We start from the raw sequence: 255591 nt of genomic DNA, 5'->3' as shown, positions 1-255591 counted from the left end.
AGTGACTTCAGCAGCCTGGCAGTCTTCGAGCAAATGGTGCTCTCAGTATGCTCTGGGCCTCCTAATGTTTCCATTTTAATTACTATTGTTCTGTTTTCCTGGGGGAAGAAGAAAGAACAAGGAAAATTATGACTGGGGTCTTTCAGGTGCTGAGACATGTTTGTTTTTCTGACTTTATTCAACACACTTCTTTTTCTTCCTGGGGACACTGAAATTCGGAGCAGGTGAAGGAGCAGGGAAATGGAAGAGGTAAGAAGGGGAGAAGAGAGAGGATAAGGTAGGTTCTTGATTCACTTCCTGCTTACATGCCTGGAAAATTTCCTAAGATGGAGCTTCCCAAATGGGGGATTGCAGGCGTGCCAAGATATTGATCCTTTCAGCTCACAGGTGGCAGGACAGGGTCAAAGGGGGGCTTCAGCTGCTTTTTCCATGTAGCCCAAGTCACTTCCAAATATAATCCTTTTCTATATAGACCCAGATGTGAAATTTTTTTAAAAGATTTTATTTATTTGTCAGAGAGAGAGAAAGAGCAACAAGCAGGGGTAGCGGCAGGCTCCCCGCTGAGCAAGGAGCCCAATGCAATGCGGGACTCAATTCCAGGACCCTGGGATCATGACCTGAGCCAAAGGCAGCCGCCTGACCAACCCAGTCACCCGGTGTCCCTCAAATGTGAAATTTTTGAAGGCAGTAAGAAATACTGTCATGTACCGTCTTCCGCCCAGATTCTTGGATAGAAACACAATTGTATGTTTGGCTTCATCAAACCTCTAGTTCAGTAGTTTGCGTGGCTACGGTTCTGTGTGTGTGTACACACACACATATGTGTATATGCGTTCACGCGTGTATATATGTATATATCTATATCTTTATATTTATAGAGAGAATTAGAGTGAAACAAGCATAGCAGCTAATAATAGTATATGCTTTGGAGTCTAGCAGATTTGGTTTGAAACTCAGCTTCACAACTTTCTCACTGTGTGACCTTGAACAGGTTACTAAACCACTCTGAACCTTAGTTTCTTGGGGGATAACTATCTACCTTTCACAGTCATGACCTTGAGCAAGTCACTTAAACTCTTTGCTCTTCATTGTATCCGTTTGTAAAATGAGATAATAATAGTTTCTACTTCATAATTTTGCTGTAAGGATTTATATGTTAACTGACATATTTGTATAGCAGTTAATATATATAAATCACTTAGAACATTGCCTAGTACCTAGTAAACTACGAAACTGTGAGTTCTCATTATCGTTCATCACCATCATCGTGTAAAGTGTTTAGCACCGGGGCTTGTGACTATCATCATCACCCTCATGATGATTATAGGTAGCTTTGGGGAGAGAAATCATTTCTGTTCTCACTACAGAAAACCAAAATGTGTGCAGCTCTGACCACGTGAGAGCAGCTGCTGAGAATGTAGGAGGTAAGAGCCTTGCTTGGGCAAGTCTAAAGAGCCAAGTACAAGTCAGCCGTCCTCACAGTCTAGAGAATGAGCTCCAGCGTGGGATTCTTACCTACTCAGAAGTTTCTCCTCTTTACTCCTTTCTTCTGGTCTCCATTCTATCCCTGTCTTTGTTAAGCACTTATCCATTAACGCTGCCAAAAAAAGGGGGGGGTGGGGAATATTTGTGTACTTTGGAGCCCTCGCATGCCTGCTGCCAAATCAGAGTCCGCTGCCAAGGAAGCCTTGCCTGGGGTCCCGCTGGCTTCGCCTTAGCCTTCCCACTCAGCTGTTCTCCACATTGGGGCTGAAGGGAGCAGTGCTCATGGGATGGCGTGGGAGCAGTCAGCAAAAGCTGAGGGGGGCGAAAGGGTTATTGGAAACAGAAGAATTACTGACAAATTGAGCTTTCCGATGGGAAATTAAAGAAGCAATCAAGGCTGAGTATAGGTGGGCACCCATGGGCCCAGGAGTCGTGAGGCAGAAATATCGTGCAGGAGTGTGACACAGGCACCTGGACCCTCTGTGGACTTCATGTTGCTACCTGTCACCCCTCACAGGGCTCGGTCTACACCATCTCTAGGAATCACAGCAGAGAGCCAGCCTGAGGTGAGAAATCAGCAGGAATGGCCTCCTTGGTTTACGCTCCTTCGCCCCGTGCATGCTCACTAGGCAGGTAGCTGGAAGAAGGAGGGCCCAAGGCAGAACTTGAATACTCCATCTGGAGGTCATTCCAAAGGTCCCCAGGACAGCAGCCCTACCCAGGGGCCGGGATAGCTACGTGGGCTTTAGAGAGCCCTGAGCTGAAGTCCTAGCTCTTCTCTGCAACTGAATGATGGTGCTCAAGTTATTAACATCTCTAACCCTGAGAAATGCAGTTCAACGCAGTTGCACACCTTACCTTGTGCCTGAATGGGTTCATGTACAGAAAGAACTCGCCTCGGTGCTACAGCATGGGTGCTTAGTGAATGGTAGCTGTTATTATCCTATCACTGTCATCATTAGCGCTCGTGTCACATATACTCCATTCTTCCACGGGTCTCCCCACTGCCACCTCTGAGACACAATCTTTTTCCTTTCTTCCCTCACATCCGCTGGCGGCTTCGGGCTAACCATTCTTGCTTCCGTACCTGAACACTGCAACAGATTCTGTGTTTGATCCAGGTTTTACTCGTATATACATGTTTCCTGTTAGTGATAGTTCCTGGACCCTGAGCTCTCCTTGAGCCACCCTGAGCAGGAGTGAAGTCAGGAGAGAACTCACAGTCTCAGATCTCGTCTCCAGCTCTCATTCTTCCACAGGTTTTTCCTGCCACATCCAATATGACTGAGGAGTCTTACACACTACAGATGCACTCGTGGGGCACTTGCTTGGGGCTGGACAAGGGAAACCATCCCTTGCCACGGAGTGATCGCTGGGAGGGAAGGTGGAAGGGAGGCTGGGTTACACAACAGGGAAAAACGCCATGAAATCTTGCTATCAGTGGGTTCTCATTGGCAGTTATTTTGGTTTCTGGATTTGAAACTGCTGTGCAAAGTCAGCTACTGACAGTTTAGGCTGCTGTTTGTTGATGCGGGAGGAGCCTAAGCCCAACTGAGGTTCCCCCAAACCTTCTCCCTGGGACTGTTCCAAAGAAAAATAAAGAGAACATATGCCACTGGTATCTTCTTCCTCAGAATCTTTGGTAGCTTTTTCAATTATTATTCTGGAAAGGGCTCTGGCCCAGAATTTCATAAGAAAACCCAAATGAAGCACGCAGAAATAATCGTCAGTGGGCCAGCAGGAGGGATGACATTAGATGCCACAGATGGAAATGCAGGCTCAGAGGGACTGAGCTTTAATATGGACAGTGCCCTCTGGATGGCTGGCCACACAGGGTCTCCATGGGTCAGAATGGGGAAGATGTGGTCCATTCTCTTAATTAGCGTGTGAAGCAGGCATCGGGATAAAGAGTCTCTCTGCAACCTCAGGATTCTAAGTCTCCCAAACCTAGCAGATGTCTGTGGTAGAAAGTTCGGTTAACTCTGAAAAGAAAGAAAGAGAAAGAGTTTTAACTCAGGGTGAGGACTCAGTTTTTGAAGGCTGACTGGATGAACACCTGGATAATACTCTAAGTCCATGTGTTTTAGACACCTCTCTTTCTTTGCTCCTGAACCCAGTTTCAAGTGATGCTATCTGTTTGTTGAAATGGTGACAATGTAATTATGCTCATCTTCTTGGCCCTCCCTGAGTGGTTCTCCTTCTCCCATCCCCTATTTCTAACGAGTTCTTGTCACTCGGTTCAATTTTTGTAATTACAGAGCTCATAAAAGTCCATAAAGTTCAGCGTGTCCTGGACATATCTAGTTAAAAAATCATAACTAAATTCATATTTACTGTGTTGCAGAGTGGCACTGAGGTCTGTATCCTCAGACAACAGGGGCAAAATGATGCAATGCGAAGAGATAAAGGGATTCTATCCTTCCAAAGACAACTTCCTATTTAATATAAGCACCTTAACCTTGATGGCTAAGCTAAGGACAATCTATTTTTTCCCTGTTTCTTCCCTAACAAGGGACTCATTCATTCATTCATACACTTATTTGTTTGTTCATTCATTTAACAAATGTTTATTGAGCATCACTATACGCTGGGGACGTAGTGAACAAAACCAACTCTGCTGTCATGGAGTTACATCCTACTAGCAGGCAATAGACCAATAACCAATGAATGTATTATATAACGCCAGTGGAGATAAGTGCTATGAGGGGGAAAAGCAGGCTCTTTAGCAGAGGACTAGTTTGGAAAGCAAATTACCTGAGTAGACAGAAAGTAGAAATTATCTTATTCCAGGCATCCCTTATTCTGTGCAGTTTTCCTCCTCGAAATCCTTAGGCATTCTTAATGATGTTAGTGGGTATTCAGCAGAAACACAAAGGTGTTTACTTTGTGTGGACGTGGAGACATCGGTGCACGTCATAAAGAAGGAGCCGTGACTATGTCAAGTTTGACTGCCCATGTAGACCAGCCCTACCTCAGAGCGGGGCTGTGCACAGAAAGGCTTGTGGTGCCGAGCTTGATATATCCAGTTTAGTTCTTCTTTCTTTGGCTTTCAATCTCTATTTTTTTAGTGTGGTAAAGAAGACATGACTTATATTTGCTTTGTTACCCTTTTGACAATTAAGTGTACAGAACAGTATTATTAACTCAATGCCCACTGTTGTGCAGCAAAGCTCTAGAACTTTTTCAAAGTCTTGCATGACTGAAACTCTATACTCATTGAAGAGCAACTCCCCATTTCCTCCTCCCCAAACCCCTCAACTTTCTGTTTCTATGAGTTCGATTATGTTTGATACTTCATATAAGTGGAATCATACAGTATCTGTCCTTTTGTGACTGGCTCATTTCACTTAGTATAATGTCCTCAAGGTTCCTCCATATTGTAGCAAATGACAGACTTTCCTTCTTTTTTAAGGCCGAGTAGTATTCCATTGTATGTATACACATTTTCTTTATCCATTCATCCATGACTAGACCTCCAGTTTGCTTCTATGTTTGGCTATTATAGAGAGTGCTGCAATGAACACGTGTGAGCAAATATCTGTTCAAGATCCTGTTTTCAAATTTTCTGGATACCAATTGAGCTGCTCTTGAATCACTGTGTGATGTGTTGCCCAGAAGGAAAGGTATGGATCACTCCCCCTATAATTTGCAATAGTCCTCTGGTTCCTCCAAACCCAGGCCTCAATCACCTGCTATCTCCCAGGCTCTGGGGGACGCAGAGGAGAGTAAGAGTCGAAGGTAACACTTCTGTGGCGCTGAGCACGTACTGTTACTATCACACCCCGTTTCGGGGAGAACACTGAGGCAGACAGCTAGCTGGCAAAATGAGCATGGGATTTGGTCTCGAGCAGTCTGACCACAGAGGTGCTTGTAACCCTCTTGTCACTGAACAATTCCTCCTTTGCCTTTCAAGTGTTCAAGATAGGATGACAGACAAGGCGAGAGGACACTCAACAGTGCGGGAATTGCAGCATTGTAGACAGATGCTCAAACAATTTGCCCCGGGAACAGAGCAAGAAGCACTGAACTCCATGAAGTTGGGCACGATTTTTTTAGAGGCCGAGAGGTTGACCCCTGATGGATCGGTGGAAGGACCAAATGAACAAGAAGGTATTTAAAGCACATTCCAGGTAAAATAAAAGCCATGTTTTCCCACATCTGTTTTGCACATTCCTACATTAAATATCTGCTGTTCCAGTGCTTTGTATGTGCTAGACCCGACTGTAAGTATCTTATGTGTTGTCTTATTGATTTCTAACAAAGCACTGAAGGGCGAGTACAATGTTCTTCGTCGTACAGATGAAGAGCTTGAGGCTCAGAGAGGTGAAGTGCCATGCTCAAGGGCACAGAGCCAAGATCCAAGGCGGGCTCACGGGGCTCCAAAGGGGCCTCCTGACACCGTGTGAAGAGGCCATGAGTGCAGTGGCAGTCAAGCTCCTTGTCCGTGGAAGTCCCCCAGGGCACAATGTCCAGGCAAAGGTGTGGCGTTCCCTGGTCCAGCTTGGCCCACTGGCTGATACACCTGACTGGAGTACACAGCAGAAAAAGAAAGGTTAAGAAAAAGGGCAAAGTAGCAAGATCTTTCTTTAAAGAGAAGAAAGGCCGGCCTCCTCCTCCCCCAGCCTGGCCGTGCGGCTCTGTGGTCCAGCGGGTGTTCGGTTGCCTTGCAGCTGCCATTCGCCCCGGTCTAAGGTTGCAGGGCAAGGCTCTGTTCACCTGACACTATTGAAAAGCAGAGCGAGTGAAACAGTGGCTTATCACAAGGCACCGGAGGTCTCTGTTTCTGGCTGGGTTCTACCATGCACTTGGCATTCAGAAAGCACTTGTAGATGGACTGCCAAAATGCCAGATTTTTTTTTTTTTAAGTCCAAGGTAGGGTCAGATTTTCTCTCCATCCACCCTTCTCTCCCTCCCTGAAGGTAGTAATCGCATCACAGGGAAACCTGAGCTCACTTGTTTTTTGCTGCCAGCTCCTATTTGCCTGGAAAATACATTTGCTGGAGAGGACTCTGGGAGAGCTGCATCCTGATTTATTGCTCCTTCCCTGAGAAGTTTTTGCTTCTGGGAATTCTATTGTGTCAGAACTGGGATGGGATTTAAGTATTGCTCTAAAGGGACTGAGTCTTGGTAATGGGATTAATAAAGGGTATATTCAGGCCCCACCAAGCACTGTGATGTGGTAATTTATTAAAGAGAACAGAGAAGGGATCGTTGTTAAATTGCCTTGCTTGTGGACCTTTAAATACTACCCTGATCACAATGCTGGGCACCCTTCGAGTTTCCAGCCTGTCTCGCAGGTCCTCTCTAGAGCTCTGTATCACACCCCCATCTCTGAACTCCTTCTCACACACAGTGTCAAGATGCCCTGGACAAAGGGAAAGTAGAGGAATAGGTGTGTCTTGTCTTGAGTGGCAAACATCCTTAGTGCTCTGTGAATGTGCATTAAATGGGCGAGCTGGGATTTGGGAGAGTTGGTGATGGTGGAAATGGGAGCAAAGGGCGGAGAGAGAGAATGGATGCCATAGTGGGAAGACAAAGCTGGTGTCATCACCTCCTTTGTTTGCTCGGCCACCAAAATCCTTTACATCCTGGTTTGCGAAATGCAGATACGCCGCGCAGCCCGCTGGTCCAGAGACGAAATGATTACTCAGTGTCCAATCACTGGGAACAAAGAGAGGCCGAAGGGGCTGCAACGCCAGGCCCGGGCAAGAAGCGCCCACGTGCTGCAGCCTGAGTCCAGGGGACTCTCGGTTTTATTATCTATTATCCTATCGTAGAATGTAAAGTATGCGGAAGCAGGCAGAGAAGAGCAACGCAAGGAAGCAATCACATGAAGGGCCGCCGCGAACCGCGAACGTGACTGTCAGCACGGGTGCCCGGGAGACATATGTAAGGGGCTCGGGGAGTTGACCTCGGCAGGCCTAGCGATCCTATCCACCTGCGTCGCGGTTTCCGGCATGTACTGTTTCCGCAGGGNGAACCGCGAACGTGACTGTCAGCACGGGTGCACGGGAGACATATGTAAGGGACTCGGGGAGTTGACCTCGGCAGGCCTAGCGATCCTATCCACCTGCGTCGCGGTTTCCGGCATGTACTGTTTCCGGAACCGCGAACGTGACTGCCAGCACGGGTGCACGGGAGACATATGTAAGGGGCTCGGGGAGTTGACCTCGGCAGGCCTAGCGATCCTATCCACCTGCGTCGCGGTTTCCGGCATGTACTGTTTCCGCAGGGCCCCATGGCGGGAAGAACTGGCTTTTGTTACACGCTTCGAGCTGTTGCCATTTCCGCGTGTTCCTGTTCTTTTTGTCTCTTTCACCCGCTGAGGTCCTGCTCTCCCACATTTCCCCCGTTTTTGTTTGGTAAGTGCAGATTGGAAGGGCAGGTTACGAGGGGGGTGGTTCGGCTCGGCTGATGGCGAGACTGCTTCGGGAGGACTTCAGCACGAAGAGTTTGTTTTTAAAGATTTTATTTATTTGACACAGAGAGCACAAGCAGGGGGAGTGCCAGGCAGAGGGAGAGGGAGAAGCACACTCGCCGCAGAGCAGGGGAGCTGATGTGGGACTTCATCCGAGGGATCATGTGGGATCGTGATCTGAGCCACAGGCAGTCGCTTAACTGAGTCACCCAGGCGCCCCAGCATGAAGAGTTCTGTGAAACAGGTAGTCCAGGGCCTTCAGCACTTCAAGAAAACACAAAAGAAATAGCATGCCAAGACCTATGAGAATCCATATTCCGAGGTCTAGTCCTAAAAACCAGTTTTGAGAGTTGAGCCAATGATCCAGTTGGCAATGGACAAGCATGGCTTTGTGTGCCTCTTCAGGTGATTGAACCGTTTGTTCATGTAATTGACCTTGAAGGTTGAGACTGTCCTGACCCAGAGAAGAATTAAATGGTCTATGTAGAAGCTGTTGGACATCCTCCCAAAGAGGGGAGCTGTTGAAGGGGACAAGGGTGCAACACATGGAGCGATATTCCACATCACAGCTGAGAGGGCTGCAGCTCCAAAGAGCTTGTTGCTGTTCCCCAAGCCAAGAGACACTCTGCTTCCAGCGCATCAAGGTGTTGGAGGATTTCCTGATCCATTGTGATCTGAGTGACTAATTCAAAGGTTGCATTTTGTAGATAACTATTCCTATGATGGACTGTTCAACTAGAATGGGAAAGAGCTACTACAGCTTGTAGCAGGGTAGCAGCCAGGGCAGGGACAGCTGTAATGGATGCTCTGAGAAGCCCGAGAAATCTTTCACTCCTAGCGAGGGCAAGAACGTTAGTAATCCGTTCTAAGGAGGAATCTCTAACCCAAGTCCTAGTTAGGTTGACCAGGATCCATGCCTCAGCCCTCTTAGCACAAGAATATGAGTGATGTTTAGTTGGGTTATATTCAAATGTGGAATACAGGGAGTGAGCCACGTGAAATTGGCAGCTAGTGTTATGTTAAAGTTTTTCATCCAGGGATAATGAGAAGATGAAGAATTTATCTGAAAGATGGAGGGCTCATGGGAGGACATCACAAGGGTGTAGGGGCGAGAGGCACAAGCCATAATCTGACAGCCGTATCATTAGCAACCCAAGGAATCTTTCCACCCCTAGGTCTTTGATATTCTCCTTGACGCATCCTTAAAGGAAAAAAGACAATTGTCAGGTGCCAGATGTATTTTTTTAACAACGGCCAGTGAGAGTGCTGGTGGAGACGCAACAGGCGCCCTGCCTGTCCCAGGTTCCAGAATAAAGACTGTCCAGAATAGTTGCAAGCGAGGCTACAATGCCATGTGATGTTAGAGTTTTGAACCAGGAGACCTGTTGGACCCCAATTTTGTAGCACTCATCCCTCAAATAGTGGATTTTTAGTGAAGTTTGTTGATCTCCAGGTGCCCCAACTCAAGTCGAGGCCTTCTCCAATTTGTACCCAAGGGTGAGAACAAACAGGGATGTAAGGTTTAGGGCACCTTTTTCCCGATTTGATTTTACCCCCTACCCCGGCAGTTCTGATGAATATTTGATATTTTACCGTCCTTATACGACCCGTCCCTGTGAAGAGGTGGTTCATTTACCGTTGTGGTTGAAAAGGAATACGGACATTACTGGCCGAATTGTGCACTACAGCACAGAAAGGTAACTTCAGTAAGGAAGAAAAATCATGAGTGAGTCCATGCTATCCACTGTGATACCCAAGTGTGCTGCAGAATTTTCTGCAGTCCTGAAGGGGGCCAGATTGGAGAAGCAAGTTACCCCCATGTAGGTGGTATCATTGGTGGAAAGGGAGGTTTAGTGTCCCTCCAGGAAAGGAGGTCAAAGATGGGGGTGCGGTTCAAGATAATGTGTCCAATAGGTGTGATTCCCCATAGAGATAGGGAGGAAGTCAAAGAGTCCCCATAACATAAACAGCACAGATACCTTAGAGCCTTTGGAGTTAGTGGTTAAAATTTGATTCATTAATTAGTTTTTTTTGTCCATATTGAGAATGCCAATTTAGCTTTTTCTGTTTGTAATTTTTGGATCCCCTTCTGATCTCTGTTTTCACTGAGCCTAACTTTCCCAGGTCAGATTGAAGATCTCACAACTTAGCTGTTGCCAATTTTATTTTATGTTGATTGATTCTATCATTTCTTATAAATGGGTTAAGAGATCACTAGTGTGTATTTATGCTCTAGCTAATTATTTTTTTAAAAAGATATTTTATTTATTTGTTTGACAGAGAGTGCGAGCACACAAGCAGGGGAAGCAGCAGAGAGATGGGGAGAACAGATCCCCCACTGAGCAGAGAGCTGGATGTGGAACTCGATCCCAAGACCCCCGATCATGACCTGAGCTGAAGGCAGAAGGCAGATGCCCAACCGACTGAGCCACCCAGGTGCCCTGTTCTAGCTAATTCTTGACATAGTGCGGGATAGCTCTACTGTCTGGAATTAATCTCCCACATCGTTAACACAGTCCTTCTGATCACTTGCGTATTCTGTTCTCTCTGTTGGCAGCACAGAGTGTCAACACGTCCTGTTTCATCTCCAACTTTATTGCCTCCCGTGACACTTTAGGCATCGTAAGTTCCAGCCAAATGGACTTCCCAGTGAATGTTGCTTTAACTTCTTTATTCTTTCCTAACTTGAGGGGTTTTGCTTACGTAAATTTTACCAATCTCTTTAGGTCTTTATGAAGATGTTTCTGAATCTTCCAATTAGAGGTTAATTTTTTAATATCTTTGATGGTACAGATGTTATGTTACGTTGTTCTGTTATGTACTATGACATATTATGTATTATATATGTACACTGTGATATATATATACACATATTACATAGGCATCTTTCTTATTTTCCACATTTATCTTAAAATTCCTTGAAGGCAGGGTTTCTGTCATATTTATAATTATGTTATCTGGGATTACTTAAAAAGCCAACTTGAGTTTCTGTTTGAACCCCTATCACATAGGCTGGAGGAATGAGCAGTGTCATTCCTATTGCTTGCTCTCCTGTCATCGTTACTAAAGGTATTACTGTTAGAATGCCTTTAGCCCACCTGGAATGGCCCTTCCATTTTTCCATGTCTATGCTGCGTCTGTACCACATTTGGGGTGTGGGAACTTTAGGCACTGGGGGTTCCCAGACCTAGGTTTCTTGGTAATTCATACAGCAAAACTCTGAGATCTTTGTCAACACCCAAGCATACTCCCCTGAGATGGGCCCCAGGCCCCCACTCCTCTCATTTCCATAGAATATTCATTTCTGTGTTCTACCCATTCAGGATATTTAAAATAAGCTCTTCGGTAAGTTTTTCCAAAAGGAAAAAAAAAAAAAAACCATCTTTTTGGATGGCTTCTGACTTCTCAGCAAAATTCTCTGTATCAAGGAAATCCCATGAGCCTGGCTACCTGCTGGGAATGGTGAGGTAAGGGGGAAAATATAAAGAATAAAAATGAATTGACATTTTTTTGGAAAAATCCTCCCACAAGCAAAAGGCTAAATGACTAGCCATGAGTTGTGAACCTTTATAAAAATAAAGGACATGTCTGGGCACCTGGGTGGCTCGGTCAGTTAAACATCTGCCTTTCAGCTCAGGTCATGAGAGTCTTGTGATCAAGTCCCACATCAGGCTCCCTGCTCAGCGGGGAGTCTGCTTCTCTGACCCTCCCCTGGCTCATGCTCTCTCTGTCTCACGCGCTCACTCACTCTCTAATAAATAAATAAAATCTTAAAAAAAAAATCAGGGTTGTAGTCAGCTGTTCAACAGGCTTGACTCAGGAGACCAGACAACTCTAAGCAATAGGAAACAGGAGGCAATAAGTACTAGCAGGTGCACTGCTCAGGATTTGGCAATTAGCAATAGCTAGACATGTCAACAAGAAGAGAAGCAGCATCAGGAAGGCTTAGCAAAAGGTGGAGGGCACTGGGGCTCAGGGTTAGGACACTGGCCTTCAGAAGAACTGATGGGACCCGGGTAGGACCTCAGCTCTGGAGGGATGAGCATTGGATCAAGCATCACAGTGGAGTGTTCAACAAGGAAAAATACAGTAAGGACCTAATCACTAGAAAGGGATCCAAGGTTAACTGTGTCCCGAAGCAAGGCTGAATTCATGCTGGGTTGCTGAGTCACTGAGCTACTTGATTATGATTCCAGAATCCTCTAATAGTAGGAGGAAGATCGTTTCCCAGCCTACTGCAGAAATCTGAGTTGCCCGAGGGATGGAAGAGGAGAGTGAGTCAGGCAAGCTATTAAACCAGAGTTTTGATGCGTAGTGTTTGAAAAGGACACTGGCATAAAAATTAGTTTTCACACACTTCTCTACACATGGGTACCGTCAACACTTAACTTTGAGCATGTTGACCAAAATAAAATTGGCCTGCTTTTTATTTTTTTCAAATTCTAACCATTGCCTGAAATTTCTCACCGTTTATTTATTTATTTTTAAAGATTTTATTTATTCGTTAGAGAGAGATAGTGAGAGAGAGCACGAGCAGGAAGGAAAGGGAGAAGCAGGTTCCCCACTGAGCAGGGAGCCGGACATGGGACTCGATCCCAGGATCCTGGGATCATGAGCTGAAGGCAGACGCTTAACCGACTGAGCCACCCAGGTACCCCTGACCTGCTTTTTAAAAATCACCATTTATATTTCCTTCTCAAAAGCTCAATTGCCACAAGGTAGAGAATGTCTCATATATTGAAAAATACTGTTCTGATAATGACTGTTCGTGAAGTCTTAAGAATGAATAGCATTTTCTGGGAGGATTAGCGAGCATGTTGTGGGTGATTGCCAGTTTGCGAGCCATTCGTCAGGAAACACTTGTGTTAGGGTAACTCTAAGACCTTCATCTGGGCAACAACCATAATTGTTGCAGTGAAAGCACTTGGATGTTATTCAGTGACTTCATAAGCAAATAGATCCAATCTCTTTCCACTTTAATCTGTACCACATTCAGCAACCACAGAAAGTTTTCTTAAACTATTAGTTAAATACATTCTTCCTCTTGCTTTAAAACTTCCAGTAGATCCTTAATAGGCTTCATGCGAAGTCCAAAGCCTTCCTGTCAAAGATCTCCACAACTTGAACTCCCTCCACCAATTCAGTCTTCTCTCCCTGCTCCCAGCATAGTCTTCCCCTGAATATGTTTTCGGGATGTCAGACTAATCCTTCAGATCTGCCTTCCACTTCTGTTCTTGCTCTTCACGGCACTGGAGTCAACTCCTTGCGTCTTCATGCAGATACTCAGCCCCTGCCATGTTTAAAGTTCAAGCTCTTGCGGCGCCTGGGTGGCACAGCGGTTGGGCGTCTGCCTTCAGCTTAGGGCATGATCCCGGCATTGTGGGATCGAGCCCCACATCAGGCTCCTCTGCTGTGAGCCTGCTTCTTCCTCTCCCATTCCCCCTGCTTGTGTTCCCTCTCTCACTGGCTGTCTCTGTCTCTGTCAAATAAATAAATAAATAAATAAATAAAAGTTCAAGCTCTTTTTTCATTTTCTCCATGAGACCCTTTCCAAGAATTTTCTCCCTCTTTCTACTCTCGATACTGCAGAAACCAGTGGTCATCTATTTAACATCTGTTCATCCTTTTTCTTTTATAGATCCCAATCAAAATTTTACTGTTATAGACTCCCAACCCCAATTTTGATTGGGAGTCTATAAAAGAAAAAGATTCCATAAAAATTTTTCTGAGCAGCTCTTTTGGAGCAAGAAGTGATAATATTCTTGCCAATCAAACAGGAAAGAATTTCTAGGAATTGCTTTTGTGATATAGATTTGGCACCATCTTTTCCTCCTGGGTGCTTCTTTCCTCATTTTCTCCCTGTTTCGCTGAGATATAATTGATGTATCACATCTTGTAAGTAGGTGTACAGTGTGATGATTACATATATATATTGCAAAAGGATTAGCACAATAAGGCTACTTAACACATATATCACCTCACATAATCATCATCGTGTGTGTGTGTGTGTGTGTGTGTGTGTGTAGTGAGAACAATTAAGATCTTTCTTAGCAACTTTCAAGTATACAGTATAGTTGAACTATAAACACCACGCTATACATTAAATCCCCAGAGCTTATTCATTTTATAACTGGAAGTTTTTTTCTTTGACGAACATCTCCCTGTTTCCCCACCCCAACCCCACCCCCTGGCCACCACCAATCAATTCTCTATTTCTGTGTCTTTGGCTTTTTTAGATTCCATATGTAAGTGATGTTATACAGTATATTTCTTTCTCTGTTTGACTTATTTCACTTAATGTAATGTCATCAAGCTTCATCCATGTTGTTGCAAATGACAGGATTTACTTCTTTCTCATGGCTGTATAATACTCCATTTTATATATACGTGCACATCACATTTTCTCCATTTATTCTCTTCATGGACAGACACTTAAGTTGTTTCCATGTCTCAGCTAATTGTGACTAATGTGGCAATGTACATATCTCTTCGAGATGTTAGTTTCATTTTCTTCAATATGCCCAGGAGTGGAATTGCTGGATCATATGGTAGTTCGATTTTTAATTATTTGAGGAACCCCATATTGTTTTCCATAATGACTCTACCAACTTACATTTCTGTCAATAGTGCACCAGTGTCCCCTCTTCTCCATATCCTTATCAGCACTTATCTCTTTTTCATAATAGCCAGTAGGACAGGGTTGAGGTGATATCTCCTTGTGGTTTTAATTTGCATTCCCCTGATGAAGCGTGATGTTGGGCATCTTTTCATATATCTGTTGGCCATTTGTATGCCTTCTTTGGAAAAATGTCTATTCAAGTTCTTTGCCCAATTTATTATCAAATTATTATTGTTTTGCTATTGAGTTGCATGAATATTCTTGGTTCCCTTGTCACTTATTAGTTTATATGCATGGGTTTATTTCTGGGCTCTCCATTCTGTTTCATTGATCTATGTGTCAGTCTTTTTATAACTTTGCAGTACAGTTTGAAATCAGGAAATGTGATACCTCCAGCTTTGTTCTTCTTTCTCAAGATTGCTTTCACTGTGCAGGGTCTTCTGTGGTTCCAAACAAATTTTAGAATTGTTTTTTGTATTTCTGTGAAAAATGCCATTGGACTTCAATAGACATTGAATCTATAGATGGTTTGGGATAATTAACAATATTAATATTCTTTTGATCCGTAAACATGGGAAATCTTTCCATTTATTTGTGTCTTCTTTCATCAAGGTTTTACAGTTTTCAGTGTACTGGTCTTTCCCCTCCTTGGTTAAATTTAGTCCTAACTAAATTTTATTGTTTTTGATGCTGTTGTAAATGGGATTGTTTTCCTTAATTCTTTTTCAGATAGTTCAATGTTAGTGTATAGAAATACAACTGATTTTGTATATTAATTTTATATACTGCAACTGAATTCACTTATTAGTTCTAAAAGTTTTTTCCAGCTTTATTGAAGTATAATTGACAAATCTTAAGGTATTTAAAGTGTGCATCATGATGACTTGATATATGTATACATAGGATGTATGATAAATGTACAATGTGAAAGGATTTCTCCAGTCTAACCTTTCTTTTCCTTTCCTTTCCTTTCTTTCTTTCTTTTTTAATGAAAACATTTAAGTTCTGCTCTCTTAGAAAATTTCAATTATACAGTACAGTGTTATCAGCTGTAGTCACCAGGTTATATATTAGACCCTCAGACCTTATTCATCTTATAGCTTGTAGCCTTTTACCAACATCTCCCTATTTTCCTTACCCCCAGTTCCCTGGCAACCACTTTTCTACTTTAACAGGTTTTTATGTTAGAGTCTTTAGAATTTTCTATTCATAAGATCATGTCAGCTGCAGACAGAAAATTTTGCTTTTTTCTTTCTGATTTGCATGCCTTTTATTTATTTTTCTTGCCTAATTGCTCTGGCTAGGGCTTCCAGTACTATGCTGAAAACCAGTAATAAGAAAGGACACCTTTGTCTCATTCCTGATCTTAAAGAAAAAGTTTGCAACCTTTCCCCATTGAGTATGATGTTGGCAGTGATTTGTCATATGTGGCTTTTATTACATTCCTCCTGTACTCAGTTTGTTGAGAGTTTTATTGTGAAAGGGTGTTGAATTTTGTCAAATACTTTTTTCTGCATCTTGATATAATCCTATGAGTTTTACCTCTTTCATTTTTCTAGAACCTGGTCTAGAAGTTACAGATGAAGCAATCATCTTGTTTTATAAAATGATCAAAGGAATGAAAGCTAAATGCTAAGGATGGCAGAGCTTAAAGAGAGAAGTTGATTAGGGTATTGATAACATCATGGAGCTACAGCACCAGCCCTGCACTGCTTATCTGTAGCCATATATATTTTCTTCTTGTATAAGAAAAATAATCCCCTCTCTAGGTAATTCAGTTAGTGATTGATATATGCAGATTAATAGAACCCCTACCTAGTACCCTCATACACTTAAATTCAGTATCATGTCATAAATCAGTTATTTATTTATTTTTCATCTTTGCCATTCTTTTCTCTCAAATTATCTCCTTATGGATGGGTATGATCTTATGTGTCTTTATCAATATTTCATCACTATTCCTTTTTTTTTCTTAGAGATTTATTTATTTATTTTAGAGAGGGAGACAGAGAGAGAGAAGGGGGAGGGGCAGAGGGAGAGAAAGAATCCCCAAGCAGACTCCCCACCAAGCAGGGAGCTCGACAGGGGGCTTGATCCCAGGACCCTGAGATCATGACCTGAGCCAAAATCAAGAGTCAACCGCTTAACCAACTAAGCCGCCCAGGCACCCCTTTCATTACTATTCTTAGGTACTGTTAGAAGCGTCTAGTAAATAAGTGCAACTAATGTGCAAACGCTGATTGCATCAATCAGCCAATCACTATATAATAATGTAAACTATGCATCCAGCATAGTAGAGACTGTAGAAGTGGGGGGACTTTGTGTTTTGAAGTAGTTTTATTGTGATACTAGAAATCAGATATTTGCTTCTGGGTTTTTAATGTAGTTGTTTAAAATTGATCATTAAGAGTCTTCTCAGTTACGTTTCACTATTTAATTTCATTTTATTTGCTAATAAAATACTTGCACTTTCAGCAGTCTGTGTTAAAATCGATATAATAACTAGGTAGTGATAGACAGAATCAGGCAACCTCATAGGACCTATTTAAACTATCTTAGTGTAGTACTTATTATGGATGAATGATATAATACCATGAAGGATATTTTTGTAATGCATTTCCAAAGCAAATTAGAAAGAAATTTTCTTTTTTTAATGGTGGAAGAAGCCGAGAAGTCAATTGAGGAAGTCAAAAACTGAAACACCTGGGTGTTGGATGAATTATTTATTTGAAGTTAAATTCACTAGGAATGATGAAAATGAGTGGTAGGAAAACAGCCAGCCAGATACTAAAGTTACTGATGAATGCAAAAGCTTGATCAAGAGGTAAATGACAACAAAAAGGGGAGTAGGTAAGAGATATTGTCACATTATTATGTATTGGTATCAATTATTGCTATTAAAATATTATTTTCTTACAATTTTAATTTTAATTACCCAATAATTATTTAGAAAAGTAATTTTAAATTTCTAAACCAGTTGTTTTCTTTCATTTGGTCTTTATTTTTCATTTGAATTTCATTATATTTTGGCTCTATAACATGGCCTATTTAGTTCCATTTTGTAGAATGTATTGATGATTTCTTTGTGGCCTAATATAAGGTCCATTTTTGCCAGGGTTCCCATTGCTGTTTTGTAAAGAATGTACATTTTTGGTTTGGGGGTCTGGAGTTTGATATGTAGCTCTTGAGTTCATCTTATTAATTATATTATTCAGGTGTTGAAGAAATCAAACCCATAGTTTAACTCATTTTGTGTTAACTCAGAAGGATCTGTGCATGCTGTTATAAATAGTTTGTTGTGTTAAAGAGAATTTGAAACGTTAGGGAATTTGAGAAGTTAACCCCGTGATTCCAACTTTAGAAGATTGATACTAGGTCTATTATTTTAAGCTGAAAGTTGTTAAGAAAATTTGCCTAAATTCTAAAAGACTATTGAAATATTTATTATTTATTTATTACATCTTGGGTAAATAGTGTATGTTTATTACTTGTGAANTATTATTTTAAGCTGAAAGTTGTTAAGAAAATTTGCCTAAATTCTAAAAGACTATTGAAATATTTATTATTTATTTATTACATCTTGGGTAAATAGTGTATGTTTATTACTTGTGAAGTTTGGAGTTTTTTTTTTTGAAAAGATATGTTTTATTTTCTTGGGGGCACGTGGGTGGCTTAGTTGGTTAAGCATCCAACTCTTGATTTTGGCTCAGGTCATGATCTCAGGGTCATGAGATTGAGCCCCATGATGTGTTCCGCACTGGGCGTGGAACCTGCTTAAGATTCTCTCTCTCCCTCCCTCTCTGCCCCTCTCCTACTCATGTGCATGCTCTCTCTTTATCTCCATCTCTCAAAAGTGCAAATAAATAAAGGAATAGTCATGTAAATGCTAGGGAGGATTTGTCTAGAAGTGCTGGGTACCTGCCTGATCAAGCACTTAAAAGAAAAGAAAATACACTAATTTGAAGTGCAGTTTACAATGCTTAGGGAACTGAATGAAGTCCATAAATTAAATAGTTTAAGTAGAATTTGGTCTATTCTACATTATTTGACCAAACCTTAATTAAAGATTCTCCTGAAAATTATTGTTCCTGTTTTTCATAAAATGTACTAGATTTATAGGTAATATAAAAGAATCATTCAGGTAGAATCATTCAGGTAGATTTAAAACCTTCAGAACAATTTTGGTTTTCATTTGGGAAATTTATTATATTGAGTATTTAAACCCCATGTAATTCTTTTTTTTTTTTTAAGATTTTATTTATTTAAGAGAGAGAGCACAAGCCTGGGAGAGAGGCAGAGGGAGAGAGAGAGAAGCAGACTCCCTGCTGAGCAGGGAGCCCTACACAGGGCTCGATTCCAGGACCCTGGGATCGCGACCTGAGCTGAAGGCAGATGCTCAACTGACTGAACCATCTAGGCACCCTGAATCCCCTGTAATTCTAAATAGTATTTTCTGGGTACTAAAACCCCACTGAGCATCAGAAAACTGCAATGAATGGAAATCGATATTTTAATCAAAATTCCCCAAAGGTGGGAAGTGGGTTGGGTATGGCTTTCTAAGCAAGGAAACAGAAGAAATCTCAAATACTTCAGGGGAAAATGGTAGTGTGAACACAAGTGTCATAGAATCCTCCCATCCTCAACTCAAATGACCAAAGGAATAAAAGAATAAAGAAGATATTCACAAAATTTGAATTTTTAAAAAATATTTTATTTATTTGTTTGAGAGAAAGTGCATGAGTTGGGGGAGGGGCAAAGGGAGAGGGAGAAGCAGATTCCCTGCTGAGCAGAGAGCTGGCCCGGAGCCTGATGTGGGGCTCGATCTCAGGACCCTGAGATCAGGACCTGAGCCGAAGGCAGACACTTAACCGACTGAGCCACTCAGGTGCCCCAGATATACATAAAATTTGAAAGAAGACTATATCTTATGAACTTTCATGAATTTTTGCTAGGTCCATTATGGATGGGACCAAATTAAGAGAAGATATTAAGGGGTTACAACTGTCCCTTTAAAGAAAGTAGAATGGTTTCACAAAGTAAATGGCAGATATTCTGAAAAAATACCATTGACATCCCCTAATTTTGAAGGTCTAGGCTGGGAGCAAAGGATGGGGTCCCCATAATGGGTCAGGGGAATATTTCATTTAGTTCTCTTTCACCATTGCAGATAAACAGAGTTTGGAAGCAGAATGTCCAAAGGCAAGTGTAGGCACACTACGCAGGAAGAAGTGTACTTCACACATGTGCTCCTTCAGGGCGGATCCCAGACAAGAGCTCATCATGTGGCTAGGTTATTCCAAATAGTGCAATCGATGGGCATATGCTACAGCGGAAAGAGTGAAGGAAACCTTGCATAGAAGGGGTTTTTAGATCTGGTAAAAAAGCTTGAGTTCGGTACTGGCTCATTGTCGTAGGGAAAGGGCCAGGCTCTACTCTTGTCTTGACTTTTTTTCCTGACTTTTTTTCCTGCTGAGCCTTTTCACACTGAAAATTAAGGCCTAGTGTTTACTCCCCTATTTCCTTCTGTGGTTGCATTAGGGATACCCAGGTCCTGTCTCATTGGAGTTCTAGACTATGGACTTATGGGAAATGGGTGGGAGGGAATCTGGTCCATACCAGACCTTGAACCTTCTGGTTGGCTGTCGAATCTCTGTTACTCAGTGCAGACCTGGGGACCTACGAAGGTGGTGCGTGCCTGGTGTCTGTGCACTCACTATTTGTTAGAGTGACGGGGCATCCAGGGTGTAAAGCGTACAGCAGAGATGTAACTACTTCAGTACCTGCACTGCTTGGATGGATGTAACTGCATAGTGGTGAGAGTGAGGAGGGACCTGGGCCCAGGAGGCTTGTGGAGAGGCTGCACTGTAGTGGGGCGTTGATGGTTGATGTTGGTAACAACCAATGACAAGTTGTCTGTTTGCATTGTAAAATGGATCTATGTCAAATTCACCCATCTTCAGTCTTAGTGATGCAGTTTACTCCTGAAATGAGTTACAAGAGAATAACCATTATTAGCTTATGATTATATTTATTACCAGGTTCTGCTTAGTTTCAGGGAAAGTAATTCATAGGCATTTTACCCTGTGTCTTTACTGTGACCATGCAGCCTGTTAGGAGACATTGGTCCAATACAACTAACTGTCTTTGAAGTTGTTATTTGTTCTCTGGCATTCTCTACTTCTTTGGCGTAAAGATCAGGTGGCAACTAAGGGATCTATACATGAAAAATCATAACTAAGTGAGCAAGGATCTACTCCGTGTCTGCTTTAAAGTAACAGTGTGGTTTAGTGGAGAGGGGCGAGGGCCCAGGGTCTTTGCTGCTGACTAGTGTGTGATTTTGTATCGGTTACTCAATTTCTCCAAGTCTGTTTTCTCGTCTGGAAATGTGGTAACACTACCTATAAATGTAGGAATTAAATTATTAAGTTAGACAGCATAAATCCTCTAACATAGTACCTAAAACATAAGAGGTACTCAGTGAACACCAGCTATTCCTTTATATAGCTTGTAATTTATTCCAGATGATAGTAAAAGCTCTTGACTTGATGTTCAACTATGTAGAGACCCCAAAACTCAGCTGTAAAGTACAGAGAGAGAATAATTCCAAGACATCTGAAAACTCTTTTAATGCCATTCCTCAGTCCTAGTGTATTTGAATACCTATTTACATTTTAGGGTTGAAGGTGGAACATCTCAAATGGCAGTGACACACGCATTGCTTTTTTAGAGAGAGATTGACTTTCATTCCATTATTTTCTAATAGAAGTTATGACAGGCATTTTGCTATGTTCTACGTGCAGGTGAGAGTGAACACTAGGTAAGGGGAATAGGGGCATAATAAGAGAGAAATCAGGATGAGAAAAGTGAGAGCAGCAAGAAGCACTATTTCTCTCTGTTTTCAGTTGTGTTTGCTCCTTCACATATGCCACGTGTCTGAGAAGGTGGCCTGGGTAACTGACTTCCTGACATGCATAATTTGGTAGAGTCATGGAGTTTGTAGTGAGCGTGAAGCAGCCAGCAGGCACACCCAGCTCCCTCTGCACGCACAGTAATTAGTATATCTGCTCTGAAGAGTGGGTGGGTTGGAGGAAGTCAGCACAGGAGACTGGTGGACGATTGGGCAGCCCTGTAGTCTTGAGAACTGATTTTGAAAACAACCCAATAATAGCTTGTCTCTGGATTCAACCAATTCCTATACCTGTATTAATTTAGTTTATATGTCAGAGTCCCTGGGTAGTTCATAAGTTCCTTGAAGGCGGATATGGTGTCCTATTTCTCTTCATATACCCATCCCCTAGCAGAGGTACTCCATCAAAGTTTGACGGATGAATGAATAAATAAATGAATGGTCACAAACTAAAGTAGCCTGATGTTACTGAGCTGAATGTATCCTGCAATCCTGAAAAGTTGAGACTGTAACTTTAACAAAATATTTTAAGAGGTCAACTCTGTCCATTTACATGTGGGAAGAAATGTCACTCACTATCACAAAGTAGAGACCCACAGTCTTAATTTGGTAAACAATGTGCATATGCATATATGTATTTAAAAATATAAGTTAATTAGCTACCTGTGGAAATGGGGATATGTCATAAAAAATTGGTTTGTATGGTTTTCTTGATTGAATGTTGACTGGTACACCATTGTTCTTGAAAAAAGAAAAGATTTGGCCTTAGAAGATCAAATGCTTACGTGAAAAAATATGGCCAGAACTCAGAACTGCCCTCTCTGGATGGGACCTATATAATCTGTAATTTCCCACAGCCCCCCTCTTCTCACTTTATTCATTTATGTTCCCCACTTGATCCTGAATAGTGGCTTGAGTTTGTGACCTCTGCACTGGATGATGACCTGGGTAGAAAGGAGCACACAAGGATGAAGGGGATAGCTTCTCTTCTTCCAAAAAGATTATGAGAAGTCTGATTGGACCTGTTGGGGAGCTGTTGTCCTTGGAGTTGGAGAGAAAGCACACCAGCAGAGCAGCTGCATTGAGGGGCAAAGCTAATACAGGGGTCTGTGCAATGAGAGATGGAGGGAAAAGGGATGGAAGATCCCAGATTCCAGTTCATCCAGCTGCAGAATGATCCTTTGTGGTCAACAAAGACCACTCTTAAAGCAACCAGGGGCTTGCAATGAAAGACCTTGTTTCTGAAGGGGGGAGAGCAAAATGGAAGTAGGCTGAGATTGTACTCAGTCCAAACTACCTCATACAGCTCTCTGGTTCTTAGAAGTCAGCCAATTCAATTTACTTACATTTGGCTTCCACTTTCAAAAATGCATACATTGGATGACACAATCTGTTATATTAGATTTACTAATATTTTACAGTGATGCAGCAAAGAGCAGGCCAAGTATCTTAGACACATGAGATTTATGGCCAGTGATTAATCTTGTAAAAATAATGAATTGCCACCGAAAAGAGGGAAAGAACAGATTCTTTCCCAAACAGGAAAGGAAATCGAACCCACTCATTTGATGGATAAGTATTTTTTTTAAAAAAAACAAACAAATAGAAAACATTTGGGAATCTAAAACATCTCTTCCTGAACACCCAACAGTCCACATCTTCCAAAACCAACTTGGTGGGTGCAGTTGGCAAGCTGAATTGGACCTCTCACCTTAAGAATATTAGCAACTTGCTGTGGGTCCGCTCCAGAAGAAATGCGATATTCTCGTGCTAGGACTTTCCAGCAGGAATACAGCTTCTACAGTTGGCAGGATCTAACTGACACTTGCGAACAGGTCCAGTTTGAAAGACGAGGATTCAGGATGCCGTGTACAGCATATTTTTCTTATTATTTTTATGTGTATCTAGCCTTTTGGAAAACAAAATAGCAAAATGTTTCTGAAACTGAAATTCCAGTGACTTATAAAAGCCATCCCTTTATGTTTCTCCAGTTTTTACTTTCTTTTTCTATGATTTGAAAGCAAAGGGGAAAATGAAATTTATTCCTTTTTAGGTTTAGAGGAAAGGTAATTTTGAATTTTTGAGGAGGAGGGCTCTAGAGCAGGTTGGCTGAATCCACAAATGCTCATGCACATTCTGTACTTCTGGTAGCGTGCCTGCTCATTATTCAGCCTTTTAAGTGAAAAACCCATCTTTTCTGAAGTGGTATTACCCTATAGTACATTGCTTTTTTTTTTTTTTTTAAGATTTATGTAAAAATTCAGGCGAGTCTTGCTTCACTGGTTTTTCATGAAAGAAAACATTTCCTTTGCAGATTGGAATTAAAAAATGCAACTGTTGGAGTTGTTTTCCTTTTCCTTCCTCTAAAACCAAGAAACATATTTTTCTTTCTGCGCCGAGACTATTACTGAACTATCAGATGACCAGTTGGGTCCTGAAACCAAGATATTTATAGTCTGTAAATATTTTTATGGTGGTAGTGGTGAAGAAAGGGGTGGTCTTCCCTATATACACAGACTGCCTTATAATTTTTTTTTAACATTTAAAGTAAAGTCCATTTTTCCTGCATGAGAACAAAACTAAGTCTCTTGCTGGAAGGATTTATGGTGATTTTCTTTTATTACACTCTCAGGCATTGTGGATCTGTGATTATACAGATTATGGATCAATTTTTCTAGTTGTCTTTCATGTACTGCATGGGTATTGAGAAATTAAAAGGGTTTATAAACATAGACAAAATTATATTTCAAATGTGGCATTTTTAAATTTTTTCTGAACGAGTTTTATCTCAGAGCATATAGTCCTGGAAACAAAGTAACTCAGGAATTTACTTTAAAAAATATTGCTGTTTGTGCATCAGAGGCAATGTACTGATGTATAAGTCAGCTCTGCTTTGGTAACAAATGATTCTTCAACGTCAGTGACTTAGAATAATAGAGGTGTCTGAGGATCTGCTGTTGCTCTGATGCATGTGATCCTCTTATTCCAGGATCCTGGATAAAGGAGCAGCTTTTATTTGAAACATGTCATTTTCACGACTGAAGAAAAAAAGCAAGAGATACTCACCATGGCTCTTAAAGCTTCTGCTTGGATGCGGCATGAGTCACACATGCTGTTGACTAATGCCCATCACATGGCTAAGACTGGTATCAATGGGGCAGGGAGGTGTACTTCTTCCACAAGAAGTCACTGCAGTTCCCCTGGCAACCGCTAAGATAAATAATTACCCTAAAGGAAAGAGTAAACAAATAATTGAAAATCACAGTACAATCTACGAGGATAATCACAAAGTTCTATAAATCCATTACCAGTCGGAATCCATCCTCCTTCCATGATTTAAATATCTTCCAGCGCTGAAGAATACATCTGGAGTTCCTCCTGTTGTTTGAGTGCACTCAGGAAATTAAAAAAATAAATTGTATTATTTGCATAAGCAAAGAAGATTTAGAAGGGTCAAAGTTCTAAAAGATAAGCATTATAATATGGTTCACAACCGGAGACTCATACGAATATTGCTCAATATTCCTAATTTCTCCTGCCTTCTCTTATTTTTTTCTCTTTTTCTTTGTCTTCCAGCCTCTCTTCTCCCCTTCCCAAAATACATACATTTTATTTATTATATCTCTCACTTTTTCTTAATTTCTCTTCTATTCCCTTTTCTCTTTTGATTTCATTAACTCATTCTTTCAGTTAATCAGTATTACTTCCTAAATGCATCTAGGATACCAAGATACAACAAACATGGTCCCCACCCCAATTTATGAAATAAGAAAATTCTAACTCTGTCCAGGGTACTTTTAACTCTGAAATCCTATGATTATTTGTTCCTGAGGGTATCCAGATTTGCAGGAGAGATAAAGATATACAAAGTAAGCTACAATATAAGGTGAAATGTTTTAAGGGCTAGCAAAGGATAATTATTGTGTTATGGAAATTCAGTAGAAGGAGATTATTTTTAGGATAGGTTGGCAACAGATCAGTCTCATTTCCTGAATTTTTAAATCTTTTCCTCTTCAAAAAATTTCTGTTCCCTTTCATTAACTGACTGTTTTTGTCTGTTTTGGATATTTTATTCTTGGTGACTAGACCAGGACTCTGAATCTAGTTCTCATATACCAGGACTCTTGTTTACAAGTTACAGAAACCCAGTTCAAACTGGCTTGAGCAGGAAAAGGGAATGTACTGCCTCATAAAATGGAGAAGTGTCAGGCCTATAGGCATAGAATCTAGGTATTTAAAAGATGTCATCTAGGGGCTCTCTGGGTGGCTCATTTGGTTAAGTTGCTAACTCTTGATTTCAGCTCAGGTCGTGATCTCAGGGTTGTGAGATCGAGCCCTGTGTAGGGCTCTGTGCTTAAGAGTCTCTCTCTCTCTCTAAACCTATCCCCCTCCCCTTCTCCCCCACCAACTCTGCTCTCAGGCATTCTCTCTCTAAAAAAAAAAAAAAGTCATCTAGAATCTATCTCTTGCTGTCGGCTGTATTCACAGTCAGGCTCTCTCCTCATGGCTCCGAGATAGCTTCACACACGCACAGCCTACCAGTTTCTCAACCTCAGCAGTTCCAGCAAAAGTTCTTTCATTGGTCTGCCTTGGAAAACAGTAGGGAAATAGAACATTTCAAATGTCCAGCTAGGCGGGTCATGTTACCTACCACTCTTGGGGCCTGGAGGAAGGTGGGCCTTCCTTGTAAATGGACAGAGTGTCTGTGTTACTAAAGAAAATTCAGTTGCTGTTTGAGAGGAAGAGAGAACGGAAAATGGAATTGCAAAAACAGCAGCTATCTGCTACATAGTAGAGGCTTAATAATGCATTTTGGTAAAAATGATGGTGTGGTTCTGGATTTTATTCATTATATAGGCCTGTATGGATGCAAAGAGAATCTGTTCTTTTCTCCCCAAAACTCTACTGTCCTTAGCCTTTTCTTCCTCTCTCACTTAGTGTCAATTCTATTCCCTATGGATGTTGTCAAGCTTGTTTTTTCCCTTTAACACATTAAAGCATAGTTGTTTTATCATTTGTCTGATTATAATGATATTGGGGGTCTTTGTGGGTCTCTTTATGTTGTCTGTTGTTTTTTGTCCACAGTGACTCTTTTGGGTATATGTGTCTGCTTCTCTTTGATTCTGTGCTGGTTATTGTGTTTGAAAAGTCATTTGTAGGAATAATGTGAATTCAGGATGAGGGTACTTTATTCCCAGGCAAGTTTTGAATTTGCTTCTGCCAGCACCTGTGGGGACTATCAGCCCAGGGTCATCTTAATTCGAATTTACTGCTTGAGTGTCAGTAGACCACCCCGGTGATGTAAATCTGGGTTGCTAGATGTGATGAGGTCTGGTTTACTGCTGAACCACCCCGACTCTAAGTGTATAGCTGCCAGGTTATTGTGAGGAGGGTTTCCTGTTTAATTCCTCAACTAGTATCTACCTTCAATTTAAATTTCTCTTTCTTTTTCCACTAGAAAGTCGCCCTTTCCGGAGAACATGGAAACTCACATTTTTATGTTGGGTAAATAGCCTCAGGATGAAAAGTGGTTTTTGTGCTCACTTAACATCCTGGGTTCTTTGGTCTGTTATTCCTCACTATCTTGTTAGCTCTTTGTGGCTTTTGGAAAGGTATTTATTATATTCAGCATTTTTTAGTTGTTTTCTGCAGTAGGGTTGGTTCAAATAATGTAGCCTGCCATTGCTGAGAACTGGAAGTCTTCTCTCTGAAAACCCTGGTCTGTGTTTCATCATCCCTGATTCCTTCTGTTGTGTTCTCCCCCAGTTTTCTGTCCTGTTCTTTCATTGTACTCTGCTTGTGGAGAGACTGGGGTTGCCAAACCTACATTTTTTGATGTGATGTCATGGATCAGCTCCTCAATGTCTTTGATGAACATCTTTATTTCTCTGTCTTGAAGTTGATTGTATAAGGTGCTTCTGATTCCTCCAAAATACCGTCATCTTGGTCCATTTGGACTCTGGTGTACTTTTGGGACATCTGTCTTTCCAATTTTAAATTATTTCTCCCATCTGAAAGCATGATAAAAATTATAGTGTGATACAGGTGAGGGGTACGAAATACTCAAATAATGTTGCCTATTTAGAATTGTATTACATACATGTATGCATACATATTTCCTTTACTTCCTGTCCTCCTTAGGGAACATTTACTAGCCTTCTTATTATTCTTTTCTTTTTAAATCTATTTATTTGACATAGATTGAGAGAGAGAGAGCACAAGCAGGGAGAGCAGCAGAGGGAGAAGCAGGTTCCCCACTGAGCAGGGAGCCCGACGTGGGGCTCGATCCCAGGACCCTGGGACCATGACCTGAGCTGAAGGCAGACACTCAACTGACTGAGCCAACCAGGCGCCCCACTTTGTTGTTATTCTTATAATCCCCTTAGATTTGATTCTCCCCCTCCAAATTTTCTCCTTGGTTTGTTCATTGGTTTTCTTCCTCTACATACCTTAAATTTCGTTTTTTTCCCAAGGTTTTTCTTTCTGCATTTTTGCCTCCTTACCCTGGCTCTTCTATTCCTTTGGTTTCAGGTGTATTCTCTGTGTACCTGATAATCAGTTCTGTCTCTAGCTCTGGCCTCTGTAAGGTTCCAGTTCCACGTCATCGCTGATCACCTGCTGGCTCTACCAGATGTTGTCCATGTTTTAAAATTCTACATTTCTAAAATTGTATTCTTTCTCCTCCAGACTCTTTTTTGGGATTATATTTTCTGGCAATATTGTTAACATTTCCCCAGCTTTCCTACATAGAAACTCCAGCATCATCCTTGCCTCCTACCTCTCCCTGTTCCCTCATTTAACTGACCAATCCTTCCTTGCCCTTTCCACCAACACTGCACTGGTCTAGTTTCATACATAGGTATGTATGGATGGATGGGTGATACTCACTGTTTGTAGATTCTGTATTTGCAGATTTGCCTACTCACTAACATTTGTAACCTCAAAATCCGTATTCATGGCACTTTCACATTCATGAATCTGCAGAGTGGCAAAAAACGTAAGTCACCTGATGTGCACATTTCCAGCTGAGATTGAACGAGGTGATACTCTGTCGTCTTGTTGCAGCTCTCCTACTGTGAACAAGTATCTTTTTGCAGTCTTTTTCGTACCAGATTTTTCATATTTGGGGAATTTTCTATTGGTGATTTCACAGTTTCTAATGGGTCCCAAGCATATAGTTGAAGTGCTGTCTAGTGTTCCCCAGTGCAAGAAGGCTGTGGTGTGCCCTTATGGAGAAAATACATGTGTTAATTTAACTTCATTCAGGTGCGAGTTGTAGTGATACTGCTGTGAATTTGATGTTAATGAATTGACAATATATATTAAATAAAGTGTCTGTAAACAGAAACACACATAAAACAGGGTTGTATATTGATTGGTTGATAAAAAGTGACCAGAGGCTTACAGGAACTGAATACTGTATTTCTCATAGGAACAATGGTTTCGTGTTCATGGCAAGTTCATAGAACACAAATACCATGAAAATCAATTGTGTGCATGTAAATATATCATACATGATATAGTCATATACCATATATGATTAAATATGTATATAATAACTACCTTCTGAACTGGTTTCCCTCCAGTGCATTTTCAGTATTGCTGAAATAATTATATTCCTAAGGTAGAATTGAATATGCTACACCTCCTACTTAAAAAAAAAAAATCCTCAATTCATACCGATAAAATTCCTTTTTGTTAGCTTGGAAGTCCATTCACCCAGAATGTGTCTGCAGTTCACTTTGCCAGTTTAAACCCTCATCTTCCATCCCTCTCTCCACATACCCTACCCCAGTAGCACACTTGTTTATTAGACAACTATTTCCCTTTATAGCTCTGTTTTCTATCACTTTTGACTTAAATGCCCTTTCTTGCTTCCCTGGTAAAATCCTATTCAGCCTTCAAAACCAAGATCATACGTCATCTCTCTAAAGCCTTTCTTGATACTCATACAACAGCAATAATTGCTTTTATATTTATTTCCAATTTACATTTATCCCTGTTACAGAGCTAGTTACAAACAAGGAAAGGGGGGAGGCTAGAATAAACTCTATGTTGTTGGATTGGCATGGGAGTGTACATGAAGAACTCACTCATGGTTTTAACTCTGATGCTGAGAAAAACTAGAAGCTATGATACCACTTACATTGCATAAATCCAGCACCCAGACCTTGGTTTCCAAATATAATTCTCCACTAAATAGAACCAGGGATTTTTGGAGAAAAGGTTCATTGCAGGGCTGGAACAGGGAAGAGACAAGATAAGTCTGGAAGTTATGGTTGTGCCTGAAATTGAAAAAATACTTAAAGAATGTTGGAACATGTGAAAAGGACACAGAACCCAGCTTAAGATTCTCCCACAGGCCAAACCTGGGACAAATTGAGAATCAAAATAAATATAGTAATACAATATAGCCCATTGAACAAAATAAGAATCCATTGGTCTATACTGATATTAATCAATTGATCAGGGAGAAGAGAAAGCTTTCTCTTATAATAGACAAACAACTAATAAATGTAGAAGAAATAATGTATTTAGAAAGTCACCATTTAGCAATTGTCAGGGTAATAATTGATTTGGACAAGAATCATTAAGGGATGACAAAAATAGTGGGTGAACATTTGATGAGGGAGAAAATAAATATATAGTCCCAAAGTGTTTTCATAAATTAATCGTTAATATCAAAAGGAAAAATAGTGACTTTACCATGTAAGAAGATCCTGACAGACAATATCTTAGCCAAGTCATGAGTAATGGGACAGAACAGTATCATGTTCCTCTTGATAAGATGCCCTGATAAGGCCACAGCATTAATTTCCTAGTATTCCTCCTAAAAAGGGCAAAAGCTGAGTCTAATTATGAGGAAATATCAAACAAATCCAAACTAAGGGACATTAAAAAAAATTTTGACTATTCTTCAAAAATATTTGGACAATGGATGACAAAGAAAGAAGTTTCAGGGTAAAGAGGACAATGAGGTATGACAACTAAATGTAGCATGTGATCCTAGATTCCCTCCTGGCCTGGGGAACAAGTAGCTGTGTTAGACAGCGTATTAGACATATTAGACAACTGAAAACATTTGCTTATAGGCTGAGTGAGATAATGATATTACATCAATGTTAACTTTCTTAATTGTGATAATGTTGAGGTTATGTGTTTGTTCTTACCCTCAGGAAGCACACACTGGAATAGTTAGGAATAACAGACTATATTTAAAACTTACTCATCATTGGTTTCAAAAAATACCTGTAGCTGTAGAGATAAAGTGAATGATAAAACAAATGCAGTGAAATTTAAATAATTGGTGATACTTGGGAAAGGGTATTTGGGTGTTTTTTTTTTAATTATATCAAAATAAAAAGTACAAAAATCAAGTAAATACTTTGGGAAGCAAAGACAATCTCTTGTTTATTTATTTACTTTTTATTGTTTATCGCTTCCCAGTTATATCTATATAACATAACATAAAATATGATACAATGTAAACGGTATAGTACAAGCTCGGTAAGGGTAGTGATCTCATCTTCCTTTCTCACTACTGTATCCTCCGCATCCATAACGGTGTCAGTATATAGGACTTCAACAACTATTTATTGAGTGAATAAAAGAACATATGGAGACAAATAACAGTAGAACACTTTTATGCCTTTAATTTTGCACTCCCCTGAAACCTTACTAAATCTTAAGTAAAATATTTTATCGAAAAGAGGGAAAAATTCTCAAAGAAAGGAGGAATAAAGACAACTGCCTAACCCCCAACCCTTCCACTTGGCAGAATATTAGGGAAATTTTCTCTGGGAAATCTGACCAACCCTAGTGAGAATAATTAAATAAATTATATTTTGATTTCTTTCACAAAATGCCTCAGTCAGTTTACTTATGGTCCATTTTTTCCTTTTAGTAAATCTCAAGTTGACAAGCATCACCCAAATGATGATTTTTTTTAAATCAGCTTTTTCATCTCTCATTTTAAAATATAAGCAAATAGCCAAGAATTGTCAAATATCAAGAAAATCCCTAAAGATGAAAGATAAAGACCAAAATAAACACATAGAAAAGCAACTGGAATAAACAAGACTAGGTACCACAAAGAAAATTTTAAAAAGAGAAAGAGAGCTCTTGCAATTAAAAAAAATGAGAAGGGCGATGGAAAATTCTCTATATGACATGAAGGATGAAGTTGAGACCATATTCCAGAAAGTAGAGAAAAAAGAGAGATGAAAAATAGGAGAGGAAATACAGAAAAATTAAAAGACCACTCAAATGTTCAATATTTGAACAACAGGTATTCAAAAAAAAAAAAAAAAGAGGGGAGCAAATGTGTATGGGAGGAGAGAGATCATCCAACAAAATAACCAAAGATCAATTATAGAACTGAAGGACATGACTTTGCAGGTTTAAAGGGCCATCAAACCTCCAGCAAGAATAATGAAAAAAGATCCACAACAAAGTACTGACAGTGAAATTTTAGACCTCCAACCTCTGGTAGGGGCTACAGACAAGAACATAAAGAAGAATCAGTAATTAGAATGGCTTTGGCCTTGTTGAAGGGATATTGGAGGGTAGAATACAGCAGGGTAATATCCCCAAACTACTAAGGAAAAATAGTCTCAATCTAAAATTTTGTATCCAGCCAACTAACCAGTTGTGAGGGTAGAACAAGGACATTTTTAAATATACAAAGTCTCAAAAAATTTACTCCTATACAAAATTGTTCCAGAAATTCTTGGAGAATGTCCTTCACCACATTGAAGGATTAACAAGGAAAGGGGAAGATGTGGGACACAGGAAACAGAAAATCCACTAGAGGTGAGAGGGAAGGGGAATTCCCAGGAGGATAGTGAGGACATCTCAGAATGACAACTATGTATCAGACCCAAAGGGTGACCGGTTCAGATGAAGCATGCCAGAGCCCTCAAGAGGAACTTTAGGAAGATGAAACTGATGGTCTACTTGGTATGAATAAACATATTAAGAGGTAATTAAGAACACCAGAAGAATGTTTGCACTGAATTTCTGGGAAGTCACAGAAAACTCTACAGAAGAGAAAACAAGGTAATGATAATTCCAGAGGAAAAAAAAGTTGCACAGGAAAGTAACCATAGTTGCAGTTTACTACATGACATGGCTCTAAATAACATCAGTCATAGTAACATGACACTTGATATTGATCTAACCATACCTGAAAGATGGGGGGATGGTGTGTAGGGAAGAAGCAGGAAGAAAAGGGAATAAGTTCTCATTTTTTTTTTATCGTGGAAATCAATAGATAATATTTATGTTGGCCATGGTTCAGTTGGGAGAACAGATTTACTGGGTGTTATAGGTGGAGTTATTATAGAAGTTAGATCTCACACAATTGTGAGAGAAACTGAGGAAATAAAGACCTGGAAGGGAAATTGGAGGATCAGAGAAGTCACTAATGTGTCTGACAAGCCAAGCATGCCCCACCACCATAGTGCTACAGCAAAGGAAGAATTTGTGGAGAGGTCTCTGGAAATCTATTGTCTCTACAGCTAGTTGTCTAGTCGTGGGCCTGGGGTCTCTCGGTCAGCAGGGCCACCATCAGGAGGAAGAAGCGCTATATATAGAAAAGTGAGTTTCAAGCTGGTACCCACTGTGTACCTCAGCTTCTGTCCATTATCACGTCTTACTACAGAAAGATCTTTAGAAAGTCTTGGCCACTGTTTTATTTCTTTCCCCCAAATCTCACGTAGATTATTCTTTTAGCCTTAACTCAGAATCATTACATGGCAGGGGATTTGGGAAATACTGTTCCCAACTTAACCCTGGTGACAGTACAAACCACGATGGTCCATCCTCTTGACAATCTGGCATCCAGCACATACCTCTGTTGACCACATTCAACTCCCAGATAAAGACAAAAGCAAATTTATGCTTCCACAGAACATGGCACACCTATCCACACAGAAACATACTGACTTCCTCCCAAAAGAGAATCTACAAAGTCTCACGTGCTCCTTTCTTCATCTTGGGATGATATTCATTCTTTTAGCTGAGTCATACTCGCTATTTCATATTTTCTGGTTTAATACTGTGATATAAGTTCAATTACAATTTACACATCTTATGCTAGATAGCAGAGGAATAAGAGATGATATTTGATATCCATATCCAATCAAGGAAGAAATGCTTATATCTGTTTCTGCAGCTAGTCATATGATTGTAGCTGGCAATTATTACTTACTTTCTCCCTAGGACTGAAATAGTAGGTGGCCTAGGAAAGTCTTACTTGATTTGTATAACAGAAAACCTTTAGGTCTGGCTTATAGAAATGGAACTTGAGTCACCACAATACAGAGTCACAGCCCTTAACCAATCCCAGCCTTGAGCCAGTTCACAGCCCCAGAGCTGCTTGAATATAGAGGAGGTCAGGTCTATTGAGCAAGGATCCTCACAGTAAGGCTGTCTCCTGGCCTTCCCAGCAGGATGTGAGGCCGTTTACTCAGATGACTGTGTTTTGGGGAAGTGGAAATAACCTGATTTTGGGGGACTAACATTAAATGATTAACACCTAAAATGTCAAGAGATAATGATACACTATATGTTAATTAATTGAATTTAAGCAAAATAAAAATAAAATAACATGTCAAGAGAGGGACTTATGAAGATTGGGTAACTAATGGCATTTTGGCTTGGATCCATCTCCCAATGGGCCTAGTGAGTTTCCAAATTCACGCTATGGATATTTCCTGTTTTGGAATGAATAGTTAGAGCAGACATACTCAGCAACTAGAAGAACCCCACATTGGTTCTCTGACCTGTGTATATATTTTTGTATTATCAGGTATATAATGTATGTATTATTATTTTTTAAATTTCTATATTGTTTCAAAGTTAAAGTGGCTTATGGGGTGCCTGGGTGGCACAGTGGTTAAGCGTCTGCCTTCGGCTCAGGGCATGATCCCGGCGTTCTGGGATCGAGCCCCACATCAGGGCTCTTCTGCTGTGAGCCTGCTTCTTCCTCTCCCACTCCCCCTGCTTGTGTTCCATCTCTTGCTGGCTGTCTCTATCTCTGTCGAATAAATAAATAAAATCTTTAAAAAAAAACAAAAACAAAAACAAAGTTAAAGTGGCTTATAAAGCATCTGCCTTTGGCTTAGGCCATGATCCTGGGGTCCTGGGTTCAAGCCCCGCATTGGGCTCCCTGCTGAGCCCTCTCCCTCCACCTACCGCTCCCCTTGCTTGTGCTCTCTCTCTCTGTCAAATAAATAAATTCTTAAAAAGATAAAGTGGCTTATAAAGATGCATATTAATATTGCAAAGTAAGCACATTAAATTGAGAAAAACACAGCAAAGGGAAAATGAGACTAGAAACATAAAATGGAGCAAGAAATGAGACTAGTACATAAAGTGCCTGCCTGTCCTATGCACTGGCGGATGGTAAGCCACAAATTTGTTTTTGAACAGTAATGCAGTTCATTATAACTGTAAGTTAAAGACAAACCAATTGCTTAGGAGAGGCCTATCTATTTTGGATCCTTGTTCTGGAAAGAGTTCTGAGAAGGGTATTTCCTGCTCTCAGAGATTACCTGTTCTATTGTTTATCCCAATTAGCATGGCTAATTGAGTGTCAAAGGAAACCTTCTCTTCATATTTATGGAACTGGGTCTAAGTCTTAAAATAGCTGGGAATCATTTTGTGACTCTTGTCGTTAACCAAGTGTAGTAACACTTCTTCCAGCAACCGCATGCGCACAGGAAAGAATGGAAATGACACATACGACTTTAGTTCAAAAGAGTTCAGAGCACATAAGATTAAATAAAGGAAATAATTGTAAAACGGCAGGTCAAATCTTGAGTTTTCTCTTATGAGCTGGTCTGAGTTGGACTTCCTTTGAAGAGAGCCTCCTGGATCTCTTCCATGAGGATGGAGAGCAAAATGAGAAATAAGCCTTATCACATCAGTCTACAGAAGAGTTCTCAAGTGGCAGAACACAGTAGTAACATTTGGAGAAGTCAAATATTTACACATTTTTCAAATGTTAAATAAGTGATTATGGTGTGGCTTTTAAAAACAACAAATTAACTTGGATAAGGACTGGTCAGTGACCTTGCTGAAGATCTTTCATATTAATTAATTTAATTATTTCATACACAATATAATAAATGAACATAGGCTATCACATACAACTAGCAAAATAAATATTCAGCTTACATTTAACAGGAAAAAAATTATACTATCAATATTGATAGAATGGCAAAAATGCCATAATTTATTTTGAGGTAATTAATGGATAAATTGCAGACTGGAAGGGCAAGTACGACATCAACAAATTTCAACGAGTAATAAAATAGTGGGAAACTTTAAATCTGAGAATGTGAATATCTGATGGCATAAAAGATAAGAGAACTCTAAGGACATTAGCTAATGAAAATGAGAGTCAGAGCCAGTCTACCAAATGTGTAAATATAAATAGTTAAGAAAGGTTCGGAAAAATTTAAATCTATTATAATGTAGCCACGTGATGCAATCATAAGATCACTAATACCTTATGGTTTTTAACGTCAAAAAATACATTAGAAGACTCTCAAATGAAAATTTAAGAAGAATGGCATGGGGAAGAGCTTTTTCAAGTATGACACAAACAGAAGTCTATACCAGAGGGGCGCCTGGGTGGCACAGCGGTTAAGCGTCTGCCTTCGGCTCAGGGCGTGATCCTGGTGTTATGGGATCGAGCCCCACATCAGGCTCCTCTGCTATGAGCCTGCTTCTTCCTCTCCCACTCCCCCTGCTTGTGTTCCCTCTCTCGCTGGCTGTCTCTATCTCTGTCAAATAAATAAATAAAATCTTAAAAAAAAAAAAAGAAGTCTATACCAGAGAACACTGACAAATTTAACTACATAAAAATATTTAAAAATTTGCAGCAATTATACACATTAAAAACAAAGAGAAAAATCATTAAGTTAAAACATTTGCAACAAAAATTACAATTTTGTGTGTGTGTGTATGTGCATATATATACATATATACATGTCATGTGTGTATATAGTCTACAAAGCAAAAATAAATGACCAAGAACATAGTGAAAGAGGTAAATGATACCTTTGGAGAGTTCACTTAAAAGGAAATTGAAATAGCTCGAACATATTAAAAACACATAATTTTATTTAAAAGAAATAAAAATTGAAAGTATGAGGTATCACTGTTTGCCTTGGAGTATCAAGGATGAGAACGTGTTGGCTAGTGTATAGGAGATGGGAGCTTTTATAGGCTGTGGTTTGATAGAACCTCTGTGGGAGGCAGGTTTAAGAATGCCCACGTACACATATCCAACTGTTCGATGCAACTTGGCTACTTTTAGGAATCTATAACACAAAGGTCAAATGAGCCATGGAAAGGTGAACTGAAGCATTGCTTAGAACAGAAAAAGATGAAGACAACCTAAAGGACTTTTGGTAGGGAGCTGGCTAAATACAACCCTACAATGACATGATACGTAATTATATAAAAAGAGCAAGAAAGTTTTTTATGAGCAGATACCAAATGAACTTTAAGATGCATGAAAAAAAATCAAGGTGCAGATTAGTGAATACAGTTTTCTACTAGTTGCATAAAAGACGGGGAAGAATATATTATATATAGTGTGTATATAGACACACACACACACATTTTCTTGAAGTATATTCAAAACCTGGAAGGTTATACCCAAATAACTGGTTGTCTCTGAGGAGGAGAATTGGCTGGCTGGGGGAGAGCCTTTTGCTTGTATCTTCTTTAAGGATTGAATTTTAGGTGTATTGATGAGTTACAAGTCAGGAAAGTAGAGTACGCAAGTTGCCTTCCATCTATAACATCATTCCCCAAACCTGCCCTCACTTGACCTCCTCTATCGCCAAGGAGTGGTATGAAGTCAATCTCACAGTATGTTTCTCTGTAAACAGACACCAGGCACGTATCTATTTATAAAGCGAGTTTAATGAAACCACCATCTAAACTCAGTTTGAAGAAAGAGTCCACTGAGTCTCTGAGATGGAGAAACTGAGCTCTGAGGCTCAACAACACATTCAGAGTTTAGAAATGAAAGGAAGCAGAAATATGGGATTAAAGTTAATGATAGTTTAGGATCCGCTTGGGTTGTATTTTTTAGTAGCAAGAACATTCCTGGGTTCTTGAAATCAGGAAAAATATTCAGTGAAAGGCAAAAAAAAAAAAATCTGCATTATCAACAAAGTGGCCCCTAAGAGATTAAGTGTGAGCCTCTAAGCACCCCAAGAACTAAGAGAGACATTTTTGAGGTTCAGTGGTGCCCTCTAAAGAGCAGAGAGACCAGGAGCAAGCACAAGAACAAAGGAATTAAGACTCTTCTTTTCTCCCAGAGCCCATTCTTGTCTTAAGAGCACCACCAACCTTCAACCGAAGTGGCGCTGTTAAAATTCTTTTTTAAAATGAAATTGATCTAGGAGTTCACTAAACTGAAAAGGCTCTCTGGCTTAAAGAAATTCCGACTGTGCCACCTAAATGATTGAAATTATGGAAAGTAATCTTTGAAGACAGAAGGTTGAAAGTGGTCTGTAATTTAACTATGAATGACATCTTTCTACACTGAAAATCTATCAGTAATGTGTTTGTCCCCACACTGGTTAGACCCCATAGAAGCAGAAACTTCTTGATAGAATTAGAAAATTGATTGTGAACCAGAGCATGGCAGAGATGGAAGAGATCTTGTTTTAATTTCCTAAGAATACAGCCAAGGAAACTGAGATCCAGAAAGTTGCCAAAGTGACCAAGGTGGTTAATGGTAGAGTTAGATCTACTTGATCTTGTGCTCGGTTTGCCCTTAAATATTTTAAAAGAAAAAAATAAGTATGCTAAAAGACACTGATAACCACTGATCAATGAAGTGGTCTTGAAGCTATACAGAAAGGCAGAGAGCTTTACTCTCCCACGGATTGAACTTCTTTAGAAGTGCAGTAAATTTGGTGTGTGCATCGTGTGAGTGGTATTTGTGATGATGGAGGGATATCTACTGGACTCTCCAAGCCATCCTGCTAAATGCTAGGCCACTCCCTAAGCTGAAATGTTTCCAGTTGCTTACAATCCTGTGATAAAAATCAAAGACTCTGAAAGCTGAGAAACAGATCCACTGTTCCTGCAGTGTGTTTTGTCAACTCTGTTCCCTGTGGGCCAGTCTCAGGGGCTGAATTTTCTTATCTAGGAAATGGGACCAGTGACCTCAACTCAGATTTATCTTGGATGTTCTCAAGCATGCATAAAGGAAATAACACTGAAGTTCTTAGCACATAAATATTGTTATGTAATAGTGATGTCTGTAAAAATAGTTATGGATAGACAATAATGGAACGGTTAATAAACATGGCTATTCTAATAGTCTTATTGTTGCAACACGATTGTGTCAAGTTTCTACATTTCTGAACATCTGAGACTGAAGGGATAGAAAAGAAAAATTAAGGGGTAGGATATGCTAATATATAGTCTTATCTACAAACATTCATACTGCCATGATTAGCAGCAAAAAAAACAAAACAAAACAAAAAAAAACTTACCTTTTGCCTAAGGAGTAAATACATTCATTCCTACAGTAATGAGGGCAGGGCAGAAGATTTCAGCAGAATGAAATTTGGCAGCACCAAAAAAAAAAAAAATCAGGTAGCATCAAGTGTATATTAACAGTAGTCCCCAAAGCCAGGGCACCCAGAAATTTAAATAAGGGCTCTTTGAGGGTGGAGAGAGAGACGAGGATTATGACTGAGAAATACTTTGGTGGAAAGTGAACTTTTCTTTAAAGAAGCAAGGTCCCAATTTCTTGAATCCTGCAAGTAAGGGACCACAAACTTTTGTAAGTTTTTCTGGAGAAGAAACAAAGTCAAGAAACAACGCTTCTGAGGATAAGCAAAAGCTATTGGAAATACGCCTTTCACTCGCTACACCGAGGGCGCATTTTAATTTCAGCCTTGCTAACAGATCTCCCTAGAAAACAAAGCCCAGACGTGAATTAAAAAGTGGCAGAAGTGTGGTATCTTTCGGGCTGCGGCTCAAGTTCAAACTCAGTTTTTCAGGAGCAGCAGTCCCGGCAGGGAGCTCAGGAAGGATGGTCTAGGACAAGCCCTCTGTCAGTCATATCCTCCCGCAGGAAGGTCAGGGCAGGGGTTGGAACCCACCCCGGAGCGCCCGAATTAGACGCCTTGGGGTGAAGTCTGCTGGGCTCCCTCGCCCGGCGCGGTCCGGGGGCGCCCCCACCCCAGCTACACTTCAGTTTAGCCGTGCACTCCAGGAAAGTACGGAGGGGATTTGCCTGGGGTTGGGCTCGCTGGCAGCTGTCAGCGCTCTTTAGGACCTCAGGGAAACCCGGGAGTTTCTGGCTTTAGGACCCAGGAACTCCGAGGCAGCCTGACATAGATGCCTTGGACCACAGCACCACCTACTTATAGAAGCATCCCGAGCCTCAGCCGGGCTGCATCTCCGTCGGAAAGGACGCTCACCACATCCCTGCGGCCTCGCGGGAGCGTTCTGTCTCCCACAGCTTGGAAAGGGAGACGTCCTAACTGTGAAGTGGCTGTGGAGTAGAGCCCGGGAAACCGCACAGTTGGACAGGGACCTAGAGGGTGAGAGCCGGTCGTGCCGGTCACCCGAGGACCGCACTCACCGGTGGGGACGCAGCATCCCCGAGGTTGCTGACGCGCCCTCCCCGCCGCGCTCCTGCTAGGCACCGCCAGCCCAGAGGACCGTGAGAGCACTGCGAACCCGCGGTGGCCGCCGGAATCCCGGAGCTGCCGGGAGCTCCCGGCGCTTCTCTGCAAACTTTTCCCCAGCCCACGTGCTAGCGAGGCGACTCGCTTCCCCAGCCCGGGATGGAGCGCCGCGCCTAGGCACGCCGCACCGTCCGAAACGTAAGTGCCACGGTAGGCGACCCGCGTCCGGCCGCCGCGGCCACCGCGCTGGGTTAGCCCACTGTGGGACCCGAGGGCCGAGGGGGGCTCCTTGAACCCTGCGCCCTTGGTGCCTTCGGAGCTCTTTCCTTTCCCTGGACCGTCCGCACAACGCCCTTTCCCCCGGGTCGGAGCCCGTAGCTCGGCAGAGGTTGCTAATTCACTGATTGTAAATCACCTTCCCCTCCAAGTCGCCCGCGGCTGTGCGCTCGGGGTTAAATTGCCCCGCGGCTCGTGCCAAGCGGTGGGTTCGCGCCCCCCTCCCTCCCTTTCTTAAATTGGGACGCGCGAAGAGGCAGCTGTGTCCTCGGGGCTCTCTCCACTCTGCTTCTCCTCCTCGTCTCCCAGGTTCGAGGCTTGAGAGATGCTGACGGCGCCGAACTGACCAGAGCGTGGCCGCCGGGCTAGTGGCCACTCTCCCTCTGCGTCTTCCGTAGCAGCGCGGTGGGCGCCGGCTCCTCGGATGAGCTATCCAATTCCCCGACTTTGAGAGGCGACTCTCCCCCGCCCGACCGCCCAGATGCAGTTTCGCCTCTTCTCCTTTGCGCTCATCATCCTGAATTGTATGGATTACAGCCACTGCCAAGGAAACCGATGGAGACGCAGTAAGCGAGGTGAGTCCTACTCTGCCGGAGGTGCGTGGGGGCGGGTCGCGGCACTCGTGCGGGGCTCCCCGGGCTCCTCTGGGCAGACAGTGCCCTCCACCCCGCTCGCGCGCGCAGCCGCTCTGCACTTTCTGGGCCCCTGAGCTCGGCAGAACGCTGTCTTTTCTGTCCTCAGAGGCGCTGCGAGCCGGAGCGAGACGTGCTGGAGAGCCGGCGCTCGCGATTAAGTGGTGCGGTCCGTATTCGGTTCGCTGCCCCGCTTCTACTCCTGAACTCCTCTTTCGCTGTCCTTTCTTATCGGCCATCCATTGTTTCTTGTTCTTCTCTTTGTCTTTCTCTTTTTTTAGTCCTCTTAACCATCTCCCCTGCAGCTCATCTGTGTCTACCTTCCCCACCCACGTGCGCCCCAGATCGCTTTGAACACGGCCTAGCTGTGCGTGCGTGTGTGTGTGTGTGTGTGTGAGAGAGAGAGAGAGAGAGAGAGAGCGCTAAGGAGGGGTACCAAGTCAAGGTGGAGGACCTACATTTACAGGGAAAGGGCAAAATTGATCTTTTTTTTCCGGAACCGAAGACTACGTGGAATGATTTACTGAACTTTTTGCATTGAGCAGCAGCAACTTGTACGCAGGTTTTCTGGGGAGCGCTGGCGTGCGGAGTGATGTTTTGGGGACAGGCCTGACTTTGCCCTCTCCGTACACTTCCCTCAAAAGTATCCTGTTTCTGCTCTCAGTGAAATTCACTTGCGGCTTTTTAACCGCTCCCTCAAATCTCCATCACTTCTGTGCGCTGCGGGGAAGGCATGTGGAAGCCTCCAGAAAGATTTCAGAGCGCTAGCTCTCAGGCAGATTTACTGTGTGCCTATTTGAGTCCTGCTGTGGCTGCAGCTAATCCAGCTGCATTTTAGGGGAAGGGTTGCTAGAGACAATGAAGTCTTCTGAGGCGGGGGGGAATTTAGACACCACCCCAACGCGCACACACACACACCCAGTCCGCGCATTACCCGGCGCATGGAAGGTGCCCAGCAGCCCCTTAGAACTATTCGTTTTCGTCTAGCAATTTGGACTCCTGCACGGTTAGAATTTGTCTTGAAGTTAACAGATTTTGATCCCCCCCCCTCCCCGGGATAGAAACGTCGCACTCACCTGTGATAGGACATGTGTAAAACTCGTTTTATGGAATCTCCGGTCCTGCACCCAGATTTTGGAGAGAGCTCTTCGCGCCTAACTTTTCATAGCTTTTTAGGACGTCCTTAAGCTGTTGCCACCTACCCCGAGGGCTGGAGATTGGCGGACCCGAGGGCAGAGCTCTGATAACTGGTGGTGTGCGACTTCCCTAACCTCTGCTCTCCAACTGACGCTACGGATCTGGTTTTTTAAAAAGTCGGCCCCTTTCTCTTTTACTTATTCCTGGCATTCGGAAAAATGCTTATTTTCAGAAATCGTTTCGCAGGAAAATGCTAGGGGGAAATTTCTTCCCAGAGGCCATGAAAGTTTAATACTGATGTTCGTCCTGAAATGTCCCTTTCCATCTCCTCCTCCACTCCTTCTCCCCACTGGCTCCTTTCTCTGCCTGGTATTTTCTTTTGAGGTGTCACTTGCAGATATGGCAATTTTTGGTTACACTGTGGTCAAACATGTTTGGAGAGGCTTTATCCCCTCTTACCAGCACAAGGTGCTGTCTACTTGGTTGGGAAAAAACGGAGATGCTTAAAGTTCGCGCAAATAGGGAAATTCCTAAGACGCTTTGCCAGGTGGTTGTTTACTGGATGACTGACCAATTCCGTGAGGTCTTTCTAATCCCCACTGCCTGTCCCATTGTGGCGGAGGAGGAATCTAACCTAGTGTTTTGGGAGAGCTTCACCCCGCGGGGCTGTTTGATAGAGGACATTACAGCACCCCTGCGGCCAGAAGCGGTATTGCATGCTCTTCCCGGGCGGAGCCATCTCTGAAGTTGGTCCTGTGTCTTCTTAGGTATCTGACACAAAACCTATTCATTTCAAAGCTGGTTTGGCAAGATCTAGCAATTACCCTCCCTAGCCCCAAGTGCTGACACTTAGAAACCCTGTTCTAAAGTGTACAATAGTAACTTTTGCCAAACCAACCTTTCGATTTAATAAAATTCAACTACTTTCAACTATGTGTAAATTGGAAAGGTGGTAAAGAAAAAAAAAATTTATCGAAGTTTGCATTTTTCCCCCTTTCTTAACAGCTGTCCCTTCCCAAATTCCAAGTTTCTGGCTAAAATAACTACGGTTTTTAAAAGTGACCACACTATCTGTGCCAACAAAGGGTGTACTGTGTTTTTAATTAAAAGTGGAACTACTTGAAGGCCTGACTAGACAGCGTAGGGTGATAGTAGCTTTTCTGCTTTGCGAGGAAGCTTAAGGATTGCATTGTGAGAGTATTGAAATGAATAGAGATCTAACTCAGGTTGTGTGAATTGTCCCTCTTCACAAACTTAAGCTGGTTTTAATTGATCTCATGTCCACTGATTGATTCTACACCAATTGTTGTGTGTACCAAACAATTGGCTTTTCCAAAGGAGATTGATTTAAATTAGTTCCTTGGTGAATGCTTGACCACTGGCCAAATCATGTCAGCAGTGACAGTTGACATACTAGAGCCTATTGTGGTACCAACATTTCCCCTTTTCCCTTTGTTTTGGATAGTGGCAGTTAAATATTACTTTCTAGGGAGAAAAGTGATTAGTACCTTAAAAAAAAGCGTGTTGTGGCTTAGAAGATCGGTTATTTTCTTGGCTTTGTGCTACTGTGTAGGCAGCGGTGATACCAGGATTGGTTAGGCTGATGCCTGCGAGCTGATTTCTTTTCTTCTATATTCCATCTGCAAATAATCAAACCTTCACCGTGGAGTGTTCTCAGGACTCCTTTGGCTTTATGTTTAGTCTGCTGTGTGATCTCAGATGCTCTATAATATCATTTTCTTAATGAAATAAAATTCTTGGCAGAGGTTAGATAATTTAGTCAGTTAAAATCAATTGCATCCAGTTTGGAATAGAGAGCAAATATATCATTTAACTGTATGTTCTATTTCAAAATAGAGCCAGAGGATTGAGAGAATAGAATGTCAACCTTCCCTACTTTTGGCCAAACCTAGTATGGGGGAGACCATCCTAAACAACAACACTTACACTCTTTCTTCCCCTGCTTTAGAAAACAAAATTCTAAAATAAAAATATATTTGATAATCATTAATAGGGCCTGGTAGCATTAATTTTTATTTAGGCACAAACACAACAGAGAATGACAATTGTGCAGAGAGGAGGCACATGCCAACATTTTGAAAAGCTGGTTGACAATTCACATGTTGTCTACATGGTAACAGTTGTAACTCCTTGGCCCCCTCACCCCACCCTCTCATTCAGAAGCGTGGCCATTATTAGCTACTGTTAACCCCCTGCCTGTACCTGTCTTGGAACCACTTATGGTTTATTTGTAGGGCAAACTGGGCACATTTGTTTCATTTCTCGGAATGGTTGTAAGCCACATTTCAGGTTGAATTACTGAAAGGTGGATAGACAAATCATAACTTTATTATGGTTTCTGGGATTTCTTGAGCTTGGTATTCAGTGACTTAATTTTCTATCTCCTTCCTTCTGTTTATATGCCCAATCACATTTTAACCAGGGATCTATGAAAACTTCTTGATAAAACTCCTTAAAAAGCAGCAAGTCTCCCAGATATGTAATTGGAGTTTCTGGTGGTTGGATGGTAGGGGGCATAGTAGGACAAATGTTTCCCGCCTAGCCTTTTCCATAGTAAAGCCTCGGCTTCTCCCTCCGTAACCTCTCATTTTCCTTAAGATTAGATTTGGCTTCTTCCGTGAAACTGAAGTGTTTATCACCAACAGTGTGGTATGTATCTGGTAACTGAGGCTGGTGAAAAACCTAAACATTTTCTCTTAAATGCTATCGGGCTAAATTAAAATTTAATGAAGAGATTTGGAGATACTTGGCTTTACAAGTGCTGTTAATGATCACGTATTTCTCATTGGTATTCTTTCAAAAACACAGATGATAGGTCACATGGAACATATTTACCTAAACTTAAATGAGAAAGCTTTAAAATATGTCTTTTATATTACCTTTAAGTTCCAGAGTATTTCTGAAAATCTCTTGTGATGTTTAACTTTGCATGTAAATACGCTCTTTTCTTGTCCTCTGTGAATGAGCTGTTTTGTTCTTCTAGCCTAATTCTAGGTTTTTCTGCCTAGTATCTTACCAGGGCACAAAGGTTAAAAAACTGCTGTGTCTCCACCAAACTTTTATTATGCTACTGAAATTTGGAAGTGATTCAGAATAGGTGATGTTCTCCCAGGCCTCCATTTAATTCTGGCTTTATCTGCTTATAAATCCAGCTCGGGTAGAATCCAATATTTGCGGAATCACAAGTTGGAAATGACACTTCTAATTCCTTAATGCAAAACCACTTCTTGACTTATTAAGAGACTGACCGGCCAGTGTATGGATTACCCAGGATAATTTTTACTTCGTTCCTTCCAACTGACTGCCTTTTAAACCTCCTCGCATCCTTGGGGATAAGCACTCCTACCCCTCCTAAGTGCAGGAAATAAATGACAGGCAAATCATTTGATACAATGCTTGATAACCACTGTGCTAAAAGGGGATGATAAGCCCTGGGATGAAAATAGTTTTAAACTTTCTTCCCCCCCAAATGTCATCATTTTTCCCCATTATCTGCAACAATCAAGGATTAATCATAGGTACAGTGTTGCATGTCCATATGCATACATTTTCATATTTTAGCTGGAATAAATATGGAAGGTACCAATGATGGGAATTTATGGAATAAATACTGAAGGTGCTAATTAATGCTGAAGAGAACACTCAATGTATATAATTAGATCTATGTTCAGGGAGGGATATATACGTATAGGTGTATGTGCATTTGTGGGCTTGGAGAGAAAGGGGTTCTGTGGAAATCAGATCTTTGGAACTAAGAAGGATTTTCACTCTTCTTTCCCAGTTACTCTCTTGTCCTCTTTCCCAGACAAGACGGTGGGACCAGGAAGTGATGGGGGAAGGGGAGAGGTAATGAGTAACGGGAATGTGTTTTTATTCTTCCTAAGGCCTGCCCCCAACCTGTTCTGCTCTTTTCTAGGACCCCTCCATGCCAGTCACCGTCTTTTAGAGCATGGTGCTTTCCCACAATCCTAAAATTCTTAATTTCCTTCTTCTTTGCATTGCTTTCCAATCTCTTCCCTTTTTCTTCACTCGTCCCCTTCCCTTCTCTTGATTAACAATCTTGTTCCATTCACCCTTTAGTCAGTTACAATCTGCCTTCTGCATCCACCACTTTATTGAAAAGATTTTCTTAACAGTCCTCCTTATAGTCCCCTCCTTGCGAGGCCACCAACATCATGACAGCCCTCCATGACTGCTTCCTCTGGAGATATCCCTCCTTTCCAAAGAAAGTCTCTTCCTCTGACTAGTGACCTCACACTCTAATTTTGCTTCCCATATTCTGCCCATTTCTCTTATTTGGTCCCCTCATTCAGAGAAGGTGTAGACTATTGTTTATTTTCCTTTATTCTTTCCCTTCAAGGGATTTTACCCATCCCTGTATCTTCAACTGTTACTTCCATGTAAAGTCCTTCAACTCCAGCTTCAACTTAAAAAAATTCTTTTTCTTTTTAGCTTCAGATTCTATTCCCCTCTGACTCCCAACTACTGCTGTATGGATAGATAGGCCGTGCACCCTCATATACAGATAGATATTATGTTCTGTGCACACGCAAACTTGACAACTCCTGCCCCTTCTGTGCCCTCTCCCAAACGTGTTTTCCACCTGTGTTTCTTCTTCTATTCATGAGGTTTGTAGGAGTCGAGGCTGAAAGCCTCCTTGTAGCCTTTGTCTTCCCTGTTGTCTCTTTCATTGGTTCATTCGGTCTTAGTCTAGTTCAGAAAGGTTTATATCCACCCCATCCTTTCCATTCCCAAAAGTACTTCCTAGCTCTGACCCTCACGGACTCCTCTCCCAGCATCTACTTCTTCTTTACTCCATCCTTCACTCAATGCTGCCGTGTTGAAGGTTTCTCAGCCACGGATCTGATCATGTGACTTCTGTTAATAAACCCCAACCCTCCAGGTCTCCACACTGACCACAGAAACCTTGCCAGCCTCTTTCACACAGTATTCCAGGCTGTCCTCACCACCTAGTGGCAGCTCCTTTCCAAGTTTCCACCATCCTGGAAGTGCTACACGCTTTAGCTTTACCGGGTTACTCCATTTCCAAACACACCATGTGTTTTGAGGGTTTTTGTTTTGTTTTGTTTTTTAAAAGATTTTTTATTTAATTGGCAGAGATAGACAGCCAGTGAGAGAGGGGACACAAGCAGGGGGAGTGGGAGAGGAAGAAGCAGGCTCCCAGCGGAGGAGCCCTATGTGGGACTCAATCCCAGAACGCCGGGATCATGCCCTGAGCTGAAGACAGATGCTTAACGACTGTGCTACCCAGGCGCCCCATGTTTTGAGGTTTTGAAGTTGAACATCTGCATGCCCAGCTGAATTCACTGCCTTTAGCAATCCCCCCCCCCCGGAATTTTCTGCCTTTTTTTCCTGAAGCCAAAATCCATTATTCCCTCATAGCTTTCTCAGCTTTCTGTGCCACTCTTCAAGCATGCTCTTATTTTCCCCTTTATTCTGGTTATTTTCCAAATGTCTTCTCCATACTGTATTTCAGTCTCCTCTAGGACAGCACTGCCGATTCCTCTCTGTATCCCCGAAGCCAGCCTCACAGAGTGCTTCTGCACAAATAGTGGCTGAACAAAGCCATTGACGACGAGATTTTGTTTGCCCTTAAAATAATTTTGGTGACTTAATGAGAAGTTTTTTAAAAAAAAATTTCTAAGTTCTTTGCACATAGTTGAAGCTAGAATGCATTCTTAGGTATCATCTCATTATTGGCTTGTCTTCAAAGTTGAAAGACAAAAACCATCAAGATAGAAAGGCCTTCCCAGCCCAGCCCTCTTTCTGAAGTCTATTCTGATAATTTTCAGAATTTCGTGGAGCACACTGATGCCTGTTGGAGTATCTGTGTACCAATTTATTTGAATGATCGAGCACTCCACATGGCCGGGGAGTTTGGGGCAGGGAAAGGGAAATTCTGGGGTGGGGTAATCTATATTTTAAAAGCTTTTCTTCTAGAGAAAGGGTCAACCAGAGATTTGACTTTTTTCATCCCCAAACACTTTTCCCATGGGAATAATCATTTAGGGGAAAATAAAAGTGGTATTTCTCTTCCTAAAAAGCAATAATGTACATAGTGCAGGAAAACTTTTCAAACTGCATCCTTGTGTTTGCGCCTTGAGTATACCAGAACTATGCAGACCGATCTATGGGAGATGTGGGTGTGTGTGTATGAAAATAAATTCTTCTGTAGGTGTCAAGAGAGGACATAATTTTTTTCTGTACAGTGCCTTCTGGGAAAGCATTGCCGTTTCACTGTTTGGAGGAGGCGCGACCTGTTCGACCGAATTGGAAGGTGAAATGTGATTTTAAAAACTAATGGTTAAGTGGAAAGTAGCTGGAACTAGAATGCAGTTCTCCTGAATTCCCTGGCTTTTCCTGGACACAGTACATGTCCAACATAAATGCTCATTTAAAAAAAAAAATCACCTTTGAACCCATTCAGGAGTTCTTTGAACCACAGAATTCTATTGACCTCAGAACTTCTACAATTCCTAATTGTGCTAATAAAATAACAATATTAAGTAACTGAAGGCCAACTAGGTGGGCAGCTGTAGTACAGGACCGCAAGTGGGATCTGGTTAAAAAAATTTTGCATGCTTGTCTTGTTCAATTTTTTTTTATCATTCTTTATTTTTTAAAGATAATCATTTTTGTATAACTTTGAGGAACCTCTTATTTCTTGTATCCCAGTTGCCAGAAAAAATTCGTGTGTCTGTATTTGTGTGTGCTCGTGCAGATGTGTCAACGTGTGTATGTAGATGTGTGTGTGTGTATATTTTATGTGTACTCACATGTTATACCATCAGAATAACCAATCAAGATTAGAGAAAAGCTATTAAATATTCTTTTACTCTTAAAATATAGAGAAACTAATTGTAGGTGGCTTTCCTTCTTACCTAGCTGCTTGGGGAAAACCCTTAACATTTATTTAAAATCTTTCAGTTCTCAACACTTGAAGGCTCTTAAGGGTGCTTAGAGTTTAACTTATTTAGCACATTTCTGTTGAGCAGGGTTTCTTAACTTGGGGTCCAGACATGGAGCCAGGGTTTTTGTGAGTCCCCTGAAACCAAATGCAAACCCCCCCCCCTTTTTTTAGGGTAGAGAGGATCTAAAGCTTTCACTAAAGTCTGAAAATGGCCCTGATTCATCCGTTTCCTTCAATAAGCTCCTAAAGTAATAGCAGGTAGACCTTCTTAATTAGCCTGATGCCAAATGGCTGGTTCAAATTGATATACACATTTGTTTTCTAAAATTCTGTTTTCCAGGTGTGGGTTTCCAGCCATATGCCCTGTATATATTGCACAATGTGAGGGAACATCAGAGGCGCTATCTCAAGCTTATCTCAGTGAATAATTACTTAGCTATTGATCCCTTACTCGAAGACAATGGATATTTAATTCTCTCAATTCCTCTAAAAAGTTTGTCGAAGTACAAAATACACAGAATAAGGGGTTTTTGTTAAAATCCTCTTCTCATGTGGTCTAGTTATCTCATTAATAAAGCAGAATATGAAGTCCTTAGACATTGCTGTTGTGGTTTCCCAGCTGATGACATCCGCGGGCCCTGACGGGACTCCTCTGTATTGTGCTGCTGGTTCACAGATGGGTCAGAACCAGCCTGAACATTCTCCAGTTCAGGTCCAGGGGGCTTCTGCTAGGCGTTTGCTGCCTGGTCAACACATTTGATAATTATTCTACCAGGATGGCCTTCGTGTCTCGCCTACTGCTGGATATAACTTGCCAACCAGCCATTTGGCAATTAAGACTCAAAGACCGATAGAGGGCACACTTTGCATTCTTTTCCTTGTGCTTTGTTCTCTGATGTTCTCTAGGGTGTGTGCTTACTTCGCTTTGTCCTGTTCGTTGGTTCAGGTGGGAAAACTGTGCTTTCTCCAGTAAGATTGATGCTGTGATCATCTTGATATCCACACAGAAGAAGAAAAAAGGAACAAATAAAGACCTTTCGGACTTACTGGGGCATTTCAGGTTTGGGTCCCTAATCCTTTTGACAAAGCCTCACCGAAAGGCAAACTTAACCAACCTCACAGTTTTAAGATCTGTGAGATAAAGATTATGTCAACTCAGAGGTAGATTCCAGCTTCTGTGGTCACTTTGGAAAATGTTAGTTTTATTAAAAAAAATGAAAACAAAAACAAAAACGTTTTTTCCATGAAGGGGATACCTGAAAATTCAAGCAACTGGTAAAATTGGGAATTGTCCAAAACAACTGCAAATTAATACTCAACAATTAATTGTTTGCCAAATTCTTTAATCTTTATGGAAAATATCCATTTCTTATAATGAATTTCTCACATTTTTGTCTGTTGAGAATAGTGAAAATTGTCCCATCTTATTTTGAAAAATCTAATTTTTTTTTTTAAAGGTTCTCTTTCCTCCTCATGTAATGAAGTCTGGTGGAGGATTTAAAAATTCTCTGGCTCCTAATTGTTCACCTTACCGGCTGTGTTCTAATGCCTCCTTGTAGATAAAAGCTGGCTTTTAATGGTGAGGGAGTTGCTGGATCATCATTACGATCTTGCGTATTTATCACACTTCCGCCCCCCCGCCACCCCCCCAGACCAGTTTTCAGTTGAGTTGAATCATAGTGAAGTCAATATCCCTATGACCAGGCGGCGGATCCTGTCCCCATTGTGCCTCCCCCACCGTAGCCTTTTTGGGATAACTAAGGTATCTTTTTGTTCTTTTCCACCACCATCAGTGGTCCTTGACGACTCCGCGCTGAATGAAAAACCCTTGGCAGCCCAGGAGATTGAGAAGAACTGCACCTGGGGCTCCAAGTTTACCATCATGAGATATAAATTAAGGGAGTCCTGGTCTTTGGCTTGTCATGCCCTCTGGGTAGTTCTTGTAGGTAGAAGACGACTTTAAAATTAACGCTAGTTCTTGATGCTTGAGTCTTGATGTTTTAGAGGTTTTTTGTTCTTGGAAGGTAGGTGTGTGTGTGTGTGTGTGTGTGTGTGTGTGTGTGTGTGTGTGTGTAAGGGTCAGGTTTATAGGGGAATTTTGAGGAACCCTTGGGTATTCTGGGCTCTTCTAAGTAGATAAAAGGAAGTGGAAGTGAACAGCTGTAGTTTGGGTGAGCGGAATGAGCAAACTAGATTAAAATTTTCTATTTAAGGATCTGGAATCTCTCTAATGTTTTGGGAGAAGTTAGGGCTTCCTATCTGTAGCATTCCTTCTACTGGTGAAAGATACCTTGTGGTCACTGCCCTTCCGTCAGGTTAGTGTAATACAGAAACTTTGTTAAAGTTAGGAGACTGACTAACTTAAAAACTGAAATGTTGTTTGATAATGGACAGCTGTGGTTCCCAGGAACATGATTAGTGGGTTGAGGTTGGTTGGTTGTGGAGTTAGGGAAACCATTGACCACAGCGTCTGCTGGTCAATAAATCTTGCAGTGGCTGATGTGACTCTTGACTGAATCTTGTCAATTACGAATGATTTTTTTTTTTTGTCCCGCCTTTAAATACTATTCTGTAAAGTGACTTAGGGTTTGGAAACTGTCTCTTGAAAATTGTCCAAAATTATGAATTTGGTGCAATGTGGTTGTTCCCTTATGCAGAAATAAGATAATTGGTCCTTTGCAACTGCTGTGGGTGATCAACATGATTTTGATGTGAAAGTGACTCAGTATTAACTGTTGTAAAGTCTTTGGCAAACTTCAAGGAGACTTCTCTTTGTTGAATTTTGAAAGTTTTGAAGAGATGGGAGAGCCTGGACTTAGGGGAAGAAAGGGCAGGAACAAGATCACTCCTGTTCAAGACTTGTGGCCTGTCATGTGGAAAAGGGATGTGATTTATCCTAACTTTTGGAATTAGGGGAAAAATGAAGGAGGCTCATAGGAAATTTCCAGGTGTATATAGGGAACTATTCATTAATGGAAGAGACCCTTTCTTGATGATGTCTGGAGATTGCCTTTTTCCCCCAACAGGGTATTTCTTCTTTTTCTTTCTTTTTTCTTTTTCTTTTTCTTTTTTTTTTTTTAACAGAGGGTATTTCTTAAGAGTGTTGTAAAGCCAGTGACTGTACTGAGTGTTGAGGGATCTCTAAGGACCATTCGCACCATGATCACATCTGTAATGCATCTGGCATCTACTAGGTACTTAAATAGAAATTCTTTTTATTTTTTTATTTTTTTTTATTTCTTCAATATCCTGTTTTTATTTCCTTTGGATATATACCCAAAAGTGAAATTGCTGGATTATATGGTAAGAGTAGTCTTAATTTTTTGAGGAAACTCCATACTGTTTTTCATAGTGGTTGAACCAATTTACATTCCGACCAACAGTGTAGGAGTTCCTTTTTTTTTTTTTTAATGTTTTTTTATTACATTATGTTAGTCACCATACAGTACATCCCTGGTTTCTGATGCAAGGTTCGATGATTCATTAGTTGCGTATAACACCCAGTGCACCGTGCAATATGTGCCCTCCTTACTACCCATCACCAGCCTATCCCATTCTCCCACCCCCTCCCCTCTGAAGTCCTCAGTTTGTTTCTTAGAGTCCATAGTTTCCCATGCTTCTTGTTGACAACCATTGACTGGAATTATAAGGCTCTTACCTTTCTGAGCAGAATACTAAACCAAATTACTTCATTGGATTCTGCATCATAGGCCTCTGAGTCACCATTTTAAACATTTGTAATAAACACTACTATAGATAGTGAAGTTTAATCTGAATTCCAAAAAAAAAAAAAAAGGAAAGAAGACCTATTTCTCAATTCTTACATGACCATTATGTCAATTTCTAGAATGCTTCATTGTAAGAAAGCCAGATTTCAATGCAGCTGTAGCCAGCATGGGTTATGCCATACAAATATCTTGCTTCCTTGAATAGGTTTACTAGACTGGAAGATAAATAAGTGTTTGACCAAAATGCATTAATAATAGCTTGCACTTAGGAAAATACAATCGGCTATAAAAATCCTTTTGGGAAAGGTAGAGAAATGCAGGTATATCATCAAATGTTAGTTACTGACTTATGTTTGAGAGTGGGGAGTAATGAATTGTCCACTTTGAGGGACACCTCTGGTCTAGAAAAGGACTCTTATCAGCCTTGTTTGGAGCGATATTTTATTAATGATTAGGTTGAAGACAGAAGGTATTACCAACCACACTTCTGCATGCTGTGAAGTTGAACGGGACATTTCAATGTTGGTCGATGGGTTACAAGAAGATGCCGATGGCTGGACATGACAAAATGAACTTACGAGTGAAATTTTAAGAGAAAACAAATGTAGAGTTTTTCCTCTTAAGATCAAAGAAGAAATAAGGGAGGACTAGGATGTTGGAGACAAGGGGTTATCATTGATTTCTGACTCCTCCTGAGGTTATGATGTAATACAGTTGCAAAAAGTAGTTGGCTACGTTAAGAGGATTATTTACCTAGATTGAAGAATGAGGCAGAGGAAGGTCCCCAGCTCGCACCCGTGTTCTGTTCCGTTCTGGATGTCATGACTTTTAGAAGTGTGCCGGCAGCACATGCTACAATACTGTATTGATTTCCGAGGGCTGCTGTAACAGGTGCCACAAACTAGGTGGCTTAAGAGAACAGATGTTAATTTCCTCCCGTTTCTGGAGGTTAGAAGTCCAGCATTAAGGGGTCAGTAGTCCATGTACCAGCTGAGACTGCAGAGGGGGAAAATCCTTTCTGGCCTCTTGCAGCTTCTGGAAGCTCCAGACGTTCTTTAGCTGTTGGCTGCCTAACTCCAAAGTCTGCTCCGGCTTCACATGGCTGTCTCCCTTCTGTGTTAGTCTCTCTTCCTTTTTACAAGAATACCAGTTACTTGGATGAGGGCCCACTCCAATGACCTCCTGTTAACTTGATTACAGCTGCAAAGGCACTATATCCAAATAAGTCTACATTCGTAGTTATTGGCGATTAGAACTGCATTTCTTTTTGAGGGACACATGTCAATCCAAAGCCAAGTCCTAACCTGTGCCAGACCTTTAGGTTCTTTATGTCCTCATTTTCATAAGGAATATGAATAAGTGGAATAAGTATTAATTATACCTCAATAATTAGTATTAATGGCAATAGAAGTAGAATGATTGTGTTCAGCTGTCCCACCTCTACTAGACTATGTGCTGTACATACAGGAGGGTATTAGTGGATCCCTCGACTTGGGCACATAGTGGCCTGACGGGTGAAGATGATTTAGACAAGGTTTATGGGTATGGACTAGAAGACTTCAAATTCTTTCCCATCTCTGAAGTTCTATGAAACTGTACAAATCCCAAGAATCACCTGAGCGTGTTTATTACTTTTTCAAATAACCATGAATCAAATTGGCTCTTATTGTTTAGCTGGAGTTGAAAAATCTGTTTTACTGATTTCCTATTGAGGTTGAATGAACTCCAAGAGCTGTGAGCATCCTTTGCAGAACATTACTACAGTCTCCATATTGTCCTACGGTATGTTGCTTCTGGTGTTAGAGGTATTTTAAATCAGTTCCCTTTGATTTTGAGTGACATCCAATATTGTTATATTCATACTCATTTGCTAGTAGAACATTATTTTAAATGTTCTCGTATTTTTTTTTATTTTTTAAAGATTTTATTTGAGAGCGTGCATGCGGAGAAAGTGAGAGAGCCCATGAGCAGGGGGAGGGGCAGAGGGAGAAGCCGACTCTTCACTGAGTGGGGAGCCTGACAGGGGACTTGATCCCGGGACCCTGGGACCATGACCTGAGCTACCCAGGTGCCCTGTTCTCACATTTTAAATGTGAAAATTTTCAAACATACACAAAGGCAGGGAGGGTACATAATAATTCTCCATATGCCCGTCGCTCAAATTGAATAAATACTGAGATTTTGCCACACTTCATTTATTCTTTAGTTTTTTTAAATTTATGCTTATAAAGCAAATCTCTATTTTTACCTTAAGTATTTCTGAATGCATGTCTTACAAATATGGACTTTTCTTCCCAAACCACAAGGTCATTCACATTAGTTAATTGGTTATTACTTGGTAACATCTCTTAATCAGTATATAATCAGACTTCACCAATTGCCTCAAATGTCTTGGTACAGCTGGTATGTATGGATCAGCATTCACATAACACCCGCTCACTGTCCTTGCTTGGTAGGTTCCTCGAGTTCCTTTGATTCTAGACCAGTACTTCCTTCCCATGCCATTGACTTACTGGGAAAAAAATCAGGTCAGTTTCTGCAGGATGACGTTCTGGGTTTTTCCATTTGCTCCCTTATGGTGGGGGGCGGGGGGCTTTTGACTTATTCCGCTATCCTCCATATTTTTGTAAACTAGAAGCTTACCTTGAAAATTTGATTAGATTGGCATTCCACTGTCTTGGCTAGAACACCTCACAGGTGCTGTGTGTGCTTCATACTACCCCACATCCGGGAGCCCCCAACACCCCGTTGTGCCAGTCTTGGTGATGCTAAGATGAATCACTGGGTTCCTGTGGTAACAGCCTGATCCCTCCACTTGAAGGTTCCCATTAACCTGTCATTGAATGGGTTCTTCCATTGATGATTTTTGCTGAACCATCAGTTTCATGAGGTGTTACAAAATAGGTTTTTCCTCTAATTTTACTCCTTTGACATTTATTAGCTAAAATCCTATTTAAAAAACTGTTCTTTTCCAAAGGTATTTTGTTACAATGAAACACAGTTCTTGTTTCTTGTTTTTAGTTTTAAAGATTTTATTTGAGAGAAAGCGCACACCAGCAGAGGGAGAGTGAGAGGGAAAAACAGACTCCCTACTGAGCAGAGGGCCCAGTGTGGGGCTCGATCCCAGGGCCCTGAGATCATGACCAGAGCTGACGGCAAACATTTAACCAACAGAGCCACCCAGGTGCCCCAAAACACAGTTCTTATAGGAAAAGCAGGCAATAGGCCTCACTCTTCCCCTTTAATGGCCAACGTTCAGAGGAAGGAGTGGATGCGTGTTTGGCCAGCGGGTTAACTTCACTGCAAGCAAATAAAATGCTTTGATTTGTGTCAGGCCATTGCCTGTCAGAGGAGGCAAAATCTTCCCATAGCTTCTGCCTACTGAAACGTTAGTGGTCAAGTGACATCAAAACAACCCCTTTGGCTTCTGCTAACAATGAAACGCAAGCCTTCTGGAAACCTGAATTCTATTAGACATCTTCTGATAATGTTTTCTGTTAACAGCTTTTAGAGAAGCTCCTGAGTGAACATACAGTAGCCTCAGCCTGGTGTAACCTGAAGCTCATTGGGTAGAAAAACAGTACTTTGTGCTACTTAAACACTCTCTGAAAGGCTTACAGAGGGAGGAAGGAAAATATTTGAGGAGATCAACTGGATGTCGTAGAATACAAGTAACGTCACCTGAGGAGGATTAAAGTTTCCCCCAAAGCTTGACCTGAATGGCAGCTAGCCACTCAGGGTGTGCTCTCTGCGGCCATCAGTAGCATGTTTCCGGTTGTGTAGTCTTGAGTTTGCAGGCATATCAGGAAAGGGTCTAGAGATTCCATGTCTTCAGTGGGTAAGTGGCAGTAAAGTTGTAAAAAAAAAAAAAAAAAAATTACCATTCCTCCTCTTCAGCTGCTGCAGCTGGCTCTAATTACAGAATCGTTCCTATATCCATCTAAAAACAGCTTGTTGCTACTGGTCAAGTTACCATCGGCATTGCTTTTCTATTACTCAGTGAAGGATACCTGTAATATACACATTTAACAGTTTAGTGAAGTTGAAAATTTAATTCACGCATGTCTATGAGGAAGATTGTATTAAAGAGACTGCCAGAAATTTTGAACATAAACACCTTTAATACATGGCTCCCAAGAACAAACCTGTTGCTGGAGAAACACAACACGTCGGTGTGTGCTTTTCTTCCAAGCAAAGTGCCTTTGTGGTAATTTTAAGGGAGCAAAAAGTATTGTGAACCGAAGAGATTGGTTCTATTGTGATCCAGGAGAATAGCACTGGCATGCACCTAGCTGCTTTTACTAATGAAAGTTTGGGAATGACTTTTTTTTTTTCCTTTACCCCTTCAAACTGTATGTTTTTAAGAGAACAGCTGAGCCACATCCACTAATCGGGGCTAGGAGTTCATGTCCGTCAGACCCCATTTTTCTTGCATTTGGTTTTGCAAGTTATTTTGGTAATAAACCCCCCATCTTGTTGAGACATTCAGGTGCTTTGTCCTGGAAGCAAATGGTAAGGACTTGACACCATTTCGGTATAAGTAGTTTACAAAACCAGCACTAACTGGACGGTTTCTCTTTAACAGAGTAAAACTCACACACAATATCCCTTCAGTTTCAGGTGTACATCATAGTGATTAGTTACTTTTATACATCATGAAGTGATCCCCACGATAAGTGCAGAGTTTTTTATGGCTGTAAATCCAATGTCTATTCATCTTTGGAAATTTGGAAAATAGAACAGTGAGAAAACCAAAATGACCAATAATCTTTCTACTCAGTGATAACCACTGTTAACGTCTTGGTTTTTATCCCTCTAGTTGTTTCCTTTCCTTCTACATAAATACAAGATTTTAAACCTATATCATAAGCATATATTCCTAACTATTTCGATTACCTTATTTATAACAACTGCATTGTAAGTTGCTCACCATGAAATTTAAAAATCCATTTCCTTTCTTTTGAGCAGTGAATACTGAAAACTTTTAATATTGAAATGTTAGGAAGGCTGATGTGAACATCCTTTACACCATTTCCCCTTAGGAATCATGTGCAGAACTGGATGTAATAACTAATATTCTCATCATATTTACTGAGCACTTTTTTTGTGCCAAGCATAGTTCTTTATGCTACATGTTATCTTATTTAGTCCTAAAATGACCTGTAAGGTAGGCTCTATTTTTCTAGCCATTTTACAGAGAAAGAATCTGAAGCACAGAAAGTAAATAACTTGCACAAGTTCACAGAACTAGTCAATGGTAGAGCTAGAATATCAGTCTAGGCATCGCATCCCACCGTGCCCTTAACCACCAAGATGGAAAGGTGAGTCTTTTGATCTTGCTGCCAATTGTTCTCCAGAATATTGCACTGATGCTAATTTTTTAGGTGGGAGATGGGATGCCCATTGCCTTGAACTTTGATTTTTTTCATATATATGTGTCTATAAATGTATACGTGTCTATATAATTACATATATGTATATATGTACATAAATCAGGTCATGATCTCAGGGTTGTGGGATCGAGCCCCGCATCCAGCTCTGTGATCGGCAGGGAGTCTGCTTGAGATGCTCTCTCCTCTTTCCTTTTGTGCTCCTCCCCCTCTTGTGTGCACACTCTATCTCTAAAATACATCTTTAAAACCCCTTGTTGGATTATTCTTGAGAAGAGAAGCCTCTCCTTTTCTCCCCAGGAAACTCACTATTTAAATGGAAAGAATATTCTTTTCCTGGCTCCACAAAACATTAATATTCACTTGGTTGCTTAAACCTTTATTTCTCATTACTGAGCAATACCTCGGATTTTCTGTATGCTCCCTCTGGTATATTTTGAATCCCTCTTCCAAGTCTGTTGCCATTTTGTAGACCGTGTTCTCCCCATCTCCCTCCGGAAACATGTCGGTAGGCTTCCAGCGGCTTTTCCTGTGGTCCTTCCTCCACAGGGTGCTCGGAGGGATTGCTTATAAGACAGAAGTCAGAGCCTTTGATTCTGCTACTTAAGAGCTTTTTGTGATACCTGAAATAATATCCCAACTCCTTGCTCAGACCCAAAGGCTCCATGTGACCTGGTTTCTGCTTATGTCTCCAACTCTCCTTTGGTTTCTCAGTCCTATTGGTCTCTTTCTCTTTCTCAAACCCTCTAACCAATATTCCTGCCTCAGGACCTTTTCATTTGTTGCTTACTCTGTCTAGAAAGATCTTTCTCCCTCCTTTTCATAACAAGAGCCTTTTCTAGTCCCTGCCTTTAAAGCAGCACATTGCCCTCTTGTTCTAATTTCTGCAGTTAAACTGTCTATTGGGGCCAAGATAGGGTGAGGTAAGAGGGGGTCTGTGAGGAGCACAGGTGTGCTCGCCTAAGCCTGAGAACGTGTGACTCCTTGCATTTTTGTACCACAGGAGCCTCACTCACCGCCCCAGTCCCAGCCCCCTCTATTCTATCACGTGCTAGAATTTGGTTCTTGTAGCAGAGAACACCATATCTGTCAACCCATTTCTTTTGCCTTTCTCACATGTAGCTAGAGTATATTTTCCTTGTACCTGGGTGTGACTATGGGCCCGGGGTTTGTAGGGAAAAGTATGCAGAAGTGATGTATTTACTTCTAAACCTGGATGCCGTTCTTCTCCTCTGGGAAAGTCTCTGTTCCAACTCGGGGCAGAGGATCCAGCCCCACTTCTCCGCCCGCACCGCCCCCCGCCCCGGGATGACAGGACCCCCGGGTGAACAAAGCCGGGGTCCCAGAATGGCCTGTGGAAGCCTCCCACCTGCACATCCACACCAGAATCTGTGAGCAAGAAACTTTTGTGTTAAGCCATGGAGACTCTGACATTTGCTTCGGCTTGGCTGACTCCGGAGGATATTATGCTAAGTGAAGTAAGCCAGACAGACAAAGACAAGTACTGCATAGCATCCCTTATGTGGCATCTAAAAAAAAAAAGTCGAGTGCATAGAACTAGAGTAGAAAAGTGGTTGCCAGGGGCTGAGGTGTGGGGTAAATAGGGAGAGGTTGGTAGAAGGTAATAGTTTCAGTTATGAGTAAGGTCTGAGGATCTAATGTGTAACATGTGACTATAGATACTATTTTTATAATTGAAATTTGCTAAGAGAGTAGAACTTGTTCTCAGCCCAAACACAGCGGTAAATAGGTCATGGATGTGTTAATTAACTTGATGGGGAGAATCTTTTCACAATGTATGTGTATACCAAATCATCATGGACACTTTAGTAATACTCCACATTCATTTGCCAATTTTACCTCAATAAAGCTTGAAAAAAAGCTTGCATGGCCCTTTCCAATTCTATCCCATCCAAAGCCCCGTCCAGCTTTTAGAACATAAGCTCCAAAAGGAGCGGGAGCTTGCTCACGCCGCCGTCGTGCTCAGCGCGATGCCTAGTCTGTTGTAGTTATCGAAGAAAGAGAGACTTTTTGGGGCGCCTGGGTGGCAGAGCGGTTAAGCGTCTGCCTTCGGCTCAGGGCGTGATCCCGGCATTGTGGGATCGAGCCCCACATCAGGCTCCTCTGCTAGGAGCCTGCTTCTTCCTCTCCCACTCCCCCTGCTTGTGTTCCCTCTCTCGCTGGCTGTCTCTATCTCTGTCAAATAAATAAATAAAATGTTTAAAAAAAAAAGAGAGAATTTTTGAACAAATAAATGCAGGCTATCAATAGCAGTCTGTCAAAAATCTAAGAATGATAAAAGAATAAGGCAGATAAGAAATGTCTTCTGGGTTCAGAGGGGGAAGAAATAAATGCTGCTCTAGAAAGAGTTCATGAAAATGGGGACACAAATGAACTCCATGAGGGGCGCCTGGGGGGCTCAGTTGGTTGAGCATCCCACTCTTGATTTTGGCTCAGGTCATGATCTCGGGGTCCTGAGATTGAACCCCCAGATGGGCTCCATGCTCAGCAGGGAGTCTGCTTGAGGATTCTCTCCGTCTGCCCCTCCCCCTGCTCACTCTTTCTTTCTCTAAAATCTGGGGCACGTGAGTGGCTCAGCTGGTTAAGTGTCAGACTCTTGGTTTCAGCTCAGGTCATGATCTCATTCGTGGGACAGAGTGGAGGGCTTTGCACTCAGCAGGGAATCTGCTGGACGATTCTCTCCTTCTGCCCCTCCCCCAGCTGTGCACATGTGCTCTCTCTCTCTCTGTCTAAAATCTTTAAAATCAAAAAGAATAAAAAATAAAAAAATAAATAAACATGGACTATACAGTGGTCCTTAGATTTCTTACAAATGTTTTGAAAGCCTATACCAAAAGTATAGCGCAATATTTTACACTAACATTTTATCATTTAATAACAGAATGTTAGGCTGTATCCATTTTTTAGTTACATGATTATAACTAGAAAATAGTGAAAATTTTTCTTACTGATTATGCCCAATATATTTGAACTTTTAAGAATTTAATTGATGCAGCAGAAAACTGTTTGCTTTTATTACTGATAAAGTAAAATTCCTTCATCTTCAAGTTCAATAGATTATTTTGCTTGCCTAGTGAAGGAAACATTAGTTTGGGGTTAGGATCTAGTACATTCCTTCTAGAAATATCTATAGGCCCCAAGGGGAGAGCATTGTCTGGAATTGTACTGTTGATGATGGGAAGGATTTTTGGTTAAGATTATTAGGGATTTTTGACCCTTTTATGAAAAGGTTAATGTCTTTAATTTTTTTTTTTTTTGGAAGTCTTGACATTCTGGGGGTGGAGGAAGATGCATAAGAGGAGAGTGAGGACTGATGCTAGTGAAGGCCTCCGTAGGCTGTGGTGAGGGCAGAGGAGTGGGACAGGGCAGCGGCTGCTGGCCCTGGGTGCCTTTCCACCACGAAGAACATGAGAACAGGATGGCTGGGGCAGCTGCTGGTCCACGCTTTATGATCTGTTGGACGGTCTGCATATACAGGCTCGGTACCCAGTGGAGATCTACAAAGTATAAAATCTGCATTTTTCATTCCTGCTTATGTTCTAAAGTCATTGGCGAGGAGCGTGTGCTCCAGCCGGAATGGCTGTTTGCAGCTCTCTGTCCTAAATGAACCTGATGAGTAACTCTTCACTAGCTCTGCCGTGTGTGTGTGTGTGAAAGAGAGAGAGAGAGAGAGAGATTGAGATTGAGGGAGAGAGACACACAGTGGCACGTGCGCAGAGACACGTGTGCAGAGAGACACAGACACACACGAGGGGAGAGAGGCACTCACACATGGGGGGTAGAGAGAGACACACACACACCACAGAGAAAGACACAGACACACCACACACACAAAGACGCACACCACACACACAGAAACACTGTCTCACACAGAGATACACTCTCTCTCTCACACACACAGACACTTTCTCACAGAAAGAGACTAAGACACTTAGACTCAGAGAGAGACACAGAGAGGCACAGAGAGAGGGGCACTTAGAGGCACTCACACACCGTCAGGGAGGGAGATACAGATACTCAGACACACACGCATATAAACACACATACACAGAGATACACACAGAGACAGAGACACAGAGACATTCACACTCAGACTCACACAGAGATACACACACAGAGACTCACACATGGAAAGACACATAGAGACACAGACACACAGACTCACACATACACACATGCACACTCACACACTGAGGAAGAGACACACACGTGGAGAGGGGAGACTCACACACAAACACACACACATACATGGAGAGAGAGAGACTCACAAACACACCTGAGGAGAGAGAATCACACAGTCACACACACGCACACACAGGCTCACACACACACACAGTCTTACACACAGACTCACACACACACAGACTCACACACGCAGAGACTCAGACTCACACAAACACGCACACATACACACTCACTCAGAGACTCACTCAGAGAGACTCAGACTCACTCACTCAGAGAGACTCACTCAGACTCACTCAGAGACTCATTCAGAGAGAGACTCAAAGACTCAGAGAGAAACTCAGACTCACTCAGAGACTCACTGACTCAGACTCACTCAGAGAGAGAGGGAGACTCAGACTCACTCAGAGACTCACTCAGACTCACCCAGAGAGACTCACTCACTCAGAGATTCACTCAGAGAGGGAGACTCACTCAGACTCAGAGAGCCTCAGAGAGAGAGAGAAAGAGAGACTCAGAGACACTGAGAGAGAGACTCAGAGAGACTCAGAGAGAGAGAGACTCAGAGCGAGAGAGAGAGAGAGAGAGAGAGAGAGAGAGAGAGTCAGAGAGAGGGAGGGAGTCAGAGACTCAGAGACTGACTCACTCAGAGAGAGAGACTTGCTCAGAGAGACTCAGAAAGAGAGACTCACTCAGAGAGACAGAGACTCAGAGAGAGACTCAGAGAGACTCAGTCTCTCACTCACTCAGAGACTCACTCAGACACTCAGAGAGAGAGGAGACACAGAGAGACTCACTCACTCAGACACTCAGAGAGACACTCAGACACTCACTCAGACACTCTCACTCAGAGAGACTCTCACTCAGAGATACACTCAGAGAGACTCAGAGACTGAGAGAGAGAGACTCAAGAGAGAGACTTACTCAGAGACTCACTCAGACTCAGAGTCTCAGAGAGAGAGAGACTCACTCAGACGCACAGGGACTCACTCAGACACACACAGAGAGAGACTCACTCACACATAGGGAGAGACTCACTCACACATAGAGACTCACATAGAGACACACAGAGACTCACAGACACACACACACACACACACACACAGGCTCCCTCACAGAGAAATGCACAGAGAGAAAGAGACTCAGAGGTATGCCTGCACACACATACACACACACAGAGCCCCCCCTCTCCACGGACACAGATAGACACAGAGAGAGAGACAGACACAGAGTGAGCGAGCGAGAGAGACGGACAGAGAGCAAGCGAGTGAGAAAAAGAGAGATGGACACAGAGAGCTAGCGAGCGAGAGAGAGACGGACACAGAGCTAGCAAGACAGAGATGGATATGAGAGAGAGAGAGAGAGAGAAGCACACACACAGAGAAGCTCACAGAGAGAGAGGGAAGCACACATAGGGAGAGAGAGAGCGTGGGATGGACACATGGACAGTGAGCGAGCGAGCGGGAGGGACACAGAGGGACAGAGAGAGAGATGGACAGAGGGAGAGAGATGGACACACAGAGGGGGACAGACAGACCTGCACACAGTGGGGCAGGGGGAGACAGATGGGGACAGACAAACTTGCATACGGGGGTGGGGGGAAGAGGCAGATCAGGACAGACAGACTTTGGGGGGAGAGACAGATGGGGAAGGGACAGATGGAGGGGATGGGGGATAGACAAATGGGAGGAGAGAGGAGGGAGAGAGTGAGGGACAAGACATATAGAATGAGACAGAGGGACAGGGAGAGACGGACAGGGAGAGACGGACAGGGACAGGGGGACAGGGACAGAGAGGGACTGGGATGGGCAGGGACTGTGGGACAGGGCCAGAGGGAGCAAGAGAGAGCAAGGGACAGGGACAGACTGAGCACGTGAGAGAGACAGGGATAGAGGAACAGACAGGGACAGAGTGAGCGAGGGGGACAGAACGATTGAGGGAGACAGGGGCACAGGGATGGGGGATAGGCACAGAGAGAGAACTTAAATTCACTTTTTGACCAGACATTCTGCCTTTTTAAAATAAAAGGTTGGACTTAATGGTCCCAAAAATCCTTTTAATGGTAAAATTCATATTTCTGTTCATTTGATCCAAACCTTTTTGCCAAACATTCTACCACCTCTTAATTACTCTGGAACATTGGTTAGCTCACTTCCCATCTCTGTGACTCAGTTCCACTCTGGCGGAGTGAGGGCAATGGTGCTCACCTAGGGATTCTGTTGTGAGCGTCCGAGGCCGCAGGGCAAGCCCGCTGGGGCGCCTGGGAAGAGTGCGGTGACAGCCGCCGCTAATTGGATTTTCCGCTGGCTTGGTCTAGATGTCTTCTCGCTCATAGCTGCAACCACAAGTAAGCCTCTAATAAATTCTCCATTCACAGTTTTGAAAGATTCCCTGAAATCGTGTCTTTTAAAAATGCTTTCTAATTCCAACAACCCCTAAGGTACTTCTAAACTATGTAGGGATTAGAGAAAATGTGCGATTTCACTGATCTGGCATTCTTGAGCATGGTGCTGAGGAAGACAACCCCGGTAGAAGTTTGCTCAAAATTGCAGGTAAGTTTGAATTTCTCAAAGGAAGGAGCTTTTTCCTTCAAACTAGCTGCTTGTGGGGAAGAACCGAAAATGAGTGTGCTTAGAGAAACGAAACGTTAGTAGTGAAGGAGCAAAATGCACCTTATAGTAAAAAGTAATGAGTTCATAGAAACATGTTCATCTAGAACTCTAAATCAGCATATGTGCAATTTCCTAGCTTTCTTTATTATCAGTTTTATATAAATAGGTTTATTTACCTTTGAAAAGGAGTTACATTAAAATATTCCACCTGCTGAAAAAATCTATAAATTTCCTTTTTATATTATAGCATTTTTCCTTTTTAAAAATTATACAAACTGCTACTTTAACAGGTACATGGCTTCGTTTGGTAGAAGTTACCAAAGAACTAGGCTGGAGATGCCCAAAGAAAACACTTGAAGAAACAAACTTGAATTTACTTAACCCTGGTTGTACATGTGATTCAGAAAATTCTATTGGGATACACTTGACTTCAAAACCCGTACATATTTAATATATATGGTTTGATGAGTTTGGGGATATGTATACACCTGTGAAACCATCACCTTCGTCAAGGCCACAGACCTATTCGTCATTTCCGCAAGTTTTCTCCCACCCTTATTATTTATTTTGTCGTAAGAAAACTGAGCATAAGATCTATCCTCTTAGCAAATTTTGAGCAAGTTAAATTACATCTTAATTTTAATGCAGTGTTGTTAGCTACAGGCACTATGCTAACAGTAGATTTCCAGAACTTACTTTTGTGCGTGTGACTTGAGTTCTTAGGTGAGAATCTAGTAGAAACCCCTGACTTCTGAGGCAGGAATCCTGGGTTCGAGTTCCTTCTGGATGGGCGCCTCCTCTCACTGTGACTACCATCCTTGAATTCTTCTGGGCCTTGTGTCAAAAGAATGAATTTGGGGCACCTGGGTGGCTCAGTCATTAAGTGCCTGCCTTCGGCTCAGGTCATGATCCCTGGGATGGAGCCCTGCATCGGGCTCCCTGCTCAGCAGGGAGCCTGCTTCTCCCTCTGCCTCTCCCGCTCCCCCTGCTTGTGTTTCCTCTCTCACCACTGTCTCTCTCTCTGTCAAATAAATAAATAAAATCTTTAAAAAAAAAAAAAAAGAATGAATTTGACTCTGTGATTTTTACTCCCCCTTCGGTCTGTCTCTAAAGACCAAACTCCCTGTGTATCTTCACTTCCTAGGATGAAATTCACAACTACTATGTCCTGTCCTTTCAAAACCCTGGGCCCTGATAAACTTGGGCCCTTCTGTCCTACTCTCAGAACATTCATGCATTTTCTCTGTTTATCACTATTTTTACTGAGGAGGCTTTTAGGTAGGAGATGAAATATTTCTTTTTAGATCATTGGGCATCTCTTAGTACCCACATTTTTTGTACACAGCAAGAAGAAGCCAGTTTAAAGAAAACAAATTTCTTTGTGTTCTTTTTTTTTCTTTTTTTCCTTGCTGCTGGAGCCCCCACCCCCAACCCTCAACTGCACTAAATTGAGAGTGTTGATTTCTACCCCCCCCGCCCCGGAGACTGCCTCTGTAACGGCTCTCCGTTGGGGAACTGCCAGGGACACCCTGTCTAGATTATAGTAATAGGCATCCTATTTTAATATTTAGGTGAGCTTTCAAAAATATTAGCTACCAGTTTTTATTCTCTCAACATTTCCGTGAGTCCTTCTTTTTCTTTGCCAAATGTGTTATTGGTGGGATCAGGGTGCAGTGGGAGAGAGCAGCTTTGCTCGTTGCTGAAAGCCCTGCAGCCTTCTCCAGCTCTTGCACACATCCTTACATGTGGTTTTGATTTTATGGTGTAAGAGGGTTCCTCACTTCTTGATTCATTTGTGGCCTGTTGCTGCAGCCATCACTGTAATTCATCTCCTGGGAAGAAGTCGGGCAGTTCATGTCGGTAAAGGAGAACCCAGGAAAAAGCAACTGAGAACCTTTTTCTTTCCCCCAAGTGATTCTTCTGTTCTTGTAGGTGTGGGTAACTTTTCTTCCTGATCTCCTAAAGTACATTGCGCTGCTTTCTTTTCTTTTCTTTTCTTTTTTTTTTTTCCTACTGCAGAGGTTGTGAGCTAGGAACAGACGACCCAGCCCAGCCAGGGTGCAGGTCCTGTTCAACATTTCCCAGGTAGTCGCAGCAATTCTCCTGGAAACTCTTTCATGTATTCACGCTTACACTTTATTTCTTTCTTCATTCCAAATGGGATTTTATTAATGCCACCTTGTCTCCTTTTGTTACTTAAAAAATTTTTTTCCACTTCTAATTTTGCTGAACTGGAAATAATCGGAAACATAAAAATCCTAAAATAAACAGTCACATACCCACAGCCGAGAATAAAAATTTAACATTTTACTATAGTTGCTTCATCAGTCTGTATGTTCATGCTCTCGTTACTCATTTTTTTTTAACCGTTAAACTATAGCTACTTAGTATGATCCTATGAAAGAAGTGACAAATTATTCAAAATGATGAATTTTATTCTTCTATAAACTCTTTTTAAACTTAAGCAGTGTTACAATGAACTGATCTATACCGCAAGCTCAAAATCTTATGAAAGCTAACATTTTAATGCACTCGAATACATGAGAGTAAAAAGCAGTTTGTTTTCACTTAAAAGGCTTTTCTGGGCTGTGGAAATTCTATTTGAAAATGCAATAGGTAGAAAACAAACATATCCTGGAAACACAAGTGGTTTGGATGGTGCTAACGATTTCTCAATGTTGACTGAGTGTAGTGGAAAAAGTAGAGCTGTGAGTGGTCTAGTGTTTTTGTTGTTTGTTTTCCTGAGATTATGGAATTATGTACAAGATAGAAAACTTTTTTTAAGTTTTGTAATTCCCAGCTTGGGGTAAAAAGAAAGAAAACGGAATGGAAAGAGCTGCTTGTGTTTTTTCTACATGTCAAGGATTTAAAGCCACAGTGAAGTTTAAGCTATCTGTAATTCTGGAAAATGAGTCCTTTTGGAAAGCCAAGATTCCAGGTAGGTGAAAATGATTATTTGAAACGTGGGAACTTAGAAAAATATTTTTCCTGACTGTAATAGATTTTCTAAAATTTCAGTTTCTTTGTGACATTGATATTTCTAATTTTAACTATCGAGTTCTTATGCAGCCTCAAGGGGCATATAAAGTTGGATATTGAAAGGGGAGCGCCACTTCCGTTTCCAACTCTAGAAGTCCTTCCTTGAAGTCCCTCAGGACTTTTCTTAAAAGTTGACTTGAGGCATATGAAGAGAGGAAGGGTGGTGAAGGGATAACATCTCAGGTCTAAGCTGTATGTCCTTAGCAAGTCGCTCAACCTTTCTTGGCCTCGGTTTTTCTGTCTGTTGGATGGATATGAATAGTACCTACCTCCCCAGGATAATTGTAGGAGTTAACATGTGATACCGCAAGAGTGTTTAACGTAGTACCCAGCACATAATAAGAACAAAAAAGTTATAGCTGCCATCAATTTTCTGCAGAATTATTTAGCAAATACACGTAAGCATATCCCTTACAAGTAGATAGTTTCTCTTTATAATATAGGAAAATCTTTATGGGTCACTCCCTTAACTTGTCCCATGACTTTGGGTGAATATTATAGAGTGGACCACAGGCTTCCCCTCAAATTGCATCAACTTTACCAAGTTATTCTCTGAGTGAGAAGAAGCACTCTACCCAGCAGCCTTTCAAGAATTTTTCTGAGGTGTTTTGAGAAGCATATATGGTGAAGTGTGCAAATTCTTCATCGTTATCAGAAGGTAGCACTTCCACAATAACACATGAGGTCACGAATTGCCCCACATTCCCCTTAATATACTTGGCATGGCCTCTGCCATAAGCAGGATTAAAGATTGCAATTTAAATATTGTTGTTAAGATTGAAAGCTTTGAATAGGGTTTTCTGGTACGTGATTAACTTCCACATTTGTTACTATTTTGTATCCTGGATAAGGCCCATGGGTTATAGTAAGTGATACTGAAGGGTAGGAAGGTGATAGGAATATTTCTAAGTGCTAGTCCTGCTCCCACAAGGTGACCATTGGCAAAGGGACGGCTGCCCGCTTGCTGCGTCCCACTACATGTGCGTGTCTCCAGGAGCTGGCTCGTGCCCTGTTCCTGTTTTTTTTTTCTCCTTAACCTTTTTTGGCTTTTTTTTTTTTTCCCTCTCTAGACACTTGGAATCAATAGTATGCTTGTAAATGACGAGGATTTTTTTTTTTTTTAATTGTGACTGCTGACTAGGTAAAAACATAGTGTTTTTTCTGCACACCCAAATGGTTTATTTCTAGAAAGCCTATCATGTAGATTGCCCTTGACAATTATATTGGGAAAGGGAATTCGTAGGGTGAATGTTTAAATCCTTGCCCGTTCCATGTATAATTTGGAAGAATTGCATCAACGCACTGGGTCAGACTTGAATGATGGACTTGAAGGCAGAACCATTTCAGAATATGGGTGTGCCCGTGCAGTTAGTAGCGTAGTATTTCGCAACGATGCTTTTGTCTCAAGGTGCCAATTTTAACCCAAGGGAAAAGTTGACATGGCTGGATAGGATAGAAGATTGTTCCTTCCTTAGACTAGTGGTTTAAAAAATGACCCATGACCATTTTCATTGCCAGTCTGAGTTCTCTTTATTTTTCCCCTATACATCGTGTCCTAGTCACATCTTAATAGTTTTTTCTCCCACTGAATAGACAATTTTCTTCCTTTCTAATCTTTTGAATAGTCTAAAGAAGTACTTGTTAAGTGTTTCATGGTGTATGTGGAGTGAGAAAAATCTGTAATTGTTCTTGATTTGGACATTTCACAAGGCAATCAAATTCCAGATATTATAATCCAAGATAAATGACAACACATTTTATCTTTGCATTTGTGAAATCGTATTATACTGTTCTGCAAATGTACAAACGTTTTCTTTTGCATAAGGCCCCAGGCCGAAATTATGTCTGCTCATTAACAAATGGCTTCCATACTCCGCGAGACGTGTGCGGGCGAGTCTTCTCCCAGCAGTGGCCGCTGCCGTGGGCGCTGTCTGGACGAGCGGTCATTGAGCATTGAACTCTCCCTGTCTCGGCTTTTTGCCTCTTCAGGATAAGAGGTGTTTCATGTGTTACTGAAAATTTACTGATGTGAACCTGAGATACAGGGATTCTCCAGTTCAATGAATAAAGATGGCAAGGTAGAAAGGCAGTTTACAATGTAGCTGTGTTTTATATTACACAGTTTAATTCCAACCATATATACATATCTCTATGTCCTGGGGTGCCGACTCTATGGCAATCTGAGTGGAGTAAGCAATTAGCAAATTGTTCACATATATTCCCCTTGCAACTCACTTAGGTAGATTTAGGAAAAAAGTCTTTTGCCGTTGAAGAGGTATATACCAGTGTAACACACACAGACAAGACGGCTATCTTTTTCATGTCTAGAAAAGGTGAATATACTTCAGCTAAATTTTGTGTGGCAGCTATGTGTGGAACAGACCTGTCTTCCACCTACTTCATGCCTCTCCCCTAAAAAAATAAGTGTTAATATTTGTAAGTTTCAGTATTTGCAAATAGTGAATGAAACCTTCTTTATAAGCTTGAATGCTGTCCTGTATCTGTAATAAAGGAAAAAAGGAATGAATATTCTGAGAGCATTCAGATTTTGAATCCAGGGGTCCAATACACGGGCTTTGTAATCAAGAGAGAAACTTCTGTGTTTAATTTGCGTTAAAAAAATGTATGTGTGTGGGTGCCTGGGTGGCTCAGTCGTTAGGCATCTGCCTTCGGCTCAGGNAGAGCATTCAGATTTTGAATCCAGGGGTCTAATACACGGGCTTTGTAATCAAGAGAGAAACTTCTGTGTTTAATTTGCGTTAAAAAAATGTATGTGTGTGGGTGCCTGGGTGGCTCAGTCGTTAGGCGTCTGCCTTCGGCTCAGGGTGTGATCCCGGAGTTCTGGGATCGATCCCCACGTCACGCTGGGAGCCTGCTTCTTCCTCTCCCACTCCCCTGCTTGTGTTCACTCTCTCGCTGGCTGTCTTTCTCTGTGTCAAATAAATAAAATCTTAAAAAAAAAAAAATAATGTGTGTGTGTGTAAAANTCTCCCACTCCCCCTGCTTGTGTTCACTCTCTCGCTGGCTGTCTTTCTCTGTGTCAAATAAATAAAATCTTTTAAAAAAAAATAATGTGTGTGTGTGTAAAGCGGAGCCTTTCTTTGCTCTCAAGTTGCTATTGATAAGGATTCAAATGCAGTCTTATCTGTGTAACATCCCTTAAATTCTCGGTCATGACAACAATGTTTCATATAAGTGGCTCTCTCATTTCCTTCTCTCTGGAGCTGGCTTGCCACGCGGAGACGCGGAGACCCCTCTCCTCACCCCTGCTAGGACGGCCCTGACCATGCCACAGCTTTCACATTCCTTCGCTTCATGACTGGCTGTCACAGTGACAATGTTCAGCCAAGTGGTCATGGTTATCTCTTTAATTTTCTTTCATATTAAACGTGGGTTGAGAGAATGTTGGCATGCTTCAGGGCGAGAGGTGCTAAGACTGTTTGTTTGGTTTTTTTTTTTCCAAGAAACTACTTTTTTTCCCCCCAAAGTATATTAGTAAAAATTCTAACCAAATTAAAATAACCATTCCCCTGTAGTCCTTTAGCAAAAAGAGCAATATAATGTTTTAGAGCTTTAGAAACCATTTGTAGGAACAAAATATTACGCCTTGTTTGCCACGTGGGAGCAACAAGGCAACGAAACAAGATGGTTGGGTTGTCAGAGCAAGAACAACCACAGTGGAGGTTAAAGAGCCCTCTACCAGCTGGCGCGGCCCAGCCCCTGCCTCTCGGAGGCTTAGGATTTTAGAGTGCCAGAGCGTTACCGTTACATGTAAATAGAACAAGCATATTAATCAAAACCAACCTCCCACTACAAATCCGGACACTTATTCTTAAGGTTTGAAGGTCCCATTGATCAAGGCACTTGGTGGTGTGCAGTCCCTGTCTTCCTCTCCCTCTCCCCCTGGCTCCCTGCCCCCGCTCCGCCCCACCGCCTCTGCTTTTCACAGCCTCAGTCTGAGAGGCCTCTGTGCCTCCTCCCTTTTCGTCATGCTTGCTTATTTTTGTTGTAGTTTGTGTATATGTAGTATGGCCCAGCCCTGTGCTTAACAGGTATTCAGTATTCACTTGCTTCTTGCAGCAGCCATTGCTATGGATTCGGAAGCTCATAGGAGGAGTGGAACGGAGCGAGGAAGTGAGGCTGGAAGTTCTTAGAACTAGCATGTGATGGACCAGGATCTAGAGCTAGGCCTGACTGAAGCAAAGCCCTTATCCCCTAACTGCCTGGTTTTGTTCCACTTCCCGGGCTGGTGTCTCGTGCTTCCCTCATCTGTTACCCATCACTGTTGCTTATCCTGCCCCAACTAATCCTCTTTAAGAACACCGTTCCTTACTTCCCCAGGTTTCCCACTTTGTCACTTTAGTTCCCTAGGTGCCAGAAGAAAGCAAAGCTCGTGGCAAAGTCAATGACTTTTTCCATCTGCTTTCCATTTATGAACCCTATATTTAAGGATCACCAGTACCGAGTTGTCACGAAATCTGGGTTGCAGACCATAATGCCTCTTTTCTGGAATCTTCTCCTCGTGGAGTCCCCTTCCCTTCATTTCTCCAGATTTCCTTGGAAAAGGAAATATTGTTTCTCCTTTCTCGGTGCTCTGTCTTAGCCATGATTTCCCACCACCATTACTGGCCCATCCCCTTCTTTGTGGTCTACAGTCACTTCCGCGGCCTTCCGCGTGTTGGCACCATGCACCGACCTTCAGGGCATTCCTTTACCGTCCTCCAGGAGCCGCTTCTCAGGTGGGTCACAGGGTTCCTCTAAATTCAGCACCCATGGGTACCATGTTGGTGACCTTTGAGAATTTGTCTTTGGTCTCCTTTTCTCTTCAGTTATTGAAATGACTCGAAAGACCCTTCTCATTCTCAGTTCTCAAATTTGTATCTTCTCCTTGAAATACAATTTATATGGCTCAACCCTTTTACTATCCCTTAATTGACCTCCTTCTTTGACCTTTTTGTAACCACAGGTCTACTTTTTTCTTTTTTGCCTGTCAGCATATTGTATTGGTAGACCTTATCTTTGTCCATTTGGGCCACTATAACAGAATATCATAGGGTGGCTTATAAGCAATAGAAGCTTATTTCTCACAGTTCTGGAGGCTGGATATATGAGATCAGGGTGCCAGCACTGTCCTTTTCAATGAGGATCTTTTTCCATGCTGCAGGCAGCCATTTCCTTGTCGTATCTTCACATGGTAGAGAGAGGGTTAGCCAGGTCACTGGTTCCTTCTTAGAAGGGCACCAACCTATTCACGAGGGTTCCACTCTCATGACTTAATTACCTCCCAAAGTCCCCACCTCTGAATACTGATTAGAGTATCAACATGAATTTTGGAGGGTGAGGGGTAACACATTTGCTCCATAAAATCACCTTCCAGGCTGTGGTCTTCGTTATCTTTTAGAATTAAATTCAATTAATTAACATATAATGTACTATTAGTTTCAGAGGTAGAGGTCAGTGATTCATCAGTCTTGTATAATACCCAGTGCTCATTATATCATATGCCCTCCTTAATGTCCATTACCCAAATACCTCATCCCCCCCACCCCCACCCCTCCAGCAACCCTCAGTTAGTTTCCTATGATTAAAGTCCCTTATGGTTTGTCTCCCTCTCTGATTTTGTCTTGTTTTATTTTTTTCTTCTCTTTCCCTATTATCCTGTTTTGTTTCTTAAATTCTACATGAGTGAGCTCATATAATTGTCTTTCTCTGATTGACTTATTTCGCTTAACATAGTGCCCTCTAATTCCATCCACTATGTTGCTAATGGCAAGATTTCATTTTTTTGATGGCCAAGTAATATTCCATTGTGTGTGTGTGTGTGTGTGTGTATACACACACACCACATCTTCTTTATCCATTCATCTGTCGATGGACATCTGGGCTCTTTCCATAGTTTGGCTCTTGTGGACATGACTGCTATAAACACTGCTATAAACAAAATGATCTTATTGCTTTTCCCTTTGACCTTTTGTGATGCAAATCTCAAACTGCTGGGGGATATTGGGTGTACTGTCGCCCACAAGTGGGATTTACTACTTCTTGGAGATCTTTTTCATCATTGGTTTGGACTCTGTTGCATCCTCCTCCCACACCTTCCAAATGGTCCTCTGCAATCTCGGTCTTTATTCCACACTATTATCCCTCTGATAACAAACTTGCCACTCACTTTACCAAGATGAGCAAAGCTGTCCACTTAGTGTTCACTAATATTTTCTCATTCGCACCACATGCGTGCTTTCCTGTTGCCATGTACTACTCAACTTAAAAACTTCTTGGTTTATTTAGGTCTAAGTTGTCAAAATGTAAAATATCTTGATGAATAAAAAAAAAAAAGAGGATCACACTTTAGTAATAAAAGAATGTTTCTGAACAGAATTCAAAAAAAAAAAAAACTTCTTGGTTTAGTACCCATTCTTTTAAATTCATTTTTTCCTGCTAGTTCACATGAAATGAGGCCTGTTGTTCCTACCTGTACTTTTGGTCTCCTTTCCTAGGCTTTTTGCTCAGATGTGATCTGTTCCATTTTTGTCTTCTGTCTCTTACTCTCTGACACTGCCCCCTCTGACTTTGAAATTTTTTGGGTATCTTTAATATTCCATAGAAAATTAAAACCTCCTTTGACTTTGCAACCCTTAAAATACAATTTTTGCTCTTCCCATTCCTTTCATTGTCCAACTTTTTGGGAAAAAAATTATATCGCCACAGAATTGTTTTTTGCCATGCATTCATTCTTTAACGTCTTCTAGAATGTTGCAAAGAGAAGAAACTGGATTTCAGTTCATGCTTTGGGGCTTTCCAAAATTGTTTGATAACTTTAACATCTCTCCGACAGGCCCTGTGTTTTCATTTGTATGCTGCAGAGCTCCACTTTCTTGGCCAACTTGTCCTAAAAGTGAATACTCTGTAGGATCTCCCCCAGCCAGAGCTAAACAAGTGGGACCCAGAACTCCACACTGTCTTCTTGCTCAATGCTAATTTTGGTGATACCTTAATTCTCTTCCTCAGGTTGGAAGTTTTGACTACGTCTTAAAATACTCGGTCTCTTTCAGATCCCTACACTCTGCATTATCAACACTTGTTAGTTTTTGGTTCATAATCAAATCCACCCTTTGTGGAATTTCTCCTTGCCAGTGCTCTGGCCCAGATCAATATTTTAGTCATGATTATCGCAAAAGTCTCTTAAGTGATTTTTCTCTATTTATTGCCCTCCTCTTTCCATTAGTTTTCCACTTCAAACCAGATTAGTCTCCTATTGTTACTCTTTGGTCCTGTCGTTCTGTTGCTCAGATTTTAGGAACTTAATGCCTGGAGACTAATTTTCTTAGTGTTATATTGCATGCACCGTTTGGTCTGGACTCAACCTGCTCTACAGCCATGTGAGACCATCAAGTGTTTACTCTATGCTCCAACTGAACTGCAGCATTTATGGTTCCAAAGAATTTGCTTATGTAAGGTTTTTTTGTTTGTTTTTTGTTTCCTCCCTTCAAAAATATCTTAACTACTTATGCTCCTTCCATTTGAAATCTAGCCCACAGGACCCAATTCAGATGTCTCCAGTGATCATACAAATTGAGAAATTACTGGATTAAAGCAGGATATTTTAATATGTATATTTTCTAAACTTACCTTGCCTGTTAGTGTAGGTGTTTTAATGCCTGTTCGTACAAACCTTCTAACTGGCTCCTTTTTAAGAACTCCAATCATGACTTCTATTTTTCAAAGCCTTCCAGCAATAGGCACTCAGTATTACTTTCTTGATTAATCCCTTATTTCTACTATTTCATATCTGACCAACAGTGAGAAGAGGGAGATGTACTTGGCAGCTCAGTGGGGCCCTGGGACCCTCTTGGGATTGAGGGGAGGGGCTGGGCCAGCCCAGTGGAGGCTGGATGATCCAGTTCTTTGTTCTCCTTTTGAAAGGAACCTTATGATTCACCATCTTCCAAACATTTTTTTCCCCTTTTAAGCACAAGAAAAACACCTGTGAAGCATTCTTTTGTCCTAAGCCCTGAAGTCAGACTGCTTGGGTTTGAATCCTGGCTTTGTCACTTAGGAGCTGAATGGTGTTGGACAAGGTACATGGCCCCTCTGTGCTTCAATTTTACCCTCAGTATAATTGGAATAACAGTACCTCATAAGGTTTTCATAAATATTAAATGAGTGAATACATGAAAAGCCTATGAAACAGTATGGCATATAGTACATTCTCAAATGCAAACAATTATTACTATTAAGCAATGAGGAATTGCTGCCAGAGGAGATATTAGAACTTACAATTTTTACTTGACTTGCCAGATTGTTAAAGTGCTATGGTTTTAATACACAAAGTTAAGATCTAGAAACTATTAAAAAATCTAGAAACTTAAAATAGGAGACCTAGTGAAAGAGAGAATGAAAGGAAATGTCCCAGAAAGTTACAGAATCTAGTCTCATGTTTGTTTTGTTGTCATCTACACCAGTGGGCTCATCAGCTGAATGAAGCCACTCAAGAATAGAAATGATTATTTAGGATACCCAGTAGACCCAGAGCAAAGAATTTTATCAAATACTGGATAGCGGTAAGTGAAAGTGAAGAACACATGGTCTTGTTTGGGGGATGCTCAAATTGGTAGAATAAACCGGTAAATACAGCCCCACATAAAAAGCCCTGTTCACATGGGTGCAGAAGCTGTGCCCCAAGCTATTCTCCTGAGGGCAGAGGAGGCGTCCTAGGAGCCACATCGTGAAATATAGTCGGACTTTTACAGAGAGGACAGAACATTCTTCTGGTGTAGATTTTAGCACATTTTAATAATATGTGGTGAATTTGTTTTGTATGCAGTGCTGAGAGGACAGCAAACTCCAGTGGTGGTTTACTTGGTATGAAGGGAATGCTAATTGTACCAAGTTGGGTTTTGTTTTGTTTATTGTTTTTAATAAAAATTTTGGAATTAATACAAATTCTTTTTTTAAAGGTGCTTTTTAATGCTTGGAGGACAGTATGCACAGATTCACAGGATGCTTTTGTTTCTGTCTTCCTAACGTGTTTAACAATATCAAGAAAAATGTTTACATTAGCGAGCACATGGATAGACTTTGTGGCTCTAAAATCTGACAATGGTGAGAATAACCTGGGGAGCATTTAATGACATGCATGCCTGAGCTCCAATCCAGAGAAACTGAAACAGACTGAGGAGGGAGCTCGGATTCTGTGTCTAGGAATCCCAGGTGTGGAAGAACCGTGGGGAAACCAGCGCTCACTGGAAGCTTCGGCTGTTCATAGGGAAACCACTAATTGTCTGTGGTACTAATTTATACTCAAAAGTGAGATGAAACAGCAAGAAAACACAAAGCGAGTTGAAACTTAATAGGAAGTATCACCAAATCTTTGACTTGTGCTTATCTGGTCTCTTATTTATCTGAAGAAGCAGCTACGAGCAGCAGTGATTTGAAGATAACCATATCATTCAGAAAAGCTATCTAGATTTCTAAAGTTCTCTTGCTGCTGCTAGTTACTCAGGTAATCATTTGGTCTTTTGTCTCCATTGTTTTCTTGGAGAAGGATCCGGTCTTCTTGTCCCCAACTTCTTTTTTTTTTCCCCCTCTTCCTATTGAGTAGTGGGCAAGACGTGGATGGTGTGGTTGTCTGGACGCAGTAAGTTTCAATTATTTAATGTAAAATGAGTCTGTGTTATGGTGGGGGGTGGAGGAAGCAAAACAACCTTTCGGGGAAAAAGTTGGTAATTTCAGTCAAAACATGAAGAAAATAAAACTTAGCTTCTGCCTAGGAGTGTGCTTGTCTTGTTGAGGTGATGTCAAGAACATATGTACATATTTTCTAGACCTTATATTTAGGATGCTTTCTGGACTGATTTTCACATAGCTTTGGTCATAGCCTGGTCACAGCAAATCTTTCTCTACTTTGATGCTACTGTGGCCCCAATACCTTTTCAGCTAGGCTGCTGCAATCATTATTTGAGCTCTACATAAAGGAGAACAAGTAGGCTTTAAGAGCTTTTTTAGGGACGCCTGGGTGGCTCAGTCAATTAAGCATCTGCCTTCGGCTCAGGTCATGATCCCAGGGTCCTGGGATTGAGCCGCAGTTTCAGCTCTCTGCTCAGTGGGGAGCCTGCTTCTCCCTCTCCCTTTGCCTGCTGCTCCCCCTGCTTGTGCTCTCTCTGTCAAATAAATAAAATCTTAAATCTTAACTTTTTTATTATGAAGAATTTCAAAGAGAAGATATCTTTCCATATTCATCACTCAGGCTCAACATTTATTATGCTCCCTCTGTCCTTTATCTTTTGTTCCTGCTGAAGTATTAATTTTTTTAGAGAGCATGCACGAGTCGGAGGGAAGGGCCAAGAGAGACGGAGGGACAGAATCTTAAGCAGGCTTCCTACCCGGTGCAGAGCCCCATGTGGGGCTCGATCTCATGACGCTGAGATCATGACCTGAGCTGAAATCAAGCGTTGGGCACTTAACCCACTGAATTATCCAGGTGCCCCATTGCTGAAGTATTTTAAAGGAAATCACAGATGTCCTATTTTTACCATAAGATATTTCATTATCTATAAAATATGGTTCTTTTAGAATCTCAATGCCATCAGCGCATTTAAGAGTATTAACAGTAATTCTTCAGCACCCTCTAATATCTGTCATAACCAACTTTCTCAGATTGTCTCTAAAATGGCTTTTAATAGTTAATTTGAATTGCGATCATACTTTGGGAAAAGGGCATTTTTAAGGGTGGTACTAAAGATACATTAAAGGAACACTTTATTCCAGATGTAATTAAGCAAGTGGGGGGGGGATAAGCAGAACCTGGTGGGATTTCTTAAGTGTTTTGTGGAAGGAACTAATACTTTCTCTCAGTTTTCTGTCCTTAAGGAGCACCATGATCTATCCCCTGAGAATGAACAATCCGATGCCTGTTTTAAACAATGTAAACCGCAGTTTCTGGTTTAATGAGAGATTACTTTTCACATCGCATTCCACGTCCGTGCAGACACAGTGATTTCATGTGCTAAAGTTAGTCCTACAATTACCATTTTGATTGCTCTTAGAAAAATGTGCACAAAGAAGACAGTGACTCAGCGCAGGGTGTTGCCAGTGGGTTGTAGTTTTTAGCTTTGCGATTATGATAGAAGTGCATAAAGAATGTACAACTTGGTGTTGCATTTTTCTGCTCCGCATGCCTTTCCACGCACCACCTACCAGCACCAAGTACACCCACCCGCCTTTTCTTCGTCTGTTTTTTTTTAAATGGCAGCTTTTGTTACCTTACCTTTTTTAAAAAAATTATTTTTAAAAATTAACAAGGGTCTGGAAAGCCCAGAAGAAGAGTGAGTTGCAAAACTCCATACAAGGCCTTGTTCTTAGTAAGTAAACTTTCCGTTTCTTTGTGCCTATAAAGATTCATAAGGCTGTATTTACAGAAAATAATGCAGAAGAGTCCAAAGAGGTCTAATTTTGAACATAAATTGATGTTCGTGTGGCCCCTCACTGAATGCTTTTATTGCAAACACATGAATGGCCACTCGAAGTTGAATAAGACCTGGCCCCTGCCTTGGACACATGCCGCCATCTTCTGAGGGAGATGGAAGTGTGGTGTGGGGACGATGAGTGGTTTGGAGGGGAGGAAGCTGGAATCAGGGAAGCTGCCTAGAAGTTTTCGCAGTAATCTTGGCACAAGTTAATTAGCAGCAGGACTAGGGTCCTTGTATTGGGTGATGAGAAGAGATGCTCGAAGGGTTTAGAAGTATCCTCTCAGCTTGGTGACTTACTGGATCTGGGGGATGAAAGAGTGGTGACCAAGAATTTGTGCTGCAATATATAATAAATGCTGTGTTTTTGAAAAGAAACAGGAAAATTGATAGGGGGAAGTTGTTGGGTTTTTTGTTTCTTGTTTGTTTTTGTTTTTTAAATTTTAGTATCTTCACTTCGGAATCCTAGACAGCCAAGGGAAAATGCTCACTAAATATCTGGGATATGTGGCCGGGATACAGGATAGAAATGGGAGCTATTGATTTGGAAGATAAAGTCCTTTATTCATCTATATAAAATACAACAACCTTCATACACTAGAAACTGTATTAAGGTGTCAGTGATGAAACTTAAGAGTGTCTGCCCTCGAAGACATGATTTGCCCTCATAGTTCATGATTTAGTGGGAATGAAGATGAACAAGTAGATTCTCAGTGCCCATTTGGTCTGTCTCTCTATGTATGTTATTACATGTTTACGATTATGTACAATTAGGCCTAAATTTGGTAGAACCAATAGATGGGGTTTTTTTCTCTGTAACTTTCTCTCCTTTCCTATTCTCGCTTTCCTTTTTTTTTTTTTTTAAATCTTAATTTTGGAATTAGGACAAGGGTGTGCAAGGTGTTTTACTTGAAGTTTCTGAGTTAAAGACACAGTATTGGGGGAAGAACATGTATTTGCCTTGTACGCATGTGGTCTAGTCCCTGGGAGAATGCTACATCCTGTACAAGCTGTGTGTTGGTATATGGGGTGACCACCTTCCCTCCGTTCCTTCTCCTTTATTGATCTCTGCTGATCTAAGCCACCATTGTAGCTGCTGAACCATTCTTGTTATGAGCAAAGTGTGGGACACCAATCCTGTTTTATTCTACCACCTTTTTCTTCTTTTCTACTTGTGCCAGAGATGAAGGAAGCTAATCACTGTCTCCAAAACATTGCACATAATCTTCACAGCTTGATGGATCTCCTGGCTCAAGGTCACTTTTGATTCCTCTTCCATTTATAGGGAGAGAAGGAAGGAGGGGGGGAGAGAGAGACCAAAGACAGAAACAAAGTCTACTTATTACCCCAGGCTTTAATTTTTAGCATTCCCACATCAGTAAAGATTGTTTTTACATTTTCATTCATGGCTGATCTTGAATTTTTAATGTAGAAAATTGTGGTCTTTTATTCTCTGATTTTTGTGTCCTTTTTTATTCTCACCCAGGTAATACTTAATATTTGTATTCCTCTTGTTCTGAAAGAGCTTTTGCAGAACAAGAAAATGTTTGGCCTCTTCTTTTAAAATGGATTGACAGTCTACTCTGTAGTTTTCAAAGTGTTTTTAATAATAAGTAATAAACATAATTTTTTTTTAGTTGGTAGCATAATAAGGCCATTTAGTTACACCACAAGAAAGGAAAGCTTATAATGGACTCCTTCTGTTTATTCTTATAACTTCCTGAATCAAGTTTTCTGCACCATATAATGATGATCCATTAGTGATGCAAGATCTTTGGGATATTTTAAGTACCCTCTTTATAGCCATTATTTGAAGAAAGATTAAGCTGGTGGTAGATTCAAGCCTATAACACCATATCTTATAAATAGACTGGTTCAAGTTATGCCTGTTCCAGTTTGGAAATGTGTCTTGGATGCAGATCCTATGAGATAAAATAATAATTTAACAATGAAACTGCACTCAGTCCATAGGAGAGACTCATTTTTCTCTGGTAGCATAAAAAAAAAGCCATCTTGATCCTTAAAGAATATGGCTATGTTAGTAGCAAAATGTTTGCCAATTCTTCAGGGATGCCATACAATGATTTCAATGAACGTTAGATTCACTTGATGAAATGTATCCCGTTATTACAGCTCCAGAAGGAGGAAAACTGAATAGCTGACAGAAATGTAAAAAAGAGAACCATTTCATAACGAGAGATGTCTTTCCTTGTTACATTCTTAAAAACAGAACTGGTGTTCTTCAGAGTTCTTTCTGACGTGCCTCCACTGGCTGGGTTTGGAGCTTCTCCTCTGGTTTTCCAAAGGAGCTTGTACATACTTATAGCACTTACCAAAATGTATTGGTTTTAATTTCATGTGTATCCTACGTAAGCGGAGCATATTTAAACCAGCAGAGAAATAATAAAAGGATTGTGGGTTCCACTCCCCATCAATTTCTCCAGTTATTTCTGGGCATCACAGGCAGTTACCATATGGCATCCATCATGGCTCACTTCCCTTAGCCACTAGTCGATGTCTGTGGCTCATGAAGTCATTTGGGGGTGCCTCGTCATGGCCACTGCTCATGGCAGTGCAAGCACCAGGCAAGACAACAGTCCCCCACTTCTGAAATTCCTCAGGTTACCAACCTGCAGCGTACCAGAGCCAGGCTGGTTTCCATGCAGAGGTCAAGGCGCCCTTCCAAACTGTACGCTCTACTTTGGTCGTATGAATGAGTTCTGCTTGGGTGTCTCCACCATTTCCTCGACCACCTCACCCAGCTCTGATACCTTACCTTTTGAACTTTGGGAACTGAACTCCAGTTCTAAGGGCTGGGCAACATCACAAGCTTCCTGGTCTCATCTTTTTATCTGTCCTAGAATCCTCCCTTGCAAAACTCTTCTTTCATCCCACCTACCAAGCAAACCAGACTTGGAGCTGAGTAAGGGGGAGAAGGGTCATTTCTGCTAAAAGTGTTTGAACTCCAGCTGGAAGAATTCAGATAACCTTGTTAAATGCATGTTTGTGTTCCTCACTGAACTCTGAACTCTACAAGGACAGGGACTGTCTTTATTTTGGATCCCTGGCACCTGACGTCTTGTGAAAGGACTCAGTTAAGTGGAAGAGGAGTTACTTCAGTATCTTGGTCAGACTTAACAGTTTGCACAACTCCTTTCAAGCTGGGATAGCTCCCATAACTACCTTCTGCTTCTTATCCATTGAAGAATATTAAATATGTAAATATATTTACTCTTGTTGCTCACGTTCTATTTCAAGTTTCCTTTTAGTAGAAAAAATGTTTAGTGTATCTTTTATTTCTCTTGAGTCATCATCATGCTAGAGAAGACTGATAAATGTTGTCTCATAGATGGTTTGCAGTGTAAGAGTTTTGTGGTACGTAATGCTTCCTGAGCCTCTAAATTTGTAGCAAATTAAAAACGATGATTTTTGTGGGATTTTCCCCCCAGGTATGGAATATTTGAGTATAGGGTATTGTAGCTGTTAATTGTGTATGTCCATGGAAATTTAAAAAAATTACATTAAATATTACCATGGATTTAAATTGCTAATAGCCAGAAATATACTAGGCGCTAGCAATAAACAGCGTCTGATTTGTAATCCTCACAAGAATCCTCAGAAGAGAAGCTGGCAAACTTTGTCCATAAAGGGCCAGAGAGTAAGTATTTTAGGCTTTATGGATCACAAGTCTATGTAGCCTCATTTGGGAAAAACTCCTCCTTTGGGAAAAACTCCTCCTTTGGGAAAAAAATAAGACTCAGGTGTTAGGAGATTTAACCAAGATGACCTTGCTTGTAAGCACCAACTGTAGGATTTGAATGGACTCCATTATGTCATGATTGAAAAAAAATATATATCAATAGTAGAATATTTGTATCTACTCACTGGGTTAGGAGGCACCGCATAGTGTGCTATGGAGACAATGCAAGTCAGTTACAGGACTCTATGGTGTAGATGGGGGTGGTAGTCAAATAGCATTCCCCTTATCTACCTAAATTGTGAATGGTGACAAGATGTCAGGATTTTTAGATGACAAATAATTTTTGTTACTGGTAAAGCTGATACTAGAGAACATGGTTTTGATCTAGAGTAAAAATGGGCTTCCTAATCTCATTCCTTGGATTCAGACACGCCTAGCCAGCCAGGCACAGGTGGTGTGTGTGACCACAGGACTCTTGCTTCTGTAACACTTTGGGAATGCAAGCAAATTCCAGAGAGGAAAAGCTGGAGGAGGGTGCTGGTCTCCAATGAAGAGTTCCTTGTCCCCAAATCCTCATATAGAGAACTCCCTTCCCCTTTCTTGCAGAAGAATTAGTGAGAGGGAGGAGAATGTGCATAGTATCATGTGAATAGATATCCCCCTGTGAAGAAGGAAACATCAGGAGTGGGAGTAAGTATCTGCCCTTTTTCTGCCCAACAGAGAACAATTGGCATAAAGGCGAGAACAATTGAGTTGCTTTGAAATTTACAGTGAGAGAAATTACTTCCAGGATTGGAGAAAAGGAAATGTTTGAGAAGGTGGCATTTGGACAACTCCTTGAATAATTTTCACTTCGATATATGGACATAAAGGGGGCAGGATGAGCCAAAGAATAGGACCATCAGAAGCAGGTGCATTGGAGAGGTCAAGAGGTCAGTTGATATGTTACAGAGCTAGGGTTACCAATGTCCCAATATGCCTGAGACCATCTTAGTTTCAGCCCTGAAAATCTTGCATCCTGTGAAATCCCTCAGTCCTGGACAAACTGTATGGTTGGTTTCTTGAGTATCAGGTTAGGAACTTGAAACTTTACTCTGTTGGATGGTAGAATAAATAGAATGGGTCCATGTATGGCAAGTCCCTGGACTTCTGGTATATGTAATTACTTACATGAGACACTAGGCAGGAAATAGAGGGTTAAGAGGCTGTTGTAGACTTTGGGAACCATCGAAGAACTTTTGAAAGATATGAGGGTTACAGTGAAACTTACAGTATAGAAAAGAGCTTGCAGACTATTGAATATAAAACCAGATAAGGATATATTAGGGAGTGAATCGAAAACTCCAGGAGGGTTTTGTTTTTGAGAAAGATGGAATCCAAAAAAATATGATCCTTCTTTGTTTCTATTAAGCTCTGAAGAGAGCTAGTTAGAATTCACTCCCCCAAGACTACGCCCAACCTGATCTGTCTCTTCTAATGGATAATGTTTATGTGCTGTATGGAGGTGTTAGTTAATGCTACAGTGATAATCACATTGTAATATATAAATTTATCAAATTACACACCTTAGACTTATACAATGCTTTATGATAATTGTATCTCAATTTTAAAAATCCACTGGATAGTAGTGATTGGAATCAAGGGTTATAACTGAACTTATGGATTTTTTGGTTTTTTTAAACACAAGCTCTCTTCTTTTTCCCAGATACAAGTGCTTTTGTAATGGAGGTATATCTAGAAAGTTTTTTGAAATTGTTATTCAAGAATGGTTTTCATTACCTTGACTGTATTAAATGTTCTGCCTGCATGTGAGAATCCTTGCAGGATCTATGCAAACCAACAAGATTGGTAATTCATTTGGCAAAGCCCGTTGGGTAAAATCTGTATGGTGGTTGGTTGTTGGCACTGAATAAACTAGATAAGCCAGATATAGATGTTATCTGTTTAACAAATTGTTATTCAGTGAAAAACATTGTCTAGATGTTTCATTAGATATTTTCCTCTACTGAGAAATCTAGTAGGAAAATGTAGTATGTTTGAGCATGTTGGTCTTTCAAGTAATCAGACTTATTACATAAGAAATATCAGAGGTTTTCATGATATACTTCAAAGCTCTAGGGAATATAGAAGTGACAGACATTTGGTTCTTTGGAAAAACTAGTAACTTCACAAAACTACTTTGCTTTCATTGTTATAGTTTTTATAGGTAATTATAATGTAAATTTTGAAATGGATTGATTATTGCTTCTTTTGCTTAAACTTGATTGTTATATCGTTTAACTTTTTATTTTGAAATAATTTCAGACTTCTAGAAGAGTTGCAAAATTTGTATAAAGAATTATATGCCTTTTCTAGATTCCTCAAATGTTAATCTTACCAAACTTCACACTTGCTATATCATATTATCTATTTTTTCTGAAATTTTGTGAGTAAATTGGTGTCAAGCTTCTTATGATTCTTTATTCTCCTTTAATCCGGACCAATTTTACAGCCTTTGTCTTTCATGATCTTGACATTTTTTTAAAAAATTTTATTTATTTATTTGAGAGAGAGAGTGCGAGAGAGAGAGAGCGCATGGGGGGTGGGGAAGAAGGAGAAGCAGGCTCCCATCAAGTAGGGAGCCCAATTTGGGACTTGATCCCAGGACCCTGGGATCATGACCTGAGCCACCAAGGTGCTCCTATGATCTTGACATTTTTAAAAGTACTGGCTGGTTAGGCTGTGTAATATCCCTCAATTTGAATTTATCTGTTTCCTTGTGATTAGATTGAAGTTTTGCCTTTTTGCTAGGGATGTGACAGAAATGTGTTTTTTTTTCAGTGTATCATGTCAGGAAGCAGATGATATGTTCCAGTTCTGGTGATGTTACTTTCAATTATTTCTTTTTGAAATTAATAAGTATCTTGTGGGAAATACTTTGATACTATATAAAGTGTTGTTTTTTATGGTACATTTACTGAGTAGCTTTATCTCATGCCTAAAATGATTATTACTATGGTGATTTCCAAGAGGGAAAACTCCCAATTCCCCATTGATTCTATATTCTGCAAAGAAGAACTTTCTCTTCTTCATTTGCTCATTTATAGCAGTGCAGATTCATGGCTTATTCTTCTATGGATTATGATCTTTTACTGTTATTTGTTCTGTTCAAATTGTCCCAGATTGGGCCACTGGGGGCTCTTCTGGTCTTTTGGACCTGTCCGATCATTTTTTGAAGACTTCTCTGCTTTCTGGCATTAGATGTCTCAGGCTGATTTTTTACTTTCTCTGACCCAGTCTTGGAACTAATAATTTCTCCAAGGAGACATGGCTCTTTTTAGTTGAGAATGGTGTTTAGAAAACAAAATCTGGATGCTAGATAGGCTCATTGCTGTTAGGATGTCATGTCATGACTTCTAGAGTTTCTCAACAAAAAAAGCTAGGAAATGTGTGTGTGTGTGTATGTGTGTGTACACACACATATGTGTTCACATACATGTATGTATATATTAAAAAATAATGACTTCCTGTTGCCATGACTTCTAACCCAACACTGTAGGGGTCATTCTAGTGTCCCCCCTTTCCATATTTTTAAGTCTCATTTCTAACTGCAAGAAACCTGTCATCCACACAATATACTTACTTATTTGTTCAATTCTAAAATAGAATACCTTTAGGGGCGCCTGGGTGGCACAGCGGTTAAGCGTCTGCCTTCGGCTCAGGGCGTGATCCCAGCGTTATGGGATCGAGCCCCACGTCAGGCTCCTCTGCTGTGAGCCTGCTTCCTCCTCTCCCACTCCCCCTGCTTGTGTTCCCTCTCTCGCTGGCTGTTTCTATCTCTGTCGAATAAATAATAAAAAAAATCTTTAAAAAAAAATAAAATAGAATACCTTTAGAAATGCTGAGCCACACCACTGTGCAAAACAAATGTACTAAGAATCAGTATTTATTTAGAGTTCTCTTTATCATTAGCTTAAGGATATGTAGTAAAAATACTGTGTTCAAAAGTTACTTGGATTAGTTCCCTTCCCACTTCAGAGTGGTTCTTTTATTCATTTGAAATTCAGTTAGATTGATTTGTTTCTGTTTTTAGCTTTTTGGGGGGGGGATGGTAGTGGGAGGGGGTGGTTTCCTCTTCCCCATCCTTGTTGTTTTCAACTTATTTTTTGAGTATATTAAATATTAACATGAGTCTGAAGGTCAGGTCAATACAAAAGAGGTGTCTGTACTTGCACACCCTATCCGTTCTATCCTGTTTATATTCCCGTCTTTTCCATTCCATTTCACCTGTCGCCTGCAGGTAACCAGTCTCACTAGTTTCTGGTTTATTCATCTTCTGTGTCTTCTTGCACAAATGAGCAGATGTGTATGTTCTTATTTCTCATTTTTTTTTTACTGCAATATCAAAGGTAACATATATTAGATATTCTTTTGGCACTTGGCCTTTTTTTTTTTTTTTTTTTGTAAACCCAGCAGTATATCCTGGAAATCCTATCAGGTTAGAGATCTTCCTCATTACTTTTTATGGCTGCATCGTACCCTGTTGTGTGGCTATATCATACTTTCTTGACTTGCGCTCCTATGTTTGGGGATTTAGGTTGCTTCCAGTATTTTGCAGGGACAAACAACACTGCAAAGAATAGCCCTGTGCATGTCTTCAGATGAATATAAAGTTTACTTCATTGAAGTGACTTAATCCAAGTTTTCTCCAAGTTTGGAGTGAATTCTGGAGTTAAGTATGTGTCAACTTGTTTTCCTCCTTCAGAAGCATCCTCAGTGTATAAAATTGTTAAGTTCTACTTTTAAACACAGAAATCAACCATATTGGGGCTATACACCATGAAATTTCAGTAATTTAATTCATGTTTAATGTGTGGTCAAAAGAGCCGTATGCTTCCTGGCTTTTTATTATCTTGGGTAATCTGAGCAGCTTCTAAAGAGAGGTTCTAAAAGAATTTGGGTAACTGGTTTTATAGCCGTAATTGAGACACAGCTCTGCTTAACTCCTTCCATTCACCACTTCCTCCTCCCTGTATAGGATACAGGCCCTGCAGACTACTTGCAGGGCCATGTGCTTTTCCAAACGAATAGTTCTTTTAATACCCAGAGTCTCCTAAACAATGTAATTTCTAAACATTTGGTGATTAATACCTACTGTCTGTGCCTGCAACACAATGTCCTATTTAAATGGAAGCATACGTATTGTGGATTCACAGATAACGGTGTATATAGGGCTATTCTGCAACACCTTTAATACGACCACTTTTCTGTTCAACTGTCACCACCTGAGAGGAAGCCGATCTTAATTTTATTTGTACATCCTTTCTCTTAAGTGTTTGCATTCTGCTGGTTTCTTAACTTTTAATCTAAAATCAAAGCATATCATTTTAGTTCACATGCCATGTGTTGTGCTTTATCTGATCCTCATGCCCTTGAACTCAGGTTTCCTTGACAAAGACTCTGTTGTTCCTGGGTTGATTGACTTTAACCAGAAGCTGGTGTTTTCTAAGCTTCATTTTTAGAATGGGCTCTGGGTGTTTTCTAAGCTTCATTTTTAGAATGGGCTTCAGGGGTGCTGAAGTGCTACGATGTTTTTCTCTATTCTGAATTTGCTGCCTTTGATTAAAGGGATATAATTTTATTCGCACTAACCACGAAGAGAAGCTCTTCTCACTGTTTCTGAAGGGTAAATTAATAAATAGTAATATGAGTACTAAGATTCTGCACAGTTGGTGATTGAGTCCTTTCATTATAAGGAATCAGTCTATCTCCCTCACTTCTTCTCTCTGTCTTTCTCTTCTTTCATTCTCATTTTAGTAACCCTTGTTATACACAAATATATCATCATGAAAGAACAAGAAAAGCCTGTCTCCTTTCATTACCCTTCTCTGGGCACAACTACTGTTATTTTATATCAATTTCTGATTCTTTTATGGGTTTACACCTTCAAGCAAACTGTCATACTCATTTGGGAGCTTGGGGATGAACGGGAAGTGTTTCTCCTCCCCAAAGGCAAGGGTGAGAACTTCAAGAAAATCACTTCTAAATTCTGTTGCTGAGACCGAAAGGGGAGGCAGGCTTTCCTGCTGTTGTGGGACATTGACTTAGGGAGCACACTACTGCTCTCTCTGCTATCTAAAGAGAAAGGAGAGGGAGATGGAACCGACAGAGCCTGTGTGTTTGATTACAGAGTGGATGAGGTTAGGGATTATGGTCTTGACCCTTGAAGCAGGCTGGCGAGGGAGCTGACTAATGCTTGTGCTGGGGGATGCGGCAGGAACCCAGTGTTGGCTGGAGATGTGATGTGGTGTGAACAGGGAGCACTGAAGCCTGGGGAAGTTGGTATGGGTGTTAGCCCCTCCACAGCAATGTTCCTTTTGATGATGGTGATGAAGTCCTCACTTCTCTTCCTGAGACCATTAAGACCAACCAAGAAAGAGGGACAGAACCGTGTCCTTTAGACGGAAGATACAGCCCTTTCTCTTCTGTCGCACACTGGGGAGTTAATGGATCCAACCCTACGTACTCCAAGCTGTTGGGGAATTAGACCTTTCCTGCTTGGGTACCGGGAGTGGGGGAAAGACTTTACATTCAGTTCAAGTCAATGTTTTAAAAAGGAATGCCAGGACTGTAATAAATTTTGACTTTCTTTCATTTATAGAATCTGTTCGGTATACCTAGGGAGCTGATTCCTGACCAGAAAGTAGAGATTCAGAGTAGTGGAAAGGGCAGGTTTGGGGGACTGGGAGGGGCGGGGGTGCTTATTTACATATCCAAGTGAGTCAAGCTGTCTCAGGAAATTGGTTAATGATTTGTTTGGCAAAGCGATACAGTGGATTTGCCTTTCAAATCCATGATCTATAAAACATTGTCATAAACTTGTTCAAAATGATTGAGACCAAACTTCACAGATTTTTCCCTTTATTATTTAATGTTACACTAAATTTGATGTATCATGAATACATATCTTGTTAAATTAGACTGCTTGTTCCTGGAAACTAGGAATCTTATTTTCTAACAAGCCAAGTAAAAGGTATGTCTGCTACCTATTAGTTAGTTGAGAGACACTGCGTTTTACCAATATATTCTTTTTTTTTCCCCTGTAAAATGTTTGAATTTATTTTATTTTTTTAATAAATTTTATTTTGTTATATTAGTCACCATACAGTCCATCCCCAGTTTTTGATGCAGTGTTCCATGATTCATTATTTGCATATAACACCCAGTGCACCATGCAATATGTGCTTTCCTTAATACCCATCACCAGCCTATCCCAATCCCCCACCCCTCTCCCCTCGAAGCCCTCAGTTTGTTTCCCAGAGTCTTACATAATAGCAAACATCTATACTCAGTGTGAAGCACTGAGGCGGACTGGGGGCACATCAAAATATACAGGAGATGATACTTGCCTTTGAGGAGCTTACACTCCACTGGGGCAGACATACAGACAGCTGGTTAATTTCATAATGACAAATATAGTAATAGAAGACAGTCCAGGGATGCTTGGGTGTCTCAGTTGGTTAAGCATCTGCCTTCGGCTCAGGTCATGATCCCAGGATCCTGGGATGGAGTCCTGCATTGCGCTCCCTGCTCAGCAGGGAGTCTGCTTCTCCCTTTCCCTCTGCTCCTCCCCCTGCTTCTGCTCTCTCTCTCTCTTTCTCTCAAATAAAATCTTAAAAAACAGAACAAAATGAAACAGTCCAGCATGTCTCAGGGGCATATTACAGTGGCCCTTAAACCTTTCAAAGTGATTAAGAGTATCAGAAGCAGGTCCTGGAGGGGATTTTCTGTTCCTTTTTAAGTCAGGGAATAATGATAAGTAAAAGACACAGTTTCCTATGTCCTATATAGTAAAGACAAAATCAGAACTGTTTGTTGAATGAATAAATGAATGAGTGAAATAGTCTGATATGAACCTTGAATTATGAATATAGAGTAACTAGAAAAACAAGGTCCAATGGGGGTTGAAGATATTCTAGGGATTAATGGTGAAGCGTGGAAGCAGAAACTCAAGAGTTTAGGGTTGGTGTTCTGTGTGGGCATGAAATACCGCTCTGAGATGAGATTGGGCTTGGTTTTGGAGTAGTGGAAACTATAGCAGATTTTTAAACAAGGGGAGTAATCATATCTTCATTGAATTTTTACATCCCTCTGGAAGTATAGTGGAGGAAGGATCAGATGGAGGGGAGAGTTGGAAGCATGAATGTGTGTAGGTTTGTGGGAAGCCCAAGTTCTGCAGTGAGAAAGAAGGTCATAGAATGCAGAAGAGGGACTGAAGGGGATGTGGGAGAGTGAAAATTGTAGATGTTGGTAACTGACTGTGATGAGGGATGGAAGTCCAGGATTGAGGTAAGATGTTAATCTCTGAGATCAAGCAGAAGTCTCCTGGATAGAGCTTCTAGAAAAGCGATTGGTTTCTTATAAAAGATGAGAGGGGCACCTGGGTGGCACAGCTNGCAGTGAGAAAGAAGGTCATAGAATGCAGAAGAGGGACTGAAGGGGATGTGGGAGAGTGAAAATTGTAGATGTTGGTAACTGACTGTGATGAGGGATGGAAGTCCAGGATTGAGGTAAGATGTTAATCTCTGAGATCAAGCAGAAGTCTCCTGGATAGAGCTTCTAGAAAAGCGATTGGTTTCTTATAAAAGATGAGAGACCCAGCTGGCATGTACCCTTGTCCCTGCCTCCAGTGCCACACAGTGAATGCCTCCTAACTACCAGGGAGTCTGGGAAATCAGATTTTTGGCCAAGAATATTGCCTCCTTGAAGAAAAGTGCAATTCTGAAAGAAGGGTAGGCAACTAGTAAAGTCTGACACATGGTAGTGTAAGTTACCTATTAGTCTTCCCACCACTAGTATTAAAGAGCACCAAAATCTATTCTTTTTAAGAACATTTTGAGGAGCTCCTGGGTGGCTCAGTCAGTTAAGCATCTGCCTTCAGCTCAGGTCATGACCCGGGGTCCTGGGATGAAGCCTTGCATTGGGCTCTTTGCTCAGAGGGTAGCCTGCTTCTTCCTCTCCCTCTGCTGCTTTCCCTGCTTGTAGCTGCATGCCTGCCCTCTCTCTTTCTCTAACTCTGTCAAATAAATACAATCTTAAAAAAATTTTTTTGAGAAGAACATTACATATCAACAGAGGATTACCATATTTGCAAGAAATTGTCCTATCCTTAACATGCTCTCAATCAGCAAGTACTTTAGCACTTCCTAGGACTGATACTGTTCCCATCACAGAATATAAAAAAAATAAAGGAGGTGATTGTGGTCTTTCTCACCCAGCTTGATTTGACTGAAAAGTACAAAAAATAGAAACCCTCAAAGGGAAGTTGAAAAGCAGCATATAAACATGTGACTCTAATGTGACTCAGACTAAAAGACTAAGGGAAACCCACAAAAGGGAAAGGCTACCAAGGAGTGTGGGTCAGCTTTGCAGAAGATCCAATAAAGATATAAGTTGGAGAGAGTTATATTTTATGAGTAATCAGAATCAGTGTCAGGTAGTTCACTCTAACATTGTGAGTTGAATTCATTTTGGTAGGCTTGAAAATATTAGGTACAGTGAGACTTACAGACCAGAAATAACAAATCTTCTATCAAGTTGATAGAAGTTGATACAGCTTTTGTATTTATATTTAAAATAACCTATATTGTATTGTCTACCCTTAAATACACCACCATACATCAGTTTTCAAAACTATTTTCAACATACATGTGCAGTTCTCGGGCTGGCATGAAGTCTGTTTTCTTAAAGTACGAGTTGTTAAATATAAAAGCCAAATGCCCTAAATGATTGTGAAGGCATGAAATTCAGGGTTCTGGCACTTTTAGATTCTTCATGTTTTACAGAAAAAAAATCTTCCCATTTGGTAATACATGAATTTACTGTTAATGCTTTGTCTGGATTTTCTATCCTGTCCTACCTCCTTTCCTATTCTTGTTTAAGATTTTGAGACATCTTGGCAAAGACGAACAAAGAGATTTAATTCTTATTGAACATGAAACTCTTCGGGCCTGGATAATGTCTGTATTTTTGCTAAGTCCGGAAAGTTGTAAGTGTAAGCCAGCACTGGAACAGCTTGAGAAACTGTTGAAATCATACATGTATTGTTTTGTCTCTTATGTAGGAAAGTACTTCTGTGTGGCCTGGTTTTGCTTGATGTGGTCCTAGTTAATCTGGTTGGCTGCTCGAGGTTCTCATGTTGACCTAAGGGAAGTTTGGGAAGTATTGGTTAATATGCCACAGTGTGAGAAGGGTTTATAACAAATGCCATGTATCATTAATACAGGCATTCTTTCCTTATAAACTCAATATTTTATATAAGAATGCAAAACTGAGATTGATTCCCTCATTTCCCTCTCAAGGAAAATACAAGAGCTCCCTTGCCACCCCAAAAGGGTTCATCATAAAATAAGGTGAGCTCTTTGTCTGTCTTGAGACTCTTATTTTCTGCTAATATATGAGCGAAGTCCCTTTTAGTAAGAAAGTATAAATATGAATTTAGGGTATGATTTTATCCACAATTAAGTAAATCAAAACATTATGGCAAATTATGTATTGTTTTTCTCTACATCAAATAAGTTTCATTCAGTTGCTGAATGAAGCAAGATACTCTCCTACAAGCCTTCAGATTCTAAAGGTTTTTTTGTTACTTTTCTAATTGGTGGCAATTAGAAAAAATCTGGAATTTGAATATTGTGGTATTAACTGCTGACAGCCCATGGAAAATTAACATTTGTCTGTGTATTTCTCTCCCTTTAACTTTGTAAATGCTATGCAATTGAATCTTTAGTTTGAAATTTCTTCTAATTTCATCCCGTAAATAGAAAATTTCCTAAGTATAGGTAAATCACCTACTACAAATACAAGAATAAGCAGACTTTTTTTGTTTTAAATTTTCTTTAATCAAACTTATACACACATATGGTTTAGTCAAATAATTCTATCAAGCTTGTTTTGAAAAACTGTTCTTGTCCCAATGCCCTCCTGCCACTTCTTCCCCAAGTACTTTCATTTCTCTCTCTCTTTTTTTAAATTGAACTATGGTTGACACATAATGTTACATTAGTTTCAGTTGTAGAAGATACTGATTTGACAATACATTATACTATGCTCGCCATAGGTATACCTACCATCTGTCACTACACACCCCCTGTTACAATACCATTGGCTCTATTCCCTATGCCGTACCTTTTATCCCTGTGACTTATTCATTCCACACTTTGAACTCTTCTAGAAACTTGGGGGTATTTATGTTCATAACTCTTCATAACATGCGTTTATTACTCCTCCTCTGCTTTTTAGTTTGGAGTGTTATGTATTCAATTTCCACTATGGGAGATAAGGATTTAGCCCACTTACACTACTTTCCTTGCTCACTGCATACAAGCATGCTTCCCCTCCCCATCCTCCCAGTATTGTTAGGTTATAATTTTGGAAGGATGGATACATCATGTTTATATTCTTAAAAACCATTCAAACACAGCTGAGCTACATAGGGCATGCATATCTATTGCATTTTCTATCCTGAGTTACTTGTTTTCTCTGGAGATGGTTTCTCCTCTATATAGGCATCCCTAAATCAACTATAAATTTCCTTCAGTTTGCCTAAATCTCTTCCTAGTATGTGAGAAGACAATAACTATTCTATTAATTATATACTTTTGAAGAAACTTCTTGGAAAGTTCGATCTTCTGCAATCTGGACTGATTGCTTTGCAGCCTCCTCCATAGGGCTCATCATGCCATTTCCCTTTACCATCCTCTTGGGCATCCTTTTGTTTCTAACCTGTGTTTGATGCCCTGTTTCCTGGATTCCATCTTTTACTCCCCCCCTTTTATAATTTCCTATATTTATGGAGCATATCCTTCAGTCACTTAGAGTACGAAGGATATATATTTTTAAGACCTACATGTCAGAAAATGTCTTTACCTGCTTTGCAGGTGACCATTTTGGATGTTCTTGGATACTCTCTAGAACTCTATAGCCATCTTGTCACTCCCAGCTTTCAACCTCAGCATGAGCCTTCCCATCTAACTCTCTTAATTTCCTCTCTGGTTCTTGGGCACCCATGTGGGTGGTGGAAGTTAGGAGAATGTGCTTCTCTAGAAGAACACCTTTCCTTTCTTGGTAGCCCCACTTTCAGAAGTTATCATGGATGCTGATGGTTGGTTTATGGTTGTCAAAGAGAACTAGAATGGGACAATAGTTACAGTTGTAAAAGCAGATTGTATTCAGGAATTCCTGCAATAGAAGACAAGAGACTTTGGTATAGAACTGGATTCAATTCTGGATACAACAAGGAAAAATGGAGATTTACAGTCAAGGATTAGGGTGCGGGAGGGGATTGGTAGAGACAAATTAGTAAAAAGGAATATCGAGGGTAGGGCGGTATTCTTGCTAACTTAAAGGATTCTTGCTGAAGGCAGGCCGAGGGTATCAGATATTAAGGGTGAAGGATGAAGAATGTGATCAGGTATCAAGGATTGATGAAAATTCTCTCTAAGCTGACTTAGCAGGTTTCTTGCTACCCTTGGGCTATGCAGTCCCAGCAAGTACAGGTCCCACATCAAGGCCTGCTCAAAAAGAGGGCTCAGAGGAGGCTGACTAAAATTTGGTCAAGGGGAAAACCTTCATTGTGGTTGCAGTTCTTGTGACTTTACCACATGGGTTCAGATGGTGGAGAGTAAAAATAATTCTCACGGTTAGTCCTTGCAACATACTCATGAGTGGTGTCACTTGGTTTTCTGTGTGTGATAGAATATTAGAATGTGAAATAAAGACTAGCACTACAGATATCTAAATAGGCTGCTGAGAGAAATGATAAGTTTTTTCATAAAGAATTTAAATATGTATGTATTTCAGAAGAGTGATATAACTTTATATCTAGAAGCTATAATTAAAGAGTGTACTTAGGCTGCTTCTATTATGGTTCACAAACTAATTTAGACTAGGGAATCACAGAGGTAACATGGGGCATTTTCCTACAAAGGAAACATGTAGAAAGCTGGGCATCCTACAGATTGTTGGTCAGTATCATTTTAAATTAATTTAGTATTTTGTGAGAGTACAGGTTCTACTTTGGCTGTTAATACTGATCTCTACCAGGTAGTAGAAGGCCAAGCCAATGGGGAGAAATTTAGGGCAAGCTCTTGAGCTTACCTGAGCATACTGATCTAGAAACAGGCAGATGAAGTTATGTTCACAGTGGTGGACAAATATAAGGAAGAAGGCAAAACAAAAAAGGTGAATTATAAGTGTGGGAAATGAAGTTTCTAGCTTATATTGAAGTTATTAGTATTGATGGGGGTTTACAGGCTCCCTGAGAATTTTGACTGAGGTTTTAAATCATCAGGAAATGAATTTTGAAACCAAGCAGAGAGCATTCTTTTATCTTTAAACAAATTAAGAGCATACCCACTCCTTGTTATAGACTGATAATCCCCCAAAAAGATATATCCTGAAATTGGAGAAGATGGAAGAAAGATTCTAAAGGGTCAAGGTATGTGGGGCCTGTCCATGGAGAGAAAAGAAAAACAATTGGAATCTATAGACACAAGTGACAGAAAGAGATATGGCCCTGCATGGATATGAATAGTGTTGATAGCAGCAACACTGCCTTGTTCCAAGATTGGGTGAGCGGTGGGACTAGAAACTATCACCTTACCCAACTAGTTATAAACTTATGGAACTGATTACTCTAAGAGGAAGTAGGGGTGGAAAATATAAATAACCTCAAAAATGATTTAACTAAATTTGTGGATTACAGATTCATAATGGGTTATTACAAGGAGCTAGGATGTTTTGGGTACACTCCTAACCTTTGAGGTTGACATCAAAGAGCAGCCATTCTCCCCACAGCATGTCCCCTGGTGCCATCATCAGAATCCTGGACAGGAAGGATTGTGAGTCTGATCCAATGTGGCAAGACCCATTAGACTCTGATCGGTGCCAGATCTGTGTGGGTTGTAAATTTAGGGTAAATTCCAATACGAGGGTTGTAAATTTCAATGAATGAAAACTTGAAAACCTTAACTTTTATATTTCCTATCTTCGTTAATCCTCCCTTATTTAGTGTGCTCCTAAAGCACATTTTTCAACTCTTAGGAAGATCTTTTTATTATGTAGACTGTACTTGACTATGATGGCACTTTATGAGTTAGTTGTTTCCCACACTGTAGGTTGAATAGGGTCAACTAATAACCCTGGAAAATCTTCCACCCTTGGGATTTCTCTTGCACATCAACCCATTTTCAGTTTGCAGTTTAAGATTGAGAGAATAAAATAGATTCTACTTCAGTTATGAATTTTGGTTTTTCTGATATATAAAATTCCCCTTTGAATCAATTTAATCTACATATATGCAAAAAGATGATTTTAGTGTTTTCAGGTACAGAGATTTATTTTCCATATTACTTTTTTGGGGGGAAGGGAAGGGGTGTTGTATTCAGAACCTTGATCTGAATGCCTTAAAGCAATGTGTAGGAATCAACTAGGGACCTTGTTTTAATATGGATTAAGGAGGGCACGTATTGCATGGTGCACTGGGTGTTACAGGCAAATAATGAATCATGGAACTTTACATCAAAAACTAGATATGGTGACTAACATAATATAATAAAAAAATTATTTAAAAAAATTTAAAAAGTATGGTTTTGGATTCACCAGGTGTGGAGTGAGGCCTGAGCTTCTGCCGCCAGGTGATAATGCTGCCGCAGGGCTGAGAGCCACATTTTGCAAACAAGCTTTAAAGTATTGCTTGCTAATGTAGCACTGTAGTTTTCAAAACCAATCTCGGTTTCAGCTTTCCCTTAAAATATGTTTTTGGAAAGTTTAAGGGGTAATTAAAACAAATAATTTGGGTGGACAGGAACCAAATACTCTATTTGGACATTGAGCTAATCTAGAAGTACTTACTTTTTCACCTATTCTGAGTTCTTCCATCTCTCTTCCTTTTCCATCTTAAATATTTCCATTCTGTCTTGAAAATGGTGATTAAATGACACCAACGTTTCTTGATTTCATTAAATTTAAACACACACATGCACACACTTGCAGTTCTGTGTACTTTGCCTAATTATTGGCAATAAACTCAGTAAAGGGATTTAAGGCTTACAAATGTTCTACTTGGAGGAAATTGTAATTAAGGTTATTAAGGCCTTTGGGTTCCTGTGTGTATTTTAAGCAAATTAGGATTTTGTGTCTTTTAAAGAGACAGTTACTCCTCCCTGCCCAATTTGTTCCTCTGCATGGATAAGCATGCGCATTCAGTGCAAGTGGTTGAAATGGTACATGTCCCTTGTTCTTTTGTGTAAATCACTGATGTAAGTGAAGAATTTGTTTTTTCTCAGTTCACATGTGAAACTGTGGATAACTTAAAGTAAAAACTAAGAAATGGAAAGAAGGGTTCCATTGTAATTTGGTACCAAAATTATTTTGAAAACCAAATTCTTTAAATTCTTTAAAACATTTTAAGGCAGAATAATTGCTGTTAACCTTTTATTTCCAAAATAGCATCACTTCCACTGGAAAAGCAGTGTGGTTCATGCAGGACATTTGTGAAGTGCCGAACTGTATAAAGAAGATGCACTCTTTTACCTCCCTGTATTAACCATGTTAACATTTTTGTGTCTATTTTTCTAAGATTTTTCTGTGTGAACATAGGAAGTGGAAAGTTTGTTTTTTAAAATTTAACTTTCCTTTAAATTTTCGTATGGTTAACATACAGTGTTATCTTTGTTTCAGGAGTACAATGTAGTGATTCAATAATACTATATATCACCTGGTGCTCATCGAAGACAAGTACACTCCCTATCTGCCCATTTTACCCATCCCCCCCACCCACCTCCACTCTGGTAACAGTTTGTTCTCTGTAGTTAAAGAGTCTGTTTCTTGGCTTGTCTTTTTTTTTTTTCTTTGCTTATATATTTTGTCTCTTAAATTCCACGTATGAGTGAAATCATAGGGTATTTGTCTATCACTGACTGATGTATTTCTCTTAGCATTGTACTCTCTGGCTCCATCCATGTCATGGCAAATGTCAAAATTTTATTTTTTGTGGCTGAATAATATTCCATTATATACCTACACACACACACACACACACACACACACACACATACACACACACCCCACATCTTTATCCATTCATCAGTTGATGGACACGTGGGCTGCTTCCATAACTTGGCTATCATAAATACTGCTGCTATGAACGTAGGGGTACATGTATCCCTTTGAATTAGTGTTTTTATATTTGGGTAAATATCCAGCAGTGCCATTGCTGGATGATAGGGTAGTTTCATTTTCAACTTTTTGAGGACTGTCTATACTGTTTTCCACAGTGGCTGCCCCAGTTTACATTCCCACCAATGGTGCAGGAGTGTTTCCATTTCTCCACCTCCCCACCAACACTTGTTGTTTCTTGTGTTGTCCAGTGTACCCATTCTGACAGGTGTGAGGGGATGAATGATGTTGAGCATCTTTTCATGTATCTGTCGGTCATCTGTTTGTCTTTGGAGAAGTGTCATTTCATGTCTTCCCATTTTTAAATTGATTATTTGTTATTTGGGTGTTGAGCTTTATAAGTTTTAAGTTTTTATTTAAATTCCAGTTCCTATACGGTGTAATATTCAGGTGTATAATAATCATTACACACTTCCATAAAACATCTGGTGCTCTTCACAACAAGTGCACTTCTTAATCCCCATCACCTATTTAGCCCATCCCACCACCCACCTCCCCTCTGGTAACTATCAGGTTGTTCTCTATACTTAAGAGTTTGTTTCTTGGTTTTCTTCTTTTTTTTTCCCCATATGATCATTTGTTTTGTTTCTTAAATTCCACATATAAGTGAAATCATATGGTATTTGTACAATTGCACCCAAAAATAGTAAGATCCCTAGGAATAAACCTAACCAAAGAGGCGAAAGACCTGTAATCTAAAAACTGTAAAACATTGATGAAAGAAATTGAAGATGACACAAAGAAATGGGAAGACATTCCATGCTCATGGATTGGAAGAACAAATATTGTTAAAATGTCTATATTACCCAAGGCAATCTACATATTTAATGCAATCCCTATCAAAATACCAACAGCATTTTTCACAGAACTAGAATGAAGAATCCCAAAATTTGTATGGAATCACAGAAGACCCCAAATAGCCAAAGCAATCTTGAAAAAGAAAAGCAAAGCTGGAGGCATCAAAATTCTAGACTTCAAGTTGTATTTAAAAACTGTAGTCATCAAAACAGTATGGTACCCCACAAAAATAGACACATAGAACAGAAAACCCAGAAATAAACCCATACTATATGGTCAATTAATCTTTGACAAAGCAGGAAGGAATATGCAATGGGGAAAAGACAGTCTCTTCAACAAATGGTGTTGAGAAAACTGGACAGCAACATGCAAAAGAAAGAAGCTTGATTATTCTTGTACCATACACAAAAATAAATTCAAAATGGACTTAATACCTAAACATGAGACCTGAAACCATAAAAATCCTAGAAGAGAACACAGATACTAACTTCTTTGATATCAGCCAAAGCAACATTTTTCTAGATATGTCTTCTCAGGCAAGGGGGAAAAAAGCAAAATTAAACTATTAGGACTATATCAAAATAAAGCTTCTACATAGTGAAGGAAAGATATAATTTCTCCTCTCTCATTTGTAATTTTGAGTCCTTTCTCTCGCTCTCTTTTGATAAGTCTGGCTAGAGGTTTATCAATTTTACTTTATTTTTTCAAAAAAACCAGCTCCTGGTTTCAATGACATATTCTATTTTTCTAGTTCCTATATCACTTATTTCTGCTCTAATCTTTATTTCCTTCCCTCTGCAGGTTTTAGGCTTTGTTCTTTTTCTAGCTCTTCTAGGCGTAAGGTTAGGTTGTTTGAGATTTTTCTTGCTTCTTGAAGTAGGCCTGTATTGCTATGAAGTTCCCTCTTAGAACCACTTTTGCTGCATCCCATAGGTTTTGAACCATTGTGTTTTTATTTTCATTTGTTTCCTGTACTTTTTAATTTTATTTCATGGTTGACCCATTCATTGTTTAGTAGCATGTTATTTAACCTCTGTGTATTTGTGGTCTTTCCAGAATTTTTCCTGTTGTTGACTTCTAGTTTCAGGGTGTTGTGGTCAGAAAAGATGCATGGTATGACTTAGATCTTTTTGAATTTGTTGAGGCATGTTTTATGGCCTAATATGTGATCTATTCTGGAGCATGTTCATGTGCATTTGAAAATAATGTGTATTCTGCTGTTTTAGGATGGAATGTTCTGAATATATCTGTTGAATCCATCTGGTTCTGGGTGTGAAAGCCATTGTTTCCTTGTTTTTCTGTTTTGATGATCTATTGATATAAGTGGCATATTTAAGTCCCCTGCTATTATTTTATTATCAGTTAGTTCCTTTATGTTATTATCTGTTGTATGTATTTGGGTGCTCCCATGTTGGGTGCATAAATTTTTGTAATTTTTATATCTTGTTGGATTGTCCCCATTATTATTACATAGTGTCCTTCTTTGTTTCTTATTACAGTATTTGTTTTAAAGTCTACTTTGTTGAGGTGCCTGGGTGGCTCATTTGGTTAAGCATCTGACTCTTGATTTAAGTTCAGGACATGGTCAAGCCCAGTGTGGACCCTGCTTAAAATTCTCTTTCTCCCTCTCCTTCTGCCCTTGCCCCCCCCCAAAAAAATCTACTTTGTCTGCTCTAAGTATTGCTACCCTGGCTTTCTTTTCAATTCCATTTGCATAATAGATGTTTCTCCAACCCCTCACAATCTACAAGTGTCTTTGGGTCTCAACATAGTTTCTTGTAGGCAACATATAGATGGGTCTTGTTTTTATATCCATTCTGTCATCCTTTTTGATTAGAGCATTTAGTCCATTTACATTAAAAGTAATTATTAATAAGTATGTGTTTATTGCCATTTTGTTACTTGTTTTGTGGTTGTTTTTTGTAGTTTTTCTGTTGTCCCTTTTTCTCTTCTCACAGTTTGCTGGCTTTCTTTACTGATATAATTGGATTCCTGTCTCTTCGTTTTTTTTGCATATCTGTTACTATTTTTTGATTTGTGGTGACCATTAGGTTTGTATATAACCTCTGTATATAGCAATCTAGATTATGTTGATGGTCGCTTAAATTTGAACCCATTCTTTACTCCTCTCATCTCCACATTTTAGGTATATGGTGTCATGCTTTACATCCTTTTATTTTGTGAGTCCCTTGACAGAGTTTTAGAGATATACCTATTTTTACTGTTTGTTTTTGTGCTTTCTACTTTTCTTTCTCTTACTGTCTTTCCCTTTCCATTCTAAGAGTCCCATTTAACTTTTCATGTAGGTTTGGCTTAGTGGTCATGAAGTCCTTTAGTTTTTGTTTGAGAAACTCTTTATCTCTCTTTATTCTGAATGATAGTTTTACTGGATAAAATATTCTTGGCTGCACATATTTCCCATTCAGCATTTTGTATATATCATGCTACTCCCTTCTGGCTTGAAAGTTTCTGCTGAAAAATTCCATGATAGCCGTATGGGCTTTCCCACATATGTAACTGTTGTTATTGTCAGGCTGCTGTTACTATTTCTTCTTTATCACTGTATTTTGCCATTTTAATTATATCTTGGTGTGGATCTGCTTTGGTTGATTTTGTTGGAGGTTCTCTATGCTTCCTGCATTTGGATATGTGTTTCCTTCCCCCAGATTGGGGAAGTTTTCAGCTATTATTTCTTCAAATAAAGTTTCTGTCCCGTTTTCTCTTTCTACTTCTTCTTGGACTCTTATAATGTGAATGTTATTACGTTTGATGGAATCACTGAGATCCCTAAGGCTCTTCTCATTTTGCCCATTTCTCTTCTCTTTCTTGTTGAGCTTGATTACTCTCCATTACTCTGTCTTCTAGGTCATTAGTTTGTTTCTCTGCTTCTGCCAGCCTGCTGTTCTTTCCATGAAGAGTGTTTCTCATTTTAATTATTGAACCCTTTATCTGTGCTGTTATTCCTTATCTCTGTGTTAAGGGTCTCACTGATGTCCTCCACTCTTTTTCCAGTCCAGTGGGTATCTTTATGATCATCACTTTAAATTCTCTATCAGGCATTTTATTTATATGTGTTTCACTTAGATCTCTGGCTATGGCCTTGTCCCATTCTTTCACTTGGGATAAATTCTTCTATCTTATTTTGTCTAAGTCTCTATGCCTGCTTCTCTGTGTTAGGAAAGTCAGCTATATCTCCTGTTCTTGAGGAAAATGAACTTATGAAGAGGTCCTGTCGTGCCCTGCAGTGTAGTATCCACTGTTCCCCAGGGCCTAGCACTTCAGGGAGTGTCTCCAGTGTGTGCTGCATGCACTCGGCTGTTTTGTCCTGGCAGCTTTATCCTTCAGGCCAGTTGTCTGTAGCAGCTTTCTTTGCCTATTGTGGGCAGTGTTTGGTCCCTGGGCTGAATGTGGCAAGTTTTAACTAGCTGTGCTCTAGTCTGCTTATGAAATAAAGGCATACTTCCCCCTTCAGAATTAAGTAAACTCCTGGGCAAAATTTTTCCCAGTAAACTTTCACCTAATGGTGTAAGGATGGTGATGATCCCTGCCTAAATTAAATTATCATATTAATGATGGCAAAATGGTAAATCTAATTATGTGGCCCCAGTCCTTCAAATGCAGATTGTAAGATATTCTATGAGACAACTGGCCTAGACTCAAAAGATCTCAATGTCTAGAAAGACAAAGAATGGATAAAGTATTTCTAATTGAAAAGACTAAGGAAACAAACCAAATGCAGTCTTTGATTGGTTTCCTTTTCTTTTCTTCCTTTTTTTTTTTCAAGATTTTATTTATTTGAGAGAGTGGAAGTGAGAGATCAGAGGGAGAGGGAGAGGGAGAAGTAGATTCTCCACTGAGCAGGGAGGCTGATGTGGGGCTCCATCCCAGGACCCTGAGATCACGACCTGAGCCAAAGGCAGATGCTTACCTGACTGAGCCACCCTTTTGATTAGTTTCTGGGTAGATGGGAAAAACAGAACAATTTTGGAATAGCTGAGGAAATATGAATATAGACAGCATACTAGTAATATTATTTTACCCATGTTAAATTTCTGAGGTCCTACAATGGTATTGTGATTACATAAGAAAATGTTCTTATTCTCAGAAGGTGTATGCTAAATTTCATGTGAAGTATTGTGATGCTTGTAACTTCCAAATAATTTATCAAAAATGTGCGTGTGCATTTCCATACTTTTCTTTCTAGCCATAGATCTTTGTGTGCATAGAGGTAATGATATGTAATAGGGAGAGAAAAGGGGAATTATGATTTTTTTAAAAAATGCGGTTAGTTTTGATGGTACTTATTCTTAGTGACTTATAAATACCAAGATAGGTGTTTATAATAATTGTTTTAAAGTATAAATGTTTACAACTCTGATGTCCTAAAATGTCTTCTAGAATTTGGAGATTCTGAAGTTCAGTTTTCCAACTTACTGAAAATCAAACATTTATCCATCTGTCTTTAAATTCCTATTTTATGGGGTATCTGGGCAGCTCAGTTGGTTAAGCATCCAATTCTTGAATTTTGGCTTAGATCATCTTCTGGGTGATAAGATTGAGCCCTGTATTGGGCTCTGCATTGGGCATTGGAGCCTGCTTACGATTCTCTCTCTCCCTATTCCTCTGCCCCTCTCCCTGCCTGCATGCTCTCTCTCTCTCAAAAAAAAAATCTGTTTTATTTTTTGAGGAACCAATTTATCAATACTTTAAAAATATATATAAAGATATAATAATTCGGGGTGTCTGGGTGGCACAGCGGTTAAGTGTCTGCCTTCGGCTCCGGGCATGATCCCGGCATTGTGGGATCAAGCCCCACATCAGGCTCCTCCGCTATGAGCCTGCTTCTTCCTCTCCCACTCCCCCTGCTTGTGTTCCCTCTCTCGCTGGCTGTCTCTATCTCTGTCGAATAAATAAATAAAATCTTTAAAAAAATATATAATAATTCATTAGTGTCTTCCTGCCTATCTTGTATTTCAATATTTTTTAAGCCATGTTTGATTTTCCTTCACTTTGAAGTTCTTTATTTTTAACTATTATAAAAATGAAAGCAGAAAATAAAAATTTGTCTATCTCTTTCATGTAATATTACCCATATCTGAATAGTTGTTTAACTTTTCCTTTTTGTTAATTTTCCTCTAAAAAATATCCATAAACCTTAGGAAACTTTAGCCTTCTTCACATTTATTTTGTGATTATTTTTTTCCTGAATATATCCTTTTGTACATGTTACTTAAAATGTTTGAAATTATCAGAGAGCTTGCTATAAAACCATACTGAATTCTATAGAATGTTACTCATTTTTTCCCTCTTTGGGATTTTATAAGTAGATTTTTTTTTTCTTTGAGTAGGCTCCATGCCCGGTGTGGAGCCCAGTGTGGGGCTCAAACTCACGACCATGAGATCAAGACCTGAGCTGAAATCAAGAGTTGGGTGCTTAATTAAGTAAGCCACCCAGATGCCACAGTAGATTTCTTATTTTGAAAAATACCCTCTTAACACCTATTCTAATCTAGAAACATTGGCTGCAAATCCAGTCTTTCCTTTTAAACTTAAAAAAAAAAAAGACTTTCTTAAAGTCTTCAATTACATTTCTAGAGTCACAGTTTCTGTATTCTGTTATAAACTCCATGGTAACATCATAATTTCTGTGTTCTCTACACATTTTTCCTTGAATCCAAGTTAAGTACCGAGTGGCTCCTTTTGTTGTTTTTGCTGTTGGCTGAAAGATAAATTGTAAATAAAATAAGCCAAGATTTAATCAGACCTAGTAAACATTTTTTCCTTGCATTCCCCAACCCTGTGCATACATCTGGCACATACTGCCCTCTTTTTGGGCTATCCTTCTCCAGTGGGCAAACTTCTGCTTTCTCTTTAACACCCAGCTCCTATTATCACCTATTTCTTAGTTCTTCCAGGATAAATTAAATCTTCCCCCTTTACCCCTAAACACTTGGTGTCATGCACATAAAATACAATTTAAAAACCACAGCACCTTGAAGGGCTCATACTGAACAAATCTAGAATAAGATGAGCATTAAATACAGTTAAGAGATGATGATAGTCCACTGAATAAAATCCATGATTCCCTCCTGATATGAACAAGCAGACAAACAATTGCAGGAGAAGGGCAAGCTCCTCCTAACATTGAATGCCCCCTAATCAGTGGAGGAATGATGGAGTTAGAAAATCACCTTTGAGAGCTATCAGAATGAGAACTGACTTAGGCAAGAATAAAAAACGGGTACCATAACTAGTATGTGGAATTGTGATGAAGAACAGGATATTTATACAAGTTACTGTATTTTTTTTTCAAAAATTACTTACTATGAGGGGAAAGTAGTAACTTTGCTGTGTAGAAACCTGGTAGACCCCATCTTAACCAACGCATCAAGTTAATGCCACGAGTAATACAACCAAATGCATCAGGTGCCGCTTGACATACACAAGAAAGGACATAACATCACTTCATATATTATCCCAAGAGTGTGTGGCCAGTCATGAGGGAGTATCAGACAAACCCACACAAACATTCTATAAATAACTGACCTATTACCTTCCAAAATGCAAACTCATGAAAGAGGAACTGTTCCAGATTTAAGGAGACTAAAGAGATGACAACCTAATGCAATGCATAGACTTCGATGGGATTCTAGTCTAGGAGAAAAATAGATACAAAGGACATTATGGAAAAATTGAATATAGACTATGGATTGGAAAATAGTATTGTATTGATATGGCTGATGTAAGACAATGTCTTTGTTTTTGGAAATACATACTGAATGCTGAGAAAATGCAGACATAAAAGAGCATAATGTCTACTACTTGTACTCAAATGGTTCAGAAAAAATAGTATATGCATATATTTGTATATACATATATAAATGCTGGTGTATATTCATGTCTGTGGCTGTATATACATCCATGGCTGTAAACACATATGCATATGGCTTTTCCAGTTTGAGAGTGACCAAACGCTCTTTACAGTTTTCCATTAATAGGCAATTTGCTTTTGGCTTTCATGGCCTGGAGGAAATGGAGGAGAACTGTGGTCAGAGAGCAGCGGCAAATTGCTCTCCAAATCCATCTAGAACAGAAGTCTCTCCTCTGTGTCAGAATGTTGGTCCATATCTCCCCACTTCAGTGCATCTTTAAAGTCTAGTTTTGATGATTTGAGTGGCGTCCCCAGCCTTTCTAATTACACAGGTATGCCTGCTGTGTTACTTCAAAGGTCCCTTGGTGAGGACAGCATCAGTCTTCAAAGATGGTGAGGGGAGCGGCCCACTTGCAGGAAATTGTATGGTTTGGGTAGGTTGGTTTTTTTTTTTTTTTCCCTTTGAACTTGTCAAGTAGAGATCCCTATTAAAAAAGTGCTGGCCTTTTGCTGTGTGCCCAAATACTTTCCATTCATAATTCTGAAGATCCTCTTTAACCTCTGCCAGAAGAAACCCATAACTCAGTTTCCCCGTTATCCTTTTTGTTGTATCAACAGTGTTCTTCTGAAATGTTTTTGTGGATGACATCTTAATTTTGTTGGTTTATGAGACTTAATATATTCCTAGTTGTGTTAGGAAAGAATTAGTATAGTGCTGTTAGTGACTAATCATCAAAAGGAACTTTGGTTATTTTACTCCAGCTAAAAACAGAGCAAAGGCACTGTGAGCAAATTACAAGGGTACAGCCTAATTTGAAGGAACTCCATTTCAATCATGCTTTAATGGATTTTTTCTCCTAGGTTCTGTACATGTATCTCCTAATGGGGAAAGAAAAAGCATGGCTTTTCAGAGACCTGGATTCAAATTTGTCACTAACACACTGACCTTGGAAAGGTTTCTTAAACTCTCTGATCTGTTTATTCACTTTGATAAACAGAAATTATGAGTAATAAGCATGACTTTCAAAAAGTATGAAAGCATGTAGCCTGCAATTTGTCACGTACCATATTCTCCAAACTTCAATTTTCTTTTCTTTCCCCCCCCCTTTTTGACTTTCCTCTTTTTCATTGCTTCTTGTTCTGAATAGACAGAACTTTCTTAGAATGAAAGACTAATGAAGCAGATAGATTTCAAACTGGGTCTGCAGTCAGGATTGTGGTGAGGTATGTTGACAAAGCATTTTAATATAGGCTGTTTATAAATGTTCAATGAAGACAATTGAATTAAAAATTGAGAACTGTATCTTGTGTAGATCTGGAGATTTAGTAGTGAATCATTCTGATTTTTGTTCACGTATGTGAATTTTACCAAGAGTGACCTACATTGAATATAATAAAGCTTTCACTTTTTTTTTTGCATCATAGTGTAGTCTTGAATAATTATTGCATAATAATGTTTGTCAACCCTAAGGGTTTGTTCATATGTTTTTCATTAACGCAACTTAAAAAAATTTTTATTATCTTTGTTTGAAGAAACCTTTCTCTGGGACAGTGTAGCTAATAGAGTGTTCATTCTCAAATTTAAAACACAGTGGTGTGACCCACGGAAGTTTCCACATCTAAAACACATGGAGTCTTTAATCTGGTTAGTTATGACACAGATTCTTCTTGAGGGCTGTGTTTATGACACCAAATAAGCCATCCAGTTTGCTTTCCATTTATTGTTTTAAATTAAAAGTGGAATAAGCAGAAGTTACCAAACTAGTTTCTACTCTAGGATGCAGGTGGTATATGAGGGATCATTGAATTCCTTATCTGTGATGGGAATGGGAATATATATTGAATAGGCTCCATCCTACCCCACCTCCCCTTTTTAGAAACCATTTAATTTTTGTATAGTCAGAATGGGGGAGATTTTTTTCTACAGGCAGTTGGATGGGTCAGATACTATGGCACTTATGTTATAGTACTTACGAAGTATGCAAAACTATTTTGAAATAGTGTTAGTATAAGATGTACTTAAGTACTTTATGGAATAAAATTCTGGCTCTGTTTGTGAGCAGTTTGTTTTTCTCTATTTAAATAATTGGATTATCTTCTTATGTAAACATGGAACCCTGTAAGAGTGGTGGTTTCACAATCTTCATAAATGTATATATTTAGATCTCCTGTTGGAGTTACCATTAGCACCAGCAGTCTGTCAACATTTCCATGGGGTTGCTTAAGTATGTCGTGAAAGCCCAAGCCAACACTTGGCATGAGTAATCTGTACTACACAGCAATTTCTGGCTACAGCTTATAGGATCGCACACGTTCTAACTTTAAGCTTGCTTTTCGTTTAGCTTTAGAATAGTTTTATGGAGTATGTTTTTTTTTTTCTCCCTCACAGATTCAAGCAGGTGGCTTGTTTTATACAACGTATGACTCTTCCCTTGTTTCAAAAACATCATATATCTTTGAAAAAATGAGCAATCTCAGACCATCTCCTATTTTTCTCTGATTTCATCAACTAATTAAGAGTTCTTGCTGTTAGCAGTTGTAGAAGCTGATGGTCTTATGACGCTGGTGGTGGCATTTGCCCACTTGAGCTTAGTTCTGTGGTAAGTGTGTTCTGAACCTTAATTGCACATTTTCCCCTTATCATGTCAGAATTAACATCTAGAATAGAATATGCGTTATGATTTTTTGTCAAAGAGTTTAGGGGAGGAAAAGGAATAATTCTTATAGGCCTGGCTTCCAAAGTGAGCATTAATTATGGGAAATACCTCATTTGGGGAACTGTATATGCTACATTGAGGGCTTCTGATTTTATTTTATTTTTTTATCTGTGTCTGTATATACATGGCTACTTTTTTCCATAGACATGACTTGTCTTTTTACTTAGGGTCTTCATGACCATTTTAGAAATATGTTTTTGGAGAATTTCTAAATTCCATTTAATTCTTTTGAATTTTTATGTTCTACCAGAGTTGCTCACTCCTCTGCTTTGGGCCGCCTGTTTTAACTGCTAGTAAGGTCTGTGGCTTGTGAAGTTCTGGATAGGTTTGTTATGCTCTCAAACAGACGCATGTAAGGCTCCACATTTATTTTGCAACTGTGTCTTGATTCATCATCTTTCCTGACCTGCAGTTATTGACTGTTCTGGGCTTCCCTGTGACATCTTAGTTGCCCACTTAAAGCATGCATGCTCTGTGGGGGAAAATTCCTGCCCAGTGAACCACACTCTGGCCACAGTTAACTGTGGTGGTCAGTGTACTTCAGAGGTGCCAGTCTATGAGGATTATGGCTCAAAGGGCACTGGAGAGTAATGAGGAGATTGTAACTGTGGTCATTTTCTTCATTTTTTTCAAGTTATTAGCACTTTATGTGTTAATATAAATCTGTGACTCCATTTAGCTCTCTCCCTCCCTCTGTATTTTTAAAATCTCCTGGGCGCCTTGAGGTTTGGTACTGTGACATACATACTTTTGTGAGAGAAACAAGATCATCTAATTAAAGACCTTTAATCCTAACATCATTAAAATACTCCTCTCTCAAAATGATTTCCATATTTGGGGGGGGTCTTATAAATTTTTAGAAATGTTATTTTCCCAAGAATTACTTGTAGAGATAAAATCCTATTGAGTCTTTCATTCCTAACTGTCCTATTTTAGGTGGGTAAAATGAAATTATTATCAAATCATTATCTAACTTGTAGGTAGCCAATTTATATGGATTTCCCTAAGCTAGTAGTTCAAGAAATTAAATTTTTAAGTCTTTTACTTAACAATACTGTTATCTATTAAAGAACTCAAAAGACAAAAGAGATTCTGAGAAATATGGTTCAATTCTAGAGATTGTAGAATTTTGGGATTTTTTGGTACAAGTTTGCCTTTTATTCTCAGATTTTTTTCTAGAATACATGTTAAGTGGACATTTTAGAAATTTATCTTTAAGCTTTATTAACATTGTTAATTTTAACATCTATTTCCTTTCTGAAGCATGAGGACTATAATCATCAAGAGTATTAAAATTTGTTGTCTTTACATCAAGGATCAGATTACATGTTCCATGTTATTTTCTATAAATATTCACAACTTACTGTAGAACTAAGTAAGGTATCCTAAGATAGTCCTTTTTCATTTTGGTCAAATCTTTGTAGCTCCTTAATTCATGACTTTGTTGCTTAGTTGGGTTTGAGCTTGGTAGTACCTATGATTAAAGGATTTTTTTCTCCTAATGTTGCCAAGCTCTAGTGGGAGGATCTATGCCCAACTTGATCTGTATAGAATAAAGCAGGCAGGATTCTCGTTATTGGTGCCGTAAGTTTGATCGATGAAGTTGATAGTTATTGTTTATCTTTAAAAATCTTTGAATTCTTCCAGCTAAGAGGGAGTGAGGCTAAGGGGCCAACCATCCATTGTTCAGTTCCATTATTTTAGAATTCGAAATTTGTACCTTTTGTCAGGAGTGGATGCCTTCACCAAGAAGGAATTTAGATTTCTTCTTGCTTGGCAAGGGCCTGAAACAGGGGAACACTTTTAAAAAGTGTTAGGAGTATATTAGAAACAGATGGACATTCAACACCTACATAAAAGGCACTATGGGATAAAATGTGAATAACTGGATTTAATTTAACAAAAGATCAAACTTAAATACCAGGATTCACAAAAGACCAAACTTACAATTTAAGAGCAACACAAATAACTAGAAATAATAAATAATATTTATGCTGTTTTTCTCTCTTTGTATACTTGTTATAATACAGGTATTCTTACCTGGGTTCTGCCTGATAATTCTTGTTTTCTATATCCACATGTTCCTTTCTCTGTCAAGGTGATATGTGTAGATTTGCGTTAATGCTACTGCCTAGGACCTTTCTGAAGAGTTTTTAATGTTTTATATGATATATTTCATCTTTAGAATTTTGGGTGGGTCTAGATTTATAAAAAGTGTTTTGGTTGGAATGATGAGGCTCTGGATCTCAGCCGGCTTTAGAGTTGGAAAAGTTGAAGCTTACAGAGAGAGCAAATAAACATGGTCATCAAAGCTGGGAATTAAGATCTGTTTATTCACCTGCACACTTGAATTAAATCTCATAGCAATAGGCAGAGCCATTTAACTTATTAAGATCCTGACCAAATAAATTACTATAGTCATGTTTAAAAGTCTATTTTTGCTTGGCTTTAGATACTGCACTTGGTATAGTCATTGTATAATGGACGAAGAAGTTCTTGTTGAATAAAGTTATTGATTTACAACGTAGAGAGCACTAGGATAGTTGACACTGGACAGTGGTTAATTAAACTTAAAAGTCTATTTGAGGTCTGGGACATGAAGCTTCACATTGCAAAAAAGTACATGTGCTCTTGTCCTTCAGTGTTGAAGAGCATTATTAGTGGCTCGAGAAAATTGGGGGATGGGAAGATCACTTAGGTTGGATGTGGCTTACATCACTTTTGCTTTAAGAGAATTCCTCATTTGTAGGGTTATAAAGATAACCGATATGGACTAAGATAAGTATTCCTTGATTCATTTCCATTAAGCCAGTCAAGGTTCAAGTAAATAAGGCCTAGCTTTTAATGATTTTAAGAAAACTTTTAAAACAATGTGGAGCACAATTTGTTGACTCTGAAATCTTCCTGGTCAAGATGAAAGTTAGCTTCTGATACGTAAAAACCAAACAAAAAGCCTTTAACTTACGTTGATTCTCTTAGTTCTGTAATTCTCTTTTCTCCATACTTGCTACGATAGAGTGTGATTTATGGTGATAAAGGCCTCTTAGTTTAACTTTTGAACTAAAAGTATAGCTTCAGCTTTTGTTTGTGATGCATGTAACTCTGCTATGCATGTAACTCTTCCAAATTCTCTCCTTCCTTATGAAGCTAATTTGGGATTTGGATAACCTTGATATAATTCTTCTTCAAATCTGTAGTTAAGTTGAAGAGCAGAAGGCAGCCAGCAGATCACTCACAGACATGCTGCAGGGGCTCTGCAGTGTGGGGCTCCTGCGGATACAGCTCCAGCCAACACCCTCTGCCCTCACCTTAGTCTTCTGTTTGCTTCTATCTAGGTCTTGCTCTTTCACAAGAGACATCAATTGCTTCTCCAAATATCATGCCACAGGGCCTTCGTGCCTAGGTGGTTTATGTTCTTAGACAGCCCTGAAAATAAAAATGAGTTCTGCCTAGTGGCTGCTCCCCCACAGCTACTGAGGACTCCAGTTCTGTTCCTCTCTCCCAGCTTTTTGCACCATACTTACCCTCTCTCCAATTTTTACCCCTTTCACTCACAGAGAAGTTGAGCTGTATCCCAGTTTTTGAAACTTACCTATTCCTTACACCCTGCTCAGGACACCAATAATAATGTGAGAATAGAATCTCTTTAGAAGGCAGCTGGGGAAATTGTAAATAGTATAGGCTTATTTTCATCTATGTGAAAATGCTTTATAAATCAATATTATCGTGTCAGAACAAGGTGTAACCGAAGTCCTACAATGAGCTTAACGCAGGAAAATCAACCCAACAACAGAGTTTGGAGTGAAAAAGAGAGAGAGGTGGGTATGGGTTGGGGCACCATAACTGTCTTAGTCTGAGAAGAAATAAGGGCCTGAGTTATGAGAGGATTTAGTGGAAGTCAGAAAAGTGAAAGCTGGAATTAAGTGTATAGGAGGAGACATTATCATGGAAGCCAGAGGATGAAGAAAACTTTCGCAAATGACCCAAGTTACAAGAGTTGTGAGGACCAGAAAATGAGGATGAGAGTCTTGAATTAAGGATTAGAAAACTGGTTGTGGTCTTCAGAAAAAGTAGTGCTGGAGATAACGGTTGTAGTAAATCGAGGCAGAAGATAGAACTGACATTGAAAAAAAATACGAGAGCAATGTTGGTCTTTTTCATTGCTATGAAGGGATATTCACCACTTGACTGAAACTGAGCAAGTTAGGATACGTGGGAAGTATGGTCAGTTATGAAAATACAAATTATGTCACATATATGTATATGTGTCTAGAAAGCTGTCTCTCAAAAGTTTATTAGGGATTATACCTGAGGAAGTAACTTTTCACCTGTATTGTTTCTTTTTTTTCCTCCGCGGTTGCAGATTTTAGAAAATATGGTAGTAAATAAGGAACTGTTTGAGAAGCATCAATAGGTTTGCAAGAAAGTATCCATGAAATGCATTCAGTATGTAGATAAAAGCAGTTGAACAGTTGATAGAATAGAGTCCTGGGATAAGCAGGAAGAAGCAAATCTTAATGGCCAGTTCAAAGAGCAGTCTTGGCTCTGATTCCTAGTTCTGAGTGCCTTGGTGGTTCTTTGTTATACCTTTTGGAAAAGGAGCCAAACTCCTGCTTTGGGATCTCCCTAGAAGAGAAGCTATAAGATTAAATCAGGGCCATAGGAGCCCAGGAGAAGCAGGGAGAGCACCTTGTGGGACTAAAACCTATATAGATCTGCTACAAGTAGCTGTAAAAACATTAGTTTGAGTCATTACAAGGAAAAGTATGGTATACGGTGTACTTCGTTGTATAGCTGCTAGTCTGAATACTTAGGGCTTGATACTAATTTAATATGTAAAAAAATATATGTAGGGCAAATAGGATGTGGCCTCAAAGCTAAAAGTTTCAATATTGCTGAGTTTCTGTTCCTTCTCTCATTTCTTTCTTCGGTAGGTTAGCCTGATAAAATGAAGTCCATGTGACCTAATATATCTTGTTATCACTATACCAAGCAAGGTCAAAAATATAACTGAAAGTTACATGAATTTTTCATATTTTAGAAATTATATTGGGATGCCAGATTGTATCATTTTTAATTTTATGCCAGGGTTGGAAACAGTATTTTCTTTGAAATTACTCTTTTTATCGTTAGATGTAGTAAACTCCGTAAGGTTCATAGATCCATTTTCAGATGCTATGTCAACATCTACTTTGTATTATCCCACCTTGTCCTTCCAATAGGTTATTTCTGTTATTTAAAAAAAAAAAACAGAAATCATGAAAGTATAGCATATCTTTTGGGTGAGCATTCACTATAATTTATAGAATCTTCTAAAGAGATGTAATTACAGGTAACAATTACATTATCCTGAAGTTAGTGTATGGCCTTCCTATCTATTTTTTTCTTTTTTAAAAAATTCAGATACCATTTACTTATAAATTATGCACATTACTTATTTAAAAAATGCCCAGCTTGATAAGTTTTGCAAATATATACGTTGTATATCCAATATCCAGTCAACGTTAGACCGTTTCCATCACCTCTTCTACTGGATTAACTAGGGTCTACACTCCCAATGTCTGCTCCCATTCATGTCCACCTGGAGCCTCAGAGTGTGACCTTATTTGAAAACAGGGCCTTTCCAAATAAAATTAAGGATGGATATGAGATCCTGTTGGATTAAGGTGGTCCCTAAATCCAAAGACCATATCTTTATGAGAGACAGAAGGGACACACAGAGATACATAAGATGGAATCAGATTGGAGATAACCACAAGCCAAGAAATATCTGGGGCCACCAGACGGGCAAGGAGGTTTCTTCCCTCAGGCCTTCAGAGGAAACAGGACCCTCTGGACACCTTGATTTCAAACCTCCGTCCACAGAACTGAGAGAATGAAGTCCTGGTGTGTAAGCACCACATTGTGGTAATTTGTTAAGGCAGTCCTAGGAAACAAATACACCTGCCAAAAATTCCTGCGTACCCCTTTCCAGTGAGTCCCAAACCCTCAAAGGTATTTAATGTTCTAATTTTCGTCACCACAGATTAGCTGCATGTGTCCTTGACATCAATATAAATAGAATTATACAGAGCATACATGGGGGGGGGTCTGGCTTCCTTTGTTAATATAATCTAGAAGTTTCATTCCTGTTTGGGTACATGCCAGTAGTTTAATTCTTTGTATTATTAAAATATACCATAATTTATCCATTTTCCTGGCCACAGACATTTGGATCGTTACCTCCCACTCCTATTTTATACGTTTAACTACATCCGTGTTGTCACTGGTTTAGAAGTGAGACATTACTGTTTCTGTGGCTGCTACCAAGAGTTTTAGCAAATACATTTAACTTAAGGAAGTTTAATCTGTATTGGTCTTCCCCTCTCAAAATATAGAAGCTTTGAATGCTTCTACTTTGTTTTCCCTCATAGAATCTTCCATGTTACTGCTGTTAAATATACAAATGTATTATTTTTAAACCTTGGACATTGATACTTCTTAAAAACTGATACTTTTCACAACATGTTTCTCAATTGATTTATTCACTACTGCTCATTATATTCTACTTCCCTGAGTTCCATTTTATTTTCTGGGATATACGCCGTTGATTCTTTTGGTGAGTGATTAATAAGTTCCTTGCCTTTATTTTGGATGAAAATATCTTTATTTTGCCCTCATTCTTTTTTTTTTTTAAAGATTTTATTTATTTATTTGACAGAGATAGAGACAGCCAGCGAGAGAGGGAACACACGCAGGGGGAGTGGGAGAGGAAGAAGCAGGCTCATAGCAGAGGAGCCTGATGTGGGGCTCGATCCCATAACGCCGGGATCACGCCCTGAGCCGAAGGTAGACGCTTAACCGCTGTGCCACCCAGGTGCCCCTATTTTGCCCTCATTCTTAAACTACCATTTAATTACTTATAGAATTATAGTTTGATAATTTTCCCTTAGCAGGTTGAAGGTTAATCTATCATCTAACACATTATGTCTGATGAGATGTCTGCTGGAGGTAAAAATTCCTGTCTAGGTGATCTGTTTCTCTCTGGTTTAACTTCATTGTTTAGTATAAATCTGTTGTGTTCAGACGCAGACTCGTTTTTACTGATCAATTCCGATCTCTGATGTTTTCGTCTAAGGAATTCATCTTTCTGATTAACCATGATCTCTTTGGGTATTATGTCTTACTCATGCTCTCTATTTTTTGATTCTGTAGCACCTAATAGAATATTAAAATTTTTCATTTTCTTTTACATGCTTCTTACCCTTTCCACATTATCATCTTTACTGTGTTTGGTGCTACAGTTATTTAAACCCATTTTCTAGTTAAATGCCTTTCTTTTCTTCTATTCAATTGTTCACAGAATTTTTTTTTCAGTTTTAGAATTTTCATTTCTTTCTAATTGCAGAGTCATTAGATGATATTGCTTCTTTCCTTGTGATTTCTAGTCCTTACTTTATCTCTTCAAGTATTCTGAAGGTAATCATTTTTAAGACTCTTTCAGATTGTTCTGTTATTTCTGACTCTTTACGTGTGAGATTTATGTCTCTGAGGCTGGTGATTCTTCCTCATGGAGGTTTGCTTGTCCCTGTGATTGGTTCATTTTGATCTGAAGGTGGCTTTCCATGTAAGTTCTAGGTCTCAGGATTGCAGAACATTTCTTTAGGGTAGTTTCATATTTTTTTCTTTGTGGGTTTTCATGGATTGATGTTTTTATGTTAGCATCTTGATTTAGTGATTTACTACTCCACTGATAATTTGAACTTGGATCCCATACTTGAATGTATTGCAGATTTGGGTTTCTTGTGTCTCATGGATTATATTTTCTCTCTACTGTACTCTCCCACCCTATGCCCCTAATCTGTGGTTGAAATCTTCATCTCTGGCAAATTGGGGTGGGGACTTCTAGTATTTGTTTCATGTGCAAACAGCCCTCACAACTCCAGTCTCCATGAAGAGACCCAATTATCTGGTCTTCATATGCCTATTTCTTGGCCTGGATTCAAGACCCTGCCATGAGGTCTGCCTCTGTCTGATCTAACATCTCCGTGAGCCATTCAGTTTCATCTTGAACTCTGAGTTTCCTCTTTGTTTCTAAGTTTGATTGTGTATTAACCTTTTTTGGGGGGTGGGGTGGGGGAATATTTTGTTTGATATTTCTATGTGATTCAAGTAGGACAAGAGTCACTTGTCTTCTCACCACATTGTATTGACCAGACATCTTGATCATACTCAAATTTGAACATGTGTTTTGTGTTTTTCTTTTACAGCTAGTTATGTATCAAATCCCATTTGCAAGGGTTGTTTGTCTTGTTCAAAGGACAATGGGTGCAGCCGATGTCAACAGAAGTTGTTCTTCTTTCTTCGAAGAGAAGGCATGCGCCAGTATGGAGAGTGCCTGCATTCCTGTCCATCCGGATACTATGGACACCGAGCCCCAGATATGAACAGATGTGCAAGTGAGCAGTTGATTTTTGTCTTCTATTTACTATTTATGCAACCCAGGGGAGCTAAGTTTAAAATTTTGAGTTAGAAGGTTTCTTTTTAATATGCTACAGAGATAGTCTAAGCTTAAACTTGAGTGGGTATGGTAAGAACACTCTGATCTTTCGTCTGGAAGTATATTGCACACACACCTTTTTTTTTTTAGAGTAGTTAAGTATTTTTTGCATATCAAGCATCTCAAACACAAGCTTGTTAGCAGATCTTTGTAAGCATACTTAGCACTTGCCCCAAAAAATTCCCAAGGAATTTAAATATATTGGGAACATTCTCTCCACTTCACTACAGTGTCTATGGCCTCTTTTGCCCCCCCTTTTTTTTTTGAGTTTGTAATCCCTTGTTTAGTCTAATCTATAATTTAATACATTTAGGGTTCTGTAAAGCACCATTACTGAGAAAAGATGTAACTAAAATATTTTGTTTACCTTAGAGTAGTCTGAGTTCTAAGTTTAACAACTACAAAAAAGTTATTAAGGAATGGCATTCTGTACATAGGCATGCAGAAATGATTTTTATCTTTTAATCCAAAAATCACTTATAGAATGATTCTCAACTTCAAGGTAAACAGTAGAAATTGGAGTTGAAAAAAAAAAGTGAGATGAGATGCCACAGTAACATCCCTTTCTTTAATGATCTTAAATGTTAGGGCATAGAGGGAATAAGGAAAAAAAATAATATGGAGTGAAATGACAAATGGGTAAGAAGTTTAACCTTAATTCAGTACACTAAGCTATGTCAGCAGGCAAGCAGTATGTTATGGGAGTAAGTTAATTATCTCCCATGACTACTTGTGTACATGGTTATGAAATCAGCCAAGGCTTTAGGTAAGAGGAGAGTTTGAATGGAATCATCCAAGGACAATATTATTTTGGAAGGAGGCAGAACTAATAGATTCTAGAAGGAAGGAACCACATGTCTAAAAATAATGTGCTTGTAAACAACAAGTCTCATCTAGGGTGCTATTGGTATTTTGACAAGGCAATTTAATCTATGTTGCTGAACACTTTGGATCCTCAGACCCTGCCTATGAAATGTCCTTTGTGACCACAAGTCATCGAGACAAGTAAAAATGTCCCCCAACATCTTCGAACACCTCCTAGTGAAGTACTATCCCTGGATGAGAACCGTTGAGCGGTGTGTGCTTAGTAGCAGGTGTGGTTGGAACTGAGAACCACAAAGGTCCTGAGCGCTAGGCTGAGGAGTCTGGGTGTTACCTGCAGGTTTTGAGCAGCGGGGGACCCAGGAGGTTGCTTTGTTCAGGATGATTGTAGCGGCAGTGGGGAGATGAACTGGAAAATGATAGAAAGTAAAGGGAGGCTCCTGTAATAACTGCAGATTAGAAATCATATTCTGATGAAGGTTTGTGGGTAATGAAATCCAGAGCTTTCAAAAATAGAATCAATGGGACTTAGTAACGAATTTCAGAGAGTGAAAAGAGAGAATCAAGTTTGATCTTAAGGTTTCAAGGTGAATAGTTTTGCCGTCAGCAGAGCTAGAAGTAGATAGGCTCAGAGGAAATTCGTATCTACTTCTATTTCATGGAATTGTTTGGATTAATAATTACAGAGACAGAACTCCCAACATGTATCAACAGGCTGGCTAATTTTTGCAAATATGTACCTTGTCCTTAAGTTGTGTGGTTTGGGGGCTATTTGGTGAATTGTCTCCCATAATTTTTTAACTTTCATGGAAAGATAGGTCTACCTTGAAATGGATTTCTATTCAGATTGCATTAGACCACCTGGTGGTGGGGGGGGGTCACGGGATTTGAGTCTGTGAATATTTGGTGCATTTTTCATTCCACACCATCAGCGCACAAGGAAAAGGAAGTTGGAGTGTAGATGTCCCAGGCAGTTATTCCAAGTTCTAAGCCTCGCGTTATACATCCTGCGTATGGACAGTAGGCTGACTGTATCATGTGTTACTCAACCCTAGGACATTGATGAATCAAAAGGGCAGCTATTAATAACTATGCAGGGACACTGGTGTAAACCAGGACAGTCCCAGGCAAACTGGTATGGCTAGCCACCTCAGCAATACTGCATAGCATTTCAACAGGGTCACCTTTGGAGATACGTCCAGGCAAGGGTTAACAGGCACATTTTGGCTAAGTCTACCCCTTTTCTCTGAAGGGAGAGCAGTGACTGTAAATCAGCCTTGAAAAGTGAATTTGCATGAGAGAAGGGGTTTGCTCTGGTTATACTTATTGTAAGTGAACACTATCGATGTTGCAGTTTACTGAGCTAGAGGAAATCATTACTTACCTGGTGCAAGTGGGAAGGGCTTATTAATAAGGTTCCTGTGAATCAAAGTGAAAGTGAAAAATTATTTCTTTAATTCTCAGTATGTGACTTTGGATGGCCATGGTTCTTTGATACTAATTATCTCCCACCCAATACTTGGCATATATTCCATCGTTTATATTCTATTCAGAGGTGAGGAGGCAGAGTTCAGTTGGAAAAGCTGTCACAGACTTGGAAATTGAAATTCTACCCACTTTAAGAGATTATTGCTCTATTGTAGAGGAGAGTAGCTTTAGAAAAATTCCCGGAAACGAAACTTGCTCATCTCTTTTCTAATCACTAGAGTAATATTTCAGTTGCAAAACAACAGCCTTCCTTTGAAGGAAGGCTTGCTCTGTGAAGTGTTGGCTAGGGTTGGCTTCTTGGTGCATACGGTGTGGAGCTTATAAAATCAGACATGCTTGTGAAAACCAATTCACTAACCATTCGAAGCATATTTTGAAAAATACATACACTATTGGACACTAAGAGCTGCTGTAGTCTCTGATTCTGTTAGGTGATACTTCTCTCACACTTTTTTTCTCATTTATTGATAAACTCATTTACATGAAAAAGCTTTATACCATTGTTATGATTGTTGTTATAAATATTCCTTGTAGAGAGCTTAGAAAGCACATAGACCTTAAAGGCAAAAGCCAAAATAAGAAAATCACTCAAAGATAACAAAAGTTAACATTTTGGCTTCTATTCTCAACCATTTGTTTCTATAGGTGTTTATGATTTTCTCCTCTTACAAATGTATTTTTCTGTTTTGTGACTTGTTTTAACTTATTGGATTATGAATATTTTGCTAATGTCATTAAATATAGTTTCATATATCCTACTGAGTGGATATATACTAATATATTACCTATTAAAATTTGTGTTTAGTTTTTCACTAATATAAGCAGTTACATGAAGAATATCGTCATATAGTCTCTCTCACATACACACATGTAATTTTATACGTTTGTCTGATTTATTTGCATAAGATAAGCTTCAAAAATAATGCATTTTTCCAGCTTTTTTGAGATAAGATTGACATGTAACCATGCTACATATTTTATAGACTTTTGATATATATTGTCAAATGGCCTTCTACAAAAGTTGTACCAGGTCATACCTTAACTAATAGACCTTTTCCCTTGCATCTCACTAACAATGGACGCTATTGACAAAAAGTACAAAAATGAGCTTTTTGTTTATATGCTTTTCTTTGATGGCTCATTTATTTTTCACATGAATATTTGCATCGTACAGTATTTACCAGAATCTCTGGCTTTTTTCCCCCCTATTTGCACAACTGTCCCACTCTTACTGATTAAAAAAAAACAACTTTAAATGAAATATCACAAGAATTCTATGTTCAGGATGATAAATGGAGTGTTCAGTGAATTATCACTAGGTGGACACACCTCTGCAATCACTAATACAGGTCAAGAGGAATGTTAGCAATGAAGGTGGCAAGAGGGATCCAGATTTAAAAAAAAAATGAGAAAAGCTGTTTCCTCATCAGACCCTCCCAGGCTGATCTGTCTAAAATGTTAACTTTCCTTATCCCAACGTTTCCTTTCTTCCTTCTTTATCCCACCTTCCTTTCCACCTCCTCTGACTCCCTTCTTCCCTCCCTCCTTTCCTTAGCACTATGGGGAACTAACATATTGTATATTTTGCTTATCTGTTTTATTCACCTCTCCCACTAGAGTGTAAGCTCTAAGAGGAAAGGGATTTGGGTCTGTTGTCTTCAGGCCCATGCTATGCAGAATAGTGTCTGACATGCAGTGGGGCTCAACAAATGTTTGTTGAAGGAATAAATGAATGAAGATAGTCATAGCAGAAACAGGGAAATGGAGAGAGTGATTGAGGAAGAATCAATAGGACTTGATAATTTGGTGTTGGCTAAAGGTGAAGGGAGAAATTGAGATTACTCTTACGATTTTGGCTTGGGAGCTGGGCAGTGAAATTTGTCCAGGTACAGACTATGGGAGGAGCAGCATTTATGCTAGCGAGAAAGGACATTATGGTGGAGAATGGTTGATTTGGAACGTGTTGAGCTCAAGGTGGTATGAGATATCCTAGGGAAGGTACCCAATGAGCAGTTAGATTAAGTGTTCAGAACTCTCAAGGGAGGTCTAATCTCAATCGTTGGCAGGAAGAAGAGGATATTAACTGAGGGGGGGAGGGAGTGCTGAGGATTAACGCCTGAATGAATTTTTATGACATTTAACAGCAAGCAAAGGACAGACCGTAAAGAGTCCACCAGGAAGGTAGAAAATCAGAGACTGATGTCCGAGAAGAAAGAAGTAGGAAGGCTTGAGAAGTAGCAAGTGGTCAGTGCCAGAGTTGAACTTTGTAGACAATAGAACTGTTGACCTCAGTGGGAGTAGTTCACTGTTTCTGTTGGAGCACTGTCCTGATTGCTGTGGTTTGAGGGAGCACGTGGAGTCCTAGGCAAGCAGCCACCGCGATTGTAGATAGTTCTCTTCTTTTCCTTCATTGTTACACTGGTTGAAAAGTATCTAATGATAGCAAGAAGGCTCTTGGATTAGGAGATCAGTGTGTGTGTGCATGTGTGTGTGCGTGTGTGTAAGATGGAAGGAGACTTGACTGGGAAAGAGCAGATGAGGTGGAGTAAGAGGGACAATTGAGGAAACAAGATCACTGAAGAGACAGAAAGAAGGACATAGGATCCAAAATTTAAGTGGGAAAACTAGCCTTGAACAGAACGCTTGTTGAATCAGCAGCCTGTAAAGTATCACCTAGCTCCCATCGGTCAAGGTTTCATTTTATTCATTTACCAGGAGGAGGGTCAGAAATATGCTGAAGTGACAGAAAAAGAACCAGTTCATTTTTTATGTATAAGAAAATAAGACATATATTTTTGTTGCCAGAGGCAGTGTATTTTCAAAAATCATTTGTAAACAAAAAAGTATAAATGTGAGTTCAGAATCCAGAGAATTTGCTCCTTTTGTTTTTAGCTCTTTCTGCTGTATTTTATGGCTCTGCCTTGTTTGGCACTTTGTTAAAATGTGTTTTAGGCTAAGAGAATGTTGACGTGCTTTTGAAATGACATAGGCTTAAAAACTAGTAATTTTGAACATATAAGAAAACTCATAGTTAAATATAACCATCCCTTAATTTGTGAACTCCAAGACCAGTGTTTAGGTGTTTTTAAAGAATTACTACATGTCAACTTTGAGTGCTTTTAGAAACACCTGCCATTTCTGAATCATGAAGTTTAATGATGCATTTGGGAAAAGGTCTAGGTATTTAAAATTAACAGAAATGTTTAAAATGGTTTTAATCAAATCTCAATGACTGTGAACTACGAGAGGGAGGTATAGAATTACTCTGAGAACCATAAAGTCTATATGATGTGTGTTTAAAGATCTGTAAAGATGCAGACCTCTAACAAATATGTTGCTATGATATCAGCATTTGTGGGATTATATGAGAAGTAAAATAAAAAATTAGGAATATCTTTATTTAGAAAATGCTAATGGATGGACTGAAGTCCCCGTTGGGTTGCTCTTGAAGCTCCTTTTGAATCAGACAACGGTATTTTGTAACCACTGTTACCCGAAGTTTTGCTAAAGCGCAATAGATAAATGGGGTTAGGTGTATTACAGAATCATAGCCGGGGTCAGAGAAGAGACATGTTAGTAGGTAGGCAAAAACAGTAATTGAAAGATCATGGAAATCGTGTAACTCAGCTTTATTTTCTCCTGCCTTCACCATCCAGCCTGAATGGCTAGATAGTGAAGTGTTAGGGGGCATTTGGTGTTTAACACCTCTGAAAACGCTGAGGGCTACCCCCTATGCCCGGAGCCTCTGATTTGGTAGATCTGAGATGGTGCCCCAAGAACTTAACATTTTCAACAAGTGCCCAGGTGATGCTGAGCTGGCCGGGTCAGTAACTCCACTCTGAGAATTCCTGCAGTGTAATAATTATGTTTCTCCACGTGTCACTGATTATGGACCAGGACACACTGTGTTTAGTAGAAGACAAATTTTAGTACCACCTAAGCATATGAGGATATTTTGAGGAAGTATGTGCCCTTTTCCCCACACCCCTCATTATTCATCAGATAATCAGTAATCCTATATCTGTCTGTGTGCTCTGCTGAGCTGATCACAATAGAAAGGAATACACTGGCTTTCAGCCACGCTTCCAATAATCCCGAATCCCCCCTCCTCTAGCTCCCATCTTTGTCTTCTCCACTGTCTCATGACTTGTTCTTCCTTCTTCTCTGAGATTTCCATTATTTTCTGTATTCTGGCACATTTAGTATTCTAATTTATAATTGTGTCTGGTATCTTAGAGTCTTATTCTCTTGTTTTGACTTTGTTGATAAAGATTGACTGAAATACGGCTTCCACATGAATTGAAACTTTGTAAACCATTATTTGGGGCCATGTTTCAGCAGGAAGAGCAGCGGAGTGTTTATGGGCAGGAGAAGAGGGATCATGGTGACTACTCAGACCAAGAGGGTCCTTCCGCTGGCTCTGTCCACAGCCGGCTCCTGGGCTAGACACCAGTCAGGTGTCCCGACTTACTCTGATGATGGGTGAAGCTTGTATTCCATGAGTACCGGTGTCCTCACCTGTAAAAAGTAAGGGAGGCTGTAAGGTCATTGCTCTAATATTCTGTGATTCTACAACTGCCTCCAGAAACGACTGTTTTTTGCCATTCCAGACTAGCTCCTCTCTTCAAATTCCTGGTGGGAATGGCTATTCTAATGCCTTCTCAGCAACCCTGTGATGTAGGTAAATGTTCACATCTTATCATTGGAAAGACAAGCTCAGAGAGCCTCAGAAGCCTACCCAAGGACACTTATATGAAGCAGAGCTAAGAATGAGATCTAAGATTCTCTCTGATTCTAGCACCTGTGTTTCTTTTTGTTTTTTGTTTTGCTTTATTTTAACCCATTTTTATTGATATATAATTGACATATACTACTGTGTATGTTTAAGGTGTACAGCATAATTTTACTTATATATTTTATGAAATGATTAACACAATATGTTTAGTTATGTCCATCATCTCATTTAAATACAAAGAATAAAAGAAATGAGATGTGATGAGATTGTTGGCCTTACTTTGTTAACACCTTTCAAATACACCAAGAAGCAGTATTGATTAGTCATCATGTTGTACCTTACATCCCTGGTACTTATCTTACAACTAGAGGTTTGTACCTTTTGACCACCTTCATTCAATTCCCCCCTCACCCTACCTTCAGCCTCTGGTAACCACAAATCTGATCTTTTTTTTTTTTTCCTGAGTTTTTTTCTTTTCTTTTCTCTTTTTTAAGATTCCACATATAAGTGAGATCATGCAATATTTGCCTTTCCCTGTCTGATTTATTTCACTTAGCTATGTTTCTTTAACCATACCATGCTGCTTCTCTTAGAGAAAATAAAATAACAAAACACATTATTTGTTAAACTTCAGAATCTTTTTTTTTTGAGCAGGGTAGGGGGGTAGACCCTCACTGTTATTTGGCATCCTTCGAAAGGGTGTTCTCTTAAGCTGGCTTCTTTCCCAAAGAGGGACCTTGCCCTTGTTGTCTCAGGTATCTGGATGCTTGGAGGACATGGGGAGCTTGGAGGAAACTTCACCCTGGCCAGGGTACAGGTACCCATGACGATGAGGCTGGGGAAGCAGAAGAATAGATCTGGCCAGAGGATCTTGGGCTCTAAAACCAAGGTTTTAAGCTGATCCTGGAAGTAAAGGGAAGCCACCGAGGATTTTAAAGCAGGGAAATGACATGACTAACTTGAGCCTTTGGCAGATGACAGTGATCCTCCTGTGGCTGTAACGAGCCATCTTAGTTCTGACCTGTCGCCCCAGTTTGGCTAAGCCATCAAGGGTTTAGGAAGTAGGCCGCATCAGAGATGCCACCGACAACTACGGTAATGGTTATTCCCCGCGCACTGGGGATGTTACACACGCTGGTCTGGGACAGTGATGCCGTAATGCTTTGTTGCGGGCAACCTGCTTTAATTTGTATTACATAACCCTCTAGAGGAAACTAATGGGCCACACTTTCTCCTTATTCTAGACGCTCAATTATATCAAATAGATATTCTCAGAGCTAGACTATTTTCTTCTCTGTGGCAAACATGGCTTTGCAATTTTCAATACTCATAAAAGAAGATTTTTTAATTTTTACTTGGATCCTAATGGTTGGGAAGTAAAAAGCCTGCTCTGCTATTTAATAAAGGAAGTCTTATTTCTCGAGCTTACATTTAATTTTCTTTTGGGCTTGGTAGTTTTTTCGAACGAGCCTCTTATTTCAGTTTCTTCCCAAGTTCGACAGTATCATTCTGTCTTAAAGGCAGATGTGACCTTGTGCTCTGTTTTCCTTTGTGCAAATAAGGCTTCTGTTTTGCACTTTAGTGTTTAAAGTGGATGCACATCCATCCTTTCATTTGCTCCTGGTAATCCTAGGACTATAATGGGGACTGTTATCCCCATTTACAGAGCAGGTAACAAGTTCGGAGAAGTCCACTGACAAGCCAGAGGGTTTGCTGCCACTGCATAGCATGGCTGAAACTGTCTACTTTCATCGTCAGACTGGGTAAGCAGACACAACAAGCTACCTTCACAAAGAGTCGGCAGGTGTATCGGACCATAGGGCTAGGCACAAATGTTATGCAGGTTTTAGCCAAAATGCATTGTTTGGTAAAATTATTCTCTCTTCTTTTTCTCCAGCCAGCCCTTCACTGACAAGTCAATGCCATTTGTAATCAAGAAACTAAAAGCTTATTAAAACAGTATGGAATTTTGACCTATTGACAACTCACAAGGAGTCCTTTCTTGACTATCAGTATAGTATGAAAAACCTGGAACTAGAAATGTTCCCACGTTGAGATAACTCAATCCCAGCATCCTCTTATTCATTGTGTATTTGTCTTACGTACACAGCCCGATGATGTACAGAAGACTTCACTATGCCTAAAAGCTACCATTTGGAGTTTTAAAAATAAAACTTGTTTCTTTTTTTCCTTTTTCCTTAAGTATGCCCCATGGCTTTCAATCATTCCATAGCCTAGGGGTCAGCAAACTATGACCCATGGGCAAAATCTGGCTTGCCACCTTTTTTGTGGGGCCCTTGTAAGAATAGCTGTTAGATTTTAAGTGGTTGGGGGATATATCAAAAGAGGAACAATATTTTGTAGTACACAAAAATGATAATTCAAATTTCAGTGTTCATAAATAAAGTTTTATTGGAAAGCAGCCACGCTTAATCATCTAAATACTATCTATGTACAGAGTTGAGTAGTTTAGACAGAGATTAATGGCCCACAAAACCTAAAATATTTACTACCTGGCCCTTCAGAGGATAAGTTTGCTAATTTTGGAGAGTGAAGGGATTGAGAGATTGTTCTTGTTTTCCTTGCATGAGGTTGAACGGCACGCAAGGTCTGTATTAGCTTCCATATACCCTCCTGTTCTGTTGGGTGGAGAGAGATGCATTTTCCAGCATTTGGAAAAATTCAACGAAGACTCAGGTCCGAAGTTTATTAAACTACTCTGGTTCTACCTTAATATGAGAGGTTGACAAGTTACCAAAAAAAGAAGTACAAAACCGAGATGAGAGATCTGCTACTTGGTAGGAAAATAAAGTTAGATGAGAGACATTAATTTGCTTTACGAGTTTTAAAAACTTTGTTATCACATTCCTTCCCTATGTTGAGGTAATCGTTCTCCCCTCTCATCTGCTTTAAGTGGTTAAAAAAGTCCCTTGAAGCACCTAGTTTTGTATTCAAGGCAAATGTGTCCAAGTTTTGATTTCAGTTATTTTGAGAATGACTTCAAATATGCATCACTTGAATATACGAGAAATGGAGCCAACATTTTTATAGTTCCTCATTGTTTGACCACATGATTTTACACAAACCTCAGTGTTTCTTCAGATTTTTTTGTGTGGGTGGGCAAGATATAGTTGGGTTTGTTTTTTTGTTTTTTGGGTTTTTTTTTTTTTTTTAAAGATTTTATTTATTTATGTGACAGAGAGACAGACAGTGAGAGAGGGAACACAGCAGGGGAGTGGGAGAGGAAGAAGCAGGCTCCCAGCGGAGGAGCCCAATGTGGGACTCGATCCTGGAACGCCAGGATCACGTCCTGAGCCGAAGGCAGACGCCTAACGACTGCACCACCCAGGCACCCCTGGCAAGATAAAATTCTTAAATATTCAAATATTACAGTGCATCTACTAACATATTTCACAAATTTGAGTTTTGGGTATTTTTTCTTTTTTTAATGAACCATTGTAACGCTGTAAAATGAGTCAGGAGAAAAAAGTTACTTTTGGTAGTAGATGTATCCTCCAAAGTCAAAGTAAAGGACACTTTGGCATATGAGATAGAACTCATAGCTACCTGAAAAATAGTATATAAATTTCTGGCTGGGTTCTGTTTATCCTACCTAATTGCAACTTGATTAAAATTACAACCAAGGCCAGAATTTTACTACCCTTCTGGTCACAACCATAATGGCTACTATAGACCACCTTTAGCACACATCAAAAATTGAACATCTTTGTTTTACTTAAAAAGGGGCACTGCACTTTACAAGCAATGTCTGTTGAATAGTCTGCTGAATATACTGTGATACACAGTATAACAATAATTGGAGGGGCTTATTTAGCTTTAGGGAGTGATGAAATTTTTATGTGGTACTTTTCACCTGTTCTTTTTTTCTCATCTTAAATTTGGTACTCCAAACAATCATCTGATATGGTTAAGTCAAGTATCTTCCCTCCTATCTGTCAGTGAAGGGAGTAGGGCATAGAGAGGATGTAATTTCCTCTACCAAGGTCAAAATTACATTTGGATCTCTGTTTTCCTAAGTCCTGGTTCCTAATGTTTGAAGTAGATGACTTTCTATGTAGGTAACCAATGAATGATTGTATTCCATTTCTTTAGCTTCATGACCTAAGCAAGGGTAAAGCCGTTATATTGACTACAGGTATTGGTGTTTGGATAATGTCTTTCATTTGGATAGTGCACATATATAAGATTTATTAAAATGATTACATATACATATGCACTTACATATCCCCTGCACGTGGAGTACCCTAGTATCTTGTTTGTGCTTCCTTTCATCCACCATCTTGGACTGTCCTAGTTGGTAAATTTTTACACTCATGATAGCTCACATTCTTTGATCACCAATTACACCATAGATACCGTGCTGAAATCTTTGCCTTTGTCAAGCCTTCTGAATTCTCTCAACAACTCAGATAGGAACCGATGTTACCTCTTTTTATAGATGATAGTACTGAGGCAAAGAGTTTTGCCGACTTGCCCGCAGTCACATAATAGTAAATGAGCCAAGATTCTAACCTCAGATCTGCTAACCACTGTGTTATTTGAAAGGCCACTATATTCTCAACATAGTTCTTATTTCCTGCCTTTGGCTCCTCTTCTAAGTCTCCTATTCTGCACTTGACATAGTTGAATTTCACTCTATGCTAATTCTCCTAACTAATAAGGGCAATCTTGACTTAATCCCATTCCAATGAGTTTTACACAGATTTCTACCCTGGGTCTTTTAACTTAGCAGTGCTGGTTTTCTATGTCATCCACAAATAGTTCAGTTGTTAAGTATGAAACATTGAGTCCTGAAACCTCTGGATGTGTCCTTTATTTTTTTTAGGTTGAAACCTAATGAAGCTTCTAATGAACTGCGTGTAACTTAGACCATACTACGAAAAGTGTAATTTAAAATTTTAGGTCATAGTTTTCAACAGTCCCTAGTCTAATGGGATTATTGCAATAGTACATATTAGAAATGCACGATTTTGGTAACATAAAGCTTAAAAACTTTAGTTAGGAATACATAAGCCATTGCAAATTTTGAGAAGGAATGTTAAACAGCAGTACTTGAAGTTGTTAGAGAAGCCTAAAAATATTTAAACAATTAAAAAAACTCTCATATTAAGTTACACAGTTTAGTACTTCCCATGTGAAAAATTGCTAACAGTCTAATTTTGAATGTCTTTTGGAACAACCTGTCCTGTGAATTTCTGTTAAAATTTTAGCATACACTGAGCAGAGAAGCTCTAGGGTTTTCCGGGGACTGGCTTGATGCCCTTTGATACTTAAAACTCCAGTCCGAAGACTAAGTACCCCTAGTGGGTATCAGTGTCTGTTACATTCTGAATAGAAATGCTGAGTGGATGGCTCAGTCAGTCACCTGGGTGGCTCAGTCAGTTAAGTGTCTGCCTTTGGCTCAGGTCATGATCCCAGGGTCCTGGGATCGAGCCCCGCATCGGGCTTGCTGCTCAGCAGGGAGTCTGCTTCTCCCTCTTCCTCTGCCTGCCGCTCTGCCTACTTGTGCTCCTTCTCTCTCTCTGTCAAATAAATAAAATCTTTAAAAATATATAGAATGTTTTTCTTTAAAAAATTTAAAAATAAAAGTTAATAAAAAGTATATATATATATAAAAAANCTTGTGCTCCTTCTCTCTCTCTGTCAAATAAATAAAATCTTTAAAAATATATAGAATGTTTTTCTTTAAAAACTTTTTATTAACTTTTATTTTTAAATTTTATATATATATATATATATATATATAAAAGAAATGCTGAGTGGAGATGCTCAATAAAGGGCAGTTGGACAGTAAGCAGTCAGATTTTCATGGTGTGCTAAGACAGGTTGTACCCACCCAACAGCCCTGATTATGAAGAAATAATAGAAAAGGATGCATCTGTATGTGTCCGAGGTCTTCTCTACCTCACCGATTGCTTCCCTTTCTCCAATATTTAATTGCAGTACATAGAATTACATTTTCATAGTTGAGTTTAACAAAGGCTGGTTTTTCTCTGCTTTTAATTTAAGGTTTTAATTCTTTTGTTTATGTGGTTGGCCATTCTGAGCTCTTCAGTTAACGGATGGTTCTTGTCACCTAGATTTTGGTGGGAAGATAAAACTCACTCTTCCGCTGTGACAAAGCCCTGAGAGGGCTGGGACACCAAAGGAAGAGGCGGGAACTGTGGAACTTGAGCTTTTCTCAGTTTTTCATCTCTTCCGCCCAGTCTGTCAGTTGTATTGATTGATTGTAGGTCCCTCCCCCGTGACTGTTACCTCTTAGTGTTGAGCCTCCTGGTGGCTTTCCCTACCTCTACTCTCTTCCTTCCTTCAGGAAACTTAATTTCCTGAAAGTGTGCACTCCCCCGCTCACTGGGTATATATGAAAGAGTAATCACAGTACTATCTCATTGCCTGCCTATGTACCTTTGCTTTTAGTTGACCAAGATCCTGAAGTGCGGGAACCTTGCTTTTTCGTCTGTGCCTCTTAGCTCCCTAGCATGATGCTTGGCCTCCTGGCACTTACATCTGCTGAAATCAGGGAACAAACCAGGTACCATCTTGGTCATGTTGCTCTCATGCACAAGAATCTATGAAGACCTCTCACTGCTAGTCAGACCAAGCCCTAAGCTTGAACCGAACTTCATTTTTATTAATTATTAAACACTTGAAATCATACGAAGTACAAGTAATTTATAATTTAACTTCCTTTTTTGAAACGAAGTAAAATAATAAGTGAAATTCCCCACCTCCAGCAATCTATACCTAAGTAACTATCCCCCGATTCTAATCTCCAGCTCATTCAAGCCATTCCCTCATTGGGTCCATCATGTGCCACATGAATTTTCTCTGTCCTGTGATTATGAATGTAGTCGTCCTGGCCTGGGCTCTGCTCTTCCCGCTGTCTCTCTCAAACCTGCCCAGCTGAGGTTCCAACTTCCACGGCATGTATTGCTTGCCACACTTTGGTACCTGTGTTCTCTATTATAATTGTTTTCAGGTGTTGGACTATTTGTTCTTCCAATAAGATTTTCAGTCCTTTCCAGCAACGATGGCTTTTCTTTCTATATTAAAGCTATTTACAGGGCATGTGTAAGCAATCTCATACTAAGCATTCAAATGAGTTTTTAAATATAAAGGAATTGAGTTTTTAAATGGCACTTATGTTCGTTCACTTGGCAAGCATGGAAACTCCACCATGTGTCCGGCACTGTGTTAGAAACAAAGAATTTACAGACTGAAAGAAAAAAAAGTGTAATGGCGGAACAGAAATGGGTCTGTCTTCTCTGTCTAATGTACACAGCACATGCCCTTAATATCTGCTGTGCGACATTGCAGTGCTTTGTGAGTGCCCCACGGCCCCCTCCCTTTGGCTTTTGCACCTCCAAGACAGGGAATGGGTATTATAATTTTATGTTCTCAGGGTCTGGTCCAATACGTGGCATATGCTCCATTTTTGGAGAATGCTTGGAATGAACTGTTGAACTGAACTACAGTATAATTTGAAAAATGTTATAATGGAGCCTGTAAGGATATCGTGGAAGGACAGGAGAAGGGTACCTACCCTATTTTGTTTCTTGGACAGGGTAAGCTCCCCTCGCCAAATGACAGCCCCATCAGATTGCATTTGGACACAGTTTCACTTGGACAGTAATTTTACTTAAACTGATATAGGCAGCGCTCGCTTGGATTACATTTTTGAGGAGGCACTGTCATTTAGAAGCATGTAAGTTGGCTAAACCAGGGTCTTATTTCTGAACAAGGCCTTAAATACAGGTTTTTATAGAGACCCATGTTTAGCAAACTTTGGCATTCCTATTTTCTTAAGCCGTATAGAGTTTTCTAAAGTTCATCAATCTATTGAATGATCCTATTGGTGTTTTAAAACTCATTTATTGATAAAATTAACATAAAATTTTCTGAGACTGTTATTACAATGGCTATTTCTGGGAAGCAGGCCTGATGTACCATTCAGGTGAATAAGAGTCTGTCTGTATCTTCTGCACCTGTTCTGAATTTTTGTTTGTAATGAGCATGTTTCACTTTTCTATAAAGGAATTAATCAAGTTGATGTGAACCCCTCTTACTTAAGGATAATAAGTTGAAGAAATTTCTGGGAGCGTGGGTACAGGCTGGAGGGGAAAGCCTAGAACTGAGGCCACACAAACAGTGGTTTTCTCCAAAGCAGAAGAGTTAGTTCTAGGAGAAAAAGTAGCTGAACGGGACAGGGGTTGTGGACAGGGCTGGAGCTGGTGGAAAGGGTTTCTAAGAAGCATGTTAAGGAGCAGATTGTCGGGGTAGGTGGTTTATGGTGTTGCTTTGAAAAGCTTTCAGTTCAAAGGTGTTGGTGACTAGATAAATTGTGTCCATTTGGGTTGCTGTGTGTGGGCCGTCCGTGCTGTTTTCATGTCGTGGCGGAAATCACTGAGACCAGGAAGGGCAGCAGAGCTTTGGATGATGTTAGGGCTTGGTGCCAACCAGAGCTTTTGTTTAAATGCTTTGATGAATAAGAAATATTCAGGGATTTTCCCCCTAATGACTTGAATGAAGGAAAAGCAGCCTTGAACATCGGAAACAAAGAATACTGGACAAGAGATGATCAAACAGTTGTGTATTTTGAAGGCTAAGGTAGGTTCAACATTATAAAGGGTATAATTTCATGCACATAATTCTGAAAAAATTGGGGATGGAATACTATTCCTTCATTTTTACCAGTTGGAATCAAAAGAATTTATTTCAGAACATTAATATAGTGTTATTTTCTGTAAATTTAAGCAGATCACAGTGTTTATTGAAAAAAACTTCTGTTTCACTTTTAATACAAAAATGCATTACAATTATAAAAGACTCCTATTTAGAAATAGATAATTTTTAGTCTTTTTCAAAATTCTACCACCCCTTTCCCAAATTAACTTCTCTAAGCTCCTACCACACACACACACACACACACACACACACACACACACGCATACGCACGCGCAGTTTTCTTGTCCCATACTCCATATATCCTGCAACTTGCCTTTTTCACTTAATGATAGATCTTAGAGCTCATTCTCCGTCACTGCTCATAATTCAGCTCATGCTTTTTCATGATTGAAGTAGTCTACAATTTGAATGCGTCAGATGTGTATTCTACTTAAATTTAAGGACAAATAATCAAGCTTTCTTTTAGCAGGATTTATGCCTGAAGAATCCTAAGGGACTTTACAGAGAATGATAAGTATTTCAGAAATTCCACATTCTATGAACTGGTGTTAGGGGCATGGAATGAAATGAGGAAAGGGAGCGACAAGTAACAGTCAAGATTAGCAGAGGACCCTGAAATATTATTTCCAAAAGCTTATTGCTATAACTTTTAGGCCAAAAAGCTTATTGGTGTAATCCATGTTTTAAAGAAAACTCAGACTTTGTAGATAACAGCTAATTTATGAAGTGTACAGTCCTCTTAATATAAATGCTTTGTTCTCTTCACCCCTTAGTTCTGTTTTATCTTTGGAATGTTTATCATTTCTTGGAAAATAATTCAGCTTATAAGAAGGGCTGCTTGCTTTTTAAAAAAGCAAGAAAACCAACTATTTGTGGACATGATGGTCATGTATTTTGACCGTGATTAAGAAGCTACCGATCAGCTTTAGACCACCGTTTCATTAAAATATAGGTTACAGCATTTAAGATCACAAATGCACATTTTATGGGGTGATAAATTATACTATTGCTCTTTTGGGGAGGATTGTGGGTAAAGAAGAATAGTTTAACTATGGACTTTCACCCACACATAGTTGGTTTTCCAATTGTAAGTTTGGTAACATTTTACAAATTGAATTAGCTGCTTCATGGTGTCATTTAATGCATGAAGACCTGTTAGACCCCAAAGTGAAAAGTGAAAAGTTGCTGTTTTCTTTTTATAGGTCCAGAACCTTGTCATTATTAAAAAATTTAATCTGTCAACAAAATTTTTTTTTCAGTCTTTAGATTCTACTTTTGGGGGGTGGGAATCAGAGGGGAAGAAGAGCCATAAGAGACTATGGACTCCTGGGAAAAAACTGAGGGTTTCGGGGGGGGGCGGTGAAGGGATGTGTTAGCATAGGGATGGGTATTAAGGAGGGCACGTATTGCAATGAGCACTGGGTGTTATACACGAGCAATGAATCATGGAACACTACAACAAAAACCAATGATGTTCTATTTGGTGACTAACACAACATAATAAAAAAATTCTTTTTGACTCTATTTTCTCAATATTCAAAATATCCAGTGATTTCGTGTTTTGGTTATATTTTCTATTCCATTATCTCTTTGCTTATAGGAACTGTCCATTTTAAAGCTTTTTCTCAATCATTAAAGGACCAAATACAGTAAGGGCATTCAGAGGCTTGTTAAGTGATGCCGTGGAGTTTTCCTAGAGTTTGTGTATTGTTAATTGCCATCAATTAAGTCTGTTATAAGTAATATGTCCTATAATCTGTTGAAAATCTGAGCTTTGAATTAATCCTCCAACCTTCCTTTCTTTCCTCTACTTGCAGAATAGAGTATATTTATTTTCACCTGTGCAAGCCAATTATCTCTGGTCCAGATGCGACTGGTCTACCAGGGAATCTGACCTAGGATACTTAGCCTATAAATTCATTCTTCTTTTTATGGTTTGTTGTAATATGTGTGGGTTAGTGGAAAAAATACATGTTTCCAATCTGTTGTTTCTGTGTACAGACTGACTATTCCAAGCCAGTCAATTTGCATATGCTATTACAAATCTTCACAACAGCCTCGTAAAGTCAGTGATGTCCCTGTTTTATACAGAAGGAAATAGACACTCGGAGGCCTGTCGTTATCCAGTGCCACAGAGCTGCTAAGAGCAGAGCTAGGATTCGAACCCAGACCTAGCAGACCTAAAACGTACTTCTTTTTCACAGACTGCAACTAGTGAAATTGTGGTGCATTATAGGGAAAAGATTTTTTTTTTAAAGATTTTATTTTTATTTATTTGACAGAGATAGAGACAGCCAGCGAGAGAGGGAACACAAGCAGGGGGAGTGGGAGAGGAAGAAGCAGGCTCACAGCAGAGGAGCCTGATGTGGGGCTCGATCCCATAACGCCAGGATCACGCCCTGAGCCGAAGGCAGACGCTTAACCACTGTGCCACCCAGGCGCCCCACATTATAGAGAAAAGATTACAGATTTAGAAGGCCATCAATTTGTGGGCCTCTCAGAACCAGCTCAGCCACTCTCTTAGCTGTGTGACTTTCTCTTAATCTCAGGTTCCTTATTTGCAAAAGAGGGATACTACTGCCCACCTTGTAGGATTATTGTAAAGACTAAATGGAAATGCATGTAAAGCCTTTGGCACGTTGTAGGTTTTCCAACTAGTGACCTGCACTGCCCCTCCAAATTAAGACACCTTCTGCTGAAAGTAAATGCCAGCGCTGACCAGCATTAAACAGAATTTTAATTTACTGTCCTGAAACAGAAGATAGTGATTAGAGTATTCCCATTGTTTTTCATTGTAGGTCTTTTGAAGAGCAGAACAGATTTCAACCCCAGCAGCAATACAATTTGTAGTGGGCGTGTTTTCTTTTTCTTTTTAATCCTTTGTTTTAATATCATTTGGAGTTGCAAAATTTTCTGAAGGGTCTTATGCTGCCTAGGGCCCTAGGCTGGAATGCTGTCTTAGCCTGTTGATGTGGTGAGCTGTTGGAAGAGGTAGGAGTGATTTAGAATGGGATGGCATTAGGAAAACAAATGAGTTGAACACATATTTCTCTGACCACTAGAATTTTGATGGAGCTAACCGGTAAATTTGTGAGTGTTATTTGCAAAACAAGTACATTTCTTTGACTGAAATTTTCTTTTTCTCTTTAAAATTGTTTTTAGGATGCAGAATAGAAAACTGTGATTCTTGCTTTAGCAAAGACTTTTGTACCAAGTGCAAAGTAGGCTTTTATTTGCATAGAGGCCGCTGCTTTGATGAATGTCCAGATGGTTTTGCACCATTAGATGAAACCATGGAATGTGTGGGTGAGTAGTTTTTCATGTAACTTTCAAACTTTTATTTTAACACCTGTTTCTTGAAAAATAATGCATGCTGGATATATTCAACTTAAAAACAAATTGGTTCTCTTGTTGTTAATTAGAACTCAAAATTATTTCAGTTCTTTGCTGACTTGCTGAATTTTTTGGCTTCAAGACATCGGTAGTCTCCTACTAAATCTTGCTACAAAATTTGCTAGTTGTATGTTGGCTAGTTCAACTATTTAAGTGCTGGTATGGTTTTATTGTCTGTAACACATACATTTCTTACCTTAAATTATTAATAACTGTTAGAGAAAAACATTTTGTTTAGAAGAAAAACCAAATTTTTAACCAGAACCGTGTGGCTAACTGCTATGTCACTTTTGTTACGTAGCTTAATTACGGAACTTCTTGTTTAGCCATTTTAAAAAGTTGGAAAGAAACATTTTGTGCAAAATGGATTTTGTGGATGATTGCATGTTGCAAAAGTACATTAAACAATGCTACTTTTACTAAATTTAGATATCTAGAATGCATAACTTAATATACACCTATATACTGTTCATAAATAATTAGGAATACACATTTTATGAATTTTTTACTTTTGGTGTGTTTGAAAAACACTTTGGTATTTTATACAAGTGATGAAAAGGTAGAGATCTATAGTTCCTATGTTTTGATGAATGCCTAATGTAATGATTCTAATCTCCAGGTGTAATGGCATTGTTCCCACACCCACTTGCACCCCCACCCCCAAATTTTGACATATTATACATCTGATATGATCTATAACAGAATTATGTATTATAAAGGAGACTTTCCATCCCTTAAAATGGAGACTTAAAAAAAGAAAAGAAAGTCTTTTCTGCAGAAATACTGTTGAAAGAGTCTGTAATTATATATTTGAAGGTTTGCAGAGAACACATTTAAATGACAGGTTTTTGAAGAAATGTGTACTTATGTTCCTGTTTATGTGGGGGTTCATACATTCATACAGATGACACCCTACTAAAGTCACTAGAAGAGAATATTCAGAATGTTGAATTCACTTTTGAGAGGCAAGACCCACACCCATTACAAATGTTAAGTGGAAACTCTTACAAAATCCTTAAATATAAAAAATTATAAATAGAGTCCTGTGTACTTCCCTGAATAAAAATCTTAAACAGCTTTGAAAAATCTCAGCGTAATCACGATGCCTACTGAGATCTGAGATGCTTAAATATTGTGTGGACTCCAGACCCTGGGTCCTTATCTGCTAGTTCGAAGGGACATTTTAATGGTGAATTTGGTGAGAAGGTTTAACTTTGCATATTTTTATCCTTTTATTCTCTACCCCAGAGGTTTGGAGGATAGCTGACATTTCTACTATAAGAATTTGCAAAAGAAGATGCTAAAAGCTTTACATATAAACAAACATTTTCAAATATCTGGCTGTACCGGATTATAGTAAGATAAAGCACCAATTTAGGGAGTAAGAAGTACATATAGTGGTTTCTAGATACCTATTGAAAGAATTGAGATAACCAGAAAATGCAAAATAAACTCCTTGTCTTTTTCACTAAGTACTGACTTCCAAAATAAAACTAACATATTTGTGAATTACCACGGGGCATTCAGAATTAACATGAAAAATCTTGTCTTCTGTCATTGTTTGAAAAGAGGATCTTCTGTAGGTTTGAGCTATTCAATCTTTTAAAGGCTATATATTTCAGCATCTTTAGACTGGACCAGTAGCAGTCCTTCAAATAATGAACTAAGACAAATACAAAGTAATAGTTTTTAAATTACTTATGTGGTAGTTGCTTCTTGTAGATGAAAGTAACCCTGTATTTCAAAGAATTGAAGTATCCAAAAGGGGAATACAGGTCTTTGTGGGCTGTACAACTTAATTTATCTGCAGAGGGGGGATGTGGAGAAACACAGCTAAATAAATTTGAAGGCAGTGGAGCAAATGGACACCAAATTGTTACCTGTGTTTGTATTTTTTTTTTCTTTATTAGAAGGATGTGAAGTTGGACATTGGAGTGAATGGGGAACTTGTAGCAGAAATAATCGCACATGTGGATTTAAATGGGGTCTGGAAACCAGAACACGGCAAATTGTTAAAAAGCCAGCAAAGGATACAATACCATGTCCAACCATCGCCGAATCCAGGAGATGTAAGATGGCCATGAGGCATTGTCCAGGAGGTGAGTTTCGAGAATTCCTGTCCTGCGTGGGCCTTGTGCTTTCTGACTTCTCCTCCTCCCCAACCCCCCCCCCNCCCCCCCCCCCCCCCCCCCCACCAGCCATAGAGCATCCACAAAGGAAACCTAGTAATAACATCAGTGACAGGGGAAAATTTCACACTGTACTTACTTAGAGACAAATGCTTAAATTGTAAACATTATAAAGTATTTCATTTTCATGATACCTTGAAAATGATTTAGAAGAGTACCTGACAAATGAGCTTTCTAAAATGAGATTTCTAGAGGAGTGTGAGTGTGAGTGTGTGTGTGTGTGTGTGTGTGTGTGTGTGTGTGTATGTATGTGTTCCTGCTGTACCATAAAAGCGGGTTCTTAGGAAATCAGGCCTTTGCAGATGTTGCTCTGAGGGGAGCAGCCAACTTTCAGCTGAGAAGAGTTTAGATTAGAAAGGTTTATGAAATCCGTAAAATCATCTGCTGTGTTACTAGTTGAAGATGACAACTTAAAATAAACTTGCCCAAACCCTGGGAGGAAGAAATGTTGTCTTAATGTTACCGCAATTCATCGGTTCCCTTTGTTTTGATAATAATTTGTAGAAAACAGCTACTGGTATGTGTGTGTTTATTCATGTCTTCGTAGTAATTGTACTGATTTGCAGTAATTATTCTGTAATAACAGGATTCGGCCCATTTACAAATTAGGAGAAGCGAATGTAGCTGAGGTGCTGGAGGAAGCTGAGGCAGGACGGGGAAATGCAGTTTGTAGCATGGTCACTGTGGTTCTGGAAGCATGAGCGCTTGTTACCATTCTAACACTGCGGGTGCTACACTGCCAGATATGAAGTGGGGATTTTTTGAGTACACACAATAGGAGAGCAGAAAAGAAAGTGGTGTTTGGAAAATTGCCCTTGAAAAGAATCAAAACGTTTGTTTGCCTTCATTTTTGCTGTGGGTGCATAGCTTTCCAGCTTTGTGGCTGTAGCCCAGAAAGAGAATATATTTATATTCCTCTTATGCCTCCGTATAGGGATGTCTGTGATCCATGGAGGAAGACAAAACTTTTAAGACTTGAAGACTCCGGTCGGCTTTTGAGAACTATTAGATCCAGATTCAGAAGCTACTATTAGGAAGGCAGCTTTTCCTCTTGAATTAGTTTTGCTTTTCTTTGCCGGGGCTTTGAAACAAAGTTTTTTTGGGTCTGCTTTTCACTAACAAGGATGGTTTTGTTCAGTTAAACTGAGTATTTTTCAGTCAAAATAAAAGAAAATATTTTCTTACAAAACTAATAAGCCACTTCTTGGATAGCTGAGAGCATTTAACCTGCAACCCTGTGCCTAAAAACAAAGCTGATGTATTCAGGTATGGGAAATAAAGGCTTCCTTTGTTGTATATTGTTTATGTAACTACCCCCCACCATTCCTCTTCCAGCAATGTGGTCCCCCAATTGTGGTTTACGTTAATAGCAAAAATTAACCTGAAAATGCTCCTATAACAAACATGCTTGTGTGTAACAAGACCCAGCACGTTCCCCTCCCCTCCGAAATTATTTTGACCTAGCCCCAGTCCTGCTTGAGAATTTTGTAGATAACAGCGACATTGTTAACCTATAATGTTTATTGCATTTTTATGTTTTTCTTTTGCTTCCAGCAATAGTATACTGTCTTCATAGAATATAACCTCATACTGTCAGCAGTTGAAATTATGTCAAAACAAATGTTTGTGTCATCTGCTAATAATCTCTTTTTGACAAGTGAACCAGTAATGAACTCTGATTTAGTTCATATTTAGGTTGTACCAAATATTACTTATTAGGAGAGAGCAGCTATCACTCTAATCCCTGTATCTACATTTTCAGTTGAATAAATTCAATTTTTATATAACCTTTAAAGTTAGTAGGTTTAAAAAGTTGAATCAGAATTTGTTGATTGTTTTGTTTTGTAAAAAGAAAACTAAAATAGAATTTTAATGGAAATGGAAAGTTACTCCAATAAAAAAAAAACTTCTATTTACAAATGTAGGAAATGAAAAGTAGAAAATTAATTTTGGAACTTGAGCAGCAATTGATAAAATTGGCATAACTTCCAGTGGGGTATCCCACCTTGCCTCAGGTGAGAGAGGGAAAAGTTCCTTTCTTCCATAGGTCATGGTGATTAATGGAAGAATGGAGAAGAAAACCACTTTATCCCATTTTACATCTTGACTTGATTTCAGTGATCTGCTTTGACAAACCATGCAAAAATGTAGTCGTAATCAGGTTGGGAATACAGGCATTTTTCAGATCTTTTCAACATATGTATGGATTTCTCTCCTGTTGGAGCCAATCTTAACCTGATTGCACACAAATGCAGCCTTAACCTCCTTCACACTAAAGCACTGGCACATTAAAATCAGCTGCTTTTGATTACTGGAAGGCATGAGTTAGAGGTCAGCAAAATGGAATAGTCACTAAGTGTATAAGATATTAAGCTGAAATCTATTAAAAACGAAACAACAAATGGCTATAAGATAAAAAAAACAAAGTATAATATTTTAGCTTATTTTAAAACTATTACGTGCTTATTTGCTTTTTTAAAAAAGAATATCTGGCAATATCTTAAGTCATGGATTGATTTACACTTGAAGTTACTCGGTGTTCATTCCCATTTTCTTCTTGATTAGTTATCTTTTTCTTTTATTTCTGATGACCTACTGGTAGAGTTTTTTGGGCTTTGCTGACACTCATTCTGGTCTGGCAGTCATGAGATCTGGGTCTCTGCACCCTGTCAACTCATTAATTCTGTGACCCTTGGCAAGTCACTTAACCTCTCTTGGCCTCTATTTCCTTATTTGTAAATTGAGGGTATGGGGGGGTTGCATTTCTAAGATCCAGTCCAGTTCTAAAATCCAATGATTCTAAGACAAATTGTCAAAAGATAGTGGCAAGTTCTGTGGTTGTCACATAAGTCCAAGAGCCTTGTTCATGACAGAAGGACTGAATGCTTTTCCAGTAGCTGTACCATGCATTTGCCAAGACTTTCACATCTGGCAGGTTTTCACCCTCATCCTGCCTCCTCACAGGTAGTCAGCCCTCACAGACTAAGCAAAACTCCTTAAATCTGCCTGTGACCTGTGGTTTAGCCACAAAGATAGTAGAAGGCTGGAGAAAGAAAAGAGAGGGAATCATGAAAGTCTGTGATAAAGACAGGCAAACAGTGAGAGAAAAAGAAAAATGAGCGTAGGACACCAGGGCTATTTAAAGAGAGGACTACTTGAACATGAAGATAGTACTCCTTACCCATACCTGTCTTCCACTCCCCTTGTTTCCACCTGAGCACGCTAATTTATAGAATTCCTACTGTAGGGACTAATGTATTCTGTTCATATATAACCTGGAGCTTCAAATGGAAGGGATTTCTAGTCTGGACCAGGTTGTACATTAGGTAACCTATTAATAGAAAAATATAAACATTCTATTATATTTAAATGACATATGGAAGAACAAAATCATGGGGCTGAGGTATGGAGTTGGAAGATGTTCAGGCGCTGAGGGAATTGTTATCATATGGGTAACTGTAATCTTCAGGATTTGGCCAACATAACCTCAACCTGAAATATTCTGTCCCATGTGTAGTGTATGGCATTCCTTGTTATTTTTTAAGGTCCCATGACAACTAATTTTATCAGATATTATTGAGCACTGCTATGTACCAATCGCTGGTCTAGGCATGATACTGCTCAGAGTCTTTACAGAAATTCTAGTGGGAATCAGGCAATAAAGATATAGGTGGGTGAATTCATAACTTCAGATGGAGATGGAGGTTGGCAAGAAAAATAAAGTAGGATGATCTAGTAAAAGTTTGAGATGGGAGTGTATTATTTTATATAGGGTATTCAGGGATATTGAGGGAATAACATTGGATCAGAGATCTGAATGAAGGAGACCTTCTGAAGAGCCAGGGAAGGATTTTTTTTTTTTTTTTTAAGGTGTTGATGCAATGGTTGGTTGTGAATGCCCTTGATTCTCCCAAATTGCATTAGGGAAGAGGAATGAACTGCAATCTGGGAAAGCTCTGACTGGTCCAAGGTGATACATAGCAAGTTTCTAGTGGTAGGGCCGAGAACAGAGCTAATGTCTTGCTGCCTTGGAAACCCAAGTGTTCCTTATTCCTTATAATAAAAATCAAAGATAAAGCTAGGGTTGTACATTAAGGAAACCAACTTTAAACTGTTTCTCCCCTAACCCAGACACATCATTTTAGTTTTGCTCTACAAATACTTTTAAAAAACCATGGCGCCCTGCCACTACCACCCCCTCCCAATATCTTCCAACTTGAAATAGTAAAACACACCCTGAGAGTCATTTCATAAACACCAAAGTATTGAACCACTAGCTTTGCTTTGATTCAGCAGCTCCTACAAAGACTTCTTTAATTTTAGTGTTATCAGTCCTCATTTTGTTGGGGGGAGAAAGTGTGACTTCCAGATTATTCTTTCCATCATTAGTGTTTTGGAGTCACCCTCTGGGTTAGCCCCTGAGGCTACCTTGTGTTGAGTCACATTCAGCCCTCACCTCGGTCCCCTCGCTCCTTGGCCTGCACAGCACCTCTGGGGATCTGAGTCCCACCTCCACATTTCGGGCTGTGTGCCCAGCATGGCTTTTCTCTTTCTGAACCAGTCAAGCAATCAGACTGATAGTGTAATTTTGGTGATGCTTTCACATACATTCAGATAGCCTTCTGTCTCTTTTGCTTGTGGTTGCCTCCGTTCACTGTGCCACAGTTATTTCTAACATTATGATGCAATTCTTTAAGCCCTCATCAGATTTTCTCAGAACCGTGCAGAGATTTAAACGTGGAATGTGCTACTATAAACTATTTCAATTTGAAAATAACTCATTCCTCTTATGAAATATTACTTGACCCTCATCTACTTTTTTTTTTTTTTAGAGCGGCTTTTAACTTGATAGGAAACAAAAGAAGATATTATTTAGCAACTTAGAAACATAATCTCTGCACACATCTACTTTTTAAAAGGCAATAGTAAAAAGACCCCTCTAATCTTTGTTTTCTGTATATAAACTGACAGCAACATGTGGACTAGGTATTAGATAATAGAACTAAAGATGGTGTGGATCGTGATGGATTGAACTGAGAGCAGGAAATAAGCACATTTGCAGGAGGATAAGGTCAAGAAAATAGGCTTTAGACATATGTTCTTTATTTCTCTACATTTTGTTTACATTTGAGTTGCAGTTTATGTGGTCTGTTTTATACATGGCAACCTTATGACTAGTTTGGAAGAGAACGGATAAAAGAGAAACCTCTTTTGAAACTTTCAGAGTTGTCAGGAACATAGGTAACTAGGATTATTCTATGAAGAAGAGAGCATCTAAAGAGGGAATTCTTGTTGCCTCTCTGTTTGCTATGCTAAATACTTTATTATTTGTGTTAGTCCCTTTAAGCAAATTTTACTGTATTTCCCAGGTACTCTGCATACATGGCAGCTAATAGTAATGTTTATGGAGATTATAAACTGGGACAGTCACCCATAAGCAGCCACATTTTAAATGTTAATGTATACTTATTATATAAAATCGACATTTAACAAAGATCCACCTGTCTCTGAACATTTCTCTACTCTGGATACATCGGCTAATAGTAATGTTTATGGAGATTATAAACTGGGACAGTCACCCATAAGCAGCCACATTTTAAATGTTAATGTATACTTACTATGTAAAATCGACATTTAAAAAAGATCCACCTGTCTCTAAACGTTTCGCTACAGAGTCCAAAATTCCTGCTTCAGTGGTCCAAACAATGAGCCTCTAGGCAGTGTCTTGGGAAGTGTTCCCACCCTCTTTGCCCCCTTCCTTATCCCTTTTTAATTTTTTAAATTTGTTTCCTGACAAGTGGATAGGATATCACCATTGGGAACTATTGGTACTGGTGGTTGTGTTTTTGTGTTTGTTGCTTTTTAGCAGTGATTTCTTTCAGATTGACTCATTCTCACATTTCAGAGGGTAAGGGTCAGGAGGGGAACAGAGAAGTGGGCCCTAATGCAGTACGCACTGGAGAAGATGAAAATTTGCGATGGCAAAACTAAGTACAGTCTTGGACATAGACCTAAAAATCTAAGGGTGTGAGAAGCACTGATGACTTGGAGTCTGAGGGAAAGGAGAGAAGACCCGCTCTCTGCCAGTTTCATTTTGAGCCTGTCTTGGTGCCAGCCTTGCCTGCCGGAGGGGCCGGGGAGTGAGCAAGTGAAAGAAGCCACACGTTTGTGCCTCTCTCTACAGCTTCCCAGCTGGGGACTCTACTAGCCTCACTGAATTACAGTCCGGAGCAACATGTCCTAGGCTCCTTTATGGGTACTTGTAAAAAGGATTTCTCAACTGCACATGCCACCGAAGGCCTGATGTTCTATGTGTAACAAGGCAAGGACAGGAAAATTCCAAAGGGGCCTTTCTCTTATGAATTTTACACAGCAGTAAGCTACTCTGATCTTAATGTAAAATACATAAAGCAATTTTTACAACACTCTAAAATAAAAACAACTCTAATAGGACACACATGGTGTCAGTGGTTAAGTTTTTTTCCCCCTCTTCCAGGAGACTTTTTCCCCCTTTATGAGATAAGAAAGCCTGAAGTATAAATCCCCTAATGGTTTCTTAGAACAACTTACTTTCCTCATCAGACACCTCTCTCAAATCTTTAAATGATGTTGATAAAGAGGGTGCAGGCAGTTTACTCATGGAGATTTCCTGTAAATACTTAGCCAGCTACTAGACTGACCTAGAGCTGTAGTTGTGGATATTGTCCAGGATCAGGAGGCAGAAAGAAAACATTTCAATGGAAATAATGACAGAGTTTTACTAAAATCTCAGCATGACTCATGTTGTCATCATACAGAAGTGGTTAAGATGATAAAATTACTCTGTGCAATACAGTGGGGCAAGGAGGTTCAGGTGGCAAAAGTTATTACCATTAATTTAAACTAAAAATGTAAAGGCAGTAGGTTTTGCTTTACAATTGACCTGTTTATATAATACTTGGACCTCCTGTTTCTGTGTGTCATTATTATTTTCTTCTATTTGAGGACTTTGGAAACTAGAGAATAAGATACTTGTATAGTCAAGAGACATTTAATAATTGATGTTATGCCCTTATGTCTATTAGTCAAAGGATTTAATAATAACAGTGTAAAAAGATATTTAATAACATGTGAAACCCTAACAAAATTTAAACATTAGAACTAGGAAAAACTTTAACAGGAGCTGAGGACTGATAAAGGAAATAGACCATATGAATATATGTTGGTTGAAAATATTGAGCCAAAAATCTGACTTTGGTTCCTACCCAAGGCAAAGGGGAAAAGTAGATATAGCTCTTTCTATCTTAATTTCAAATAAATGATTAATTATAAAATACAAAATAATTTACTAATAGCTCCTAGGGGGAAAATCCATATACATATATATGTATATGCACAGAACATACATACATATACATATGTATATGCATATATATGCATATATGCATTTACATATATGCATAAGTGTGCATATGAATGTATACATATATATACACAAAAATGAGTGCTCATTCCACTTTTTAAAATATTTTTTTATTTTATTTTTTATTTTTTTAATGATTTTTTATTATATTATGTTAGTCACCATACAGTACATCCCTGGATTCCGATGTAAAGTCCGATGCTTCATTAGTTGCGTATAACACCCAGTGCACCATGCAATACGTGCCCTCCTTACTACCCATCACAGGTCTATCCCATTCCCCCCCCGCCCCTGAAGTCTTCAGTTTGTTTCTCGGGGCACTTGAGCATGGAGGTATTTTAGCAGAGTGCTGGCTGAAGATGGAAGCGGCTGAAGCTCTGCTGGTGAGGCGGAAGGAAGTCAACTTCACATCCCAAACTTGGGGCAGGGCATTCAGCAGAGTCTGAGTTTGGGAGAATTACCAGACAATACTTACGGGTCTGATGTTTACGCATTTTTCTGTTCTGCTTGCTTTTCTAAAGAGTGCAGGGTTTTGTCTTGACTTGCAGTCCACTGTGACCCTTATATCTTTTTCTGCCAACTTTCTAAGCCAAGCTGTTCCCCAGTTTGTATTAGTGCAGTCTATTTTTGTAAAGTCTAAGCACATTTTGCACTCAACCTAACTGAACTATTGTTACTTTCTAACTGCTACTTTCATTTGCCATTTACCAAGACCCTTGGATGTATTATTCCCTATTTTCTAGCTTATGATGTTAACCTCCTAATGGATTTCCCTTGCAAGCCAGCTTGAAGTACTCTGAAAATTTAAAGTATACCCATTAAATGTTATTCAAATCAAAGACTAAATGTTCCTACGAGGCCCAATTTCAGCGGTATAATCTAAGGTGATTTTATCTGGCATGTTGTTTATTAGCTGCTGCATGGAGTGTTGGGTTGAGAAGGATTCGGAGTTAAATTCTGGGTTTGGGGAGAACTGTATAGTTATCAATTTGGGGTGTTTGCAGCGTAGAAAACAATGTATTGCATATTATCCCTAATTCTAATCCTTTGACTCCTCCTGCTCTTGGCTTTCTCTTGCCTTCCCTCCAACCCCCCAACACACACTTGGATGTCTTTGACAGAAATTCATCTAGCTTCTATTTTATACCTCTAGTAATGGCAGAGGATTGTATATTGGGGGGGAGGGCAGCATGGAAAAATAGAGGAAAGAGTCTTAATTTGATACATCCTGGCTTTCATCACTTACTAGTGGAATGACATTGGTTAAATTAATTTCCCGAAGTTTAGTCTTCCATGAAATGGGGATAACATGTTGCAGGATCGTCAGGAGTAAATCAGCACATATGCAAATAGGCTTTATTATTCTACATTTTGCTGTAATTCTATTAATTCTCTTTTTCCATTCTTCCCATGACTTGATTACTCTTGGCTCTTTACTTTTCTTTGATTTCTACCCATCCGTGGCTTCAGCTATCATTCAGATGTGAAATCATCTTCTCTTTGTGCCCCAATCCCAATTTGGCTGTCGATGGGCATCATTCCCCTAGACGTCTTACCAGCACGTCAAACCAAGTGTAGCTAAAACATACTTTGCTGTCTTTCCAGAACCTAATTTCTCTTGGGATGGCTATCCTTCCTAAAGGCATCTCTAGCCTCCCAGTTACCCAGGCTCTCAGCTCTATGTTTGTGTCTCTTCTTTACATTCAGACAGATTAGTACCCAGATCTTTCCTCAGCCACCTGAAAGTATACAAACTTGAGAAATTTACTTAATCTCTCTAAGCTTTAGCATCTATATTATGGGGATAATAGCAGGTTCCTGCTTCACAGGATTGTCATGAAGATTAAATAACATCATTTAAAATAGTCAAGGATCAGAAAATGTGGATTGTTATTTATTTTTTAAGTAACCAACTGCCCAGCTCTGTTTCTCCGTTGTCCATTCATCTTTATTTCTGTGGTCTCCACTTTTATTTATGTAAAAGATTGCAATAGCCTTTCGTGGGCAGAGAGAGTATAGGTTAATTTATATTCCATCTAACAGCTGTGGCAGCACATTTCAAGCTGGACTTGTTCTTCATTTGCAGTCCAATCTAGGTGGTAAGATGGAAACGTTAAATTCTAAAAATGGCTTAGGACAGCCATTGAGTATCCTGATGAGCACAGGACCTAGTACAGAGCAAGCCTCCAATGTTGAGAAGGATGAAGTTTGCAGGATGACTTGGACCGGTTAATGCTGGCTGAGGAGGTGAGACTTCAGAATACAGACTAGGGGGGCGCCTGGGTGGCACAGCGGTTAAGCGTCTGCCTTCGGCTCAGGGCGTGATCCCGGCATTATGGGATCGAGCCCCACATCAGGCTCCTCTGCTGTGAGCCTGCTTCTTCCTCTCCCACTCCCCCTGCTTGTGTTCCCTCTTTCGCTGGCTGTCTCTATCTCTGTCAAATAAATAAATAAAATCTTTAAAAAAAAAAAAGAATACAGACTAGGAATCATGGGAGGATTTGAATAAGTAAAAATGAGTTGAGGGTGAAGGGGGAAGAGAGGATAAGCAGAAGTGTGACAAAATGGAATTGTGTAGAGGCTACCATTAAATAAACATGGAGAATCTGTTGAAACAACACATGTAGTAGGAAGCAAATGGGAAAAATTGGGGCAAAAGGTGTAGAAATAAGAAGGAATGAGTTCAGCAGATACTTCAAAATCAGTAAGAGTAGGTTGCCAAATTAAGCCTCATGGATCGACTAGTGCCAAAAGAATTTGAGACTGACTGAAAAATTATCACAGGGAAGAGGAAATCTCTGCCCATTTGTGGTGATTTATTTACAGACTGCAAGTTGGGTAAGTGGAGTATTCAAAAAAAAAAAATGAAAGCCTGGGTATAACATATGATACATAGTTTATAACAGCTAGCCGCCTGAGTGATAAAGGAATGAGCCCAAAGTTAAGAACATGGGTACAGATGTTTAACAAATTCAGTGACGTGTGTTGCCTCGCTGTACCTAAGGATGTTTTTGCTTTGGAAATTCAACTTCTTAAACCTATTTATAACAGTAATTTAATCTTGAGGAAACTTCTAGAAGGAAAGGGAGCTCTAGACCTAGATTTAAGAATGGTCAAACTCTGTCCCTTGCAGGAAAAAATAGTGTGGTTTACCCTTGAACAATGCAGGGGTTAGGGGCATTGACCCTCCACACAGTCAAAGTCCATGTTTAACTTCGGACTCCCTAAAAACATAACTACCAGTAGCCTACTGGTGACTGGAAAGCCTTACTGATAGCATAGCTGATTAACGCATATTTTGTCTATGTAGTATATACTGCATGTTTACAGCAAAGTAAGCTTCAGAAAAGAAAATGTTATTAAGAAAATCATAAGGATGATTTACTGCGCCGTACTGTATTTGTTTTTAAAAATCCTCATGTAAGTGGATTGGTGCAGTTCAAACATGTTGTTCAAGGGCCAAGCTGTGGTCTCTCACAGTTTGGGAGGAGGCCTAGCAGGTTAGGGATCTGGCCTCTCGACCCTGGTTGAATGAGAGTAGCTTTACTTTTTTCTCCATTACATTTTGGGGGTTCCGCATGGGTTTTCATTTGAAAAGAGAGCGTATCTTCCTATGAAACAAAACTTTCAGATGTGCTCCTTTACATCCTTTCCTCTGCGTGTTTGAAGTTGAGGCACAGAGGAGCCCGGCGAATCACCCAGGCTCATGGCAGATGGCAAAGGCAAAGCTTGGTTCTTGCTTAGACATCCAACTTAAGAGCTCATTCTCCCACATGGCCTCATTGTCTCCCAGCCCATAATCATCTCTGGGAATTCCTCAGAGGTAATACAACTAGGAGTGTTCATGTTATCACATATACATCCTCCAGGGTGACTGGCCTTACATTTTTGGAATAGTTTCTCTTGGAATGGTAGTGTAACACCAGCACGGACTGAATTCAACAACCTATCCACTGTTTGCAGCGGACTCTGCAAGGCGCAGTGATGGTCCAATAAAAACAAAACGCCTCTCTTCAACTATTTATAGTTTTTCATTCGGATTTGCAAACTATATACAGTTTAAATAGTATAAGGTGGGTAAGCACATGATCTGCTCCAAGCACAACTTTATTGCATCTTGAGCTGCCTGTTTAACCTTTTGTTCGGTAGATACTCTCTTGCTTCTGGGGGAGAATTCTGGCAGGTCTCACATCTTTTCTGCTCAATTTTGGTGATATAGTCCTATGGTCACTTTTAGTCGTTGATACAGTCTTACTTTAGTTATTAGAATGTCTAGTCTGAGATAATAACCACAATTAGAAACTTGAATTAGTAATAATTGGACTATAAATAGAAAATGTATAACAGACTTTGGTTGATATGAAGCTAGTTCCAGAATACCTATGGATACAAGAGTCTATTTTCTAAACCACCTCTTTCCTGAAAATTCTAAACTAAATGACCCTCTCATGAAAGGGTAAAAAAGCAACTTAATGCTAATCCCCTAGAAGATGCATATTATGTCGATTTCCATCCCTTTGTGGCTCTCTCTCTCTCCATTTCATTTTACGTCAAAACTTGGAGAAGGAAACCACATGCCTCTGCCGTGCACGTATGCAAAGATTTCTTGTAGTATTCCTGTATTTTCATGTTGAGAGTGGTATTGCTAACTTGAGTAATTTAATGTAATTTCTGCCTCAAATGTCAAGTGTCGGCTGCATTTCAGATCTTCCTCTATTTTGGTATAATTGTCAACTCTGAGTGCACAGATTGACCTAATACAGTCATCAAATATGCTTTGAATTAAGAGTGATTTGGCTAGCTTCTGTAGCCCTGTTTGAAGCAGTGCACTCGATTGCTGTTACCAGTTTGCCGCTCCTTTATCAGAAACATAAGACTTGAATATCCCAAGAACCACTACGTGAAAGTTTCCACCAGGTGGATGACATGTGAGCATATCTAGTTGCAAAACTGTAACATTGCTAGTAGCCTAATTTGAACCATTCCTTTTATAATAGCTTACATTTATTAAGAACTTGCTTAAAGGAGTTCAAACAAGGGTGGTGACCTCTTAAGCACCCATATTTTAAAACTTAAAAAAAAATACAGCCCTCCAATTGCCCATCTTTTATGCAACTTTTAGTACTTAGTGACAAATGATTCCACAATCAGTATTACGCAATGAATGCATAATTAAAGAGGTTTGAAAATTCTAAATATGTGGTCATTTGTTCCCTTTATATACATTTGCACGCGCGTGCGCGTGTGTGTGCATGTGGGGGGAGGGGGATGAGAATTAGTGGTTTCAGCACTGCATTTAGGGAAATGTTCAATGTTGCACTCGGCATTTTGTTTGACAGTTGTCACATTGTTTTCATTGTCTCTCCACTTTTGTTTATTTCCCTGCTTCTTAAGCAGCCTGATGAAATCTCATCAGCTAACTGGGATTGAATTTTGATGAGTGCCAAGTTGCTTTGATGAAATCTAGTGTAATTATGTTAAACCCGACTTTATTTGGCTTTAATGCTGGCATTTTCCATATTGAGAAAATTAGTGCATTTGTCCGCTACTGGAGATAGAAGCCCAGTGAGAAACAAAGATAGCCCAAATCCAAAAAGCAACCACAATTTAAGTTCATTTTATACCTTTGTTTCAAAACTAGCTCGTCCATGCATTCAAACTTTCTCTGTTTTAGCATCTGTTCCTTTTAACAACAGCAAAATCAGAATTAGCTATTAGCCAAAACTACCCTAATCCGTGAACTAGAAAAAGAAAATATATAGTTCCTGGTCACAAGAAAAAAAAAGCTTTTGTGTCCTATTATATGGATTTTTTGGCGGGGGGAGGGTAGGGCGAAAAAGGTTTTAGTACTCTAGGTACAAGATATTGTTATTTATCAACAAAGAAAAAATTGAGTTTTTAAATTGCACTTCTCACTTATTTCAGGCTACGAATCTAACACTGTACAGGAGTCAAAGAATTTTAGAATCCAGAGACTCTCAAATTTAGATCTTAATTTCTGATACTTATAATGTAGAGGAAATTAAACTTGCTGACATTTTATATAATTAAGTAATAACATTATATCTCTTAGGAGATCATTGTGATGCCAGAATTTTAAGAAGTTTGGGCATTAGGTCATGGTGCTGCAGTAGGGTTTTCAGAATGTTAACGTAGGCTGGAATAAGACATTTAACTGCTCAGCCAGTACATTTGCCCCTCCTAACAGGAGGCCAGCAACTTTCTGTCACCAGCGCTTCTAATGCTGGATCTGGAACTGGAAAAGACATCCCACTTTTATTCAGTAAGCATGAACAGCCCAGCCACCCTGGATGGTTCCTGGGGAGACTGGGTTGTTCTGGGGATACTTAGAGATTATTCTCTATATCAGTTTTTTGCTTTGAGTTGTTCCCTAAAGTTACTATAGAATTCTGACCTTTAAAGTCTGGCACAAAACATCCCTACTCCAAAACTCTTACAGATGGTGACGGTTTAATTGAAGTCAGATAATTGGTGGCAGGTCATTGAAGGCAGTTCTGTGTCCCTGGGAGAAAGTTATATAGGTTACATTTCTTAAAAACCCTGTGTTTTGTGCCTTTATATAACTGAATTCAAATGTCTTTTCCTTTTTGTGTTTTTGTCCTTGGTCAGTTTTCAGTGGGCATACTTTAGCAGGTTAATTAACCACTATAAAGCATTTACTTCTTTACTACATTGTTTATAGAGTGGTCAGTTAAGGACTACTTTAGAATTACAGCATTACTGCGTTCTGCAAACTGTGAAACCAAGCAGGTTCCTGTGTGCGAACAGAATGGGGGTCAACGAAATGCCGACTCCTCACTGGTTAGGTTTGTGTTCTGACGCCCAAATCCACTGGAAATGAACACTTGTCGGAGTGGTATCTGTGAGGATGTAAATTTAACTGTATTTTATATTTTCAGTAATCCAAGAAATATCTGGCAGGGGCTATCTTAATGGATTTTACAGGTGAAGCCCCAAAACACAAAGTAAAAATGGTCTGCGTTTATTATTTATAGTGTGTAGGAACTACCTTTACATAAATGACTTCGGAATCTACTTGTTATAGTGATTTGTGTATGTGTGTGTGTGTGTGTTCACTGTTAGCCTGTTGGAGCTGTCAGATTATGTCATTATCATAATCTAGACCAAAGATCTGGCAAGACTTTTTGTACACCCAAGTTCCTAGACTTTTATCCAGATTGATTTAGAGTAAGGCTACCACAGAAGATAATTTCTAGATAAAGAATGTAGGAGAGTGGCTTCCAAAAGCTCTGTTCTCAGCTTCCTTTTTGGATTCTGACCAGGACCTATGTCACAGCCCCAGATGAATTGCAAATAGTTATTCCAGGGTCTGGGTATAATTGTTATCTTCTTGGTATAAGGATTCCCTGATCCACAGTCTTGAGTGGGACTGATAAAATTTGCATTTTTCTGCATGGCTTTTCGTTATAATAGGTATTTTACAAACCATGAGCCATGATGATGAAGTGATTCAAGATCTGAAAAAGTTTAAAAGCCGCTGAAATGAAAGCAAGAACCAAATGGCAAAGGCAGGGCACACAGACACCATAAAAAAAGTGTTGATGCCAGTTGCTTAAGAAATTCATCAAGGATGTATATTAAGGCTTAAAAAAAAACTTTCTCAGAAAGGAGTTGTGATTTGTTTCATCAGTGGCTGAAGCAGTTCAGTGTATTTGATTCTGTCTCATTTCATCTATTTGTCAAAACTTTTCAAATTGCTTTTTCTATACAATTTTTCAAAATTGTGCTTGTTTCTTCAGATTTCCAAGTCCTGTAAATTTTTTTTTACTTTTGAGTATAGCTGACACACAGTGCTCTATTAGTTTTCAGTATACAGCATAGCGATTGAACAACTGTACATTATGCTGTGCTCACCACAGGCGTAGCTACCAACTGTCACCGTAGGATGGTATTACAATAGCATTGACTATATTCCTTATGCCGTGCCTTTTATTCCTATGACTTATTCACTTAGTAGCCTGAATTTTTTAAAATAAAAATTGCACCTACTTAAGGTGGATGGGCTCCTTTTTATTTGGTATCCTGACTCTCCATTGCTCACTAGACCCTACTTCAGGAAGGGGTTTGTTGAGGCCAATCCTGAATGGCCTTGGGCCGAGATGCTATGAGCCAAAGCATCCAATGTGCAGACACTGAGAGTTAAAGCTTTTCTAACAGAAACAGACCATCTGACTTTTTAATTAGAAAACGGCTCAACTCCACACCTCAGTGTCAGCTCTTGAGGCTCTTAAACCAGAATCTAGGGTATCTTTACTAGTGTTTTTTTTTTTTTTTAAACATGCAGTAAAATGTAGAACCATAGCCAGGGGAGAGATGAAAGGGTAAGGGGGTGTGTCTCAAGGGATTGATAACAGGATTAGAACTTTGTAGAAATCATTTGCATTTCTGGCTAGCGTCTGTTACAAAACACACTTAACTTGGACGGAGCTATGAAACCTGGTGTGTTACATTTCAAGTTCCTTTTAGGCAAAATCCAACACCTTATCTGCTAAGCAGAAATGACCATCTCTGTGAAAATTTCACAACTAGCCCCAAATGCACGAAGGAGTAGACTAGCCTGGGAGGAAATCCACTGAGGACAAAGCCCTCTCTAGTCAGTTCCGTGGCCCAAAAGCCAGACTTCTTTCAAATTGTTTGTAGATGAAACTGAAGATGATGTTACAATAGTGAAATCAACACGTCCTCAGGTGGCTACAAACTAAAACGTTGAGGAAGTGTGTTCTTTGTTGATTTCTAGGACGTCAGTTTGGATCTGATGGTAGGAGAGCTCTCCTTAAACTTTTCTGTGGTTCAAAGATGGTATTAAGCAATTGGTTTTGTTTTGTTTTGTTTTGTTTTGTTTTAGGACAGATACTATTTAGTGGAAAACATATAAAATCAGCATTTTGTTTGTAAAACAGCCACAGAAAAATCAAGGATTGATTTTACTACCAAGCTTGTGGCACATACTGGACATTGAGATTCTAGATAGTTCTTTCTCTTGCTATGTCAATAGAATGTAGGCAAAATACTTGGCAGTTAACTTAATTGGCATCTTTTGCTTCATGTTCCTGTATGACTGGCAGGTCCTTCATTGAGATCAGTAACACAAAGATTACAATAAGTTTTCGAAATGCTCTTAGCATTTCAGGCGACACTCCTGCAAATGTTCTCCATTTTGAGTGACTGAACAGCAAAACAGAGGCAAAGGCACAGCAACAGCCTCAATGTGAATGCTAATTTAGTGGTTAAAATTACTGTTTTGTATAACCATCCCATAACAAATTTCTTTACCATTGTGCCATTTGGTCTAGTAACTTTTTCAGCCCCACCCCCTCCCCATGGTTTGTGATGGATCAGCTGTACTACCAGGCCATCAAATGTATTCAATTTTGGAAGCAAACACTTCATGGTTGTTTAAAAATCCAGAGTATTCACATGGGGAAAGTGTGGGAGGTTTCAAGTTTCTGAAACATTCTGCAGAAAATGAAGTGATAACAATTCCTGCCGGTGGCCATATGACTCAATCGTAACTGGAAGAAAAAAAAATGTTTGTTTAGGCTTGGCCGGAGTTAATAATAAGCCGGAGTTACAATCTTATTTTTGCTTGCAAACATGTTTCCTTCCCCGTGACCCCTTTCCTCATCTTCTGTAGACACGCTGGGCTTTCCTGAGACCTGCCCTCACTCTTGGAGTGATGTTCAAATATGTATTTTGTGCTGATTAAAGGCTTTGTTTTCATCCCCCACCCCCCTCATTAAGAACACAATACAGGCATAATCTCAAATCTGTGGCCACAGTCCAATGTCAGCCTGTGCGGTGGCAAAACGTGGGCAGTGTTTGAGGTGTAGGCAGTCAGAGGTGGACGCTGGGAAGTTTCTCATTTCGATTCCACGACTTCCTCAGTTCATCAAAATTCTTTACTCTCAAGGATTGCAGGATACATTTGGCACCAACATGTGCTAACATGAGCTTTTGTGGTGTTTAAATTCCTTCTCAGCTTGGCTGGCCAGATCTTTATTTTATTTTGGTCTGTAGGCACATCTGTCACCTGTCTCTTCGGAGGTTATATGCCTCTGGGGAAGGACTCCTTTTTCCTGAACCTATGCTTCATGTTTAGTTTCCAAATACTTTTCACATTTCTATAGCCACAATCAGGTGAGCCACCCAATTTTTAATCCATTGGGTTGATGGGCTGGGGAGTTATGGCCTGTTTTATTGTATTTATTTATTTTCACTAAGTGGGTGGGATATTGTAGCTTTAATAAATGACCTTTTGTGCTGATAGTGTTGTGGGCAGAGAGACTGTGTATTTTGAAAAGAAAACCTTTCATTTCAATATGCTAAGTAATTCTGCAGGAATTTATAAATAAAAAGTTTAAGATAATGTATTTTTAGGAAGCATTTGCCTGGGAAAATGGTGGCTAGTTGTAAACTGTCACAAGAATGAAATTATTTGCACATTTATGGGTTAAACTATTTCTTAATATTTTCAAGCTCTGAATTCATAAAGACTTCACTATAAACTGAAGTAAAATATTTGAATTAATAAACACGCCAAGAAATGTAGAAATCCCAAATTTTTATCTGTGACAATAAAACTCCCAAGACTTTTTTCTCTCTTCTAACTTGAAATTTAAACTATAAATGACATTAATTTTTAATGGTACAAGAAAGTTGTTTGATAAAGCACTATACTGCGATTACATTTCAAGTGTCCTATTGTGACAGGTTCAGGATTCCCTAAGCAGGCACAAGAAATGTCCGTCTTTATATACCTCAATCATATTCCCTCTGTGTATGTGTGTATGACCAGAATGTATATTTTCTTAACTGGTCTGCTGACTATACAGAGGAGGAGTGCTCCCTGTAATACAGATCAAATCCATTTGGTGAAATAGCCAGTTGCTGAAAGGCTTGGTGAGAATAATGTTGCAGAAAGGTTATGCTGTAGAATTGCCGAGTTTAGATACCTCGGGGTAAATACTTTGGTGTCTCACGTGTGGTTGCCGGTAGTTCCGTGATGACTTGGCATTTGCAGTTGATGTCAACCTGTTCCAACCTTGATGCCACCACAGCCTGGGACTCCATTGCTGGCCACCTGCTCCGTCAGTTTCTATTTTTCTTAGCTCTCAAAGGATGGGAGGCAGAATAGCAAAAGAGTAAGGCCAACACTTCCCAGTTGGACAGTCCTGAGATGATCTTTCCAGGGCTGCTACTCATTCACTGTTTGCCCTTAGACACATCTCTGATACAGTTTTTCATTTCTGTAGAGTGAGGCAGATGACAGAATCTACCTTTCAGGTTTGTGGGGCTTAAAGGAGAAAGCCAGGTGTCTGCACGTGGCTAACATTTCCTGTGTGCTCATGGTTACTTATGTTAGTGTGAGTGTACCAACTTCAGCTGACCCTGGAAGGCTTACTAGGACACTAGAGCTCTTCAGGTTCCAGAATGTAGTAGAATTGTTCCAGATTCCTAGCTCTTTCTGTTAAACATGTACATCTAGGTTCTTTATTCATGAGGTGCAAAGGACACCCATTCTGTCATTCAGTAGAGTGCTATTCTGTGGACCTGGTACGTCAGTCCCATGCCTTTCTGTCTTCTGATTCTTGCCACTTGCTTGGGTTACTGCCTGCACTTGGTTGGGCATTTGTCTCAAATTGCCATTTCTGGAGACCTAGTCATGGTTTCCACAAATCTTGATAATCCTCCTGGGGGTGGCAGCAGCAGGGGTGTGGGGGGTTGGGCAGGGATAAGGACTTCTCACAAAATCAGGACCCAACAGGAACCATGAGATTGTAAAACTTAAAAGGTGGATATTTAGAGTACATCCATTTTGAGCCTTATCTCATGATGGGTATCTTTTTATTATTACTGTATATTTTTCTGAAATAAGCTTTAAAATTGTTAGCTTAAAGATTTACCATAGTATATAATTTTTTATATCTGAACACTTTTAGGCATAGTCAAGTCTGAGTACTGTATAAAATATATATTATATACACGTAATCTTATATATATTATACATATATGTATATATTAACGCAAATATGTATATTATATATGTAACCATTTTATAGAAATGAGAAGATGCCTTGCATGTAATAAGGCTATGACCTTTTTTTACCATGCCTAAATGATAAAGTTGAACACTTAAGATTTTCCTGCATTTGAGAGGAGCAGTTTCTTTTTCTCAGTAAGGCTCCTGAGCAAAAAAGGATCACGCTGGAATAATCAATAGCATTCCTAGTCATAAGTATCCGCCAACTAAAAAATGTAATAAGTGTATTAAACAGAAAAATAAACTAGAAGTCACCAAGATATTAATAATAGTGGTTTCTTGGTAGTGGAATTAAGGTTTATGACAGGGAGGACCATCACACTGACTGTTCAATCTTCAGTGTTTAACATTTCCTTGCATAGAAGTAGGTAGTTGGTATCTGAATGAATGCAGATGTATGAAAATGTGCTTCCTTTATACTCTAAAATTTTGTGTAATTAACCTTGTCTTAGTATTAAAATAGAGAAAATATCCTGAAGTTATTTTATAAGAAAATACTTTTGTGATTATCATTATGAATATAATCTGTATTTTGGATTATTTTCATAGGATAGAGTATTAGACTTACTGTATAAAAGACTATGAATTTTTTGGCCAAAAGTTACATTGCCAAATGGCTTTCCAAAGGACTTGTATGTATCCTGTGCTACCAGCAAAATGTATCAGCCTTACCACACCTTGCCAGGACTATGTTTTATATTTTAAAGCATAATTTTATTATGTTTAAAAAGAGTTTCATCTGTTTTCAATTATATTTACTTGTTTATGAATGAGGGGTTCCCTCTTCCATTTCTTTGCCAGAGTCATTTCCTCTTTTCTGAAATGTCTTCGTAACCTTTGCTTATGATAGGCAGAGTATGTGAATTCCTTTAAAAGCTTAGAAAAAAGGAATATAAAAAATTATGTGGTAATTTTATTTTTTAAGATGATGGTCCAAGAATTCCACAATGGCAAAGAGTTTTGAAATTATCACAGTTGGATACTTATGAGTACATTATCAGGTCCAAGTAGAAGGTCTTTAATTTTTAGATGGATTGAAATGAGTACAAAGTTCCACTAAAAATGCTGAATTTATAACCTGTTGCATCGTACAATGATAGTTTTAGCTTCTGTTCTAAACTTTCTGAGTCTTGAGTGGCGTGAGCTAAGACAAATAGAATTAAGGGCATGTTAGCTTTTTTTTTTTTTAATTGTTTTATGAAAACGAATTTAAAATATTCCTTTGAGGTAAAACTTGGCATATTTTTTTCCTCCGGAAAGCTGTTCATGGGATTCAACATTTTTTTTTGAGTTGTTAATGTGGTGATACTTAAAACAAATTTTATACATAAATGTATCTTTTACACGGGTGATAAATTCGAGACCAGCATTTTTATGAGCATGGAAGTAAATGAAAGAGAATGAAGAAATACATGTATATTTCATATAAGTATATATGCAGTTTCTTTGGCCAGTGCTTTTCAAAAGTTTTTTATTTTATGTGAGCCTATATTTACTTTTATAGCAGGCGCAACATGTGTATGGAGTAGGTTGTAGTACTGGAAACACTATGCCGTCTGAGTCTTCGTATCGATAGTGACGTGATTCACATCAACTCCGCATCGGCTCAGAGGAGAATGCACGTCTAAGCGAAGACGCCGTGAGGCCGTGTCCCGAGGCGGCTGCATCATGGCCGTTAGTCCGTCCAGGACTGAACGACATGCACAGGCTTAGGAAGAGAGGCTGCAGCTCAGCCTCCTGATCTCCGACCTGACTCAGTCTCAGGGTGAGGAGATCACAGACCGTGTGGACAGGTGTCCTCGCCGTCGTAGCTGATTCCTCAGCCCCGCTCAGGGTCCCGTTACCTCTCTCTCATTTGGCACAGTTGGTTTCCCTAACCTTGAGTGTCCTTCTCAGACGAGAATGTCTCCTCACGGCTTACGCCTGAGGTGACTGCCTCGCCTTTCTTTCCTGTTTATCTTCAGGCACTGAGCCTACTTGTATTTTCTCATGGGAAAAACACACCTCTTTCTTTCAAGGCTACACCACTATTCCTGAGTCGTAGCCCTTTTCCAGGAGGACCTTATTTATCTGTCACGACGTTTCCTCTATTACGTTTTCCTCCGCTCTCCACTCCCTCTCAGCTGCCTTTATGACCCCAGCCGCTGACCTTCCTATTTCCACCTGGTTTTCCCATGTGGGCTGCAAATTAAAAACACCTGAAATGACTCCGAATTCTCCTCAAACAGGCTCTTCCCCCTGCTCTGCCCTATTTCAGAGGCTGGCATCCCGTCCCTGCGCATTTTAGCCACAACCTGCAAATCATTTCAAACCCATGCATTCTTATTTCCCTGGCCGTTTGGTCACCGATTCCACTTGATGCTACCTTCACAACTGGTTACCTGCTCCTTCTCTTTACCTGGTGCTGCTCGCTCTTCTCTTTGCCCACCTTGATTAAAGTAGTGGTCTCTTGCCTGGTCTTTTTGCCTTTTTTTTTTTTTTTTTTTTTTGAGACCAACTCTAGAAGAGTATCTCTTTAGTATGAAAGACTAGAATTTTTTTAAGATTTATTCACGAGGTGGGGGAGGGGCATCTCAAGCAGACTCCCCACTGAGCACGGCCCAATGTGGAGCTCCATCTCATGACCCTGAGATCATGACCTGACCCGAAATCAAGAGTTGGACTGAGCTACCCAGGCACTCCAAGACTAGAATCTTTTATCTCACCTTGGTATTACCTTGAAATAAATATGCAACTTTATGAAGCGTTATTAAAATTTCTAGGTTAACTATTGAGTGATACAGTCCTCTATTCTTTCTTTTTTAAAGCACATGTTGCTTTCATTCTATCAGTGTGGTCACTTTAAATTTTCAGCCAACTGCTTATTTCATGTTAGTTGTTCGTCCCTAGTTTTGTGTTGGACTTCTGCAAATTTTATTGTGTTTTACTTTTCTATTTTTAGTACAATATTTCCATGACTGGATTCAAATGATCCAATTAATTTTGTAAGCGCCAAGCATCCAAACATAAAGTAATATGGAGTGATAACATTCATGTGCTTTGACAGCATTTAAAGGGAAAATAAAGGAGGCTTGTGTCACAAGTATGCTACAGATCTCAGATTACCAAGGGCATTACCAGACTTTGGGTATCTTGGAACCATAAGTACTGCAAAGCTATGATTTGGAGGATATGTGAAGAATAAAGACCTACTTTATATTAACTTTTCTTTTTTACTATAAGGAAATAGCATTAATTAGGAGAGAGTTAGTTTATACAAAGTAACTCTTGTTCATTGTTGGTTTCAATTTTTTAGTGCAAGATTAATAAGAATTATTAAGTGGTTTAAACCTTAAATTTGTGTCTTATAATTAGCTTAATTTCATGTCACAGATTTTTATGGGAGTCATCTAAACTTTTTTTATTCCCTGGGAAAGTGCTATTATGTTTCCAGCCTGACTAGAAGAATGCTGGATTTTATGTACGTCCTGAAACAAATTAGCACAGTTTGGTTAAAACAGCTGCCTAAATGATGGGAAACAAATTGGATTATAAAATCCTACTTGGTAGTTTCGCGTGTCAATTAGTTAGGTTAGGATTTGAACCATATCATACAGTCATGAGACGGAAAATGACACGCGGTGGTCAAGCCAAGTGTTTGGTAATAGGGCCAGCCTCAACCCCTGGCTCTGCGGTTGAGCCAAGGAATCGTGTATGTCCCCTTCTGACAACAGTCCAGGTTCTCCCAAGTGTGGGATCAGAATTGTTACAACTAATAAGGCTTGACTGAGTACCCATGGTGAGTTAGACGACTTATTTAGAGATGATGCAACATACTTGGAAATCATTACTTAAAGCAAGACTAATTTCAGTGCCCTGGTGCTTTGTTATTCAGTGTTATGGTTCAGAATGCATCTGCCTATCATGAAAAGTCCTGGTGGCAGCCTGGTATAATGCTGGAAATTTACTGGGTCAGATACATGAGCAGATTTACAATGTTCATCAGCAGTAAGTTCAAAGTTGCAGGATCCATGAGGCACTGGGGGCAATGGGAAAAGTCTACAGTAAGAGGGACTGAGGTCTGGCCAAGAGGGCCTGGAAAGTTTACATCCTCTTTCATCTTCATTCTCCTTTCAAACTTAGTTTCCTATACTCCGCTTCTATTTTATTTCTAACTCTTACATCACCAGGCACTGCAAAATACTGGTTTAAGAGTAAAAGCCTTGGAGTTGACATTCTGGCTCCTTGACTTAGTAGCTTTATGACCTTTGCAGCTCCTTACCTTCCAACCCTTAGTGCCCCCATTTGTAAAATGATAATACCTACCTTCAGTGTTGCAATGAATACTGAATGGGTCAACCCATGCAAAAGGCATAGTACCTGGATACATCATAATGTTAACTAACAATGATGATAACATCAGTCCCCTTAAAGAATATAGAGGAAGCAATCCTAATGGTACTAGAGAAGTGGTTCCCAAGCCCAAGAGGATATCCGAATCATCCAGAGTACTCAAGATAGAAAATAAGATACATGGATTCTTTCAATGAATATTATATAGCTGAATTGGGCCTGAATTGGGCAACATTTTTCTTCTCCTGCAGATATTTTGCCTAATAGCTTCTTTAAAAAAGAGTTAATAGTCTAGACAGAATTGCTTTGCATTTCTCTTCATAGTGGGAAACCTGTTTGGGTAGGTGGAAAAAAATGTAAGAAGGAAAGCAGCTATGGAAAAGATGAAGTTCATAGGTTTCTAAGTTTTCTACAACTTACCCTAGATCGTTGTAAGGTGGCAGAGGGAGGGTGGGAGCTTTAAGTGTCCTTCAGAGATTTTGGAAATATAACTGAATGTTTTCTACCTTAGCAAAGTTAAACCCGTTTATCTGCATAATCTCCTCAGGCTTGCAGTTATTGAAAAATTTCTGTCTTCTCTCTCCCTATTCTTGGCCGAGAGCAGCTTGCACGGTATTTGCTTCCTTGGGTGCTGTTCTGCAAGTTCGCCTATTTCAAGCTGGTGAGGCAGCCAAGCCACAGGATTTGGCTGGCTTCCAGCTGCTAAACAGGGGGCATGTAACTTGCCATCGGTCCCCCGCTGAGAGAACTGTGGGTGTAATTTCTTTTCGGGTAAACATCCATCCTGAAGTGAATTTATCTCCTCTACACATTTGTTTTCCTTCGGGTGTTTTCCTTTAGTTGCGTTATCCTCACTTTGTTGGACAGGAGTCCTTCTGTAGTGTTACTTATCCTCTCAAAACAACAAAAAATTACTTTCGAGAAGCTGTTTAAATAAGAGGATATAAAGTAAATCCCATCCAAAGTGGCAGTTACCATTCATCAGAGGCAGGAGGAGCAATTTCAAGTTGCTCTTGAAGTCAGAAAAGGAAGAGTGCGTGGCGACCGAAGCTGGGACGGCGCAGCCACGATCTGGGCTGACGACAGTGTCGGGGCGTGTGGTCAGACCTTCTCTGTGGTTTGGCTCCGAGTTAGATTGTTTCATGTGGTTGGGTTAAGGAAGACTAAGAAGACATATTCCTTCTCTCTCGGTGTCATTGATAGTCTTTTGTTATCATCGGTGATACACCACTCTTTCTACCAACACCACCAACATATATTCAGTGCTTACCGTGTGCCATAAACTGGGCTAAAACTTCACTTCATTCTCTGGTTTAATCCTAATACCATTTTTTTTTTTTTTAACGCAGTAGGAACTGTTTCTCACGTATTACAGATGAGAAACTGAGGCTTAGAGAAGAGACCAGCTGTGAGGCTTTGGATCAAAAGTGGCAGAGCTAAGGTTTCTGCCGGGGCTTTTAGTCCCCAAAGAGCATGTTCTTAACCTCCATGCTATATCGCTTTCCTGAACTAAGATGACTGTTGGAAAGTATCCATGGTAGGAACTCACCACTTTTAAATGTTCCATACATAAAAATTTGGAATGGCATTTCTCCCAGTTCCGTTGCTTTTATATAATGTAAGTACCTCTAGTAAAGGGAATCAAAAGGTTAGGTTAGAAAGCTTTATATAATTTGGCAAGACTAAATTTTTAGTTTCTTGTTTAAAATAAATATGACAGTTCAAAAGAAGAATAGGCAGTGCGTGTTTATATAAAGCCAATTATTTATGCAAACTTTGTCAGCTAAGCAGTACATCTGTTAACTATATACTTTTAAAAAGGGTAGTAAAGGATGATCTAATAAGGTATAAAGATCATAAAGATTATATGGAACCTGGTGGCCAACGATTTTTTTTTTCTCTCTGAGAAACTGTACTTAACTGCAGAAGAGGGTTTGGGGGTTCAAATAATCAAGAGCTCCTTGGTACTTAAGGTTGTTAAAAATACTTAAGTATTCTCTCGGGTCTCTAAAATACTTTGCCTGGGATAAATGGATGTAGGCATATTTTAAGGCAGATAGATGAAGTAGATGAGCCCTCAGAGTCCTGTCCAGCACCGTGACATTTTTGGTCTGCATTTAATAATTCTGATTAGTCAGGAGATTTTTAGAATTTGACACTTAGTCTTGGTGTAAATAAAACAGAATTGGACTGGAGAGCTGTTCTCAGTCATGTAAACTTTTTAATTTGAACGTACTTAGGATTAATGTTCAATGGCCTCTGAATGGTGTGTAGATGGTCTTGTCCCTAAAATACTTAGAGGGTGGAATGGGTGACACAGTCACCTGTTAGCAGAATCCAGAAGGAAGTCCCAACAACTAATCACCGAAAGGACTGAATTGAAAACCATTAAGTCGAGGGTCATTGATGTGATGCTATGGATGACCAGGTCTCCCTGAGAGCTTGGGCTTCACTGCCAACCAGCTGGCCCTCGGTCAGAAATGAGCGTTCTCTGCCGATGAGAGAACTGGACAGGTGTCCTTTTGTTGCATGGCCGCTGCTTTATAATAACAGAATGATAATTATAAATAATAGCCAATACTTACACAGATACTGTATTAAGCATATTAACTCATTGAATGCCTGCAGTGATTGTATAGGTTAGATAGTGGTGTTATTCCTGATTTCCAGGTGAGGAAGCAGAGCACTGAGATGACCCACATCAGCTGTGCGGATTGAGCCATTTCAGTAACAAAGCCAGAATTTGATCCAGACGGTCTGGCTTCGGGGCTGGTGCTCCTAATGACAAGGGTCGCTGTCCATAAAGCCAGACTCCTCCTTCCTAACATCCTTCTCCCTAAAGCCCCTCTCTGCCGTCTTCCTACAAATATTCACCAACTCCCAGAAAATAAACGTGTAACAAATAGGTGGCACATTGTGTCCCGGAAAGTGTGGTTCCTTTAAGTGCTTTAAGTGGGGGAGATGAGAGAAAGAACCCTGATAGGAATGACTGTTAAAGATTATAATTGAATGTATTTCCCTTCTGTGTGTTAGAAATCCAGCCAGTAGGTAAGAGAAGGTTCCATGCTTGTTCACCATAGTCACAGCAGAGAAAAGTTTCCTAAACGCTGGATTAGGTCAGGGGATGGGCAAATCAAACACTATTCATGAGTTGGGAGGCAAATGAAATTTAATCAACATCCAGATGGACAGAGAGAGAGGGTCCAAAGGCAGCCTCACAATTTAACTCCTAGATTTGAGTAGACTTGCCCTTTTTTGAGAGGATAAAAAGAATTTATGGAATAATTATTGTAGAATGGGATGAAAATCGTTCAAAAACTGCAAAATTCAGATTCCTAGTATTTCTGTATGAGAAGAACAGAAGAAAAATTTAGGAAAGAAGTTTGTCCTCAGTAGGATGCAGGGAACACCTCTTCATAAATTAGGTTGGAAAGCAGAAGGGCATGGGCAGAGATGAAGGGACCACATGATCCCATGAAATATGAGGTCAGGCGAGATAAGGGCTGATGGCAAGCTAAGCCTAGAGCAGCCCATTATAGCTTTTGTTGGGGAGAGCCCAGTACAGCATTGATTTTTTGGAAAACAGAATAATGATACTGAGGAAAATCTTGAGAAACTAATAACATTTTAGAAGACAAAGATAAATTAATGAAAATGATGGTGGAAAAGTTGATAGAGATTAACAATAAAACGTTTCAGTTGAAAAATGAAGAGCCGGGTTCATAGAGCCAAAGATGGTCATCTCAGCCTGGCAAAAACATTTGAATAAAAGGGATAAAGAGAAAACTCCACAAGCATCTAGAGGAAAGTACTCTACAACCAAAGGACAAAAATAAAAATCAAGGTGTCCTGAGACTGACAGTTTTGGTGTCAAAGGGGGGGGGGGAGAGTGAACTAGGCTCTACCTTTTGAAAGATGAAGGTTGTAACTAGATAATCTTATAACCCAAGCACGTTATCTTTACTGATGCACCATGCTACCTGAATTGCCACTGTTGGAATATTTGCTGTAATTGCTTGCAAAAAATTTTACTCCAGATTTATGAAACCAACCCTGTCATAATGGGTTAACAGGGTGTGAGTCCAGGCAAGAAAGATGTGCAGGACATCTCACCTCCGTGGTTTTGGTTTTCCTAATAGGAAAATGCATATTCTGGTTATTTATTGCTGCATGACAAACATTCCAAACTTAGTAGCTTAAACTTAGTAAGTTGGTAGCTTAAAATAATTACTTCTCGGGGCGCCTGGGTGGCACAGCAGTTAAGCGTCTGCCTTCGGCTCAGGGTGTGATCCCGGCATTGTGGGATCGAGCCCCACATCAGGCTCCTCCGCTATGAGCCTGCTTCTTCCTCTCCCACTCCCCCAGCTTGTGTTCCCTCTCTCGCTGGCTGTCTCTATCTCTGTCAAATAAATAAATAAAATCTTTAAAAAAAAATAATTCTCATGAAAGAAATTTTATTATTTCTCATGACCTGAGGGTTGACAGGTTGCAGTGAGAGCCTGTCCTTGGGGGCATTCATTCTGCTGTGTCCTTTGACTGCTAAAGATGGACCCATCCGGAGGCTTCCTACTCTCAAGTGTGGCTCCTGGGCTGGCGTGGCTGGAACACCCAGTGCTGGCTGAGCATCTCTCTAGCCACATAGTTTCTTCATGTGGTTTGCCTGGGTTTCCTCACAGCTCGGTGGGTCCAGAACGAAGCTGCAGGGCTTCTTAGGAAAGAAGTCCCCAGAACATCACCTCTGTCATGCAAGTTGTTAAGGTCAGCCCAGATTCAAAGAGAGCAGAGGAACAGACTCCCCTGTGGAGGAAGGAGTAGCATATGCACACAAAGAAGCAAGAACATGATGCCCTGGGGTCCCACTACTGGAGCGCCACCGTTTGCTTTATCTCCCGAGTGTGGAAGCTTTCTGGTACCATAGAGCGCCACTCTTGGTTAACACACACCTAACAAAGAGTTTGTTTGGTTTGACCAAATGGGTAATTTGGCTATTAAATGCTTTTATTCAGAAATCCTTGGCTGGATTGTTACACAGATGTTTACTAAGGATTTGAGTGATATTCTGGGAAATTAGTTGGGATAGGTTCATAAACTAGAAATAAAATACTTTTTCCATTTCAAAATGGAAGACCGGCTCCAGTACCCAAAACTGTGCTATTCAGTATGTCTTCAGGAATGGATTGGATCCAAATACTGAGGGCTCCTGTAGTGAAGGGACATGAAGATACTCAAATATGCAACAATTACAAAGTGGGATGCCAGTGTACTCAGTTCTTGAAAAGAAAACTTTGTGAGATATCCTAAGAAACCAAGTAGTTGATTAGCATTCATGATAATGGAAACGTTTTTATTTAAAACATACACATGGGTACACACACATGTAGGTATGTCTTTGGTTAACAATGGTTAATTCTGGGAGGGTTTTTTTTTTAACATTTTACAGTGATTTAGTATTTTTTAAGTATCACAGCTGCCAAGAAACACACATAATTTATATGTATAGTTTAAAGAACAATGATGGAAGAAAGATCCCTATGCCCACCACTCAGTTTATAAAATAGACCATTATTGATGGCATCACCAAGCTGGCAGAGAAGGAGACCCCAGTCTTAAGTTCTCCACAAGGATCTGTAAACAGAAACAGCTCTGGGAGAGCTCTGGAGCCCACTTAAGAAACTTCAACAACCCCATGCAACAAAAAACTTGGGAGTTAATGATCAAAAAGAGAAGGAAGAGACATTCCATCTCCCATGACTGCATTGCTCAGAGCCAAGAGAGAAGACCCAGCCAGAAAGAGTTCCCCTCTCAGCTTCCCCAGCCTTTTGGGGGTACTGAACGAAGGACCCACTTCCATCACCCCACTCAGAGATGAGTAAGGCTGAGATGTATAAAGATGGCTAGGAACAAGGCAGAAAAGCAGGGGCTACAGCGTCAGCCACACGGAGGAACCGCAGTTCCCAGTGACCTGCAATGCAGATGACACTAGTAGCTTTCACCACTGAAGAAATCAAGGGTCACCAAGACCCCCTGCAAATTTCACCAGTTTTTGCCCCACAGGTATTCATGTTTGCTGATACCAGCTGCCTGAGTCCCTACCCACTCCCTGCCCTCCACCCTTGCCAAAAGCCCAGGACCCACACACAAAGCCAGTCCAAGCCTCTGTGGTTATGTGAGCGCAAGACACCAGCTTGGAACATCCCCAGGTGACCGTCACTGCTGCGTGCGCTCCTGGGGCTAGCCCCTCCGCTCCGCCTGTGATCTAGCCCTGGCTCCCCTCACTGGCCTATACCACTGAGCTCACAGCTCACTACCCCAACTGTCCACATACCCCCAGGTTGACTCTTGACACCAGGCTCTGCCGCTGTGCACCAGTGACCAGACCCGGCAGCCACAGCAGTGCACAGCGACAACTGGGGCTCCCAAAGCTTCCAGGGCGTCTGCAGTGGGCCTTAGCCTTTGCTGCTTTCCGGGCTCCCACCACCGTGCGTATGTTTGCAACTGGCTTCTGCCACCACCAGCCAGGCACCTACCTCTGGTTCCCAGCAGCCAAATGCGTGTGCATCACTGGCTCCGGCCACCACTGCCGGCTGCTTTTGTCCCTAGCCTCTGAACCTGGAGTGGCTCCTGAGGTCCCCAGCAGCCCTCGAAGCTTCTGCAGACCCCTGCAGCAATCACCAAGGACATGGGCCATTGAGTTGCGAGGGTGATCGCTCTTACCACTCCTGTACCATCTGTATGTGTGATGAGAGCACCTGCAAACTTCCAGCATTCAATACGATATTAACTATAGTCATCATACTGTCTTTTACCTTAACTTTAAGGCTTAGAACAAAATGGCATATGATCCAAAGGTTGCCATTTTGTTTTTGTAACCTCTCCATTGCAGACTTCCTAGAGGACTGTTTTCAGAAACTCTGTGATTAGTGTCATTGGTGTTTCTGTAGTGGAAATTCTTAGAATAGGATCTATGACAAAGTAATCTTATATCAGCTTATAAATTGTAAGTAGTGTCATGAATAAAATGCTTACCTGTCATTTGCATGACCTTAGAGATTGATATCTAAATGAGATACTTATGAAATGGTCCCCTAGACCAATTTGTATTTGAGTTGAATGGAAGCCATAATAATGATTTCTCTCTCCCTCCTACCATACAAGACTTGGTTTTTCCATATTTTGTTTGTAAATATAGGAGCTGGGAAAGAGCTCTTAAGTCATGTTCTGCCCTTAGTTAATAGGAATTATTTTTCCATATTTTATGGCATAAGAACTGGACCCTTAGAGGAACTTTGCTGTTCAGTGCAAAATATTTTTTTTTTGTCAGAGCCAGAAAAATAGCACTGATTAGTTATAATTCCAAGCCATAAACTTTTATCATAGAAATTTTGCTACTTTTTGAGTTTACAATTTTTAATTCCCCAGAATTTTTAATCTCCTATTTAAAGAAATATGTAATTTGGTCATAATCTTAAAAATATAATTTCATGTTCTGAGATGCACACATACATATTTAAGTATAAGTAAACAGTCTTCTCAACCAGTATATCCAGGTGTAGTTTATGGAAGGATATGTTTTAGATACACATGCACTTATGAATACACATACACACACTGCACAGAAACTGCACAATCATTTTTAGGATGGACTATTTCATTACTACTGAAACTTCTAGGGACCTAGAATTTAAGATTAAATTGAAGGGCTATTAAAATATGGCTGCAGTTGGGCACCTGGGTGGCTCAGTCCGGTAAGTGTCTGCCTTCAGCTCATGATCCCGGGGTCCTGGGATTGAGCCCCACGTTGGGCTCCCTGCTCAGTGGGGAGTCTGCTTCTCTCTCTGCCCTTCATCCTGTACATGCTCTCTCATTGTCTATCAAATAAATAAATAAAATCTTTTTTAAAAAGTGGCTGCAGTTGTCTTTCAAAGAAAGACTTGATTTATGCTACAATCAATTTAGCTTTTATTTTAATATTTTTAAAAGATTTTATTTCTTTGACAGAGCGAGAGTGAGCACTCAAGCAGGGTGAGGGGCAGAGGGAGAGGGAGAAGCAGGCTCCCCGCTGAGCAGGGAGCCTGATGCGGGCTCCATCCCAGGACCCTGGGATCATGACCTGAGCTGAAAGCAGATGCTTAGCTGACTGAATCAATGAGGCGCCCCTCAATTTAGCTTTTAATAAAACATTCAAATGATGAGCCCTGGGCATTATTTTGGTGGGATTTAGAATTTTTCTATATCAAAATATTAGTATTAACCCTTAACGTTTATCACCTATACGTTTTGTCTGTTTTATATTAGGATCAAACTGAATTGGAAGCAATTGCTAGAAGTTTCTTATTCATTCCTTGCCTTCCAACTGAGTTCTGTATGAACTATCAGAAAACTGGTTACCTAATGTCTGAAAATGGTAAAGCAGGAAAGCATTTTTACATCTATTCTTGGTCCCTCAGTCTCTGACATCCTAGTAAAGGAGCTGATACAATGATGATAGAGCTTTCGTAGCTGTAGTTTCGTCTATTTCTGATTAGCAACCTAGTGAAAGGTAGAGTGCAATTCTGTTTTTTAAAAGATTTTTTATAAGCCCTGTGAGCCTTGACATCTTTTTTTCCTAGTCTTTCCTCAAATTGCTCCCCCACCTTGGTTTTTTTTTTTTTTTAAACATTTTCATTTTTGGTCCCCTCATCGGACGATGCTGGCGTAAATTACTGAAAGCCAAGGAAGCTGAGGTATGTGAGCATAGTAAGTGTGCAGTGCCTTCCCCACCCTACTCCACTTTCAGTGTCCCTTTCAACCATTAACAGGCATGTTTAAAAAAAAGACTATTTTTATTTAGAAAAAGAGAGAGAGAGAGAGAGCAGGGGGAGGGGCATGTTTCAGTGTGGGTCCTGAGCCTGCGGCCCTGCTAAGATGGTGAATAGTTTGTCTTTTTTAATATAATTGCTCACTGATATTCTTTATATAGTTTTTACGGTGGAACTCCCGGTGATATCTTTACTGCAAGTATAGAAGTTTGGAATGTAGATCTCCTCTTGGAGCTCTGATTCAGTGATGATTCATTTGAAAACATTTCGGGGCGCCTAGATGGTGCAGTCAGTTAAAGCACTCAACTCTTGGTTTCGGCTCAGTCGGTGATCTCAGGGTCATGAGATCAAGCCCCGTATGGGGCTCCGTGGTCAGCGCGGCGTCTGCTTAAGACTCTGCCTCTCTCTCTCTTTCTGCCTTTTCTCCACCCTGCCACTAAAATAAATAAATATATAAATCTTTAAAATTGTTTCCTCTAGGTCTTACGTTTTTTCATGCTAATTGCAAACTTTTGGTTCCTCATGTTTTCCATTGACCCTCAGTTAACTAAAACTGATTGGAATATAGTGATACAAGCGATGCTTGGGAAATACCGTAAATCGTGATTGTGTGCGTGTGTGTATGTGAGCAGTAGCTTCCTTTGATTTTAGTTAGTATTATATACTTACCAGTCAAATACTTTTTCTGAGAGCAAAATATCATTTTTTATTAAACATTAGGATGTGGGTAAAAATAATTACCCATGTTCTGCTCTTTTAAATCTGGAAATCACAAAGATATTAGGATTCAAGATAACGAGGTTTTAGACTTTGTGAAACCTTAGAAATGTGATGTTTCTAATAATCATTAGGTGTGTTGAACATGTTATTTCACATTCCTTGTCCAGTATTTTCCCCCTAATTGAGATCCATGGCTGCTACTAGGATAGTTGACAAAGATTCTATAGTGACTGGAACATTTGTTTAGTCTTTACTTGTAGATAGAGACTATTCATTTTGGCAAATACTTGTTTACTTTCTGTGTCCTGCAAGAATAACAGAGGGAAAAAATGCCCTTTATCGTCCTGGTCTTGTATCAAAACAATGATGGGCCCAGCCTTCATCTTATGAAGTTAATGGTCCAGCCATTTTGCCGTGAATGGCCTGTTCATAGGGTGTGTGGGAGTCTCTGATTAAAGGGAAGAGTGTTGGAACCCTGACCTTCTTCTTCCCCTCCTTCTCAGGACATCACATGTTACCACAGAGGTGATGAGAGAGAGAATGGCACAGTGGGCAGGAGGGTAAGCTTAGGGACCAGACTACCTGAGTCCCAGTCTGGACTCTGCCATATACTGGCTGTCATCTTGGTTACTTTACTTCTATATCTTCAGTTTTCTTCTTTGAAAAGTAGGACTAAAGATAGTATCTATTTCAAAGGAGTATTTTTAGTATGAAATGAGTTCTACGTAAAACATTTAGTGTCTGGCACATAGCCTACACCAGATGATGATGAGGATGATGATGGTGATTTAATAATTTGGAAGAAGCTCAGACTACCTGAAAGAGAAAAAAAAAAGACTTGGAATATGCCTCCTTCCTGTAATTACAGCTGTTAATATCTCTGGTAGTGAATATTTGACACAATATTTGTGTCACCTGCTCTGAGATGTACATTTTTTCTCTTTCCAATTTTTGAAGTGCCAACTCTGTCAGGAAGAAGCCCCCAACTTGACAATAGTTTAATTTTTTTTTCAATCGCAATTTCGTTTTCTTTTTTTTGTCCTACTCTTTAGAATTTCTGCAAACTTAACTAGATTGTTTTTCAGAACAGAATCTTGTTAATTGATTGAATTGAGACATTCAGTAGAATAAAGCAAGTTTCTGGAATATAACCACGGGAGGAATCAGTCTGCTGTAACGTGAGTGATCTACACCTTCACTTGAGCATAAAGATAAGGGGCCTTTTCCTGGGTGGGTACCTTTCTTTTGACACACGGGTGGCTTGATGTCTGCTGCTTTCTTGGGGCATTGCCACAAACAGAACCGAGAGAGTCCCAGCACAAGGCAGTTTGCTTCATTCCACAATTAGGAAGCTATTTCTCAGCTCAGTTGGGAAGGAGGTGGCCATTTATTTTTGAAGTGCTCTCACATCCTCTTTCAAAGTTGGTTCTCTCTCCTGCCCACATTCTTTTCTGCAGAGTTTTATGCTCTAGACTTGCATATAATCTTCACTTTGTGCTGAATCCCCTCTGCAGCTTAACAACAATTCTGGATTTTCTGTCCTGAAGGTTTCACTCAGGAGTCCTTGTATGGCTGGGGAAACTATATTTAAAAAACCTCCCTGCAGGATTCTATGTCTGGCCCTTGAATTGGCTTTTGGAACCACAGGTCTAAATATCCAACTCCCAGCTGAAAAAAAAACATCCTGTGTTTTTTTCCCTTGGGGTTTGCCATGGGCACACTGTTGATACTGAGCTGGAAATGCTAAATGTGTTGCTTGACCTCAGGAAACTGAGGCTTTGAATGCCTTAACCCCAGGGAATAATATGAGAAATATACATTGTAGGCCAGGCCCATTGGGAAACTTAATGTGGCCCAAGGGAATCCTGGGGCCTGGTTGGGAAGGTTGATGCCCTTCTTCAGCCTAGTATTTACTTATTAATTTGTTTGTTCAGCCATTTAAATGATTATGAGATCAAAGACCTTTTGCTGGGCACAAGGGATCCAAAGAGTATAGTGGAAAGAGTACAGGTTTTAGAATCTGCCAGATGTTGGTTTGAATCATTGCCCTATGTGATTTTGAGCTATTAACTTCTCTAAACTTATTTCCTCATTGGCCAAATGGAAATAATGCCTACCTTGCAAGCTGTCATAAGGATTAGAAATAACACACAAGGCACCTCCTGCATGATTAGCATTCATGCACCAGGTAGAGCATCTGGAACCGGACACACATTTTTCTTTGCCCCTCATAGGTGGTACCTTTGATATGATCAGTTTAGATATGAGTACACCGAGCCTGATAAAAGTAACTCATCCCAGATCACTAGCTTCTGAGGGGAAGAGCTCTGCTTTGTATCTAGGTCTGTCTGACACCCAAACCGATGTTCCTAACCATGTATCCTAGATGACTGCTCAGTCTAGTGTCACATGACGTCCCCCCCCCCCCCCGCCTCAGGCTAGACCTGGGAGTGACCCATCCTGTGGGCTGGCAAGGCATGTTGAATCCCACTCTGGGGAATATACAATCAAGTAAGAGACTGAGGTGGTTATAAGAGAGACGTAAGCTGAGAGAAAGGTCGTGGGGTTTACTCGGGGCCAGGGTTACCTTCGTAGACCATGTGTAAGCTGAAGTTGAGGGCTGAAGCCATGTGGATGGAGTCCAGGAAAAGCAAGAGAGTTCATTTTATGATGGATGATAGAGACCAGGTGGGGTTGCTTCCTCACCACATTCAGTGTTTAGATCTAGCCCATATATCTTTGCTCCAATTCCTCTTTTAGTTAAGTTTGATTATCAGCAACTTGGTTTTTTAGAAAGACCCAGAGTTTAACCAGGCATTAAAGTGTAGCTATTTGCATAGTAGCCATGATGTACAGGCAAACAAAATTGCAACAGAAGGTAATGAATTTTTTAAGGAGGGAGGTCTAAAGAGCTGAGGGGCAGAGGAGGGAAGGCACTTATGATCCTCCGCGGAACGTGCATTTCCTTATGTTACCCTGTGCTGGCCATCTTCATGTGAGGCTTGCTACTTACGTGAGAGGTAGGCTTGGACTGATAGCCAGTTCTCGGACTTCACCTAATATGTAGAAATTACTAATTCATTTTACTTGTAAGTATGTCTTTAAGTTCCACAGATATTGTGTGGAATACAAATTAAATAAATGCTTGCCATATGATGATAGTCCTAAATATAATATCTTGGATTTCTTTTTTTATGTAATGGTTATTGATTGAAGACCAAGAAAAGGGTATTAAATCCTCTTATTCTAATGGAATTATCTTAAAAGGTAACTTCTGTTCTAGTATGAAGTCAGCTATGGAGGAACTTGAAATTCTTCTCTGGTTTTCCCATTGGTCCTAATCAAATGAAATCATTTGTATCATTTTCTCTGCAAACCCGGATGTTTTCTGGCTTAACTGAAATGATGAGCCTCATCATTTTCTGCAAATTTTGACTAAATTTAGGGTATGTAGCTATGAAACATTGCAGCAGAATGGTTTGAGTACTGATTTTTTTTTTCACAATATTCAGCTAACTAAGAAGGTGTGTGAAGCACTTACAGTGCACCATACATATTAGCAATGCCCACCATCTCAACTACCCTACCTAGGAAACTTCTAGATTGCACCTTGCTAATAGAAAAAGTGTTGAATCAATGCTGTGTGCATTTACGGAGAGTCTTAGGTTACAGATGTTATTGATGCAATTCATGAAGTGTTTTCATTTACGACAAGGCTCAGAGAAAGAATAGTTGTCCTCTAATAATTTTCTGCCTCTCTTGAAAAACAGCTCTAAACTATGTCCTTTTCCAGTGACCCTTAAAGCTGTAAAAGTATATAAGAAAGACCTTGGGACCTGCTTGCCCGTCCAGCTCAGCTGCTGGGAAGCCGTAGGAACGTGGTGGGATCCTCTAGTCTTCATGTGCCTCACTTCATATCTTCACCATTTAGCAGAGTTGGACTAGAGCAGGGGTAGTAAATATCTACCATACTCTTGTCTCTCCACCCTCCCCAACATGGCCAACCAATCATCATCCTGGGAGGCCAACGTGATCAGAGCCCTTTGTCAGCGAACAGCACCTGACAATCAGCTTCTATATTTGATATTAAATCTGTGGGCTCTCTGTGGACCAGAAGATAATGAAGATCATTTTTAGTTTGACAACTCTATTCTTACAAGAGATCCCAGAAGAGGACTTTGTTCTTAGCAGGTAGTTTATATTCACTCCCCCATAAAATGACAATCTGGATGTGAGAAGAATGCTTTTCCCCCTAAATCACTGTTTGGAAAGCAAGATGCATCTGACTTCTCTTCTCTCATTTGCTCCCTAGACCCTCAAATGTCTTTTTAACAGCAGAGCAATTATGTGTTTCCTTGGGCTGCACTTGGACTTTGCTATCTATTCTTTAGTCCACCATAGAGCTTACCTTTGGCATTAAAGGAAAAATAAATAAGGCCTCTGTGGTTAAAAGAAAGTATTTAGGAAGTGAGAGCTCCAGAGCTCCCCTGCTCACTTTTTACACCACAGATACTTACAGTAAAAGTGAATTATTGCCCCCTTGTGGTAGAGTTATATATTTATTTTCTCACACAAGTGGAATTGCGTAGTATAATGCTACCTTGAAACTGTCTTTACAATGAAGTTAGTTATTATGAAAAGAACTATAGGTATCTTTGAAACCACCTCTCCTTGTTTATTTATTCTCACCTATCTTAAACTCCATAGAATCTTGTCTTTGAACTGATTTTTTTTGAAGTACCAGATATCTAAGAGCTTAAATCAAATGGCATGACCCAAATTATATGGAAGAAACCCAAATCTCATTCAAAATATTTTATGTAGTCCTTGCCACTTCAAATGAATTTGTAGGGTTTGGGGGATGTCTCATTGCCCCTTTAGAAGTCTGTACATGAAGATTTTTCTTCAGAGCTATAAAATGGGGAAATTTTGAAATACCATGTCCAGGAATCCTTATTTGCAAAGGTTCATGTGATTCTTAGGGTTAGCTTTTCTTCCAATTTCATAATATTGAACATGAAACAAGATTTTAAAACCAAACAGGGGCTTCCTTTCAACAAAAGATAGACTTCACGCCTAATAAAATGCCTTATAGAGGAACAGTGGAACAGTCCTACAGAGAAGGATAGCCATTTCATACTATTCTTTTTACCATAAAAATGTGGCGAATTTTTACAAATAGAACAGTAATGCACGGTCACATTGGCTTATTGAATTAGTTCTTCACAAATGATCATAAAAACAGAGGCATTCTGAATGGTTCTCGTGTTTGCATATTTGGAGAAGTCCCCCCGTCAACTATTTTTTATTTGGGATAGTGGTCACTCCCCACTAATAACTCTCCAGTAGTCGCTCTGCTTACAAGGCTGTCTCCAGGTTATGTGCAGGTTTTGGAGCACATGCTCTTTGTAAAGATGAAATGACTACGTGACCACTTGGAAGATTTTCACATTAGCACTTGAAGTTCAGGATGCCCAGTAAAATCTCCTCAGCATATAGCTGGTTATTTTTCAACATTTCAAAATTTGTTGGTTTGTCTCTAGATTATTTTGTTCTCAAAGACAATTTGATCACAGTCAGGAAACAGTCATTGAAGGATTTGCCAGTCCTTTCTAAAGACCTCGATCTGTACAATATTTTTAGCGGAAAAGATGTTATTTCTTAAAAACCAGATAAATGTCACTGAAAACACCAATTAAAGAGCTTTGTACTATAAATAAGGAGGCAGAGCGGATTCATTTCCTTTACTTATTCAGGCTCTTTCCTCTGAGGCTCAGCTGATGTAAAATAACGTTTAATGTGTGACTCAGAACGATTATAGACAGAGGAAGGTTTTTATCTTCGACTAGATAGAATATTCTGTGGCAGAGTCCGGTCATGCTCATCAGATTTGCCTACGTGGACGCCTTTCTAGAGGAAAGCAGCTTTGTGAACTAACATCCATTCTAGATGCCAGAAGTGGTTGGGTAGTTCAGCAGTTCTTAAGCTTTTATGTCTTAGGTCCAATTATGATTGACCATGCCACTCAAAAGTCGGCTTACCACTAGAAGAGGAATGTTTTGTATTACAGCCTTTTCCTTATACCTATTTATGATAAATTTTAAGGACATGCAATTTCTCTTGGGAACAAATTTAATTACTGTGGCCTTAGGATACAAGTACTTCATAGTTGAAAATACTTATTGCTTCAGTAATTATAAAAAGAGGTCATAAAAAAATTGTGTAGGTAGGACATTTTGGTACTTTACAATTTTTTTCAGAGTTATACAGTAAACATTTGTATGTATAAATCTCTGTCCAAGTTTAGATTATTTTCCTAGGATGGGTTCCTAGGTCTGAGTCAAAAGTTATGAATATTTTAATGCTTTTGTACACATTGCCAGATGGCTTTTAGAAAGACTGTATCAATTTTATATTCTCATAATGCATCCTGATGCCTGTCTCACCACATTCTCACTTTTTACTTTTAAGAATCTTGGCAGCGGCCACTCATTTTATTTGGCACTTTTAATTGTGAGATTCGATTGTTTCATATATTTATTAGCTGTTCTTATTCCCCTTATGAATTATATTTAAGTCTTTTGTCTATTTTTATATGAGCTTTTAAAATATTTAGGAGCCAATTGGCATTTTTCCAGAGAATCATCAATCACTCTTAAATAAATAAATCCCTGTTGCTACTCATTCTTGGGCAAACTCAAGTTGCCCACAGGAGAAAGAGAAATAGCTCCATTGCTATTCATTGTCTACAACTCAGTCCTTGTGAAGATGTGGGAGCAACTTTCTCTGTTCTACCTCTAGCGTGTCTTGTGAAGCATGACAAAGTTCCCCAGCTTGGTGGTTTTCAGACTTTTTGTCCCTCGGTTTCAGCTACTTTGAAGAATGGCCCGATCTCTGAGATGATCCCCAAATCTCCCTGGTGAATTTCATAGATACAGTGAAGCCCTGGTTTCAAGTTAGCATCACAAATTTATCATTAAAATTTAATAGAAATTAGTCCTGGTTTCAGATGATCACCTTTGTCATCACAGTTGTGGCTCTAACAGTGGAAATCACATTTGTCATAATTGTGGCTTATTTTCCCGTGTGTGTGTGTGTGTGTGCACGCGCGTGTGCATAGAGAGACTTTTCATAGTCACAGCTACTGAATTTTTCTTCAATTTTCTTTCATTGCATTTGCCATTAGAAAGTCTTCCTCAAAATACTTAATAATCTTTATGGAAACCCTATACAACCTTTGTGCCTTACTAATGGAGGTACCGGAACCATTGTTCCAATTATGAAAAAAACTCTTACCTAAACCTAGTGAGAGGAAAAGACCTTTTGAAGACTTTCCTTGACTTTGGGGCTTAGGAAAGAATGAAATGCGTGCCTGCCTGGCAGTGGAGTCTGTATTTTCACAGCTTCGGGTAATTTGTGAGTCTGCCTGATATCTTGGTTGAAAATAATCTATCCTATTTCTGATTCTAATGGCAGTAATCTACAGCTGGATGTTAGGAGTATTTCCATAAGGGGCTGTTCACCTTTCTCTGTAGAAGACTTGATAGGTTATCCTGTTGGACCATTTCCACATGTGTGCAAATCAAATAATTATGTTGGTTAGAGTGTGGTTTTGATGGTATCTTTCTAACTTTGTTCATTTTGATGATAATCTTGTCTTGCTATTTTATACAACTTTCTGGCGAAAGAGGATTGTAGCACCTTCATTCCATAAATGTAAGAACCGAGAGGCACAAGCAGGATGCCTTACTGCACATCTCAGTTACAGGACCACACTTACCTACCAGCTCCCTTTCCTTCTGCCTTTCTCTATTAAATGCCATTGCTTTCCTTAACAACTGTAATATCTGAGCCAGTCTTCTTGCATCTGTAGAACAGTGCTGAAGAGATTCGCTGAACAGTGATTTGTCAAAGCCACTGTATTCTTAAAGCACTCAGGACAAAGGTATGCAAATGTGTCACTAGAGTTGGACATAGTGGAGGCTGATAATGTCCTCATAAAACTCAAACCTTTTTCTGCTGATCTTGGGCAGTATATTTTCCAGGTTGTTACTCGTGAACTAAAAACAAAGTTAAATCCATGACTTGAATTTCTTTTTGGGTGACCGGCGTCACACTTGCCTTTAAATGCTTCCTGTACAGGGTGAATGTGCTTAAGGATGTGAAATAATCTGAGTCTAGAAGGCATTATCCAAGTCTAATCTCCTAGACACAGGTGTAAAGAAATGGAAACATACATTAGCGCACTTGTATGTCCAATATAACTTATTTTCAAATATAAAGATCAAAACAGGGCTATGTATTTTCTGTTAGCTTTAATCTTACCAATTTCTTATGTTTGAAAATCTTAGCAGAGTTCCGAAGAAAATATGTACAAGACCTTTTCTTACCTTAGGTCAGGTTATAATATTTTTTTATTACTTTGAGTTGAGCTTTAAGTCAAAATAGCCTCCTACTGACTGCAAAATATTTTCAGTTAATTTAGGCCTATCCGTGGTCAAATCTTGGTGAACCATCTTAATTCTTCAGTATTTGCAATATATTCTACATGAGGAATCGGGCTGACCAGAAACAAAACCAAGCAATCAACCAATAGCACATAGATGTCATTCAAGAGACTTCTGAGGACAATTTTTATGGTTGTAATAAGGTCTCCCACACATCTTTAGTTGAAACCATTACCATGTAACTTATTGACAATGGAATAATTGTACAAGTTGAAAACTTATTTTATACAAGTTTCCAGAAGCCATGCTGAAATTTTGGCCACACGATGGACTATTTTATGCAAATATTGAGTAACTTTCCTATCATACAATATTCTATCAGCCAGCAAACCCAAAGACCATTTGATATTGACAATTACATCACAATGATATATTAGGTAAATGGCATGAAAATTACCCTCTCTTAAAATAAGAATTTCCAGTCATTTAGCATAGATTTTTCTGTTAGTCAAAGAACTGCACATTTTCATTTGAAAAACTGAAATGGTGAATGGGAAAAGATTTCTTGAACAAATACTCAGTATATTTTTATCTTAACACATTTAAACATCTAGAAATATTATTTTTCCATTTACTCAATTTCAATTTGCTTTTAAAATAAACTCCAGGCTTTAAATAAATTAAACATGAGCTCATTTTTACAACGTAGTCAGCAACGATTTTAACTAAGGTTTTTGTTGTTTGCTTAGAGAGAATCTAGCACTAAGGAAATCTTCAAAAACTTTATAATTGAAGCTTCTTTTTAAATACGCAATTTTATGTTAAGTATTTCATCTCTCTGCCCTCATTAGGTATGTCTCATCATTAGATATAATGTTACTAAAATAGTTGCAACTTTACAGCTTCTTTGATTAATGATACTTGGGCTAAGGTTTCATTGGGTAGGATTAGCTATGTTTAAAGATGGCACGATGCCATTATAACGCTAATGCCAGAATTTAATAAGAACCAGAAATTAACTTCAGAGACCTTATTCATAATTTAATGTGAGGGCGCGATCATATTCTGATTATTTTACTGCCGTGTCCTATTAAAAATAAGTTATCCTCTATCTTGTGATAAAGTTTTACTGAGCAAACACTTGTTGTCTGTCAACTGTGTGCCAACCATGTGACTGTTTTCCATCCTCAGACAAAATGAGAAACCCCTCCCTTGTTTAGAAATCTCCCAGGCTCCTGTAATCTAGTATGACGCTGCTTTCTTAAGGCAGGGATCTAGCTCCCTCACTTCTGGTCTCTTTCACATTTCCTACATCAGCTGCCACCTCCATTGTCTTGACTGCAAAGCTGGCCAGATACGTCCCTGTAATAAGGGTCTTGGCAGGTTGGAAAGCATGTGTTAGAACTGAATGTGTGATTTGTGGTACTGGTTACTACAGTGTCGAAGAGCTATACTTCACAGAAAAGTTTTGTAGGACGACACAAGTAAAACAGAAGTAGGGTGGATAGGAGAGGAGATTTGACAGTCTGTTGAGGGAAGAATCTGTTCTGAAGGTGTATGTGATGACTTAATTTCTGCAAACCTCATTGACCTTTAAGCTCTTTTCTGTTCTAAAAAAATCCCATGATTCCTGTGTGTTTAGAACCCAAAGAGGGCAGTGGACCTAAAGCAGATGCCTGTGATTTTCTCTCACGATCTTATGTATACATACTTGCAAAGAAATGTTGAGACGTTGTAAAAACTATGAACCATAACCTCGAGACGCAGAAAGTGAAATACAGCAGAGACAAAGGGAAAACTATATTCAAAACCTCCTGATGGAGACAAACCTCAACTATTTAGCTGGTGGTCTGGGCTTCCTGATGGTGAAGGCAAAGAGGAGAAATAGGATTATGTGGTGGTGTGATCTTCTGGTAGGAAGACACCTATCCCCAGTTCTTCAGGAACAAACTAGCATTTCTCTTGTTCACAATAACAAGAATAACTGGTCTAGGGGATTTGTATAGGAAGCCCTAAGCCACATAAGGAACGATGTCCTCATGAATTTTTATAGAAAATGAAGTATTCCACCTATGTCATTTCATTCACTGGCCTTTGGAGAAGAGGGAGGGAATAATGTTAAAAGCAAGACATTTCTTTCTCCCAGGGGGGAGGGGGCAGGGAGAAGGGAGTTTGAAACTTCTGGTATATTTACTGTGGATAGATGCTTATTTTCTTTCGACCCACCGACATGTGGAGCAGTAGAAAGATGTAAAGATGTCTAGTAAAGGGTAGCATTGTTAAAAGTCGGAGGGGATAAATGGAATTTTTGTGGCAGGATGATATTTGCAAGACTGATCAGGCTGCTGGGAGGTTTTTAAATATGCCAGTTCCCTATAACAGGAAGATCGGTCTCTGTTTTAGACAGCATATCCAATTTAGTAAATTATTATTATTCCGTCAAAATTAATGTGAACAATTTTCTCTTTGAGGCTGCTTTTTCCATAGGTGATGTTTTCCAGATGGGCTTTGTGTAAAACTCTTAATGTTTTGTGTTTTCTTTCCTAGAGAAAGAGACTTTTCTGACAAGTCTTCATTTCTCTTTCTCCCGGTATAGGGAAGAGAGCCCCAAAGGCAAAGGAGAAGAAGAACAAGAAAAAGAAGAGGAAGCTGATAGAAAGAGCCCAGGAGCAACACAGTGTCTTCCTAGCTACAGACAGGGCTAACCAGTAAAATAAAAGACATGTAGGGGTAGATTTTGGGGTGGGGGGTGTTTTTGCCAAAGTGCACAAAGCTACTCTCCACTCCTGGACACCGGTGTACAGCGTTTTGCGCTGCTGTGACCAGTGTCTGTTCCCAGTAACGTTGTGAAAGGAGGAGCCACGAGCGTGGTCTCTGTTATTTATGCTTTGATTTGCATCTGGAAACTGTGAAGGCAGGAGTTTGGGGTCCAGCATGTGCCTCGGCTCCATGTGCACCGAGGGATTATGGCACCACGGAGGGGCAAGAGCTGTGAGGCCACGGAGCACCCCTGGAGACCAGACGTGCATATTTACGGGAAAGAAGACACTCCGCAGGCAGTGGTGTTTCACGGGTGACCTTGATTTCTCACATTGTGCATTCGCAAGGATAAATGCTTGCGGGGCTCTGCTTTGAGCTGGGGGGGGCGCACTCCGGGAATTCCTGCTCAGCTTCACGGCAGCTCCCACTTGTACATATTCTGTGGGGCTACATATAAACCTCTTACTTACTGTATATTTATGCTTTCCGATGTGTAACAAGTCATACCTGATTAATATTATGTCACTTTGTTTCTAGTGGTTCCTAACCATCGTCCAGTAAATGGCTGTTCTAGATTTGCGAATTGACCAATGTTTTGTTGCCCCTTTTCTTTTTTTTTTTTTTTCGGGCTTATTTCTCATTGTAAGAATAGGATAAGCTAGTTTGTACATAGGCTCAAATGACCAGTGTCAAAGCATTTGAATATCTGTAGACCTTCCCTACTCTGTGTCTCCTCATGCAGATAAAGCAGCAGGTGACAGGCAGAAGCTAAAACTCCCTTTATGTCTAAGATGTGAGGACTTGATGAAACAGAACTGAAAACATGAGCAATGACCTGCAGTCCCTTCTAGTACTCATCATGCTGTTCTACCAGCTAGCTAGGGAATTTTTTAAACCTGTGTTTCAGACTTCAGTGTGTGTGTGTGTGTGTGTATATATACACACACACACACACACACACACATATATATATATATATATATATATACACACACACACACACACATATATTTATTTAAAGCCACCCCTGACTTACCACAGCAGGGTATCTACCAATACTCTTGGGTCACTGTAGACATTACTGTCTTGAGACCATGCATGGAATTTGAAGAGCAAACAGGATGAATCCTTGTAACTGCTGGTCAGATCTTAACAGGTCTCCTTGGACCCAGAATCTGTATCCTCTCCAAGACAGAAGAACACAGTGGAGACTCCCCAGGGGACTTTCGAAAACATCGTTGTGTAGTTGGGGGAATCCGTTCTTAGAGGGTTTTGAATTGGCTTCTTCTAAAAGCATCATTATCTTCCTGGCTAATCCAGAAGAAAATTAGAACAAAGTGAAATGGTTACAGATGTTTAAGGAAAAAAAGCAAGGTAAAGCCTTTTTTCTCACCTTGCATTGGCAAAACTACCTCTCCAGTATTTTTGTTTTAACTTTTGAGTCAAAAGCATCTTACCAGTAAGTATAAATGGCATATACATCGTTATGAGAATATTATTGCTATGAGATAAGAAGCCATATATGAATGTTGTATACAACTTTAGGGTTTGCATTCAATCCTAAAGCGTTCACCTCCTTTCATGTCTCTTTACACTATGTTCCTGTTTACTAAGTGGGGAGGGGGCTCCTTTATATAGTGCTTCATTGTTAATAAGTCAATACCTGTTCTGTTTCTGAGATGTTCTTTCGTGCATTAAAAAACTTCAAAATTATTCTTTGTGAAAATTTTCTTTAGAGGTACATTTAGGGGAAAAAAGCAATACTTTAACAACTGTACCCCTAAATAAGCCTTTAAAAAAGGCAGACAAAACTTTGAAAAACCAATGTTAGTAACTATATCTAGGAATTAGCTAGGTATAAATTACACTAGAGTGGAGTGGTTAGGAGATTTTTTTTAAAGATTACTTATTTTGAGAGAGGGCATGTACAAGTAAGGGGAGGGGCAGAGGGAGAAAGAGAATCTCAAGCAGACTCCATGCTGAGCGGAGTCTAAAGCGCGGCTCAATCCCATGACCCTAAGATTGCGACCTGAGCCAAAATCAAGTCAGACACTTGCATGAGCCACCCAGGGGACGCAGGTGGAGAGCTGCACTGCCTGAGTTCCAGAGTAGCCTGGGACAAATTCTCTCTCTAGGGCTCTGCTCCTCATCTGTGAAATGGAGGTAACAGTATTGTCTACGTGTAGGGCTGTGTTTTAAGGATTAAATTAGATAAAAAGTGTAAAGTATGGTCAGCATAGGGTATATACTAAATTGCTACCCAAATTACCTGTTACTGCCTCTGTTCTTGATATTTAAATTATTTAAAAGACCTCCTTTCTTGTTAACAAAACAGAATATATTTATGAAAACATCAGTTACCTTCAATCTATTGCTTGATGCCTGCAAATTATTTGCCCAAATTTTTATTCTTGTGGGAATTGATTTACAGCTGCTTGATTTCTAAGCCTCCCAGTTATAAGCAAATACACAACACAAACACTCACATACTACAGTGTAATTCATAGCTTTGGGGTAACACAAGATCTGGTGGTTTTCCACAAGTAGCTATACCATGCCTATATTTATGATGTATATAAATAGAGAATATATGAAACTGATTCCCACCCCCCAGTATTTTCAGGGAGCTTATTAGCATCTGTAGAAATAAATGATGAGATCACAACTTTGTCAGTTAAGAAGTCAGGGAATTAAGTCAATTAAGTTGGGTCAGGAAATTAAGTCAATTAAGCTGGGTTGGGGGAATAGGTGCAGGCAGTCAAAAGTATAAACTTATACAAAAACTATATCATGGGGAAGGCAAGGTACAGAATAGGGACTATAGTTAATATTGTATTCTCTTAGCAATTTTCAAATACATAATATGTCTTAAACGTCCTCACCACAAAAGTTTGACAGATTAGCACTTAAGAAAAGCCAACTTTATGAATGTCTTTTTAAGATGCTAATTGCAATAACTGTATACGTGAAATTTTCATCTTTTGCTAGAAACATTTGGAGAAAAGCTAGGACTTAGCCTCAAGTGTGTGATTCCTCCTCTAGCATTTTTTTTTTTTTAAGGAGACTATGAGTAGGAGAGAGAAAAGTGAATAATACCTCTGTTCATGTTAGAAGTTTGTGCATAGTAGATGCTGCTTGATAATATCATTAGAAAAGGTAGAATTAGTAACCCTAGACGTGTCTATTCCTTGAGCAATCTCATCATCCTTCCCCTTCTTTCAAAAGGAATAACCATTCCACTCAAGCATCTGGCCTCATCCCCTTAATTTTGTGGGGTCTTCAGTATCCACTCCTGGCATTTCTTCAGCTCCTCTTCTCCTCTGACTTAGGTATAATTTCTCTCAAGGTCTTCAGTGTCCACTCTCCCGAAAAAGGAGTTTACAGTCATTGATGGCTTTGACTTTGTTCCCTTCTCATCGATTTCTTCCCCACCACTGTATTGTCCTTGTTCTTACAAAGGGAGCAATGACATTCCTCTTACTAAATATGAGGAGAACATTTGCCTTATTTGCCCTGATCCTTTTGCATGTGTCCTATTTCCACCAAGTTTGACTTTATTGTGCCCTTTCCTTCAGAAATGTCCTTTCTCATTTGACTTCTATAACATTCCTAACCTGGGTTTTCTACTCCCCTACTTCTTTTTGGTCTTTTCAAAATACATTTCATAGGTGAGCCCACGATTTAATCTTTTAAATTTAATCTCTTCATCTCCTCAATTTGGGAAATATGACCTTATGGCTTCAGATACCATGTGTATGCTGTTGATTTTCAAATCCAGCTTTCTGGCTCCAGTCTTTGGTAATGTTTTCCAAGCCTACTAGAGATCTTGACTAGGGAGCCACACACTTAAGCTCAATGTATCTAAAACTGAATTTATTACCACATTGCTTGGGCTCCAGTCAAGGAAATAAACCAGTTGAGGTGTTTCAAACAGGGAATTTAACACTGAGAATTGGTTACACAGGTAATAAAGGAGACAGGAAACGGAAGTGGGGATGACAAGATCACCCAGAGATTAACAACAGCAAGAAGCCACTATTACCCCTAGGGCAAGGGGGTAACAGGAAGAGGTTGAGTTTCCTGAATCCAGAAGGTGAGGCCACCCAGCTGGAGCTAGAACTGTGGTTGAGGCTAGAGCTTTGACCATAGAAGAAGCTGGAACCAAAGACAGAAAGCTTATCTGGTGGGAGTTAAAATCTTGGAAAAGATCTGGTCACCCTGACTTCTTGCCTGGCTTCTCCCTACCTTCCAACCTCTAGTCTTCTACCCACACCTGCCATTGCCCAAACCTGACTGGAAACCAGGGACCCTGAGTAATGTAGTTCCCTCTGTAGGGAAGGACATAGACCCAGGAGCAAGCCAGCAAATAATCAACATAATCACTGACATCTTCCCACAAAACAATTCCTCTTCCTGCCTTCCCCACTTAATAGTTAATAAAATCGTTACTTACACAGTTGGTTACATGAACACTCTTGTAATCATCATTTACTCCCATTGTTCCCTAAATCGAATCCGTTCCTAGATTCTAGTGAGTCTACCTGAGAAGGATCTTCTGAATTTCTCCCCACCTCTTCACTTTCTTTGTTCTGTGGTTGTGCTAAGTTTCTCTTTGTTTCTCTTCTAGACTGCTTCATTACCCTATTCTTGCTCAAAGCTTCACTCCAACTATTATTTATATTTCTACTACTTTTTTTCCTGTTGATATATTGGTAGTGCTATTTATTATTTAAATAACTTCATGTTTCTTATAGAATAAGATCTTGTAATTATTTACATGAAACACAGTACCCTTTTAACTTTCTCTTCACCCATGTAGCTTGTGGAGATCAAGAAAAGACTGAATGCACTGGAATGATCATTATAAAATTTTCAAGGTTTCCTTTCAGGTAAACTTGGATATGCTTACCATAATGATTGGTATCCTTGAATCATGAAGGCAGAAATGTAAGGGTACCTATGACTTTGAAAGCAAGTGATAAACACATAATATCTGAGAGGTCCAACAGTCTGAAAAATGTGTCAAAGATTTAGACAAGTTCCCATGTTAATCTATGATGAATCATTATGACGAACTACCATGTGCCACCTCCCCCCTTCCCCCACGTTAGAAGACACTGCTAACCACTGCTGAGCTAAACACAAGTCTCAGAATCCTTCCCAACAAAGGTGTTCCAAGGAAACACTACCAAGAGATTGAAGGTGACAGGGGAATTATAGTCTTTTGGATTCTCATGTCAACTTCATGCCCAAGATAGTGACAACTGTCTTCTCTCAGAAACATTCCGGAATATTCCATGAATACTTTTCAAACCTTGCCACCTAGGTACCCTTAAAGACAGAAAAGTAAAGTTGTACGTCTGGGATTATAACCTTTATTAGCCAACTGACTTCTCCTCAGGTGTTCTAACTTCAGTCTCTGTAGCAGCATGCTACCCAGGAGCACATTCAACTTTTATTTGATTCTCTTCTACTGGCTTCCTTAATTCTTCTTGCTAATTTCGTTCTAAGACTCAACCACAGACTTCTTCCTAGCTCTGTTTTTGAGAAGAGGGGTTAGCAAACTTTTTCCATAAAGGGCCCGAGAATAAACACTTTAGGCTTTACAGGACATGTGGTCTTGGTCACAACAACTCAGCCATGCCACTGTGGCACAAAAGCCACCGTAGACAGTATGTAAACAAGTGGGTATGACTGTATTGTAATAAAAATTTATTTGCAGACACTTAAATAGGAATCTCATACAGTTTTCATGTGTTTCACCATAGTATTCTTTTGAATTTTTTTCAACCATTTCATAAATGTAAAATTGCTGGCTTGCCAGCCACATAAAAACAGTGGCAGTCTGGATAAAGCAGATGACCTGTTGGTCGGTGGGCTGTCCTGGCAAACTCCGTGAGAGGCTGCCACTAATCCCGCCTCAGCTATGCCTACTCTGCCCCTGCAGGAGTCCAGTAAATATGCTGAAAGCATGGGCCACTTTAAAACCACCTTCTATGTGGCTAAGCCTCAAACTTCTATTTCTACTCTTGATACTAGCTCCGATTCTAGCTTTCTCTCCTTATTTGCCATAGATAGATATCCTATGTACTTCAGGCCCAAAACTAAAGTGAAAGAGTAAAAACTCAAAAACCAAAACAAATTTTTTTCCAAGTTTTCTCCTATCTAATTTTTTTACCAGTATATGTAGCACCACTATCCTCTCACATACCCAAGCCCCTGCATTCTGATTAGACAATCATACTTTCTCTTTATTCTCTGTCTCTCCAATATCAAGACGTCTCTGTCCTTTTCCTGTGATGTGTGTCAGTGGTGTACCCTTCTTTTGTCCTAATCTATGCAAATTAATGCAGTGGATTAATTTTAAATGCGACCAAAAAAACTCTTTTTAAAAATGATTATTTGTTTATGCTTATTGGTGTCCTTACTGTACTTCTGGGATCCATAATTCCTCAACTGTGCTCCCTGTGATCTTGGTACTTTTTCTTTCCATTAGAGTTTGGCTTCCATTTCCTGCCTTAGCCTATGAAAATTGAGTATGCAATGAATGCCTACTCTTTACAAAGAGTAAAACTTTGCAGGCAATGATTGCAGTGCCTCTGTTCTTGGCTTGTTCACTTTGAATGAAAGATGATTTTTAGACTAACATCACATATCCTCTCCAGCTCCTCCACTATGGAGACAATAGAACAGGCTATGTGATAATGGCAGGAGTGTCAGGAAAGGCATTTCTGAGAACTTTGGCATGAAGCCTAGATGCTGGGTATATGAAGATCTGGGAAAGAAGTAGCTCAGACACTGGCAACAGCCAGTGCAAAGGCCCTAAGGTGCAAAGACTCAGCATGATCAAAATACAGACTAAAGGGAAGAGTTGCTAGAGTATAGTCAGAAGGAGCATGGGACCAACATGAGGTTAGGAGCATTCAAAGGCTAGGTCATGAAGGGTCATGAAAGCTATGGCAAAAACTTTGGTCTAAGTACTTAGAAAATCACTGGAGGATTTGAGCAGGGGAATGATATGATTTGATTCCTTTAACCTATTCATTTGGGCTGCTGTGTGGAAGGTGGATTTTCAGAGTGAAAGCAGAAAGACAAATTTAACAGGTTATTTCAGTAATCAGATGAGAATTAATGTGACTTGGGCCGGTAGGTGGCAGTAAAGAAGGAGAGAAGTGGTTGGATTCAGGACATAGTTTGGCAAAAGAGCCCACACATTTGCCAGTGAGTTGGATGAAGGGGGTAGTCATGAAGGAAAAAAGGGAACTGAATATGTCCCCTAGGTTCTTGCCTTATGCAACAGGATATATAGGGAAGATGGGGAAAACTGGAGAATACACAAATCAATTTTTCACATGATAAGTTTGAGATGCCTGTTAGATATCTGTATGTTAGATATCTCTAAATCTGGAGTTTAGGGAAAAGTTCAGCTCCAGAGATATAATTGTGGGGTGTATAAATGGCACTGAGCACCAAGCTTATGGGCTGATGCAGAGAGAGAATGTCCAAGAAGAGAAAGGAGACTGAAAAGCATCCAACCCTTAGACATGAAGCAGTAAAGAGACTTGGAAAAGTGTCCAGGGAGAAAAACTAGAAGCCGGTAGTTGCTAACAGTGCCCAAGAGCTGGGATCTAAAGTCTACTTAGTTTCCTTTCCCACATTTTAGAATAAAAATATCAAGAGAAGTGAAGGACAATTAGGAAAAATTTGTAATAATTGAGGAGTTTGATCTTCTCAAATCGTTTTCCTCACTGTACACTTGAAGAGTGAAACTAACCAATACTTTATAATCTCCTTGAAAATGTTTTCAGGGTAGAAAGAACTTAAGTCAATGCTCAAAAAACTCTGGAAACTACTCTTTACACAAATGTGATAATGATACTTAATTTCGGGTTACCACATCACCTACCAACTCCATCTACACTTAGGATGAAATAATTATCTCAATGACCCAAGAAAGAATTTTCCTTTATTTCTTTCAAATTTAATAAACTATAACAAGTGAACAACAAAACAAGCATTTTGTGAATTATAGGTCCTTGGGTTTGTAATTTTCAACAATGAGGATTTTTTTAAACTTGTAATTATTGAGGTACTTTTGTAACAGCCCTCTGATGTAGGACCATACATGTTTGAACAGAGTTGGGTATTACACACACATACAAAATCATGGTATTTAACTGGAAAGCAAGATAAGTGTTAAAGTACTTTTTTCAGTGTTTACTGTGTAAAATAGGATAACTAAAGTTTTAAGGACTTTCATTACATTTTTAAATTAAGTAAGTACATTTCTAACCTTTTTCCCCATTACACATGCTTCTCCCAAGTTTGCTCTTCCCTACATATACCACCTGGAAAAACTAAAGGCAGAAAGACCGACGGCATACCTATAACCAGTTCTCTTCTTTCTGATCAACAAGGAGCATCCCATTTCTCATTCTTCTTGCAGCTGGGCGGGGCCTTGTGGTTGATTTTAACCAGTGGAATTTTGGCTGGAAATTATGTGTCACTTTGGGACTAGGGCATTTATGAGCACGTGTCTGTTCTGCATTTCTTTTCTCTTTTGGTTGTGACTATAAAGGTAGGGCCACAAGGTGAAAACAACCTAGATCTCTGAGTCACTGCATGGAAAATGGTTTCCTTGGGTGGTTGCCAAACCTAACTCAGACTTTGCATGAATAAGAAATAAACCCTTATTGTATTAAGCTACTGAAGTTCTGGGGTTATTTGTGACCTTAGCATGGACTGGCATTACTCTGTCACGCAGTTTTTCAGCTTACTTTTTCTTGGGATTAAGAAACTATCTTACTTTATTAGTTGAAACCTTGTCAGTAGATAGAGAAAAGCAAAAAAAAGTCAAAGGAATATTTGAGCAAAATAATCAACTTGCTTAGGTTTAGAATTAGAACACTGATAATGTACTTTTAATGAAGTGTCTCATTTTTATGGCAGAGATTGACATCCTGATGATGGTAGTATAATAATTTGTCAAATTTCCAAAGATTCATATAGTATCATTAGATATTCAAGGTAGCACATAATCCCTATAGGTTTTCTCCACATACCTACCCTATGCAACAAGAGTAGGCAATCTATAGGGGCACCTGGGTGGCACAGCGATTAGGCGTCTGCCTTTGGCTCAGGGCGTGATCCCGGCGTTATGGGATCGAGCCCCACATCAGGCTCCTCCGCTATGAGCCTGCTTCTTCCTCTCCCACTCCCCCTGCTTGTATTCCCTCTCTCGCTGGCTGTCTCTATCTCTGTCAAATAAATAAATAAAATCTTAAAAAAAAAGAGTAGGCAATCTATAAANTGCTTGTATTCCCTCTCTCGCTGGCTGTCTCTATCTCTGTCAAATAAATAAATAAAATCTTAAAAAAAAAAAGTAGGCAATCTATAAAATTCATTATTGAGCAGCCAACCAGACAGTTAAATAGGAGGCTCTTGAACTCTCCTCCTCCCACAGACACACTGAATGTACAGCTAGAGAGTAATGACCTCAGGAAGAGTTCTAGAAACTAACTGAGTGACTCCTACACATTGAGCGATTGAGAAAATATCCACATTGGAATGAGTATGAAAGACTGAGACACACATTTGCCATAAACACCACTCCCAGCATAGCACCATACAATGAAGATGGAAGTCCAAACTTCAGCTTCTCCATGACGAGGGGAGGGTTTCAACCCATATATAGCACCCCAACTTTTAAGACTCCTTTTGAGGAACAGGACCTCTAAACACTTAGCTCTTGTGTCCACAAGACTCTAGCAAACAAAGAAGCAATTGTCAACTAGTGTGAATACCCACTGTGGCTATGGCCCTATGGTTCGGTGTAGAGGGAGCAGGCAAAATTGCTCACCTCTCAGTTGTTCCCTGAAAGAGGTAAACTGTATATGTTAAAAGCTGCTGAGGGTGAAGCTTCTAATCTAGCACACATCTAGTCGCTACCTGTAATCCTCCCACAGGAATGAGTGGACACCTCCCTTGCCATCTTCCTGTAGCCAGCTACAAGTCACCAGTATCTCTCTGGAAGGAGCCTATACACATGTCTGCACCCCAGGTTTTGTGCTGCCACCTGAGGGACAGGTCCCTGGATTGCCTGGCTCTGATAACCAATGGAACTTCCATTCATAAATCCCACAGGACTGTAGCAAACAAAAAAGGAGTTCTTAAATGCCCATCTCACAGTCTTTCCCAGAAAAGGGTTTATCTGCATACTTTAAAAGCTTATGTCTGATGGTCAGTCTTCTAAGTTAGCATGCAGTTAGGGGCTGGCAACAATCCTTCATGGAGACCAGAGAAGCTGGTGGAAACCTCCTCCACCTTCTCCCTCCAGCCCACTCCAAGTCACCAGTATCTCCTTGGAAGGAGTTTATATACATGTCTGGGACCACAGCTTTCATGGCTGCTGCATGAAGGACAAGTTTCCAGGTCGCTGGGCACTGACAGCTAACAGAGCTTGCATTTGTGACCCCTATAGAAATGTAGCAAAGAAGCAGTTGTTAATGAGTATAGAAACACTCCCTTCTCCCACCATGGCTGTAATTCCCAGGACAGAGGGAGGTGGCAAAATGACCACCCCCCAATTTCTTCCTGGAAACTACATACTTTCCCAGATAATGCCTGAGGGTCCAGCTTCCAGTCAGCCTGCATTTAGATGATGAATGTGACCCTCCCCTTTGGGACACTGATGGGCATTGGCATACCTCTCAACTTCTGAGGGAAACAGAACAAAGAAGACAACTAGGACAATCACAAATGTTTGAGAGATAACCAAGAGCTTGGGCTGGGATAATTGATGAAGTTCATCTCCTACACAAGATCATTCTGTCAAAACTGGGAGAGGTGGCTATTTTATCTAATGTACAGAAGCCAACACAAAGAGTCAAGGAAAATGAAGAAACAGAGGACTATGTTCCAAACAAAAGAGCAAGATAAATCTCCAGAAACAGAATTTAATAAAATGGAGGTAAGTGATTTACCTGATAGTTCAGAATAATAGTATAAATATGCTCTCTGATAAGAAGAGTGCAATTAATGAACAAAGTGAGAAATTTCAACAAATAGAAAATACAAAAACATACCAAACAAATCAAAAAGCCAAAAAATATAATGATTGAACTAAAAACTTCAATAGTGGGGCCTAATAGGAGACTAGATCAAACAGAAGAAAGGATCAGCAATCTCAAAGACGTGGCAATGGAATTTATCTAATCAGAAGAGCAAAAAGAAAAAAAGAAGAATGAAAGAGTGAAGACAGCTTAAGGGACTTAAAGGACACAAAGAAGTGTGCCAATATATGTATTATAGTATTCTTAGCAGGAGAAGAGAGAGAGAAAGGGAAAAACACTTATTCCAAGGTATAATGGCTGAAAAATTCAGACATCAAGATCCAGGAAGCCCAGAGAGAACAATATAAGATGAATTTAAAGAGACTCATACTAAGAAACATAATTAAATTGTTTAAAGGTGTAGATAAGGATATAATCTTAAAAGTATTAAGATATAAGCAACATGTTATGTACAAGGGAACCACCATAAAACTATGAGAAGATTTTCAGCAGAAACTTTGTAGGCCAGGAGGGAGTGAGATGGTATATTCAAAGTACTGAAAGAAAAAAAAAATAAACCTGCCAACCCAAAATACTCTACCCAACGAAGTTGTCCTTCAGAATTAAAGAAGAGAGAGGTTTCCAGACAAACAAAAGGTGAAGGAGTTCATCATCACTAGACTGACTTTACAGGAAATTTTATTTCATTTATTTTTTTTTTAAATTTTTTTTTAAAGATTTTTTATTTATTTATAAGACAGAGATAGAGACAGCCAGCGAGAGAGGGAACACAAGCAGGGGGAGTGGGAGAGGAAGAAGCAGGCTCATAGCAGAGGAGCCCGACGTGGGGCTCGATCCCATAACGCTGGGATCACGCCCTGAGCCGAAGGCAGACGCTTAACCGCTCTGCCACCCAGGCGCCCCTACAGGAAATTTTAAAGGGAGTCCTTCAAGCTGAAATAAAAGAATGTTAATTAGTTACGGGGAAAACATACTAAAGTATAAAACTCACTGGCAAAGGTAAATACATAGTTAAATTCAAAACACTATTGAGTAACACAGGTATGTAAATCACATAACTACTTTCAAATTGAAGGAAAAGTATAAAAAAATAACCATAACTATAATAATTTGTTACTGGATACACAGTGTAAAAAGATGTAAATTGTGACATCAAAAACATAAAATGTTGGGGGGAGTATAACAATGTAAATTTTCTGTATGCATTAGAAGTTATCAGCTTAAAACAGACTTTTATAAGACATTTTATGTAAGCCTTATAGTAATGACAAAGCAAAAATTTACAGGAGATAGACAAAAAACAAAAAGAATGGCATTAAAACATAACACTACAGAAAACCACCAAATCATGAAGAGAGGAAGAAAGAAACAAAGGAATGATAAATCAACAGAAAACAATGAACAAAGGGCAATAGTTAGTTTGTACCTATCAACAATGCTTTAAATGTAAATGGACTAAATTCTTCAACCAAAAGACATAAAAGGGCAGAATGGAAAAAGATTTTTTTTAAAAAAAAGACCCACTATCTTCCGCCTACAAGAGAGTCAGTGTGTCTTTAAGGACACACATAGACTGAAAGTGAAGGGATGGAAAAATATATTCCATGTAAATGGAAACCAAAAGAAAGCAGGGGTAGCTATAGTTCATAAAACAAAATAGACTTTAAGCCAAAGACTGTAATAAGAGACAAAGAAGGTCATGATATACTGATAAAAGGGTCAATCCAATAAGAAGATATACTATTTATTAATATTTATACACCTATGATGTATAGAAGCACCTAAATATATAAAGCAAATTTTAACAGATCTGAAGGGAGAAATAGAGAGCAATACAATAATAGTAGGGGATTTCCAAACCCCACTTTCAACAATGGATACACTGTCCAGATAGAAAATTAATATGGAACCATTGGACTTAAACTACATGTTAGACTAGAGGGACTAACAGACATTTACAGAACATTCTATCCAACAGCAGCAGAAAACACATTCTTTCCATGCGCACATGGAACAGTCTGGAAAGATCATATGTTAGGCCACAATATAATTCATAATAAATTTAAGAAGACTGAAATCACATCAAGCTTTTTCCCACCACAAAGGTTTGAAACTGGAAATCAATTATGAGAAGAAAACTGGCAAGCTCACAAATATGCAGAGATTAAACAACATGCTCCTGAATAACCAACGGATCAGTGAAGAAATCAAAAGATTTCTTGAAACATATGAAAAGGAAATACAAAGGACCATAAGACACTACTATCAACAATTGCATGCCAACAACTTAGACAACCCTGAAGAAATAGCTAAATTCCTAGAAATACACAATCTACCAAATCTGAATCATGTAGAAAAGTAAAATTTAAACAGACCAATTACTAGTCAGGAGATTAAACTGGTAATAAAAAACCTCCCAACAAACAAAAATCTAAAGCCAGATGACTTCACTGGTGAATTCTACCAAACATGTAATGAATACCAATACTTTCAAACTCTACCAGAAATAGAAGAGGAGGAAATACTTTCAAACTCATTTTATGAGAACAGAGTTACCCTGATACCAAAATCAGACAGGCACACTACAAGAAAAGGAAACTAGAGGTCAATATTCCTGATGAATGCAGATGCAAAAATTCTCAACAAAATACTAACAAACTGAATTTAACAGTACATTAAAAGGATCATCCACCCTGATCAAGTAGGATTTATTTTAAAGATGCAAGATGGTTCAATATTTGGAAATCAATGTGATATGCCACATTAGCAAAATAAAGAATACAAATTATATGATCATCTCAATAGATGCAAAAAAGCTTTTGACAAAATACAACATCCTTTCATGATAAAAACTCTCAGCAAACTGGGTAGAGGAAATGTACTCAATAAACGCCATACATGACAAACCCACAGCTAACATCATATTCAACAGTGAAATGCTGGAAGCTTTTCCTTTAAGATCAAGAATAAGACAAGGATGCCTACCCTCCTAACTTTTATTCAACACAGTATTAGAAGTCCTAGCCAGAGCATTTAGGCGAGAAAAAAATAAAAGACATCCAAATCAGAAAACAAGAAGTAAAATTGGCTCTATTTGTTGATGACAAATAGAAAATCTGAAATGCTCCGCCAAAAAAACCCTGTTGTACCTAATAAACAAATTCAGTAAAATTGCAGGATACAAAATCAATATGTAAAATTTGTGTTTCTATACAATAACAATGAAAAACAAGCAATAGAAATGAAGAAAACAAGGGGCGCCTGGGTGGCTTAGTCAGTTAAACATCTGACTTTTGATTTCGACACAGGTCATGATCTCAGGGTTGTGACATGGAGCCCCTGGTCAGGCTCCACACTGGGTATGGAGCCTGCTTGAGATTCTCTCTCCTTCTCCTTCTGCCCCTCCCCCTGCTTTTGATCGCTCTCTCAAAAAAAAAAAAAAAAAGAAAGAAAGGAAGGAAGGAAAGAAGGAAGGAAGAAAGAAAGAAAGAGAAAAAGAAAAAGAAAGAAAGAAATGAAGAAAACAATCCCATTAATAATAGCTTCAAAAAAGAATAAAATATTTGGGTATAAATTTAATCAAGGACATGACTGACTGTAGGACACTGATGAAAGAAACTGAAGAAGACACAAATAGAAAGATTTTCTATGTTCATGAAGCAGAAAAATTAATAACGTTAAAACGTCCATACTACTAAAGTGATCTGCAGATTCAATGCAATCTCTATCAAAATTCCAATGGTATTTTTCATAGAAATAGAACAAACAATCCTAAAATGTGTATGGAATCACAAAAGATGTCAAATACCCAAAGAAATCTTGAGAAAAAAGAACAACGCTGGGGGCATACTTACTGGTTTCAAACTATATTACAAAACTATAGTAATTAAAACAGTGTTATATTGGCATAAAATAGACACATAGACCAATGGAACAGGATAGAGAGCCCAGAAAAAAACCCGTGCATATATGGTCAATTAATTTACAACAATGGAGCTGATAATATACAATGGGGAAATTGTCTTTTCAATAAATGGTGCTGGGAAACTGGATTGCCATATGAAAAAGGAATGGAACTGAATCTCCATATTCTACCATACATCAAAAAAAAAATACCTGAAAATGGATTAAAGACTTAAATATAAGATCTGGAACTGTTAAACTCCAAGAAGAAAACATACAAGGAAAAAAAAGAGAAAATATATGGGGTAAGCTCCTTGAAATTGGTCTTGGCAATAACCGGATTTGACACCAAAAGCAAAAGCAACAAAAACAAAAATAAACAAGTAAGAGTACTTCAAGCTAAAAGCTTCTGCTCAGTAAAGGAAAATATCAACAGCATGAAAAAGCAATCTATGGGACAGGAAAATATTTGCAAAACATATATCCATTAAGAGATTAATATCCAAAATATATATGAAACACATACAATTCAATGGCAGACATAGCCCAATTGAAAAATGAATAAAGGATCTAAATAGACCTTTTTTCCCCAAGATGGCCAACAGGTACATGAGAAGATGCTCAACATAACTAATCATAAGGAAAATGCTGATGACAACCGCAAGGAGATATCACCGCCCATCTGTTAGAATGGCTATCATCAAAACTAACGAACAAACAAAAGAGAAATTCTGGTGAAGATGTGGAAAGAAGGGAACCTCTGTGCACTGTTGATGGGAGTATAAATTGGTTCAACCGCTATGGAAAACTATGGAGGTTCCCCCCAAAATTAAAAATAGAACAATCACATGATATAGCAATCTCACTTCTGGGTATACATTTGAATGAAATAAAATCACTACTGAAAGAGATGTCCCCACCGCCATGTTCACTGCAGCATTACTTACAATAGCCATGACTTGGAAACAACGTTAAGTGTCCACTGAGGAATAAAGAAAATGTTTATAGACATACAATGGAATAATTTTCAGTCATAAAGAAGAAAGAAATCCTGCCATTTGTGACTACATGAATGGAACTTACAGACATTATTGTAAGTGAAATACGTTGGAAAGAAAAAGACAAATACTTAACGATCTTACTTACATGTGGAACCCTAAAAAACTGAACTCATAGAAACAGAGAATGGGTTGGTGGTTGCTACAGGAAGGGGGCAGGGTAGGGGTAGGGTAAATGAATGAAAGTGGTCAAAAGGTACAAAATTCCAGCTATAAAATAAGTTCTGGGGATGTAATGTACAGCATGATGACTATAGCTAACAACACTGTACCATATATTTACAAGCTGCTATAAGAGACCTTAAAAGTTCTCATCATGAGAAAAAAAGTTATAACTGTAAGGTGATGGATATTAACCAACCTTATTGAAGCAGTCATTTCACAGTATAGGCATATATCTAACCATTACATTGTACACCTTCAACTAATATAATCTATATGTCATTATAATGCAATAAAGCTAGGAAAAAACCAAAAAGAAATGTTGAATAATGAAGTAAATCCCAAGTGAATTTTAAAAATCCTTCACACTCATTTTTAACAAATACTAACTTATTCCAAAGCCTAATCTCTTCACAATCTCCATTAAAATGGTTCTTGTTATCCACCCCCCAAGCCCCTAAAAGGCCCACAATGAACTATCACCTCACGCCTCTTAGGATGGCTATTATAAAAAAGACACAAGATAACAAACACTGGCAAGGATGTGGAGGATGGGAACCTTGAGCACTGTTGGTGGGAATATAAACTGGTGCAGCCACTCTGGAAAACTATACGGACTTCCTTGATAAATTAAAAATAGATCTACCATATGATCCAGAAATCCCATTTCTGGGTACATATCTGAAGGAAATAAAACTATTCTCTTGAAAAGATATCTGTACTCCCATGTTCACTGCAGCATTATTGACAATAGCCAAGGTATAGGAACAACCTAAGTGTCTATCAACAGATTAATGGACCAAGAAAATGTTTATATATAATGAAATAGTATTCAGTCTTAAAAAAGAAATCCTAACATTTGTGACAACGTAGATTAATCTGGAGGGCATTATACAAGCTCAGAAAAAGACAAATACTGCATGATATCACTTATATGTGGAATCAAAAAAAAAATCCAACTCATAGAAGCAGAGTAGAAAAGTGGGGAGTGGTTGAAAAAAAGGTACAAATCTTCAGTTATAAGATGGGTAAGATCTCAGGAGTTAATGGATTTCATGCTGATCATAGTCGGTAACACTGTACTGTAGAGTTGAAATTTGCTAAGAGAGAACTTAAATTTTCTCACCAAAAAAGGGAGGCATTAAATATGTGAGATGATGAATTTGTTAATTAACTCTGAAGGGAACCCTTTCGTAACATATATGTATATCAAATCCTCATGCTGTACACTTCAAATATCTTAAAATTTTGTCAATTATGCTTCAATAAAGCTAAAAACTGCTATTAATGATAGCTTATAATTACTCTTTGTTAAGGAGGCTAATCTTTGACTACCATATCATATCACATCACCGTATCATATCACACCACCCATCCCACAGAACATATCCGCATACAAATCCCATCTCTTATGGACTGAATTATGTCCTCTCAAAATCCATATGTTGAAGGCATAACCCACAGTGTGATTGTATTTGGAGATAGGGACTTTAAGGAGGTTAAATGAGGTCATAAGGGTGGGGCTGCAGTCCAGTAGGACTAGTGTCCTTCCTTATAAGAAGAGGAGAAGAAGGGTACCTGGGTAGCCCAGTTGATTAAGTGTCCAACTCTTGGTTTTGGCTCAAGTCATGATCTCAGGGTGGTGGGATGGAGCCCCACATAGGACTCCATACTCAGCAGGGAGTCTGCCTGAGATTCTTTCTCTCCCTCGGCTTCCCCTCCCTTCTCTCTCTCAAATAAATACATAAAATCTTAAAAAAAAAAAAAAAAGGAAGAGACACTAGAGGCATATGTACACAGAGCAGAGGCCATGTCAGGATACAGTGAGAAGACAGCCATCTGCAAACCAAGGAGAATGGCCTTAAGAGAAACCAAACCTCCCAACACCTTGATCTTGGACTTTTCAGCCATCTGAACTATGAGAAATAGATTTCTGTTGTTAAACATCTAGTCTATGGCATTTTATTATGGCAGCCCTAGAAGACTAGTATGCCATTCTTCACCAGGTTCCCTTTGGCCATCTTCTCCTTCATGGAGTCTTACCTCCCTGACTTATCATTAACACTCTCCTCTGAATTTCTACTGTAAATGTAGTTCAAGAATTAATACCACTTTTAAATAAAATCCTGTAACTTTTTTTCAACAAGGGAATTATGTTTATTTCAGTAGCTGGTTTTAAATCCCTTGAGATAAGAATCCATGGTCTGTATACCATCTTTTTATTCTACAAAATTGCAGATGTAGTAGCTATTCAGTAAAGGATTCTGTTAATGATCCAATATTTCCTTTCTGATTTTTGGTTATTAAAATTCAAATCACCCCAGAATCCCAAGAATAAAGTTTTTATGAGTCAGGAGTGAGAATTTTTATGTTATTTGCATAATTTTTCAATTACATTAAATTTCTCTTAAGAATGTGATTGTTAGAGTACTTCCTATCATATATCTAAGATAATTGTGTGTGTGTATGTGATTTTGCTCAATGTTTAAAAGGGAATCAGGACAATTTATCTGTTTTAATTAACTCAATTTATCAGATTAGTTCTCAATTCAGTGTAATTTGCAAAGTGACACTTGGTCAGTTTAAGTTTTAATTAGGGAAGTAAAACATCTGTTTTAAGTGGGACACCTTCATTTTGTGATAAGTGACTTGGGATGAATACCTATGGGTTTTCTTTACAACAAAAAGCAAAAGTGGACTCATCCACTTTCAATCACGAGCTATACTCAGAAATTATACTGAAACAGTCTGAACTTTTCTATAAATATATTCAATAAAAAATAAAAAGAACAGGACTCTGTGTATATTTCTCTGTCCCTGTTTATGTCTTTATGTATCTCTCTCTGCCTTTTTCCTCTCTTCTCTCTGATCCTACTCCTGACAGCTTTGTTCTGTCGGTCCGTGTCTGTTCCTGAAAACACAAATCATTTTCTCCTGGACATGGAGGCAAAAGACTCCTGCAAGTTCTTGGTGTTCTCTAGTTTGTTCTAAAATTACATTATTAAGAGCTTACTGAGCAAAACTCAACATTGATCAAATGGAAAAAGGAAGCACCACTAAGTTACAGCTCCAAGCAAAACCACTTTATGAGTGTGTGGCTGGACATGCACTTAAAGACACCAGGGCCCAGGTGGCCAAATTTATGTCCACCCTCTTGATCTGATAATACAGAGCAGGGGATGAATTGGTAATGAACCAGGCTGAAAACAGATGGTGACTCCATGTGTGTTTGCTGCTGAAAACCTACAAAGGGGAAACATTAAATATGTGTCTTTAAGTTTAAATTAGTGCATTTCAAAAACACAGACTGTTGAGCTTTTGAAAACAGGCTGGCTGAATGTGTTTCATCTTATAGTTTTGAACTCTGATGCGTTTTGTGGAATAGCAACAGGCAAATGGATGGTATGTTAGTTACCCTTTCTTTAGCTCCTCAATATCAGTGGTGTTCCACTGTAATTAGGGGCTTGTGTGCAGTTCTTTGTCATTAAATTTGCTACACCCTAATTAGGAAATTTAGAAAATTCAAAAGACCACCATCTAAAAATTGGCACCAATTATTAAATATATTTTCTCAGATTATATGATTTCTGTTTTACTCCACAATACTGATTGAGTTTAGTACTGACATGATTTAAAACATTTTCTTGATGTACAAACAGCATTTTATAAAAATACATCAAAACATATAACATTCTACTGGCTGTATATATACGTGGGCTGTATTGAGATATTTGGGTCTGAATCTATCCAGAAATGATTATTTCTTTGATTTACATTCTGAGACAAGCAAAACTGGTGCTTAAATGCCAATCCAAACACATCCCAGAATAATTTGGGGAAAAGCTACCACAAACTCACCCTATGATTCTGTGAGGGCCTTGGATGATTTAATATAAAACTACATAAAAATGAGTATAGTTGAAGGTTGAGTAAAGTTTATAGCAAGTCCAGAATTTGGTCTGGACTCCCTAGACAATGGAGTTACAGGAAATTGGGGCCCAGATAAAAGAGGGATGGAGTGGTTTACTCCCCACCTCACAACCCACATCTGCTCTGCATAAATCTTGGGGCTATTATTACCTGAGCAATTTCTTCTGTGTTCTTCCAGGTAAAACTCAAACTGTCCAAGTTCAAGGTGGATTTGATTTATATCTTGGACATGCCTGAGTTTACCCAAGGTGGCAGAATTTCTCAGTGGTGCCAATTCTATACTGCCGTATGAACTTACTTCTTAAACATAATCTCTCCCTTCCTTTTGGTTTGGTGGTGGTGGTAGTGGTGGTGGTGGTGATGATGATGATTTTAGGAGGGCTTATTATACTTTTTAAAGCTTTTATACAAAGATATTAAAATCCTTAAAAGTGTCCTCACTGAGGAAATATGTTGAGTGGCAAGTATTTTCACAAGCCTAGGAGACCAGAGGAAGGTGAGACGTTAATGGTGCCTACCCAGAAGGTCCTGATTCCCTTCTCTCGCCCTCCTAGCTTCCCACCCTCCCTTCCTGCCCTTCATACTCTCTTTTTCTTTCTTACTGCTCCCACCTCTCTGTTTTCCCTTCATCTGTCTCAACTTGAGAAATACAATTTAGGGAAAGTTATGGTCCATGGTTTTTCTTGGAAATTATATGTTATTCAAAGTAAAACAAACTCAAAAAGAACAATAAGAATCTTTGCTTCTTGTCACTGTTTCAAATGTGCAAAATTACCAAAATTAAGGTTCCAAACTGTCTGACTGTCTGAAAGTCCGAGCAGCTGGAAGCGCAGGTTCATAAAGTCTATCATATGAATAGGAGGACTTGACGGCTTGATTCTTTGTGATGTTGCCTCTGCTCTGTGATCCAAAAAACCATTGGTTGTTCCCATTATTAGACTGAACAATTCAAACTTGTTATTGTATTATAAATTCCCTGAAGACAGGGATCTTGGGTTTAAACCATTGTTTCCAGATCACTTAGCATATGTCTTTGCATATAACAAGTAATATTTCTACAGCGATTCAAAATGTTTATATATATATGTATAATATATAAATATATGTTATATATTATAAAGATTAAAAATATATATAAAAATATATTTTTAAAAATTTGGTTCATACAAAAATTGTGAGGTATGACAAACAAGTAGTGATATTCCCATTTAACACAACCGGAAACAGAGACTGAGTGAGTGAATTTACTTAAGTCCCTTGGTTCTTTTTATACCAGGCTATCAGCTAATATTTGTTTAGTAATGATTGAATATAAAATTGGCAGCCAAATGGTCTATGAAAATGTCTGACAAAAGTTTCTTCCTGGACTAAATGTCTATCATAACTAAATTGAAGGCATGTTTCCATCCTCTTATTCAAAGTTTTGACACGAAAACTTGGTTCTATATGATTTGAAAAAGTTCATAAAAAGCACTTAAAAAGCATATTTCACATTAAATGTTGAACACCAAATGTCAAGCAATACTACCCACCTTAAGATAAATAAGACCTGACTTTGCACACTCCTTTTTCATTCTCAAAACACATATGGTGTCTCACTATGCCAGTGCCTGACTGTGCATCAGGAAGGCACATGAAAAATACGTGCTCCATGCCCTCAAGCAGCATGGAGTTTAGTAATGGAAACAGACCTGTGAAGAGATACTCAGGCACATTGAGTACAAATTTCTAAAACTGAGGAATTAATCAATACTTTGCTAAAACACAGAAAGGTTCTGTCACCATTTTCAAAGAGACCAGTTTCTGTCAATTCAATAGTCCCAGTCATACATATTTACTTCGGGATGTGTCACTGTGAAGTCCTCCCCCAAATCCAGGGAAGATGTCTTGTTTCCCTGCACCCTTAAGGTGGTGCAGCATGATCTGCAAAGTTGGAATGTTGCTGCTTGCCCACGATGCTGATTTCCAAGTGATACTTTTTGAAAGACTGGTGTAAAGGAGCACCTTCCATGTTCAACATCATTGCTTTTAAGGATTCATTAGGCTTTGCATCTCTTCTTGGAAGAGTCAAATACAATCTAAGGGTTTTTAAATTCTAATTATAATCTTTGATACACGTGTACCTAATTTTAGGTTAGTATTTTTAACAAAGATCAAAGTATCCTCAAACATTGAAAACTGGTATTTTAAAACTGGTTTTAAAATCATCTTTACTTTTTTAAAGATATTATTTATTTATTTGAGAGAGAGAGCATGAGCAGGGGGAGGGCAGGAGGAGAAGCAGACTCCCTGCTGAGTGGGGAGCCCGACTTGGTGGGGGAGGCTTGATCCCAAGACCCCACGATCATGATCTGAGCTGAAGGCAGACGCTTAACCAACTGAGCCACCCAGGTACCCCTAACATCATTTTTAAAACATAGAAATGTTAAAAAGAAAACAAAAATGATCTAGAACCCCTTCTCCAAAAAGAGCATACATAACTTTTACCATTTTGGTATGTTTATTTCCAGTTCTTAATGCATTTATACATTAAAAAAATAAAATTAGAATCATACTGATTTAAGTATGATTTTATAATTATTTTTTATTTTTACTATTATATGTAGTAACCCTATGTTATTAAAACAATATAAATATCTTGTATGTCATTTTAAAATAATTTAATAGACATTTATTCCAATGTTTTGTTGTTATAGATGTAGTGTCCTTCAGGAGAAAAGCCTACAATAGAAATGGTAGGTCAACAGGTTTGTATATGTTTAAGATTTTTTTATGATGATTCCAAATTACCATATAGAAAGTCTATCATATTTTCTATTCCCACCAACAGTACATGAAGGTATCCCAAAGAAGATTTTGAGATCTAATTTAAAGGGGAAAAATTAATGAAGGTAAGCATTATTTGTAAGTAGAACAAAGAGAATGATGGTAGCTAATGGCCACTGCTTGCTAGATGACCCTATTATTCAGTGAGAATTATGCTAACTTAATAACCATGTGGGATTTTAAAAATTTAATCATACAACCTTTTCTATTCTCAGGTGTTAGTTTCATTATTACACCTAACTCTAAGCTCCTTCTTGGGAACAAGATAAAAATGTCTTTTATCCTTAATTCTTCATGCCTTAGTACCCAAAGCATTCCAGGGACATTACTGATATACTTAAATACACTGACTGAATCATGTAGACACAAACTCCAGCTAGAAAAAAATTTCTGTGTAAAGCTTGACACAAAATAATAATGTATTATCAGGTTGTACTATGAGTAATCAAAGCTTTATGCTTTCCCATGAAGCTAACTTAATCAATCCCTACAACATGCACTGAATTGGAGCAAGAAGTACGATTCCTTCCCTCAAATAGTTCATCTCCAGTAGAGAAGATAGACATGTAAGCAGGGTCAGCTATATATGTGAGCCCAGTACGACATGCAAATACAGAGCCTCTTCCTAAAATATTTAGAATTTTAAGAGAGCCACAGTACATTAAACCATGAGTGGGGCCCTGCCAAATGTGGGTACCGCATGGCGGCACAGGTCACACGCCCACGAATTCAGCCCTGGAAGTCAGCGTGATTGGATGATACAGGATGATAAGTGCCTAAATGGAAGCGTGTAGTAAATGGAAATAGGAACACAATGGAAGTGGTGCTCTCATTCTGAACAGTTCTAGTGGCTTCACCAATTAGCATATAGTAATCAAGATAAATCTGACTGCTTTTAGCAAAATATTGCAGCCAATGAATCAAACCTGCAGAAAAAGAAATAGATTTATTTGAGCCTACTGCATCTACTAACTGGATATTAGATAGCATATATCATTTAAACACTGAATTCAACATTTGGAGGAGAGATGAGAGTCATTGTCATGTATGAAGAACAGCGAGACAGACATACGAGATGAATACCAAATATGTTTGTGATTTTGTTCGCTAATCTATGGGAGCCAAGGAAACTCACATTTTACTCTTTTTTTCCTACCCCAGTCAAGACAATATAATTCTAAAAAAGCAAATGAAAAATATTCCAGGACAGGACATCAATCGTTTTTTACAATACGAGTGAACAGACCAACAGAACTTTTGGCTTTTCTTATTTGGATTAACTTCAATGTCTAAAAGTTGCTAAGTAACACTTTTAATAATAAGAGATTTCAAGGCCAGGGAATTAATGATCCATGACCCTATTTAAGAGAAATATTAGTGCATCGTAAGGCGAGATGGTTGAACACAGTAATGGGAACTTCGGGTAATACACTTAACCACTTTCATGTGCTACTTTTTCATGGCTGCTCACGGTCAATTCGGCATGACACTATTTTTTTATTAGACCATTTACCAAGATTATTTCATCATTATCTCAAGTCAGCTAATAATTACATGGGAAAATAATGATATGGAGAGAATAACCATTATATAATCAGTATCATTTTGAAACAAAGTTATTTCTCGGTCTGATAAATGTAAATGTTTAGAACATACTAAGTGCAATTTAACTTTTCAATATACATCTCATAGGCTCATTTCAGCGAAACCAAACCAACACACACACACACACACACACACACACACACACACACACGCACANTACATCTCATAGGCTCATTTCAGCGAAACCAAACCAACACACACACACACACACACACACACACACACACACACACACGCACACATGTATACACATACATGGTCCTCTCACAAACCTCTCCCTGTGCTGGAAACACTTATCCACTCTGCCTTGGACTTCAGCGATTTGGTCCTCCCCATGAAATTTAAGCCAAGGGCTAAACCACCACACAGAGAGGACTCAACCTGGGCAGAGAACAATCTCTGAAGGTCTCCTGAAGCCAAACTTGGCTAAAACTCTGTCAGCTCAGAGTGAAGGGAAACTTCAAAGGGAGTAAACAGCTTCTGTGGATTCATGGCCATGGGAGTTTTAAAGTTGAATAAAACACCCAAAATTGGTTTGGACTCTTTCTGCTGAAAGCACAAAGAATTTCAGGGGGAACACATCACCTTTCAAAACAAATGTTTTAATTTCTCTGTAAAAGACTGTGTTTTTCATTTGGGAAATGTCTTCAAGTAGCAATCTACTTTCTAGTACCAGCAGCTAGACCCCTCGAGCTCACATTAGATTACATCCCATGGCCTCCAGGAACGGGGAGCTTGGGAGAGTTGGGAATGTTTTAGGGAGCTTTGGAAACAAATCCTGGAGGCATTCTTTTTGGCTAGCATATGAAAGTCTGGGATCCTAGGACTAGGGTTTTTTTTTTCCCCTTGCAGAAAGGAAAATTGCTCACAAATTGCCTAAATCTAAGGCTCTATCATTTTTATGATAAACCTAGAAGGTGGCTGCATAAAAGTGACTTATTCTCCTTACCAATATTCAGGGCAAGATGGTTGAGGATGACACCACTATATGTTTAGAAATGGCCACCTGTTTGGATTTGCAGTCAGATCTTTCTCAGGTGATAACCTGGTATCCACCTTACAAAGATTTATAGACACCAGATACATGGCAACTTCATCGTAAAGAAAATCATGTGAAGTATGGTGTGAAATAACCTGGTCATTTCCTAATCAGCTAAGAATTCTTACTTTTAGGTGGGTAATGACACAATTTGAACTTGAGAATACCTACCTAAACTCTCAATTTCAATTAAATCACAGCTTCATCACAAGGCAAGCAGTATCCATAGCAGCTAGAGCTATAGGCGAACTTGTCCCCGGTATGAACCTCAGGTTCCTCATCTATGAAGTGGTTTAACAATCTGTTAGGAGTGTTGAGAAAGCCAATGACCAGTATGTAAAGTATTTTCTATATAGCAGACAATAAATACAAGTTGTAGGCATATTATGTATTATAATGTCAGAGAACTTTGAAACAACATCTAGGATGACCTCACAGGCTTCATGAGAAACCGTCAGTTAGTGATGCTGACTTCCTCATCTCCATGCACTTGGTGTTCATCACCCTGTATGAGGGTGGACATGTCCCTGGGACTGCTTTATTGAAGAATAGTCCTGGCCTAAGCTCTCTGATGGTATGAGACCTTCCATCCTCAATTTTCTCTGTGACTTCCAAGCATCAGTGATCACTGTCTCTCTTTTATTTTCGTCCTGTCTCTCTGTTCAAGGGTAGTGAAAGCTTCTTGACTGGTCACAGTCACTCTAGTCCTTTAAAAAATTGCCACATAACTCTAAATTTTACTCTACTTACTATATTCCTTCTTCTTAGTGCACAGAGAGAACTAAGGAAACAATAATCCCTATGCACTTCCATATTTCAGATCTGAAGAAAAGTTAATTACAAGAGGAAAACTAGGTGGTTGGTGACAAGGGTGGAAAGGAGGATCTTATTCTTTTTTAATATTCCAAAAGGTTCAAGTGCATTCTAACAAAACTTTAACAAATTTAAAGTTGGAGAAGATAAAAGTGTGAGTTATTCTGCTGTGAAGAGGCTTTGAGGAAACGGGCAAAAATTATTCATACAAGAAGGAGCCCAGATGATCACTAAGCATGTGAAAGGATGCTCAACTCCAGTAGTAGAAAGGAAAACATAAATTGAAACCATATTGTAGCACCAATTCACACCCTTTCATTTGAAAACATTTTCAGATATGGCTATGCCAGGAATTAGAATGCAGGAAAGTAGGAATTCATATACTGCTGGTAGGGTTTTACAATAGAAGCTGTGCACATTTCATGATCCAACAATCTCACTTCCAAGTATGCCCCTTAGAAACTCTCACACATTGGCATGGGGTACCTTGCATAGCTATGAACGGTGTTGAAGCAGCATTGTTAAGTCTACCAACCAGAGCAAATACAAATAAAACATGAAGTGTTCATACAATGAAAGAGTATGAACAGAGAATTGACAGAACTAGCTGTATACAGATCAACGAGGATGCATCTTACAAAGACTTTTCAGGAAAGTCTGGTTTCCGGAACACCTAGAGTATGATGTTATCTATGTAAAGCTTAAAAACACACAAAGCAACTCTGCATACATACATAGCACATATGAATACATACGCAGTAAAACTATAACTAAATGCGTGGGGCTAATAGCCAATTCAGGATAGAAGTGACCTTCTTTGGAGGAGGTACTGCTGGGAGGGAAGGGGGTCTGGTACACAGGAAGCATCAACTACTGATTAAGTTTTATTTCTGAAGCTGAGTTTGTTATTTCTTAAACCCTTTTGCATCTGAAATATTTTATAATAATATTTAAAGCTTTGAAGTATAGAATCAGACTTGGTTTTTAGGGTGAATAAAACATAGGAGAAAGGAACTAACATTAGTCAGATGTCTAATCTGTTAGACACTGTATAATTTTTATATCCTTTAATCCTTATTGTTGTCACTGCCATTTCAGGTAGACAGATGGAGAAAGTTCAAGTACCGGAAAGATATTTGAGGCTATAACAAAGATTTGACCAATGCTAACTGGCTCCAAAGAACTAGATACATAACACTGTAGGAAGAGGGGGAGAAGTTCAAGCTCATGGGAAGATCACTGAAAACACCTTATAATCGTGGGCCTGACAAATTGCCTTTCTCCCTCTCTTTTATCTTTTAAGTCAACACCTCTTACAGTTTCATTTCTCCTTTATTTACGTGTAAATATCCTTAGCAGACAATAACTTATTCAAGTTCAAGGCTTATATCTGATTCATTGCCACGGTCACATGCTGTTGTTAGTGCTCAGAACATAGTGGGTGTTTACTGCATGCTGGATGGATAAGTGAATGATAGGTAATAACACAGATGCGCCAATATGATCACGTAGATGATCTCATTATTCATTGCTATGAACGTATTGATTCTTACATGTAAAAATCAGTACAGACAAGAATAGGTAAATAAAAACAGAATTCTTAGACTCAGCTGCAAAATGAAAGGGAGCTACATGTTCTATTATGGGGACAAGGTAATTCCCTTCAAAGTGGTAATTAAGGGAGATGATTCTAATTTGAAACTGGTTTCCTAATTGGTGTTTGGTTTTTAGAAATCTCACAAGGCCTTTAAATTATATATATTTTGTTTAACCCTCTATAGCTCACCTCCCCCACCAACAAACCCCAAAAATTCTTTAAGATCGAGGAGGTAAGTCACATAAAGGGTCAAAGAATTAACAGTTACTATCCAGGACATCAATTTGCTCTCCAAAGTCTCAAAAATTATGAAATATGAAATAATGAAAATTTAGGAATTAAAAGCATTAATATTATAAAAAGCTTTTTTACGCTCAAATGTCACCCGTCACATCTTCCCTGACCATCTAAGCTAAAATAGCAACCTTCCTCCCCATCATTCCTGTCAAGGTCCTCCGCGTCACTCTTCCTGGCAATGACATTGAACCTATTTGTATGTTAAGCATGTTGCCCCCTCTCCCCCAAGAGGCCAGGAACTTCACTTGCATTATTCACACATATATCCCTGGTACCTGAAATATTGTCTAGAAGATGGTAAGTCCTAAATAAACATAGGTTAAATGAATAAATGATTGAGTCCATCTTACATTTGCAAGAACAATCTTCAGAGATTTTCATTTAACAAATCCAAGTCTTTCTCTGTGACTATGTTTGTCCACATGATAGGGATCTTCAAATATAGTGAACAGCAGGGGTTTTTCTTCTTTCTTTCCTCTCTTCTTCTTTTTCTTCTTCTTTCTTTTTTAACAGATTTATCGATGTTTAATTAATAAAGAACTGCATACTTTTAAAGTGTACAACACATCCAAAAGCTTCCTCGTGCCCCTTTGTAATCTCTCTTTGCACACCTCTCTATCCTTAGACAAATAATAACCTGCTTGTCACTGTAGATTAAATTTTCTAGAATTTTATACAAATGGAATAGTACAGTATGCACTCTTTTATTCCTGGCTTCTTTCATTCAGCATAATTATTTTGAGATTTATATAAATTGCCATATGTATCATTAGTTCATCCCTTTTTATTGCTGAGTATTTCATTGTATGACTATACCATAATTCATTTATTCATTAAATAGTTCATGGGTGTTTGGGTCACTTCCAGTTTTTGGCCATTATGAAAGAACTGTCATGAACATTCATATGCAAGTCTTTATGAAGACACATGGTTTCTTTTCCCTTGAGTAGATTTCTAGGAGTGAAATGACTATGACATACCATTGGTGTAAGTTTAAGATTTAAAAAATCTGGCAACCTATTTTCCAAAGTGATTGTACTATTCATTCCCACAAAAATGGATGAGAATTCCAGTTCATCCACATATTTACCAACACTTGGTCAGTCTTCTTCATTTCTGATATTCTAATAAGTGTATAGTGGTATATCATTGTGTCCCTACTTGTATGCTGTTAGCATATTTTCATGTGCCTATTTGCTATCATTATCTCTTTTTTGGTAAAGCATCTGTTCAAATATTTTGCCCATTTTTAAAAACTGGATTATATATTTTTTCCTTATTACAGAGTTTTAAGAGTTCTTTATATATTCTGGATACAACTGCTTAATGAGCAAGGTCATTTGTCCCTATTTTCTCCCAGTCCGTGGATTGTCTTTTTATTTTCTTACAATGTCTTAAAAAAAAAAATTATCAGGGTTTCTTTACCGAACAAATTTATAAAACGCCACACTCTGCTAGGATTTAAGAATTCAGATGCTTACTTGAAAACAAAGTTCCTGCCTTTGGGGTGCTTACAGTTTAGTATAATGAAGTGCAACGATGGATCAGTGCAGGGAAATGGGATTACTCGTATCCCCATGTCAATCTATATAAATCCTGGAGGTGGGTATTGTACATCCAGGAAACCCTGTGGTCCATCCTTCACACAAGCAGCTCCTAAAAGGAATCCCATAGGTGCAAAAATGTTGTAGGTTGGTCTAGTTTGACTTGTCATGTGTAAAAACAAGAAACAATGAAATGAAGCACACCGATCTGAAATAGCAAATGACTCGAGTATTTCAGTGATGTACTTTCATTCTTCCATTTTGTGCTACCTGAGGTGGAGGGAATTGAATGATTTTTATTTGTAGTAGCTGTAGAGAAATATGGTCTAAATCCATTCACATTTTGATAAATGCTACAATTAATAAGCGACAACATCTTAAAATAACAAGAGTGCATGTACTTATTTATTTGGAGAAATGGCAAGAAAGACAGAGATTTGACAGTGTATTCTACTCTTTTAGCCTGAGGAATAGAGCATCATGAACTTGGAAGTGTAGGCAAAACATTTTCCACCAGTGGTGAGAGATTTTGGATGCCAGCCCTTTATCCGATATGTCATTTGCAAATATCTTCTCCCATTCTGTGGGTTGCCTCTTAGTTTTGTTGACTGTTTCCTTTGCTGTGCAGAAGCTTTTTATCTTGATGTAGTCCCAAAAGTTCATTTTATCTTTTGTTTCTCTTGCCTTTGGAGACGTGTTTTGAAAGAAGTTGCTGTGGCTGATGTTGAAGAGATTACTGCCTATGTTCTCCTCTGGGGTTTTGATGGATTCCTGTCTCACATTTAGGTCTTTCATCCATTTTGAGTTTATCTTTGTGTATGGTCTAAGATAATGGTCCGGTTTCATTTTTCTGTATGTAGCTGTCCAATTCTCCCAGCACCATTTACTGAAGAGACTGTCTAATGACAGTACAGATAAAGGGCTGTTATCCAAGATCCATAAAGAACTTCTCAAACTCAACACCCAAAAAACAAATAATCCAGTCAAAAAATGGGCAGAAAACATGACAGACACTTCTCCAAAGAAGACATACAAATGGCTAAAAGACACATGAAAAAATGTTCAACATCACTAGCCACCAGGGAAATTCAAATCAAAACCACAATGAGATACCACCTTACACCAGTTAGAATGGCTAAAATTAATAAGTCAGGAAACAACAAATGTTGGCAAGGATGTGGAGAAAGCAGAACCCTCTTACACTGTTGGTGGGAATGCAAGCTGGTACAGCCACTTTGGAAAACAGTATGGCGGTTCCTACGACCCAGCAATTGCACTACTAGTTATTTACCCTAAAGATACAGATGTAGTGAAAAGGGGCACATGCACCCCAATGTTTATAGCAACAATGTCCACAATAGCCAAACTGTGGAAGAAGCCCAGATGCCCTTCAACAGATGAATAGATAGAGAAGATGTGGTACATATATACAATGGAGTATTACTCAGCCATCAGAAAGGATGAATACCCACCATTTGAATCAACATGGATGGAACTGGAGGGGATTATGCTACGTGAAATAAGTCAAGCAGAGAAAGACAATTATCTTATGGTTTCATTCAAATGTGGAACATAAGGAAAAGCATGGGAGACCATAGGGGAATGGAGGGAAAACTGAAGGGGGGGAAGTCAGAGAGGGAGACAACCCATGAGTGACTATGGACTCTGGGAAACAAACTGAGGGTTTAAGAGGGGAGGGGGGATGGAGGGATGGGGTAGCTGGGTGATGGGTATTAAGGGGGCGCGTATTGTGATGAGCACTGGGTGTTATACGCAACTAAAGAATCACTGAACACTACATCAAAAACTAATGATGTACTATATGGTGGCTAACTGAACATAATTTTAAAAAGATAAAAATTAAAAATAAGAAAAAATAAAAGTGGTAAAAGAACATTAGAAATATTGAGCCAACATGATTGATCACCAATTCTAAGGCCTAGGGACATAGTACCTCAATGGTGACTATAAGATTTTATGCCAAATTACTGAAAAAATAAAATGGTGCTATTGATAGAAATGTATGTTTCAGAAAGAGGACTACATTTTGAGTTGAGGATAAGCTTGATTAAATACTTTAATTTTGGTCAGAGAGAAAAACATCCAAATGGAAATGCCCAGTATTCTTAGGACTAGAGAAAAACAATTATGAGTCATCAGCAAAAAGATAAACCTGAGAGTAGATACATTTTTAAAGGAATGTGGAAATAAAAAGAGTTCTGGGTAGAAAATGAATACTGGAAAGGAAAAGGACCTAGAATTATCATTCCATAGAAGCATTGAGTTAAAAGTAACTGAATTATTTTAATCTCTTCTGCAATGGGAAAAAATAAAACTTTTTATAATATTTGATGTGGTCAGTAGGTATTTGGTTGACAAAAGGAATATTTATAGGTTTAAAGATAGCCTACTCTGTTGCCTGACAATTAAACAAGTGGAAAAAGCCTTTCTTGTATTGAGCCCCATATGACCAAACTATTATCTTTGACTTTGGTTACAGTTCCTGGCACAGAGTAGGCATTCAAGCAATGTTTGTTAGATGACCAGATGGTTCTCCTTTTGTTCTCAGCCAATTCAGTAAGTCTACTCTCTTCCATATGTATGCCAGATGGCTGAACAGTTGCATGAATTTTTAGCTGTATAAACCAAAGTAACTTAAATTATTGTGATTATATATTGTGCATCTCCAGTTGCTTTTTTATTTTTAAGGTAAATATTCCAAATTTACAGAGAAAATCCTCTTATGATACCTAGACAATTTGAAGAAGATAAATGAAGAAATATGTCACATGGCTTCCTTATCAATAAAAGTAGGTGGTGTTATTTGTTTTGAGTGGAGATACTTGAGGAGACAAAGTTTTGTACAGTGGCTCTAGAAGAGGGGGTTTAAGATGTATAAGATTGTGGAATACCAAATAAATTGTATAGATCATGGATTTTCACTGGGCCATGATGATTCTATAGCTTACAGAACGATAGTTATCATTATGGAAATTGTGGAGAAAAAGGACAAAGAGAATACTGCCTAATTCAGAAGACAAAGTAGAGACAATGTAAGATGTGACACTAACATGGTAGACCATGAAAGCTCTCCCTCTTCAGATAATTTCATATCAGAATCTTACTTGTTCTTTTATTCCATCAGTCCACCATGGGTTGTGCTAGCCTTGTATGGATCACTGTACTAGGTGAGGCCAGGAACTTCATCTCTAGTGAGGAATTCTGCTGTAGGGTACACCCAAGATCAGGTTTCTATAACCAGGAAGATGTTTGATTTATGGAAAGCTCAACTCTCATTTAGGAATGGCCACAGATAAACTACCTCTCTTTCTTGGGTAGTTCCTGCTACCCGGAGTTGACAGATGGTTGACAGAAGATCATGACTATTGTTTTTGTTTCCCTTCCACTAATTGCTACTATAGCACAATGATTAAGAGCATGGATTTGGGAGTCAAAGAGATCTGTATTTAAATTCTGGTTTTGTTGCTTACTAGTCTGTGTAAGCAGTTCTACGTTACTTAATATCTCTGGTTACCATTTTTCATCTAAAGTGGAAATACAATATGTAGGTTGTTATAAGTTTTAAATGGTTGTTTTAAGGGTTAAATGAGGTAATACATCTAAAGTGCCCTGCTTAATGGCTAGAACAATTTAAAAAATTGTTATTGGGTTCCTGCCCTTCCAGAATCCTTGACTTTCCTATTATAAGGGAAATTAATATTCTCCCATCCTCATGCCAAGGGATGCTCATGATCTTAAAACTTAGGGATCATATAAACACCCTCTTACACCCTTGGGTGATCATATAAACACCCTTAAACACCCTCTACTTTGGTTATAATACCCTTTAGGTATTATAGGAAACTTTTGTTTGAGCAGAAGTCTTAGATTTGTTCCAGGGTATCCTGAAATGTAGCAGAGGTTTAGGAGAGGGAAGTCAGTGAATAAACAATGTTTGCACAAGGACTTATATCAAAGAAGAAGCTAAGCTTACTCACCAGTTACAAGCAAAAACAGTTGCAAAACTGCAGACTTCCCTACCTTCACAACTACCTGCCTTTGCAAAGTCTGACCTCCCAATAAACTTACTACATAGAGGAGACCAGGGCAGTACAGAGTAAATACAGAGGGATATACAGGTATGAAACTTCCCCAAATAAAGAACTCAGTGGAAACTGACACATACTTGTAAGTGCTCACTCATTCTTCAGGTCCTGAGAGAAGTAGAAATGAAAAGTTGGCAAGGAAATCATAGAATTCTTCCCAATATTTATCAAAGGGCTGGAATTCCTGTTTTATTGGTCCAGGCAGGAACAGGGAGAATTTGAAAGGATATCTGCTCATATATGTATCAAATGGGGGTGACTCCAGGGGAGAAAGAGACCCTTTCCTTTTTTGGGGGGGGGTTCTGTGCCTTGATCCTGCCTGGTAAGGATATGGCCATGCCCATTCATTTAAGTATGGACTGTGGCTGCTTATATAGCACAATAGCTGAGTAATTGTGACAGAAAACATATGGCCCACAAAGCCAAAAAATATACATTGTCTACCCCTTTATGGAAAAGTGTGTAGACCCCGATCTGGTTCAATCACTTGGGAAACACAGGGATACGTTTCCTGTTTGTCAAGTAGCATAAGAAGCCTCAAATGGCAAAGGGACAGTCTCAACCTCCAATTCAATGCAACAGTTGCTATGTCCCATGGTGGAAGAATGTCTCTCTTGGGTGCTAAATCCTCCAACCAGAAAAGTTCAGAGTTTTAGGGACAGTGAAAAAAATGTTTTATAAGTGGGTAATAAAGTACCATAATGGAAGGTGTCACACCGACACCCACTCCTGGGTTTCCAGGCCCATGTATTCTAACATTGGGAGAAACAGCACTTCATTCATCTCAGTCCCTGACTCAGAATATATGCCACAGTCCAAACTTTCAAGGTGTTAACTGCCAACTGGTGCTGTAACTACATCTTTGATAAACCTTATTTTATATGAGTAATGAGGTACATGGTAAGACTAGTGAGCTCCATGAGGATCAGCCCACAGGCTCATTTCTTTGGCTGAAAAATGAGTTTCTTAGCCATCCCATATAGAATACTCTGATAAAGATGAGGTTGTGGATGCTATTTTTAGCAGAAGCATGGTTGGTAGGAGAGGGAAATCCAAATCCAGAAATAGCTATTTCATAAAGCAAATCATTGTCTCTTCCATGATTGCTGAGGCCTGAATGGTTGTGTTCCCTAATATTCATATGTTGAAATGGTGATCCCCAAGACGATGGTATTAGGAGGTGGGACCTTTGGGTGGTGATCAGGTCTCTAATAAAAAAATATCACCTAGCTCCCTAGACACTTTTGAGAACAGTAAAGAAGTCTGAGACCCCAAAGATGACCCTCACCTGACTATGCCAGCATCCTAATCTCAGACTGTCAGCCTCGAGAACTGTGAAAAATAAATTTTTATCGTTTATAAGGCACCCAGTCTGTGGTATTTTATTATAGCAGCCAGAAATGACTAAGACAATAATGGTAAGGCTGCAATAAAATCAACGTTTTTATCAGATAGCTGGCTTGATCTCTAGGGACTCAGTATTTGTGTCTTTAGACTTTGTGTATCCAAAGTGGGGGTAATCTGGCCAGGCTTGGTGAGAGCAGTCTATGTTGCTGATCTTGTATAAAGTACATACATCTTTGCGATCATGGCACATTGTTCCTGAGTTCACTGATGAAACATCTGGGGGAATGGGGATGAATTTGACCTGACATACACAGGATATACCATCCTGTTCATGTTATTTTTGAGAGTCTCTTCCACAAAAGACACCGTTTGTGAACACTGACATGTGATACAACCGTTATCACACTTCAGGCCCATTCTGAAGGGACCATAAGACCCTTTCCAAAACCTCAGCCACAGCAACTTCTTGCTAGACACGTCTCCAAAGGCCAGGGAAACAAAAGCAAAAATGAACTATTGGGACTTCATCAAGATAAAAAGTTTTTGCACAGCAAAGGAAACAGTCAACAAAACTAAAAGTCAACCTATGGAATGGGAGAAGATATTTACCAATGACATATCAGATAAAGGGCTAGTATTCAAGATTTATAAAGAACTTATTAAACTCAACATCCAAAGAACCAATAATCCAATCAAGAAATGGGCAGAAGACATGAACAGACATTTCTGCAAAGAAGACATACAAATGGCTAAGAGATACATGAAGAAATGCTCAACATCACTTGGCATCATGGAAATACAAATCAAAACCACAATGAGATACCATCTCACACTAGTCAGAACGGCTAAAATTAATGTTAGGAAACAACAAATGTTGGCAAGGGTGTGGAGAAAGGGGAACCTTCTTACGCTGTTGGTGGGAATGCAAGCTGGTACAGCCACTCTAGAAAACAGTATGGAGTTTCCTCAAGAAGGTAAAAATAGAGCTACCCTACGACCCAGCAATTACATTACTAGGTATTTACCCCAAAGATACAAATGTACTGATCCAAAGGGGCACCTACACCCCAATGTTTATAGCAGCAATGTCCACAATAGCCAAACTGTGGAAAGAGCCCAGATATCCATCAATAGATGGATAGAGAAGATGTAGTGTGTATGTGTGTATATATACACACAAACACACACACACAATGGAATATTACTCAGTCATCAGAAATGATGAGCTCTTACCAGTAACATTGACGTGATGGAACTGGAGGGTATTATGCTGAGTGAAATAAGTCAATCAGAGAAAGGCAATTATCATATGGTTTTATTCATATGTGGAATATAAGAAACAGTGCAGAGGATCATAGGGGAAGGGAAGGAAAACTGAATGGGAAGAAATCAGAGAGTGAGACAAACCATGAGAGACTATTAACTATAGGAAACAAACTGATGGCTGCAGGAGGGGAAGTTGGTGGGGTGATGAGGTAACTGGGTGATGGGCATTAAGGAGGACATGTGATGTGATGAGCACTGGGTGTTTTATGCAACTGATGAATTACTTACTGAACTCTACATCTGAAACTAATGATGTACTACATGTTGGCAAATTGAATTAAAAAAAAATAATAAACCCTCCTTGACACTAATCTGCAAAAATTCTCCCTTCTGAGTCTCTGAACAAATAGACAAACCATGTCTGAAGATCAGTATAGACCCATGCCCTAGACCATCTGTCCTTCAACGAAAAGTGGATTACCAATATACCAGCACTTATTACTTTGTATGGTTCTGATACGCACAAATTTCACTTATCATGGTTTAGTTAAGTAAATATCATGGTTTAGTCTCAACACAATTCAAATTTTAGTTACCCTGGTATATGAACTATGAGAAATTGCATAAAGCATAAACTTCACTGCCAACTCTTCAATCTACAAATCACTATGTAAACAACAGATACACATAATGATCAGTGACCAATTGTGTCACTTCTTCCAAAGTCTACTAGTGACTGGTCACTGCTCATCTGTTACTCAGTTCACACACAGCAAAGTCTGTCACCTGACGCTTCTTTATCTCCCAATGATAAACCCATTTGAATTTTACAAAAATGTAAAAGAGAATTAGCCCACAAAGATAGACATGGGACAAAGAAGTGAAAACTGTTAATGCTGGGAGTGAAATTCAAATCAAATGTAAAAGGAGTTATAGAAGAAACAGCTGACCTTGAGAATGTTGACATTTTTGCCATTTGAGGGACTCCAGATATGTAGCTAGAGGAACTTAGTGAAGGCAAACTTACTGATGTAAGTGAAGAAAGTGGTTGTGACAAGAAGTGAAGATATTCCAAGGAAGTGATGCTGACCCCTCCAAAAAAAAGCACATGGAAACATTAAAAGAACTCTCAGAGATACTTCATGACACTCTAAGTGCAAAGAGTGAAATGTTCGATGGATAAAAAAAGAGTATGGAAGTTCACTAAGGCATAGAAAAGAAAGCTCTCTCCATTTTGTAATTTACACGACAAGAAGGCAATCACTGTTTAAACTACTTTTGATAAGCTTTCCCTTTTTTTATAAAGAAAATAATTTTCAATGTTTCTAATGTTTCAAATTACAGTGTATTGCATAAATATTAATTTTACTATTTTTTAATTTCCCCATATATTTGTAGTTGATAGGGACAAAGTTTTTTATGTTTGACCAAAAAATTAAAGGTCACAGAACAACACAAAACAACAAGAGCTTTTCCCACTGAATATTAAGATTTCTTTTCAAAGTTATATCTTGCATGGCCATTTTTACAGTCCCAAACTACTATACGAAGAGAGGTATCTTAGGAAGGTTCTATTAGGATATCCATTCCCACGTTTCTTCCAAGGATAATCCTGGTCATTTCAAGCCCATGCCAGCATATGAAGCAGAACAATCTTTGTAGTAAGCTCAATTTCTTTCTTTCTTGGTCATCCTTCTTATAGGATTTCCCATGAGGCCATAATAGGTAGCAGTGCCATAGAAGTAGTTTCAATGGAAATGCAAGCTAACTGTTCAAGCAGTTTATAATTTCAAAGCCCTGCCCAGTTATAGTTCCGCTTGAAGACAGAGTGCTGTGGACACGCCCAGCTTTATCTGCTGGTATAACAGTTCATACCCAGTCCTTGATGGTTGCTCTGACATCTTGCTTTCCACAGTCACTCTCTGTCAGTGTCCAATTGCAAACCAAGAGCTGTTTTTCTTTAAAAGGGGAATAGTTGTAGAAGACCATAGTTTTTCTCCATAACCTCTACTGTGATTCTCTTATTGGGGCTTACTAGAGACTTCAAACAATAATCTGGTCTTCCAAAAATGCTTTAATTTAATTGGTTCCACTGAGTTCCCCTGGTCTATATTTGGACAAGCTGGAGAGCTTTCTCAGGTTCTACTCAAAACTGGTAGACCTTTGGGTCACTTAGTACGTTGGTCAAAATACTAACCAAAATATGTTATAAATTGTCTCAAAAGTCTAAAGAGGTCTAACAAAAGATATCAGTAGTTTTGAAATTGTGACTATACAGTAGGTATAACAACTTATTTTTCACTTTGGAGAGAACAATCCCTACGTATCCCAGACTACTGGATCCCCAGAAACTTAACCAAGGTGGAAAATCCCTGCATTTTGGGGGGGGGGTTAGTTCCTACCTTCTGTCCTACAAAAAACATTTATAATATCTGCCACTTTCTGTTTTCTAGTGCCTATGAAAATGGTATCAAAAATGAAGAGCATTGATGGGGCATCCTGTAGGATGCTAAGACAATCAAATTTCCTGAGAATTTGATTATGGATCAGAGCTGGAGAGGTTACCTAATTCTAGGCAAAATAGGAAAAGTTACTGCTACCCTGATGAGTGAAAGCAAATTGCTTTTGGTGATTCCTGGTTTTGTGCTAGAGAGAAAGCATTTGTTTTACTCTATTCCAGACACCAGGGGTGGTAGTGTTCTGTGCCAGCAGAAACATCTGAACCAACAGTTGGAATTGGACTTGATCACTTTAATTATATCTTTCTAATATTTATGCCTTTTATTTCTCTTTCTTGTCTTATTGGGCTGGATAAGACACCCACTACAATGTTGAATAGAAGTGGTGAGAGTGTACATCATTGCCTTGTTCCTAATCTTAGAGGAGAAGTGCTCAGTCTTGTTCTTTAAGATCAATATTAGGTAGCTATAGGGTGTTTGTACATGTCCTTAGAAGCCTGAGGAAATACTCTTCTATTTCCAGTTTGCTAATTTTTTTTTCTGAGTGGGTGTGGAATTCCGTCAAATATTTTTATGTACTCATTAAAATAATCACATGATTTCTTCCCTTTTTTCTGATAAGGTGATAAATTACTTTGATTTTTTTAAAAAAATGCAAACCCAACCTTAAGCACCTGGATTAAAATTCTTTTGGTTACGACGTATTATTCTTTTACATACTGCTAAGTTTGATTTGCTAGTATATTGCTAAATATTTTTACATCTATATTCATGAGGGATAGTGTAATGTCCTTGCCTGAGAACACTCTGTAAATATTTGTTGAATAAATGAATCCAGTACACAAAGATAAAACACAAAGATATGGTATACTACCATAGTTATACACGAAAATACATTCAAGACACATGCACATTTAGGGGAAGATTGAGACCTCCCCACTTCCAGATATACCAACTATAGCCCATTCCGCATACTGTATACAATGTAATCTTTCTAAAGGGTAAATCTTATTTTGCTAATTCCTTCTTAAAAAAAACTATGAGTGGCTTCTATCACCTTTGGAACAGTTTAAGTTTTTATTAAATTTGAAGTTCCCCATCTTTTCTATCTCTAAAGTACCAGCAGACATCACTAGTAATGAATTATATACTTCGTTGACTCTGGACTTTTGCACTTGCTAGTCTATCTACCTTTTATCTCCCCTCTCCAACGCCGATGTGCATGCACACACACACAGCTACACACTTACCATTTTGCCTGGCTAACTCCTAAATATTCTTTTGGTATCCTCTTAAATATGATTTCCATCCTTTCCATGAAGGGCCTCTCCCTAGGCCCCAAGACTGAATACAATACCCTTTGTTATGTGCTCATGGTGGGATGGGAAAGGGGATAAGATGAAGTAGGTTTTGTCAGTAGATCTGGATTCAAATCCTAGCACTGACACTTATTATCTGAAGACATTGTAGAAGTTACTTAACCTCTGTACCTCATAAATCTCAAAATGTACCTAAAACACTATGTTATGAGGAATAAATGGAAGAGATACAGACTATATAAGTGGACATGCTTGGCTCAATGCAAAGGAGATAGTAAATTCTCAAAAAATGGACACTACTGTTTTTTTGCCATATTAATTTTACCGTGACAGAACTTAGTACCATGTGGTATAGTTCTCCACATATTTTCTGGTTTTTTTTAATTAGATAGTAAGTTCTTTAATATTATATTCACTGTCACTTCAGTTTTCACCATAGTATTGGAAATAAAACTGTTCACGAAATGTAAACTATTGCTATTCTTATTATTATTATGAAAACTTAGAGCTAGATTTTTCTAAATCAGAATGAACAGAGAAGAATGATTCTATTTGATGGGGTGAATGAAATCATGCTGGAGCAAAGAGGGGTAGCACATGGGACCCTCAAGGTGACAGGCAGTCAGGTAAGGTGACCACGTATTGGGGAACCAGTATTAAGAGCTATGGCATTGAGTACCGCTGTTTTAGGAGGAGCCTGGTTGGAAGGTCCTGGAGACCGGTTTGCTATAGGAAAGTGCCCTTAAATGAGCCACAAGGGCCTGGTCAATCAGAAATGGCAGAAAAGAATTTATGGACTTGGAGACTTCTTTTACCAGGAAGTTCCAGGATTCTCAGATGGCCATTGGAAGGGAAGAAAACCCATAAAAAGGAGTTGCAGTTAGATTTCCCACACGTGGTGCAGGGCTGAGCCGGATTCAATAGATACAGAAAAATAAATATCAGCATTAATAATTTATTGCAAACTCTCTGATATCACGCACTAGTGGGATTGACAATTCACAGAGTATTCTGCAATGGGGGGACAGAAGGTAGGGATAGAGATGAAAAGGTCAGATGTGAAGACAGACTGCTGAGGGGCAGACTTCATACTATAGACTGTTGGTGACCAAGTCTCAGTCAGCTAAATTACAGTGGACAAGAAGAATCTGGGCAAGAACTCAGAGTTCTCCTTTGGCCAGCCCACCTAGGGTTCCTAGCCCTTCCTCCTGCTTCCTCATCTGTGGTCCTGTGGGGTGAGGGAGGTGTGGGAAGGTAGGAAGATTTGTAACAGTCACTCTTGCATCTTATAAGTCATGGAGAAAACTCATACTGATTCAGTATTATGCTACAGTTTTCTGATTCTGTTTCTTTATTTACTATTAATGGACTTTTAGGTCACTTTGAAGACTCCTTAGTTATACTGGAAAAACTTACAGTGTTCACAAATAAAGTCCTCTGAATTTCTATAAAATTTCCCACATGGCTAGTTGTGGCTACCAATGATTTACCCCTACTATTGCCTACCTCCCCACCCTCCCCTGGGCCCTGAAGCTACTGGCCCATTCATGAGGTTATGGCTTCATTCATCAGGTTAAGCTGGCATGCGCACTGGTACTGACATTGATGTGAGCAATGACGCTGCAAATCACCACAAAGCCAAGAAGTATCAGCATAAAACTATGCCAAAGCCATTCTGTTACAGCAAGAAGGATCACTTGCCTTCACGTCTGTGAACTTTTTGTTTCTTTAGTTCCAGAGTACCCTTGTGGTCCCAGCGACCCCTGGGGCTTCCATATTTCGACACCAAACAGCCATTGGTTAAAAGCCTCTGAGGAAAAGCACAGAAAAATGTGTAAAGGGGTCCAAGGGAATCTGGGAGGAGCACCAAAATAGTCTACTAAAATCGTCATTATCATCTCAGTGCTAACATTTATGCATCACTGTGCACTAGATCTCACAGTAACCTTTGCATGCCTTCTTTTACTTAATCATCACAACTTCTCTCATCTTACAGATGAGGAAAGTGAGGGCTGCATAGAATAAAAGCTTGCCCAAGGTCACTCAGTTAGAGCTTAGTATGTTCTGAGAGTCCAGAGGTGATAGCCACAGTGCTGACTGGAAGACAATGCTGTAGAGAAAAATGTTGCGGATGACCCACAGGACTAGGTCAGAATTAGCTGGATGACTACTTACACTGAACAATTCCTATTAAGGCTAAAGAAAAACAAAATGATGAGAAGTCTCCCGTTTGACCTCCTCCATGTCTAGATCTTGCCCATGGATGTCTGTGAGAAGGGCTGTGAGCGTAATTAGCTTAGAGGGTCAGGGAGCAGATGAATGGTAAGAAACTAAGCAGCGTTCATGATCGGCAGCTGCAGTTAGCTAGATAGCCCCACACGGCCTCTTGTCATTAAGGAGGATCTTAGAACTGGAGTTTTTGTATCTTCAAGGACAGGCAATCTAAATTATGTATTTTCAAACCTATTTTGACAAAAGAGCTCATTTGATGAGGGAATAAGTTATTTAATGAGAAAAAAATGACTTCTGTCTGGAAGGTTTTATTCTGAAAACTGACAGGAAGGGATTTCATAGCAACTGTCAAACTTTGCAGCCCACCCAGGAATGCCATTTAGTCAGACGGGGCAGTTAGGACCTGAGAGACCTAGGGGTCATGATGGGATTAATCCCCTTTCCCTAAGAGCCAAGGAACCTTCCCCCTTCTCTCCAAGAAGCATGGAGTTGTGCCACAGAGGCCAGTGCACAACTGAGCATCTGTCTGGTGGCCTACTTGTAATAGGAGCCTTTAAGACTATGGCTTGTTGACCCTTGAAATTCTACCTATTGACCTGGCATGATGGGCTATTATATCTGCCTTGTGGAGTTTGAGTAGGCTTGTCTGTGAAAATAGTAGAATGGCCCAGTGTGCACAAGAAGCATGCTTGAGGGACACTTTTCTTTTTGATTACCTCTCAACCCCCATCATTCTCCTAGTGGGGTTGGGAGTTTTGATACCAGACTAATCCTGACTTAGTTTTGTGGTAAATACCATGGCTACTCTGAGTGTTGCAGTTTGCCTGGGGAAGGCTCAGACTGTGCCCGATCAGCTACGGAGCTTCCCAAACTCACTGCGATTCACCCAGTGGGAGCTTACCTGCATTGTGGAAAGGTTCCAGTATGTTGCTCCAGTGCCCTTCAACAGAAGCCATGGTTCTCCTCCTTGGCAACTGGCACAATGTTGCTGGAGCCGGAGCTGTTTCCTCTTGCACAAACCAGGATGTTACAAATCACCTGGTGTGCTGAAGGTTGTAGACTCGTGATTCTACAAAATCCGGCCTGGATCGGGATCACCTGGTGAGCTGTTCGATCCCGGACCGTGAGGCCCAGTCTCAGAATTTCTGATTCAGTCGTTCTGGAATCAGGCCCAAGGATCTGCAGGTCTAACAAGTTCCAACATAATGCTGATGTTGCTAGCTTAAGGACTGAACTTTGAGAACACCTGAATATAGAAAAGTTTAGACACAAATGGCAAGCTGTAAGGCCGCACGCTGAAAGTCGCACTTCGATGACGCAAATCTCAGGGACGGAATCATTCATTGGCGGCCGAGCGTCGGGCGGATCAGGCGAGCACAATGAGGATTCTAGCTCTACCTCTCGCTTTGCGCATTCTCCGGGACGACATCAATATGAAACATTCCCAAACTAGGAACACGAGCATCACCCGAGACTTTTAGCTCAGGCATGAAATCCAAATCCAGTCAATCTCCTAAATATCTCGCAAATCTATGAGGTTTCTTTATGCAGCCACTGCTTCCTAGATCCCCCTCTCTCATCACCTTCCATAAGGACGGCCTCTTCCCCACTCCACTGCCTCTACTTACAATCAATTCTCCACGCAGCTATGGAAACCATGACCTTAAATGAAACCTTGATCACCTGTTTCTATTACGTTCAAATGAACTAATTTGTTACAATCAAAAGGTGTGCTTCTCATGCTCTCTGGTGCATTTCCAGTCTCAATAAACTATTTGCTTGCATTTTATTCTTGCCAACTAAATGTTAAGCACCCCAAAAGCACGGACAATGTCTTTTTCTCTTTGCATTCTTAGCACGTAGGTGCCAATCATAATCAAACTAATAATAAAAATAATGTGCCAAGCACTTTATACTCATTATCTTCCAAATTTAAACTACTGGCAAATTAGGCATCATTTACCCTACTTTTAAGACAAGGAAATGGAGGCTTGGAGAGATTAAGGACCTTACTCAGGATCACACAGCTAATAAGGTGCAAAGTTGAGACTTGAACTCAGTTCTGTCAGCTTCAAGGTAATATTATCCCAGATAAATTTGCCACATGGTGCCCAGAGGAGACAAAATCATTCTTTGTTGCCTGAATAGATCTTCTGATAGTCCATACTACCGAGCCAGGCAGGGAAGCCCAGCTTTCTCCTAGATCTGAACCTTAGCACATGCCAGTCCCTTTGCCTGCCATGCCCTTCTCACTCAGTGTGTTTGCTCATTTTTTAGGAATTAGTTTAGGCTCCCTTCTCCTAAAGCTTTGCTATCCCTACCCAGTGTTTCCATAACGTCTTAAATAAATCTGTTTTGAAATTTATCACAAATTAACTAGTCTGATACTCTTCCTCTATCATGAGTCATTGAGCTTTTTGGGGAAACTTATTTAAACCTGCAGTGCCTGGAATAGAATATGTGAATTAGTTGGGGTATTTTTGGCTGGAAGGAACCAAAACCCCAACTCAACATGGCTTAAATAAAAAGGAAATTAATAGGGGTGCCTGGGTGGCCCTGTCCATTAAGCATCCCACTCTTGATTTTGGCTCCGTGCATGATCTCAGGGTTGTGAGATCCAACCGCACGTCCGGCTCCACAGTAGGTGTGGAGCCTGCTTAAGACTCTCCCTCTCTGGGCACCTGGGTGGCACAGCAGTTAAGCATCTGCCTTCAGCTCAGGGCGTGATCCCGGCGTTGTGGGATCGAGCCCCACATTAGGCTCCTCCGCTATGGGCCTGCATCTTCCTCTCCCACTCCCCCTGCTTGTGTTCCCTCTCGCTGGCTGTCTCTATCTCTGTCGAATAAATAAATAAAATCTTAAAAAAACAAAAAAAAGATTCTCCCTCTCTCTCACCCTCCCCTCCCCTTTCTTCTAAAAAAAAGGGGGGAAATTAGTGGCGCCTGGGTGGCGCAGTCGTTAAGCGTCTGCCTTCTGCTCATGGCATGATCCCAGCATCTGGGATCGAGCCCCACATCAGGCTCCTCTACTAAGAGCCTGCTTCTTCCTCTCCCACTCCCCCTGCTTGTGTTCCCTCTCTCGCTGGCTGTCTCTCTCTCTCAAATAAATAAATAAAATCTTTAAAAAAAAAAAGGAAATTAATAGGCTCACATAACTTGAAGTCCAGCTTAAAACATCTGCAGGGATTTTGTGAAAACCGAGTATTTTATACACATACACATAAAATATCTCTTATTTATTGCATGCATGACATAGGGTATGTGTTCCACGGGTATTTCATTTATCCATATCTGGATCACGTATATAAGGATTATTTGCAAAAACTGCAATTCTACACTGGATTTTTTTTTTCTGTGTTACTTAGGACAGCATTTCTCAAATGATGGGGACAACATGCATCAGAATCATAGGAGGTACTTATTAAAATGCAAGCTTCAATGTCTCTTTTTAAACTTACTAAATTGGAGGGCTAGGAATCTGGGGAGTGGGGTCGAACAGCCTTATTAAAAGCTTTGCAAGTAATTCTTATTCCCATGTATCTCCTCTCCTTTCCCATTCCATAATAAAATTATAGAACTTTATTATATCGGGAAAAATGTCTGAAATTTCCAGTCCACTCAACACTCTTTCTTCTACAGGTGAGGAAGCTGAGGCCCAGGGATATTCAGTGAATTGTCCAAGGTCAGCAAATTACTGACAGAGCTGAGTTTTAAAGATTCTTTTTCCCTCTACCTTAATTAGGTTCATTTTTACCATTGCTCCTTCTCCACTGGTTTGTCAGAGCTAATTTGACGTGCAGCAAATCAGGTAGAACAAGGTTAGACTGACTAACAGAAACACAAGCTTTTCTTAAATGTTAGGAAGTGTTTTGAGCACGTTTCAATGATATCCCATGTAATACCTGGAAAAATCTTCAGAGGCAGGTGCTATAATTATCTTCATTTTATAGATAAACAGAAGCACAGAAATGTTAAGTCACTCAGTCCAGGTCAAACAGCTAGTGGGTGATGCTGGGATTCAAAGCAGCCTGACTCTACACTTAACTCCTACCCATTGTGCCTCCTCTGGGGAAAAAAGCCTCAGTTTACCCCAGCAATGCGTTCATTCTTACCTGCTCTATGATGGTAGAGTTTTTGCAGTGTAACAAGCACGCTCCATTTCCTACGCTCTGGTCTTCAAGGATGGCAATCAATGTGGTGTGGAATCAGTTTTAGCCAGGACAGGACCATCCTAAGAGACAATTGTTAAACTCCAATTTTAATTGTTACTTCCTCTATGCCTGTGTTTTAAAACACATAGTCTTACTGCTTGAGGGAGAAAGAGTAAAGGATTTATAGTCACAGTCTGGCCCTGGAGCCTGAGTTTTTTTTGTTTGTTTGTTTGTTTTTTTAAGATTTTGTTTTTCGGTAATCTCTACACCAAACATGGGGATTGAACTCACAACCCCCAAATCAAGAGTTACATGCTCTACTGACTGAGCCAGTTGGGGGCCTCTCCTGAGCTCTTTTTTTTTTTTAGCTCCATGTCATTGATTAACTTGCTGACCCTCCCTGATTCCCAATAGCCTCTGACATGTTCACCACATCTTAGTTTATTGAAATCCTCACTGTCGCTTTAAGTCCTTGCTATTCAGAGTGTGGTTGGAAGGTCAGTAGCATGAGTAGTAAGTGGAGCATTGTTAAAAATGCGACTCTCGGGGGCGCCTGGGTGGCACAGCGGTTAAGCCTCTGCCTTCAGCTCAGGGCGTGATCCCGGCGTTGTGGGATCGAGCCCCACATCAGGCTCTTCTGCTATGAGCCTGCTTCTTCCTCTCCCACTCCCCCTGCTTGTGTTCCCTCTCTCGCTGCCTGTCTCTATCTCTGTCGAATAAATAAATAAAATCTTTAAAAAAAAATGCCGACTCTCAGACCTTACCCATGACCCACTGAGTTAGAATCTGCAGTTCAAGCAGCTTCCCTGGGGATTCCTCTAGACACCTTTGGGAAGCACCTCTTTAATGTAGGTCTGCCTTGCCCTAAGATTGTCCTGGTTTACATCTCAAGTCTGCAGCCTGTCAGCTGTGACCAAGGCCAGTTAACCCTTCTCTGTCTCTGTTGCCTTACCGACAAAATGAGGGTGATTTTTTTAAGATCTATTTATTTACCATAGAGAGAGAGTGTGTGCACAGGATAGGGGTGGCAGAGGGAAAGCGAGCATCCCAGACTCCCCACTGAGCTTGGAGCCGCACCTGGGGCTCTAACCCAGGACCCTGAAAATGACGATGATATTGGTTGTAGGATTCTTGTGAGCACTCATCGAGATAGAGTGCAGGAAGTATCTGATACTCAGTTACTAGTCAAAAAAATATTTATTATTCTCAATCCACCATCAGTGATTATAATTTTGCTTCTTTGGAATATTGCACTTTGGTTTTCAGGTATTCACCTTCAGTCCTGTTCTCTGTAGGCATAGAACTTTATGCCCATGGTGGATGGCTTGATGCCCTTCTAAGTTGTTCAATATATATTCATTGAATTTGATAGTTGTCAGCTGATTCCCATTATTTCCTACAAGGTCAAAGTCCTCTCATGTCAGAGAACCAGACTAATTCTTTGTATTTTAATAAAGTTCCTACATTGTGAAGAATCTTCAAAAGAGCACAACATATGGGCAAAGGCCCTAATTAAACACTTGTTGAAAGTAAATTAGTTAATTAGAGTTGACCGCTACTTCCCACAGAGGGTAATCAACACGAGGTCTGCGGAGAGGACCGACATCCTGTGGGGGCAGACACAGGGCTTGTTTTCAGGCAAAAATATGTCCTTTAGTAAATGCTTTTATGTGCTTCATCCTGTCCATATTAGAAAAAAAAAAGTCACCAAGTCCACAAACAAATAAAATGGTAATAACTCAGTGAATTTCTGACTCAGTTACTTCTAATATTAAGGTACAACTCACAAAAAGGTGCTACCACATTTTCTCCAAGGACAAGTAATTTGGGGAGTAGAGACTCAGGGTTTCCTTTTATTATATTATTATATATTATTGTCATATTTGTTATATTATTGTAAAGAAAGGTCAATTCCTAGTTGGACCCCCTCACCAGTAATAACTGGAGAAATAACTGTGATATGTCATCAGTCACTGGAATCTGCCTGATATTTAATGGAATAGGCTAAATTTCTGCATATTTCTTTTGGGGGGTACTATAACAATTTTATTTGTATAAAAATCAAGGATCTAAACCAACAGGGAGTAGAAAGAAATCCTGATCTAACTAGTTAAAAAAATAAAAAGGAAAGAAAGCAAGAAAGAAAGAAAAAAGAAAGAAAAAAAAGAGAAAAGAATAGAAATCAAGGATCTAGTTCAGATAAAATACAAGCTAAACCTAAGTCATCATTCATTCACTCTTCACACTAGGCTCAGACCATTTCTGGGGTTTTCTGATTTATGTTTATTTTCATCTGGGTATGTAGTTTGGGTTTTGGCTAGCCCCAGCAATGGAAATACCATGAGAAAAAAAAGTTACTCTCAAAGCATTTTGGCCTTGACCAAACCCGTTGTTTCATGAAATTGAAGTTTTAACATTAAATTTTTTGGAAAGTAACTGCCAAATAATGCTGGTTTCAGTCATAATAGAGCAATAAATAAACACTTTCTCTCTTCTACATGGCCTCATGGGAGATGGCTGGAACAAGAAGAGCCCCAAAGTTGAGACTTGGGTTTTGGTTTTGTCTCAGTCACTGAATGAGTCTGACTTGAATACAAAGAGTGCCCTTGAAAGCTAGAAACACCTAGAGGGGTATTCTTTGGGTGGCCCAACATTTCTCTCTACCATCCCATTGAAGATCCCCCCTTTTTTTTCTTTTCTCTTTCCTTTCTCCCCCTATCTCTCCTTCCTTCGTTCCCCTCTCCTTTTCTTCTTCCTTTTTCTTTTTTCAAAAGGACTTTTCAGTGAGCTCAAAGGCAAAACAATAGCTCAGACTGGGGCTGGGGCTGCCTCACAGTTGTGTGTGTGTATGTGCGTAGATGCGTGAGTTTTTACAGTTCGCATAAAATGTCAAATTCAGGTTGGTCCTAGGATGACAGGGGACTACATTTTGAGTTGAAGAAACTGACCAGGTGACCATTCATTAAGGAATGAAGAGGGGGACACTGTGGCAAAACAGAAGCATGGCAGTTCCCTTACCTGACAGGCTTTGGTGGGTTTTGAGAATGTTTACACATTTCCTGCTTGTCGGAACAGCTACACAAAGTTTTATTTGAGTCGTTGTTCACTGAACCCAGCCACAGAGACTCCCAGTTTGAAACCACAAATGCTATTTGTACTGAGAAAGCAGTCCCGTGGCTATTTTATTGGCGCCTTTTCAGCTCGTGTTCTTCCATTAGAAACTGGCTCTTCAATTAGTGGTGAAAAATGCAAATGATATATGCCTCCTATTTTTTTTTTTTACTCTAATGTAGAGAAATTTCAGGATTTGGGGAAAGCTCAATATGTGTCTTGTGCTTTCTATCCACTTGGTTGTCCCTCTGAATATCTAAACTAGACAAATCACAGTCGGTTTAGATAAGAACAAATACATTTTAATTTACAAAAAAGACCTCTTCTTTTTATGAGGAGTAGGAGAAAAAGTGAAATGTTAAAGATTATTCACTATTAGCCTCGGCACATTCAATATTTGCTTTATAAAAATGTGTACACTTTAAATTTTATGATTTTCCAGGACAAACCAGCATGGAAGATTTATTGTTTCAAGCTATTGTACCTACCTGACCTATTTTTTAAAAAATTATTTTAGTTACAGCTTTCTTTTGCAGCTCCTCTTCTAGACTGTTCTTGACAAACTTCTGAGTGACTGAGTCAGGGCTTTGTTGAATTTTGAGAGGGATCCATTGGTGGGGAACCAGGGTGCCTGTGGCCTCCAACAGTATCTCTGAGGTTCCAGAGGAATAAAAGTGTTTGAACGTGTAAGAGAGAGATTTCCATTAGAGCTGAGCTCGCTCCAATTTACTGTTGAATGTTAGCTATCATTGCAATGTAGGAGGATTCTGAGTGACTGAGTCAGGGCTTTGTTGAATTTTGAGAGGGATCCATTGGTGGGGAACCAGGGTGCCTGTGGCCTCCAACAGTATCTCTGAGGTTCCAGAGGAATAAAAGTGTTTGAACGTGTAAGAGAGAGATTTCCATTAGAGCTGAGCTCGCTCCAATTTACTGTTGAATGTTAGCTATCATTGCAATGTAGGAGGATGCAGGAAACCCTGAGTAATGTTTTTTATTTTATTTTATTTTTTTTTATTTAACACAGATAGAGACAGCCAGTGAGAGAGGGAACACAAGCAGGGGGTGTGGGAGAGGAAGAAGCAGGCTCATAGCGGAGAAGCCTGATGTGGGGCTCGATCCCATAATGCCGGGATCACGCCCTGAGCCAAAGGCAGACGCTTAACCGCTGTGCCACCCAGGCGCCCCCCCTGAGTAATGTTAAGCACTCTAGCTTTACGACCCTTTCCCAGGAACATCCCCACCCTGGGAAAACTAAGTGCCTCTTCTAGAACTGTGTACTTGGCTTTTTGGTAGGTCAGAGTTCTGGTATATTGCATGAATGGCTTCTATGGTAGGGTTAACCTTGGTTCCACATCAGAGAGATTTTATTTTTCTCCTTGCTTTTAACATTTGTCAACATACTGCTGTGCGATCTGTTTGTTGATTAATTGATGGATTTCTCTTCTGCTTGTGTGCTTATTATAGAATACCGTTTCTACATAAAGGAATCATTAGATTCAGACAGTAGCGGTTACGACCTGGATCTTGGTGATCTGACAAGACTTTATGAGAATATTTCCAGAGGTAGTCTCTGAAACTAGACTATAAGCAACTTCACTAGAGTGTATGCATCTCCAGTGAAGAAACCTAGCCTTAGGTATCTTTATTTTTATTTTTTTTTAAAGATTTTATTTATTTAACAGAGAGAGACACAGTGAGAGAGGGAACACAACAGGGGGAGTGGGAGAGGGAGAAGCAGACTTCCCACTGAGCAGGGAGCCCGATATGGGGCTCAATGTGGGGCTCGATGTGGGGCTCGATCCCAGGACTCTGGGATCATGACCTGAGCCGAAGGCAGACGCTTAACAACTGAGTCACCCAGGCGCCCCTAGCCTTAGGTATCTTTAAATACTCAGCACTTAGTGCCTGACACATAGAGGCATTCAGTAATTGTTCAGTGACATTGGTTTCTGTGAATTAGGCCAACCGTGCATTTTTCTGTGTTACCTACTATACTAAGGTATGATGATACTGTCGCAAACAAGTCATGGCGATACAGAATCAACAAATTAAATCTATTATAGCTATTTACAAATTTCAGCATGTATAGAGATTGCTTAATGAGTTTTTTAAAAATGTGTATTCCCTGGCTCCATACCCGCAGATTGTCATTCATGGGCATTGTCATCTCCGTCTCTACAAGCACCAGAGATATTCTGACGTGGGTGGTCAGTTGGAAAAACTCTACAGAGCACTCAGGAATATTTCTGTGCACTAGTGAGATTTTTAAAGACTCCCTATGCACTGGTCCTCAATTACATGGAAGCTGAAAATACCTGTTTAATATACAAATGAGCACAATGAATTAATATAGTTATATATTCAGATAAAATCACTACAAGTAGTAATTATTGCTTAAGGCTCTGGATAGTTTTGTGTGTGTGTGTAGCCCATCCACTCAGCACTATTAAAGTAGCAAATATTCATTAAATTCTTATGAGGTGCCAGATACATGCTTTGCATGAATTAACTTATTCAATGATCAAGAGAACACTGGATAAGTTATCATTCCCATGTAAGAATTTATGGAACATGTAAGAGTTAAGAAAACTAGGCACAAAGAGGTTAAATAATTTACTTAAAGTCACAATCTTTGTAAGTTGTTATGAAGTTAACAGTTCAAAATGTTATTGATTTTGGGGGCGCCTGGGTGGCACAGCGGTTAAGCATCTGCCTTCGGCTCAGGGCGTGATCCGGCGTTATGGGATCGAGCCCCACATCAGGCTCCTCTGCTATGAGCCTGTTTCTTCCTGTCCCACTCCCCCTGCTTGTGTTCCCTCTCTCGCTGGCTGTCTCTATCTCTGTCGAATAAATAAATAAAATCTTTAAAAAAATGTTATTGATTTTGGATAAAGTCAAGACTTACATAGAACAAAAGTAGGTACAAAGTATTCTCAAAATAAATTAAGGAGATCAAAGTAAAACAAAGTTTGTGAGTTCCTGAGTGTAACATTAGGTAAACTTTTTAGAACTAATTTCATAAGCAGTCAGTAAACCAATGTATTATTTTATACTGTAGTTTCTAGAATAAGTTTGGGTCCGGTTTTTAAAAAAATCATCCAGACAAAAAATAGGAGTTTCAGATTGCCTGATATTGTTATAGAGGGAATATTAATTCAAATGACCCCAAACCTCTGATGTGACTCCAGAAACCACAGGTGGAATAAAAGATAGTCCTGTAGGAGCTGTGGCTGAGGAGCCCAGGGAGCAGTCATGGTGAGTGACACTCTGAGCCTTCTCACCTTTAAACAGCCTGTTTGAGCGGGAACCCTTCCATCCAAAATTGGTATCACTGTTTTTTTTTTTCCCTTTTCAAATTCAGATTCAACAAGCATTAACTGAGGATGGACTGTGTGCCAGAAATGCCGCTAGCTTTTAAATTATATATTATCTTATTCCATCCTTACAACCACCGTCTGTGGTATGTTATTCATTATTGTTATTAATGCTTGCCATTTTATGTATGTGAAAATTGGGGCTTTATGAAATTAGGTAAATGGCTAGCAAGTGGCAGACTCAAGATCCAGGTCCAAGTCTGACTCCAAGTTTAAGGTTTCACCCCTTCTATATCTTAAAAAGTGGTTTCTGATTTTGTAACAATGGCCTAAAGTTTGAGTAGTCTGTGGGTTTTATAAAGCAGGACTTAAAAACTTCACAAGGGTTTTAATATGAGTATATTCTCCACTACTCTTGGTGAATATGTAAAATTGCTAAAACAATGTGTATGTGTGCGTATGGGGGGGTACTGGTGGGAAGAAGCATACTCATTCATTCAACAAAATTTATGGAACAAGACTGCACCAGGCACTGTGTTAAATACTGAGGTACTAGAAACAGAACAAGACACACACCAAGCTCAAAATCTAGCACGACAAATACATTCAGCAAATACAGTTGTGTTAAGGGCCATGCAGAAGAATCTTTAAAAACTCGTAACATAATGCAGAGATCCAAACTGATTCGGGAAATTACTGAGGAACTCTTAAAACAGGGAGCTGTGGGGCACCTGGGTGGTTCAGTCACTAAGCATCTGCCTTCAGCTCAGGTCATGATCCCAGGGTCCTGGGATCGAGCCCTGCATCGGGCTCTCTGCTTAGCCGGAAGCCTGCTTCTCCCTCTCCCACTCCCCCTGCTTGTGTTCCCTCTCTTGCTGTCTCTCTCGCTGTCAAATGGATAAATAAAATCTAAAAAAACAAAACCAACAGGGAGCTGTAAGGTAGGACTGAATGAGAAATGTGAAGTAGGCAAAACAAGAAATGGGTTGCAGAATTCCTACAGAATCTTTTCTCCCTCATGCCACCAACTTCTGCGCTAGCAGAGAACACAGTTCTGCCTGGAACGTGATCAAATTCACCCCACTTGTTAGTGTATCTCCCTAAGACCTTCCCAACTAGCTCAGAGTGAGTTCCACACTACAGGGGAGGTCTAGGAACCAATATTTTGAATACAAATAAAATAAAAGAATCCTTGGAAAGTTTAAATTCTTTCCCCCCAAACTAAACATTGGCCAGCACATCAAATGTAGCACCTCTCCCTTTAAGAAAACTTCAACATTTAGCTTAATTTTTATTATGTTTCTGGAGTCCATAAATCTCCATTGTACATTTGCCACAGAATGCATTTTAATTCCATTGATATGAAGGAAAGTACGTGGAGCACTCTGGCCTAGTAGGTGGGGAAATCAGAATGGGACGGAAGTATGGCCAAGACTCAGAGTTTCCATTCTCTTCCAAGGGAAACCAAATGAGAAAAATAATACATCATAAAAGTCAGAGTTCTGAGTGCAATTCTGGAAATAGGGAGGAAATAAGATATCTCATTTTTAAAAAGTGTGCCTTGAATTCCCAGCTGAATCTAAAAGGTTATGGAGAGTATACCCTATCACCTTTCTAATCAGGCTTTCTGATCAATGGCTCCTACTGAGGTTCACAAAACACCCAAGTAGGCATTTAGAGAAACCAAGTTGGGTGCCTTTGTAGGGGTCATGCATTAGTTTCCTCAGTCAGCTGTTTAATATAGACCCTCCTCTGCCCGAAATGTAATCTGCACAAAGTTTATTCATCTAAATTATCCATGACAAATGTTTCCCCTCCAGGGAGGTCTCCCACGTAACTGTGGTGGGGTGTTGTTGATACTAGGTAGGAACACGGAGTCCTGCCTTATCCAGCAATAGGTTCTATCAGAACTTTTCTAAGCCCTGCACACTAGAATTACATGAGCAGCTTTTAAAGCATCTCCATGCCCATGTCCCAGTGACAGAGGCTCTGATGTAACTCTTCTGGACTGGCACCTGGGCAGCAGCAGTTTTTAAAACTCTCCCAGCTAATTCTAATGCATAGCTAGGATTTACCAATTCTGGGTAAAATGAAATTATTTCTAAGGCATTTCTTTTTTATTTTATTTTATTTAAGGTAAGTGGATAAAAGTTACAAGTGTGGTTGTGGTTTGGACATTTTCATGTTTCTTTCAAATTTAATGAATGCTTGTTATTCATAAACCAAGGACACTGAACTTGAGGTAAGTTGCATACTACTCCATGTCCTATCTGCTTTTTCTACTGGGGCTCGATCTACATAATAGTAGCTAACACTGAGTGTGTGTTTGTGCTTGTACTGTGTAAGGCAGTGTTACTCAAAGGGTGGCCAGCAGACCAGAGCATGCAAACTGTCACCAGTGATGACGAGATAAATACAAAAATTAAAGTGGCTAGAAGATTTTGCAGTAATCTGAGCTGCTATTGTGTATATATTTGCCTTTATCTCTCTATAAAAAAAATGAGAAAAGTGTTGTATGTATATAGGCAATATATATACATAAAATGAATTATTAAAAATCATATACACACGTTTGTGTATATACATATATTCACACATATGATTTCTAATAACTCATTTTATTGCATTTTTTTAAAGTATCTTCCACAGCTGTTTGGAAATTTTAAAATCCTCTAGAATTTCACTATAGATGGTTTGAGAGGCAGTGGCATAAAGTCCCTTATGAGTGCTATTTAATTTAATCCTTACCATTAATTCCTATGAAGCAGTTGATCATTTTACAAATGAGCATGTCGAGGATTGCAATAACTTGCTTAAGTTTGCCCTGTTAGTAAGATCTGTAAGACCTGAGCCCAGGAAGTGTGAATCCAGAGCCCAGGGTCAGGGGAAGGAAGTGTGTGGAGTGAGCTCCATTTGATTTGGGCAGGGGAAGTGTGGCTGTGGGAGAGTCCCAGTGCCCTGGAGGGCCCCTTTCACAAAATGTCCTCTGCGTTGCTTTTCTCCTTTAGGCATAATGAAAATTTCCCCAGCCTTGTGAACATTAGTTAAGCTCCTATAAGGAGTTTGAAATTTGAATTGCCTGTATATTTATAAAACTAAACCCGAGTGAAGTAGAAAGAGACTTTTTAAAACTGGGAGAGTGGCCTTTGGGTGGCAAATTTGAGTTTTTTTCTGCCATCAGCAAGATACGATGAGTTAAAGAAAGGAAAGAAGTTATTTTTCAGCATACTTTGGATATCTGTATGCTAAATTCTAAGCATGCTCAAGCTGTGTGGTGGGCCTCTTTTATCCTCTCCTCATTATCTGTACAGAAAGAAATAGCTTTTTGGAAAAGTTTCTGAGACTCCTACCCTAGGAAAAACAGACTTTTTACCCTAAGATATTGTCTAATTTTCCCTCCAGAACTTTACTTTCTATTCAAAAGATGTAAGATAAAAATGATTGAATTTCCTCCTTTAAAATTTATTTTAACATATTTAATTTAATATTCAAGATATTTAATTTACTCTAATATATTGAATATTTAAATTACATATTTACTATAGTAAGTGGTAATAAAGTGAGAAAAATTAAATCTAGCCATTTTTGTTCTTACCTCTGTTGGATCCTTGGTTTATTTATTTACTTATTTTTAAAGATTTTGTTTTATTTATTTGACAGAGACAGCCAGCGAGAGAGGGAACACAAGCAGGGGAGTGGGAGAAGAAGAAGCAGGCTCCTAGCACAGGAGCCTGATGTGGGGCTCGATCCTAGAACGCTGGGATCACACCCTGAGCCAAAGGCAGACGCTTAATGACTGTGCCACCCAGGTGCCCGGATCCTTGGTTTAAATCAAGTGTTCTCTCCTAGAGCATAAAATAGTTTAGATTTGGTTTACATGAACAGTTTTTAGAAACATACCTGCTATGCGGTGTGAGATGTATTTGGGATACTAAGAGCGTTGAAAGAGGGAAGATTAGGAAATGTTAGGTGGTATTTGAGTACTGTTACGGGAATTGGGAGTACAAGTGGAATTTCAGAGCCAGGAGGGCTGACCTCTGCATTTCTCCTAGGTGTGATGCAGCAAGTATGAAAATCCCCTTGTCTTGATATCTAGGGTCCCAGTGACCCTCTGCAAAGGGTGTTGCCATGCAGCACACAGGCAGCCCCCCCGAAATCTCTACAAGTAACTGTTTAAGCCTTGAGTATTATCTCTTATTATCACTAAATGATGAAAAGCCCACTTAATTTTATCATAAACGATTACTAGCTCCTGGCTGTGCTGAGTCTGGGGAAGTGAAGCACCTGGTGATGGTGAACAGTGGTTCTGCGAGGTACACGAGGAAGAGCAGGTGGGAGAGCAGGTGCAGAAGCGCCCGGGTGAGCTGCCGGCCCGAGGGCGTGGGACCCGCGCAGGGCGTCAGCCGCAGGAACTCCGTTGCGGAATGAAAGGCTTCTCTTTCCCTTCTCAGTTACTTACTAAGCATCCTCATTGAAGCCTGTCACATAATTTGTTGCTGGTGATCAAAAGGGGCCTAAGACATGGTTCTCACCGTCCTGTGAGGCAGAATCTTTTCTGTATGAAGAAAGAATTCTGAGACCCCCTGGACAGCATGAAGCCCACTCCCTCGTCAACGCCAGGAGAGGAAGGATGAGGACGTGACCCACTGCCGTGGTCTTGCGCAAACCGAGGGTGAAAATGGGGAGAATTCCTTTTACTACACAGTTGCGCGACAGATCAGATGAGGTAGGAAACGTGTAGGAACTGCTTTTAGACTGTAAAGCAATGTTTTTATGTTTATTAATCACCTTAAAACATCCGAAGCCTACGACATTCCCAAAAGAATCCACAATTAACCACGGCTGAGGGAGGCAGAAGCTTGTGCTTCCCTGGGGAAGGTGAATGTTGTATGGGGTGGGGTGGCCCGTGACATCCCCACACCCCGCTATGATGCAGCAGCATAAAGGACTCCCCTTGCTCAGTGGGGTTGCACCATTGCAAATCCCTGCACCTGCTAATGCTGAACTGTTCCCTCTGTTCGGAGTGCCATTCCCCTTACCATTTGTCTCTGGCAGCTCCTGCTGCCATAATAAAATACCACGGATGGGGTGGCTTAAACAGCAAACTTACTTCTCACAGTTCTGGTAGTTGGCAGAATTAATTCCTGGTGAGAGCCCTCTTCCTGGCTTGCAGCTGGCCACCTTCTAGATATGTCCTCACATGACAACGAGAGAGCGAGCGCTCTCATCTCTCTCCCTCTTCTTCTAATACCCTCACGAGAGCCCACTCTCATAATGTCATCTAAACTTAACTGTTTTCCAAAGGTCGCACTTTTAAATATCATCATATTGGGGAAATGGCTAGGGCTTCAACATTTGAATTTTGAGGGAATACAAAATTCAGTCCTTAGCATGTTTCTCGGTTTACAGACGTCCTTCAAGTCTTGTAAGCATCTATCTCTAAAACCTTTCTTTGCCAGTTCAAATACAATCGATCATTCTCATTTTGCCCCACCAATGAAATCGTTACATCCATCTCCCTATATGATAGTGACCGACTCACTAAATATTTATTGTGATCATCTTGTACAAAATACTCTTGCTTTTTACATCTTGGTCTTTACTGGTCCAAGCACCAGGATTGCACACTCAGGCTAAGCAGAGAATACATGTTTATGGAATAAATGTTTAAATAAATAAAAATCAAATGTCTTTACTAGCTAGAGGCCATAAGGAGTGAAGAAGCAGCATATTAAATAGGATAGGGCGTCCATCATTTGTTTATCAACCATAACAATGCATGAAAATAGGATTGGGAGGAAAATCTCAGGTACTTTTTTTGAAGAACAAGTCTTGGAGCTATAGCAGGAGAAAATTCTGGGAAGTAATGTCAAAATAGCATTTGGACCTTAGGGATGACAGCACTATGTATATTTAGCTAGATTTTGAATAGGAATGCAGATTGCCTTTCAGTACCACACACTCTTACTAAATGAATGTAGTTTTATTTCAAATTCCAATATGGGCTACATTTGGAGGCATTTTGATTCTCTGGGTGTTCAATTTACAAATACTTCAAGAGATGGCTTACTAAATTTGCCCAAAGCTGCTTTTTGTGTTTCTCCACCTGCAATTTGTATCACTGAAATAAATACTACCACGAGTTTGAACTCTATTTGGTGTGGTCCCAGAGTATAACTGCTCTAACAGGGTGCTGTTGGACTGTCTATGGTTCCATACTTTTTATTGGCAGCTAAAGGAAAGAATGTAATCATCCAACTACCTCCTGCCCACACCCCACTCTTTTCACCCTTTCCAACAATCAGCCTGCTGTCACAGTTCAGTGCTGGAATAGGAAAATATTGCAACATATCCAGGCCATCAGATGAAGAAGTGAGTACCGCTGTGTGAGATGTGAAAGGGACAATGCCTCAAACCCTGACATGAGAAAGATCAAGCCAAGAGGAGATTTTGCCAATGGGGAAGTTGCTCTCTTGGAACATATTCGAATTTCCAAGAAATAAATTAAATGTGATTTAAGGAAAATGGGTGTGTTCCTCTAATCTAGACATAAAAAGAAAATTGCAACCAGGGTTAAAGACTGTGGATGGGCCTTGTGGTGGGCTCCACACAAGTCATCACTTTACCCATCAAGATTGGAGGATGTCATTCTGGTGTTTTTGTTTATTTGCTCAGGGTTTTTGTTTTTGTTTTTGTCTGGCTTGTTCCATAGCTTGAGACTTTCAGGACGTGGATTTCAGGTTCTAGTATCCAACAAATGTGCAGAAGATAAGCAAAATGAATAGATTTTATCTTTTTCTAAAATTTTAAATTAATGTCAGTAGCAGACTGACATTGGCCCCACTTGGGCTTGTGCTATATGGCCCTAAACTGGCCCTCATCCCCCACCCTGGGTGACAAAATTATTGACTAACCTGCTCTCCAAATTTCCCCTCTCTCACCATTTGGCCCACTTGATCTGTAGACTCAGTCTCATTTCAGACAGTGGGATGACCCATCCTTCCCAGGTGGGGAGGGATTAAAAGGTGTCTGAGTCTGGCCAATGAGGCAACTCAACATGAGTCAACCCTATTGTTAGTGCCTCTTGAGCCTGTGCTCTACTTCTGATAGCAGACTCCTCACTCCCATCTTTTTCTTAATAATCAGCCAAGATGGTACCTCTTCTGAGCCCAGAGCCCCCTGCGGCAGCACAGGGTCTGCTGCCAATCTTCCATGATCCTGACTTACCGGCATCACTCACCCTATTTCGCTCAATTACTGCATGAACCGTCTCCTGTCACCACAGCCCCTGGATAGCCTGCTCTGTTTGCTTACTCCTTTCAGGAGTCCCCGCTCTCGCTCTGCTGGGATCAGTCCTTAAGCTTCAGCCTCTCTGCTGCCTGGGACCCTGGACGCCTGGTTTCAGATGATCTGCTTACCAGCCCCTTGGTCACCTTTCTTTCTTTTTTTTTTTAAGATTTTATTTATTTATTTGACCGAGAGAGAGACAGCCAGCGAGAGGGGGAACACAAGCAGGGGGAGTGGGAGAGGAAGAAGCAGGCTCATAGCAGAGGAGCCTGATGTGGGGCTCGATCCCATAACGCCGGGATCACGTCCTGAGCCGAAGGCAGATGCTTAACCGCTGTGCCACCCAGGCGCCTCTTGGTCACCTTTCTGACACATTACAAAGAGCAGAGGAAAGAGCCTCTGCTTCCCCCTGAATGGGTTCGTGGATCAAGAGTGGGCTGTTGATGGAAACTGATTGGCCAAGTTCACCTTTATGGCATAACGGAAAGGAAAATTGCAAGAACCAGCCATAAAGAAGGTGATGTGGCAGCACCTTCAGAGCAGAATGAATGCTATGTCCTAGAATTTGAAGGAGAAAGAAGTTTCACAGTTTGTCTAAATGCACAGCAGATCAAGGAGATGAATGCGCCAGCATTTACCAACAAGGGGCTATTTGACAGTAGATGGAACTACTGACCCAGGGGGAGAAAGCTAAAATTCCCTTAGTCTGTGTCCAACCTCACTATGACATAACTACTTCTCCTCTAATTTATTATTGTTATTATTGCTAATTCTTTTTTTTAAATGTGTGCTCATGGTACAAATTCAAGGATAACAAAATTGTATAAAATGAAAAGTTAAATTTTTTCTCCCACCCGTGGCCATCTGAGGTATGTACTTTTTTGAATTTTTTCCATGAATACGCATTGTTTTTATAATTAACATGTGTATTTTAACACAAATTAGATAAAAATACAATATAAGCCACTTCCTTTCCCTGCAACTCCCCTTATTTTATAACTTACTATATCTCGGGCTTTTTTCTCCATTAGTACCCACACTGTTTACTGAACACATTCTTTTTAATAACTGCATAGTATCTGAAGATCTGGGTGACCCAGTCTACCAACAAACTTGAGATTCTAAAATCAGAAAATGACAGAAGAAAATAGAAACCATAATTTGTTTGGAGATTAGCTGTACCAAAGGCTAGACCAGCTGTATCAACCTGCCGCTTTGGCCTGCCCCTGAGAAGGACACATGTTTGGGAGAATGGTTCAAGAAAGGGCCAAAGACTTTTAATAAAGCTGAGAAAGGAGAGGAGGGTACCTTTGAAGTAAAGCCCAGAGGGAAGGGTGTGATAGATTCATGTGTCTTATTTGTTCACAAAGAAGGGATCTAGGTTCTTTTTGAGTGGTTTGGAGATTGGGAACAGAGTTCAGCCTCCTGAGGAGAGCTTTCAGTTCAAAACCAGGGAAGGGGGATGATGAAGTGGTTAAGGACCATGGGATTTTCTTTTAAGTCATGATCAAAATGATGCCATCCTTTATAGGAAAAATCAAGACTTTACAGACACACCAGCAAAGCATTGTCATTTCTCCAGACATCAAAATCCCGAGTTTGTCTATTAGGCAAGATCTTGAAAGAGCACAACTATACATCATGTGTTTAGAAACCTTAGAAAGAAGGGTACTGCATTGAAAGGAGCAGAGAGCATGTGGTACCTTTTGGTTTTTACAGCAATCCAGCATGGGTGCTCTGTGGCACCAGACAGGCCCGGAATTTGGCTGTAGGCAGACAGCTCTAGAGAGTTCTGCTGGTTATCAGTGTGGATGTGGACTGTGAGGAGGGAACAGCTGGCTCTGGCAGAGAAGCAGCCAACAACGTTGTGTTTCATCACCCCTCCATGCCTTCAAATCTAAATTTTGTTTGCTGCTTATTGTCACGGGTGACCTTCTGGCTAGAGCAGAAAGTCTAAATGTGTCTTGTATGGGACGTTGTAAGAGAGAAAGGCTGCCAGGAGAGCACTCGCAGGGAAGTCGTTTCATTTGGAAATCTAAGGAAGAAGGGAAATGGTTTCAAAAGAGTTGAAGTCCAGAGTGAGCAGCTTGCCAAAAGATAGATATTGTGGATGAAGTAAGAACTTTGCTCCCATAAGGATGGGGAAACGGATGCTTCATCAGGAAATAAGAAGTTGCTGACAGGGAGAGATGCTGTCCACTGCAAGCCAACTCCTTTTATATGACCCTGTTTCTTGTGATAATTCTGAGGAAGGGCATTGAAACCACTTTCACCTTGCTACTGTTCTGCAAGCCCTGGTTCCATGGAGAGCTTGAGACTTTCCAAGGCCAATTTGTGCTCAGTTATCTCTAAATACAGGGAAACCTTCATCAGGAATCCTGAGAAACCACAAAAATGGATATTTCATCAAATAGACTTTTCCTCCATGTTGATTTCAAGTTTTAATGGTTCTAGGCGAGTCATTTGACACGTGTGTGTAGTTCCTCGATGCCCATTCCAAGCAAGGAGGAGGAGCTTCAAAATTGGGCTTTAGTTAAAAAGGAACTTGACTGAGCGGGGACTAGTTGTTGACCTCTAGGTAAAACTGCCACACGGACCTGACTGGATTCGTTTTTTTTTTTTTTTTTTTTTTTTTAAGATTTTATTTTTATTTATTTGACAGAGATAGAGACAGCCAGCGAGAGAGGGAACACAAGCAGGGGGAGTGGGAGAGGAAGAAGCAGGCTCATAGCAGAAGAGCCTGATGTGGGGCTCGATCCCACAACGCCGGGATCACGCCCTGAGCCGAAGGCAGACGCTTAACCGCTGTGCCACCCAGGCGCCCCTGGATTTGTTTTATAAGAGAAGATGGCTCATGTTTTATATGGCCCCGGAGAAAAATAAATTCCTCCATTGCCTGGGAGATTCAAAATTGCATTCACTGCCGAGCACTGCCCAGCCTTTTGGCTTGTTTCTGGTGAGCCTGTTGAAGTAATGTGACTTTATTTAATTTGGCATAACTTTCTGTTATTACTGAACACGGGGGAAGTTAGGTTTTTGATAAAGAAATATCACATTATATTCTGGGACTATTCAAATGTCAGTGAAAAAGAAGAAATGTAGGTGGTGTTGACAGTAAAACTCTGCACATTTTACTTTTAAGAACATGGCTACCACTCATTAAGCCAGTGGTGCCATGGAAAATTTAGGGACTTTGGAATTATATAGAACAACCAAGTCCAAGTTGTGTGTATTTCTTCACGCTCCAGATCTCTATTTCTTCACCTGTACAGTGGTGTTTGTCACAAATGGTGTGGGCGTTAATCACCATAACACTTACAACATGCCTCACAAATGGCTGGGGCTCAAAATGTCTTAGTTTACATTCTTTCCTCTTCTCCCTGCCTTCCTTGGCAAGTTTTCCTTAATAAAAGAAAAGTTCTATGACAATCTAAAATATGTAGGTCCTCTTCCCTTCAGACCCAGAAGAAGACATGGGAGTGAACTATTTTCCTTTATACCAATTTAACCAGTCAATTGTTGCTGAAATGAGAGTGGGGTAGAATTGTTCAGTTTTTACACATAATAGAGGTATGATAACTCCCTAAAGGTTGGCACAGGTGTTAAAAGCATGGGATTTGCACTGGAGAAGTCTTGAGTTCAAACTGGGGATAAGTGGCTTGTCCAAGATCAAACTCACCGTCTGAGTGACTGCGTCTAAATTACTTAACACAAACATGCCTCCATGATTTGGGATAAAACTAATACCACTGTCATCACCAAATATTATTTAAGTCAAAAATATTTACTGTTTTAGTTTGGAGGACAGAGTTATGAAGAAGACAGAAACCTTTGCTGGGGCTATCATGTGAGTGGGGTTGGACAGACAGAAGCATGTGAACAAATGAATACAAAAGATAAATTCTAATAGGGCTATGTTTGGTGGAGAACATAAAACAGAGTGATGGGATTGAGGGTGAGTGAGAGAGGTAGACGGCGTGATACTTTAGTTAGGATGCTTCAAGAAGGCCTCTCTAGAGATAGGACACTTGAGCTAAACCCCGAGTGATGCACAGGAGGGAGGCAGTCTCGTAAGAAAGTCTGTAGTAGAGGGTTCAAGGAATGCCAGGTGGAATGGCAGTGAGTTGGGAATGAGGCTGGGAGCTTCAGGGAAAGAAAGCTGGTATGAGCAAGGGAGGTGAGGAAGTTGGAGAGACTGGAACAGGGAAGATTTTGGAGAACTTTGTAGGACATGGGGAGGAGGTTAGAATTTACTCTAAACAAATTATTTTAAGCAGGTTGATTGATCAGATTTACATATTTAAAAGATGACTTTAGATGGTGAACAAGAGAATTTTTCCATGGTCAAGTCAACTAGGAGCACATCATATCCTATGGTAACTTTCTGTATATTCATAATACCCTGTCTCAGTTGGTGTCAGAGTGCTCCTGAAGGGCTAGGTAATACTGACTCAGCGCCCCATTCCATGACTTATGGAAAGTCTAATGCTCACTCCAAGTCTTTGGTGACTTCACAAGTGGCTCACATTTTCAAGGTCACTTTTGGTTAAGGTACTCCCATCAGAAATGGAGACAATTTCCCTACCCTTTGAACCTGTGCTGCACTTGTAACTTGCATTGGCCAACAGAAATCTGGGAAGTGGTAGAGTGCCCATTGAAGAGTAGGCTTCAAGAGATGTTGAGTGTTTCTGCTCTGTTTTCAAGCCTTGCCAATACAGGTGAATGAATAAGCCTAGTCTAGTGAGCTGGAGAACGAGAGACCGCATGCAGCAGAGATGAGCCATCGCAGTTGAAGCCATCCTAGATGAGCCAACCTCTGACTGACCGAACACCTGACTGATACAGAAGTTAATTAATTGATGAAGCTAACTGATGCATGAGGCTTTGGTGTAGCAGAGATTTCACTCAACTTTCAGGACAGGTGAAGTTTACACACTGCATTAACTCAAACAACTGTTCTTAAAACTGTTACACTGCTTGTTCGTCACCCCCACCCCCACCAGCTCCTCATTCTCAGGAGGCCACCCCCGCCCCCCAACCTTCCTTTTCTCCAAAGTCCTTGCATCTTTGAATGCAGAGCAATCCAGTCCTTTCCAACCCCGGCCACCGAATTCAAATCAGGATTTCACTCTGCATATTGGAAGAGTCATTTCTGCGCCCCATTCACTTTGTTCTCTTCTGAGTCTCACGTGTCCTCCCTCACTACAAGCTCCTTCAAGGAGAAGAGAGAAGCACATACCATGCATTTCATCACTGTTGGGATTTATGACAATTAGGGCACAACTGAATGCTTTTCCCTTAAACACTAGTCAGTTACATGCCTATTACACATGGTAGCATTTTAAAGCTTCCCAGAAGTTCTACAAGGAAGATGTGGATTTCACTTTGTTTGGCCCAACATCTCACAGTCTTTTTTCCAAGAAATACTCTTTTCTGCGTGTGTATGTGTTTGCGTGTGTGTGTGTGTGTGTGTGTGTGTGAGAGAGAGAGAGAGAGAGAGAGGAAAGAGACCTCTGATTATGCTGTTAAACTACCCTTTCCTAGAAACATTTTGGAAAACGCTGCCCCTTTCAAGTTGATCCTCCCTTACTCCTAGCACAAACACTGTTCTAGTGAAGCTGCATATTCCTCCGGTAGGCCATGCTCGTTTCTGTCACCTTCCCATCACGCCACGTGGGGAGGGCCCACTCTCCAAGATGCCTTATAGTTCTGATGCCTTCCAGGCAGTAAAACTTCACTGTTGCCACTCAGCCTAGACTCTTTCTCTGGTCTCTTGTAGTCTTGTTTTCCCCCGCTCATTTAGACACTTCCCCATGAAATAACACATTACTTTTTCCAGGCTTATTTCCATAATTAAAACAAACAACTAGATGATAAGCTTCTTCAGGGCAGACAGGAGCACTGTGTCATACTACTTTTGTGTATTCTGCGTGCTGGACGGATAGCAGGCCCTAAGAATCTATTTGCTGCATTGAGCTGATAATGAAACAATGAGGATAACTGTTTTATTGAGCACCTACTACGTGCCTGGCTTTATATAAGTGCATTATATACATGATCATATTTCACTTTTTAAAAAACCTTATGAAATATTATCCTGATGTTACAGATGAGAAAATTAATATTCAAAGAAGTGAACGACCAAGTCACAAATCAGACCCAGATTTGACTCCACAGCCTGCATACTTTTAACTGCTCTGCCATACTGCCCCCAATTACATTTATACCTATGTTAACCAAATTTGAAGGCATCGCACATAGCCACAGATGTCTGCGCTTACTTAAACAGACATGATGAATGTGTATACTGCTTATTGAATTATCAGAAGTTCCAGGCTTGAGATTTTTCCTACGTTTCTCCCCCAGTTGCCATAACCATGTCCTATCACAGCAGCCTGGCACAGAAGCAAGGTCACTGTGAGATGACAAGGAAAGCAAAAAATACCGGGACAGAATTAGGGCAATCATTAAAATCATTAAAAGAAGCATTAGGAGTTTGTGATGGGCTGTATCAAGGAGATTCACAGCCCACAAGCCCAGCACACTGAGCTATATTTGCTATAATTATATTAGGGATGGTTATGGTTTGCACACTTATTGTATTATACTTTGAGATCATGTACATCATTTAAGAAAGGAAAGTTCTTTAGGAATGATATTAGTTTCAGTCTAAATTTAATTTTTGAAAAGTAAACAATGCACAGTACATCTAAGCCACAGTTAAAGTGAAAGTCTTAGCTTTGTACCTAACAACGTCTCTTCTTTGGACGCTTAAAAATCCAACCTCCCAACACCCCCACCTCCGAAACTGATCTTGATTCCACTGTGGCTCTGACACGCAGCTCTTTAATTTAGTTTTTGCTGACAGCTGACTTCAATTTTTGCCTGTTTATGGAAGTAAATTAAAAGAACACACTGTCTGTGATCCAGTGGCTCTTTGTGGTGGAGTCCTATTCAGTTCCTAAATCAAAACCCAGATAGTTGTCAGGAGAACTAATCCTTGTGTAAACATGATTGCATTTGCAGGGCAGAGCGCACAGCGGCTCCGAGCGCCCCACAGGAAGTATGCCGCTTTCCCAGGTACTTCAAGGGTCAATGTCTTCTCTATTTCAGTATCTAAATAATGAGTTTAGAACAATTCACGTCGGGTTCGAAGCTTCGGATGGCTTGAGCCGTGGCCTTTGTTTATGCACACGTGAGAGTCCCCATTATTTAGTGATTACAAGAGCATCCTTCTGGCGTCAGTACTTACAAAACACTGGGACAAATACCTGGAAAGAAGCCTCCAGTCGTCTTTAAATCCTATAACTTCCCTCCAATTCAAGAATGCGTTGGTAAAAGATAGCACTAACTCTCATGAAAGGAGACTTGATTTTAAGTATAAATAAACTGACATTATTGCCTATGCTATTTCTAGGTTTTCTAAGCAAGTGGAAAAAACCCAAAATCTAATTTTACTGGCAGTGGAAAGGCAGTTATTAAAGCTACGTAACTTGTTATATGTTTTTGAAATCTTCAGATCTAGAAAGCATCAGGCCATAGTGATCGTTTCTTCTCTTTGCAATGTTACCTTCTTGGAAATATTTGAAATAATCACTGGGAAATTTCCCCATGAATGTCATGCTGCTTTATGGGGCGTGAACAAGGCTGCATGTTGCTATACAGTCTGTTGTTAGAAGTAGAATGTGATCTTCTGAGCTGATTAAGGGCAAGAAGGATATTTCATGATTTCGAAAAAGAACAGCATTAACTTAAGGGACAACCTTTGGGTGATCTTCATGGTTAATTCTAATCTCGGTGTAAAGCATAATAAAATGTTTAAGCACTATGATATTTTATCCCAGAAGTACTTGCAGTTCAGTCGAAGTAGACCATAATTTTGCTTTAGACTTGAAAGATTTTTGATCTTTCACTTAGCTAACTGCAAACACACTCCTGAAGTGCAAAGTACTGTTAACGTTTTACCCTTTTCAGAAAAGAAATCCTGAGTATTTTAGCTTAAGAACGCTACTTCTTAAGTTGATTTCATGCAATAATACTCAAGGTGTAAGATAAAAACCATCCCAGACTTACAATTGTTTGACTTGCGACGTTTGGAATTTTCGATGGTGTGAAAGTGGTATGCATTCAATACAGACCATACTTCAAATTTTGAATTTAGATCTTTTCCTGGGCCATACCTTTGGGGTGTGATCCTCTCTTGTGATGCTGGGCCACGGCAGTGAGCCCCAGCTCCCAGTCAGCCACACTGTCTCAAGGGTGAACCATCCCATTGCCTGACCCCCATTCTGTACCCAGACAACCTTTCTGTGTTTCACTTTCAGTACAGTATTCAATAAATTACATGAAATAACCAACCCCTTATTATAAAATAGGCTCTATGTTCAATGGTTTGCCCAACTTTGTGTTCAATGGTTCAGGCTTATGTAAATGTTCTGAGCCATTCAAGGTCGGCTGGGCTAAGCTAGGATGTTGGCAGATTAGGTGTATTAAATGTGTTTTCAACTTAAGAATATTTTCCATTTATGATGGGTTTCTTGGGACATAACCCCATCATAAGCCCAGGAAAATCTGTATATCTTTTTCTGGGAAAGAACTCCCATGGATTCTAAGCAGATAGGACAGCATAACCCAAGATTCTGAGACAGGGAGGGGGAACTGAAAAGAGGCTGATGTGTTTGGAACAGGTGCTTGAAGGCAATCAGCTGAGACTGTGCAGGTGGGCAGGGGCCAGGTGTGAAGCTCTGAGGACTTCAGAGCCTTTTCAAAATGCAATGGGAAACTAGGAAAGAGTTTTAGGCAGATCACTCTGACTGCTCTGTGAGATAGAAGGAAGCATGGGGGTTGAGGGCATATCGCTAAAGAGGCTTTCTCAGGCATCCCGAGGAGGTATGAAGATGGCTTAGACTAGGGTGGCCAGTGTGCATGGATGGCTTCAAATGCTTTTAAATCTATTTTGGATAGTCTATGCGATAACTGCTATGCTAGGAAGGGGGAATAAAGTGATAAAGGCCAGAGACTGTACATGTGAATTTTAATTTTCTAAAATCTCAGCATCTACTTGAAGGGTAGATAACAAAGAGAAAGTCATACTTGAGAATGGTAAATGCTATAATAGAATCAAATACAGGACACTTCGGAAAGCATTAGGAATAGGAAATCAACCTACAGGAAAACTACATGTAAGAAGTGTTGGCAACTAAATGATTATCGACTTTTTTGTTGAGAAAGCTTTGTATGAGTGCTGTTGCAACACTGTATTAGAGAAACTCAGAATTATGTCTATAGTCCATATCTATGAATATGATGAAGAAACTGGCGTTTAGAAAGGTTAGGGGTCTTAAGAAAATACAGGTGGGTAATCACAAAACTACTTAAACATTTATCCACAGTGACTTGCTCATGATGGTATACAAGCAGCATTGTTCTTCTACTCATCAAGCTCTCCTAATTAAGATGGAGAGGTTGAAGGCAACTACAGTTTCTTGATTGAGCACCTGTGTGGAAGGCAGGGTCATTGATGAAAATAAGGAATACTGGGAGGAACAGTTTTTGAGGTGTCAGGAGTGCACAGGAAGAACAGAATAGATTCCATTTGGAGGTGTGTGGGGGATGTTCAAGTGGAAATATTAGTATGAACAATCATTTTAATAAAAGGCCAGTATCCTACCTAATAGGATAGGCTAATATCCTACCTAACTCAACTAGTTAGTTGAATGACATCATCTCACTATAATTCCTGATTCGAATTAAAGCCAGAGACAATTTGGTTCCAGATAAAATAGTTATTTTAAATAGGGATATCATAATAGAAAGAGGTGTTTACATTCTCAAATATACTAAGTACTCCCAAATCAAACTGGCATGGTTTTCTCTCTCCTGGGAGCTTAAAAAGAGTTTTATTTTTGTTTGTTTTCTTGCTTTAATTAAATTCATCTTATAAGTCTGAGCAGCAGACACTGTACATTGTTTTATTCATTATGGAGAAACATGCATAGCAGAATTCACCAAGGAAAGAAATCATTAATTATTCCTTCTTCCAGGATTGTTCTAGAAACTGGAATTGTTCAAAAAGACAAAATTTTGGATCTGCCGACCCCTCAGGTCAGCTCATTCAACATTCATGGACCGTGTTCCTGGGTGAAGATACTGCCAGCGGCAGGATGGAGGAAAGAGGGACATTGATCTGCAGTGTGATGAAGCACATGTCAGGAACTTGACCTTTCAATTTATAACTTTGATTAACTGGTTTGGTATAAGTTTGATTAAATAAAGCAGTCAAGGGATCTGAAACACACAACCAGAATCTCCACATTCAAATTTCAATTTTCCAAGAAGTGAGGCAAATCTCAAGAAAAGTTCATAGCAGAGACCTGTCAAGCGAACACGCACCTAAACCAATACCGCCACCACCATCATGAGAATAATCTTCTTGCTAAGTTTTAGACCGAGCATAATTCAAGCATCCCCTGATTTAAAACATCCGGTTTATACATATTCCAAATAACAAATAAGGGGGAATAGTTCCCTGGAGTGAAACTTCCTGTGGGTCATCGCGCTTTATTCTCATTGGAGGAAACCCTTGAGGGGAGGAAAGAGGAGGAACTCCACTTACTAGAAGAAGCAACAAGGACCGTACACTTAATAAACTTTTCAGGTCCTTTAGGCCAAGAGAAGAAAATAAATAAATCTAGTCTCTGGAGATCAAAGCACCTTATAGATCCCAGATCAAAATCAAGATTCTTCCCCATTGTAGAGCTTGCAGAGAAGGGACTACTTTTGAAGGTGTTTCTTTATCTTCTCTTTTTTGAGCTCCCCTGGTGGAGAAATACAAATGTTCAAACTCAGGTGAGCTGTGATTGGGCCAAGTCCGGAGGAGGTGGGGGTGGGAGGGCTG

General features: G+C 39.6%; 1 protein-coding gene and 1 long non-coding RNA gene across 5 annotated transcripts; both read left to right on the top strand.

Annotated features, from left to right (window-relative positions):
• Nucleotides 1-21: 21 nt before the first annotated feature.
• On the top strand, nt 22-10057 carry LOC117803790. Its single transcript, XR_004627880.1, has 3 exons — nt 22-5595; nt 7263-7374; nt 7718-10057. It is a non-coding gene; the product is annotated as an uncharacterized LOC117803790 (long non-coding RNA).
• Nucleotides 10058-39866: 29809 nt separating this feature from the next.
• Nucleotides 39867-185175, top strand: RSPO2 (R-spondin 2). 4 transcript variants are annotated; one of them, XM_034668870.1, is made up of 6 exons: nt 39867-40304; nt 40692-40957; nt 118094-118282; nt 137297-137440; nt 139441-139626; nt 184094-185175. In XM_034668870.1, the coding sequence occupies exons 2-6, from the start codon at nt 40864-40866 to the stop codon at nt 184207-184209; spliced, it is 729 nt and encodes a 242-aa protein (XP_034524761.1). In that variant the 5' UTR covers nt 39867-40304; nt 40692-40863; the 3' UTR covers nt 184210-185175. The 4 variants fall into 4 exon arrangements, with proteins under 4 accessions (XP_034524761.1, XP_019654689.1, XP_002918755.1 ...); XM_019799130.2 differs by having other exon boundaries at nt 139438-139626; XM_002918709.4 differs by lacking the exon at nt 39867-40304 and having other exon boundaries at nt 40638-40957; nt 139438-139626.
• The last annotated feature ends 70416 nt before the right edge of the window (nt 185176-255591 follow it).

Source organism: Ailuropoda melanoleuca, chromosome 9 (genome assembly GCF_002007445.2).
Source record: "Ailuropoda melanoleuca isolate Jingjing chromosome 9, ASM200744v2, whole genome shotgun sequence".
In the NCBI taxonomy this organism is placed as follows: domain Eukaryota; kingdom Metazoa; phylum Chordata; class Mammalia; order Carnivora; family Ursidae; genus Ailuropoda; species Ailuropoda melanoleuca.
Note: the sequence above shows the minus strand (reverse complement) of the source record. Positions and strands in the feature narration are given on the sequence as shown.

Bases quoted from the DNA above. Each gene is read 5' to 3' on its own strand.
- RSPO2 (XM_019799130.2), top strand. From the start codon at position 40,864: ATGCAGTTTCGCCTCTTCTCCTTTGCGCTCATCATCCTGAATTGTATG. The intron at 40,958-118,093 runs GTGAGTCCTACT...TTTCTTTTACAG, and splicing joins ATGGAGACGCAGTAAGCGAG to CTAGTTATGTATCAAATCCC. The intron at 139,627-184,093 runs GTGAGTTTCGAG...CTCCCGGTATAG, and splicing joins CATGAGGCATTGTCCAGGAG to GGAAGAGAGCCCCAAAGGCA.